Source organism: Motacilla alba, chromosome 4, assembly GCF_015832195.1.
Source record: "Motacilla alba alba isolate MOTALB_02 chromosome 4, Motacilla_alba_V1.0_pri, whole genome shotgun sequence".
NCBI lineage: Eukaryota > Metazoa > Chordata > Aves > Passeriformes > Motacillidae > Motacilla > Motacilla alba.
In genome coordinates this window covers 69,047,906-69,335,429 of record NC_052019.1, presented here as the reverse complement: position 1 = coordinate 69,335,429, position 287,524 = coordinate 69,047,906, and the positions used below count along the sequence as shown (strand labels likewise).

At 45.3% G+C, this 287,524-nt stretch overlaps 3 long non-coding RNA genes across 8 annotated transcripts; 1 reads left to right on the top strand and 2 right to left on the bottom strand.

Annotated features, from left to right (window-relative positions):
* Positions 1-10,482: 10,482 nt before the first annotated feature.
* On the bottom strand, positions 10,483-14,410 carry LOC119700975. The gene is made up of 3 exons (XR_005256966.1): positions 14,167-14,410; positions 12,138-12,373; positions 10,483-11,377 (listed from the first exon to the last, which is right to left on the bottom strand). It is a non-coding gene; the product is annotated as an uncharacterized LOC119700975 (long non-coding RNA).
* A 42,527-nt stretch (positions 14,411-56,937) lies between these two features.
* On the bottom strand, positions 56,938-193,744 carry LOC119700968. 3 transcript variants are annotated; one of them, XR_005256956.1, is made up of 7 exons: positions 192,689-193,744; positions 187,887-188,006; positions 87,194-87,304; positions 76,743-76,872; positions 74,358-74,474; positions 67,013-67,123; positions 56,938-56,985 (listed from the first exon to the last, which is right to left on the bottom strand). It is a non-coding gene; the product is annotated as an uncharacterized LOC119700968 (long non-coding RNA). The 3 variants fall into 3 exon arrangements; XR_005256955.1 differs by having other exon boundaries at positions 74,386-74,474; XR_005256957.1 differs by lacking the exons at positions 187,887-188,006; positions 192,689-193,744 and adding an exon at positions 106,571-106,875 and having other exon boundaries at positions 74,386-74,474.
* Positions 188,064-237,885, top strand: LOC119700967. Of its 4 annotated transcripts, none has more exons than XR_005256952.1 (5): positions 188,064-190,761; positions 195,031-195,175; positions 207,074-207,157; positions 221,452-221,624; positions 229,377-236,880. It is a non-coding gene; the product is annotated as an uncharacterized LOC119700967 (long non-coding RNA). The 4 variants fall into 4 exon arrangements; XR_005256951.1 differs by lacking the exon at positions 229,377-236,880 and adding an exon at positions 237,578-237,885 and having other exon boundaries at positions 188,066-190,761; XR_005256953.1 differs by lacking the exon at positions 229,377-236,880 and adding an exon at positions 237,578-237,885 and having other exon boundaries at positions 188,068-190,761; positions 221,486-221,624.
* The last annotated feature ends 49,639 nt before the right edge of the window (positions 237,886-287,524 follow it).

Sequence of the window (287,524 nt, the reverse complement as noted above, 5' to 3'; positions counted from 1 at the left end):
TGTTCACAGGTGGGAATTCCCGGGCTGGAGCAGTTGGGAGGTGTGGCCGGTGGAAAGGGACACGAGCTTGAAGGCAAACAGCTCAGGTGAAAGCAGCAGCTGCCGAGGGAGCTGAGCTAGAGGCAGCCGGGCAGGGCAGAGGATGGGAATCCTGAAAGGTGAACGTGCTGAGACTGGCAAAGGGCAGAAAGCAAAAGCCCAAGCAAGCAAAGGACAAGACGAACCATGAAGATAAAAAGACTTTGATTTGCCTTTCAGCAATGAAATAAATGCAGTTGGAACAACAGAAATAAAACCAGTTGCAAGGATCACAGCAACAGGTGGGGTTTTGCTCTCCTCTGCTTGCTTTGCTTTGATTCCACTACAAAAGATCAAGACTTATCAGGAAGATCTAAATTAGCACATAGGTTGATCCAAGAGCAGTGAAGAGTGGGAATGAGACACTTTGAGCCCCATGAATGGCTCTGCCCTTGTGTGCCAAGAGAGCTTCAGCAGCAATACCTGCTCTGGTGACATTTTACAACAATGTGCATTTTCTACAGGGGAAGACTTGAAAAAAGCAGCTCCACGTTTAGATCATGTTGAGAGCTGCTCGTGAGTTTCACAGCTCCAGCTCCCCAAAAGCTGAACTATTTATTGCAGGAAGAACGAGATGCAATTTGTTTTGCCATTTTCTGTGTGAGAACAACGTGTGCCATGCAAAGGTCACGAGCAGAGATGGCAGCAGGCTTTGGTCTGAGAAGCAGAATGGGTTGGATTTGGATTTAGGGCATCCTGATGGGATGAGAGTAAGACATAATCTAAGATAATAGGAGCAGAGGAGCACGTGGATCCATCCAGGAATTTCTGTAATGGAAAGTTAAATGTGTAAAGATCAGGCATGGGGTTTAATTTATGGCTGTCATCCTTCTGCTTTGGAAACCTGGCCAGAGTTTTAAACAGACAATGGCATCAGGTGTTCTTGATCTTACCTATGTGTAATGGCATGAAGAAGGAAAGGAGAACAGCGTTGTTTATCTTTGCTCTGAAGCCTGCAGACGTGGTGGCTGTTGTGCATGATGCACATTGGTATCGGTTGTGTGTGAGAGTCTATAAAATGAACATTAAAGCTTCTGGCCATCCCTTAATCCCACTCCAGGAACCCAGAACAGGTTCTCCCCTCGGGACCAGCCCTGCCGGTGCCAGGCTCCACCCGGGCGCTCCCATCTGCCTGCTCCTCCGGCGGAGCCCGAGTAGAGGCCCCGCGTCCCCGAGTCCCCGTGCGGGACGCGAGTCCCGGGCTCGGGCACGTCCCTCTGCTCCCGCTCGGTGCCGGGGCTCGCCGGCTGCTGCCGGGCCCCGCTGCTGGGGCTGCAGCTCCTCTTGCGAAGCGCACGGAGCTGTCCCTGAGAGAGGCGGGGCGGCTGCCGCGGCACGGGAGCGCGGCCATCCCTGGGGAGCTGCTCCTTCCCGGCAGCGGCAGGTGGGAGCTCCCTCAGCCTGGGCTCAGGACCCGGGGAGGAGCACCCGGATCGTCACCTGCTGCTGCCGCCCCGGCCCGGGCACCCGGCACCCCTTCAGTGCCTCGGGCCGAGCGGATCCGTGGCTGTTCCCTGCGCCGCGGGAGCGCCTGGAGCCACGAGCGGCATCGCCCAGCGAGCTGGAGGCGGCGCATGAACCCGGTGTGGGGAGAATAGGATATCCCATTGCCGGGATAACAGGGTCTGGCAGACAGGCTACAGTGTATGGCTGCACTTCAGGGGAGGCTTCCTACCTTCTTATCGCACCTGTGGTTTTTGCTACTCTGAAGCAGTTCTCCCAACAGAATCAAACGTGTGAGAGGTCCCTTGCCTGTCACCACCTGTGGGGATGGCCGCAGTCAATCCACGACCCTGTGAACTGAGACTCATAAACTGGGCATTTTTCTGGTCTCAGAATCAGAAGTCCTGTGGTTGGTTTTTGTTTGGTTTTTTTTTTTCGTTTTTTGGGTTTTGTTTGTTTGTTTGTTTTTTGGCGGGGGTGAAGGTGAGGAGGGCTGAGGGACAAAGTCCTCTGCTGTTTTGGCGCTTGGACCCAGTCCCATCGGGCCAGGCCCAGGGCTGTGAAACGGGGACTGGAGCCCTGTGTTTTGGGAGTGCAGAGCGAGGCTCTCCCAGGCCTCGAGCTCAGAGGCCAAGTGCTGCATTTTGGGGCCCAGGGACAGACCCCAAATGCTGCGTGCGAGCGCTCGGAACACGGAGCCCCGGCCCGGCGCTGTCCGGGCTCGGCCCCGGCCTCACGGGGGCGGCTTCGGGGCGGAGAGCAGCGCTCAGGCGCTCGCCTGGCTCGTGGGGCTCCGCAGCGGAGCCCGAGCTCCGGCCGAGGCTCTTCCCAGGCCGGGACACTCGTGGGGCCTCTCCTCGCTGCTGCTGGGGCGGTGGGTGACGAGCCGGGAGTGCGGCGTTGCGGGGCTCGTGGGGCCGGCGTTTGGGGGCTCGGCCCCGGCCCCGCCGCGGTCTCGGGTGCCGGAGGCGCCGGGGCCGATCCCGGGGCGGGCGGGGAGGAGCCGGGGGGCAGGAGGCGCTGCGGGAGCCGCGGTGTCTCCGTGCTCGGGGACCGCGGTGCGGGCGCGGTGGGCCGGGGCGCACGGTGCGGGGGGCGACCCCGGCCGGGGCTTTCCAGCCTTGCCGCGGTGCAGCGCGGAGCCGCCGCGCCCGTTCGGAGGCCCCGGGCCCGACGGAGCGGGACGGGACGGCGGGGCCGGGACACGGAGGGTGACACCGGGGACGGGGAGGGTAACACCGGGACGGGGCTCCGCGGGCTCAGAAGAGGCCGGGACAGGGCACGACAGAGCCCCGGGACCCGCGGCAAGAAGCGGCACCGGCCGCGCCCCTGAGCCAGCCCCGGGCCGGGAGCGGCCCCGCCTCAGGGCCGGGCGGGCGGGCGGGGCCGGCTCAGGTGCGCGGGGCGGGGCCGGGCAGGTGCGCGGGGCCCCAGCGCGGCTGCGCGGGGCGGGCCCGAGGCGATTTAAACCCCGGAAGTCACCGCCGGCGCCATTTGCTCTGCGGTGCGCGGGGGTCTGGCAGCGGCCGGTCCGGGCTCCCCGGCGGGGCCCAGGTGAGGCGCGGGAGCCTCGGCTTCCCACTCCTGCTTCTCTCTTCTCCTTTTTCCTCCCCTCCTTTCTCCGCCTTAGTTCTCTCTCCTCCCTGCCGGCCGCAAAGCCCCCGTTTCTCTCCTCTCTTGCTTTCTCGCACCTGGTCTTGCCCTGTCCCTCCCCTCCCTGCACACCTCGACCCTCCGCTCTATCTCTTCTTCTCCCTCCTCCTTACCGCGCTCCCTCCTGAACACCCCCTTCCCTCCTCTCCCTGTCCCGTCCCACGTACCCCAACCCCTCCCAGCCCTTCTTCCTCCCCTGTCCTTGCCCCGGGCACCCGGCCCGACCGCCCCCCATTCCCCCTCTGCCCTTCCTACCTGCACCTCCCCTCCTCCGCTCCCCTGCAAACGCCGACCCCGCTTCTGTTCCTCTTTTTCATTGCCCTTGCACCTTCTCTGCCTCTCCTGACCCGGCCTCCTGACTTCTCCTCTTGCTGTCTTCTGCCTCCCTCTGCCCTCTCTATTCCCCCATTCCCTGTGTCCCCTCCTGACCTCCGCTTTTGCTGCCCTCTGCCTCCCTGTTTTCTCTCTCTCTGTCCCTCTGTCCCCTCGCTGTTTCCCCGCAGCCGCGGGGTTCGGGGCGCCGCATAATAAAGCCCAGAGGGCCGGAGCCGGCGCCCCTTGGTTCAAAAGGGTCGCGGCCTGCTCTGCAGGTGCCCCCTTGCAGATGCCAACACCGCCCCACACTGCCGGGCTGCCGGCTGTCCCTGCATCACACCGGGGCCAGGGCGGGCCCTCCTCAGGAGGGGTCCCGGGCTGGGGCGGGTTAGCGAGGGTTGGGGGTCCCGGGGGGTTGAGGATGGGCCCCCTCATTAGGAGGGGGTCCTGGGGGGGGGGGTTAGGAGGGGGGGGGCGGGTAGGAGGGGGGGCCCCCTCCGGAGGAGGGGGTCCCGAGGAGGGGGCCGGGGCTGATCCCGTCCGGAGGAGAGGGTCCGGGATGGGAGGGGCTAAGGGGGGCCGACCCCCCCAGCCCCTCCCATCCCGGACCCCCTTTTCCGGAGGGGGCCCGCTCCAACCCCCTCCTCCGGACAGGGGCCCCCGGGGGGGGGGGGAGTTAGGAAGGAGGGGGACTGCTGCTGTATGACACAAATGTGTAATAACGGTTCAGAGAGACGTGACCCCCTCTGCTCTCCCTTGTCCTGCCCTTCTCCCGTCCCTGTCCCGCTGTCCCGGGGCCATCACTCGGGACCGTCGCTCTGCGCCCTTCGGGCCCCGACCCGCGGGGAGCGCTCCGAGCCCGGGGTGCTGCGGCGGGGCCGGGGCCGGGAGCCGGAGATTCGCGCCCGGTGCTGCCGCTGTCGGCCGGGGTCCCGAGCGGAGCCGCCTCTCCCCCGCGGGCGGGGCGCGGGTCCGGGACCGGAGGACCGAGACCAGATTTGGGTTGGGATCGGCACCGGGAGCGCCACGTGCAGGAGGAGCTGCTCCGGACGGGCGCCGGAGCCGAGTCCGGCGCTGCCGCTCCCGCTGCGGCCGCGGGGAGCCGGGGCTCTGCCGGTGCCGCCCCCGGGCTCCCGTGCCGAGCCTGAGGCGCGGGGCTGGGCTCTGCCCGCGGCCCCGAACGCGGGGTTCGGGCTCGGCTCTGAGCCCTGAAACCGTCCCGGGCCGAGCCCCAAACGCGGCACCGGGGCCCCGCCGCCAGCCCCAGAGGCAGGGCCGGGTCGCCGGTTCCGAGCTCTGCACGGGGCCGGGTGAGCCCAGCGCTGGGCTGTGCCCAAGGCAGCCCCAGAGCTGAGCGGCTGCGGCTGACGCTGGGCCGAGTGAGCCCGGTTCGTGCACCAAAGCACGGGATCCGGGTTTGACCGAAGCCCTCCGAACGCAGCCCTCGGCCTCTCTTGGTGACGCCCGAGAACCGATCGAGGGAGCCTGGTTCTGAGCTCCCAAAGCACAGCCCAGCCTCTCCGTGAGCCCGAAGCCGCAGGGCTCGGTCTCAGTCTCGAGCCCCCAGGGGCAGCGCTGGGTCTCTCCGTGAGCCCCAGAGCTGACCCGGTGTGCCTGAGCCCCAGCCGGCGGCTCCGCCCCAGCAGCGGGACCGGGAGGGCGCCCAGAGCCGTTTCCCGGCTCCTGAGGCAAAGCGTAGGCAGCAGGAGGATCTGAACACCGATCACAACTTGGTTTTACGTCAGCTTCAGTCGGGACTTCTCATTTCTTCCAATTTCAACTTGGTTACTTCATCAGAAGTGGCTCAGGAACGGCTTCTCCCTGTGCTGCACGGCTCTGGGGCTGTCCGTGGCACAGGGAACCCCAAGCCAGAGTGCTGCTTCCTGGGCAATCTGGGCTTGGCCCGTTCCATAAAACACCACCATCAAACTTAGCAATGCCACGCAACCTTTTTTCCATTAAACACGGCGCCAGAGAGCCCCAAGCCTCGAACTTAGGAAGGAGCACATCCCGTAGAGCAGTCGGCTCCCCGGCAGCAGCACCAGCCAGGAGGGGCCTGCAGCCCCGGCTGTGCAGCTGCCCCAGCTGCTCCTGGTCAGGAGAAGCAAAAGATAGGGAAGCAAGAAAAACTAAAAACAGACAGGAAAGCAGTGAGGGTGAGAGAAGGGAAAACCCCCACAGCAGAAAAGAAGTGTTTTAGAAAGGGGAAAGAAAGGGGAGAACAAACAGTAAAAAGGGAAAGAGAAAAGAGAGAAAAAGTGAAATAAATGAATAACATCAATGAGCCGCTGCCACGGAACGGCTCCCGGCGCTCCCAGCCGCAGGCAGGCAGCGCCTCCGTGCCAGCTCTGCTCTGGAGACGGCTCCTGTGCTCCTGGGGCCAGCTCTCCTTTCCTCTGCAGACACTGCAGCATCCCGACCAGCTCTTCACTGAACTGCCAGCTCCAGCTCCACCCTGGGGGAAACAGAGGGGAAAAAGGGTCTCTGCCAAGGCTGCGGAGCGGCAGGAAAGCAGAGCCTGCAGCCCAGGGATCTGCTCTGAGGGAACAGCTGCTCTCCAGGGGCTCAGCGCAGCGCTTGGATCTTCACCGCTCCAGATCCGCTCAGCAGGACTCTCCCCAGGCACGCTGCTGAGCTCCTCAAAGCCAATTAGTGCCTCAGCAATTAGCAATTCCAACAGAGCGGACACGTAATCCCCTGGAAGGGGCAGCCCCCAGTCTGGGCCCCGCTCAGGTTCTTTTCCGGCTGTTTTCCAAGGAATATGCACACTGCAGGATGAAAGCAGGACTCCCGAGGGAGATGGGTCACCCTGGCGCTCCAGGTCTGGCTGCACAGCACCCATGGCACTCGCTGAAAAGGATCCAGCTTTCCATTTGTCAAGCACTTGGTAAATGTTCTCCAGGTATTTGTGGCTGTCTCTCCTCAAATATATTCCTGAAGACGACTGTGCTTTGGGGCTTCTGTAACTGCGTTCAGTAGAGTTACCAACACACCCACCCACCTGTCCTCCTGCCTCTTCTTTTCCTTGAAATGATCTCGAGCGTGTGATTTTTCCATCTCAGTATCCCGGTGAGATCAGGATCTGCTTTGGCTCTTTGATTTGATGTCTTGGGAATGAGCTTCCACCTCCAGTCGGTCACACGGGATCTGCTTTCTCAGCAGGGCTGTTCAGGGCCATTTCTCTTGGATTGTGTGTATCGCTTTTCCTTGTCCATCCCAGAAATTTTCATGCTCGCCCTGAATAAAAAGTGACAGGAAGCGCTGGGATGTGTTGTGAGCGCCCCTTTGGGAGACGCCCCATTCCAGCAGTATTTCTCTGTGACCCTCAGCCATCCTGGGGGGACCCTTACGGGGAGGAGGTGACAGTGCCCACCATGTGGCACCTTCAGTTCTCCTTAGCAGCTCACGGAAGGGGCCCAAGCGTTCTGCATGAGCAAACACCTCCGGGAGGCTCGGGGCAGAGGCCGGGTGCTCTGTGCCCTGCGGCTGTAGGAGGCTGCGGCTGGGGTCAGGATTGCTCTCTGCCCAAGGAACGAGCTCGGATGGCTCCAGGATCAAGGAGGCCTTGGCGCTGCTCTGCCTTGCTCTGCAGCTGCACCGCTGAGGAAGCCAGGCAGAACCAAACCTCAGCCCGAGGTAAAAGCCCTCAAGAAGGGCAGAGTCACCTTTGCTGCTTCAGGGCAGCATTTGCAGTAAACTGAACCAATGAGGGTTGGCATAATTTTGGGAGCTGCTGGCTGCAGGGTGTGTGACAGCTCTGCTTTCTGCGTTAATTCAGCTGCCTTCAGAGTGCAGAAGGACTGAAGGCATGACTGCCTCAAGATTACTGGGTCTTGTCTCATTTCTGCCAAAGGCTACTAAGGTTGTTGTGGGGCTTTTCAAAATCTTAAATGTCTTTATGACCAACAATGCAGCAGAAAACATCTTTCTCCTACAGGTTTATCCGTTTTTTAAGCTATTCAATCTGATATTTCATCTTGTTCTTCTTTGCCCCTTCCATGAGTGGGAGGCAAAACAGAGAATTCCTTTCTTTAGGGTTCTTTGGGAACACGCTAACACACGGGTACAACCAGCAGAGATAAATCCAAAAGTCAGCCTGGGGCTCACCTGCTTTTTCAAGGATCCATGACAAATGCCCAAGTGTCATTTGTTTCCTGCTCTGCTATCATAAGCTTTCTTTCATCATCTTTATGGCCTGTGCCAGCAGAATTGAGCCTGTCCAGAAAATAAACGCAGTGCAGCACAAGAAACGCTCCAGAGGTGGTGAAGTTAAACAGAATGTGGAATGCTGGAGGTTCAGTTCTGTAGAACCAGCATGAACAGGAACAGCAGTTTGCCCGAGTGCTCTTGGTGCAGCACCAGCTTTTCTGCAGGGAGGCGGAAGGGCTGGGAATGCCCTCGTGTCTCAGGTGTGAATCTGGGCACGTTCCCTGGCAAGCACCACTAAGCCCAGCTCCTGTATTCTGGCCAGGGCACACACGAGCAGTCAGTGTCTGTTCTGTGTCTGCAGCAGCTCCTCACAGTCACTGGGAAATGTCTCTTCTTATTTAAAGCCAAAATGTTCTCACCTGGCCACCGCAAGTTTCGTCCCGGCACGGAAATGCAGTGAAATCCAAGTGTAAGCAGTGCCCAAGCCCCTTGCAGGGAATGTACGTGGCAGCTTTAGGATTGCACAAGGAGAGGGAGAGGGCATTTGCATCTCGGGTGGAAGGGATCCTCAGGTGGCTCTTTGATGGCTGCTGTCATCCCAGCACAGAGAACTGATCGGAGCAGCTTTAATGCCGGCAGTACCTCTGAACAGCCCCTGCATGTGCACATTAAAATGCTCTCCCTTTAGGGCAGTCTGGCCCCCGACCAACCTTCCAGTGGCTGTGAGGATAAACTGCGATGCAAACTGTGCTACACAACACAAAGGCTGAGAGCAACACTCCCGTCTGCAGAATTCCTGATTTGTGCTTGCGGCCATCTGGTGTTGCTGTCCCTGGCAGCAGTGACCTTCCTCTGCTCCCTCTTGGGGTTTCATTCCCTTACCTCTTTGGTGGCCACACTGGCATTTCAGTGCTGCCTTCTGGCTCTTCCCTCCTTTTCCTTTTTTCCTCTTTATTTCTCTCCGTATGGAAGTGTGCTGGAACAGAAATGTCCATCCAGCAGCGTACCTGCTCCTGGAGACATAACACAGTCTCACTCACCCACCTCTCTCAGCGTGGGCGAGCAGCCTCTGCTCCAAGGAGCTGTGGAGAACGAGCGCTTGGTCCCTTAGGAAGCACGGAGTGATCAGCTCCAGGGACAGGAAATACAGACAAAGGCCATGGTCAGCCCTGAGCAGGAGGATTCAGAGCCAGTGGCCTAGAGCCTGCCGCAATTCCATCTGTAATTGCAATGTAACTGTGGTGTGACAGTGCAGGGCTGGAGTTCAGAGAACTCAGCCACGCCGCCGGGGCTGGGGACGTTACTGAGGGGCTTTTGTGCCAGTCTGATGTGCCTGAGCAGCATCAGGAACTCAAAGGAAATTTTACAGAAATGTTTTCAGATGGATAGCTCCAAAAGGGAGACAAAAGATTGAAAAAGAGCTCTGTTGAATTCCTCTCAGAAAGTCCAGACCCACCGGTTCAGCTGTGGAAGGGATGGATATGATGCACCATGGAAAGAGACAAAAGCAGAAAGGTAAAAAGGTCTGTCTCCCATCCTTCCTGAACACGCTCCGAGGAAGAAGTTTCAGACAATGAAATAACGAAGGACTGGTTCCTACCTCTGCAGTTCAGTCCCACATTTTTGTCCAAGTGCTGAGTGGGATGAGTGGCAGTGCTGTGCAGTCCTCATCACAGGAGACTCCCCGTGGAAAGCTGCCACGCATCAGGTGGCACTGGCCACACCATCTTCAGAAGCCAGGTCCGGCACAGAGCTGCTCTGGAAAAGGAATCACCCCTGAGCCCAGGAGACGGGAGCTGCCTGAGCAGTCCTGCCGTGCGTGGGGCTCCTGCCTCGGTGGGTGCATTCCCGGCCTCGTGCTGCAGGGGACTGGGCAGCTCTCCGTTTGGATGGGTGCCACTGCAGACACTGGGGTAACTGTGTCACGCGCTCATCAATATGTGGTACCGCATCCAGATCCCTGGAATGCAAGCACTGCATAGATATTCTGTTTTACAGGAGGGGAACTATGTCCTGAAGTCAGACAAACACCTAAAAATGAGACTGTGAGCAAAAAAAAAGAGGAAGCACTGCCGTTACTGTCAGTAATACAGAACACGAGGATATGCACCTCACCTGTCAGCATCTAAAGGTCAGAGCATTTCCATCCTGGAAGTGCTTCCAAGATGGATCCTCTGAGGATTTATAGAAGCATGCTGAAGCAAAATACAAGCTAAACATATTTGGGGTGAAAGGACAAAAGAAGGAACTAAGACAATTATTCAAGTTGAGCCTCATCTCATGTCAGTTCTGGGTCTTAGGCAGATCTGGAGAAGCCCCATTTCTGTTGCAGTCGCAGCAGAGACTCATCCTCAGACTTCTGAGTTATTCCTGTTCTGCTGGAAGCTGACATTCCTCTGACAATCATCTCCTACCTGCTCTATGCTCACAGCTTTTCAGTTTCCCATCTTAGGGACACAGACCAGAGCAATGCTCTTTTTTTTCCTGGCTTGTGTTCTTTGTTGATTTGTGAAAACATCTCTCGGGATGGTTGATAACTTTTGGCTTTGTATTGCAGGCACAGTTTTTCTCCTGGTATCAGCTCCTTCAAAGCCTGAAAGATTCACTTTTGTTTTCCCCTCACTTGCCAACTTAATGGAGGTCGCCTTCCTGCTACTCAGTTAGATTTCTGCCATGTTGGATAGACAGGAATAAAAAGGAAAGAAAGCAGAAAGAGCCCCAAAACTGCCACCATTTCCCATTTTTGGCACTTCATGTTGCAATGTAATCATTACCCATAGCTCCCATTGTGGAACACCTAAAATCTGAGGTTCATCTAAGCTCCACTGAATGACAATTAGAAACAGGGAATTTAATTTTAATGTAATTTTTGGATTGAGACATAGGCTAAACTTACATGAATCTGATTGTTTTGAAGTTCCCTGATGCATGAGCCTTGACTTTTCACGTGACATGAAGAGCTGTCATTGATCTTTACTTCTTTATTTTGCCCTTCAGCCAGTTAGGCACTATTCCAGCTCCAAATTCCACAACTGCAGCTTTTTGCCTTAGTTTCAGGTCAACAAAATTACACTGCAGCCTCTGACTGTTTAGTAGAGGTTATTACATGAAATGAATGACACAAGTGCACAGGCAGAGTGAGATAAAGGCCAATCAAAGCGTTTCAGCTACAACTTTTCCCCTTTTACAAATCATCTTGGAAGAATGCAATCACCCTGCACAGCAGCTCACTTGTCTCTCAGCTTCTGCCCCATCAAACAGCGTCGTGTCCCTTGAAGTCTCTTCCAGTTTCTTCCACTTTTCACTCTTCCTTCCTTCCCCCTTTGTCTGTTAGATCAGCACCCTTCTTGCTCCCTCACTCTCCCTGACAGACTCCTGCCTGCAGCTGTGGCAGAGCCTGCTTTGTGCTGTAGCTCCTGTGATCTGTTTTGGTGCCCAGGGTGTCAGCCTGTTTCTGACGAGACACATCTGATGAAAGCGAAGATCTCGGCTCACTGAATTCCGCATGTGCGCGACTCAAACTCCATGCACAGGGAGGGAAAAAAAGAGAGGAAGGTCTGGCTCCCAGTCCCTCCAGAGACAAAGGGATGTGGGTGCTGACTCCCAGAGATGGGGAGAGAGGGAAGGTTTACAGCAAAACAAAGAAAAGTAAGGTGGGAGGAGGAGACTTTTCCTGTCCCACCATGGCTGGACCCTGTAGAGAGCGCTTGCTGTCAAAGCATTTCCATCTCCCATGAGTCTGAAAATACACAACCCAGAAAAGTGCCTGTGATTTACCTCTAAATGTGGCAAAATATTTTACATACAGGGCAAAAGCGCGTCTGCTCCTTTTATTGCAAAGAAAAAAGCAGTGTGACCAGATGAAATGCTCAGGCACCAGATGAGAGCAGACAGAGGCAATAAAAAGAGAAATGAAGAAGGTGTTTGACTGTGCTCTGAGGAGGGGTGAATGGTGTCTCTGGAATCTCTCCCCACCTCCCCGTGCCCAGGCTGGTGCCAAGCAGCCCTGTCTGTAATCGCTGCCTCGCGCTTGCTGAGCAGCTCCAGACAGAGCAGCAGGGAAGCGGCCTCTGTGAAACCCCTCCGGTGGCCGAGCAAGGCCCAGGGCTGAGGTCTCCAACAGGGCTTCAACCGCTGCAGAAGGAATCACAGCGCATTAAGGCTGATCCCAGGACAGGCAGCACACACCCATAAGATCAGCCACGTGCCAGCCTCTCCCGAGTGCAGCCAGATGAGAGGCACAGGAAAAGGTCACGGGCATTGTGCGGAGTAAGAGATTTTCTGGGCCCAAGATCATGGGATGGTTCAGACTCAGCCCCTGCACAGCGCATGGTCAGTGACCCCACCCTGTGGCCCTGGAGTCCATCCAGGGACCTCGAGTTGAATGGATGCCACGGGGCACCGAGCCCTGCTCTGGAGTGCCTCAGAAATGGGCAGTCAGACTCTGCCTTTAGAGAGGTGTTTTGGGGATAGAATGGGGATAGAATGGGTATTGTTACCTCCTGCTGAATCAATCCAGAAAGTTTTGAAGATCCCCTTGTCTGTCTTGAGACAGCCAAATACTGCAGGGAACGTGCAGGAGTGACTTGACGTGTTCAGGCCTTGCTGAAAAGGAAGAGCCCTGGGAACCAGGAGTGCTGATTGTTCACAGGAGCACCAGGACTCACTGCAGAATTGATCTGTCCTTCCTGAGATCAGTCTGTGAGTGGTGACACATCATCCTCAGGAGGACATCCTGCCCAAGGAGAGGGAAAAGGAAAAGGGATTTTCCTGAATGGTTACTCCAAGTTTCAACAAAAGCATGATCATATGAAAGGAGTGATGCCAAGAGAGGAGGGAATGTTCCGGGGGGGAAAAAGAAGAGATGGTGCATTCCAGGCCAGACTGTCAGAACGGACTTGGCCACCAAGCTCAGCTGCCCCTGCAGCAGTTGAATTTGCTGGATAAAATCTTCTGTGCAGGAAAAAGCTCTTCACACAGACTTCTGACAGAGCTTGTCTTTTGCTGAGGAAAATCCCCCAGAGCTTGCCATAGGAACTGCACATACATTATACACGTATTCCCTAAACCTATTTCAGACCAACACGGGAGAGCAGTGAGTTTGGAACCTGAAGTATCAAAAGAGAGCAATCTGCACAGGCAGCCTGCTGCACGGTGACACTGCACAGCCCGGGGATGGCCCAGCTGCAAGTGCCCCGACGCTGCTGAATCTGGGTGTGAACTCAAACCCAACCCAACAGTCAGGACTTGCCTTTTGAATTCCTCCTCTCAGGAATGCATCCATTCATCACATCTAGGTTGTGACAACGGATTTTCATATTAAGGAAGCGCTTGCTTCCTTACAGGGGTTATAGTAAAAAGATTAATTTGGGGTACTTTTAAAATATTTGTATTATCACACAGTGATTTATTATCCCATACATTCATTACTGATGCCAAAAGACAGAGAAGAGATTGATGAAGAATTAGATGGGTCCAGCAGAATCCAGTGACTGCATTTCCAAGTCCCACTTGTAGGTTATGCCTGCTGACATTAATCCACCTGATTTGATCTAGCATGGAATTTTGGCTCTGTGCAGCAGCAAAGCCCTCGGCAGGTGCAGGTTTTACCCCGTTGTGCAGCAGCACCCCAGGTGAGACGAGGTTGTTGTAACAGGAGCTCGTGTTTGCTGCTGCCTGTGAGAGCCCAACCCTCATCCCAAGGCTCCAGGGACGCACAGGAGCTGGATTTGCCTGGGCAGCTCTTCTGGAACAGCACTGTGCCAAAGGCAGGGGCTTGCCAGAGCTCTGGAATGCACTTCCATGGGTCAGCAAGAAGAAAGGAGGGCTTTACAGACCAGGTGCCCAAAAGGGCTCCTGATTGTGGGGAACTAATGCGAGGTAACCACGCGGGAGCTTCACAGAACGTGTTTGTCCCAGCCTGGGGCTGAGCGCTCCCTCATCCTCTGGGCTCCTGCCATGACTCATTCCCATTCCAAGAGCCAGGGCAGCAGACGGTGCCTCAGTGACCCTGCAGTGACCTGCTGGCTGGGCAAGGGAGCAGCAGCCCCAAGAGGAGCTGCCCCTCCTGACACTGGCCAGGGCTGCACCAAGCACAGACACGGCCTCAGACAGAGCTCCCCAGGACAGGCCAGGAGCTGTGGCAGGAGCCACCTCTTGACTCAGGCACTGGGAGCCAGTGCTGGGAGCAAACAGCAATTCATGTAATGCATTATTTATCACCCAGGGAGAATTTGTACTGACAGACGCTAACCTAGCTCATACTGCACTGCTTTTTTCCTTTTCCACAAGGACTGAGGCAAATCTAAATCTGGTTCCGCTGCCAGATGTGAAGAGAAGCTCCGAAATGCTGGCTTTGTGCACGGGCTTGCTCACAGGCTGCAGGCTGTGCATGGGCTCTGAGCTCACTTCAGGGCTCTGCTCACTGCTTCCCTACAAACATCCCAGCTTCTCAAAGTGTCACTGCAGCAGTCAGAACGTCTCAGTCAATCAGTAAACGCAAGCTGAGAAATAAACATCCGTACTCACGATTGCAGAAGGGGCTCGGGGCATGTTCTGATTGCCTGAGGAACTTAGAAACTCTTGGTACATCTCCCGTTCCTGGCAGGGATCTCAGAAATGAGGAATCGCTCTTCACAAGTCATTGACAGGAGCAGGGCTTTCCTTTGGCAGGTCTCTGAAGTAAAGCAGAAGTCAGGTTTGGTGGGAAGCAGTTTCTGTGATTTAGAAAGCAACATTTAATATTGAAGCAGAACATGAAACTCCTTGTGTTTGTTGAGCTGTCAGACGGAAAAACTCTGACTGAGCCCTGCTGAAGCAGATTTTGACCATTCAGTAGCACCTTTGATGCTTCTAGAGGAGAATGTATCTTGAAACCACAGCTTAGATGTTCTACATCTAATATTCAGGAACATTTTTATATAAAAAGATGTAAAAATCAAAGATCCCTTAGTAACCACTGAAAGCATTTGACATTTTTCATTAATTCTCCATTTTTTTTTAAAATATCTCAACTCAACCATTCATGAATTCTACCAAGAAGGAATGTTTTCTGGTGTCTGTAAATAGCACTTCAGTGCACAGCAGCGCTTAAGAGTTTCCAGCAGCCTTGGAACATGGTAATCTTTTTTCCTCAGATATTAAGATAAATATATACTGAAGTATTTATCAGTATATTCGTGTGCGCGCTGCTGTGCCAGATTTAACAGGCATTCAGCAGCCAGACACAGCTCATTTTGTGACTTCACACCTCCACTTAAAGCAGGGAATCTCATTTGACCTCACTCCTGTCTGACACAGTTATATCCTAATGGTGTCAAAATGTGAAGCAAAGCTTGGACAAGTAGGAGAGGAAAACAAAGGAAGACATTCTTTGAAATGCCCCTGTAGGACGAGGGCAGCAGTTCAGCTCCCTGAGAGTTCCTTGCCGTGGCAGACATTATGAGGGAGGCATTTGTTGGGCTGTGTCTCACCTGGAGCTCTGTGAGCAATCTGTAACTCAGAACAAAACCCCCCAGCCCAGGAAGGTGATTGCAGTGACCTGCGCTGGTAAGAGGGTAGTTTCACATCAGCATCCAGTTCCGTGCCACAAGCCAGGAGGACACGCCACACCAATCCCAAAACTGAAAATCTCCACTGGCAGGAAAAGGTGCTCCGTGCTGCAAAAAAATTCCCTTGTCAAATGGCTCCTGCTGAAAGGATGCCAGGAAGATTCAATGCAGTGTAAACAGAGCATGAACTGGGAGCCCCTCACTGCGGGTTTGATTTACCTGGATGGGTTCCAGGGAAAAATAACAGCACACAACACAGTGCATGGATACATCAGCCTGCTGCCCTTAGCACATCTCGCATGGAGTAATTAAAAATTAACCCCTTGTAAATGATGCAGCAGGAGTTTTGTACTGGAGGAGTTCAAGTGCAGTTTCACACACTTTTATAACCCTTGCTGTCCCAGTAGCTACAATCTGACAGCACTAAGCCAAATGAAGATGAGGAGAATTTGAGTCCTTGTTTGGTTTCCAAGGTGGGCCTTCTGTGTGCAGAGTTGTCGGGAACTGGGCTGCTGCTGCTTAGTGGGGAGCTGATGTGACCAGAGCAGACAAAAAATATCTTCCAAAAATAACTTTTCCTGTCTGTTTCTAGCACCTGCCACCCGGGGATGCTCAGCCTTGGTGGCTCGTTGTGGTCAGACACAGAAAGCGTCTCCTGCCCCCCTCCCCTCTCTTTCATCAGTGTGGCTGCACTGACTTTGTGATTTCTGAGCTGGACAGAGAGGAGTGAGGGAAGAGCCATTCCCGGGAGTACAATTCCAGTTTAAGTGTGGGCTCCTGTCCAGCCGCTTACCCACGAGAGCTCCGTGAGAGTCACGGATACTCAAGGTGGGAATCCAGGTGGAACCGCGCCGCCCCTCTGTGAATGTGCCTCCTGAGAGGAGAGAAAACAAACCCAAAGCCCTGAGAGCCTTAGAAAAGCATTCCCACCGTGACATCATCTTCTAGATAAGATAAATCATAGCCTATCTTTGTGCAAATTGACCTGTAATTTCCTGGCAGCAAATCAATAGGATACAAATGAAAAATAACAAGGCAATAACACCGCTGTGTATGATCCAGGCCCCGATGAAAGCCTGGGGAAGGATCAATGTGATAAAGATTCAGCACTGCTGCTCTCTCACAAAGGAATGGCAGAGTAACAGACTGATTTCAGGAGGCAGCTGTAAAACACACCAAACCCACCTGCCACGAGATGGAAGGAAAATCCCAAATATAAAACACTTCCTTGTTGGTTTGTCTGTTTCCTCTCCCCCAGACTTCCATTTATTTGAACTGGAATTCAAGGGAGCAATTTTTTTGTCATCGTTTGGAGGAAAAGCAAGGAAGGGAGAGAATCATCCATTTATGCTTAGCCCAAGAAGCTCAAAGACAAAAACTCACTTGCACTCCACAGGAACGTGAAAAGGGGAGGTTTTCCCCCAGCATCTCCGTGCACTTTGTTTATCTTTGATTTTGGTATCAGTTTTAATTGACGGGGGCACACAGCACACGAGAGACAGCCGTGCTTAGGGGGATGGCCCACGGGTGGCGCCTCCCCGCAGGCTCACAGGGAATCATTTTCAGTGCCAGCTGCGGGGCTGGCTGGTGCACGGGGCAGCAGAGTCACCCCGAGGCCAAGTACTGCCAGGTGACTGAGCAATCGGTGCCAGTGGTGTTTATTCCTCCCTGCCCGTTTGCAACCCGCTCTGTGCACAAGCAGCACAGCAGAGACTTCCCAAGGCAGGCAGTTCAAGGAGAGGGGATGAAGGCAGAGCTGAGGGAGAAGAGGCAAACCCACTGAGGACACCAGCTCTGCAAACAGCCCTGCCCATCCAGCCTGTGCTCCTGCCAGAACAAGCTGAGCGGCTGCCCCAGGCATTGCTCTCAGGATCTACCCACAGCCCCTTACTGGGCAGGATTTCATAAATGAGAGCATGAAAAGATGATGGCAGCTTGTGCCAGAATTCCCAGAACTATGTAAAATGACTTCCACAACCAGTGCAATGTGGCACACAGCAGCCACCCTTCGATCCCTCTTAGATTTTCATTCTGGATTACCAAGGGCAGGGTGAAAGTAAAAAGCCTTTCCTGAAAGGCAACCAAAAGCCAAGGTGTTCGAATCCCAGTTAATGTTCAGAGCTTTATCACAATTTCATATGAATAACAATTTCACACAAATAAGTACCTAGCACAGAAACTTCCACAAGTGCTTCAGGGTGCATTTCAAGTCATTTACCTCCATATGGGCGCATTGCTCTAAGAACTTTAAGATTTACCTCAATATTAATCCAGTTTGTGGTTACAAGGACAGAGCAGAGATCCTCAGGCAGCTTCAGCCCCAAGACAGGCCACCACCTATGGGGTGACGGGGGACAGTCCCTCCTGATCCCATAAAACCAGAGCACTGAAGTTACTGTGGCCTTCCGAGTAAAGGGTGGAAGTCTCACTGGATGCGATGGCTTCCAGCTCCTGTGGCACATCAGCCGAGGGAGCTGTTGGAAAGTGCTGCTGGAAGGCTCTCTCTGTCAGGGTGTGGTCCCATCTTAACTCTGGGCATTTTTAGCAAACTCTGCTTGCATGGAGTTTCTTACCCTTCACAGTGTCTGTCTCTGTCTTTTAAACAGCATTTGTCGCAAATCAGAACCACCTCAGAACTGAAAAATCTCACTTTGGGGATTATCTAAAAAAAACAATCAAAATTCTTTCTAGAAATAAGATGAAGTTTTTCAGACAGCTGCAGCTCCCACCTGTTCGCAGCATTTAGGGAAAGAAACTCGGAGGCATTTTTCCCAGATGTGCCAAAGTGATTTCTGCATTATTCAGTCCTTCTGTTCTCCCTTAGCATGTGTCACTGTCAAACCTGAAGGGATAAGTCTAAGGAGATGCTCTCCTGAGCCCACAGACCGGTTCCTTCTCCATGCAGGCTGGGAAACCGAGCCCATGGCACTGTCAGGAATACACTGAGACCCCCGGGGAGCAGCAGCAGCAGCAGCAGCAGCAGCAGCAGCAGCAGCAGCAGCAGCAGCAGCTTGTTCCCATCCCCTGCTGGGCAGCAATGCACCCATCACAGCGCCAGCAGCAGCCTCTGCTGAGGCCTGTGCCAGCCCCTGCTGTCCCTCAGGGCCCCCTTCCCGCAGGGACATCTGCCCCAGCGCCTCTGGAAGCAGGCTGGGCTCGGAGGAATCCGCCGGCACCGGCTTCGGGCAGCAACGCGTGGCTGGAGCTCGGCCTGTGGAGCAGAGGGATCGGTGCCTTTGCTCTGCTGCAAACGTGGGGAGGGAACGGGCATTGGTGTTCCTTTGCCTTCCTCCCGCTGGCAGCCCCTCCCGGCACAGACACGGATGCAGCACCGCTGCTTCCTGCCCCTGGACTGGAAACAGCTTAAGAAGAGAGGCTGCAGGCTAGATAAGGAAAAGCCTTCCAGTGGTAGTGGCTCGGTTTCCATTGTAAAAAGGCAGGAAAAGATATCCTGCAAATACTCTCTTCTACAGCCAGGGCTGCTTATTACCTTGAATGCTAAATCAGAGCCATATATATTTTCAAAGGCCAAAACCCAACTCTCTTCCTGTGCCATAAAGCTAAACAGAATCCTGCTTTCTGTTTCCAAGCTGGCTGGTAAATCACACAAAGTGTTTTTTTACTGGTTTTTAGCTGCTGTCCCTTGTTTCGTATGACTTGTGGGCCCTACGAGCAGCCTCAGCTCAATGACACAGGCAGTAAAACATACACAGCCCTCGCTGAGAAGAAACACAATTAATTTTGAAATTTCCTATAGGATTTGTAATTATCAGAACCTGATTTCTACAGCTGAGGTATCCCAGACCTCAAGTATCCCATTTCAGGAGCCACAATGCTTTAATTCAAGCGGAACAGTTTCTTAATCTTGATTTTTTGTGCTCAGGTGTTTATATTAAAAGCCTACTTAGTCATAATGTGAAGCAAAACAGGGATAATTCCAATCAAACATCTGAACCCAAGGGAAGTCAGAGGGGAGGAAAAAAAAAGACATGTCAAAGCCAACAGGGAGTGAAACATTTGTAGTCAGTCCTCAGCCTTCCTGGTTTTAGGAGAGGACACAAAAACACAAGGGTAAAAATACACCACAGGTAAGCAAACAGCTGCCTGCTCTCGTTAAACACCGTGGAAGGAAACATTTCCTTGCTTCACAGTGTGCCTTCCTTTCCACTGATAGTCTGGAGCTCTGGAAACACCACTGCTGGTCAAAGTGCTTTCAAAGTGGAACCCACACTATGGTCCTAAAATTAAATACAACTTCTTCTTGCCAGGATCCATTCAACCTTTTGTGTAAGAAAAATGGGAATATGTTGGTTGGCTCTTCAGACCCCTACCCTTAGAAAGGAACGGTCACACCTTGAACACAGAACTGACAGTTACCTTGTGGAATATTTTCCCGAGGTGGGAGGGGACCATCCTGGGCTGCAGCCGTCAGTCACCGAGTGCTGCCCGAATCAGGAGTCTCACCAGAGCAGAAGTGCTGGATCTGTGGAGAGCTGGCAGCCCCAGGGTGAGCCAAAGGCAGCCAGTTCCATGTGGAATAGCACTCGTCAGCCTCACCGTTCTGAGGAGCTGAAAGGAAAAAAGGTCATGTTTAGATTAAGAAAATGGAGAAGGGAAGGGCAAGGGAAGATGTTTTCTGAAACCATTTTCTATTTTGTCCTCAAGCACAGGTGAAACAAAAGTGCTGTGTAAAAGCTGCCGTGTGAAACGAAGCCCCAGAAAGAGCTGAAGGCTGTGCCTCCCTTCCTTCAGTTTATTGCCAGAGTTATTCCGAGGGCAGACACTTAATCCCCAATGTAAACCTGCAGGCAGCATTATTTATCTTTAGCAAGACCCAAAGGCTAATGCAATTCAAACTGGGATTTTCATTGTGCGGGGTGGGAAGGAAAGATGGATTCAATTGCATTCTGCAGGTATCAATAAGGAGTTTAAGGAGGGGCTGGGATTCCTCGGAATAACTCAAGTGCACATTTGCTGTCTCCAGTGAAAGGAAGCTTGGAGTTTACAATGGAAAATGACAGAAATGCGACCCCATCGTGTTGGGTCTGTGGCATTTGGACTTGTTTCTGTGAGACACCTAAAGGAGGCATTTCTTCACAGCAGGATGGGAAGCTACAGCTGAAAGAACCAGGTGTACGTGAGCAGAGCAGAGGCCTTTCCTGCCTAAGGGGGATTTTATGCCACAAACAAATGTTCATGGTCATAATGACAATGACTCTGCATTCCTTCTCAGTTGTCACATTTGGTAGTTTTCATCCTTCTTAATGAAAAAACTATTAATGAGAATGAAACTGGCCTCTAGAGCATTTCATCACTGCTTTCAGGAAAATGGATCAAGGGCTGCTTCTCATTATTTCTCCAAACTGAGAAGAACACATTTTAATGAGGCTGTTTTAAGCTTTACTCCCTGTCCTTCTTCTGTCTGGCTCCTGCCATTCCATCTCATGGGATTTCTGTGCTGAGGTCACAGCTGCCTTAGCAATATCAAAATATGTGATGCCTGTAGGCCTGAAACGCACGTGATCCTCCCTTAGAACAAGTTTAAATTTTAAACTTGTCGGAATGCGTGGTCCGGGTACCTGGAACAGCTTTTTCAATAACCTTTCCACAGGAAAATGGAATTAAAAACACCCACTGGGAACAATTCCACCTCCAACCAATTTGCTTCTGGTCACGAAGCTTGACACTGTGTGACTGGGGCGGGGACCTGGAGCTCCCCAGGGCGAGCAGCCTCCGAAGCCACGAGTCCCCCGGCCTCTGCCAGGGCTTCATCCACATCCCAGAGAGACACGGGGCCGGTCCCAGGCAAACGGGGCCCTGGTGTGACAGCTGACTGTGAGCACAAGGCCACCTGCAGCCACAGCACCTGCAGCCCCAGGCACCTGCTCCTCCAGCTGCTCCTGAGGCTAAACGAGAGCATTCTCCCTGTCATAGTCCCAAAATGCAAAATGCAGCCTTTCCTAGAGGGAAAGGAGGAAAGGGTGGGCTTAGGCTCACACCCTCCACTTGCAGTGCCTGCTGCACCCAGGCCTGGAAACCAATGATCTTTCCCTCTGCTCACCATGCAGTGTCCTGCCAGTGCCACTTTCCATGGCACTCGCTTCTTCTCTTCTCCCTTTGCCAGCTCCAGCTTCTCTGCTGTGTTAGGTAAAAGATTTCTATCCTCACTTCAGGGTGCTTTGTCATTCACTCCCCACTCATTATCTCTCACAAGGATCCAGGGAAGGACCCGGGCACCCCTGCAGCACCCTGAGACAGCAGCCGACCATTTATTTCCTGTGCTTTGGCACAGAGGAATGCACAGATGGCCCTGGAGCCAGGGCTGAGGCACTAACCCCCTTGGAGGGGACACAATCTCCTGTCATAGGCCTGAGAAGTGATCTGCACAAAGCGCCCCCAGCCCTTCCAGGCTAAATAACAGAAGGAAATAAATAACAGGGAAATGAAGGAGAAGAGTGGACAAGCAATAGGCAGATATCTCCTGATTTCTGCAGAAAATGCTACCCCAGTGCCACTGGGCTCTGATGGATGAGGGAAGTAGGGCAAAGCAGGAGGTTTTTTCCAAACCTTTGGCAGCCATCCGTTGTCCAGAGCTCGGAATGACACGCTTGGGGCAGCTCCTGAGGCTGGGGCTTTCTGAGCCACCCACACAGAAGATGGATCCTCAAACAGCAGGTGCAGGTGACAAGGTGACAAGCACATCATGCCTGAGGAATAAATGGATCCATCTGGCAGCAGCTCCTTTACACGTGAATTGCTCCCAGTTATGCTAGGAACAGCTTCTAATGAAACATGGATTTAAAGGACCACAGAGAGGAAGAAAATGTGCAAAGGAAATTCCTGCTAGAATGGAAATTGAAAAGAGCGCTGGATTCTGCTGTTTCAATTGCAAAGAGAAGGGAGGGTTTTGATGCAGGTGACAGTGGAACAGCTTTTGGGGTGTTATTTGGCTGGGACAGCAATCTTCCCATCACATGTCCAGCCTGTCCCAGAGGTCGTTTCCAAGGTTCAGATGAGAAATAGCAGTGGTATGTGACAGTCTCCTGCTGGCTGCAGAGAAATATGCATTGTGCTGCCTTCCTGCCACAGAAGGGGCCAGGCACGTGTCAGATGGTGGGGAGGGTGTCAGTGAAAAACTGGGGTTTAGGTACTCTGAACTTGAACCCCTCACACAGCCACACTCAGCCCTTTCTCAGTGACAGGAAGTCAATGAACCCGTATCAAGAGCAGGCAAATATTCCCCCCCAGTTTCTTCTGGGTTTTGGCGTGAGAGAGACGTGGATGGCACAGGTGGCCCCAGAGCTGCTGCACACAGACTCGAGGGAGTGTGACACCTTGCTTCGGGCAGTCTCTTGGAGCTCTCCCCACAGCCTGGCTGCTGGAACACACCACGCTTGTCTGGCAGGCACCAGTGCTGTGCTCAGAGGGGGTTCAATAATGCTGAATTTAAAGAGATTGGAAACACCATTGCTTTCACAAGGACACAAATACTGAATTACTGCATCTCTTTGAGTGGGCTGAATTCCGAGTAGTGCTTCACTGACTAATTGATGCTGGAAATCCACAGTTACAAATTACATTCACCAATAAACTCGGCTCAGGTGTGGCACAGAAGTTGTTGCCATTACTGGGGAAATGTTCTCTGCTTTGGCTCTTGTTCCTGGGCGTGCTGCACACCAAACCATCAACTTCCCACATCAAGCAGCTTCCCTGAAACATCTGCTGCCAGAAAGTTTGTCTGGAACTTGCACTGATGGATGAATTTTTGACAGGTAATTGCAATTCAGATCAGCTGCAGACAGATTTAGTACCCAGAAGCTCCCAGTTTATTAAGATCACCACTGATTTATTCAAGCACCCCCTCTATTTTCACCACCACTCAGAAATGAATCACTTGGCTGTGGTGCTCAGGGCTCATCCAGCTGCTCACAACGTGAAATGCATCAGCTCAGCCCAGCTTTATCTGCCTCTCAGCACTTCTGAAGGAGCCATCACCACAGCACCCAGACACCACCAAACCCGATGTCTGCAATTAGTGTACAGCAAAGGAATCCTGCCCCTTGGATCAGTTACGTGCTTCAGACTCCTCAGGCTTCCAAAGCAATCGGTGCACTGTTCATCACACCCATGAAAGTGATGTTTCTGACACGGAAATACAATCCCAGTGCAGCTGCTCTGGGCTGTGCCAGCCGTAGACAAAGGAAACTTGCATTAACCTCCTTAGATTCCAGACAGAAAGGGCTGACCACACCCAGACATCTGATTTGAAATCCAGGTGGATTTGAATCATGTTACTGGCACATAGCACTTCACCTGTCCTCAGGGAGGTAAGCAAAGATTCACTGCAGGTACTGTGCTCAGCTCTGGCTGTGCCCAGACACATTTCCAGCAAACCTTTTGGAAAGTCAGACATTCACTTTCTTTGCAACTCCCATCTGTTCCCATAAAGAATTAGTTATGCATGGACAGCAGCCATGTGACCTCCAGCTAATTTTCTTACACCTTTCCCAGACTAAACAGAGCCAGGGAAGTGTGGGCCATGCTTGGAAAAGAGCCACAGAAGGTCAAGGTGAAATGAGCAGGGCAAATGCAGACACTTAAAGCACTTCTACTGGATTTAACCCAGAACTGGCACTGCAGTTGTTTCAGAATGGCCACTGCAGCGGCTCAAGGAGAAGAAGGGCAGAAGGTAACAGATGATCGCATGCCTTGAAAATAACCTCAAACCCCACACCTGCCAGCAGCACCTGCTCTGAGATCCTAGCATTCTCTCCTGCTGTGGGCACAGGCAGACATGCAAAGCCAGGTGGGAGAGAGCAATGGTGCTCCTTTGAGTCCTGTTCCACCTGCCAGGTACTTCCAGCCCCAGGGACTTTCTCAGCCAGATGCAATTCTGTGCATTTACTGTCAAAGCTAAGTGCCATTTGGCTCACGTGGATACAAGTGTCTGCTCCAATTGTTTGTCATTTAAAGTCTGTTTGGGATGCTGCTCTTGCCCTAAGCCATCGAGTGTTCCTTTTATCATTCCATACGCCAGTAAGTGGAATAACTTAAGACAGGAACCCGAAGGCTCCTTTGTCTTCTTTGGAGCAGGCAGCACGGCCTCTTGCTGCAAACATCAGTCAGACTTGTTTTAGCAGTGACTCTCAAACTGGTTTAGCTCTTGGCTGGAGGAGCGGTGGCCACACCAACGCTCTCCGTGTGCGTGCCCCGGTGAACGACAGACACATTGATGCCCACAGAAAATCCACGTCACTCCTGCCACCACAGAGCTTTGGGTGCTGCCTTTCCCATGCTGCCTGCCTCCCTCCTGCTGTCCCCACCGTGGATTGAGGTGGCTGGAATTACTCCATCCCAGCACCCATTCCTGGGCCGACTGTGACTCTCACAGGTTCTGTGTCCCGGGACCTGGTGTGGCTGTTTGAGCCCCTGGCTCTGGTTCCTTGTGCCTGACCCACCTGCCTGTGCCAGCCCCGTCAGGGGAACACAGCTCTGCAGACTGTGATCACTCCTTACTTTCCTGCACTGAGTAGGAGAGCAGAGCAGGGATGTGATGTCTTTACCAATGTCCATCCTCTCTTGAATTACATGGGCTGCTGCAAAGGAATCATTCTTCTGCCAGGGTTTCCCAGCTATGAACGCTCGTCTATCCTTCAATGATTTTAGATAGAAGATGTGGATTCCCTCTCTCTCTCTTGCTTATAAATGGTGGTTGAAATCTTTAGTAAGCCAATATTTTAAGGAAAGAGGGCCCACAGTGCCTCTGACAAAGCTGATTATAGAACATCAGAATGAGGCTACACCTCTATTAAAAAAGTTTTATGTGGAGTGAAGATTTAGAGTGGTGTTCTGCTGATTCATGAGGAGCAGCTGTGGAAATGCATCTCTGGCAGCCACTCAGGGGTGAAATATGTAGCACATAATGCATTTGTCTGTAAGACAAATACGTGTGTTGGCTGATTAAAAAAGATATACGAACTTCTGCAAATAAAGAAGAGGAAATCATTCTCAGGAGCAAACCAGCTAATTGTAAAACCAACAGGGAACAAAAGGTGTCTGTTGAGTAACTGCAGTTTTTGCTAAACAGGAAACTTTCAGTATTAATTTCCAATGTACTTCATATGCCACTTCAGTATGTAATGACCAGTGTGACCTCGGAATATTTGAAATGCACCACCCTGCTGGTTCTAGGCCACCTTCAGGGTGTGTGTGGCACAGCAGGCACAGACAGCTGGGTCAGGGGTTTTGGATGACTTTTTTTTAAGTTACTGTCAGAATACGTCAATCTAAGAAACAATTTCTTCAGCAAGAGCAGTTCAGCTTCAGGCATTCAACAAGTGACACATGAAGCTTTTCAAAACCAGAAGTGCCTCCATGTGTTGATCAGGCAGTGAATGCTGATGGATCAATGTCATCTGCCTGAGAATGCCAGATTTCAGCTTGCCCTCACATGGAAATTATTTGCACTTGTACAGATATGCTGATGTTACACGCCTGTTGGAGAAGGAAATAGAAATGCTAAAAACAGCTTCTCCCTATTTATGTTTAAAAATAAAGGACTCTGTTGCTCTGTCAGGTTCAGCAACTAGAAGCAATCAATGCTGTTGTAGAAGAAAATATCAGGATATAAATCATCAAGCTTGTAATCTAAAATTCCTGAGGTCCTTCTGCAAAAACAAGACCAAATTGTGTCATGGGTTCAGGCCCAAACTCCTGAGAGATGAGGGCTTTGAAGTCTGTAGATTTCCCTGAGACTTGGTGGTTCCAAACACATTCTCCCAAGTTTCAGCTCTGCTAAAAGGAGACGGTAGATCTGGATATGTCTTTTAATTCAAAAAGGAAAATGGGGTGATACCTCAGGACTGAAAATATTTTGGATTTTTTCCCTGGTTCTGCTGGGTTTAATGGAATGCACAATGTTCAAAGGATGTTCTGCTTTTCATAAATCTTTTTTTTGCATTTTCTCTTCTGTCCCTTTAGAAAAAGGAAGGAGAAGATAAATGGCAAGAGGGAGAGGGAGCATTTGTTGCTTTGTGGTGTACAAAAGAGGGGGGAAAAAGAAGCTGAAAATAGTTGTTACAAATTTCTGTGAAGTAGAAGCAACTAATTTTAACAACTGCTATCTAAAACCCTCTATGTTGTTCTCTTTGCTCATCCATACCTCTTTTATCCTGTTAGGATGGGATATAAAACCACGTGGTGCTAACCAAAACTACAGAGCAGCAAAGCTGCTGCATTACATCGCAGTCCCTTTCCAGTGAGGAATTCAGAGGGAATTGCAGCCTTCCAGGAACATTCCCATGGCAAAGCTGCTAGCAGAGCCTGTCCTCCTGTGCTGGGGGGTCAGTGGGTACTGACCACAAGGAGGTACAGGATGGGACTGTTGGCTGTCCCTCGCCTCTTACACTGCAGGGGACAATGCTCAGCCTGGAGCCAGCCTGGGGAGCCATGTGAGCACCAGCCCTGCAGCGGGGCAGAGCAATCCCAGGTCAGTGCCAGCTTCTCCCAAGAGCTGCACCAAATCCACGCTCTGAATATCCACGGCCGTGGGATCAGGCACCGTTCTTTCAGCACAGGCAGCCATGAACCGAAGCTGTGCATTATTCTGACCTTTCTCATCCTCTGACATCACACTGTCCCCCTTCGCTTGCTCAGCCACGGGCCAGGGTCACCCTTTGAGCTGCACTGCCCTTGGTAGCTCCCCTTAATCTGATCCCCCGTGTTCATTGTGTAGAGTCCGCACCCAACAATCCTGTTTTCATCTCAAACCACGGCAGAGTCCCCCTGCGCAGCTGCTCACCCGTGACTTCATTCAGGGCTGGAACTCGCCTCTCCCTGGCTCTTGGGCCTGAAGGACCCTGAGGATCAAATCCCCTCGGGCAGCGTTCCAGTGGCAGCTGCTACACTGAGGACAGGACAGGGGAGAGGAAAGGGCAGGGCAGGGGAGCACAGAGCAGGACCAAACCCTTCCATGCACGCTGGTTCCTGCAGCTGGTAAGAGAGGTCACAGGAGCAGGCTGCAAATACACAAAGCCCAGGATCTCTCTCGTACTGAGGATTTGCTGTTCCCCTGGTAATTCTGCCACAGCTTCTCAGCAGTGGGGATTAGAGGCTGGGACTGCCCAACTGCACAAAACTAGCTTTGTTATACAAAATATTTTAGGTCCTTCATTTAATAAAGTTTCACTCTCTTGGTTCACCTACTCTGAGAACACTGCATCTGTTCCATGTCCCTTGCTGGCTCCCTCTGGATAATATGAAAATTCAGCAGCAGCAATTCCCTGTGTCCCACTTAGGGTCTCCTTTCAATAAAAATATTAAAGCTGTGCCAAAACCCTACAGAAACCTGGAATAAGATTTCAGTGGCGTGCTTCATTTTCTGCTGCCGTGGGCCCTTGAATCCTGCCAAGCTCCTGGAGCCATCCACAGGCACTGCCCAGGATGGACAGCCTTGCTCAGTAACTGCATCCTCTTTCCTTCTTCTTCAGCCCTGCAGCAACTGGATGGAATCACCCAGCCCAATTACTGTCCTGCAGGAATCCCATCAGATAAAGAAATTGTTTTACCACCATAAAACAATAACACAGCCCAAAATATCTGAGCCCAGGGCAGAGGTACCTGCCACAGCCGTGCCTACACAGAGGCAGAGGGCTTTGGTGACTCTGCTCTGCTGAGGAATAAACACATTTTCAGTTGTATCAGCTGAAAGAGGGAACTGAGGGGAGGAGGTACTGATGCCATGGCCAATATGGATCAAAGCTGAGCTCACCATTTGCATGATTCTCCTTACACAGACAACAAGAACAATTAAAAGAATGAAATACCAAGCTGTGAGGCATTGAGAGAAGGGGGTGGTGTATGAACGTTTCTGTGTAATTCCAAATATTCCTTGTAATCAGGGCCTAGTAAATAGCTGATTGAAAGCAACAGCTAAAACCCCCCAAACCTTTTGTTATTTACACCAGAACTAAGCCTGAGGGATCTGTTGTGCAGGTGGAAGATCAGCTCTCAACCTGTTCCACTTCTCTTCCAGAGCTGACAATGTACAGAACACAGCTCTGCAAATTGATGGGGCTGATCCTGTTGCAGGGCTCTCATTAAACTGCAGATTAATATAATAAAAAGATGCTGCACCTTTGGTAAAACACAGTGTGCTTTTTATGTGACACTTTCATGTGTAATGCCAGCATTATTTGGAGAACAGTAAATTTTTTTTTTTTTTAGGGTAGAGATAGGCTGAGAACAAATCCCTGTGATGTCACTCTCTTAGAAGCTGTCCCTCTGTCAGGTACAGGTAATGCTGGTTAATTTGAGCAGAACAGTTCACAGAGCTCTGATGCTGCCCAGAAAGGACCAGAAAACACAGGTTTAGGGAAGCATTTGTCCAGGCAGAACAAAAATAGCCAAAAGTATTCCATGTAACACTCCCAACCCCAATGAGAAATCCAGTGACCTAAACTGCAGAATCATAGGAAGATGCAAAGGAATTCAGAGACAATCAGAGGCAGCTAAACCCATCAGCCCCAGAGACAGAATCCTCACCAGTGGACTTTGCCATCAAGTCCTAAATGGGAAAGATTTAGGAACAGGTTCAAGTTCAACAGTTTGTATCACAAGGAAGAAACCTAACCAAGGTTTGCAAGGAACATTTTTAAATCCATAATTCTGTTTTAAAGATCACTTCCCTTCCAACTCTTACTTTACTGCAAAGTGCATTTTTTCCAAGTGGAAATAAATAATTAAACAGAACTATTCTCACTGAGAAGATTGTTTGCTATCTGTTGAGAAATCTGGGCTATAATTTACAGAAAATAGGCTACCTAATAAAAACTCATTACAAAATAACAGGATTGGAAAGGACCGGGACGGGTCATTTCTCACAAGGAAATGATCCATTACTGATTCTAATGATGGTAAAAAAATCAATAGTTTTCTTATTTTTGCCTTTCCTAGGCTGACAGATTGAGAACACTTTTCTCTCCCACCTGTGCTTGCAGTCCCTGGCTGATGCTGAGGGAGTTTCCGCATGTCCCTTGGAATTGTTCCCCCTCTGGTGCCAGCAGGCAGCGGTGACGGATGCAGGGACAGCCTGTGCCTGTCCCCAGCTGTCCCCCACAGTCTGAGCGCAGCGCCCACCCAGAGCCATGGAGGCAGCTCAGCGCTCCCCCCTTGGCATTGTCTCTGTGCTCGGTCTCATTGTACACCCGGCAGGAGCAAAGACCTGCCCGGCTACCCACAGCCCACACGCTGCCAGCATTCCTCACTGCCACAGCCAAAAGGCCTCTCCAAACTCCAGAAAGGGTCAGCAGCTGTGGGAAAAGCAAAGGACTCTACCACAGCTGAGAGCATTTCCCGCAGCACTTCAGGCACTGGCAGGGAGGGAGGTGTTTCAGGCTGTTGCCCCTGTTTGCCATGCTGCCAGCTGTGGGAAGGAGTACAACAGGTGACCATGAAATGGTGTTGGTAGCAGGGACAAACAGAACCAAAGGAGTTCATGTGGTTTTACGTGAAATCTAATAAAAAACCTCAAAGCACAACAAAGCCCAGGTAAATTTACTGCAATTGGAAAGGTTAGAAATATTAGAAGAATTATCTCAAAGGCTAATAGAATCCAATGATGTCATTTTAGGTGCCTCTCACAGCTTGTCCTTTAAAACTCAGCAGCACCATAGATTTGGAAGGGCAGGAGGAAGAAAAAGGCCACCTGTGAACCATCTCCTGCTTGTTTCCCATCTCACTGCTCCCTGTTTTCTCTGCAGTGACCTGGTAAGAGCCATCAGCCTGAAAAGTGAACTCCAGCTTCAGAGTCAGGATTGCACCGGGACGGAATCACAGCTTGGGATTTCAGTTTGCGTGGCAGCCAAGAATGAAGCTTTACAGTCATGGAAAATAAGAAGGAAAAGGACACAAGATCATGACGAGACAATGAGCACTTCCTTCTCACTATCCACTTGTTCATCAGGCAAGTATTTCTCCTCTAGTAGAAATTAATTCCTGCTAAATCTGCAGGGAGTGCAGTTACACATCACAGATTACAAATAATGCACCGCCCCTACTCCACAATGTCACTGAAACCAAGCTGCAACATTTCACATTAATGCCACTTACACAAGCAGTCAACAGCTTATGGCAATGTTAAATCAACGTGAGTCACCAGAAAAAAGATGATTTTGTTTCCACCCAGAGGAAAGACTAAGCACATCTTTAGCAGCAGAATCATGAGAATACCTTGACCACCCAGTTTAAATGCAGCCCAAACACCTTTGAGATGCACGGCTGGGCAGGCCAGGGCCAGTGGGAGCAGAACTGCCTGCAAGGGCCTGGGTCACCCCCTGCACACAGGGGAGAGTGAGGGGCTGCACAGCCTCACTGTCTGCAGGAGCTGCTGGACACACTGGGGGTACAGCCACACAAAGGCTCCTGGCACAGCCCAAACACTTCCTCTTCCAATCAGCGTGCCAAACGATCAGTGAACATCTGCAGCATCCCCTTCCTAAGCACTGGCTTGGGGTGGGATCAAGAGGGGACTTTTCTCCCCTGTGCTCCTTTCACTCAGACAAGATGTGCTGCAGCTACCAAAATGAGGAAGGGAGAAAGATCCTCATGGGCAAAATGCCCAGAGCTCATGAATTACAAAGAATTACATTGGCTTTTGAAGCAGTTAGAGAAGGATAGAAGGAGAAAGATCTTCATATTGAGGGAGTTTAAAATACAAAAATAACCCTGTTCTTCATCATTAGTAACTATTCCCACAGCAGTTTGTGGGGGGCAGGAGAGGGGAGGGAAGCAGAAGGCCCCAGCAGAAGCTGAATGGAGGGTAAGAACTATCAGCTCCTGACCAACTGAGGGATTTGAGGTGAAGCAAGCGTCACTTGCTTCCCTTTCTTGGGCCATTCCACCACTGCTCCAGGTGTTCCTTGTCTTCTCTTCTGTCCTGTCCACAACCACACTGTAATAATACAAAGAGCACCTCGTGCACAAGCATGGTACAGTCCTTATTTCTTCAGATTTTGTTGCATTTATGTTCTGAGAAATAGCCACACATTGCTTCCATGTCTTTTATTCTGACAGCTCCTGATTAAAGACAATTAAAACAATTCAAAGACAAAATTTAAAGAAAATTAAAGACAATTCAAACTTTTCCAGGTTGCTCCACAGAGTTTTCTCCCTCATCTTCTCCCATGGATTCTGCTGTGGAGTAACAGTGTAAATATGGCACCTCATTTGTAAGAGTCTCCAGCCTGTTCATTCTTCATCTCTTTCTCCTGGGCTTTTAAAGAAAGCGATCACTAGAACATCAAAACACTTGAAAAATGACCAGATACTAAAACATGCCAAGTCCTGATCCAGTTATAATCAGCATAATCCCACAGAAATATTCCCAAAGCTTTTATAACAGTGCCTGAGTTCAAGGTGGAAAGACTTAAACAAAATCCACTGTCTTCAGATGCTAAAACCTACACTATTTGATAAACAGGGATTTAGTTCCAATTAAACAGGCGATTAAAGAAGAAAAAGCTCAGAGAATAATCAGCACTAATTATACCACTGCTGCCGGTGTAATTAATCAGTTTTGTGACCTGCAGAATTGAGATAAGGAGCTACAAGATGTGGAGATGAAAACTCCTGTGCAGAAATTAAGGATCATCGTTATCCAAACTAACACATGGACACTCATTGCTCCTGGGGATGGCTTGTGTTTGGCCCCTTTCTCCTGCCTGCTCTGCTCTCCCACAACCCCTGGCCCAGGGAGCTGTGGCCGCTTCAAATATCTGCAGTGACCTAAAAGGACAAGGAATATTGACCTACCACTGCCACTCACAGCCCCACCTGTGCCTCAGAGAACTCCTACTCCAGCCTATTGCTGTTTATGAAGCTGCTTTTCCAGAGCATATAAAGTTCTCTCACATCACACACTGGTAAAGTAAACAATAAAAACAACTTTACAGCGACATGGAAGCCATAAATCACAAGGACAGAAATTCATGGATGCACCTCTATCTAAGGTGCTGCCCTTGAGCCCTCCTGGGAAGCATTTCCTGTAAGAACACAGCACACAATAATCTGTGATTTCACATGTTAGCTGCAAAGGGAAGGAATAATGAATCAGTAAATGCTGTTCATCTCAATTGGGTTTCTACATCAGTTTTAAGTTGTCCTGGCCCCGGGTTTAGAAAGTACCTTTAGCACCACTTCAAAGTAGTTTTTGTGATTTAATTTCACATTTATGCCTTTACTCAGCTGCAAGAGCTGTTTCCAATACATAAAGAGAGCAGCCATGAATCTCCCACCCCAGCTGTAAATTCCTGCAGCAGATACATTTTCAGGGATGCCAAGGCTGGTGCTCGCGGGCTCTTTCTCGATAAATACATCAATGTCTGTCCGAAGCCCCTGCTGGAAATATGGCTTCAATTTTTTTCTTAAAAACATGGATCAATCATTGTTGCCCTTGCCTATTCTTTTCTGTCAAATGCTTCAGATGTGCTGGAGGATGTGTAAAAAGTTTGAGAAGCACTTTGGATACGTGCCTTACCATCCTATTGTGTAACGCAATTTAACTCGGGTGCAGCTCTTGCTGTCTTTGAGCTGCACAAGGAGCTGGCTCCCACTCGGAGATCAGGGTGAGTGACGGCAACCCAACAGGTTCAGCAGATTCCATCGAGCAGTGGAAGGCCTTTCCTGCCTGCAGAACACCCTGAGACCAGGATCTAAGAGCTCCTTGGGCACCAGGCTACCTATTCTGTATCCAGGGAAGAAAGCACAGAGTGTCCTACCAGCAGACACAGAGCAGGGGAGGTTTACACGTTAAATCAGCTTTCTAATTTGGTAACATTTAGAATTTTCCATGAAGTGAATAAATTAGAATTAAATAAATTACCAATCTACTTCAGTAAAATTTACAAAGTAAAATTTCCTGGCCTACTGCACTGGCTAAAAATGTTGAGGCAATTTATTCTTTTTTTTTGTTAATAAGTAACCCTTACAAAAAAACAAAAGCAATTCCAGTCCAAGGAGATTACTGGCGAGCCAGTCAGAATTCAACACCTAATTGTTTAACAGGGTATTTGGGTCTTGCTCCCTAGCAATGCAGGAGAGCCAACATCTCTTCTGATGTCCAAGCCTTTCCTCAGAGCTATATCAGCCCTTGCAGTTGGATTAAAACGTAACTCCTTTGAAACTCCAGAAGTTTGTGACTCACGGGAAGGAAATGTAAAGGATAGATGGGCGGGAGGAGCGAGCTTCCCCTCCTGTGAAGTTTGCTACTTGAGCTTTTCTGCCGGTGCCACACTCACGTCCACCTGAAATGTACCATGGGGAAGTGGCTTTGATCCTTTCTCCCTAGTGATCTGCTCAGGCAGAGCCCTGTCATGAAAATGTGACACTACCATCTTGTTAATGCTCACCCTCTGGAAGAGCTGTTCTTTGAATGGGAGTATCAAAGATCCTCCCTAATCTGCTTTATGGGAAAGTCTCTATTTTATGGCCATATGCAGTAAAAAATACCAAACCCCTCAGTATTTCAAGTTCCAGCATTGCACAGCTGAAGCCAGCCCAGTATAACCCCTCAGCAACTGCTTGAACATGTTCAAAGATCACAGAAACTGACAAAAACAGATTGCAAAGCATTGTTAGCAACACTGCCTTTTCCTCAAGGAAAAACCCAGACTGATTTTTTTACTGGCATTTCTTTGGACTCATGAAAAAGCCAACCCCACCACTGTGAGCAGGAGCCAAGAGCCCGGGTAACAACAAGGCGCCCAAAAAGGCCTCTCTGCCCTGCAGTGGAGCCCCTTCTGAAGGAGACACCCTCCCCGAGGCAAAAAGCACATCACAGGGAGCCTGAGGGAACCCCCGCCTGCCTGCCTGGGACAAACAGCCTCTGGGAAGAGACCAGTGCCCACACGTACCAGGATCTGGGACAGCTGATGGCCTCACACGCTGCTGGCAGGGCCGCAGCACGCTTCAGTGCGAGGGAGCAGGGCCTGGCTCCAGAATTCAACAGGAGAGGCCGGGAGCTGGGCCCAGCAGGAGAGCTGTTACCCCATCAGACCCCGCAAAAACACCATTTGTTCCCAAGCCACAGGCTCCAGACACGTTCAAGGATCTCCACCCAGCAACAGGAAAGTAACTGTGACTTCTCTTGGGCAATTCTGCACAGCGCTACAGTCACTCACCTTCCCTGTGGGAATGAGAGAGCCCCTTCTGTGTCCCTGCCCCGCAGCAACACGAGCGTCCCAGGCACCCTCCTCGCTCCTGGCTCAGTGGCGGATGCGCTGATGTAAAATGTCCCACGGTTCCAGCAGCATTCTGCAGAAGGCAGGTACAAGCTGGAGCCTCTGAGGGTTTTCAACGTGCCAGCAGAGGTGAAGCTCTGGAAAGGAAAGGCAAAATTGCGGGGCCTTGCCTGGTCTGAGCCAGCCTCCCACAGCCCGAGCTGCCTCACTCCCTGCTGCAGGGACACAGGGCAACATCCACGGCAGGTGCTCGGCATTTCTAATGTCAAATCAGCCATGGGTGGCCGTGCTCTTCAGCACCCAGGGCAGCCAGAGCCAGCATGGACAGCGGGGACGTTTGGCCAGGCAGGCAGATCTCACCTTTGCACTCAGTGCTGCAGCTGGGACGATGGGATCTGTGCTGCAACAAAACCGGACTCAGATCAGGAAGAGGAAATTGCGAGGTTTTAGTGGAGTTCTGCCATATTTCTGTTTTACAAGGCATCAGTTCTAAATATGCCAATACTACACTGGTTAAACAGAAGAACTTGAAAAATGTAACAGAAGCATAGAAGTGCTCAGAATTCCAGATCCAGGCTGATCTTCTTTCCTCCCCCCTAATCTCCCCAATTATCTGATCTTACCCATTATCCACAGCTCAGCGTGGAGGGTACGAGTCCCCAGTGCCCACACATCCCTGTGCAGAGTGCAGGTTATGGACCTCACTTCGGTTTCTCAGCACACCGTTCATGTGCCTGGATTCAAGTCCAAAAGTGACAGGAACTGCAGAACAACGTGCTTGTAAATAACGTTATCACTTGGGAAGCAAAGACATGGCGGGCGTGTGCCAAAGGAAACCGGAGAAGCAGCTGTAGGATGTTGTAACTCTTATGAGACACCTCAGCCCTTGAGGCTTACTCAGCCTCTGCCCACACAAGAAATGATGGAGTAACCCACGGCCTGACACAAAATGGCAGAGTGCCTCACAGCCTGATACAAAATGGCGGAATGCCCCTGCCTCATGCCCCGGCACAAAATGGCAGAGTGCCCCACAGCCTGATACGAAATGGCAGAGTGCCCCACAGCCTGACACAGAACGGCGGCATTACCCAGGGCCTGACTCAAAGTGGGGCAGAGCCCCATGGCCACTCCAAAGCAGGGCCCATTTCTGGCAGTGGGTGACTGGAAGGCAGGGATTTGTGCCAGGAGCTGCTCCCTGGCAGCCGCTCCCAGCCGATGGCACCTTTGTCCCGGGAGCAGGGACAGCCATGAGCGGCCCCGGCAGCTGCGGCGTTCCCCAGGCAGCAGCTGCCCTGCAGCCCGGGTGGGAGTGGCACAGCCAGGGAAGCCGGGGCGCTTTGGAAATGCACACAGAGGTGCCTTCTCTTGTGCAAGGGAGAAAACAAACACTGACAACTCAACTGGGAAATCAGGCAAATGTTCAGCTGCTCTGTACTTCTGAATCCAGTAATACAAAAATGGAAGATAATATTCTTTATTAATCCATCTCCTGTGTTGTTATTTCACACAGGTGCTTCTTCTCACACAGAGCCTCACATCACTCCCCAGCCCATTTCCAAGGACCGATGGCCAGGCTCCAGGACAGCAGGATTACCAGACAGCCTGAGAGCCCACTGGTTTTGGAAATGAAGCTAATTTGGGGTGGGGAGCTCAGGGAAGGGAGCACGTGAGCATCTGCCTGCAGATGTTTTCAGTGCCCAGCTGCAGAAGCGCCAGTGGCACGTGCCTTGTTCTGATATCCAAAACACCCCCGATAACAAACAGGCACCTTCCACCAAAACCTCATTTCTCACCAGACAGAATCTGCCTGCATTTAGGAGCTGTTCAGTGATCTACACACACACAGAGAAAAACTTTAATTAAAAGAAAGATGCTGCAAAGAATGTAACTACTGCTTTACTAAAACTGCAGGAAATGGAAAAAGAGATGCCAGTTGATGTGCTTGTTGACTTAAAATCTGTCCTCAGTTAGACCTGGAAGGAGCACAGCTGCTGTAGGGGTGCAGTGAGGGCAGATCTTGGATCACATAAATTTAGCTTTTTTCCTCTTAGCAACTTAATGCTCATGAAATTATATAACAAATCTGCAAACCAATTACCAAATGTCAGAAGGTGCCCTGGTTAAAATGCACACATCCCCTGGAACGTGCCATATTCACAAATTAGCCATGTGTTATTTATAGCTCCTCGAGGCACAATAATGAAGAAAGTGGTAATGAAATCTGAAAGGCTGAATATCTCCTGTATGTCAGAAAGCAAATCCCACGAGACCCATCTGTAGCCCAAACTGGGGAAAAGAAAATATCCTTTCTAAAGCAAACAAACCCCCTACAAACAACCTCCCTGCCTCTGCGGTTTTGTATTTGTTGTTTCATTTTTAAATTAAGCAGCAATTAAAACCCTACCATACTACTTCCATTCAGTTAATCAGAATGATACTTGAAATTCCTTATTTTTATTCTCCAGCACCACAGGGTGCATCCCAAATGCTTCAAAGAGACAGTGTCCTCTTTGTTCCCCCGTCCATGGAAGGCTGAACTCATAGGCACACCACCTCCTGCCCAGCTTGGAGGGTGAGACTGAGCTTTAACTCCAACCTCTGATTGCTCCACATCCAAAACCTGCATAGTTACACCTTCCCTGGTTTATTTCTTCACTGGTTCAGTTTGCAGCATCCACACGTCAGTGTCTGTGAGGCCTTTGCTCGGCTGTCTCTGCCTCTCTCACTGGCCAAAACTGACTTTCTCCTGAATTCTTTTGTCCCACATTTTCTCTGTCCACTGTTGATCAGAACTGTTACTCTGCTTCCCATGTGTGTTTTCCTTCCTTGAAAATAATGTATTAATATTTTAAAAAACCTTCTGGAACAAAGCTGTGCTAATTACTGCACTGCAATATTTTACACTCAGCCAGTTTGGTGCAGCCAGGTTGTAGCACACTAAGACACAATGAATTCCCCACACTGGAAGGTGAGTTCCAAGCAGCAGAGAACAAGGATGAATGAAGGACACTGCCTCTTCTTTTGGCACATGGAGCAGTTATGAGGAACGAGTGGGGCTTTTCATGGCAGCTGCAAACACCACAGAACTGCCTAAAACATTTGAAGGTCCATCAGAATATCTGCATGGCTCCATGTGCATATTGGTACAACAATCACTATCACTGCCTTTCCACCCCCAGCTCACTAACATCCTGGCCTTTCCACCAGAGCCTCCATCCATCCATCCATCCCAAACTATTTGCTTTTCCCCTCCTTTTTTTAATCTGCCTCTCTGCCCCCCTGCATTCATTGCCCATTTTCTCATACTGTTGGAAAACTTTTGGGCAGTTGAAAAATTCTTGGAGGCGTCTGAAGGGGCACAACAATCAGGCCAGAACAGGAGCTGCATCTTTGTGTTCCTTGTGCAGCCCTGACTCTCGGGCAGAGGGTGAGCAGATGGGCCTGTGCTGTCAGAACAGGCTCTGAATTGGAACAGAATCCCACTGGCTCTTGCTGGCTGCTGCAGTAGCACAGTGACCTCCGGAGCCACCTCTGCCTCTGCCCTGTGCTCACAGGTGAACTCTGGTAAGGTTTAATTTGCTTGATTTAAAACTTCAGTGTATGCAAGAGATGTGGATCATAAAAACAAGTCTAAAAACAAATATATTATTTTTTTTCTCATCTTCCCTAAACCTCCTTTTCTGCAATTCTGTTTTTTATTACTCTGGACTTTGAAGAGCTCAGAGACACACATTTAGAAAATATTTCTAATGAACACAACCCTCTGACCTTTGCTTTTGAAGACAAACGTGGAGCTGTAAATGGTAAAAACACAAAAATCTCCCCTCCAAAATAAATACTTTTGTCTCAGCTGGTTTCAGCCTCAGATACAAGCAGGAGACTTCCACGGGAAGAAGTCTCCAGCATACAGTTCCTATGGAGATGCAGCAGTTGAACACAAAACCTCTGGGGTGTGATTTTAGAGATCCATGGATATCTCAGGCTGAAGGCAGACTTCATGCCCCACTCCATTTTGGACCGAGTAGCTTTGGGAGGGCTTTGGGCCTGTGCCTTTTGTCCCTTAGGGATGGGAAGTGTCTCCCAAACCCAGCCTCGCCAGGGCCAGCTGCTGCAGGATCCCAGGCTCCCTAAAGGGGAGTCTTCCCAGGAAATCCCTTCCTGCCTTCCTGCAGACAGTCCCATCCTGCTGGCTCACCGGGCCACAGGCAGCCAGGCGTCCTTCAGCACTGGGATGCTGGCACAGACTGGAAGCCTCTCTTTATGGAGAGGTCAGAGTTCAAGTGCCTTGACTTCAAGTCTCAAATTCCCATTGTAAACCCAAACTTTTCCTATTTTGCTCATTCCAGGCTTTTCAGACTGAATGCAGACGCTGGGTGCTGAAGATTGCCTTTGTCAGCAGAAGCAGACTATAAGCTGTGGTGCTGTTAATTTTTCCAGTTATCTTGGCTTCCTTAATATCATTCAGCTATTTCTTTTCCTTATGGGTACCTTACTCTGTTTGATTCTGTTTCACTTTGAACCTCCACTGACGCTGAGGGTTTCACACATTTTTTAAAACACTGTGCAAAATGCTGCTGGAATCTTTGTGCAGACTCTCTGGTGACAGAAAAGGTCATTGTTACCATCCCCCTTGGATCGTGTCTCCAGAAATCCGTGCACATGCTTTGTAGCCACCCATTGTGCACTGGAACCTGAAGAAATCATTTTGTTGTACTCGCTCCAAGAGCACTTTCTACAAGAGGTGTCTTTCTAATGGTCCTTTTTTAGAGCTGGTGCAAGCACAATGCAGAGCTTCCAGGAGGGTTTGCAGGGATTTGCTCCACCTAGCTGTGCCTCACCCCTGGGGCTGCTGCCTGGCACAGAGGTGAAACCATCCGGGCTGAAAGAAAAAGGCTCTGTCAGGTTGGAATGCAGAGAGCAAAGAATTTCCTTCACCGAGGGCAGGGATGGAAGAGCTGCATCCACACTCTGTTCAGTCACCCAATTACTCTGCTCCTGCTGTTCTCAAGGATCCTAAACCCACATGGAGCTTTTGTGACCCCAATCCTCCATCTGTAGAGGCAGAGGAGAAGGAGTGAGCTTGCTTTCCTCCCCTCGGAACAGTTTCCTTACTTCCATTCATTCCATCTGCTTTCTCTCTGCTATCCCACCTTCTCAACAATCTGTGCCAAGGATCAGCAATGCCCAGATTAAATGGCCACTGACTGCTGTTACTCAGAAATAGTTCTGCGTGAGCAGCAGGTTCACCCAGGGCACTCCAGCCAGCCCTGCAGCCATTCCCCATGGCACAAAGAGCAGCTGGATATTAAGACATAGCTGTGATATCCACATACTGCCCATATGCTCGCTTTGGAGAAGCTGGGAGACTCATGCCATAGGAACAGGGTTAAATGGAAATGATTAAATAAACCAGAAAAAGAAAAAAAGCCATCTAGTGAGTCTGTTGGCTTGTTGTCCTCCATATTCCTAAAAATTCACTTTGCAGTCAGGAATGACACAGGGGGTTTGAATCATTTTCTGCCTTTACACCTTCCCTGCCACCAGAAGGAACATGGGGATGTTCTTCAACAAACAGATCTGCTCTTTTCTCTCAAGGTTTGTGTACGCTCCGAGTGCATTGGTGACATCAGATTTTTCACCAGGGAAATGAAAGAAACCAACAAAAGCTACAGCCCCCGTGGCTGAAAACCCAAGAGGTGAAGCTGGCCAGGTCTCTGAAATATGGCATGAGGGAAAAGAGAAATACAATAAAAATCCCATCCAGCACAAACTGGGAAGTGATGGAACGAGGGCTTTCTACTGAGGCTGCCTCCAGCTGCCATCCTTCTGAGCATGGCATTGTCCATTCTGCACTGAGACCAAAGTTTAAAAGGTGTCTGACAAACACAGGAGGCCAGAATGAAGCAGAAGAATCACAAGGAGAGCCTATGGAAGAAGCCTTCTGTAAAGCATGAGGAACCCCTGAGCCACATTAGATTATTTTCCTCTTTTTTTCCTCTTTAATTCTCTTGTATAGTAGACAATATTCCCTATCCCCCTTCTGAATCTCTGCAAGGTGCAAGCTCTGTGTTTGGATGCAGGCAGGCTGAGAAGTGCAACTGTGCAGTAGAGCTGCTGAAGCTGGGAGGCACATTTTCACTGAGTGAAATCCACACCTCCAGAAATGACACACAAAAACCACATTTCCAAATGTCACAACACGTGAAACACATCCCTGGATCAGTTCCATCACCAGCCCTGCCCATTGCTGCGCAGGGCTGCTTGGCAGTAGAGCTCTGGCAGCTCAGCTGGGACACAAGGGACACTATTCCCATGTCCTCACACAGGCCCCAGGGATGCAGGCTCATGTGTTTGTCACATTCTGCACAAGCCTGTGGAAAACCTCGAGTCCATTACCTTCACTTTCCAGATGCTGTTAGGTGGCTGGAGAAGGGCAATGCCTCCTTCCTCCTGCAGCCTGCAGGAACAGCCAGATCTCTTTGGGAGAACAATCCCCTCTACACAGGCAGCTCCTGCCTCTCAATTCCGTGTATCCTTCCTTCCAGCAGGGAAACACCTGTAAGGGACACAAACAGCAGTTACCTCTTCTGCAGGAAAAGCCCACCCTGCCCCTCCAAACCAAACTGTCCTTTGCTCACCCATGGTGCACGCTCATGGTTTAACTACTGGTACTATCTCCATAATTTCCAGTATTTTGGAATATTGGAAACTATGGAAATAGTCACAGAAATATTTGAAAATATTACTGTTTTCCAATATTTTCAATAAAGATGGGTTGGAGACAAACCAGGATCTAATTATTAATTACATTTGGACCTGCATGCCCACATGGGTAGGAAAAAATGTTCACTCAAGAGGAGTTTTTCCTTAATACCAGCAGACCCTGGATTTTCCACTGAATGTTTTCATTTTCAGCTGCAATCACCAGAAATAACATTAATGACTTTCAGTGCAGGGCAGAAATAATTAGAGGCAGAGCAAGAGTCCAGCTTACATGCTTATGCTAAGAAAGGAGTGAGAAAAATGCAAAGCCTGATAACCTGAGGGGGGAAAAAGCAAACGAGCGCAGGGGTGAGGCCTAAATCAAACATGAAGCAATCTGTATTTCCCATTAAAGCCATTGAGGAACTGGGCATTTGCCAAGGTCTTGCCTGAAAACCACGGCAGAGTTAATGGCTTTGACGCAAATGATCCCCAGCACTTCAATAAGGAACAAGGAGAAAGGAGGCCCACGAAAGCAGAACTTGAAAAGAAACATTAGTGCAAAACCATACAACAGTAAAGAAACCATTTCAATTGCTCTGGGAAGGAGTATAAATTGCCTTGCTCTCAAACTAGAGAGAGATTCAAGAGTGCAGAATCTCATTACAATTTCAGCACTGGACTTTTTTATAAACAGCATATCAGTAAGATTTACCAATATTGTCTCAGTATACTGAAAGCTTTATTATTTATTCTTTGACAAGTGGTACTTTTCTAATTCTTTACTTTTAATAAAAACCAGGAGAGATGTGTACTGCATTGAAAGCTAATTAGCACATTTATATCTGCCAAAAAATTCAATAACTTTTGTACTCATATTTTTGGGTTCTTCTGTGGTCATTTTAATTAAATTTGTTGATAAAATAAAGGAGGATATAAAAAATTAATAGTTTAGGCTAGGTTTTGAAAGGCAATTAGCAGTTAGAGCCCATTAAACTAAGGAGGGAATCAGAGCAATAATTTCTAGGGCTTTTTTAATGTTACCCTTGAAATGTTAGTATAATCAGGAAAGAACAAGGAGCAGTCACGATCCAAAAGAGTTTCCTGGGATCCAGGGACAAAAATATTGATGAGGTGCTGAGAAACAGGAGTTCAGAGCTGCAGAGGCTGCTGGCAGCCTCTCAGGGTGGGTGCTCCGTTTCAGAAGCTGTGATTTCAAGTGGTGGCAAAGTGGGTCATAAATGCTATTGAGAGCTGAAAATTAGGAGATGAAAACCACTTCAGAGCATTGGAGTGTGGTAGGTCTGATTACAGCAATCAAAATGCTGTCCCCATTTTGCTACAGTTTCTCTTGAACAGCAAGGTTAAGGGAAAAAATCCCAAAAAAGCCCTCCATATAATCCTGAACTGCAGCATGCACAAATGTGACAGCCCTGGCAGGGACTGCACAGGCAGCTGACCCCAAAGGTAACATGGCATTTATCTGGTTTTGTGCTGGCAGCCAAAACCACTGCTGCTGCTTCACCAGGCGTGTCACTCCTCCCCGTGGGCTGAATCCCTGTGGGTTTGGTACTGAGGACTGACTGTTTCCCCCCAAATATCTGCACAACCAGTTCCATCCACCCCTCACCCTGAGGTGCCCGTGTGTGCACTGGCCCGCCGTGCCTGGTACGTGGCCAGTGGAACAGCAAAGGGACATTTGTCCCCTCGTGACCATGGGCAGCAGAGTGTGCTCAGAGCACCTGGGCACGGCCTCCTGTGGGAAAACCTTCTCCTGGCTGAAGACATCTCCAAGGATCACTGCACAAACCTCTGCACCTGCCCACAAAGGGCAAAGCAGACCCATCAACACACAGTGACAGTGACAATAACAGCTCCCATCAACCAGCCCCCGCTGGGTCTCTGGAGCAGCAGAGGACAGGAGAACAAAGAGCAGATGACAAATATGGGGTCATGCCCACCTTAAGCCAAAGTGACTCCGTGCTGCTCCGGACACGAGTCCTCTCCTCCTGCTGCCAGCTGACTCAGCAAGCTCATCCCAGTTCATCTGGGAGCTGTGCTGTGCCAATGAACTCTGGAGGGCTTCAACAATGTATCAGTGGGAGATATTAAAGGCACTGGAGAACAAACAAACAAACCCACAAAGAAAAGAAGCAACCCTGAGTGCCAACAGCAGTGCCCAGTGCAGTTAAAAACACAAACAAACAAACAAACTTCATGTGGCTTAAATCCTGATCCTCGGGGATGAGTTGAGCACCAATGTGCACAGGCCTTGTTGATTATCCTAGGAGCTGAGAACCAGAATAAAGTCTTACAGCAAATAATTAAGACAAGATTTAGTGATATGGAGTGTTCACTGCCACCTTTCAAAAACTGATCTGCCTGCCCCCCTTGCTGAGGAGGTTTGTGCAATAGCCAGGTTCCACAGCTCTTTCTTAGCAGAGGAAGCCACTGCTGTTCCACCCCAGCTTGTTATTAAACTCTTCTGTTTCTTTAGGCAGGATCATATAAAGCCTATTTTCAAGAGTGAAAGAAATAACGGGAATGAGATGAACTCTGTGCAAGGGGAGGTTCTGGGCAGTGCTTCTGAGTGCCACGGTCTGGGAGAATCCACGGAGACATTTCCAGTCACATTCCCAGAAAGCACAGAGTGCATCAGCAGTTGCTGTAATCACCTCTCCCACAATAACCATCACTGCTGTCCTCTGTGCTCTCCCCTGCTCACACTGCCTCCCCTCCCTTCCCTTCCCGGCTGGAAACGTTCCATCCCACAGCTCCCTTAGGTGCACACCAAGCAGTGATGTTCTCCATTTCATACTTTAGGAATTTCTGCAGGTTTAACAGTTTTAAAACAGACATTAAGCTGCTCCTTCTTGCGTTTTTTCTTCAGCTGTGACAAAGTCTTTAAATCTCCACACGTGCACCATCTGACCCACTGAGCTCAGTCCTTTAGTGGCAATAAGCCCTGAAATATGAACCCAACAGACACTTTAGAGGAGGTGTCAACAGTGCATAGGCAACAAGCTGACAGAAATCCTGAGGAATTCAACTTCAAAAAAACCTTAATTCCTTCTTTACTCCAGAAAGATCTCTTGAACCTTCTTCACTGCTTTACATGGCTCTTTAAGCTACACCAGCAGGATGTGCAGCAGTTTATAGATCAGCAATTAAGTCACAAGCAAATGTATGTAAAACCACAGTGTAAGAACATTTCAAACAATGGACTTTTCAGAAAATCAATACATTTTCTCTGGGGTGCATCACCCAGCAGCACCATCAAATGTATCGTACTAAACCAGCTGTAGCAAAGGAATCAAACCCAAGCACCACCAGGGAAAGCAATTCTATTCATCCTGAACCCACAGGCCCATTTCAAACAGCTCTTCCCAGACAGCTTCCACACTCCCTGGAGTCCCATTTGGATCTTGCTCGGTCACTCTACACTTCCATCTCTGTATACTCAAAATAATAATAAGAAAATTCTAATTGCTGGGGGAAAAGGGGTTTTTTGTTTTACCCAGGCTGTGGGTAGCATTATCCCAACCTCAATGAATCAGCATTTCCTCAACTCACTTCACTGTAATCCTGGTATTGCAGTGACCCCTGAGGAAGGGAACCTTTTTCACTGGCTTCAGCAGCAGCAGCACAGGAGCAGCTCTTGGTGTCTCCCATGAAGTTCAGAGAGACTTCCTGCAGGTTTTCAAGCAGAGAGTTGAGGTCTCCCTTTAAGAGCAACAATTACAGATGAGTATTTCTTTCTGAGGCACACAGCATTTTACAATGGAACTTAATGAAGTAGCTCTAAGTATTTCCTGCAACATATTTCAATAGAAGAAAATATAAGCCACTAAAGTGTCTCATGTAAGCATTGAGGATTTAAGGAATTACTCAAACAATGAATGCATGAAGCTATTAACCTTCCCGGAGAATTAAAATGTGCCCCTACGTCAGGAACCAAAAGCAGCAAGTCGTTTCAAGTCTGCAGGATTGATTTTATACATGTGACTGAAATATAATTACAGAAACATCAAACTGTGCTGTATCTAGAGAAACCCAGACCAGACTTCTAGACCATGAGCCCACCTTTGCAGCAGCTTTTATTTGGTCCATTTGTTACCTCCTGGCAATGGTTCAGGGCCAGGGCAGGTACAATGTGGTAGTCACCCCTAGGCAGAGGCACAGCATAGTGAAATCAGCCATTTTTTTAGTTGTATTTCATTGCAATATTCTGCTGTGCTGGAATGTTAGGAGGATCAGCATGACTAGATAACATTTTGCTCAAGCACAGCTTATTGCATCAAAGCGGCAGCAAGCAAAGAGCCCTGATACCAGACTAAAATGGGTGCAGGTTCTCTCTGTGTGTCAGGTATTTAACAGGAAAAGTTATCATGGGAAAGGCTCAGAAAATTTAAACCACTTTCTCTCTGGAACAGGTCACAGCAATGTTCTCTGCCTAAAGCAGCTGCAACTCTGATACTGTGAGATTAAATAAAACACAAAAGGCATAAAAGAATTACCATATCTTTAAAAAACACACAAAACCAAAACCCAAAGAGCAGAAATGAGAACAATGAGAGGCATTTTTTCCACTCACTGAAGGGTCCTATTACTTAAGGCAGCCCTTCCTGGTGTCCTTTTGCATGTCCCTGGCTTTGTGTGTTCCCACCACTTCATCGTCCATTGGCATCATCATTATCTTATTGGCACCAAGATGTCACTGTCAGTTAGCAGCTGAGACCTTTGGGATCTCTGACAGCACACTTGGCCATCAGGTAATACCAAAACATCATTACCATCATATCTACCAGTTTGAGTTTTGGTTGGGTTTTTTTTTTAGTTTTTACCACTCTGTTCAGCTCCTGAGACACGTTCATTTTACTGCTAATGGCATCACACGCTGCCTGTGCACTCCCTACACAGTTAATACCATTTTGTGTCTGCATGGAGAGGGCCAAGAGCTCCCACAGACACGGCAATTAAACACCATGGTAAGGAGATGTGCAGCTGCTCGGGGCTGTCTGCAAACAGCAGTTCACTGGCAGCTTCTAGGAGATGAACCATTTCAGGCTGAACTTTAAAGTAAACTGAGATGTATTTTGCCTCTTGGTGGAAGATCTTTCTGAATGACCAGACGAAGTATTTTTCAACCCCTTCTACTGAACACAAGACAGATGAACCTGCACAGGTGAAAACCTGGGCAACCTCAGGAATTTAATGAGCATCTCTGTGTCCCCAATGCCCCTGAAAGCTCTGTAGGGATGGAGACAAATTGTTATCTGGAATCAGCCCTGAGCTGTGTCCTGTCTCTCAGAGCACTGACACAAGCAGCTTTAGCCCAAATCCACACCTGAGCAGACCAGAGCCACATTGTGCACACTGAGCACTGTGACACCAGCACAGATCAAGCTACTGATGCACATCAGCACCCACGGGCACAGGACAGAGCTGTGACCTGGTGTGAGCCCTTGGAAACTTTCCCCTGGTGGAAGGAGTGAGGGGGCTGGACCCTCAGTGTGACTCAGACAGAGCTGACTGTCAGCTCCCTTACATCACCTGATTTCTCATGGATTTTACAGCCAAGTCTCACCAACACAGGATCTCAGGGCTTACACAGCTCACTACCAACGAGCAGACTGCACCAGGAGAGGATCAGGCCTGGGACATCGGGATCTGGCTCCAAGTTCTCTGTTTCCGTCCAGAGAGGCCAAGCTTCAGGGGTGTGAATGTGCATGTGAAGAAGCACAAGGTGCAAAGTGAGGCAGCTGCTGTAGCAAAGGCTTCAAACATTTCTATCTGAGATAGCACAGCCTTACATCCCATTTCATTAATTCTGGTTTTAACACATCTGCCTAGCTCAAGCTGAGACATTTTGAACTGAATCTACCTCTGAGTCCCTTCCTCTGTCTATCAGACAGAAAGAGGAACAATCACAATTACAAATACAAGTTTGCAATAATATCAACACCAATCTGTTGTGAGGTTTTACTGTTGGCCGGTACATCAGGACACGGGGTTTGACTGCAACAGCTCAGGATGGCCACAGTGAACAGCAGAGTAAAGGGTGACTTAAACTCCTCTACTAACAGTTTGTCTGACACCAGAGTGAACAAGGGCTGGTGAAACAAACACTTAACTCAGCACATGAGGAAGATCCATGTCCTGCAGTGAACAGGACTGGGCTCTGCCTAGGAGGCAGCAAAGAATAAAAGGCACCCCAGAATGGGAGCCAGGCATTCGGCCTGAGAAGAGAAATTCTGCATGACAAAGGAAATATAAGGGAAAATAAGGATGGAAAGAAAGCACAGAAAAGCAATCTTTTCTTAGCATGGAACATTTCAGTATTAGTGCATATTTTATAAGCACACAGCAGCATTTGTTTCTCAACTTCCACTCTTACAGTTGTCCACAGTTAGCTACACCTATAAACCAAATCCCCGAGGAGCAAACAATGTAAGAAGACAGATAAATTAATGCTTGCCCCCTGAAATCACACACCCTCAGCTGGAAGGGAAGATTTCAGCACGCCCACGTGCTGCTGAGAGCAAGCCCTTTTGCTGCCTGATCACACATCCCCAAACCTGACCCCTCTGCCGTGGAGGGCAGCAATGGGAGCAGGAAGCTCCCTGAAGTCACAGGCTGTGATCACCTGGCACGCAGCAGCTCTTTTCACACTCTGTGAACGAGGGCTCCTGGCTATGTGGCACAAACTTTCCCCCAACCCTCTGCTGCACGGAGCACTGAGTGCATTGTAATGCCAGTGTTCCCATTCCCTGGTAACAGAATGTCACTGCTTATGCATGTCAGGGGTTGGGCCAACACGTTCTTGAAGCTTTAGCCTGCAGAAACAGGTAACACACAAACCCAGCTCTTGGCCAAACCTCCCACACTGAGCAGATCTGACAGGGGAACCACTGGAGCAGAATGAATGCAAATCAGGCTGCCAGTTTATTTCCCAGTCAGTTCTGCACGTAACTAGAATCTAATCCAGTTATGGTAAATAGTGAAAATCTTCATGTAAGGGTAAAACATATGTAAATTGCCATCGTGATTTCTTAAACTAAACTGGAATCCAGCAAACGCATCTCACTTCATTATTGTCTGCAGCAGAAAATTCAGCGGCCGAGATAAAATGAAAAATAATAATACCAGGAACACACATTCCTCAAATGCGTTCTGCATCTTGGAAAATAAGGTCCCTGGATGCCAGAGAAGCAGCGAGCGGGGCCGGGCCGCGGCTGCGCCGGGAGGGCGCTTGCGGGGCGCGGTGCCCGCAGCTCCTCGCTCCTCCTGCACGGCCTCGCACCAGCGGCGCCAAATGACGGCACCGGGTGTGCCCTCAGATGGAAACGCAGCCCGTGCGCTCCATGGAAACACGGCAAGGTTTCGCCAAACCGGGGCTGGTTTTCTGCACTGTTTACTCCAACTGGTTCTAAACAAAAATATTATGCAGCTAAGTAAGACCAAACCCAGAAGTTTGCTCTCAAAGTACCCCACAGAAACTGTACACAATATTCTACGCTGACATAAGTTAGGAGCCGTTTGGTTCCAGAAAGAAAGCCAAGGCTGTTTAACCGCAAGACACAAATTTAAAATCCTCTCAAAGGTCGGTTGTTTTTGTTTTGTTTTTTAAATTTCACAGCACTTTAACAGCAATTCAGTGTTTTGTTTTGTGAGAGAAAATGAGATGATGCCTAGAAATAGAAAGGATTCCAAAAGCATAGCGAGGACAATACAGTGCAGCTCCTGAGCCTCTTCTTGCAGAACAGAAACTTGTTTTTCTATTGTAACCCTGTTACACAGAAAACAAAAACAGATTTCTGAAACCCTCGCTAATGTGTATGCCTGCTGAGCCACTGCCTTTGTCTGATGTATTCTTCTGTATTGCCCTCATTTCACACTTCCTCGGTTCTTTGCCCAAAACCTGCAGAAGCCAAAACACAGATTCTCAACAGTTCCACCTGTGCCCCCCTCAGGCTCCTCCTGGCATCATCTGATTCAGGATCCTACACCAGACACTGCTACACAAAGCACATTATGAACATATGAGTTAAAACTCAAGAAACTGAGAAATGACTCTGACCATGACAATGCAGGATATGCAGAACAAACACCACCACTCACCTTCTGTGCTGTGGTCCATCAGCAGCAGCACACACGTTCATGAGAAGCACACCCCCCCAGCACAATATTTGTGACCATCGCCTTGTGGACGGCAGGAATGCCTCCCTGTTTGTGCAGCAATCCTCATTGGCTTCCAACAGGCACAAATTGAAAGGTCACAGGGCTTAAAGCATATCCCAGTTATGATACATCTGTCAGGCAGCACCAGCTGGGCAATAACTTTTAGCCATGAACGCTCCTGAGAGCGGGAAGTTCACGGCCAAAGCCACAACCACGTGACATCAATGGATGTCCCAAATGCAATCTGGGCACGTCGCTCCCTCGAACCCCCAGAGTACCTTACACTGCAAGGTGCTCACCAGCAGCCTCCAGCGTAAATAACACCTGCTGAGGCCAGCTGGGATGGCTCCCAAAGGCTCCCTGCAGTCAGACAGAGATTTGTGGCCTCCTCTGAGCCTCCAGCGCTCCCTGATTCCATCCCCGTTCCATCGAACACTCAATATCACTTTAGACTGGATACTGAAATCACTTAGCAGCAATAAAAAAGAAAAGTGCCACAGAATTGAATCCCATTTTGCTCAGCACATGTCTCTAAACTATTACCAGTGTGAAATGAAATCTAATGTCTCCCTCAGCGATCCCATCTTCTTTGTCCTTTTGTTTCTCTAGGAGCGTTATGATACACTAAATCCATTTGGACATGCAGTAGCACACGGGTCAGACCACACATTTCAAGAAGAGTTTTCCAGATGGACGCGGCCACTGCAGCAGGCTGCTTTCCAGCCATCACACTCTCACATAAACATCCATTAACAAAAGCAGAAGGAGACAATGCAAACACCTCAGTGTGCTGCTTTGGGCTGGGGCACTTCCCCCACCTTCCCCAGCAGCTGGTATGGGGCTGTGGTTTGGATTTGTGCTGGAAACAGTGCTGAGGATTTGGGGATGTTTTCATTGCTGCTGGGCAGTGCTCACACAGAGCCATGGCCTTGTCTGCCCTCCTGTAACTCACCTCCTCCTTAGGTTGATTCTCGTGCTGGTACAAAACAGAAAATGGGATTGAATCGCTGCAGTTTCACCTGATGCCCTCTTCAGGGACAGGAACTCTGCAGTGGCACAAGCCCTGGACAGAAAACGGGACCTGCTGGGATCCAAATGCCTTGACTTGCACGGAAGAACAGGGAGCTGCTGTGGGCCTGTGCTACCAGAGGCGCATCCTCTAAGCCCTGCCAAACGTTCCCTGAAACTCAGCCTTCCTTTCCCGCTGCTGGTGATGCCACCTCTTTCTCCCAAAGCACATCTCCTCTTCCCCAGCACTGGAAGGTTTGCTGGAACAGGGCATACGAGGCAGGCGACTGGTGTGCAGAGCCCAGGAAGCGATGGATATGCAGGGCAAGTGAGGATCCAGCATGCCCCAAGGAGGAGTTCTGGGGAGGATTTCTGCACTGCCAATTACTGAGAACAGATGCAGCTTACAGAGCTTGGGAGGAAAGCTCAGCTGATTGCTCTTGGCCAAGTTTACATGATGGCCAGTCAACAAAATGCAGTGCCCAAGAGACTGTGAAACTAAACCCTCTGGAAACATGTCCAAAGAATAAACCAAGTGTAAGCAACGCTGCACTAATAAATCAGCAGAGCCCCTCAGCAGTAACAGAGTCAGATTTGCGCATAACGAGGCTGTTGGAGCCGTCTGAGTGGTTTTTCAAAGCTCTTCTGTCACAATAACACACGTAACCACTGGCACGAAACACAGTACAGTCAGCTGCTAGTTTTTCTCAAGTTTAATAAAGGCTATTACTTCCTGCAGTCTCTCTAGGTGGCTGCCTGGTGCAGTGTCTCGTTGGATTGCATTTTTAACTCCTCACTATTATTTCTGGAGTTCCAAAAACGTCACAAAGACAGGATCTGGCACCAGGAGCCTTTGACGCAGCTCATCAGAATTACAGACTGAGTGGTTACAAACTAAAAACTCCTCAACAAAAATAAAACCCTGTTGGAAGGCAAGCTTGCTAAATATCTGCACTGCTGATCTTGCTCAGTCAATAAGAAAGGCGTACAAAACATAGAAGTAATAAAAAATTAGCAAAACAAAAGCTAAGGGTGAATGCTACTTAAAACACATCTCTATTCTACAGAGAACAAGAGGGAATATATTACTGGTTACAGGGCAGTTACTATTCCATGGAAGGATATGTGCACAGGTTTTCTCCATCTGCCTTTCAGACAGAGCATGTCCATCAGTGCTGGACCAGAACAGGAAGCTTCTGCTGGCATTAAATAGCCTCTTATGGTGTGGAGCAAGGTAACATTTAGCAGGAATAACATTATCCCAATTTGTCCTCTCATTCACATTCCAAGTTCAGCAGAATCCTGCAGGAAATTGTACTTCCACCATTTTGTTTTGCATCTGTAACATAAAACTGCTGCTTGAATGAAAGCACTGAACCCCGCCGCCCAAAACCAGTTTGGATGGGAAATGGATAACTTCAAAACCGTCCATTGAGTTTCTCCCAGTTCTACAATCAACTGGCAAAAGGCAGGATTCAAGCCAAGAGAATTCCCACTCTAATGCAGGCACTGGAACAGACTGGCCCATTTGGCACTGAACATCCAGGAGCACGAGCGGTCGGGGTGCAGCTCTGCCCACGAGGGGAACTCCCAGCTCCAGGCCTGAGAAAGCAACAGCCCACACCACACTCACACCTGCAGAGGCTCCCTCTCAGGCAGGGGAGCTCCCTCTGCCCATTTCTCACCCTGGATTTCACCTTTCATTCTCCATATCCCAGGTGACAAGAGAGCTTTTCTCTTTCCTGAGATGGATTTCCTTTTCCCATTATTTTCTTTAAACAAACAACAAAATCAAGAAAATCAAAGCAGTACCAAAAAGAGAGAAAGAGTTCTTGTTTTCTAGCCCAAACACAGATTGGAGGATGCAAAGTAAAGGTCTGCTCCTAATTTTCCCTGATTAGACTTGAGATCCTAGTATTAATAACCACTGATATCTGCAGCTAGTTCCCTGGAAGGAAATTTCACATGCAAGTCATTCATCTTTGTTCAGTTTTTGTTTCCACAGGCACTGAAAGCAGCACAAAAAGGACTCCTTGGGTGAGGAACAGATGGGTGGAAGGACAGGTGGAAGGTGCCTTTCTGCAGTGCAGGTGTGAGGTTCATTTCTGCACAGGTTCTCTCCCTTTCCTGGCCACAGTTCCAGGAGACAGATGTTCCAGCTTCATGCATGGATTTCTGCACATGTATAATCTGGGGGAAAACCTCTTGTCATCATTTATATATTAATAATATCCCTACTGCAAACAAAGGTGAGAAGCTCCTAGATGGAAGAATATTGTTCCTCTGGGTACAAAAAGTCAGCCCAGCACTAAAAGCCCTGGGTTTTGATGCTTCCCCCCAAGTCAAGGCTGTGTTTGTGTCTCTCAGTGGAGGTGTACGGCAGACAACCATTTCCTGTCATCGACAGGCTGTGTATGTTATAACAGCATCCTAATGTCAAAATTAAATTTCTTTTGTGAGACACTGCCTCCTAAAGTGCCTTTTACACATCAGTGTGAAGGGAGACTGTCAGCATGGCTGGTAGGCCATAATAAAGGACGTTCATGACTTGTCTCTCAATTATGCTTTTCCCTCTCATCCTGGGGCAGTACAGTTCCCTTTTCAACCACAAGCCATGCTCATGACATACATATAGTGCAGTGAAACTGATGCACGTAAGAGGAATGGATCACACTCGTCTGTGCAATTGGATCAGAAGACAATGCAACTGCAGAGAATTTCTAATTCAGGGAGCCTCAGAAGACTTTGAAAGGTTCTGTTGCTGCAGATAACTATGGCTGTTGGGTTTATAATTTACAGCAGACACGTCTTCTATCAAACTTGCAAACATGAGACAAAATTTAGTTGTTTGGCTCGGTTTTTTTCCCTAAATAACTCCTTAACCTTATCATTAGGAAGTCTCTTCTCTCACCATCATTTACCATATCATATTGACCTACAGCTGTTGAAATGGGGACACAAATCAAGATCTTGTGTTGGCTGTGTTTTGTACTTCCATGACATTGCTTAGGTAAGACAGAATTCGGGACTGAATTCAGAAACATTAATAATTTTTCTTACAAAAGAAATTACTCTTCTGGACCAGAGAACACTCTTAAATCTGGAAATGTTGGGGGAAAAATTAGAATGACGTGTTCCATGCTGTTGGAATTTGCCTTGTCCCACACTTATAATTGCAACGCAGTATTTTGTTCTGCACACAAATGTTGACAACTTTGTTTTTCTCTAATCTGAATAATTCCACATCGATCTGAAGCAGTAATATCCTTGTGGGAACTGGCTTAAAGCAATGAAGGGAGCTTTTACCAGATGTTCTCCAAGAAAAGCTGATGTTTTGAGTGTAACTGGGAGACAGGCACAGCACTGAACCAGATATTCCGGGTTCCACACGGTGCAGTCTGCAGAGACAAAGCAGATGTTTAGCACTACTGCTGATACCCCTGTGCCCATGGGGAATTCTGCCATTTATTTGGAAAACAGTTTATTAAAAAAGTCAAAAACCCCAGCACATCAGCAGCATGTGGGGTTTGACAGTAAATATATAACCTCAAGTGTGTAATATCAGATTTCTCTTTTAAAAGGAAGGGCTTAAGAAGCATTCAAACAGTTCAGCTTTAAAATCCACAGTCTTTGTTATCTAAAACAGACTGGGCTGCTGCAGCTCAGCTCTTTCTGAATAAAAGCAGGTCATTATTCAAAAGAGGAGATTTGTACCAGCAGCCACATTACAAAAGAGACTGTCAGATACCAGCATCCATAGGAATAATGTGTGGGGTCTTGCATGATCAAGAATAACTCCCACAGGATAAGGTGAGGAATATGGGGTTGGACTTTTTATGCCTTTATGCTTTTTGTTCTGTGTGAAGACAATAGCTCTGAATTTTGAAACTATGAACTTCTTTTCAACAGGCTAAAGATACCTACAGTTTTAAAAGGTCACTGGAATTGGGTGTTTTTGAGTCTTCAGGCATCTTTAAAACAGACCAAAGCAAACGACTGGCACTGCAAATGGGTCTCCAGTGCCACCAGAACATAAAGACAAAAGCAGTGGCTCTGGCACTGGCTGGCCACCACGCAGCAGTGACACTGGTTCCAGTGCCACCAGCCCAAGCCATGTTCTGTACACACCTCCCACCTGCTGCCTCTCTCTCCTTGGTCTGGAAGCTCACACTGCTGGCTCTAATCCCTTAGCCCAGCCCCCCTCCACGGAACACCAGGCTGAGAGGGAAGCTCAGAGAATTACCCCTGTGGAAGAGAGGAGGAGCCAGGACTTTGCTGCTGTTTTGTTGCCAGTGTTGCCAGCACTGTTGCGCTGCTCTGAGCACAAACTGACCTGCCCTGGGTACCTGTGGTGCCTCTCAGCCCCTGACAACCTCAACAGCCCTGGGAGTTGTGGCTGGCACACATCCCTGCACGGGGCTGGACACCACACCACTGCTTTAACCGTGATATACTGGAAAATGGAGCAGGGATCAACAATGGCCTTTGGCTGCTAACCCCAGAAAGCAGCTTTAAAAATATTATTATTGCAGTTGTTAACAGTTTACAAAAGGATGACTCCCAGGGCTGCAAGAGCTCATTGACTTCACACACACACATCCTTCTCCGAGGTTAAATGGGAATGGTTTATGAGCACACAGTTGAGAGCAGAATTACCTAATGAAGCGCACTTGCCTGAGCACAGCCAGCTCACACAGAGCTTTCCTGCAAACAGAAAAAGGTGCTTTTAATGGGAGAACCTGCCTTTGTTCCCAGCTTGGGAATGTTGATGGGAAATTGTGCTTCTAGGCTCTGGAACACGTGTATGCAGAAATGCACAGAGCTCTGTTAGCATTTGCATCGTGGTGGTCTCAAGGGGGAAAAGGTCTGAAAAACAAACCTGTTTTTGCACAAGGGCAGAAATGAAATTATCCAAGTTTGAGCAGGTTACTAACAGTGACAGCCAAAGGGACTTACCAAGGTAAACCCACTCTGCTGAGAGGCTCCCCGTGACACAAGGCACAAAGGCCAAAAGGAGGCATCTCAAGGCAATGCTGCAGAGCTGGGCACTGAACCTCTCCCCCAGTGATAAGAAAAGAGGGCATTAGGCTGCAGCATGTCAGGGAGAACTGGAGAGAAAAGGCGATGATGAAGCGATGGACAGAGTAACGTCTGGGGTAGCTAACGTGATGAGAAATCCATTTATTCTCACACCATCACTCCACGTCATATGAAGACATTTAATAAGGATTCCTCTGAAAATCTCAACTGAAATTCCAGATGCGACTCTCTTGACTTAGCCAGTCATTTTTCAAACCACCTCTAAGAGCAAGGCAGACAGTATTTTTATGCTCTCATTAGATCTATGGAGGATCTTTTTGTGTACAGGGCAAGCTCCCTTTACTCTCTTCCTTTCTCTTCTCCTCATGGGTGGCACTTGACTGGAATATCAGTCATGGATAGAAGTGAATCCCCTTCCTAAGAACCACTGTTAGCTCAATGTGCTCACCTCTCCTACAAAAGAGCTCCCAAGTGCATAGAAGAAAAAACTGAAGAGGGACACCACAGCTGCCCTGGAGAATAGGATTCAGGGTCTGCAACAGATCTTTCACATGATGCTCAATTGCACATTAGGAGAAGAAAGAATAAAAAAAGACAAATAGCTGTGTGCTTCTCATCCTCTGGGAGCCTGACTCCCAGCCTGACTGACAGTTCCCCAAAAAAGCATCTCAAGAGCTTAGTGAACCCCTAAGACCTGCTCTCCTGCCTTCCTGTGTAACATGAGCCATGGAATCTCACCCAGGCATTGCTGTCTCCAAACAGAACATGGTCTGACTGACAAAACCCAGCATGTCTGACTGGATAACTGCCAGCCCCCACCTTGGAAATGCAATCAGATTGGATTGCCTACCAACACCCAGAATATTAGCTAGCAAAGATCCTGCTAAGCAATGCTTACCATTTTGGATTTGTGTTTCTGGAGGTTTTCCATCTCTTATTGAGCTCTTGAGAACACGTAAGACACCAGCATTGTCTTCTGCATCTTTTTCCACTATGCCACAAGAAAAAAATGGTATTAGCAGCACTCTAATGAACTGGTACAAAACAGAAGATTCGTACATGACTGTCTATGCTCAAAGCATGAGGCAGTGAAATACAAAGACAAAAGAGACATCAAGTCAGTATTATTACTGGTTAAAAAAAAAAAAGCAAGCAAACCCTTCAAAGCTGTTTGTTAAGCAATGCTGTTTGGGAATACTCTCCTTGCTGTTCTAATTGCTTCCCCAGTGGGAGGAAGGTGGAATGCATGTGCTGATGAGACCAACATTTCCTTCTAGAAGGGCTGTTTGACTTCTAAGTAACACTGAAACACAAATAACCTCACTTGATTTACGTACAAACTACTCTGATGAGCCAAACGCCTTCCCCTGGCAAGAGCTGAAGCAGCACAGGCTGTGACTGAAGCTCCTCAGCTGTCCTGCTCCTTCCCCTGCTCAGACACTTCACATCCTGCAGGGACTGTGGGAATGGTTACTCACCACCAAACTGGGCAGAAAATTCAGTAACTTTTAAGTCTTTAAATGTCCAGTCCCAGCTTCTTGACATTTTGCTTCAGCAAAGTACTTCAGTGTTGATGACAGTGGGGAACTGGTGGTGTTTGTTCTCTGCCTTCTTTCAGCTACTCTGTGAAGCTAAAAAAGGAAAAATGTTTATTGGTACAGTCAGTTTCCATGTAAAAGCTGAATCTGATTGCATTTTGGTTTCACTTGGGATAGATCTCTGACAGAAAATGCGTCTTTGTTTTTAATTAATCCATTCAGGGACCCTAACTCTGCACAGAAGCTCACACTTTTTATGTAATTACTTCTAAAGGCCTTTTTCAGCACAGCATGGCTGTCTCTTCAGATTACTGATTATGTTTCTTTTCCTTTCTCAGTCTCTGTTGATGGAACATCAGCTTTAAGTAGTGAATTCTGTAGGCAAGGCTGCCTGTTCCTGGGAGCCCCCTCTGCAGAGGGAACTCAACAGCTTCCCTCTCTCCTCAGAGTGGATCTGTCCAGCCCAGAAAGGGTTACCAGCTCGGTGCACGGGCACAGAGCCTCTCCATCCTTCCTCCTGCTGCTGAGAGCTCTGTGCTTGCAGGCACGAGAGGCAAAGCTGTGCCAAGAGCATTCCCTCAACACCACAAGTGTACAAAGAACCTGCACAGCTCTCTGCTGCATCAGCTGTGACACTCACTCAGGAACCACTCTGTTCAATATTTAATCCTAAGGCCCCTTTAGCAGCTTGGTCAATTATGGGATGACAGAAAGAAAGAGAAAAAAAGGAAAGGAAAAAAAAGAGATACAATTAGCCCAGAGCTTCCATCACCACCACCATTCATCTCCAGCCTTGAGAAATCAAAGCTCTTTATTCTCTCCCACTCATTCCACTCATGTTTAGCAGTTTTATGTCAAACACAGCAGATTCAACAGGAGTGACTGAGAAATACTTTTCCTCGAGTAGCCCAACAATTCGAGTGCTATTGTGAATGGAAGGAGCTCTCTCTGCCTGAGCTAAGCTACACACAAGTACTAAAGCAACACACTCAGCGAGGCAGGGAAAAGCCTCCCTCATTCTCTGCAGATTAGGACACAAAAGGTACAAGGAAAGGGCTCAGCTCCACACTCCAGGAAAGGCTGTTGATGCCACGAAAGCAGGAGGGGACCTGTTTGTGCTGCTCTCAGGGAGACCCTGACACTTGCAGCCCTTCCCTTTCTGCAGTGCAGGCTCTGGAAAACCTGAGTTAACAGGTGAAAGGTGTGTGTGTGTGGTGGCACCGAGGTGTTTGTCACCCACAGGCTGGATCAGCCCTGGAGCTGGAAATGATGCACCTGAGAAGGAACACACAGGCACCGTTCCCTCAGCAGCGCCGTGGAAAGGAGCAGCTCCAGTGCTCAGTGCCCATCACCCGCTGGAACAGATACAAGGGAACCACTGCCAGGATGAATCCCTCTCCTGCCTGCTGGAACACGCACAGGGAGCTGCTCCTTGGAAGCTTTCGCTACTTCTCTCCATCTTTTGCCACAGAAGCCAAGGCTGCCAGAGTGAACGGGCTCTGATTAGTGCAGATCACATCCCACAGCCTTTCCCAGCTCCTTCTGAGCCGGCCCCATGAGTCTCCAAATGCCACAGAAAGGGACTGAATTCAACACTGAGGAGAGCAGGGATGAGCAGGCAGGGAAACACACGGCTACCAGAGCAGCCACTGCCACCATGGCACACACAGCACACTGTGTGTCTCCACTGGCTCTCCCCTAACAGTGTGCATGGACTCCATGCCATTTGGGATGGGAGCTGGAGATGCCAGCTGAACCTGCCCTGCCCACTCCGGACAGCTTTGAAGCTTTTGACACCCACAGGACCTTGAGGCCTCAGCTCCAAGGCCACCGGTGCAGCCTCTGCACCCACAGGCTCAGGATGGAATTGCACACGCTGGGACAAACCAGCCTCGAAGCTCCTCCCATTCCCTGGTCGCTCTTTATACCTCTGCCACATCCTCCCTGGCCCTGGATGCCCCCTCAGGGATATCTGTACCTGATCCTGCTGGGGCTGCTTCAGCTCACTGGCTCGACAGAAAAGCACCACAGCAACACACAACTCAAACTGCACACCCTGCCTGCCCACCTCTCCTCCCTCAGAAGCCAGCAGGACTCCTCCAGCTCGCCCTCCAAAGCTGAGCCCGTGTGGCTCTGGGCTCTGGCCCTCCGTGGGTGGCAGCCCTGGAGTCTGCATGGGGCAGCTGCTGATTCCAGGCTGTTCCTGGGGGATGCAATGTGGGTCCCTGCTTGTGCTTTCACTTCTGCTGTCACAGAGCTCTGCTGCTCTCCCTCGTTCCTGCACCAATCCCCACTGCTGGCTGCATCACCATCTCAGCCCAATGCTCTCTTCCACTTTTGCAATATTAAAAAAAAGCTTTTCCACAGAGCACACGAATGGAAAGCAATATTACAAAAACAGGCTTGCAGCAACATTTAGAGATTTACAGATTCAAACGGCTGCTGTGCCTCTGGGTTAAAATCCAGAGGAGCACTTACTGTTGGGCTCCTGCATTCCCACTGACCCATCCAAACCCTGCTAGCAGGGATGAAGGGAACAGTCCAAGGGGTGGTCAGAAGCTCACTGCAGCAGGTGAAGGGGGCAGCTGCTGGGCACCCCAAGTGTCATCACCTGCCACCCCCATCCTGCCCCAGCCCACAGCAGGAGCACTCCCATTTATCTGATTTCCAGGCATCAGGCTGGCAGTTGTTCACTACTGTCCCTGGCTGATTGGACACTGAGCAGCTCCAAAAGTCCCAGTCTGGGGGTGACAATTTTCTGTCAGTGTGAAACCTGACATCTTAGGGAATAAATGGTGCCTGGACACATGCAGGCATTTCATAGCTTTTAGATATTAGCACCAACAATTAATTCTGCTTCACTTCTCACACTTTTTGCGAGTTTTAAATATTTAGAGTTCAGCTTGCTCAAAGATTTATTTTACTTGATTTTTGATATTTGCTTTTTAACTGTCACACCTTCTTTGTCACTGCTTTCAACATTCTGAGAACTCCCATTTCCAGCTTACTGAGAATGCATCAAGGGGTTTGGTGCTGGTTCTGATGCACAGATTCACTCACTCACCCCAGAGACATTTTCCCACCTTCAAATACCACTGAGATGCCCTGGTTACTGTGCTCTCCTCCACAATCGCTCAGGCTGCCTGACTCTGTTTTTCTAGAATAAAACCCCCAAACACACCAAACCAAACCTAAAACCTAATTATTTTTGCCCATTTTTTCCCATCAAAGGGACTTGGGGTGTACAGAATTGGTGACACGTGGTTCCTGAGCTCCCTTTCCATTTCAGGCATGCTGCATTTCTGCTTATTTCACAGTAAACTGTGCCCTAGTAGCTGATTTCCCGGCTGCAGCCCAACAATTGCACTGATCTGTGGCATACTGCAGTCTGAGAGGAGGTCAGCATTTCAGCCTCACCCCTCTTACACCCTCCTGGATACTGAAATATGGAGGGTGAGGCCCTGGCCTCGAGGGCTGGCCTGCTCCTCCTGCAGGTGCATAAATCAGCTGCCAGGCCTGAGGCTCTGTGCCAGCAGAGCCCTGTTATTTACAGGCTGCAGACACGTCCCAGGTGCAGGGCGAGGCTGAGAGCAGAGGAAGCTGTCCACGCAGACACAGCAATTCTGCAGAGTGAAGCTGCTTCAACAAGAGGGCCTTGGGCACTCAAGGACTGTGCAGCCCAGCTTTTGGTTAGGCGTCAGAGCACTGATTAAAAGGGGCTCACTTTGGCAATGCTGTCTGTGTTGCAGGCTCCTTGGCCACCACCATCATGCAGACACCACGCTGCCCTTCACACACCTACCCAAACTGCTGCTGGGCTCTAAAGCAACAAAGGGGAGAGGCTCTCACACACAGCTTTTGATTAAAATAGAAAACAACATCAACTTACATGAAAATATATTTCAAAAATAACATCCGCTAACATGAAAATGTATTGCAGTGCTTGTTTGATATTTTGTTTTTCCTCCAATAAAAAGGCAATCATAATCTCTCACAGATTGTTGCTCCCCAAAAAAAGCATATCACAATATGCACTGACTGCAAATGCCAGATTTAAATATTCAACACAGCTGTACTTGTGGAGAGCTGACAGAGAAAATTCCCCTGCTCTCCCTTCCTCCCCATTCAGCAAACCAGGCAGAGGATTTTGAACATAAATTCAGAAAGTATTTTCATAAACAGAATATTTCAGCAGTTGAGACTGAGGTTTTAAGCAGTTCTGTCTCTCTCCACATTCTCTTCCTACGCCTTGGTGGAAATGAATCAAACTCTTAAGCTGCTGCAATAATCTCTAAGAGACAAAACAGATGGAAAAAATAATGGGATAAAGTACCCTATGAGTAAGATTTTGGCAACACAAACCCAATGCTTCTGTTCTTTACCTAAATGTTTAGACTTGCAGCACGTAAAATCAAAATAATTATTTTTTGTTTTAAATATGTGGCACATTTTATATAGAGCACACTTTTCATATTAAAAAAAAATTGCACAGGGAAAAGTGACTCTAATAGAACAAAATATCATATGTAAAATATCATATATATAGAACTTCAATATTATTCACTAAGTTTTGCCAAGAACCCCCAGAAAGAAAGAAGGCCTCAAGTGCACGTGCAGACATTGCAGCCCCCCAAGGCCTGCAGCCACAGGGCCCCAGCCTCACACAGAGGGTCCTGAAGGGCTCCTGGTGGAGGGCAGCGCCCCAGGGCTGCTCCCAGCACGGGAAGCGCCCCAGGGCTGTGCTCCCACCATGGGCAGTGCTGGCCTGAGCTCGTGGGGATCCCCCAAGGCCAGGGAATGCACACCATGTCCCTCCTGCACGGAAAAGCAAATCAGGTGGGATCACAGTGGGAACAACTGCATGGATCAGGCATGGAGCTGCTGGAAAGGAGCCTGCAGCAGCACCCGTTTCTCTTCCTTGTATTACCTTGTCTGCCATTACACAGCTCACCCCGTCTTCTCCTACCCCAGGGGCCCTGGTTTTGCCATCCTAATTCCCCCTTTTTGGTATTTATTGGACATTTTCTCCATCATCCGCCACAGCAGCTGCCTGAGTCCTCATTTTTTTATTTACAAGATTTCTCCACTTCCCACACTGTTGTTTTGTTATTGCAGCCACAAGTGAGGGTCAGCGTGGACAGCCTGGACATGACTTTCTCTTTGATTTCTGGATGGTTCCTGCAGTTTCCTGTATCTCCAGTCCGTTTGTGCCACTCTGTGGCCCCGTGCCTGGGCACTGCTGGGTCTCAGCAGCCTCTCCTGCTGCTGTCTCCAAGCTCACAGTCAGGGCAGGTCGGGTGTGTAACTCTAATGGGCACGATGAACTTGCAGTGAGATGGATCCACTTGCTGAAGGAAATAAGACTAAAAAATAACAAACTACCTACCTAAGGATCCCTGTGCAACCTCAGACCTACAGCCTGAAATTCCAGCAGAATGTTTAAAGAGATGCAGCTACTACCTTGAAAGAAATGCATTTTAGGGAACCTGTTTTGACTAGGAAGTAGGAAAAAAAGAAATTAGAATTAGGGCCATGAAAGCCCATACTGATATATGAGTAAAAATGTGTGCATGTTTGCATGTAAAATCATGCAGCTTAAAAGTACACACAGCATTGGGGGCTTTTGGTTACTTGGTTTTAATCTGTTCCAAGTCATGATCCTCAAATTGGGTTTTCCATAATTGGTTTTAGCTGAGCTATAATGCATTGAATTTGGAACCCTTAAATCTTCTTCATCTTATGTTGTTTTTTGGAGGTGAATATTAAAATAAATTTCATTTCATACTGGTAACAAGTGCAAGACTTGAGCTAAATATTTACTATTAGGAAAAACAAAATGCTTTTCTTTTTGAAGCAGAGCAGCTACAACATCATCTGTAAATGTTTGTCCTTTCTATTTCAGTACTAATAACCACGTTTTTATGACCTCACTCACGAAACCCACAAGAAGCTGGCTGTTCTATTTCTATCACGGGCACTTGTTTGTGCCCTTTACATCATTTCCTACTTCTAATAACTAATGATGCTAGGTAATTACTTAACAGATGGTAAAAGCTCTTTAACTGCTTTTAAGGGCTACTGAGCTCTGCTGCATTTTGGGAGCATTAACTTCTGTCCCTTTCCATCTTCCTCGGGTCATTCCACATTTGTTCAGCCATCTTTAGGTATTCAAGGGCTTGAGAGTTTTTTAAAATTCAGAACTGGGGGTTAGTAACACACTACTTCAAACCATTGTTCTTTCAAATACTTCTCTTACTGAGGCCACTCCTAACACTGAGAAACCACGAGCCCTCTCTGCTCCCTGGGAGTGATGGGCACAGCAGCCCAGGGCCTCTAACCTTCAGCTACCACAGATGCAGATTCTCTCTGTCCTGCAGCAACAAACTGTCACATCATTAACAGGAGGCTGGGGGGAAAACTCAAACCTTAAAACTTGAAGGGGTCGCTCTCATTAATGTCCTTGCACTGCGTTTACATTTTCTACCGAGTTACACAGGAGGAGAAATTCCACATCGGAGAGGGCAGAAGTGAGGGATGAAATTCCCAGCTGAACACACACAGGAGTTAGTGACCCTCTCCATACTTCCCTTGCACTTGCAGTGAGCTGCACTTGAGCCACAATAAGCGCTGGCCTAATTACTCCAGCTCCACTGCACAACACCAGCAGCTCTGCTGCTGCTTTCCCAGTCTAACAGCTGTTTGTCTGGCTCTCTGTGGAAATGCCTGTGAGGAGCTGTGGCTAAAGACACAAAATCCACTAAAAAAAATTACTGGGGCACAAATTAGCAAAGACTATGTCTAGAAACAAATAATTCATTTTTATGATTGCTGCTAAAATAAACTCTTGCATTTTGCATGAGACTGTTGTTATGGATATTATTGCCAATTTGATTTTATCAATAATTTGCCAGAGCCAAATTATGATATAAAAACAAAGTACAAAATTTATTTTGCGCAATTTGACAAAATTTCGGTAAGCCACGGATCGGACAGAGTCTAGCCCGGGAATAGACCCTGGGTGTCGCGCTGAACAGCTCCAAGCACTGGCAGCTTCGGAGTGTAGCGAGCACACTGAGTTTCCTCCACGCAGGTCTTTTATCCTATTTTTCTTGCCGCGGGCTAGGAAGTCCATTGTCCTTTTCATAACCAAACAAGTTCCAAAGGTTTCTCCGGTCCAGTAGAATGGTATCTGATGGAAGGTGGTCCTGTCCTCGATGTCTTCGGGAATAATTCATCGACTTTTGGTCTTGTGCTAGACAGGATTAATCTTAACAATACACAGTCACATCCCGAGAGAGATATCCTTGTTATCACCCTGAATTCCGATACTCAGTTCTTACTGGAAATCTCTTTTACAAACCGAGAGGTTTCCCAGAACTGTTTTAAAATTCTAAACAGTGTGTTCCCCCCCCCCCTCCAGTCGGGAGGATCCAGGTGTGCTGCTGATGGCGTAATTCCCTGTGTGGCTGCAACTGTGAAACCAACTGTCCCTGTTGGGTTTCACATGTAAATAGAGTCTATTGGTGTGGTATGTGTTGGTGTTTTGCTGCAGACTGACTTTTCTTGGGTATTTCCCTGAGAACATGTCCAGACGTAACTCTCCTTCTATCCCTTTTTACTTTAATATCTATCTACCTTCTTTCATACTATTCTGAATCTATTCCTCTACTCTAATAAATATGAATTTTGACACTCATTCATAACACTGTTAAGTTGGACGTAATAAACAAATAAAGCCAGTGTGATTTCTTCAGCTTTAGGATCAAACAGCCCTCCTGGTATACAGCCATAGTTACGAGTGATTAAGTTGTACATTTCTCATCTGATGCCAAGAGCTGCACACAGATTACTGGACACACCACAGATGAGCTCTGGTTAAGTGTGCCCAGAAGTGTGATTCACTGCTACAAATAAATGTTCATAACTGATTTGTTACTTAAAATGAAATGGGTACGTAATGTAACAAATGGATTCCAAAGCAGAGGTTGTGAAACTTCTGTTTGAAGTGAATGTTGTGAATACCCCTCTCTCTTTCTCACCCTCATGTGTCAGTGTGTGTCCATCCAGCTGCACTGCCCATCCCTGAGTGGCACTCGTGGCTCTGCCACCTCTCGGGCCTTTGGTCAGTGATTCACTATTGAACAAACAGCTCCTGGGGTGGTCAGAGAGCACACTTGTTCCCACAGCTAAGAGAAGCACATTGTGACCTGCTGACTTTCCTGTGCACAGCTCTGCATTCTCTGAGCACAGGCACCAGCCTCCCATTGCTGTGCACCGAACCCGAGTGCCTCCTGCAACTCTGCAGTTTTAGCTGGGATTGAGAAGAAAATGACAGTGATTTGCCCAGTGAGAACCCAAACGTGACCTCAGCTTGTACTTTGTTCAATAATCTCCAGCACATTCAGGAAACTGCTGTTTGGAGGGGATAATGTTCACACACAGAGTGATACCTATAATCACCGCCGTACAAAAATGGGCCCTCTAGGTATTAATTTTTGATGTACTGAGCACTTCCTTTGCCACTCCATTGCCATCCAGCATCACTGTTCCATAAATTTAGAGTGTTGCTGCATTGCTTTGCACCATGACTCCTGATGATGTAGCAAGCCTAAGCAGATACAGCTGATTGTAGGAGACATTTGCATTTCCTGCTCTTTGAGAAGATAACAGATACTATCCAAAAACTTTTAAAACAGCACTATCTTTGCACACCTTAATAAATTGTTAGGAATAAGCAAACCCCTCAGTTATGTTACACTCTAAATCAGCCTGGGCTTTACATGAGCTTGTAACAGATAAGGGAAAAAATGAACAAAACCGACCACAAACCAAACACAAGTCTGGGAAGGTTCCACATGAGAGGAAGCTCCAGAAGTGTCCATGCCTGAAATGAAAGGGAGAGAATTTGTGCCCAAAAATTCTTCCAAGATGCTTTTTTTTTTCCTCTTTTTTTAAAATTAATCTCAGAAATAATTATTTTCAAATACACTGGCAAATCAAGAAAATCATATCATGAAACTGCATAGACAGTAGTCAGATGTAATATACATTATTTACTCTTGCAGCCTGAGAAAAGAAATGCAGTTCCTCTTACATTTCAGATTTTCAAAGCTGAAACAGAAGACAGATCCTTTCCCTGCCTGCAAAAACACACAAGGGGTGTTGTGTGAAAACAGAGCTCTCCTCATGCTCTTTGAGTCCTCCCAATGCACTGAAAGCAAGCACTTTGCAGGAGGCTCCCTGAAGCTGACAGGACTAAACCCAGCAATGATCAATCACCTCAGTTCAGCCTGTGATTCCCAGTGCCAGCAGGAGCACTGAGCTCATTCCCAGCAAACCACGGGCTGCCATCAGCCCCAGAGTGCCAGGTCACAGCCATTCCCGAGACACAGCACAGCCCTGAAGCATTCCAGCCTTGCCATCCTGGATAAAAGCCAAACAGGGAGGAAGGGGAAACCGAGAAGCACCTCTGGTTTAATCAAGGGCTGAAAAGCCACAGGTTTCTTCTGAGATTTGAACTGATCACAATATAGAATTATCATTTGGTAGGATTTTTTAGGTTTGCTGCAGTGTCATGGCTCTAGCAGAAAGCATGCACAGGAATGTGTTCTCAAGGCTCTTGGCTAATGGGTTCCTGTATGTCTTTACCATATTTATTTGGATTGAAACAGTATATTAGTACTGCTTCCACAGCCTCTGGGAGCTCCAGCACACAACTCGCACTACAGCAAAACTCTCTCACTACTAAAACAGGACCTCTGGCAATTTGTAGTTATAAAAAAAGTGTATTTTCAGAAGGCAAAATAAGCACGTTGATGTTATTAAACATGACAGCAGGTCAGCCTGGGGACAGGGCAAGTACTGAGCTGGAGAAAATGTTAGTAAATAATCCATATTCCCATCGCCTGTCCTGCTAAAATTGGTTGAAGCACTGCTGGAAGTCATCTCTGAGCCAATGCTCTAGTTTATTCTAGAGAAGATAAGGGAGACGTCAGCACCTGACTGGCAGAGCCCCCAGTGAACGTTCCAGGACCCTCTCCCCACACCAGGCTTGAAGCAGACTTGGATTTGCTGCCTCCTTTCCAAGGACTTCTGGGAAGTGAGAGCAAAGAGATCTCACCTTACAAAGAGCTGACTGCACTCCAGGTCTCTGCACTCAGGGGCCCTCTGGAGTTTGCTGGTGCAGCAGTACCCACAGAGAGCAGGGACAGGTCCTGGGGACCATTTCATCCTGAGAAGAAAGACAGATAAAGTCAGTGTTCAGGTGGTTTAACAGAAATGAGAGTACAAGAATGGCTATTTCATCCTTTGGTTGGAAGCAAATAATGCACCAAGTGGATCAGGCCAAACTCAATGGACCCTGTTAAGATTTTTGTCCTGATGACCACTCATGAGTGAGTGTAAGGAAATACTAAAATAATGCTGCTGTGGAAAGGCATCTGAGAAAAATACCGAGCACTGCTGCCAAAGTACAGTGAAAGTCTGCAAACCTGAAAGAATTTGATAGAAGACTTCAAGACTGTGAAATAAACTTGACAGCATTTATTCATCATCCCAATAATCCTCACCAAACAGAGGCTGTGAATCTTTGGCAGACTGGGAGGTTACGGAGAAGAATAAAATGTTGGTAGTAATATCTGTTCCTTCTACACTTTTACATTATTTTAATTTTTTTTTAAACTTGACTCCACTCTAGTGGAAGGAAGAATAATTAGGAAAAGGAGAAAATCAACTTAAGTAAAATCAAGACTTTATTGTTAGGTAGCAGCTGGGATTCTGACGGTCTGGTGCACAAACCTACACGGTGCCTTCTGGAGCTCCACAGTGCAACCACCAGCTGCAGCTCAGGGAACAGCAGGATGGGAAATAAATGAGAGGAAGCAAAGAGAACTCATGGTATTAAGAGTTTAGCCCCTTTCCATTCTCTGTTTAATTTTCCAGGGGTGAAGTGACCAAAGAAAAGATAGAAATAGTAATTTATTCTGGTGGGATTTTTCACAGCTAAACTAAATGTTTATAAAAGGTACAACATCATTGTTGCTGTGTCTGCACCAGCACCACCATCACCTCACTGAACTGCATCCAAGTGCATTTACAGTTAAAGAAGCCATCTTTCTTACCCTGGTGATGTGCAATAACAAGCATTTTGGAATGCAATGGCAGGTTTTTATTTCTGAGCACCTGCATGTAACATTACATCCCTAACTCTTAGTCTGCACAACTAACACTGTCCATCTGAGGAAAGGAAACTCTGTTTTTACTGGCAAGAACAAAGAAATTTAGCCCAGGATAGTGCAATATGCCTCTTTGAGAAAGGTCCCAACTATGGATGAGAATTTCTTACTACAGGAAAGGTTTCTAAAACCTCGTTACTGAAAAGAACAGTTATCTTGGAAAAAAGGAACAGACAATTTTCTTTAAAGCTCAGCCATTATGAAGTGTGTTTGGGGTTTTTTCATCCTTGGAAATCCACCTTCTCCTCTAGCAGCTTGGAGCTTTTTTCTCTTTATATTAAGTAAGGACAGATTTTCTTACTTTTATAAAAAGCTTGTGGAAAGAAAAATCCTGCTTAATTCTTCACAGCAGATCTTTGAGCACAGACTTCCACAGAGCGACTCTACATTGCTCTGAAAAATGGGAATGGAGTTCTGGGTGCAGCTTACAGACTTGGGCTCTGCTCTAGAGAGATACCTTAAGCAGATAAAGATGAATTTTATTAAGCTAAATCCTTTCATTTCTGCCCTTGGACTTTGGAACAGGTTGAATGTGATTTCAGGACAGATCATATCTGAGCTTTGGACTTTCAAAGAGCTGAGAAAAACACACGTGCCCACTTCAAACCTCTTTGATCTGGGAACACAAACCCCGGCCTGTGCCACCCTGTGAGCAGAGGAAGGGGCACAGGGACACACCTCTGCAAACAGCTGGAGAAATTCCAGACTTCTGTGCTGCTGAAAATAGCAATATTATTTGCCCAGTGGGTGCTTCATTTTCTTTGAGCAATGCTGCTGTTCTTCAGCTGCCTCTAGCATTCGATTCAGGAAATGAAATGCTGTGGGGCTGACAGATGTTTGAGGGAAATCATGGACCGTGATTTGGGGAAAATGATGGATGACATTCTTCACCCATCCACTTCAGGTGCTTCTTCCTCATTAAAAATCTATCTCAGGCAAACTGAGTGCACCGTAAAATCTTGCAGCTATGCAATAAAATTCCCTTTTAGACTAAAAACACATCTCTAAGTTGCATGCAGAAGCACACAGCCATCTACATTGCCAGCTTTATCCTGGGAAAGACAGAGGGACCAGGGTGAGGAGTGCAGAATCACTGCACACACAGGTGCATTCTGGCTCTCCTGGAGACTGGGGGAAAGAACACAGGCTCCTGAACCTCCTTCCTGCAGGGAAGTGCAATCTGTGCTGCCTCCTACGGATCTTACCAGCAAACCCAGCCAAAGTCTTTTGCATCCCAAGGATTCTGTTGGGTAACACCAACCAAGACCCATCAGCAGAGATCACTTCCTCACCTTCTTGCCTCTGTCCCTTGGTGGTGCCTTTCCTAGACTTGCCTTAAACTGGGATTTTGGGAAGCTGGAGTGATCCTGCAGCTCTGGGTGGGGGCAGGCTGTAACCAGTGGGGCCTGGCAATGATTCCTACTTCCAGAACCTGAATTAATAATACCAACACATTTTTAACTGACCATTGGAGAAGGATCCAGCAACAAGTCAGCTATTCCATTATAGCACACAGAAATAATTACCCAAATACATTTCTATCCAGGGAAAGTGTTCTTTACAGCTCATGGAAAAATGGGTTCTCTCGGGCTGCAACACCCTGCTGCTAATTCAAGGCTCACAGGACTTAGCTAACACTGAGGGAGAGCTCCCAGCATTTTGCCATCCTCTGAACTCAGCCAGAGCAGTGACAACACTGGCTTGCCCATGAGCAGGCAGGCCATTTCCCCTGACTGCTCACAGATCAGGTGTCACAAAAATCTATCAGCTCTGAGTGTTTCTCACTGGAGCATCACGTACACACTCCCAGAAAGGGAGAAGCAGGAAAACTCTGAATTATAAAGAAAAGAATTGGAATAATCACAACTCAGATTTTAAAAGCCGTGCTTGCAAGTAAGCACAAAATATTTCCATAGACCCAGCAATGCAGATGATCAAGTGCTCAGAAATGTTCTGCCAGAGGGCTCTGTCTTCCCCTTCAAGAACTTTTGATACATCAGCAGCCATATGCCTTAATTTACCGGTTTATGCTAATTTCAGTGACATTTTGCTTCTGATAAGAAAAATCTAAGTGATCTGAAAATCTATGTGATGTTTCAAAATGAGTTTTCACTTAAAATGTATAATACATACACACAAACAGATTTTGGTTTGTCAAAACTTCTCCAGCAATACAATAACAGCAGGAAAACAAGGAAGAGCCGTGGAAGGAGAAGAATAAATTGCCACTGAAGGAGACTGGGGCTTGTGGTCATGGAAAACCTTCACTGTTGTTAGACAAGTACCTTTTCCAGTGGCCAGGCAACAATTGCTTTTGGTCAGCATGTGGTGATCAGATGGGCATCTTCTTGATTCTGCCTCACTGAAAGGGAACTGAAGGATTAAATGATCTCTTGAGAGAACTTCCAAATACACATTTCTTTAGTTTAAAGCTTTCAATAGGAAATAACCAAATTCTTGAGTTACTGATTTCACAGGCCAACTCTTTGGACCTACTCCATTCAAACAATGGTGATTACAGAGTATTCTGTAGGTGAGTATCACACCAGGTCATCAGGAGCAAGTCTCCAACCAGGTTCCAATGAAAGATTCACAGACTTGAACTGATCCTTGCTGCTGGTCCCAGTTTTGAACCCCTGGAGTCTTTCAGTGTATGGCTTCAAGCAAACCTGGAGCTGTTCTAAGCAACTTTGGATATCAATACTTTTGAGAATGAAAAAGGAAAATTGTCCTTTGACCCTGATTTATAAAATCACTTGCACTCTTTTTAACCCATAAAGAGGGCATTCATTTTTGTCTTACAGAGAAAGCCTATGATGACATTTTCCAGGGATGTTCTTTCCAAGGAGATTCAGCTACTGCCATCTATTGATCTGTACTGTGAAGGGTCACTGTCCAAGTGCACATCTTCCCTGTACCTTTTCTAGCAGGACTGTAAAATATCAGGGGTGAGAAAAGGACACTGAAAGAATGTTTCTCCTTCCCAGCAGTGAAAAGCAGGGATTTGGAACAGGAAGAAAATATCAGGAGTGGTTGGAGGGTGGGGTAAAGGCACATGCAGATTGTACATTACAGGGAAATTCTCCAACAAGAAGGGTAATATCCACACGCATGGGGTGATCTGTCACTGACTGACCTCTCTGAACACCAGTCTGAGATGTGCAGCTGTCCTTTCCTCATCAGCTCCTATTTACATGAGTTGGTCAATGTTCAGCTCTTTAACATCAGCCCAACCTCTCTGGGCATGCAAATCCTCACAGCCTTTGGACAAGAACCTATTTCCAGCCATCTGTGGAAGGAAGGCACTGACCTGAACTAATTAACTGAAATTAAGCCAGCATTTTAAGGGGATGAGGCCAAAGCAGGAGATGCAGTGAATCAGAACAAGAAGTGAGCTGTGACTTCCAGCAAAGCCCTGCCCACATGCCAGGGAGCAAACTGTGAAGTTGAGGAAAGCAGCTCGGGCAGAGTGAGTTCATGGGAGTGGAGGAGAAAACAGGGAAGCAGCCAAGGTGGAATTTAGTCATTTCCTGGTTTTCTGTATCCCAGCAAATTCTGCCATCCCTCAATCCTTCTTTTGGTTTTCCTTGTGCTGAGCAGCAAACAGCCTTTATCTCCTCCAGTCTAATCCCAGGGTTTGACAGCTGTATAATAGACCTAAGGGCTTCTGCCATGTTATGGCTTTCCCCTTCTCAAATAAACAACTTTGATGAACATTTCTTCTCTCACTGCCTCTTTTACCTTTGACCTTGCAAAAATAAGAATTTCCCCCTTCTGAAAATGAACTTACCTTGTCTAAACAGAAATCTCCTTTATTAATTTGTTTTCAGCTGAAATACAAAATATCCACTGCACACTTCCTGCACTATGTCAGCATCTTGCTAATTACTTACAGGCATTTATAGTCATGAAGAGAAACTGAGAGAGATCTTCCTCCTGTGTGAGGCAGCTGGGCTGGGATGTCAGGGCTGGAAGGTGCCTGAGGGCTCCCTGTGTCCCCTGGACCAGGCTCTTGGGAGCTTCTTGATCCCCGTGGCCATGGTCAGGCTCTCCTGGAAGGGAAGAGCACTGCAGTGCAGTGTGGCTCAGCCATGATGGACACAGAAAATGAAGGCCATCAGCATTAACAAGGCAGTGAGCTGCTCTGTTAGAGAGTGCTGAAGGCATGGACATCCCATCTGATTCAAGACTGTTCCTCAGGGAATTCCAGCCACCTACTGCCTACTAGGAATATACAGTCACAGGCATTGTCACCCAGCTTGGCTGGTTTTTATTGATGCTATTGCAGCACTTTGAGTGAGTCAACAGCTGGGCCACAGCTCCCAAAGCTCCTGGATTTCCTTGTGTGAAACACATAAATAAAAAGAAATAGTTCTTTATTGCTGGTTGCATCTTCACTAAAATGCTGCACAAGAACAACAGGTCCTTTCCACTTGAAAACAGAGCTCCACACTTCTGGGGTGGCATTCCCATTGCAAGGACTGCAGGCTCACCACAGGCCCCTCCTCCTCTCATCCCTACCCTGTTTCCCTTTCCAAAGCAAAGTGACAGCAGTTACTATTGTAACAGCCTGCACACACTCTGCTGAGAATAAATACCCACGTAATGAGCCTGAAATGATATGGTAATTTCTTAATTCAAAACAATTACATGGCTATTTGGGCCCTCCAAAGTAAGGTATTACTTACTCAGCCCAAACAAACTGCTGTTTGCCCAGGTTTTGAACTCTGGTAAACAGCAGTGCAGCAGTCATCTGCATACTGAATCCTGAGACAATTCTCTGTTAGATGTTTACACACACAGAATTGGAAACAAATATTTGTCAAGGCAACGAGCAGCTTTTAGCACAACCAAGGGGAAAAAAACCAAAGCAGAAAGCCCTTGGAAACAGGAGTGAAAACACGGCCAAGTCAGAGTGCCACAAGGGCACCAGCTGGCTCCAAGTCACCCAAGTGCCCTCTAAAACATCTCACGAGCTTGAAAATGTTCCATAAGGGGATGGGAATAGTTTAGTTTATCTTGGCTCGCCATTTGTGTCTGAGTTGAGCGCCTGTCTCCCTGTGTCACCTGGAGACACTGATGGGAAAGCCACCACAGAAATGAAGATGGAAGGAGGAAAGGAAAGAAGGAAAGGAAAGGAAAGGAAAGGAAAGGAAAGGAAAGGAAAGGAAAGGAAAGGAAAGGAAAGGAAAGGAAAGGAAAGGAAAGGAAAGGAAAGGAAAGGAAAGGGAAAGGAAAGGAAATTTCAAGGAAAGGAAAGGAAAGGAAAGGAAAGGAAAGGGAAAGGAAAGGAAAAGGAAAGGAAAGGAAAAGGAAAGGAAAGGAAAGGAAAGGAAAGGAAAGGAAAGGAAAGGAAAGGAAAGGAAAGGAAAGGAAAGGAAAGGAAAGGGAAAGGAAAGGAAAGGAAAGGAAAGGAAAGGAAAGGAAAGGAAAGGAAAGGAAAGGAAAGGAAAGGAAAGGAAAGGAAAGGAAAGGAAAGGAAAGGAAAGGAAAGGAAAGGAAGAGTGAGGGCAGACAGACCCTTAAGCCCTTGATTTCAGCCAGCTTTCCTCGAGTCAATAAAACATCTTCCACTGGCTCTGGCGAGGGCTGAGCAGGCCTGGATTTCAGAGCATTAATGGAAGACTTAAAAATCATCTGGTGAGCACTAGCAGAGGGCTCTCCATGAATGTGAATAATGCAAGCGGGAGTCATGACCACTGGCTTCTCAGAGGTAATTCCCTGCTCTCTGAGCTGCCAAAAGCACTGATGAGGAAGGAGCTGGAATTGCACTGAGGCTGCTTGGTGGAGGAAGGCAGAGCGCCCTTCAACAGCCAGAGTGGGGATCAAGTACCTCACAGACACCCATGAGTGAAGCATACAAACGGGCTACATTGAGTGGGCTGCTTTTCTTCTGAGATGATTAAATATTTGGGCCTGGAATGGAAATTAAATCCACAGTTGACTTTGTATCCCTCCATTACACAGCTACACTTCAAACACACAACCTTGAGTTTCATACCTGTATTTATATCTTTGGAGTTGCTGATTTAAAGAAGCGGACACAGATGAAATTTCCTACTTCCGGGGGAAAAAAAGATAATGAAATCAACTGAAATCTGGTCTGTCCTTATTAACTACAACTTGGGTGAGAAATAAACTCAGTAGCCCACGTTTCCACTTAAAAAAACCAGGCAAACTGAAAAAGCAGGATGTTCAGAGGCTCTCAGATTACAAAGAAATAACACATACCCTGTTTTAACGAGGATGTGCAACTTACAACAGGGTGGTCCAAAGGATATCAACAGAACCACTGTTTGGCTTCCAGAAGCATTTCACATCTGCTAAGAGTCATCTGATGTTCTAAACCTTCAAGAAAGCAGAAAACACATGATTTTCTAACATACATGCAAAAATGTAAACTAAATGTAAATGTAAATGTAAACTAAAACTTCACATGACTTCAGTGGTAGTGCTCATTTTTATGCATACTTGGAAATTTCTGTTTCGGCATTAGGTATCTCCTAATCTATTTCTATATCAGAGCTGGACTATTCCAGGACTGTCACTTAGCACTCTTGCTGCAGCAAAATCAGCATTATACTCTCTGCTTCATTTACTGATGCTGTTCAAGGTGTAATTTGGAACACTTGACCTTACCAGAAAAATTGCAGCTTCCCACGGCATCAATGGAGTCATCATTAAAACCCCCCAACACTGTTTTGCATTGTTTGCAAACAAGCTGCATCTAAGAGTACAGCACAACACCACGTGCTCTGCTATTCATGCAATTGTTTGCTCAGAAACCACATTTTTTCTCTCATTATTTGTATTTCTCACGGCTCAGGAAGCAGACTGGGTGCAGTGGAAGGTTGCCTTCCTGGAAGCAGTTGTCTGCTTGCTTCCTCTGGGGTTGTGTCAAGAGGCTGCAGTGTCCCACAGCCCCTTCCCTCCTGTGACCAAGTGCCTTCAGGCTGCTTTCTGCTCTTGGTGCCAGGCCAGCCCCATTCAGCCTTGCTCTCTGCTGGAGCTGCCTTGCCATTCTGCCACCAGCACTGCTTGAGGTGCTCCTGACACCCAATCAGTGGCACATTTTCATGAGAACCTTGTGAAACTCTCTACTGTTCTCTGTATGGATTCTTTGAAGCACCACAAGAGGAGAAACACCCAAGCACAGGGTCCAACATCCCAAATTCTGGTGCCAGCAGCAGTGCATGCAGGTGCTGTTGTCCATTTTGAGTGATGATGCCCAGATTATTTTCAACACCTCAGCTAAAATGTTGGCTTTTATTCTAATGTGTGATTACATGCACTTGGATAAACTCATTTATCCATCTCAATGCTATTGCTTGTTTCAGCTTGCCTGGATTTAATTCAGGCCTGAGCTCTCTGTGATCATTTGTTCACGTTTATGGCATTACACATTGTTGACTAATAGCTTCATTTTGCTGAGTTTCCATTTATTACTGTCACTATTACAGCAGGATTTACATTTCTGCAACTTGCCTATCCTAGCATGAATGTGACTTCACTGACATTTAACACTGATCCTGAAGGCTCCTCTTTGACTGTTTGTCACCTAAAGATCAAATACTTCTGCTGCTAACTTTTAAAATCAATTATAATCTTGCAGGATTTGGCTCAGAGGATAACCCAAAGTGAAAGGCAGGGAGTCTTAAGAGAGAGAGTTTCCCAGTGCATTACATGAGATTGATTTTTCATGTGCAGAAAAAAGAGCTCTGCTGAAGGGAAAAAATCCCAACAAATCAAAAAATCTTCAACTCACAGTCAAGTCTTTTCTATGGTACTTGAAAAATATGCATCAATCTGGTTTTCAGTCAGTGAAATTTTAGAATCTGGTGTAAAAAAATTAAATACTCATCAATAATCATTTTATTTGATATTACAAAAACAGTTAAATATTTAAACTACAATTTATCATTTTAAAAATAACATTTCTCTCTCTGCTTTACAATATTCATCATTTAATAAACTGAATCTGAACTGAATCTCCAAGTTCAATCAAAATATTGAGGGAAAATGAAGTGCTGTGATGGGTGATTTTCCATCAATAGGTAACCAGATAAAAGCCTTCACTTTCAGAGTCATTCCTCGTCTGTATAAATGACAAATACAGATTAACGGAATCCTCAGAAAAAGAATAATACAGGATCTTAATGGAACGAGCAAATGTTTCATTGAAAATACCCTTTCACACTGTGAACCATAATTGTTCTCTAAATTCCCAGCAAGAGCATCCATTCGCCTCACACTCTGAATTAGGCTGAGAAACATTTTAAGGCACTGAACTTGGAAACTGTTGGGGGAATTACTCACAGACGGGTGAGCAGGAGGGCCCCTAGAAGCAGATCACGAGCAAATCTGTTTTGGGGGCAGTTTGAACAGGGTGCTGAACAGCCCCACAGAGCAGCCCTGAGCTGCAGGAGCTGGAGCCGGACCCTCGCCGGGCGCTGCTGTGAGCGATCGCTGGGGCCGGGGCAAAGGCAGAGCAGGAGGCAGAAGCAGGGGAGCGGCGCTGGCGCTGGGGAAGCGGAGCCGCTGCACGCACCAAAGGGGCCCAGGGTCAGGCGAGGCCAGCGGGGCTGGCAGAGAGGCCCAGGGAACAGAGCTGCTTACCTGGGAGCGAGGTGTGGGAGCCAGGATCCCAGGATTGCTGTTCCTTGCCTTTCCCAGCTGCACAGTGCTGCAGGCGTCCTCTCCTCAGCCCTTCTGCTCCTCAGCCTCTCCTGCCCGTGCTGAGAACCCCCTGTTCGTGAGAGAAGAGCCATTGCAGGAGCAAGCCAGCGCTCCTGGGGGACACAGGGGGACCTTGCCAGATGCATGGAGTAACAGGGAATTCGATTTCTGAGCTATTAGCACACAATTTTACCTGAAAATGACATCTCAAAGGATTTTCCTAATGCCCAAATTTCTTCAGAAAATGGAGTACTGGGGTCTGCTTCAACCACATTAGAACAATTTATTATTTTAAACAGAACAACACATTTTGCTTTAAAAACAATGATTGTCAACTGCATTTTCTTAGAATATTTCCATCTGGGAATTCAGATGTTTTTAGCACAAGAACTCGAACTTGCTGCAGAGCTGTGCATGCCATTAGCTAGTTACACACATTGCAGTTACCTCACCCTGGGAGAGCTGCTTCCCAGCCCAGGTTTTCCCAGAGACAATTGGAGGCCAGGCAATACTGGGGACAGGAAGGCTCATGACTGAAAGAGGAGGAACCAGTTCACTTGCAGGAATGCAGTGCTTAAGAGCAATCAAAAATGTCATAACAAAGTGTCAAAGTATGTTTCAAATCAATGTTCTTTGAAATCTCCATTTGCCAGAGGCAGATGCTAACATTTTGTCTTTCTGGAAATAAAAACAAACACTGAAACATCCAAAGGGAGGGAAATGTGCCATTTTCTCTCATCTGCTTGTGTCCACTCCCCATTTTAGGATACAGCCTAAGCAATGGAGGCCCGTAGCAGTGAGGCTAAGGGTAAAATGGTTAAAAACTCATCATTTGAGCTCCACAGGGAAAGTTAGTGTGACAGACAGGAATCTGGAGAGCCCCATCAGTGCAATGGAAGTTTTACCTGGGGTAGAATCTTTGTGACTGAAATCTAAATACAGATAAACACATCTATAATGTAACTGTTCACGCACAAACCAGACACCAAAACCCAAATCACAAAGATGCTGCTCTGTCATCAGAGCTCAGCGTTAATTTACTTTCCAATTCCAGCCAATTTGTTATCACAAATGCTCTCAATTAAAATGTTTTATTTGATACAGAGGGAATTAAACCAATCTTTTTATTCTGATGATAGAGATGCACTTAGCAAAATATAAAATAGTGATTTAATGGCTACTTAATGGTCTGAAGCTTTAAATGAACAAATCATAAATTAAGGCTTGTGTAGCCTGTTATGCTTTCCCATTTGGATCCTAAAAAACCATCTGCATTCATTGTGTAGGTCTGATACAGAACACCTTGCTCCCCAGTGAAATTCAGCTGCATCCCAGTATTTGTCACCAGACTGAGCTTGACTCTGCTGCCTTTGGAAAAGCTTCTGGGTGAGGTGTGGGACACGGCCTCTCCTTGGACAGAGCCATTTCACTCTTCTCCAGGTGACTCTGAACCTGCCTCAACACCCAGCCTGACCCACACTAAATCCGCTGCTTTGCCTGCAGCTCACTGCATCATTTCAGACCAGGCAGGGGGGATGGATCTTTGAAACTCCCAAGGAAAACTGAACACACAACCTGGGTAAGTAAATGCGAAGTTTACAGTGAGACTGTAGGAAAGAAATTCCTTCCCAAAAGTGCTGGCAAACACTGCTACTTGAATCAGATCCATGAGTCAGCCTCCCTTTCTTCCTGAGTCACTGAGATTACAACACATCACTAATTTAGCAGTTTGGAAAAAAACAGTGAAAATAACACACACTCACACGTATATTTGTGTATTTAAAGATTCATCTTAAGTTAAAAATATAATTTTTTGATTCAAGTATTTTGAGTGGAAAAAAAATCTGAAAATAGTCAAAGCTAAGTAAAAAGAAAATGCCTAAGTTTTTTCTCTCAGAATATGGTCTGAAGATCTAAAACAGAATTTATTGTCTTTTTCTTTCAAAATACGTAATTCAGTGCATTCTACAAACAGAAAGTTTTTAAATTCTATCACCAAAAGGAAAGATGACTGTTCTAACAATTTCATTCCATTCCCCGGGGTTTTTTCCCTCTTCTGGGCATTCTGTGGCAATCCCTTTCCCTTCAGGCACCGGCCAAGAAGGCGTGCTCAGCTGGCCTCAGTGGTGCCTCCGAGGGGCACTGTCTGTTTGCTGCTGCCATCCCTCACTGGGGTTTGCATTCCCCCCGTGCTGCATCCTTAGTGCTCGCCCTGCTCCGCAGGCTCTGTCACCTCCAGGTCACTTCAGTCGGTTCTGCCTCCTGGGCAGTTTCCTCCCATTAAGGAGCTGGGTGTGCAGTCATTCTCCCATGACCAATTAGTCCTGGAAGCACCATCGTGTCTTTGCTCTTGTTCCCTCTCTCAGATCCATTTTCAGCTTTTTCCTGGTGTCTAAAGCCTACCAGGATTCCATAATGACAATGTTAGTATCTCAAATGGCACCTGAGAGCTTACATCCTCCTATTTCAAAACCCTATTATAGTTTTTAAAAATAATAAATAATCCCATTTTAATGCCACAGAAATTCATATGTGACTCCTCTGTCACAAAAACCTGGTCCAGCTGCCTCTGGGACTGTCAGCACAGTAAATTGATGGCATCAACTAAACAAGCTCCACCAAACAACATAATTCTCCACTTTTCAGGGGGGAAGAAAAAGCTGCAGCAGCAGCATCTCCTGCAGTCTGGTTTTTGATTAAAGAACCAAAACAAACCAGTGAAAAAGCAACAAAACTTATCATTAGGCCTTCAAAAATCCACCTGTTTATGCTCTTCACATCTCTGTCACCTGTCAGGGACTCTGATATTTTCAATGAATTGGTCTAGGGAAGCCCACAATAAAAGAAATTGGTGTAAAAATCAAGAACTATTAAACATTCTGACTAGCATTCATTCACTTTTGCTGAACTCACAGATCACAAACTGTGGCACAGACTAAATTAGAACTCCTGTTGGGGTGGCAATGCACACCAGCCCTGTGAAGGTGTTTTGTGGAGAGGTTGAAGCTTAACTAACTTTTCACACTCAGAAAGGCTAACTGCATGTTTTGTGACTTCCAGATCACCTCCACGTGCTGTGCTTCTCCAGGCATGCAGTCCTTGCTTCTCCCAGTGAGGTAGCCAAGCAAGTGGTGTATCCAGACACTGAATGTATCCTCAAATAGCTGCTGAATCCACCACTGAGTAAAAGCAAGTACAGGTATTTCTAAATTACCATCATGCATGTAATGGCATCCCAGCACACACAAGATTTCTTCCAGTCAGGAGGAAATTTCATATAATGATACTTGGTAGATATGATACAATATAGGTTGTGTAATAAATGTTCCATGAGAAGTCAAAATTACAGGGCTCCTCATCATTAAGCATCTTAGGAGTACTGTGCTCCCAAAACACAGAGAATTAACCCCAGAAGACCCCAAAGTTCTCTCCAGCAAGTTGTGCTTTAACAGGGAGTTTCTCCCAGAGCTGCAGCTTTCTCTCTGACCTTCTTCTCATTTCTATCTGCCTACTCTGCCCCAATCCCTTCCACCTTCATCCCTCCTGCTTCCTCTGGGTTGTCTCAGAATCTACGCTCAGACTTTTGAAGCACTGGGACATGCCAGAGGGGTTCAGATCTTCTGACATGAGGATTTCATGCAGGAAGTACTGCAGTGACCACAGGAACTGATCCCTCAAGGGAGAGGTCCCTGGGGCCTGAGAAGAGCCCAAGTGCAGTGATGCAAACTGTTCCCTGCACTGATTTACCCCAAAGTGACTGAACTCTTCCTGCACACAAATGGTTCTGTGTTGTGCACAGTTTAAAAGGACCATTGCTACCTCCAAGGTTGTTCATGAGCCAGTAGAAAACACCACTGGGGCAGGTCCTGCCTTGGCTTCAGACCAGGCTCTTCCTGAAACAGTTGTGCATCCCAGTTCCAGGGGAACCTGACTTCCCCACCTTGATGCTGTTCCAGCACGGAGTCAGACCCTGCCTGGGAACTCCTCCCCGCTTCCTCAGGGCAAACACAAGCTGCCAGCTCCTGGCCCCAGCAGCATTTTGGCAGGAAATCCTAGAACTCAAGAGAGCCTTGTAAAAGCAAGCTTCTCCATCTACATTTTCAATATTCCTGTTGGATTTGCAAGTTCTCTGCCAAACACTCTCTCATGCAAGTCCATTTGCATTCCTCTGCTAAAGACTGACTCAACAGAGGAAGAAGACTATTCTGAGAAGTCCCCAGACACAAGAATGGTAGAAAGCCAAAGAATAGTTCCAAACCTGCCAAGGATTGATACAAACATAAGGAAGGAACAGCAAAGTGCTCCAGTGAAAAGTTCTGCCCAAGAACTCTTCCAGCCACCATGTGAATTTGCAAGGAGATGTTGAACAGCAAAGAATACTAAAAGCGTTTCAGCTCCAATCTAGCATCACAAAAAGTGTTGATTCACTTTTTAATCCTTAATATTTGCAATATTTTCTGTTTCTGAAATATGGTTGTTTATAACAGAGTGCACCAAGATGTTATTTTGATCCTTACAGGAACATCAAATCTCCACTAATCAGTGAAAAAATGTTTCATCAGAGATAAAAATACTCGTTCCTTGAGGGACTGAGGGCAACCACTGAGAAGAGATTACAGAATCATGGTGAATACATTTCACTAGCACAGATTTCTGCAATACCAGGCAAATTGATGAACAAGATAATTTTTACAGGCCATACTTAGCATTTACTTTGCCAATGATATTGCACAATGTGGGCATTTCACTAAATGTAAAGCAAAACCAAACTGTGGGCACAGACACACGTGAGTATAAACACAGATGTACCTAAATCCTTCTCAATGTTTTAGGGTTTTATATTGTCCATTTTAAGACTTTTACAATATCCATGTTTTACAATAACAGCACAAGGGAGAACCATTCTAGCAGCTCGACACCAGAAGCTTTAAATTTGGTTAAAAGCACTCTGGTTTAGCTTGTGTTTTATAATTAATATTAACATGACTGTTTTCCAAGGGATAACATTTGGGCAAACAATCAGTAGTTCACAAAAAGCATATGAAAGTCACCAGTTCTCCAGTTTTCACAAATGCCAGCATATAAACTGCCAGCCACTTAAAGCAAAAAGCTACTGATACAACAAAAGAAATCAAAGCACTGTCTAGAACATTCTGTGAGCATTTGCAAATGATTACTGCCAAAACAGGATCAGTGCAAATATTCTTCACACACAGAGAAAAGACAACACATAAAATCACCCTTCAGAGTTCTGTATGTGTTTCAGCTGGTGAAAGACTAACTGAAGTTTTGCTATAAAACTTCTTTAAAAAAAAACAGAAACTGACATGAATACTGTAAATTTTTATAAAGGATCCAGGATCTTGACTGGCACAGTTTTGGACACTGGTTTTAAGATTAATATTAATGACAACTTCTGTAAAGGAAGTTACTCTGAATTGAGTATCTAGAAAGGGAAGCATCTTTTAAAAATATTATATGGTGCATCATAATCCATTATTTAATTGGAGTGTGTTAGGCTGCTTTATTTCACAACCCACTAAATAAGTTTTATTTCAGTGCTTACTGCTTTTCCTGTAGTGAAAAGAAAGCAAGGTTTCAAAGGTTACTGATGAACACTCAAACATGGAAACAAGACAAATATTTTCAGTTCTATTACCCTGCTCCTGTCCCTTTGTAAGGAGTAACTGAATTTAGAGAGAGTGACAAACCAAGGGAAGTGCAATCAGACGTTCAAATCTAAAATTCCCACCAAGTTCTGGTGTTGCTACTGCTGCTGCATTGGCAGAAAGCAAATTGTTCTCCTACAGATCTCTCAAATCTGCACTCAGAGCAAGGAAGGAATGTGCTGAGCAGCCAGCAAGAGCGGCACTGAGCTGGGTTTATCCCTGGTGCTCCAGAATCAGCACCTCCTCCAAGGAGCCTGCACAGTGAGCACTGTCCCCGGTGCCTCCCAGAGCTCTGGAATGGCACCTGACCAGCACCAGGCTCCATTTCCTATCAATATTTTGCTGGCTTCTCTCCTCAGTGACTGCTTCCCATGAGCCTCGAGTGCAGGAACAAGAACAGACCTGCAGCTAAGCCATGGCTGAAATTCCTCATGAGCTTCTATCACACAGGGGCTTAGCACTGAAAAGAGATGTTCCATAGAGGCTGTGGGAGTGTTTCTTTATTCACAGCTCCTTGTCCTTCACCAGGCACGGCTGAAGCCCTGCCATTCTGGACTCTTCACCGACAGCTCAGCACTGGGCTGGTCACTGACTCACTGACCTGCATGTTCTCCTGAAGGAAAATAACCCTACATATTGGGGTTTTTTTTCCTTCTTCTTACATAAAAAGGCTAAATATAAATTGCCATGCTTATCTTTGAAAGCGGTCACAACTCCATGTAAAAAACCTATTTCCAAATAATCTTTGTTTATATTAACTTAATCAATATGTCAGTTTTGAGAGTGCTCAAGTTGTTTAACTCCGGACATGACAGAAAAAGCTGAAATTGTAGATAATGGGAAAGAATATTTCACAAACATGTCCATATCCCTCTTGAGAAATTTTAAGTAAACAGGGCATTATCCACTTTTAAATTATTCTTATTTGCTTGAGAGAGTTCTGAGATTGCATCAAGTACTTAGGTCAAAAGTTGAAACATGAGTTAGAAAAATAGGGTGCTTTTTATCCAATATAAATGTTTGCAAGAATTTTGTAAGGCAAAGAGATGGGTTTCTGTCCCTGAATTCCTTTAAGTATGGATTCTAATCCACCTCCACAAAGCCCTGCACTACTCAAGGCATGACATACTTACCACAAACATAGTTTTTAGACTTGACAAATACATATTTTCAAATTGATCTTCCATGATCAAATAACCATCTAAAGAAAGCTTTCCAGATTGATTTCTGCTGTTCTAACCTTTTGCAAATCAGTTGTTTGGTACCTTTTTCTGTTTCACCTCTAAATATCTGCCAGGCTTGGAGAGACAGTGCACAACTGCATCATCAGGAGAGCGCTGTTCCCTTTGAGGCCTCAGTCCCGAGCCATTACAGCTTTGAAAGGCTTTCATTGATTGCACTGGATGGCAGAACAAGCCGTGCCCAGGATATGTTGCAAATTGCATTTGATGTGCTCTGGCTTTTTCCCTTTAGATACCTGTGTGATCATAGGCAAAGACAGCTCAGCCTGACTTGTAACTGATTTTTAGAAGAGGGGCTTTTTTCCCAAACAATTGCCCTAAAATGAGTTTCTCCTGATGGCCAATTGGTTCTAAGAATGAACATTTTCCCTAATTCTGTTTCTTTTTCAGTCCATCGGCTCTCTCTCAGGGCCTCGCACAATGATGCTCAGTAGAGCCCTGAGAGACTCTGAAGATGCTGCCCTGCCGAGGGGTGGAGGTCAATGAGGGAATGCTCTCGTGACCTCTCTTGTTCCAAGCTCCCAAGCAATGAGTTGCTTGCAGAAGATGATTTTTTAGCTTTCCCACTGAATCAGTTAATTGCTTCCCACGTTCACAGCTAATGGGATGTGTGAGAGGCAGTGGTGGCTCCTGCTGCTGCCCACACTCATGCGGTGCCACCCGTGGCGCACACGGGTAACTGCGCGTTTTACACGGTGCTGCCAGGGCTTTGCAGTGACAGCAGTCCCACATTCCTGCCCCCTTTGCACCTGAATCAGTGGCACTGCCAAAGCCATTAAACAGGCATCTGTGCCCAGAGAGAGTCCTGCCTGCTTGGATATGACAGGTGAGAGCCAGAGTCCTTATTGCTTTCCTCCCTGGGACACTGAGCTCTGAGGAGAGGCTTTTCTCACTCGTGCCTCACCAGAAGGTGCTCTCGAGTTCAACTCAGTGAGGCTTTATTGGCCTGAAAATGCTCTCGCCAGAGATGCCAAAGTGAATTCCTCAGGCCCAGATTCTCAAAGATATAAAAGGTGAGAGACGCACATGAACAGACAACACACTTTTTGGGTTAGTCTGTGGAGGACTGGCTTGCAATTTTCCACACTTTCATTCAAATAAAGAGTTTATGACTGGTATAATGTCGCTTTTCTTTCTCTTCACCTGGAAGCTTTGGGAAGGGATGAACATGCTTACTTTGTAAACTTGACTTTGGATTTGCCAGTCCCATTCTCCTCTTGTCTGAATTTCCCTGTACTGGGTTTAAATTTCAGGATATGATGCTCTCGTGCAGCACGGAACACTTGCAGGGACAGGGCCATGCCCAGACATTTTGGGCCACAGCCAGAAATTAACAGCATGGCCTCATGGGGGTCATGTCCCTCCTCCCATTTCCACCTCTGGGTTTTTGCTGATGTTTCTGATTTACTCACCCGGGCATTTTCTCCACCTTAAGTGGAGCTGCTCTGCAACTTTGTTGTGGTTCCTATTTACAGCTATCATTATAACACTATTGGATAATTCAGGACAAATTCCTCAATCCTCCTTGTTTTGAAAAGCTTTCCAAAGCACAGGTAAAAACTGGAATGCTGTGGCTGCTGCTTGTCATTCTGCTCTGTGATGCCAAAGCCAGCAGAAACCCGAGCTGCAGCTCTCAGCCTGCACTTTCACCTTCCATCCTTCTTTCACCTGACTGCCAAGTGCCTCCCCTCAGACCTGTGCTGTTCTCAGGCATCAGACTGGAGCACTTTTACTTCTTCTGCCCAGCTTGAATACCCACTGAACACACACCAGTGACCTGAAGTTCTTAGCTCAACAGCAACAGCAGCTGGTTCCTGCTGAACTTTGGGAAGTTTGCCACTTCATTTATTTAACTATGTTTTTTGGCAGAACACTTCAGTCAGACCAAAACCAATAACATGCTAGATTGTAAAATATTTTTTGTGAATGTTTGTGAAACAAAACACAAAGAAAACAAGGAAAAAAGTACTAAGCCTTATCTTTTCCTTCAGTGTAACAGAAATAATAACTAAAACAACTCTCTCTAAGTCATCCTCAATTAAAATGCCTTAAGTTTTGAATTTAGCAGCCTAAGAGATAAAACACTTCTGAGAAGCACTGAACAGCAGCAAAACAAATGTTACCTCAATTCTCCAGTGTCATGTGTCACAGACATATTTTATGAAAGTCCTTTGCTAGGATTTTCTCCTCCTGAGAAGCTGAGGAGCCTCAGGAAAGAAATGGAAACAGTAACTACCTGCTGCTGGGGAATGCAAGAGGTGCTTCCTTGATTGGTCCATGGCAGGTGTTTCTACTTAAGAACCAGTCAAGGATGCAGCTGGGTCAGACTCTCTGACAGTCACAGGATTTTATTATTCACTCCTTTCTATTCCTCTCCAGCCTTCTGATGAATCCCTTCTCTCTATTCTTTTAGTATAGTTTTAATATAGCATTTTCAATATAATGTATATCATAATATAATAAACCAGCCTTCTGAAACATGGAGTCAAGATTCTCATCTCTTCCCTCGTCCTGGGACCCCTGCAATCCCACAGCCATGTTACCCTTAATTCTCCTATGACAACCATCCCAATTATTTTTTTCCTATGCGCTTTAACATTCAAGTAGAGAAATGCTTGTTTTAAAACCCCATTGTGTATGTATATTTTTTTTAAATCATAGCTGTGAGTTGTAAGGACACACAAATAAAGAGAGAATTTTAAGGATCAGAGTATTTTGGCATACACATTCATTCCATCTTTTACTTTTGCCTAACAAAACATCATTTCTGTTTCTTCCATGGGTAAAACCTGCAGGCACATGTGACTGCAAACACACAGAGCTGGGACTTGGTGTTTTCAAGGTCTGTACAATCCAGACAGAGGGGTTTGCCAAAGCTTAAATATTTCTTATCGGCTCCAACCTCTGTTATTGATCTGGAGATTTATGGCTAAAACTGAGTAAAGGATGTGACCTTGCACCAGAGCTCCTGGGATTGAAAATGCAACTTGACTCAGCCCTATTTTATATTTTATTTCATTAGACATATATTTTGCTTTCTTACCATGTGACTTGTGTTTGGAGGGAGAGGGTAACAGGGACACGTTGGGATAAAGCTGAACACTCACAGCACTTTGTGTCATGCTGTTTGAGGTGGGCCACAGACATTCTGGCCTGATATTTCTTCTAATGCTTCCACAACCCCACAGAGGTCCCTGCTTACACTTAAGGTATTCAAAGGCTCTTACAGTAGGAGCCTGACAATTCTGCTGACGTGTTTATTCCATAAAGTGGTGAGCCACTCTAAGAAATCCCAATGGCCCATGGCTGCATTTTTAAGGAAGTGCATCCTTGTGACTGAAAATGGTTCAGGTTTTAGGACAACAACAGCTACAAAATGCTGTGGTGCCATGCAAGTCCCTGTACACCCACCCCCGTGTGCATGAGACACAGCTGTGTGTGAGGGGAGAGGCCAGGACATGTCAGGTTTGCTCACACTGACCTGCAGCCACAGCTCTGCCCAGCTGAGGCAGCGACTCACCCGCAGAGCTGGGATCAGCTGGAAAGCTCTGCTGGGCCCTTGAGCCACCCAATCCTCCAGCGCAGGGCTCCTCTGGAACAAGGAAACATGCCATTAGAACTCCTGTGTGAATGGAACCTGTCTGCCTGGAAAATTCAATACCTCTGATGCTGCACTCTCCACAAGAGTTGGACACAAAGTGTTGCAGTAATGAAATATTGATATTTAAAGTAGAGAAGTACAACCTCAGAACACAATACATCACAATACAGTTTAGTCACCAGCAATAACTGTGCTGTACTTGTGGACTAAATGTGCTGGTGTAAAAAAGGAAACAGGTAAGGACTCTATCTTTACTTCCACATATCTACAATAAAATAAAATTTAATTAAAGTTTGATTTGTCTTGGCTGTCTTTTCAACGGTTACTGCTCACCTCGAGTGCAAAATTTGCTTACTGTCTAAAGCAAGTTCAGTTGTACTCCAAGAAACTTTCAAACTAAAGTTAAGAAAGAAAGGAAGGAGGCCTGGATGCTCCAGGAAGATGCTCAGGTGCTGTGTTATTTATCGTGGCATTCCTGGGATCTCAAGAGATTCCCTGTCCCTGCTGCCATCAGCTCGTAGCTCAGCATGCCCTGGCTCACACGGCAGAGCCCCGGCAGCAGCGGCAGGCACAGAGCTGCGGTTCCAGGCTCCGCAGCCGGAGGCGTTTCCCGGCTCTGCTGTGCCCAGGCCGCTGCTCTGCTCCTGCAGGGAGAGCAGCGAGCCCAGACACGCTCGGCAGCAGCATCGGGGCTGGCTCTGCACACGAGGGAGGATTGGCGTCAATTTAAACTGTTCTCTGAGTCAGGCTCATCTCAGCAATGGGACTCCTCCCAAGTGCCACCTCCCAGCACCAGGGAATGAGGACATAAACCAAGGGCAACTGTTGCGGCCACCCAAAATTTGGGTGACTAAAATCAGCAGAGTTAAATCCGGGAGTGGGACGGCAAGCTGGGTAACTGAGGGAAGGAGAGGTTCTGGCTTCAGCCTCTGGCCTAACGTGAACTGAATGGATAAGCAGGAACAACCTCCTGCCACCTTTGTAGCTCAGCCATCAGACTGGACAACAATTACACAGGAATTTCCCAGCAAGCTGAGTAAGAGCGGCTGGAGCCTGGTGTGGCTCTCAGTGCAGCTCAGGATCAGACACAGCCAACCCCACTGCTGAGTCAGCAGTTTGAGCTGTCCTGCTCTGGGCTTCCAGGGACTTTGTGCATCCCACAGGTTGTACAATCCAGCACTGAGGGAGCCACGCCCACAGAGACAGGAAGGGGCAGAAGTGATAAGGCTAAGGCAGGACAGCGACAGGATCAGACAAGAGAGACCAGGATTAACTCCGGAGTGAGAGGCAGATACAGCTGGACTCAGCAAAACAGTGATAAAATTATCACCATCACCATAGAACAGTGTCTGGAGTTAAAAATACACAATCAAGAAATGTCATCAACAGGCACTCTGAAAAACAGAAAATCGGGAAGGGGAACATGGAGAACACTCTGAATGCAGCCTTTTGGAAGGTAATAGCTGTGGTTAGAGCTGTCAGCTATAAACCACTCAGAAGACAGATGCACTTGAAATGTCTTGTCCAATAAAGATCCCAAATGTCACTCAAAATGATCAGACTATTTATTACACACTGCAATGGAAACATGTGAGAAGGCATGGGATGACAGAACAGAGACAGATGGACTCTTTGCTACATGTCATTTAACATCAATCACTGACATGAATTTATTAACACCGTGTTGCCTTTCTGATTGCAAAGGCGTGCGACCTGGTTCCGACGAAACAGCACGGCGACCTAATCCTCACGGTCGCTCGGGCCAGTAACAAGACGCTAACACCAATGTGGTGGACGGTAAAAGGCATTTATTGCTTCATCTCGTGGGGTTATATACTCTAGGGTACTTCACTGCGTCAGGAGGGGGTCTTATAACACTTCCTGGGTTAGTAGAGAGTGGAAAGTTACTGGCCATGTTAGTGGGGGCTACACATTCCAAGGGTGATGGCTTATCTTAGGGGATTAGGGAAGAGACATTCCTGTAACTTTCCGTAACAGCCCGAAATCTTCCGAGCGCCTTTCCCTACCTACTACAACACCGTTGCTGCTTTAATGCATTGAACAAGCTTAAAAACATTCAAGGCACTGGATGGTAAGTGATCATTAAAATGCCTGTCACAAGGCTTCAAAAGCTCCAATAGTCTGCTGAAAATATCCAGTGTCATTTATTTATCAAAAAACCCCCTAAACCTAAAGAACAGACCTCACCTGGTTTTTGAAGAATTAAGGTTGTTTGTCCACCAGCAGTCACTGGAAGATGAATTGAACATCTACATTCTACTGGTGATGCTGGTTTCTGCTCTTCCTTCACCTAACTCTGCTTGTCCCCTTAACTTTTAAGCATGATCCTTGCAAGGACCTAATGGAAGCAGGACAGAATGACTGCCAACAGGACAGACCAAGCAGAGCTCTTAGGGAGGCAACACCAAGCTGCTGGTATCCCAAATAGCATGTGTTTTCCCAGCACAAACATCTTTGGACTCATGTACCCCTATTTCTCAAAGCAGCTCTGACCCATCAGCACTGGGCATTGTCCCATAGTGCTTCCAGGAGAAACTCACCAAACAACAAACACCCATGACACTGACAAAGAGCACAGACCTTGGCTCATTCCCTCCCCTGCCAGAGCTCTTCCCCCAGTTCAGAGCTGCCAGGTCTGGGGAGCAATCCTTTTGGCATTTCCAAACAGTTACCTGTAAGCCCAGCTATTGGGGTACAAGTGTTTTCTAGGGAAAAAAATTCCATGAAAAACATTCAAAAAAACCCCCAAAGACCTATTGTATACATTTAATTTCTAAGCTGTTCTAAAACACAGGAATCTAAATAGCAATGTCCGTTTTTACCATAAATGATGAATAAAATTATATTAATGCATGATATATTTTTGTAATGGTTTAAATTATTTTATATCATTATGAAAATCCTAAATTTCTCTGAAACCATCACCTTTTCATGGAAGTCCAGTAGCAGAAATTCCAACTATTCAATAGTGATCCCAAAGATACTTTGGTGTGAAGAGAGAGAGAGATTATTTCTGGAAAAAAAGAAACCAGGAAAAGAGGAAAAGAGCCCCTTTCCCACCCTGCTCCTCTCCCAGTATTCACAGCTTCCTAACGAAGCCTTTCAGCAATGTTTATACACTGACACACTTAAAAACTAAAAGGCAGAAAACAAAATCTCAAACACTTATTCCAGTGGGATGCTTGAGAGGGAAGATTTAAAACCCTTGCCATTTTCACATGGAGATATTTTTGTTATCCTGCTGACACTGACAGAAGATTTAATGTTTGCCATCTCTGTAAAATCCTTTAACCAGCTGAATTCTCTGTACACAGCACCAAATCTGCCTGACAGACACCACCCTGGCCCACAGCTATGGGAATGGGGGAGATCTTACACTCCAGCACTCTCCCAGAGCTACAGGAACTGAGGCTCTGGCCTTTTTGTCCAAGCCCCGTTGCTTGGCAACACATGGAAGATTTTTAAGGAATACTTTTCTGGAAAAAAAAAAAAGGCCCTGTTGTTTAACAACAGAGTTTTGATTAGCTGAGAGTCAGTAACATAATTCTTGAGGAGAAAATCACTCTCCCACTGAGAACTTTTCCCCCATTTCAGAAGGCAGGAATTCCTGGTTGCTGCCTTTGCTGTTCTTTTCATTTTCAAGCCAATAGTGACCCTGGTCTCCCGGCATCTCCCTGCTCCTCCCCTGAGCAAGGAAGGTGCCGCCGCGTTCGCGGGCTCCGGCCGCGCCTCCTCTCCGCGGGATCTTCCAGGAGCGCCGGGGAGGAAGGACAAACGGCGTCCGTGAGCCGCTGCGTGTCACCGGAGCCCCGATCGGATCGGACTCGCTGCCCTTGCAGCCACCAGTGGCTCTCCGTGTTTTATGTCCCAGCACAGCTCCAGCCAGGCTGGCTGGCCAGAGCACGGCTCCCGTCCCCATGAAGGATGTGACAGCTCTGTGGAGCGCCTGCGGAGCGGGCTGGGGCGGCACAGCGCGGGCACGGCAGCTCCAAGGAAAACACACAGCCGCTGCTTGCCTGGCTAAGGGCTGGAGGTCCGCCGGCAGCCGGACAAACAGCAGCAGCCATCCACCGGGGGGATGTGGAGGAGACGTTCTGCAGGTGTGCTGGGTAACTCTGGGGCAGTAGGTCAGGGATGCGCTGACTCTGGGTATTTATTCACTCAGCAGTGTCTAAGCCTCCAGCGGTAAGGGCTGGGGTTTATTTCCTCCCGTGAGGAACGAGAAAGGCAAATGCCACCAGAGTTTGTTGTGCCAAATGAAAAGGCTCCTGCTCAAGTGCTTCCAAAATTGTAATTCAAAAGCCAAGAAAGAAAGCAGTCTGAGATAAACATCATTTGCTGCTTGATTAAAACACTCACAGAAGTCTTGAACCGTTTAGAATAATAAGTAGGTTCTCAGTGGAAGATTTCTAATCCAGTTATTTTTAAGAACTGCTAGAAATACAGCTAAGCATTATCACCTTTGCCCCAAAATCATGGCAGCAACACAGCAAATGAATAATTCTGGCAAACAGTATCAGGAATTAGTTTAGAACTGTTCCATGAGACTCTACTGTCAGGTATCACCTCATAAACAGAAATAAAAAGCCAATTTTTGCAACTGTCTCAGCAGGCTGATACTTTGGGATGCAGTTTTACATGGAAGGATAAAAAAGCTAACATAGGACTTGAACATTTGAAACTCATTGGAGAAAAAATTTGTTATGGCTTCTAAACTATTTGTGCTGTGCCATCTGAAAGAACATTCTATAAATTTCCATGTTTTTGTAAACATTAAAACTTTTTAGCCTCAGTCAGTCAGATTTCATTTCCCAATGCCTCAAGAGTCTTGTTTTTCACCTTGATGATTCCTGTTTTAGAGCAGGCCAAGCTGGATCTGATACAGAGCATCCCAGCAGATCCCTCACCCACCTATTATGGTTAAATTTAGGTACCTTTAGCTCACGGAAATGCTTTGTTTAAATTATGTGACATTTCTCAATATTCTGTATTGAATGACATACCCCAATTCGGCTACAAATTTTCACCTAAAAGAATGGAGAAAAGGAAGGAAAAGCAGAGTCCAATGTTGAGAGCAAACTTAATATTTCCAGAATTATAGGAGTTTAATCATTTGCATCCAGAGGAACATGGAACAGTTAAGCAGCACCAAGATCATCTGTGCCCAAAGGCCACGCTAGAGAAAAGAGTCACAAGCTCAATCTAAAATTCCCCCTATGCTGGCAGTGCCAGGGCCCTCCAGATTGCTCCTTCTGCTCGACCCCTGCACAGAGAGCAGTGCCTGCAAAGGCAGCTTCAGGCAGAGCAGCTGCCAGGCAGGGCCAGGCAGAGCCCAGGGCAGTGCCAGCCCCTGCCTGCCAGCCGGGCAGGTCACAGGGCTGTGAGGAGGCCAAGAAGCCGCCCTTGGAGCAGAAGCAGTACCTGAGCTTCAGTAGAGACCAAAAGGGAGAAGAACACTTGGTGTGAGAAACCCCAAAATGCTGCCACTGCAGCGCTGGGCCCCGGAACCAACTTCTGACTCAAGTCCTTACTTTACAAGTACATTGAAATTAATTCCTGCCGCAAAACCTCCACATTGCCTACTTTTTCTCTTCACAGACTTGCTCACAAACAACAAAAAGGCAGAAGAGACCAAAGCAAGGCTCCCTGTATTGCTCCAAACTGACCCGAAAAACCCACAAGAGCTGGACAGGCAATGGCTAAGCAAATCTCAGTAATGAAAAGAGATGTTAGCTGTTGGTTGCACTGTTATTACTAAAATGTAATGTTCAGTGATAACTTAGGAACAAAAGGATCAGAGCAAGGACATCAGAGATTAAAAATGCACAGTAATCGTCAACAGAATTAAAAACTGTAATTAAATGAAGTTGCTCAGTGGTGTAAATGCTGCCCCTCAGTGATCTTTTGGCAATGTGCCACTGGCTCCATTTTTCATTCAGAAACATGGACAGACTCTCACTCGGCTGGCACCAGTTAAAAGTCAAATGCAGGGAGTTACAGCATCCAGTGGCCGGGGTTCCAAATCCTGGCTGCTTCCAGAACTCTGCTGCAATCTTTTGTGACAGTGCAGAGATGAGAAGCACAGAAATGAGGGGATGACTGTGTCCAGCTGGCACTGAGGCCATCGTTCAGACATCCCTCGCTCCACACGTGACTCCTGTCTCAGCCTTGTTCTCTGTCCTGCAGACTCCTGGTACCCAATTACACACAAAAAAGGCGTGTAATTCATTGACTCCTCACCACAGGGTTACAGCCCTATCCTGGAAGGAAATAAAATCCCTCAATGACACTTGCACATTTTGGCAATTCCATCCACCCAGGGTTAGCAGTTGGACGTCCAGAACTCATCCTGGGGAGGAGAAACTCCCTTCTGCCTCTCTGAACTAGCTCCAGCACTTCCAGACTTTTCTCTGCATTCACAAGGAGTAGATTTTCCAACAGCAATACTGAGAAAAAGCACAATGTCTGCCACACACACCTTCTGCAAACACTACATTATTTTACTGCAGCTGGGAGGAAAAGCTGCATCATCCTCCCTGTTTCAGGCACAGATCAGCTGAGAGGCAGCAGCACAAAAAGAACACAGAAATATTCACAAACTGCTGATACATTTTCCCATTTGAAACCACAATTTCTTGGGCAAATGGCCTGTGCCACACAGATGAAGCCTACATGGACACTTGAAACCCACTTAACCCTGATGATGTTTAACCAGGGAAAACTCAAATGCCAAACAACCTGAATAAATGCTGCTTGCATTAGTTCTTGCAGATATTTTATACGGATACACAGACAAAATTTACACACGAGCCAAATTTTTTCAGGTAGCTCAAGAGTGGAGAAGATTTGGAATAAATCCATAGTCATCTAACAAGGCAGAAAAAACAAACCATCAGACAAGATGAACATTGCATATGAGCCACTGCTTAGGAACAATCAATAAGCAATTATTAAAGTCAACCCACTTCAGAAACAATAAAAACATCAACCCAGAAAAAATTAAAAATACTTTAAAGCTGAGTCTTATTTTACATCAGAAAAAGATTACCCCTTCTCTGCAGAGGAAAAAAAAACTGCACCCTGAAATTGTTTCATAAACCAGTGCATCTCCCATTTAGCTGCTTTAGTCACTTCTCAATTGCCAATTATTTACGGCAATGTTAGCTGTGCAGCTCTGAACTTGTGCTGGCTGATCGTAAGCAACTCAAATACCTGATTCCAGGCAAGGATTAACTCTGTAATCATGGCAGTTCTTCCAATACCAACTCATGTCTAGACTATTTTTAAGGATCAAATCCAGAATCAAATTAATGGCTGTTTAAATTTACTCATTCTGTTGCCCAGCTCCATTTTCTTATTAAAGATGTCAACTACTATTTCACCCTTTGCCTGAGGAATGGCAATCTCTTGGGAAAATCTAGGGAGGTCTCTGTGTATCTCAGGCTGCCAAGGCACCAGCAAGACAAAAAGTGGTAGAAAGACTTCACTGTTCCCAGACTTCTGATTCTTCATCAAATACGACAGCAAGAAAAAGTTAAAAATTAACATAATTCAAAAGGACCAGAAAATACCTACAACTTCAAAAGAAGAAAAGATTTTAAAGTCTTCTACTGAGATGCCAAGAATGGAAGCTGTATTTCCAGTGCTGCTGCAGGAGCTCCTCAGATGACATTATGCCCACACTCCCACATGCTCACCAAAAATCAGATCAATATGCTGTGGCACATGGCAAACTCCTAATGCAAAAAATGCTGAACAGTTTTTAAATTTGCAATAAACTGTATTCCTCAGTTTGATGCACACTCTAAAGAAATCTATGTTTGTTTGCTTGTTTTGTTTGGTTTTTTTTTAAATTTACCCTGACATCTGTATACAGATCAATGGTTCACAGAACAACTTCCTGAGCAAGGACAGGTCTCAGCATCAGCAGATTGACGTCAAAGGCTGCCAACAGATGAAGTCATTGAAGGAACAAATTTCTATTTATCAGAAAATGAAACGATCTTGCAAACCTCTTTCCATTTAATCGCACAAGTCCTGCTCTCCTGCCTGTGATCCAAGCACCCTTGGGGATTAAGAGCATTACAAGAACTTCACCCAAACAAATTATTCCCTTACAAACACGGAGGAGAAAGAACACCAGATGTTCAAAAAGAATTGGGTGTAGATTTAAGAATCAAAAAGGATGATGAATATGGACCATGAAATAGAGCATTAAGCAACGTGATAAGCATCTGTTGAGTAATAAACCCAGTCCTTGTGTGGTTCTTTCTTCAAAGTGCATTTAATGGGAAAGTTTTTCAGTCAGAAAATACTGGTCCTTTAAAGAATGCCATTTAAGGTGTTAATAATCACCTAGCACCAAATAAAACACTATTTGTCTATGAAAGAGAAACGTTGCACTTTGATCAATTGATAAATAAATGGCTACTTTTAAGGATATATAATCCAGATGAGAAGCCATAAGTAACCCACCTCATGAGGAAACACAATCAGAGACAGAACCCTTGGAAAACACGTGCACAGCACATTTTCATCCCAGGTTTTTCCACTGAGGATGCACAGCTCGGGATGGACATCCTGGCATCACTGCAAGGACCTCAGCTAAGGCTCAGAAACCTTTGTGAATAACAAACGTGACCTCCTCAGCATCTTAAAAGGCATTTATTTCAGGACACTGACCTTGTACTGAAGTTTGGGATTGGGAAAAATGAAAAGCTGATCATCTCATCTTAAAAAATCAGCAAGCTCTGGCTTCCTCCTCAGTTCACCACATAATTTCTCATAAGGAAAGCAGGACCATATGGCACATACTATTTTAATTGTTTTGCATATTAAATACAGAATAGCTAATACTTCCTCTTTGTCCCCATAGGAGACTGCAGGGATGATGGAGTGGCTCCAAACAACCAGGTGGGAAGTGTGGGAGAACAGGGTGAGATCTGCACATGGGGGATGTCACTGCTGCACCCCCACTGCCTGAGCCTCAGTCAGCCTCTGTCCACACACACAAACGGAAGGCATGGCCTGACACAAAACGGCAGAGTGACCCCACAGCCTCACACAAAATGGCGGAGTGACTGCACAGACTTGCACAAAATGATGGAGCATCCCACAGCCCAACACAAAACAGCAGAGTGTCCTACAGCCCGACACAAAATGGCGGAGTGAGTGCACAGACTCACACAAAATGGCGGAGCGTCCTACAGACTCACACAAAATGGCGGAGTGACCCCCCCCCCCCCCCCACAGCCCCACACAAAATGGCGGAGCTTACCAAAGGCCCACACAAAATGGCGCTCTGACCCCACACCTCACACACACCAGCAGACCGTTTCCCTCACATGCCCTTACCCACAATGGCAGACCCACACCCTCACCTTCCCCTGCCCTTCCCCAAGATGTCAGCCCGTCCCCCTCATCCCGAACGGCGCCGCGTGTCCGTGCGGCCCCTCAGGGCCCATCAAAGCGCAGCCGCGCCCGGGGAGCCGCAGGGGAGCGGAGCAGAGCCAAGGCCACGGCCCGAGCTCAGGGGGCTCCCCTGCCACGGGCCCAAAGGCCGCTCAGGGCCCCAGAGACGGGAGCCCTCATCCCGCACCACGAGAGCTCCCGGGCTCAGCACGGCCCCGCTCTGCCCGCAGCCCCTGCCGGGGATATCAGCGCAGCACAGGCCAGCGGCTGCAGCAGGAGAACAGGAACTGCCCCAGCTGATCCTCTGGGCCCCACATGGGCTGGGTGAGAGCAGGAGAATTCACCAGAGACCGAGACAGGAAACTCCCAAGGGACAAGCAACACAAGTCAGAGTCACATCCCAGAGAGAGTAACCACCAATGCCTGTGGAAACCATGCTGATTCTCCTGGTGTGTGTTTGTGCTCTATTCCATCCCTGCTGGCCTAAATGTGCACAACTCCTTCCCGAAGGCTGAATTCAGTCTGCATTTCCATGCTGCTACTTTAGAACAGCTTTTATCTGCAAACAGCTGTACTCTGAAGGGAGTCTGCAGCAAAATACCTGGGAAGCGCAGGGATTCCGTTCCTCTGTCAGTATTTCAAGTCACTGCTCAGTTTTACTAACCCTTTGTTCTGAGCAAACTTTTCCATCTTTACCCTTTATTTTAACGACTGATTAGAATTTCTAACTTAACTTCTAACACCAGAATGTGTTGCTGCTCATCTTTCACCTTCTCACCTTTGGATGTTCATGCATTGTTTAAGTTCCCACTTTCTTACTAGTTTCTGTGTTCTGCAGGTGACTAGACCAGCTTTGTTCATCCCTCACTGAATTGCAGATCAGCAGCTGCTGCACAGCTGTAACGGCAGTAAAATAATTTTCCATTATTTCTCAGCTTTTGGAAAATACCCACATCATGTGAACACCTCGGTGTCTGGACATAAAAACCATAATCTCCACAAACACAGAATTTACTGCAGTACTGTTCCAGGCCAGGCCTCCCATTTCTTGCATTAATCAGCAACACAAACCCCTGTGCCTGCTACAGCCCCAGCACGAGGGCTCTGTCTTCCAGCCTGTCCAGGTGGGAGATCCAGCCTGCCCTGGGCAGTGCCTGGCAGGAGAGGAGAAGTGTCCCAGTCCCTGCAGGTGTGACAGCATTTAGAAATCACCTACTGCAGCCCACCCTCATCAGGCTTGGGGGAATTCTGCACAGTGCCTGGAGCAGGGAGCTGAGCAGTGAAACCACACTGGGTACAAACATCCTCTGACATGACAATGTACCAGGACACTCCATTTTGCAAACAGAGGTAGGACTGATTGTCACCCCTACATTATGTCAGAAATCCAAACTCAGACTCTCCCTTTCTCCATCTTTCCTTCACATGCTGCATCTAGCTCAGTCATGGTAACAAGAGCAGAGGTGTGTTTCTACAAGACCCAACATTTAAACTTACATCCTTCTAGAAATGTTAGAGCTCAGTCACGGGCCTGCCGGCACCAATTACCAACTTGCCACGTCCCAGAGAATTCTCACACGTAAACAGGGTACTGCAAAAATGGCATTGCCTCCTCCAATAATGAGTTGTTTAAATGAAGCAGATCAACATGCATTTTACTCTAAAAACACCCGATTATTCGATATGCAGCCACAATATTATACAGCATTTCAGGGGGGTGTGGAATTAAATCCGTAACAAAGCACAAAATCCCTAAGATACTGCTGCACAGTGAGGAGGACATGCACTTCATTGAGCTTGAAGTAATGCTCTCCAGAGGCTTAGGAACAGTTGCTCAGGGCTGTGACTGTCACACTACCCCAGTGACAATTTCCTGCCTTTATTCCCACTCCAGTGGTACTGAGGGAGTGATTGCAAAGCCTTTGGTATCAATTTGCTGCGATACAATTAGCCAAGTGAGCAGGTGAATTCCCTTCCTTCATCCACACTGCAACAACGAAGACTAAAGAACAGAAATTTGTCTGAAGCCCGACTTACCTGAAGGATTACAGAAAATAAAAATACTCAGCCAAACACCCTGAAACACAACAGCACATGGAAACAGGTGGAGATCCAGCAGAATCACACTTCTCTGGAGAACTCCTTTACAACCAAAGCACAACAAAGTGGATCCCTCTTGAAGGAAAATGTGCAATTTTGGAGTAAAAGCTGCTCTTTGAGAATGGCACGGAGAACATAAAACTGCAGTGAATGTTTAGATTTGAGTGCAAATTCTCTCAGCTTTTTTTCCCCCTTTCCTTATGAGAACCATTTCAGATCCAGCTTTAGTTATCTTCATGCCTTTTGAGGCCACTTTCAAGCAAAATAACTGAATTTCATTTTTTTTACAAAGTACTTGACAAGTGAAGGGAGGAAAATGCTGCTCAATGAATACTTGATCTCTCCACATTTCCAGGATACACTGAATTGAGTCTCCAAAAGCTAATGAACTCTTGCTTGAGGGATGTTGCCCTTTATGAGGGTCACATGAATGCCCCATCCCTTCCTGGTATTTAGGAAGGTAATTTGAACAGACATTTTTGAACATTTTGCAAAAATTAAGAGCGCACAAGCACCGCATTGCTTGCTTTTGTATTTCCCGTAATTCTTGCTAGATGCCAAGGTGTAAATCTCAGACAGAAATGGCAAATTGTTTGTGTGGGCAGAGGCTGGGTCCAGCTTCAGCGTCCAGCCCCCCACAGGAGCTGAAGCTGTCTCAGATTCAGGAATTCTGTGTCAGAAGGGAGCCCCTGAAGGGTGAAATGTGGGAGACAGATTCAATGATTTGCTCCTGTTAATGCAGCATGCATGAAAAGATAAAGGTTGGTTCATTCTGGTCTCTTAAAGGAAAAGGCTTTTTACACGATTTTGATAGTGAAATTGGATTCTGTTCACACAGGAACCTAAAAGCTGCGCTTCTATTTATGTATCTTGGCATAATTGCCCCATTTCCAATGGCAGGTGCTGTAAATGTGAATTCTCAAATCACACATGCAGACACACAGTGGAGCTCTCCAAGTGCAGCTCGGGGCAGGCACGGCCCACACTCATTAATGCTTTTCTCCCTTGAACAAGAGCTCCACCACAATTCTGTTGTCGAGATTTTGGATAAATTAAATGCAGGAAAGCAAGAGTCTCTGCTGACAAGAACCCAGCTACAGAAATAACTGCTGGTAACTTTCAGGGCTGCAGCTCTGAACGCTCATTTCTAGTATTCATTAATAGATTAATAGAATCATAGAATCTAGTATTCATGAATAGATTCATAGAATCATTTTATTAAATATTAATATTCATAAGAATGGGGATAAATATCAAATTCTTCCTACTGACTACTGCCTTCAGCTAGAAGATTAATTAAATTAGGTTCTGTAAGGGCAGTGATTCTGTTTCAGCAGTCATTTGTAAAGGAATGGTCTCGTTATCCCCATGTTATCTTTGGGCAGTAAATTCAGCAGCGTCACTGCCAGCGACACTGCTCACTATCAATTAATGGACTGGAGAGCCTGATACTCCTTAACGAGCCAATACACGGGGAAATGATTACCTCCAGGAGTTTTGTTTAATATTAAAATATGCTGATTTCTCCTGCAAAAAGAAGATGATAAACTCTGTGAACCAGAAAACAACTATAGATTCCCTGCACTGAGTTCTGCAATTAGGAAAAGGCTGATAAGTAATGTTTCATAGAAAAACACAAATTTTTTAAATGAGATGCTCAAATCATAATGAAGTAAGTTCCTGGGCAAGACTCAAATGCCCTCAGGCTGATGGAGGAATTGAGCCCAAGTTTCCTATTTCTGAAACAAGCTGGCCTTGAAGATAACAGTGGCACTGCCATCCTATGTGAGTTTGTTAAGCAAGAACTTAGCTCGTCTGATTTAAAGAACGAGTGTTTTTAACCAAGTAGCAAATGTTTTGGAACTTGATTTTTTACTTCATTTTCATCCAAAGCCTGTTTAAAACACTTTCTCAAATTAATCTTTTCCATAAAGTTTTTCTTTAGTTGAAATGTGACTTTTTGCATTTTCATCCTAAATGCTGATCTAGTCCTTGCTCCCCTCCTCTCCTCTAGTTACTCGTTCATCCCTGCTCAGGACAGGGCAACTGTCAGGGCCCAGGAGCCCAACACCAGGTAAACTCAGCGCCCAAATTATCAGGGGATCAACTTCAGAAAAGCTTCAGTTCATCATGAGACAAATGGAGAAACTTGTAATGCCTCCAAAAATAAATATTACCTGGCAAAATAATTCCTTGCCCTCTTTTGCTGTACGTGCAGAGATGAAATCTGCCTGTAAAGAAAGGAAATTACCTACACACAGCTAGGCTGACACATGTAAACGCCTCCCAAATGCTGTTTTTCTGTCACCTTGAACTGCTGCAGCTCCACTTTTATTCCTCCTCCCTGCAAAGACCAAACAAGTGGATGGGCCTGGGCCTCAGCAGAGACTCACGTAGCATTTCATCCCTGGGTTGGTTCACAAGGAAACACAATCCATAACGGGTTCCATCCCAAGATCAAACACTTGGCCAAGTCTTTAAGCAGCCCAGACCCACAAGTCTGAGCCCAGTAACTGCCCCCAGCTCATGGTCCTATCCCAGTGCACACCCAAGGAACATGGAATGGTTTCTCTTCACACCACAACTCCATCTGAGCAAGAATCTAGGCCAGCAGGCAAAGGGCTGAACACAGAATGGCTCTTTTTTCAATACCAAAAACATTCCCAAGTTAGGTCCAGCTATGACTGCTCTCAATGGTTACTCTTCTAAAATTTTCCTCACACTAATTCCATCTGGAACTTTTATGGTGTGCAATGAGATAAAAACCCCCAAATTAAAAACAGTGCTAAAACACAGCTATAGATGTATCAGCAATTACTTCTACTTAAACAGCAGCTTCCACTGTTCATCATTCTCCCAGGCAGAACTGATTTTCCAGCACTGTGTACAAATCAACCTTTCTTAATGCCTTTCTTAATCACGCTGGTATCAAAGATTACAAATATGAAACTACTTTCTTTGAGGCATTACATTTTCATTTTGCTTAGTGGGGAAAGACATGGAGAGCTAAAGCTAAAATCCTGCTTAATTCTTGGGAACATCAGCATTCGTATTCATTCCTCTGACATTGTGATGTACCATTTGTAGTTGAAATAAATTATTTTTTCAAATTATTATCTCTGTGCTTGCAGAACAGCCTACTGAAAACATACATTGGTTCTATTTCGTTTCCTAATGTATCCTCACATATGCCCACCTAATTAAAATAAAGCTTTATGTATCTAACCATGAAGATATTGGAAACATTTATAAATTCTCAAAACCTGCCTATACAGGGAAAAGATATTCCACTCTTGTTGAATATTTATCCATTCCCCTGATGTGACTTATATGCTCAAACTCTGGGTGAACCGAATTCTAGGCTTAAGTGTCCCTTTAAAGTCAAATTGACGCAGCTAAATTAATTGATATAAATAGATCATATTTTTCCTGTGAGAATTTCTGTCAGACTAATGTTGTGTTCCATTATGGGTAATTAAAGTGACTCTAAAATATCATGTATATGAAGGGAAAAGTTAATTTACTGTGAATTTTTAACTAAGGGTTGCTCTCAATATTACTTATATAAATATGCTAATGGCCTGAAAACTAATTTCTGTTAAAAAAATTCGGAAAACATATCTTCATCTTATTAGAATTCAAAGTCTAATTAAAAAACTACAAACCCAAGACAATAAGCCAAGATCCAAGATTCCTTGTGGAACCGTGATATTTGACAGCTGGAATGTTTTGATGTGTTGGCTTTTTTAACATTGCTTTTTCTTTTTAAGATTTCCATTCCAGAGTTTCCAATCTTTCTCAGTAGTAACAAAGTCTAGGTGCTGGCTGTGCAGAACCAGCCTTGGCAGACTGCACAATGGCATTGGCAGTAACCTGGCCAGATGTGCCCATCGTGACCCACCACAAAAGCTGTAACATTGCCCAGAGGTTTTCTCCCCAGTGCTCATTGTGGTCAAGAGCAATGGCCCAGCCCTGCAGCCCCAGGAAAGGCAGCATGAGCTCTCTGCACTCAGGGAGCAGCACAGCTCCCAGCCCCAGGCAGAGCCCAGCAGGGCTCCAGCAGCTCAGGAGAACCTGGGAGCTCTCAGTCCCTGCTGCTGCTTCTCAGTGCCACAGCTCTGCCTGGCACCTGCTGGGACAGCACTGCCAGCGTCCCCCACTGCCACTCCTGCCCCTGGCACTGGCCCTTGCAGGGCTGTGGTGTGACACCCTGCCCATGCAATGTGAACAATCTCTGTTTCACCCACCTCAACACCCAGCAAGGAGACTTTGGGTCTCTGGATGGCTCCTGACTGCTTCTTCTGCAACCCAATGAGGCCTGATAAACTTGCATTAAAATGTATTTTATGCTAAAAACCAAATCCTTTTCTTCTACTGCTTGGCCATGTTCTCATCATGTGGCATTTATTTGTATTCTGGAGGAACAATTATCAAGCAAAGGTCCAAGGTTAACCAGCAAAGCAAGGTGAAAACAAAGCATGAGTTAAAAATGCCTGACTGTCCCATTTTCCTCTCTCAGTGCTGAGGGAAGCACCTGCACCCCCTGCCCTGCCCTGTGGGGCACTGGTGTTTCCCTGCACACTGCAAGGTCCTGTTTCACTTCTGTAGAGGAAAATTAGAACCCAGACTAAAGCGTCTTAATTGTTTGGAAAATATCAAATTTCATGAAGAGAATTGGGTCATGATTTTAAATCTAATCCACAGGAGGCAGTGATTGCATACAGACACACCCTGCAAACATGAACAATTGGATTTATGGAGTGCATTACGGCTCTGTTCTGGATGCATTCATAGAAGGACACAGGATACCCAACTCCTAAATAAGGAAATAAAAATGGCACTTCCAACCAAGGTCAGTGTTGCTGCCAGTGGTAGGCAGGGCAGGGATACCCCAACAGGAGGGATGGGACTGAACTGGGACGTGGGAGTCAGCCATAATTTTTATTTACTGAAATTAAGAAGTGGTACCATTGTCCTTAACAGTACCAAATCTGAATGAAACAGATCCAATAATTAAGTTAATTCAGTTCAGAAAATTGCAAATTCCAGAGGAGAACTAAACCCCGGAAGAAGCACCTGAAGCCTTCCTTATCTCATAGACATTCTCCTTTCTGAGTAATGAGAGGCTCTAGGATGATTTCCAGGAGTTTAACAGCTTCCCAGAGAAAGTCACGTGGTTATGACAGATCTGCCATGGCTCCTCTGTTCATCCATCTTAGTGAAAAGGGAGAGAGGTTGCTCAAGTGATGGATGCCAAATTAGGTTGCTCTGCATTTTTCTGAATCTTCTAACACGGGATTTGATGCTGAGGTTGAGTCATTTTTAAGACCAGATGGAATCACTCAATTTACACCTGCCACAAAACTTGACACCTGAACTGCTTTTCCTAACAAGCAAATATTTGTGAGCCAGGGCAATCCCATCTTTCTTCTGAAGGTAATGAAAACAGAATGGCAGGAAAACACTTCAAGAAGGTTGTGCTCCACTGCTTTCTATTGGCTTGGGAAAGCGTAAAACAGAATTATCCCTGGTGTCCAAGCTCAGTGCAAGAAACAGTGAATCAACTCCATTGCTGCCTGCTGCTCTGGGCTTGTTTAACAGCACAGGGGTAATCACAGAAATGGACTGGCTGCCTTCAGTAAGAGGCTGCAGAGCTCTCTTACAAGCACACAAATGTTGCCACAGCCTCCTCCAAAACAGGATTCTATGTTTCTTCATAATACACGTGCATGTATTTCTCCAATCCTGACTAAAACCATGTGTTGTATTTCCCAGAGTCCATGTGGCAATACATATTAGGGAGTTTTTTGCACAGTTGAAATGAATAAAAGATGTGAAGGCAAATTAATGTCACATCTCACCAAAAGAATGAAAAACAAAACTATTAAGTGAGCAGCAGGAACTCTGCTGTAAATGGGTAATGATAAATCACATTAAAAACAAGGGCAAATTGCTGAGATAACATTTTGAACTTTTCCTCAAGATCTCAGCAGACAAAAGCAGAACTGAAAGAAGAAATTAATTTTCCTGTCACCTTCACCAGCATCCTGAGGTCTCTGTAACCCTTCCCCAGCTGCTGGTCTCTGATCCCATCCCCTGCAGTGGCAGCACAGCAGAGAGGCTGATGCCTGTGGTCACCAGGGATAAATGTGACAGATTTGAGTCAATCTCACAGGGGGACAGGTCAGACAAAATGACAGAGTGCTGAATGCACTGAACACTTCCTTCCAGGTCAAGGAAAAAGAGAGAGAAGCCCATGGTTGTAGCCTCAGCAGTACCACTGGCCTTTCCATCCGGATGCCACAAGTGCACTAAGAATTATTCAGGATGAGCAAAGATGGTAAAAATTAAAAAGATTTTATGCACAAGCTGCTTTGCAGGAAAAAAAGAAAAAGGAATTAATTTTAATGAATTCTTCAAAAGGAAATATTAATTTCAATTCAGATTTTGGTTTAAATAAATTATTTCTTCTGCAAAAAACCTGAAAAAGTACTAATTCTACTTGGACCTGCCAAATGTCTGGGCTTTTATGAGAAGGACAGAAACCTAAAATTTAAAACCTCAAATCTTAGAAATATTTCTGAGTAAATAATAACATCAAGTAAATAGAAAGTGCTAGATGTACACGGCTCTGTCCAAGCAAAAACTTAACATTTAGGAAATATTTAAATATAGGCAAAAGAGCAACATTTGGAGTTCTAATGCTGGCAATTAAGTAAAATACTCCATTTTTTGGCTTTTCATTTTGCTTTATAAAGACTGATGGATCTTCAGGGCATCTGCAGGATTTATTAAATAATTAAATACAATAAATACATTTATACGCGTTTGAAACCAGTAGTTTCATTTCTGAGTTGTTTCTGGTGCCTCAGTGAGATGCTGATCCTGATGTTCTGCCTTCCTCTTTCCCTCTCTGTTGCACACACCTGAACTCATGGATTGGTAAGAGAGACACTGCACTTGCAATGAGTTGGGAAGAGCTGAAGTTTGCCTCTGACAGACAGCAGAGTTTATGGAAACCTGGGCAAACAAACTGGGGCTCAACAGTGCAGGGGAAATAGTTCACACAGACACTGCCACTGACTAGCAGGAATTCTGTCTGTTCTGGCAGAAAAAGCAAAAGAGGCAGTCTGGACGTAAGCTGAAGGTGTTGGGTTTGATTTTTTCCTTATTTATATTAAAACTGATTAGAAAAAGACACTGAAAACAATTCTGCTGCTGATGCACATATTCTGTCATTAATGAAAGGATTTAATGTATGGAAATCTGACTGCCATGGCAAGATTTGGTTTTAAAGGCTGTGAAGAGGAGGCGACCATGAGTTATTCCCCAGTATCTCCAGGTGTGCCCACCCAGCTCATTCCTGCTGTGAGTGCTGCAGCCTGGGCTGCTGCCAGTGCAATGCTCAGCTGCTCCTGACCCTGCTCTGGGGCTGAGCTCACACTGACCTGAGCAGGCAGCAATGCCACTGCCTGCACAGAGCCCTCTGAAAGGCCTTTGGGCAACTCCAGCAAGTATAAACAGCTCTGGTGCAATTACAGTCATTACTTAGGGGTCCTTGTACCTCAAGGACATTTGTAAACATTTCTTACTCCTAATTGTAACAGGAGCAGGGCTAACCACTGCAGCAGGAATGGCTCCAGCACATCCACGTTCCCTTAATTCAGCTGCTGCCATGGCAGATCTGCAGGAGGGTGGGAACGGAGGGTCGGGGTTCTGCCTTACCTTCAGCCTGGGTTAGAGGACAGTCCTGAGCCACCCTGCTGACCGTGGTTCAGGAGGACATTCACATTCCAGCACTTCTGGAGCAGTTCTGCTGCTGGGGCAGTGGATAATTGTCAGGCTACAATTCGTTAGCAGAACACATCTGACTTGTAACATGACCTGGCCACAGAAATACGCTGTGGAAGCTGGGGACAATTGAAACACGGTTGCTGTCAGTCTAAGATTTGTCTCCTCAGACAATATCATACCTCTCTTATCAGTATTTCCCACTCCAGTTTGGTGAGGATGTTTCCATTTCAGCATTTCCATACCTTGAAGCACTTCAGTAATGCTTTGAAGCCAATGACAGTCCTGTATTTAAATGCAGCATGTGCTGAATTACCTCGATGATGGGTCTGAAAGACACCCAGAAACACCACAAGTACCACATGAAAAGAATTTGACATATTTAACTTTTTCCAGCAGACCAGACATGTCCACTTCCCAAGAGATTAAATATGCCTGGAGCTGGGTTTTTTCCCAATGACATGAAACTGCAGTTGTCCTTATTTCTCCCTACACTTGGCTTTATGGCAGCCAGAAGGGTTATTTGCATGGAAAGGTGACTCTTGCCCTGTTTCCACATTTGAAGGACACTAAAGCCACTACAGCATGGTATTTTGTGGCACACAGCAGGGCTGTGCACATGCAAGAGGAGTTTTATCTCCAGACACAGTGCCCCAGCTCAGATTACATTATAATGTCTGTCGAAGCCCAGGGCCACGGGCACTGGCTGCTGTTATTGTGCATTTCTGCAGGTCCAGAGATGTTCCCTCTGCTCCAGGGCCCTTGCAGATATTCCTGCCTGAGAAAGGTCCCCATGCTAAAGGAGCCATCCCCATCAGGCACAGGACACATTTCCCCCAGGCCACACCAGCTCCCTTCACCTTCCTGGGGAACCCTGGGCTTCAATTCCTGCTGGAGTAAGGACACAGCAGCAGATGGCTGTTGGGTTTTAATGGAATTGTAATGGCTGCACTCACATGTATGAAATGGGAAAAACTGGTAGGCAGGAGGGAAAGCAGTGCATGACCTTTTTTTTGGGTGTGTGTTTGATTTCTTTTCTTAATTCCAGTGTTACTGACCACAGCAGGAATCCCTCCTATCAAACAAGGACTGCAGCACCACGCTGCAGGTCTGGCTTTGTGAGCTTCCTGAACCTCACAAGCCCAGGGACTTCTGGCAGTCCAGCTGTACTATAAATTTTCAAAGTCTCACACTTAGCCTGGGGTGGGTTACAGCTGGCTGAATTCCAGGCTGGCTCTCCAGCAAGGAGGTTGGAATTGTTGGGACAATCTGAACCTTTGGAAACACAAGAATGTCATGTTTTGACCCCGTACTCCAAAGCATTAATGATAGTTTTGGTTCCATTATGGCTTTTCAGATTGAAGAACATAATCATAATTATTTTAAAATACTTAAAATAATTACGGTTTTGAGGAAACATGGAAAAATGGTGCCTTGTAGCCTGGCCAGATCCAACATAAATGTTGGTTTTGTGGGAAATGTACGTAAAGCTAAGGTCTTTAAGCTCTGGAGTCCTGGGAAACATGTAGGTTAAATGCTAGATGCCTCAAAGATTTTCCACCTGATCCTTACAAAAAGCTTTTTCATCTTAACAAAAAGGAGTGCCTAATCTTTTAGGTTATTCAGAGTCAGTTCTGAGCCCAGAGAATAATGAAGAACAAAAAAGCCCAAACCACAGCCACACAAAAACCACTCAAACATTCACTTGCATAAAATGACAAGGCTTACAGGAACTTGTAAGGATCTTGCTTAATGGCTGCAGCATCTCAGAGTGTGTAAAAATGGTGAGTTACCTTTCCCAAGCAGCTGGCAGTTCTTAGAGCCACATCTTCCCTGCTGTCTCTGCCAGGAACACAACGAGGGCTGCCAGGAGCAGCTGCTTTGGGCAGCCTGTCTCTCCTCAGCCCAAGGTGAAAGGAGCCAGCAGAGCCCAGCACCTCCACACAGACACTGGAGAGGAATAACAGGAACAGGAACATTCTTTTCTCCCCTGCTCCTGTCAAAGCTGCCTCATTTCCAGCATCTTTATGGAGTTTGACCTCCACAACCCTCCCCTCACTTAACAAGACCCACAAGTGACCTTTTCTGTGTCACATTGCAGATGGTAACTGCAGCCTTGTTCCATTCACTCCTCTTGTTTTCTTCCTTGAGCCTCACACCAAGAGGAAGCCCAGCACAGAAGATGGTGGTGTTGAGAATGAAGTGTCTGCACCAAGAAATTCTCCTGCTATTTTCAGGAAGAGAGTTTTTTTGCCAAATACCTTGGCATCATTTTCTCCCTTGTTTCTCTATTCTGCCACATCAGTTCATCAAGCACAAGTGGGGGAGCTCACCACAGCGTGAAGCTGGGGATGCAGAGCCTCACTATTTCCTAATCAGGTGAAAAGGTTGACAGCCCCTTTCAAAGCCTAATTAGCACAGCCATTTCTTGCCAGGCCAATTTGCACTGGCACAAGTGAATGTTTTATGGGGCTCTGGCTGCAGGCCAGCCGAGGTTTTCCATCACTAGAGGCATTTCACACACATCATTCCTTAATAAGCTTGTGCTGTTCTTTAGAGCTAGTGCTTGGCCAGGATGCTCCACTTGATTTATTCTCCAGCTGCCACTTGAGCAGAGGAGAATGAAGTTTATCCTCTTCCTGCTCCTTCATTTCTCTTCCACAAATGTCAGGGGACGTGGCTGCCTCACCTGGGAACACCAGAGCTGCCCAAGGCAGGGCTGTGTCACCTCCCTGTGCCCTGATCCTGCCAGCCCTGAGGCAAGTGTTACTTCCCTGGCAGCTCTCTGCTCACTGCCAGCTTTCAGTGGCTGCAGGAATTTCCACCCTCAGTTCCCTCCTCAGCAGGCCTTGCTCCTGGAGTGCTGTGGCAGACGTTTGAGGAGATTCATCAGAGCCCTGTGCCAGAAGCCAAACTTCTCTTGAACATTTTCCAGCTGGCCCCAAGAGCAAGGTATGGGAGCCCTTCTTTAAAGCTCCTGAGAATCAAGAGAGCCCAGCCCAAGCTTAATTAAACTGTTAAGCTTCTATTCACATCACTGCCTGCAGCTGCAGGATAAGGCTCTTGGGTTGCTTATTTTTTCCCCCTCCACATTTTTCTCTTTATAAACACAGTGCCATGGGGTTGTTCCTTGTTTAATTTGGAGCTGCACTGATGTGAAGCAAGAGCTCAGTCTGATCAGAAATTGCTGCCAGTTATCCAGAGCTCAGTGGCACACACTCCATTGGCTTGTCTCCTTCCCCTGGCTGACGACTCCCCTGCGATAAGTGGAGGAATGGCTGTGGTTATGTCACTGCATTTTGTTGTTATTTCTATTTGTCTGTCTCTTGTCATTATATAATTGATGATAAAAGAGGACATCAACAACAAAAGCCCCTGAGACCCTGCCAACTCGGGAACAAACACACACACACTCTAGTGCCTGGTGTCTGACAAGTGAGAAAAACTTGGTAAGGTGGCTTTTTTTTAGATAATATTTCAAGCAATTAATTCCTCAAATGAATTCCTTGTGAGTTCTCAAAAAAAGTTCTGGACATGCCAACATAACAGCAAACTACACCAGCTTCTATTCCTCATGTTTATGGAAGACAATTCCTCCACAGAAAGGATTGGCTCCAGAATTGAGAGCAGAAGCTGTAAATGCAGCTTCTCTTCCTGCTGGGGACACAGCAGGAGATCCCACGGGAAGTCACCTGCCCTCGGGCACCTGTCACTGAAGCACTGATATAAAGCATTTATAAAACTACACTTGGAACAGCCCAGACCCTGTAAGGAGGTATGAAATTCAGCTGTACAATGAACTCACTCCATAGCTAAAACCCAGCTCCATCCAAGCTTCACAGCTCTTTAAAACCTTGAGGAAGACTTATATTCTTTCAGGATGAGATGGATTATTTCTGCTCATTCCTTGATTTGTCACTCTGCTACCAGCAGGCAGCATTTGGACTTGGTACAAGACAACCAGCACTGTCCATGCACTGTTACAAGGCCAATAAACAATGAAGTCATTATGGCAAAGATGCTCTGCCTCCAGGCACCAATTCCATTCTCCCCTTCAATCTCTGATCTCACAGGTCAGTGTCAGGAAATCCTTTCCAGAGAGTTTCCCAACCATCAGCCTAGCAGAAGTCAGGATCTGTGTCATTTTGTGGCTCCTCAGAGCCAGAACTAAATGCATTTTCTTCCCCAGTCTCTGCAAACACCCCCACAGAATTTCCCAGCTGGCCAATGTCCCAGTGCCACAAGGCAAGTGACAGGAGGCCTAAAGCAGAGTTGCTGCCTCTGGGACCACGTCCCCAGCAAAGGCAAGGCCCAGGCTCCCTGAGGCACAGGCAGGAGCCAACCTGAAGGATCAGAAAGCCTTCAAGGACCCTGCAGCTCCAGCAGCGAGGCTGAGCTGCCAAGACTTCATTCCCAACTCCATCTTCACTCCTCGTGCTCCACATGGATCATTTCACTGAAGTTAAACCCTGTCAAATCCTTCTCTCTCACCCTGACATGCAGAGTTCAGTGAAAGCAGAGAGTTCGTGTTTCTGCAAACCTGAAGGGACAGTACACACATGTAAATTCTTTTGTGTGTTATTGAAAAAGTTCAACTCCAAGAAGAACTCAGGTCTGAGACATTTAAACTTCCTTCTCTGACATGAAAACTCAGTAATACACAGCGTGGGGATATTTGGCATGAAAGGAAAATGGCCACAGATTTAATTAAAATGTCAGTTATTGTTAGCACGAAAGGTCATGCTAGGAAAATGTAATTTCAGGAGTATATTAGCAACAACACTCCACTGTTATTTGCATGTGAAATATAGATCTTGTACTTGACATTTAGAAAGGAAATTAGAACTCCTAGTGGATTCTTGAACACTTTTGTGCTCTTGTGCTGCTTTTGTTCACATTTTTATGTAATTGGCTGGATCTTACATACACAGGAGTTACATTTTATTCCCCATGCCTAAATGCCCAAGTGATCTGGGAATTAGCTCACAAAAGCTGATCTAAGTTGGATAGAAAGCAAACTGCAGCATAATCTTTGCATGGCTACAGCTTCAGAGGAGCTCAGACCTTCCCAAGAACTCCTCCTTTTGGGGTGGTTCATCATCCACCTCCCCCAGGAGCATTTGGGGTTTTTAACATCCCTCAGGCAGAGTGATTTCAATGTGACCAGGAGCCCATTTTGTCTCCAGGGCACTGAAGTGCCCGCGGAGAGGAGGCAAAGCTTTTTCTTGCAGAGGGTGCTCGTGTGATGATCTGCTAATGACAGGAACCTGTGTCCCACAAATCAGTCTGACTGGGGAAAGTGGGAGGTGAAGGCAGAATGCATTGGCTCAACTGAAAGCATTGGTTTAAAATCTGTCACTACAGGGGGGGAACCTTGAAAGAAACCCTAAACACAGCCACGCTCTGCTGCTGGCTGCAAAGAGGGGTCTGCTCACTCACAAGAGCTTTTCACTGATTGCTGCAGCCCCAGTCCTGCAGGAGCAACATCAGAGCGAATGATGGTGTCCAAATGCACCTTCTGCTTTCTCCACACCCTCCAGTGCACTGCAGATGTGCCCAGGTGCTGCTGAGAACACAGAAAGCACTGCAAGCACTTGCTGAGATGCCATTCTGGCCTCCAGGACACACACAGCTGGTAGAGGTCCTCCAAAAGCTTCCTCAAGGCCAGCACTGAACATCTGGCTGTAAATGACTCACCTTGTTTTGGGGGCATCCTCAGCTGCAGCTCTACACAGCAGAAATGACTTCCTTGCAGGGAGCTAAAACTTTAGGAACAGTGGGATGGCAAACCAAACCACCCGAGGAAGAATCCGCATTGTCAGAAAGGCTGATGGGACTAAAGGTAATGCTGAACATGAGCTTTTGTCCTTTCTACCACCACCAAACAGAGGGACGGGACACTGTGGGAAGCACAGACACACTACTGTCCCCCACACCTTGTAGTGAATAAAAAGCAGCCCGTGGTTTGAAGCAAGCCCTCCAGCGCCCAAGGGAAAGGGTCAAACAGGGAAATGGATACACAGACTGCCAGGCACCAGCTGATGCCTGTGTCACAGAAAGATTTGCCCTCCAGGCTCACACTTGCCTTAACACCTTGGAAGCCAGCTGTGGCCATCTCTCCAGCCTGTTCCCAGATCCCTGCCTCTGCAGCAAAGGCTGAGCCTGAAAAGATTCTGTGTGAAGGGGCAGTGAGAGCTTTGAAGGCTGCCCCAAATGTGCATTGCTGCAGGGGGATTGCTGCCAGCCACCACCAGAGCCTGGCACAGACTGGTACCCGGCCCAGGCAGAGGGGGGGTGGGAATCCTGGCAGCCCCTGAACACGGACAGTGTTCCCTGCTTTGGGATGTACACACAAACACAGCATTTTAACCTCTTTGCAAGAAAAGAAAAAGGCTCAGCAGACCCACTGCAGTCTGTTCATGCTGCTTGCTAAAGGGGGCTGTGCTGCAGGTGCAGAATTGCCTGAAGCCATCACTTCCAGGCAAAACCAGGCACTTGCACTATTTGCTTCCTTCCTTCCTTCACCTCAGCAGAAACCTTGCATTTACCTTTTCCAAAGGGAGGGAAAACTGCTGGGCAGCAACTCCCATGGGACTGAGCTGATTCACTGATCAGCATCCTAAAGGAGAAGGTCAGACAGGGAATTTCCTATTGTGGAGCAATTGCCATTGGAAAGTAATCTTGTTTATTAACTGCCTTTTTATCTTCTCTGGAGGGTTCCCTGACACGAGATAATGGAATTTGCTCTCTCTTTAGTGTTTAAAACAATAATCATCTCCAGAAAAGCAAGCATTTACTGTGTCATTAAACCAAGGCAGGGAGGACTGACTTGAAGAGTTCTTGATGCCTTACAGAGCTTTTTATCATTTCAATTAACACTGCCAAATGTTCTGGCTTCTATTTCAGGCATAAATGAAGTTTTAACAGGCTTTCTAGGTGTGTTTATGTCCTCATTAATTTTAGCTACTGAGATTAGTTGCAAGAGTGAGGCTGCACACAGAAATCTCAGGAATAGCTGATACAGGGCAGGGCCATGAAAAGCAATTTAGGTGCCTCTACCCAGGGAAAGGTGCTCAAAGGCATCGGCAATACAGGGCCTGCACAACTCATCATTTGCCTGCTGACTTCATCATTGCTAAATGTCAATTTAAGAGTTCTGCTGCTCCTTCTCCCTGTGCTCTGACAGAGGAAAAATGACCCTCACAAACCCATGTTTCTGTCTCCTTATTCCCTGGGACAGCTGAATGGTGCTGCACCAAAGATGCCTTTTCCCAACGCCGAGTCCATCCATTTTTCCCATGCGGCAGATCCCCTGCGGGCAGGATTTAGGGTGTTGGCTCCTTTGCTCATCACCCTGCCTCTGCAGGGGCAGATTTAGCAGCAGGCTGAGCCAAGCAGAGCCATCCAGAGCAGCTGCAATTCCCTGGCCAGGAGAACGGTGCCTCCCTGGGGCACTCCCGACTCTGCTCCAGGTTCTCTCTCTCCCTCTGCCCTTCTCCATCCCCAAGGAGATGCAGGGAATCCATCCTGCCCTGTGCTCCCCGTGCATGTGGGTGCCAGGGCACTGCAGGGAGGATGGACTGATCTGAACAGAACGATTGCTTTGCATTTGTTTCACTGATTCACTGCCAACAGTAAGATCCTAGCTTTTCAAACAAGGCAGCTGTGGTGGTCTTCTTTTAACAAGTGTATAAAAGTGAATATCCCACAGCAAAGGCCCTGGGGGATGGGGCACTGCTGGGTGCTAAAAGCTCTGCTCACAAGGACCTCCTAAAAGGGAGCACTAATGTACTTTTCCAAATCAAATATTCATGGTTTTCTGCAAATTCTTTTTCTACTCAGGAGCATTAACTTTTCACACAAAGAGGGTTAATTTTTGTTTGTATTGGAAAAAAAAAATATAGATATTGTGCTCCCCTTCAACGCATAACAGCACAAAAAATTTTAAAAGAAAAAAGGAGCAGAAATCAAAATCTAAGTGAAAGCTAAAATTCCAAAATCACTTCCATTAAGACCTTTTCATTCATTAAAAGCTCAACTTGTTTCTTGCAATTACAACTTAAATTACAAAGTCAGGTTTAAAACACCCTTGGAAAAATTCTGAACACTTTGAAAATTTTTAAATACCCATTTTAACTGTATTGAGAAGTTAATATAAATTTTTCTTCCACATATATATATGTGTTAACAGTTTTCCATTCTTAGAATGAACATATCCTTTTAATAATGCCTTGTTTTTAGTCCTTACAACCATCTCAAGATTGAATAACTCATCTCAACAGTTCATTCCAGAGCAGAGTGTCACTCCACAGCTTTTACCGTGGGACACCCCAACAAAAGGCACACTCAGCAGATTATGGCAGAGGCTCTGCTCTCCCTGTTGGCTGTGCTGGAATTACATGAATGCAGCAAAGAACAATATTCCCAGCAGGCCTGGAGCTGCCCGTGCTGCGTGCACAGGAGCCATGGCAGCATCCTGATCCCTCCGCCCTGCAGCAGCAGGCACACCCTGCTACCCCAGAGCTGCTGTTTTGTGTCCCTGCCTCCCCAGCTGGGAAAGCAGCCCTGGGCCTGGATGTGCAGAGCACCTGGGCAGCAATGGTACAGACTGGGGCTTGCCCTTGCTGAAATAGGAATGGTCATTCTGAATCAAAGGACAGGAGCTTGGATGTTCTGTCACCAAAGACTGGATCTTTGATGGATCAGCTTTTCCAGAAGAGTTCATTTTATATTTACAGTTTTGTAGGTAATTAAGAGCACATTTACAAAGCAATGCCCCTAAAAATTCCTTCAGTGAGAGATCCAGGTCAGCCCTCATCCAGAGGGTTGTTCTGCTGTACTGAGAGAGGTTTTCTCTCTGCATCTTTGCAATCAGTACGCCAGCAATAAAAATCATCACCAGTGATTCACCAGACAGAATATCTGAAATGTGAATACAGTGTGTGGCTGTACAACAGAACAATGCAAGAGTTAGTGCAGGCAATAAAAGAGTGATTCTTTCCTACTTCTTGTGGTGACATGAAAGAACATAAAGATCTGTCAAGCAATAATCAGAACAAGCCACTCTGGGTAAAAGAACCAATTGTTTCTCATTTACAAGCTTCTCTAAGTTACTGGATTTGCAGCGACTTCAGACACTACATGTTAGAATTAGATTTATCAAGACAAGATGCCTAAGCTCCTTTCGAAGGAATTCAATCAAGACATTTCAGTATAAATCAACACAGAAAATGTTATCTTAATTATTAAAGCCACTTTGCATATCAATCTTCTGTTTCTGACAAGTTATTTTTCATCTCCTCCAGCCCTGGAAATGGATAAATGGGCTGAGAAGCAGCTGCAGGCTGGGGAAGGGGCTCCCTCTCACACCCCGACAGGATTTACTCGGGGCAAAGAAAACAAGGTGCTGGCACTGGGCCTGAATTAGGAATGAACTGCAGCACAGAAGATGTTGATATTTATTATCCAGCCTTTTGGGGAGCTTTCTTTTAAGGACACACAAACATCCTGAGGTCTCTCAGACAGATCCTGTACCAACATCAAAGCCAATGGTGCAGGTTGGTTGTTGCCCCATTGTTTAAGGCATTGACCGCCACACAAAGGTTTTTTCTCTTAACCCTTCAACAAACGTTGGGAAAGCAGCAGGAACTGGAAGTGATTTCAGACTTTTATCCCCAGGACAACAAGTCCAGGAGAGGAGAGATTTATTGTAATTCATGTATAAAACAAAAGTGATTTAAAAGTAGCCACAGGCTGACTCTGATGGCTTCACAGGAACTAGGCAGAAACCTCAATCTGTGTATTCAGCTCTGCCACAGCAGGCAAGGAAAAACCATATTATTTACCCATATTTTTAAACATTTGGGCTATAATCAGTGCAAAGTAGATCTAAGGAGAGATTTCCTTTTGCTAAGTGAACTTAGTATCTGGCAAATGATGGATGACCTTGAGGAAGGTAAGATATAATCAATACTTATTTTTTGAAGCCAGGTTTGAAAAAAAAGTTCAGATACCAAAAAAATAATCCTTACTAGGGAAAAGAAAGAAAAAAAAAAAGGCAAGCAAATTAACCTGAAAGAAAATGAAAAGCAATTCAGAAAAATTAGAATTACAACAACGAACTCAGCAGGGATGCAGTTTTTGTTTCACACTCCAAATGCCTGTGGGAAATTTTCAGTTGAATGTCTTCTGGTTTTATACACCTTTTTACTCTGAAAACCTACTGACCTCTCCACAATTCTCTGATTTTTTTTTTTTTTTTTTTTTTTGCTTGCTAAGGTACAGGTAATTGATTTCACTTTGCAAATTCAGCCCTGTCTCCCCCTGAATAAAATGAAAGCCTCCATTCCACGTGCACAAGACAACGCTTTTCACACCTCTAAAACATCTGCAGGAGCTGTGTGAGTTAACATTTTAATGCACAGTGAAGGGTGGATATGTAAATATCCATTCTGCCTTTCTCCCAGATATTCTGCAGCTGCACAATTTTCAGGTATCAAACTCATATAAAGGGAATGGGTTTTTTTTTCTCTCCTTGTACAAGAACCAACAGTGAAGCTGCTTGTGGCTTTTTGCAGGCTGGAGCATTTCACTGTACTTTCCCTCAGTATGTACTTTGGGGTTTGTGGTTGTTTTTTTTAATGGTAATGTAATGACACTCTATTAAAAACAAACAAAACTGATCAGCCAAAAGCTCGTCTGAAATCGCAGATGCAATTCTCACCAGTTTGCTTTCCTGATAGCAGGACTGCCTCTGGTACCTGCCATCTGCTTTGAGCAAAACCTGCCCTCCTGATTCCTTGTGTGACATTTCTATTGGCTGTGCTTTCCTCATAAGGAAAAGCTGGGATATTTCAAAGGTTCTACTTGGATTAGCAATTTGCTTTCAAGAACTACGAGGTTCCTTGCTGCCGACCCAGCAACAGTTTTGACACTGAAGTTTTAAGAACTGCAGGGGGTTACAGGGACAGCCACCCTGCACAACAGCACAAACCAGCAGGCAGTGTTTATTTCTGCCACTCAAAGCAAGCCAGGCTTTACTGCCATGAACTCAGCATCCCTCTCTTGTGCAGGGTGCTCCTCTGTGACAGTGTTACAGTGACTCCAGCTGCTGCAGGAATAATTCCCTTAGCTCCCTTCTCTAGTTCAGCAGAGCAGGTCCATTCCAGAGTATGACCTGTCCATGGAAAGCAGAGCACTGAAGGATGGTGCTGCTCCCCTGCCAGCACTGACTGTGGGATGGGGCCCTGCCAGCTGCTCAGTGCTGGGGGAAGGTGCCAGGATCCACACAAAGCCCCCACTGAAACTGCGGCTCCACACTGGCTTCACCTTACCAGCAGATTGTTTCTCCTGTCCTCTCTTCCCCCTCTTCAAATGAAACCGTTCAAGTCACTGCAGAGAGAGGCCACAAAGGAATTGCTCTTTCCCAAGAGTCCATTCCTATCCAGAGCAAGCTGTCAGCCCAGGCCTGGAGGAGGCACAGTCAGTGCTGTGCCATTGCTGTGCTCCCTAAGGACACTGGCAATGTCACGGGAGCCTGGCAAAGAGGCAGCAAACCCAGCTGAGTGACACTTCTGACACGAGGAGACAAAGAAATGGCTCCTTTACCGGAAAGGCAAAACTTTCCAGGTCAGCTCAGGCTTAGAGAGAGAGAAGTGAAGGGCAGAAACCAGGGAGGAAAATGCCAGCTGCGCCTCTCTTCTACCAACCTGGACTGAATGTCTTACTCAAGGAGTTACACCAAAATTCCTGCTGGAAGTTCATTCTTCCAATTCCTCTTGTGAGAATTCAGCCTACGTAACTAAACAGTGGGTGTGTACCATCTAGGAATAAATACTTAAAAAAAAACGCAAACCACGCACCAAAAGGAATTTCTGAATCAAATACTGAGGACAGAAGTCCTACTAAGTTGAAAGCCATTATGTGTTGGCATTTGCCTTGATGAACTGCCTTCAAATGCATTGAATCCTATGGAAGGATTCTCATTTCCTGGGGAAATGTTTGAGTCCTGTACCCATGACCCAGAGCACAAAATCAGATCAGTTTTCCTCTCTTTTGCTACAGTTCATACTGGGACAGTTGGAACTGCCACATATACATTCATTACAGATCTTATTGTCAAGACAACTTTTCCCTTTCCCCTTCCTCTCACGTGACTGATGAAGCAAAAGGAGAAACCCAAGCCTAAAGAGCAGTCAAAAGTTTAAGAAAGAAAACATCCAGTTCAAATGCCTGCTTGGCAAGCACAGAAACCTGTCCATTTTTCTTTACAAACATTAAATCAAGAGTTCTTTCATCTTGCCACTTCCTACATAGATACTCCTCACTCAGTGACTGCCGCTTTTGCTTCTAAGTAAACGGTGAAGATTTATGAAGGCAGGCTCAGGAAAACACATTTCCACATGCTTATTAATTTCTTTAATCTGAAATCAAATATCCCCCGTGTTTGTGTCTGAAATACACCTCTACCATCACAAAGCTGCTTGAGGAGGTTTTCCCAGCCACCGCAATCTGCATCCAATGATCTCTGCAAGTTGCACGTTTAATTAGTCTGAGAAACTCATTAAGGTACCTGGAATATTAAGATGCCAGCATTGTTCTAACCAGCCCAGTGCACACTCTAACATGGCAGATGGCACAGGCTGCTGACACCTGGGCTGCTTTGCCATCTTGCTGACAGACACAAACAGGCAGCAGTAGAACTGTAAGATAAAGAATCATAAAAAAGGGTCTCAAAATAAAATACCCATCAGATCTTCTGCTTCCTGGATGCCTGGTGGTTCATCAAGAGCATTTTGCATTCAGTCACTGGGTTTGAAGCAGGAGAAGCCTAGGCTGAGCCTCTGCTGTTGTTTCTTTAAAAGCCACTCAGGATTTTATGCCCCCCTAGCGAGGGGCCGAGCGCCCTTGGCCTCCTGGGGCAGCACCAGCGCCAGCTCTGGGGCTCGGGGGGAACTTGATTCCCCCTGCCCTCAATGCTCAGGTGCCACATTCACTGCTGCTCCTCACCAGTCCAGACTCAGAGAGCCCTCCCAGAGCTCCAGGGATCTGATTAGAAATGGACGAGCTTTAGGAGGCTGCAGCCTGGGCCTGCTTTTACCTCCACTGCCACACTGATGTGCTGGCAGCTCCCTCTCCTCCCCAGCAAACTGCAAGGTGTGTTTAGGGTCTGGAGAGATGGGCATGGCCCAGACAACCCAAAGGCAATCAGCAAACCTTGAGGCACAGGGTGTGCCCCAAATCATACCCAGTGTGGAGGAAAATGGCACTGCAGGTGTTGGGGGAAATGGAGTTTTGTTTGCGTGCCTGGGCAGCAAAGGGGGTCACCAGCACAGCATCAATGGCCAGCAGAGGGAGAGGAGAACGTGAGCATTTGTGTCACAACAAGCTTCTGAGCAGAATCCCTGCCATTAAACATTTCTCCAACACCTAATCCCTTTACAGACAAAATTAAAACCATTTTCTCATCAAATCTCCTCCGCATTTCCAAGAGACCCCATTTCCTTTTGATTTGCTGTCAGGTAAAGCAACAGAAAACTGATTCAGGACTCCTTGAGTTGCCAGGACCAGGTCAGGTCTCGCACCCTGGTTGGGTGCAGAACCTGATGAAGGGCCCTTCCAAAGAAGGAAAAACTGGTCTTGGATTCCTGGGATAGATTTCCTATCATCCAGGTTGCTACTGCAGAGATGAAATGGAGCCCTGCTCTCACAGAGAACTAGTGTAGTCAAATGTTTCTCCCCTCCACCACTACTCTTATCTAGTGAAATGATGATTTGTAGTTGAACCTTTAAAATCCTTTCACATAATTCCACATGAAATTGTTCCAGAAGCCTGGATTGCTGCAGGCAGCCTTGTAAGAAAGTGAACTGCAAGCCTAACTGCACTGCTTGGGGTTATTTTTCATTACTGAAATCAGCCTGGACACCTTCCACTGATCAATGCAGGAAATTAATTTCTTGTATTTCCTGGCATAAATGTGTCTCATCAGCACTGACTCCTTGCACCACAGCCCCAGAAGGGCACAGGATGCCAGCCCATGCCTGGTGACAGATCTGCAGAGACTGGCAGGCAATGGAAACGTGTTTGAGAAAGCTCCATTTCCACAATACTCTCAGTGTACATCTACGTGTGTGTGCAGGTGTATTTATTTATTTCTCTGTGCTGGCACCACCTCTTGTGGTGTTAATGCCACATGTTCCACTACTCAGCTGCACCTTTCACCCTCGGGGCAGAGGTTGGGCTCACCAGACCCCAGCTCTTCTGTTGCCAAGTGTTCCTTCCCACCACCACACCTTGCCGGCCCTCTGGGCCAGACACTGCCCTGCAGGGAAGAATGCCCCCACACAGGACACTGATGGCACTTGGGACAAAAATAATGGTGTGGCTTTCTTCCCTAAGAAACTGAACAGCTCACAGCACAGCACGACAATTTCTAAGCTGAAGAAAACAAAATGCTTTAAAAATATCACATTACTCCAGTTTTGAACCTCCTGTTACTGCAGTACCTATTTATTGAGAGCTCACAGAGCTGGAGCACCCAGTTAATTTACTGCCACACAGGCAGTGCTAACCCTGTGTGACAGTCTGTTAGCCAGGCACAAGTACCCATACCCCATGGGAAGGTGTTTGAAACACAAACGATTAAGTAGATTTTTTAATACCAACACACACAATTAGTACAGAGCATAAGGTGTTCTGCTGGTTCCAAGCAGATCTTTGGAAATACAATGAAAAATTGAACTGAGTTGGAGGCTTAGAGTAAATGCCTTAGCAAGCCAAAGAAACCAACTGGCCACATGCTTGAAAACTGTCCTCTCTCTTCTACCCCATTCCCGAGGCTGCCCCACAGCTCCTCCCAGGACAAGGCTCACCACCCTTGGCCGGACAAGCTTTCCTCCTGAACTCCTCCCAGCATAAAGCATGATTTGTTTTGATCAGATGTGCAAAGGCAAAGAGAGAGAGGGCAGCTGCCAAGAAACTGAGTGCAAGCAGGAAAACCTGAGCTCTCCCCAGACACGGGCTCTGATTAATCTTTCTGCCTGGGGGAAAGGAGAGAGCCTGAAAGGCTGCACAAGAGCAAAGAGTCTGAAAAAGGAAACACCCTGTTTCTTCTGCAGAACCACAATAAAGGGAATAACAATGACCAATGCTCTTTTGAGCACAGTTTCAATACCTATGCTCCAGTCACATTAGGCTGTTTCTTAGCACAGATTGGTGCTGCTTCACTTGGTACAACCAAACACAGATGAGATTTGTTCCTTGGAGGGTGCATTTGCCAGTTGCAATGCCAACACACAACTCCTCAGAAAGCCACCTCCTTCTCGTGGGACACGGTGGAAAACACAGACTGGGGAGGAAAAGTGGGCTTGAGAAAGGTTCTTCCACAGCAAACCTGGATCTAAAGCAACTGCTTGGATCAGGGTTTCCTAGCTGGGGACACACAGGTCAGAGAAAAACAAAGAGACTTGAGGGGAGGCATAGAAAAACCTGCCCTGCAAGAAGCAAAAACTTACAGGGTTTCAGCTTTGATAAATAAACACCAAAAGAAAATATAGCCACAAAAGACCAGGTGATTCACCCTAGCCTGAGCTATACATCCCCCATCCGTAAGACAGGCAGCCATCTCCCTTCTCACATTTACACTCCATCCTGAGGCAGGACTACTCTGTAAGGCTTCAGTTTAAAAGCTGCATATCCTTTTAAGAGGAATTTCAAGGAGGAGAATTTCCAACTCTAAATGATTTTATTTTGGGTATCATTTGCTCTGTAAAGGTTAATTTTTTAAAAATAATAAATTCTAAGAGGGTACCATACTAATGTGGAATTCTCCTTGCGCGAGCTGCTGTAATTACAGCTGTCCTTCCCAGAGAGCCGAGTGCAGAGATGATGCTGGACACGTGCCTGAGGTGAGGGCAAACCTCAGCAGGATGCCATTAGCTCCCTCCTCTGCCACATGACTTCCATGTATCTATTTCCATGTAAAGCTGCATTTTTATTCCAGGTTGGTGCAGCGGACAATCAGTCCCCAGGCACTTGGAAAGGATCTCAATTTGACAGCAGGACCTAAGTGGATACCAGCTTTCAGAATGGGAATGCTCTCTGGAGAGCCAATTCCACTCTCAGCACTTCAGCAGGAGACTCGGGAAAAGAGGATTCCATTTCAACTGAGCCTAGCAGGAAGCTTCCAGCACTGTATTTTGCATTTCTTTCCTGGTCCTCCCAATCTCTTGCCACCTGTATGGGTGACATGACTCTGCTGATTACTGGACTCTGTTGGTGGCAGGTAGGAGCGTTACCAGTTGTGCACCTGAAGAACAGAAAACTCCAGCAAACATCATTTCCCTTTCCAGGGAAATGATGGGTTTGCAGGCATCCTGTCTTTTTCAGCCCCTGCTTTTACAACTACCAGAGCCTGAAGTAGAACTTTTCATACATTACACCTTCAAGGTTACCACCAGCAGTGCTCCAGGCATCATCAATATTCATCACTTGGCACTTTGATTTTCTGATTAGGGAAGCATTGACAGGGCAATAAGACAGCTAAAGACCAGGGAAATCATTAATCAGTGATCCCAAGTATTGTCACATCTGCCTTGTGTCTTACATCATTACATTCATGCCCTGCTCCTTTCCCAGTCTCCTGCCTCTGGAAAAGGCATTTCCCACCACTGCTGGAACCACACACCCCGTGCAGCTGAGCAAGGCTTCTCTCTTTTGAGGCAACACATCTGAGCCATGGTAAATTACACATTTCATTTGCCATTTATTTACTTGTTAAGTGACTCAGTCCAATCCTCTCACATTTTAATTCCCACCAGTGACACAGTGTCTGGCTGTTCTTTATGTTCACAGAGCGTTTGTGCTGAGTCACTGAACTCAGTGCTGAGCTCCTGATCCAGTTTTCCTGTGGGATTCACCCCCACCCTGACCCAGCCCCAGATCTGGATTGTCACCCAGTCACCACGTGATTACAAAATGATGTGAGCACTGCCAGGAGGCAAGGGGGGGAGAAGGCTGCAAACAGCCCCACTCTAAAATGCTCGCAGTACAAACTCATTTCCTGGGTGACTTCAAGTCATCCAAGTCAGCCAGAAGCAGAGTTGCTCTGTTTGGAACGTGCTGTGCTCTTACTGAGGGCATCAGGAATTCCTTCCTCACTCTGCTCAGATTGAAGGACTTGGTATCAACCCTTTTTCTGTTTCTGCTTTATTCTTAGATGCAGAACATTAATAGCTCATTAATAAGCTGTAAACATCCATTGGGACAAAATATGAGTAATTTATGTACGGATAGAGCATTGAGTGGGCTGGAGCCAGATTTTGGGGAGGTGTGGGAAGGTGGGTGAGAGCTTTTCCCAACCTGCCAAGAACAGACGAGTCTGTGCTGGATGTGAAGTCCAACTGTAAACCCTAGCGAGGTTTATTATTAGCAAAAGGACTGGGTTTAGTTTTTGACAAATCATAGTGGGGAGAAAAAGCAAGACAACTCAAGAGGTACAGCCTGAGATTCAGACACTGTAATTTATTAAAGATAATAAATGTCTGCATGTGAAAGCCAAATTCAGAATTCTTCCAGGGCAAGCACACCAACCTTTCATGGCCTGCCAGAGACACATGTGTTAGAGCCCAAAACCAGGACAGCTTCTCATGGCTTCCCCAGCCAGCTTTCCACCCAAAAAATGCCTTAAAAACCTGGGCCTGTCTCTGATGCACCACAGAAACACATTCAAACTGCCAGAAAGGATTCAGACTTGCACGACAGGGAAGAGAACAGAGGGGGGAGTAGAGCAGCACTGGTTAGAGACAAAACAGAGCCCACGCTGCAACTACACCCCACTTGCAAGAGGCTGTTGAGGCAATGGCAGACATCAGCCAAGGGGGAAGATTACTCCTATTTCATTATTTCTTTCGAAAAGCAGCTTAAAACTCTCCCCTGTATCATTTCTTAATTGCTCAGTGTCACCCTTTCCCTGTTAAAATAAGAAGTTAAAAACCAAGACAAAAAGCCTGCTTGTTGAGGTTTACTTGCCATGGCTGAGGATGCCTCCAGAAGTGAAACAAGACCTCAGTAAACGCAGCAACAACAGCAAAAACTCTGCTACTGCTCACATGCTCCACTGGATCCTGGGAGAAAAGAGCTGCCTGAACATCTCCAGCTTCCAACCTTGATGTGCTGGGAAAGACTGGAAGGGAACAATCCCTGCTGGCTGTGTACAAATGCTCACAAGTTCAGCAGTGCTCAAAGCCTGCAATTCCCTGCCCTGGTGAACTTTCCAGAACCTCTCTGAACACTCAACATGAAAAGGAAATGGTAAAAGGCACAGCCTCAGATTGGAGAGTGCCCTGTTAGCTGGCAGCACGTGCCTGATTTGACTGGGCTAACAACTGATGAGCGAGGTCCTGCTTCCCAGAGAGCAGCTCATCCTCACAAGGAACACTCCAGTCTCAATGAAATCCCCAAAATGAAAAAGGGAAACCTTTTCTTCATGTGCCAGGGAGCCCTTGCTGCGGAAAAGGACACAGAGAAACAAGAGATGACATCAGAGAGCAGCCAGCCTGGTGATTTCAGTAACCCTTGGAGATATGGGAGAGGGATCTCAGCTGCTTCTTTCTCCTGAACCACAACAGGGCATGAACCAGCAGCAAGGACCTGAACCAGCAGCACCCTTCTCTGCCTCCCTTTCACTTATTGTATACAGTGTTGGCAAAAGGTTAAAAATAAATAATTCCACCACTGCAACTTCTGCCTGCCTTTGCAAAGCACTACTGCAGTATCTTTCTCTGAAGTTACAGATTTATAAACCCTGTTGATTTCCTTTTTAATTTAAGGAGTAAAATTCCCTGCTACAATCCACAGCTCTTAGGAGAAGTGAGGACAGATGTGTGGAAAGACCATTTTGGGCTGTCTTTGCCAGCAAACTCTTTCAAAACTGCCTATTCTGGTTCAACCAACAACTCTCTATTGGTCTAGATTTTTTTTATTTTATTTTAAAGGATGCTTATTCTTCAGTAAAAATCAATTATTTATGTATGAGCCCTTAGAAGAGCAGCACTAAGTCAATTCACCTTACTTGACCCCAGCACGTGCAGTTTGAACACTTGAATATTCCACTGACTATTAAAAGCTCTCAGTATTTCTACTGCTTCACCCTGGCACAGCAGTCAAGATGCTGTAACACTCTGTTCTGTCTGGTCATCTTGGGGCTTCAGAATCAGAGTGAGAATTACATCCCCAGTAACATGTGTAAAAAGACACATTGCTGATTTAGTTTTATTGATGCCTATTTCCCACAGAGCTGAATATTCCATTTTTCCACAGGGATAACGTTTCACAGCTACCCAGAGAAACATTTGTTGTGAGCACTGTGGTGTAGGAGCTGTCACAACATCCCTGCTTGTTCCCCTGCTCACACCTCAGCCTTTTCCTGCACTTCCTAGTCACAACAGGATTTGCAGAGTTCAGGATGCTCCACAGCACACACCCATTTTTACATGTCCCAGCTTTTTCCTGACTTTTCCTGCTGTGGCTGTTCCCTCAGCATTCTCAGGGACAGGCAGAGTCTGTTCTGACTGAGCTGCATCTCCCCCACACACTGAAGTGCTGTTAACAGCAAGCAGGGAACCAGCACAAACACTAAGTGAATTTCAACTGAAAACCCCGCATAAATGGTATTTAGTCCCAAAAGGTTATTTCTCTCTCCTGCAATAAAGCTAACAGGGTTGGTGACTGATTTCTCCTTATTTCCTCCTCAGCAGCTGGGAAGTCCTTGTTTCTTTCTGCACCAATCTCAACAATGCAGGGCACCTTCATCTGTATTGGGGTAACTTGTGCTTGTGCACAGTTGGCAGGCTTTGCAGCTTTTCCAGCAGGCACCAGAGTTCAGTCCTTTCCTGCCCAACAGCATTTGCCACATTTAAACTGCACATAGCAGGAGGTGGAGGGAAAAAAACCATCAAAACTACAGGAGGGCAGCAAAGTTTACAACTGTGAATCAGACTCCTCTTCCTCGCTGCAGTGGCCAACGGGAGCAGCACATTGCTGGTGTGAGCCGCGCAGCTGTGGCACAGGGGGGGCACCTGAGTCGGGCACAGCCAGCTGCTGGGGCTGGAGGGCAGCAGGGCACGTCCCACAGCAGCTGCCTTCAGCTCCTGCCCCTCAGACGCTGCCCTGGGCTCTCCCCTCCTGCTCTGGGTGGGGATCAGCCCCTCCTGCTCTGGGTGGGGAAGGAGAAGGCACTGGGTGCTCCTGGCTTTGCTCCTTCAGTGCTGCCCCTCCGGCTCTGGGGATCAGCTCCAGGATGCCAGCTCAGGGCAGCCCCTGTGCTCAGCAGCAGAGAGGCAGATGGTGTTTGGTGCAGGAGTTATGGCAGGAGGACGGCTCAAGCCATTTCCCTAAACAGCCAGCAACAACATTTCATCAGAGGTAAAGGATTGCAGAGATTGAGCAGAACTCAAAACCAAGTCCATAGGACAGATAAGGAAGCTGCTAGGAGACATGAAATAAATTTAGATAATTCCCTTTCACCTACCACAGGGAAGAAAACTATAAAATAAAACACTGCACAGCTATAAAAGGCATTGTTAGGTTATATAATGGCTGGCCATCAGCCATTTTCACATCTTACCCTCCACAAAGCACACAATCCTTTTTCACAATTGCTGGCTCTTGGTAACCCCACACTTGTGTATCCATTCCCATGTCTGCAGACCCCCTCTGCCTTCTGCTGCATTCACAGCCATTTGCTCACTCAGATCCAGAGAGTCCAAACACCTTTACCTTCCAGGTGGTCTGCTCAGCATAGATCATGTAAAATTTACTAACTACTTCTAGTCTGTCCTCTTTAGTTGCTCACTGTTAAACCACATGGAGGGCCCCAAACACCAAAGCTGGTCTCCAGCCTTGTCAGCTTTCCCAAACCAAGATTTTATCTGCACCCACAGATTTCCCCTGTCACGTGTTCAGAAGACCACACCTGCAGCAACACCACTGCTGCATCACCACATCACAATCCTCTCTCAGTAACTGCAGCTTCCCATAATCCACCTCCATGTCCATCACACCTGGGCACTCAGAATTCTTCTGCCACCAAGGCCACGTGTTTCACAGGCTGGGTTCTCAAACACAGGAGGTGAAACTGCACACCCAGCTCACCAGCCTTGCTCAATTTCTGCACACGAACAAAGAGGGTTTTCCCCTCATCTTACTATGAAGTTTGGGGTCATAAAAGCTGTGATTGCCTCGCTGTGAAATGCACCCTGGGCCTGAGGCACTGATTCACTCCGAGTATTGGATCAGGCTTCCCTTCTGCCATTGCTCCTTTGTACTTGAACTCTGCTCCCAGAGCAGGGCCCAGCACCAATTGTTAACTGCTCCTGTGCAGGATTTCTTCCTCGGTGTCGCTTGAGTCACTCCTGCTGCCATGATGGCAGCAGAGAGAAAATGTCCACTACCTTCCTTTACAGGGAAGTAGCTGAAGTAGCCAGCAGCTGAAGCTTATTGTGGTAGAAAATTTAGGGAGAAAATGGGCAAGGAATACAGACAAGTCTTTTTGGATACCTAAACCACAGGGCAACAAAGTGAGTTCTAAGCTCTCCTTACTGCTGTAGGTAAAACAATACAGATTAGAGCTCCTCTCCAGAAGAAGGGATTTAAAAACCCTGTGCAAAAACCACAAATGAATATTGAGAGATGGCCTTGGTGGAACCGTGAGGGTGACAGGGAACAAGTTACAAAAGAAAATCAACATTGAACGAGCAACAAACAAAATGTCCCAGTGAAGTCCCAGTCCAGAAGATTTTTTTTCTAGGGAATAAACACCTCCTTGAAACAGCTCTGGGAAAAGGATCAGTCCTGGAAAGGACAGATCACGTACCAGAGCAGCATTAGGCAGCCTCCTAGAGTTTGATCCTCACAGAGAAGCCAAGATATTTCCTACACAAGTGTCAAACAGATGTTATAAGCACAGTGATTGTCATCCTACGCTAGCTGGAGATAACTGCATATCAGGAGCATCCCTGAGAAGCCATGCGGTCAAATATTACAGGGAAACCCAACCATGCCTGAGCTAAAAGGGAGGTGCTTTAAAAGCAGTTTGGAGAACCGAAATTAATATTCAAACCCCAAAATTAACAGTCAAAATGCTGCATGACTTTTAAACATTGAGGGTTGTGCACAGGCTCTGATAATTTCATATCAGAGGCACTGACGAGTAGATTTCCCCCCCATACTCTTGTCAACATCTCAGCCCTAGAAGAACATCATCTGGTTTAGAGGGATTCCAACAAGACAAAACCCAAATACCCCTTTGGAGCTGATGACTCCCACAGAGGATGGATAAAGGCCATGAAGAGTGAGAATAATGATGCTGCTCAGGTGGGTCTGAACCACGTAAAGAGAGGAACAAGACAAAGTGCCAAGGGAGACAAGGCCTGTATGCCACAGCAATGGCCTGACAGCAGGCTACAGAGAAGCATCTTGGAAGCACAAGATCAGGAGAAACGGCATAAAAGAGTTTCACAGAGGAAAATGTGAAAGTTTTGTCCCTTGACAATGGCCTGAAGACAGCACATCCAGCTGGAAGAACACCAGTGGCACAGATGGACACAGAGCACAGGACCTGATGGAGCCCTGTCCATGCAGGGTCCTCAGCCAACACAAAACCAGCACAGCAGAGAAATGGGAATTGCCCAGCCTGGACTTGCTTTTTCTGGTCAAGTTTGAGGTGCTCCTTAGCAGAACAACAGGGGAGAGAAGAGTAAAGCTCAGCTCTGCAATGACAGAGCTCCTGCAGCTTTAGATAAAATGAAACATCAATATAGAAATCATCCTTATAAACTGTTCAATGAAATCTCAAATTTGGGATTAAGACATGCTAAGCTCTTGCCCAATTTTCTGCTAAAGGAGATCTTTTCAAGTTCAGGCATGTCAAAATGGAGCTATCTGCCTCCATCACAAACTAATTTGAGCCAGCATTTTCAGCTCTGTCTAGCACAGAGATTAGATAGGCCAGGCAATTTTTTATAGCAGGTCCCGAGCTGGAGTGGTCCAATGGCTCCTGGGGAGATTTATGGAAAGCCATTTCTGATTGGTTTTACTGATTGACACTGATTAGTACACTTGCCAAGAGAAGCCTTATTTACACTACATGGTCACAGAACAGCAACTACAGGCAGGGAATGGATGGGTTTACACATTTTCTCTCTCATTTCCAGATCAAGGAGTGAAGCCATCATTCACCACCAGCATCCTGAAAAGCCGAAAGGAACATTTACTGGAACTTCATTGCTCCCACCAAATAGCTGCAGTTCCCTTGTCTCTGTTGTCAGCCTTGCACATTCGCAGGCCTCTGAGGCTGTTAGAGGAGTTCAATGCCCCAGGCTGTAACTCCTCTCCTGATTATAACTATTATTATAACTATTATAGCTGCCCTGTGGACTCAGGCAGGCTGCACATCTGTCAAACGGGGAATTGCACACCACGGGGCAGGAAACAATCCTGGCTGCAGGCACTGGGTGGCTCAGCCGGCCAGCCCCAGCATTTCCTCACTCTGCAATGATGCCATGAGAGCTTTAGTGCCATTTCTGCACTGCCCCTGTGCTGCTGGCTCCCTGAGCACAACTCAACGTGCTCCAGGTGACACCTGCAGGGCTGGGAGGTGCCCCAAGAGCAGCTCATGGGGCAGCCAAACATGACCCATGGAGTTTGGGATCTCAGTCAAGTTAAAGAAACTACTTCAAATCAAAATGGCAATCCTGAGCAGCCCCCAGGAGCATAACTAGTTATCTACAGGCTTAATTAGCAAAAACCCTCAAGTGTTTAAGTGCATTAAGCAGGTCTGAGATCCCAGCAACAACTTTTCTGAGAAGTTCTGAATTTTTAATATGTGCTTCATTTATAGCCTTCAAGGAAAAAACCACGTTCTTTAAAACAAACTGAATGAACATTTGCAAATAAATTATTTACTTGTTGTTTTGGACAGGAAAACAAGCAAACTAAAAGCGGTTCAGTAACAAGTCATGCACATCCTGCTTCCAAAAGGCAGAGCAGCACCTCTGTATGTAAAGAGGAAAGGTTGAACTCTGCTCTTCCTTGGAACAGAACAAACTCACTGCCTCATCCATGAACTTCTCACAATGTGGCTCTAAACCTTTCTTCTAGGCATTTAACTTGCCAAAACACTCTTCAAGCACTAACAAAATGAATACAGTCTATTTACATGAGGGGAGGTAAAATGTAGCTTTGCAAGATAAAATGAACTGCAAATTATTTATTCATCCTCTCAGAGACAAACCATAAGCCTGCAGCTTACTGTGCTTCACCTTGCACATCCATGCGAGTTTCAAAAGTGCAATGTTGGCAAAAAACTCTAATCAGGACTTGTTCTGCATTGATTTTCTTTTCTGTGAGGTCAGATGCCACGGTTTGTGAACACAATTCTAATGCTGCCGTGCAGATACACTCTGCTCTTGGCCTCCAAGAGAACTGTAGTGCAAGAACACCACGAGCACAGCTGGGACTCCTTGCTGCCTTCCACAAAGGAGGTTGTTATTCCAAAGAGAAGATTTTCACTCCAACACATCCACATTATCCACAGTCACGCATTTGCCCATTTCTAATAATTTGCTCTGAGTCACATCATTTGCTTTTCCAGCTCCAAGGGCCTTCAGGAGCACTTTGCACTTCCTTAGAAGGAATTGTTTATTCCTCTCTCTTCACTTCAGATCCAGAACCCACCCCCACGTTATTGCATCTTACACACAAGAGAAGCAGAGAGATGGTCAGGTTCCACTGCAAGAAAAACCGCAGATGCAAGCCCCTAAAAAGAACAAGACTATGGCAATGGACATGTGGTTTTCTGCATTTAAAGCCATGCATGTTGAGATAGGTGCCAGCACCTAATACACTGACATCAGCTTCAGCCCTGGAAAACATGAGCACTTTCTCCAGTACCAGACCAGCAATGCACATTCCTGCCCCTGAGTTGAGGAATTCAAAGATTTCCTTCCTGTGTGCTCATCATTTTCTGCCATGAACAGTTTGTTAGGATCTTCACACTGCTGGGCATAGAATATGGGCCCTTTTCAAGGGCTACTTGAAGCACCCCAGGTTTAGCTTGGGTTCACTAAACTCATCTCAGAGAGAGGAAATCCTGGACTGCTCAGCTTGGTTGGGTTTTGATGGAAACCTCTGCTGCTCACCCTTGCACCCTTCAGCATTACCTAGATCACCTTGACTGCAGAGTCATGGCTGGGATTCAGCTGTTCTCACAAACGCCACCTGAAAAATGCCACACGCCCAGCAAAACCCTCCCTCATCCTGACAGCAGGGAAGCAGCAGCTCTGATGGGCTCCCAGGCTGCTCGTGCCATTGAATTCATGTCTGTCCCCAGCGCAGCGGCGCCTGAGCCCCAGTGAGTGGGAGCCAAACTCCCATCGCTGTGGGATGGCAGCGAGTGCCAGAACCTTCCAGAGGAGCTCCCAGCCACCCCCACCCTGCTCCTGGGGCCAGAGGCTGCTCCTGCAGCACCCCAAATCCTGCCTGCCAGCTCCTGTGCTGGAACAGGCTTGCTCATCCCCAGGACTGCCAATTATGGGGAAGGAAGGGAAGTTTTAGGAGCAAGCTTGCTTTATAACAGATGTGGTTTTTAAGCTATATTGAAATACTGCAGCCTGAGCCAGAATTTCCAAATGCTCTTTTTCATAATTATCTCCATCATTTGTCACTGCAATGCACGGTGTGCTCACAGACACAGAGTAAAACCCCACAGATTGCCTGCAGCTGATCTGAATATTAGATCTACTCACCCCCACAGCACAGAATTCCTGAGAACATTCCCTTACAAAATTCCACCATAGATCCTGACTAGAATGCCACTGCAATCTCAAGATATCAAAATAACTTAGTGTGCCAGGGAAAAGACAAGAGCCTTTGTGTTAAGGTCTCACCCCTGGACTCCTAAAAGGTTCCAAAGGCCCAGTAATTTATTTCTTAAATTAATTTCCAGAGTGTACAAAAGAACTGTTTCCATCCTCCTCCCAGGTCATGGGAGAAAGCCAAGGTGACCACCAACAGATTCAAGCACTGACTGCTGAAATAAGAACTCATTCCTCCTGTATCCCCCTTCCTTAGGGATGGAAAACACCAACACACATCCATCAGGGAGGGTCAAAAACTCAATCATGTCTGCAAATGCCTTCCAACGTGCAAACAATGTCTGCATCTGCTAAATACTTTCCACCAACAAACATCGCCATTTCTAAAGTAAAATGTGACAGATAATTAACTTTGTGACTTGCCTGGCTGTGACACCCAGGTACTCAGCACACCTGCTTCCTCCTCTGTTAGAAGAGTGATACTTTGATCTGATGAAATTCAGCCCACAGGAATAAAATCCTAACCTGTAACACATTTAGATCACTTCTTCATTATTCTTCTCAGTTGATTACATACTTGGGGTGAGGCAGTGAAGCTCTCTGCAAACAACTTCCAGACTGCAGGCATATGGGATGTCTTGGAGGGAACGGTGCCAGCTCCAGCCATATGCTGTGCTGCGACAGCAAATTCATCCTGTGCTCGGAGAATCTGTCCTGGAGGACTGGGAGATGATGGGGTTTGCATCCCAGCAGCAGAGCTGGAAGCACCTCTGGCTCTGCCTTTGTGAGTGGCGGTTCAGCAAAGCCAGAACAGCTCCATCCCTCGGGCACTGGCTCTGCAGGGCACCCGTGCACCGCACGCCCTCTGGGCTTTTAATGAGGCTCTCGCCCAGACTGAGGAGATTTCAGAACACAAAGCAGCTCATTTCCTCATAGCCTTTCCTTCACTGTTTCATCTTCCAACAGCCTGCACATGTCTGCATGCCACAGCCAGCACAGGAAACCACTTATCAATCTGCTCTGGTTGCAGCATTTTGGATTCAGCAGAGCTGCATTCTCACCCCACACATCTTCATCTCCAGAACCGATGCCACCCTTGTCACCACCCCGGACCAATCAGATGGTTCCATCTCCAGAGTGCTCTGTCAAGTGGGGCAGTGAAACCTCTGTTTCCTGGCTGGATCAGTGCCTCACCAGTGCCATTGGGGCTTTACCCAGGGCTGTGGGAGACGTGCAACTGAGCAGGACACAGATCTCCTGTCTCCCACTGCAGGGTAGCTTCTGTTAGAATCAGATTTTGCCTTCCCAGCCAAACTCTGCTCTCTTTCCCTATCCAGGAACAGGTCCTTGATTTAAAGGATAACCCACATTCTCAGGCTCTCATCACTTCCACAGAGCACGTGCACAGACCAAAGGCACAGGCTCCTGAAATCTGCTGGCATTCCCAGCTCCTGCCAAGTCACCAACACCCTCATTTCCCCCAGGCCCTGGATGCTCTTTGCCATCATCTTCTGGGCAGTCCTTTGCTCCCTCACACCTACTGGCACTGCCATGCTCTGACCTAGGCCAGGGCCTTTCCAGCTCCTTTCCTTGGTGACAGTGACAAAAGGCCTTTGAGGCACACACACACTTTGGAGGCCAGCAACCACATTTTCAGAGCCCCAGATCAGCAACAAGAGAACCAGGTGTGAGTTTCTGCTTCTATTTACTTCTGCATGACTTTTCCTTTAAAACCTGAGTGAGTGATGCCTCTGGGTAACAATGAAGGAGTTGTTTTCTCTTGACATGCACAGCCACTCAAAACAAAAACTGAACTGGAAATACCTTCCTAGCAGGAATATCCGGCATGAAATAATAATTCCTCTTGATTACTCATTAAATTTGCAGGCTAGGAACCTGTATCTCAAAGCTCAGTTATCTCTAATTCTCAAAACCCCATGGATCTTAGACAAAAGCTTTGCAGACGCTGCAGGCAATCCTTCACTTCATTTCATTGATGTTGCAGTTATGCTGCAACAGCCAAACAAAATTTGAAAACATCCCAAGGAAAATACTCCACACTACCTGTAAATAAACCATCCCAGCTCACAGACTGCTATTCACAGGGTTCTCTGTGAGCAGCACTAATTACTATCAGATGATTCAGTAATTTATTATTCCTTTAGCAACTGTACTGATACGGACCTGAAGGCTCAGTGCACACATAAGCAGAAGATCTATTTTGTGCTGGCTTGCTGACCTGAAGTATTTTAGGAAGGATAAAAGTCCTAAGTCCTTGCCTCTCAAAGCAAGAGAGCAAAAAAGAACAAGCACACAGTGGAAATTAAAAAGAGAATGTCTCTAAAACAGTCAGTGCTTTGTTTAAACTGGACAATATTTCTGGTTTTTTGTTGTTTTTTTTTACTATCCACAGGTGAAAGTTGCCCTTAGGAGTTGGTCAGACAAACCTTGTTTGCCCCAAGCACATGGAGGAAATCAGTGGGGATGCTTTGGAAGGTGCAATTGCTTGTGCAAATACCACCTCTCTGATTATGCTTATTGAAGTACTTAAGCCAATTTTTAGCTGCTGTCTTTGCTTCAAACACATTAATGCAGCACCCTGGCAAGGCCTTGATTGGTGTGTGTTACTCACAGCCCTTTGGACCCTTCACACAACTTGGAGCTGCTCTAAGTAAAGCAGATGTTGCTTTTCCCCATTGCTTTCATTAGCACAAATGGTAATGAAAACAGTGTAACAGTTCCTCTTGAAAAATACAAAACCAGTTAGGGGGGGAGCAAAGCTGCTTACTACTTGTCATGTTGAAGAAGGACAAAAGCCAGGCCTAGAGACACAAATTCATCAATTGCTCCTGTGGGGTGTAGAGCTCTGTGATGCAGCTCTGTTTACACCCATATATTCCCATACTAAATACTAAAATATTAAAATCCACAGAGTTTAAATGAGTGCCTGCTGCATTTTTCAATGTTACAGTTAAGATGGAGTCTTTACTTTCCAAAATTACCTTAAGCTCTTCTACAAACCAGACATTTTATAAGCTAATACCATTATCACCACCATTACAAAATTGCTTAAATTTCAAAGGATGAAAAGCTACTGTTATAGATACAATTGCCAATTTGATTTTATCAATAATTTGCTAGAGTCAAATTATGATATAAAAACAAAGTACAAAATTTATTTTGCTCAAATTGACAAAATTTCGGTAAGCCACGGATCGGACAGAGTCTAGCCCGGGAATAGACTCTGGGTGACGCCCTGAGCAACTCCAAGCACTGGCAGCTTCGGAGTGCGGTGAGCACACCGAGCTTTCTCCATGTAGGTCTTTTCATCCCATTTTTCTTGCCGCGGGCTAGGAAGTCTATTGTCCTTTTCATAACCAAACAAGTTCCAAAGGTTTCTCCGGTCCAGTAGAATGGTATCTGATGGAAGGTGGTCCTGTCCTCGATGTCTTCGGGAATAATTCATCGACTTCTGGTCTTGTGCTAGACAGGATTAATCTTAACAGTACACAGTCACATCTTATCATCACCCTGAATTCCGATACTCAGTTCTTACTGGAAATCTCTTTTGCAAACCGAGAGGTTTCCCAGAACTGTTTTAAAATTCTAAGCAGTGTGTTCCCTCCCCTTCAGTCAGGGGATCCAGGTGTGCTGCTGATGACATCATTCCCTGTGGGGCTGCAATTGTGAAACTAACTGTCTCTGTTGGGTTTTTACATGTAAATAGAGTCTATTGGTGTGGTAGGCGTTGGTGCTTTGCTGCAGACTGACTTTTCTTGGGTATTTCCCTGAGAACATGTCCAAACGTAACTCTCCTTCTATCCCTTTTTACTTTAACATCCATCTACCTTATTTTATACTATTCTGAATCTATTCTTCTACTCTAATAAATATGAATTTTGACACTCATTCATAACACTATCAATTGTAACAAATTGCACATTTATTTTAATGAACACATTTCATTTAGTGAGTAGAATAATTTCAGTAGAATATGCCCACCTGGTTCAAATAAGTCATTAAGTTCAGCTGCATGGGATTTCCTGCCTGAAGTGCCTCATAATGAGCAGCAGAAATAAAAATGGAGATCAGTGAATCAAGGGCATTGACTTCCCTGCCATGGGTTTGTTTGTATCTGCTTTCATCACATCATAAGATTTCAAGGTGTGTTCAAAGGAATGACCAGTTTTAGGACAGAAAGCCCAGGATTTGTGACCGTGAAGCCAAGAGCCAAGCCCTGGGTCTGAACTGCTCCATGGCTCCCAGCCTTTGGGGGTTTCCTGAGCACTGCACTCACAGGGATGGAGCAGTCAGGAGTTCCATGATCCCAGTAATTAACAGGAGTTAATGAAGTGTGACAAGCCCCATTTTGTGACATCAATTATGTCTTTGGATAGAACAATGAGTAGGTTAAAATAGCAGACAGACACACATGGCCAGGTATGAGCTGCAGCCACTACCAGTGACCTCACACACAGCATAATTCAATTGGGAAGATATTAATGGTTAAACTAATTCACCATAATTGCAGTCTGGAAATCATTTGCACTTCTAACATGTAGTCACATTTGTTTTTTTCAACAACAACCATTAATCATCAAGACAATGCAAGAAGAGACCCTGTTCCATTAAGAGTCATATAAACACAGATGAAATCTAAAGATTAATTCAGGAATCATGATGTAGGAACAAGATAAATCTTATTTTTCCTATTTGTCACATAATGGGTGACAAAGGACAAAATAAAACAGAGACATGACATCAGAAGGTTTACTTGTTCAGCCAGACAAGGTCACTCCCCAGCAATCCCAGCCACACTGCAAGTGCTCCACAAGACAAAAGCACACAGAGAATTCTGGCTACGTGTGAGGAAACCACGCTCCTCTGCAAAGCACCAGAAGCTGAATTTTGGGAAGCAGGAGCCAAAGAACTTGGGAATTACCTCCTAACCATCCTTCTTGTTACTGAGAGGTCCTGGGGAAAAGCAGAGAAACCACTTCCTTCCGCGCCAGAGAGTGCCTCTGCACACTGTTCTGATCCATCCATCCACCCTGTCCTTCTCCAGGGCGCTCTGAAACCCAGGGGCAGAGTCTGCACCTCTTCACAACCCTGCCCTCGCCCACCCGAGAGGGTGAGATACAAGGAACAGGTGCCACCAACTCATTGCCCTGTGTGCCCTGTAAGACTCATCTATGACCCAGCACTGGATGTTTCCAACATCAGAATATTGGAACATTTGATTTCCCCTCCTAATGACAAACTCCGAACCAGTTACTGAACCACCTGACCACCAAAAGATCCACTTATGCTTCCATGCTTGAACCAAGCCCAGACCAATTAGCAAATCCTTGGCTATGAAGGACTAAGGTGGGATGACAGATACATGTTGGAATCCAGAACATCCCTCTGGGTGTCCTGGATGGCCAGAGCTGCTGGCAGGGGGCTCTGAGACCCTGGCATGCAGCCAAAGACACACGTGGGGTTTTGATCTTAGCCCGTGGAGCAAATTACTAACTCTGTATGAAGAATTACAAGCCACACACAAAAGTTTAGATAGCATAGTAGAAGTAATCACAAAGTTAAAGGAAGGATTTTTGAGTGCTGTACAGGGGGGTTTTAAGTCTTGTACGCAGGGGTCCAAGTTTTGTACATGGGGGTAAGGAGATCTAAGATGGAGGGATTTGGGTGTGCCCTGTCCTCTTTCTTTCTCCTTCCTAGCCTCCATGTCCTTGGTGATGTTGGCACTCACAGATTGGTTTAGAGTAGAAAGTCACTATTCAATATAGATAGTAGGTATTGGGGAAAAAGTGTAAACATGTAGTACGTAATATATTATATAAAAGATAGCACCAGCCCCCTGGGAGGGCAGTGTGCCTTTGTCTGAGCCGCTTAACGGGCCACAGCAGTTCAGGGAGAAGAATCTTTTAGATAACCAACAATAAACAACCTTGAGAACGGACAACAGAAGACTACTGAGTCTTTCTTTGAAGGCATGGGTTGGAGGAGAGACTTTTCCATCTTTCGGGGTTACCCACAATCCGGGACGTGAAACCCCACATCTAGCGTCCCTGGGTGAGCAGGAAACCCCACATCTGGCATCCCTGGGTGAGCAGGAAACCCCACAGATACACACCTGAAATTTATACTCCATTTCTTTTTTCCCCAGAAAGCTTGCTCTGCACAGGTATTTGCTGAAGTTCCTATTTCAAGTCCTGCTGGTAAGAACTGATGTCTTCAGAGATCCTGCTCCCTGATCCTCTGGCACAGGTGTGAGTTATGAAAACTTTAATGCCTGAAAAGAATCACCCTGATACCAGCAGGGAGTCAAACCCTGACTCCAAGTCTGGCCTGACCCTAGGCAGTGTTTGCTGTGGGTATCAATTAATGCAGGTTTCAGTGACAGTCTCTCGTGTTCCATCGGCCTCTGAGCCCTCCTGCTGTCTCCCTTAACTCAAAATGTGTGTTGCACCTTTGGGGGGAGTTCAGGATTCCCTGCACAACCAAAGCAGGTCCAGAAACAGCAACCTGGTGACATTGTCTCCATCTGACAATGATGGAGAGGGTAGACAAGGCAGGGTGAGGGCCCCTCTGCTCTCTGGGAAGGAGCTGGGGCTGGGTGCCTGCGCTTGCCCAGCAGAGCCTGGAGTGCCCAGCCCAGCTGGGACAGCCAAGCCTTCCATCCCCACTCCTGCCAAGGGCAGGGATCATCCCCCAGGGTAGCTGCTGCCTCAAACTCCCCTTTGCATGGTTCATCACAAAACACAGAGCAGGAGAAGATCATTCCTGCCTGTGCAAAAGCTGCAGGGAAAGCGACAAACACCACCCTACCCAAGGCCATGGCAACTTGCTGATTACTGCAGTGGATGCAGATTTCATCTCAGAACATTTTGTGTCTGGAAAGATTAAAAAACCCAACCCAACAGCAAGAACAAAAACCCCAAATAAACCCACAAAAAATACCCCTCAAACCTACTGAGGAATAAATGGGCTCTTGGAAGGGGCAGGATTGTTACATTGGTGTTTAGGGATCAAACAGACAAGCTGCTGAAATCAAAAGGGGGTTCTGCATTATGAACTTACATGCAAGATGCAGAAAAGCTATAAAAAGGCACTGGGAAATTCTCATCATTAACAGTATCTGGGATAATTTTATTGCTGTCCATGTGGCTTTGGCTGCAGCTCCAAGAGCTCCTTTTCCCCTCCATGAGCTAACAAAGACTGTTGAGTTCATTTCAGTTTGGCAATCCTTTACTGGCTCGGGACCTCATCCCCTCCTTCACCTCGGAGCTGCTGTGCCTGGGAATGCTGCAGGCCCAGTCAGCCACACATCCCTGGCATCCCGTTGCCCCCAGCCTGTGCCAGCATGGAGCCAGCACCAGGAGGTGGCAGCAAGGACTCGGCTGAGCCCCTCGGAGCAAGGCCAAGATCAGCAAGGATCCTCATCTCCACACCTTGAGCAAATAAAAACAGAACTGTGACCCCTGCTTATCCATTCTTAAAGCACTCCCTAAGAGCTTGCGTGGCTCAGACTGTGGAAATCAAAATCTGATCACCGAAAATTGTATTGATGGTTACAATAAAGCTGTCTCGTGAATAATGGTTCAAGTAAGGTTAACATGGGAGATGAAAACTACAGCATTTAAAGTTAAAAAAGTCATTTGTTTAAATTACTGGGAATCAGGAGGTTTTGCTCAACAGGAATATACAAGACTTATGCAACTGTTTTACATGGTAGATTGCTGCGCAATAATTTCTAAGAATTTAAGGAAAAAAATGAAATAAACTAAAGGCTGTTAAGGAATAGGAGCCCAGTCCTGAAATCTGTTGACCATTTACAAGTCCCAGAATGTAATTCAGTATCAGCAAACACATTTTAATCATTTCAAGCTTACAGAGGGGCTTAGCAGATAGAAGGCAGCAGACAGGAAGACATCTCCCTTTTTCCCTCCCAAACCCAGAAAAAATGAAACCCAACTAGATCACATTACTTTTTAAATATTGTCTCGAGAACCACTGCACTTTTTTACTTTGGGTATAAACCTCAAAGATGACAGCTCTATTAAAGCCTCTGAGAAATTAATCCAATTTATCAAGTTCCCTGAAAAAGAGAACAGGCAGTGGCTTACAGAAGAGCAGATGACATTCTGTGGTACTGCAGAGCCACTAATTCCATTGCAGAGAACTCCTACAATATTCACCACCACCAGGGCACACAGCACTCTATGAAGAGGCTGCCATTAGTCACAGACAGCTGTAGGAATCATGGTACTGGAGATCCCACACACCCTGATTTCATTTGGAATTTTCCTCACATTTATTCTTGTTTGGGCTGTAGTAAATCCTAACTAAGTGGAATTTGCTGCTCTCAGTGTTCCTGAACACCAGCTTTAGCAAATTTGGTATCCACCCACCTGGGTGGCAATTCTGTTTCCAGCTGTCATCTACACCAAACTTTTATGCTGTCCACAACTATCATGAAAAAGACTAATAAGACACATGAGCTATTTTTCTTCCTTTCTATTGTTAATAAGAATGCTTTTTGTAGTAATTCAAATATTTTAGCAAATTACTTTGGAGTTACAATAGCAGAAAAAAGAACATTGCCATCAAAAGCTAGTTCAGAAAGCCATTAAAAACCCAGGAAGAAAGTACAAATCTTAATTCAAAGATGCTTATGGTTTTCCAGATAATTACAGCTGCCAATTTTAATTTCTTCTAGCTCAAAAGCATTCAGAGACAAAAAAAAAATCCCAAAACAACTCTGAAAAAAATGTAAGCTTTGCTGAAATTTGCATATTGTGGTTCAATTAAAAATTAATCCCATTTTCAACTGATTTTTCACATCACTTTTTCCATATCATGCATTTCTTTGTACAAATTTGTTCTCTCTTGCAAGGAAAAAAAATCCAAAATGAACTGGCTGATTGACTTATGGTGCAGCATCCATCAATCAAGATGCCTTCTCCTGTCAGAGAACGAGTTCAGTCTTTTATCACTGTAATACAGTGTAAAACTGCCCTGCTGAGGAGGAACTCACAAAAACAGCATTCACAAAGGTACTCAGACACCCTCACCACAAGGTTCCCCACAACATGATGGGAAATTTTATAAAAAACTGGAGAAGTCACAAGCGCAGAGAGATTTTCAGTGTCCCAGCCGTGCCAAAGCAGTGACTACAAAGAGGCCACAACCCAAATCTGGATGTGGACCAGGCTGAAATGAAAGGCTGCTGAAAGCTGGAGCTGTTCAGGTGTGGCTGTGCAGAGCATGCTCTACAGCTTCACCCCACCACATCCCCCAAAATCCCAGCAGCTGCAGCAGAACTGTGCTCCCAACTTAATATCAAATCTATCAACAGTGGTGTCAGAGGATGATGATCAAGTTGTGATCATCATTGTGATTTGTCTGTTTTGACTGTAATTAACACACAAGGCTGAACTGGAAAGTTGTGCAAGAATGATTCCCAAGGGCCTTTGCATATTGGATATTGTAATATGTAATACCCAATAAATGGACTCGTTGTGCTCTATCCATTATTATCATCCATTTGTTCCATTTTCTGTCTGCTGGCACTGAGAACAAGAAGTTGGCCTTTGGATGTCCTCAGCAGCACAATCCCTACAATGTGCTGTACTCCCAGCAGCAGCGTTTCCTGCACCCTCTCTGCTGCAGTCAGCAATCACAGCCTGTTCACTTGTGGCCAGCAGTGACAGTGAAGGCTGACAGAGCAGAACTGCCGTGTTACTCAAATGCAGCTGTCCAGAGCACTCAGTGTCCCCTCTCCTGGGCACATTCTGGCAGCCCTGGAAGGCATCAGGGCCCGGCAGAGAGGGGCCCTGGCTCCAAAGCTGAAAGAACTGGGTCACAGCCCCAGCTGTCACTGGTGTGCTCCTGTTCTGGGCACATCAGCCCATCCTCTTCCTCTGCAGCCCCTGTCCTGTCACATCCCAAGTGCTGCGCATCACCGTCTCTCGCTATTGACACAGCCTAAACTCCATGGAATTCCATGGAAAACATCCTACATGGACTCCAGCAGAGTCACATCTTTCACACTGTGCTGATGCAGTGCTGAGCACCAAACACATCCTCACCTCACCTGGGGTTACCATGAAACACAGCTGCTGCAGGAAAAAACAACTGTGTTTGAGAAGAAAGGTCTGACAGGGAGTCCGGAAATAACAACTGAGAGCACCCAAGCTGCTACTGCAGCTAAAGCACCCCTGTCTCAGAACAGACTGGCGACTGCACCAAGGGAATAAAGCCACCAGGGTTTGGTCAGCTTTGGAAACATTCTGAGTTAGGAGTAACCACGGGGCTGTGCCCAGAACTGTTCTGGATGTCAAAGTGCATTTCCACAGTTTCAGCAAAACAGACTTGATCTTCGAGGGGGGACACCAGGGAGCTGCCTGGTGGGAACGATGGCAAACTACACCCAGTGGCCAAAAGGTAAATCATGTCATTTTTGACTTGGGACATCTCCAAGATCAGCACCTTTAAATCAGCCTCCATCCTCGGTCTGACAGTGGAGCTCATGGTTAAGGTCAGCTCCTTTCCATGGGTTAACACCTGAATCAGCCAGGACAATTTATCATAGGTTAATTCTTTCTGATGCTGGAATAAATCCCAAGTTAATATAAACCAGCACTCCAGTACATGGCATGCGTGCAAAGAAAAGGCTCATCTGAGCCCTGCTGAATTGTACTCTCCTTTCAAAAGATGTTGAAAAAACTCGACTCTGAAGTTATTCCTAACCAAAATATTTTATCAGTCCTCTAAACTACTGAACTAAAGCAGCCTGAAGAGAAGCAATGTATTTATATTGGGGTTTCTTCATTTCAAAGTGGATATTTCTGAGAGAAAACATCTTCATTAAATGTTCCAGTTTTGATAACATTTGCATTTCCCAAAAGAAAATGCCTGTCAAAATTTTCCAATCCCTTCTATTCCAGAGTTTTGGCTAAATTCTATGTATAGATCAGCAATTTATTTTTTTTCACTAAAAACCTCCTTCCTTGATTAGAGAGGCAGAATCAAAACACAACAACATTGTTACAAATCAGTATAATGCAATCAGCTGAGAGCCAAGCTGATCTCTGTGGCTCATGCTCTGTAAGGAGATCTCTGTGCAGAGAGACACAGGCCAGTGCACAAAGGAGGAGGAGGAGGTTCTGTAAAACTCAGGTTGTGATTGTTAATCCAGAGCATCTAGAGGGGTTTGATGCTGATCTGTGTCAAGGTCACACTGTAAAGGGACACCCAAAGCAGCAAACAATGAAAGCACCCACAACAGAAAAGGCTCCTGGAGACATCTGTTCCTGATGCAGGGAATTTGCCTTCTGTTTGTGGTCCTTTGAAACTGCTGAAGACCCAGGCCAGACAGACAGCTCAATAGATAAGCAAATGCATTAGAAAATTGAGAAAACAAAATGAAGCTTTGGTTCTATCCATTTCACTCCACAGTTCAAAATGATGGTTTTGTTCTATGAAATACCCAAACCAAAACTTTCAGAAAGTGGAGGGGGGAAGTTCATCTGCTATATAAAACTACTGAAGTCCATTTTCACCCGATTTCCAACATCCCCTACCAATGACACCAAACAACTCAGCGCAGTTACCCCAGCTGACTTGGAATTCATCTTTTCCCTGATGCTGGCACCATGTCATAGCCCAAAGCGAAACACATCCTCTGGAGGATTCCTCATTTCATCCCTTACCTTGGACTTGGCCAGTTCCTTGACAACCTGGACTTGCTCTTTTGCTCAGCTAATCCTGCCCTGAGCCCTTGATCCCCCCTCCTGGGGGGAAGTTCAGCTGCCTTTCCCTGCACTGTTTTTACTCTGCAGCAGCACCACCAACACAAAGGGTCCGGAGGGACAGGAGAAGATCTCTGACCCTGACTGCCAAAATCAACAAAATCACTCAGTAGTTCAGACTATCCCAGCTCTCCTTGGCTTTCAGGATGAAGCCAGAGGGGAAGAATCAAAGCCTTCCAAAGCAAAAACTATTACACATATGGTGGGAAGGATTCATTTACAAAGGAAATATGTTTCCAGATCAACCAAATATTGAAAACCTTCCGTAAATACTCACAAGTCTAATGAAAAAAAAAACAAAACAACCTTTTAAAATATTTTGGGAATACAAATTCTGCACTTTGTTTTCTGAAATACTTGTAAAGAAAATTATTCAACACTACAGAATTTATTACAACCAAAAGCAGGGACATTAAACTGTGAGGCTCCCTTCCAGCAGTTATTTCACAACACAACTTTAATTTGCATTTTTCAATTCTAATGGTAGAAGCTTTTCTCAACTGCAGAATTCCCGTTTTCAAATTTCAAGTTCTCCTTGTTGAAAACAACATGCTTCTGTACATGGTTCTCTAGAGCTCAGTTGGGTATTTTCCCTAACCTTGGAAAACTTCACTAGTCAAAGATCCATAACAAGGGGAGTTGTCGGATTTCTTTTTAAGGAGTATAGAGAGCACTCAAGACAGTAATGCAGTCTAATAGCTGGAACAGTTTAATCCCATTTGAGCCATCATTTCTATGTCAGACAAATTATTTCTGCTCTTTCACTTGACTCTGCTTCAATCGGCAGCAAATGAAAACTGTGTTCTTACATTCAGTGCAAAACAAATTAAAAGGAAAAGAAAGTCAGACCAAGCAGAACTTACTCGGAAAGGCTGGCAGAGACATGGGCAGCAGTGGGTTCAAACCCTGAGCTCAGACTCACATCCAGTTGAATGTGACTCTGCAGGGGTGAAACTGCTGTCTGAGCATTCCCATAAGGGAGAAGGAAAGGTCAGAGTATGTTCCCAGACTTGGTAATTTCCCAAGCACAAGAAAACCTGGCACACGCTCACCTCCTGCAGAATGAGACATCCTCACCCTGTCAGACAACAAGGGAGAGCCTGTGCTGAGAATATCTGACATCCATTTATAAAAGGTGTGTACAATATTTACTGAGATTGGTGTTTCTCTGCCCTCGGTTTAGCTTAAGGAAGAGATTTAGACACACTGAGGAAATGTACACAGCACCTCGAGCCCAGCCATCTGACACTAATTTAAGGCACGGGCATCACAGGAGTTTGATCAAAGCCTCTCCTGCCTGACCTGCCCATCAATGAGCTGCAGCACACAGGGGCAAAGGCACAAGGATTCAAGGGCTCCTGCAATGCTCACAGGAGTGGGATTGATGGTCAGTAGGTGAAGTTACAGATCCTTTCTCCATGCATTGGCCAAACTAGCACATGGTTAGCACTTAGCTTCTCTCTGCTCTGGTCCTTGCCTCCTAAAGAAAGAGAGGACCAGAAGAGGCAGAGGCGACTTTGCACAATCTGTCTCAGTACTTGTTCTGTGCAAGAGAAGTGCAATGGAAGTGGCTCCATGTGAAAATGGGATGAAAAGTACTGGGAAGAGCCCAAGCTGGACTTGGCTCAGCTCAGTGGGAACCCCTTGGCTTGGATCACAGAAGCCCAAGAGAGCAGCCCGTTCCGAGACGAGGCGCTGATCCTCTGAGCCCATCCCCACCTTGGAAACTCAGAGAGGCGGTGCCACAGACTGGGGAGCAGCAGGATCATGAACAGCACTCGTGGTGGCTGAGGAGGGTTAAATATTTACTGTGCCTTGACTGCAGATGCCAGTAACATCTTAAGCCAATGCTTTTTGTGCATTTCTTCATTACTTAAGTATGAACACTCCACTCTCGTTGCAATAAATTTCAATTTCATTTGGTTTCTCTCAGTTTGCTCTGAATAATATGTGGGCATGGAAAAACTTTTTAAAAATCCATCCATTTGATATTAGAGTATTAAAACATCACTGGGTCATAATTTTATGGTTATGTTACATGCACAGTTTCAGGCTTGTCACTAAAGCTCAGGATTGCAAACCATTATAATTGCAAAGCAAGTACAGAATTGCAAATGAGCAAAGAGTTTCAAAATAGAATGGTTGAAATTATAATGATGCTGATCCACTCAGTGTCATTGAAATAAATTCTTTAGAAAATTCTGTTCAGTTTCCAAAAGTAAAACTTTTTCCTTCCACATGCATTATTTGTCCTTTTCACTAAGCTGAACAATCAGGATTTTTTTTAGAAAGCCAAAGCACTTCCAAGGTCGTATGACATTTGTGTCATGACAAAAGTTTTGGCTTGGGATTGAGGCAGAAGCCCGGAGTTATGAGAACATTTCAGACTTGTGCCCCTGTGCTGCTCCTGTGTTTTGTCAAAGGATGGCTCAGCTACTTGGCTGGGAATCAGCAGCACTGAGCTGTGCCGCACAGATCCAAGAGCAGCAGCGTGGACAGAATCTCTGGGCACACATCAGGGAATTCCCTGGGCTTTGCTAGGAATTAGGGAAGCTCTGAGGCAGGGAAGCACGAGCACGGCTGAGGAGATGTCTGAATCAGGCACATGTGTCAGGCTCACTCAGACACTCAGCTCCTGTGCATTTCCAACAAACCTAACCACAAATGTCTGAGAACCCGGCACACAAAGACTTGGAAATCAACACAAATTCTTTTCTTTTGGACAGAAATCGTGCCCTAACCCAAGCAAGCAGTGAGTGCTGTGCTCGGCCTTCTGACAGGAGAGTGTTCCCCTCACACGACACTTCCACATCCTGGATAAAGAGAACACAGCAAAAGAAAGAACGGGCACATTCCAACTCCTCAGCTCAGGGTTGGGGTGGGCGGGGGGAAAGGAGGCAAGTATCACAACAAGGCAAGACCTCCAGTGTTTTCTCCCTTTTTCCAATAGATCAAGCAGTGCCCATGCCTACATACACCTGGAATTCACCAGCAGGTGACTGAGAGAGTGCAATAACCACCAAAACTCTCACAGCTTCAGACACCTTCAGAGCTGGCAGCATGTTTGGATTATTTGCTGTCTGGTCTCCTACAGATCACAGCATCTTAAATATCACAAGAACATATAATTAAATCAAATACCTCCTATTGAAATCATGAATGCCTCAGAAAGCAACCCAAGACTTGTCAAGACAGCAAAGGCAGAACACTTCTGCTTTGCCAGGAAGTTTTTCTTCTCCGTCCCAATTTCAGGCATTAACCACCAGCCTTAACAAACTGTGTTTCTCCATCTGGAGCAGGTGTGCTCCAAGCCCCAAATATTGATCCTTATGTAATATCAGCTACGGAGTTACCTACTGCCTGCATTATTTCTGCTTTACACTCCAAGGCAGCCAGCCCTCGTGCACTAATTCTACAGTTGCAGAGATCAGACTGCTGAGGCTGAGCCTTTCTTGCTGCCCTGGCTCTGGATCTCATGAGACACTTTTCAAGCGGCCTCCTGGAAGGCAGGAGCCCAGCACTGCCACATGAACATTGGCAGAGCCACAGGGGCAGTGATCAAAGGCCCCCCTTGCCCCAGCTGTGACTTGGGGGTGCCACTCCCAGGGGTGTTCCAGGTCTCCTCCAGAGCCAGGCTGCCTCCCCAGACACCTCTTTTTGCTCTGCAGCTCCAGCCTCCAGCCCTCTGATCTTATCTGAGGTGACACAAGGGACTCGGGGATGGATGATGGGATGTTGAGCAGCACCAGGCATCATCTCCCTCCCTTTGGAACTCAGCAATGTTTCACCACTGACTTGCACTTCATCAAGTCTGACAAACAGCTTATTCTTAATTTAACATCAGCTTCAATTATTCTGTTTTGTGTTCATTAGTGAAAGGCCCTCTGATGCTGAAGGTACCTTTGTGAAATTCAATTCTATTATTTCATGCAGGTAACTTTATTAAGCAAGTACAGAATCATTTCAGAGATTTCCTGTTATTGATTACACTGCTATCCCAAGGTCTTTTTATATGCAGCACCTCATGAGGCTTTTTACTCTTCTGGTGAGAATAAATGCAGCTGGTATAAGTAGCTGGTTTTGTTCTACTTACCCATTTATAAGTAGCTGGTTTTGTTCTACTTACTCTCTTATTTCTGGAGTTCCTAAGCTTTTACTTTGTTACAACTCACATTAAAATTTCATGCCAGCTGATGGAGACTTCCCTCAGCCTCTTAGAAACCTGAGATGAATTCCATTAATTTTAGAAATGTGAAACACGGCTCCTTTGGGGTGGGAAGTTTAGCAGCACCTTGATGAAATGCAAGCACATGCTGCTACTTTTTGAATGCATTTGCATACCACCCCTGGAATGTCTCTATCTGCCCTTTTTTATTGACCTTTTTTCTCTCCCTAGAGCAGGCCTGGGCAGGTTGGCAAACACCACCTTCCTGACACCACTGTGCTGGCAGCCACTGAACAACTGGGAATGCACTGTGTCACTCCAGAATTGTCCATCTTTCTCCCAAAGTCCTCCTCCTGGCACTGTCACTGCCAAACACGGGCTGGGTGGGGCTGTTCCTGGAGACAGGTGTGACTTCTTCTGACTCAGTACATTTTGGCAAGATCCAAGTGGGTGGATGAAATGATTCTGGTAATACCTGTTACTGTACTCTTAATCCACTACGTCAGAACACTTCAGAGTTAAGAACCTGAATTAGAAACAGAAAACTGACTGATCCTTACATGCTGATCCTTAGAATAATTGTCCTTCATTAATGTTCTGAAAAGAGAAAGCTGATAACATGCAGCCCACTGAGCAGCAGCAGCCAGGCCCCGCAGCCAGGCCCCGCAGCCAGGCCCCGCAGCCAGGCCCCGCAGCCAGGCCCCGCAGCCAGGCCCCGCAGCCAGGCCCCGCAGCCAGGCCCCGCAGCCAGGCCCCGCAGCCAGGCCCCGCAGCCAGGCCCCGCAGCCCTGCTTCAGAGCATTTTTAATGGCTCACCATGCTTTCAGCACCCCTAAGATATTCTCATTCTGGAGTCAAGCAATATGGGGCCATTACAGCTCTGGATTCAGGTATTTGCAGTTGTTTCCCTGACTCTCTGCGCTGCCATCTGAGCATTCCAATACCAATGGCAGTGGCTCCCAGTTCTGATGTCAGGGTAGTGCAGCCTCACAGGTTTCCATTTTTTTTATGCCAATTTTGGTTGCTTCCCACAGCCCCTCTGCTGGCGTGAACTGCACTGGCTCAGACAGTTTGCCTCACACAGCACCCATTCCAGGGATACATAGCTGCAGGTTATTAGCAGTACCTGGACCTAGGCCTGCCATTTACATCAAAATTAATTCTAGATCATGTTAGGTGTATGAAGAAAAAAATCATTATATTGAGAGTAATTCCACTCTAAAGTAATTCCACTCTAAATTTGGATTACAAGTCTGTTTTAAAGGAGGAGGGGAAATTACATTCCAGATCTTCAGCTACACCACATTTACAAAAAACTAAAAGAAGATATAGTTTCCAGAGTTCTCCAAGTTTTGTCAAACATTTCAAGACAAAGATGCCCTTAGATACCCATACACAGATGAAGTGTTTTTATCATATTTCCTGCCTTTTAACTGTATGAAAAACCTGAATGTTCTTCTGCTTTTCAAACTGTTTAAAACAATGTTTAGCCCAAGAAGCCCAGCAGAGATCTCCTCCAGAGATGGCGGAGCCTGGCAGGCTCTGCTCCCCTGCAGCAAGGACAGTGAATCCCAGGGGCTGAGTCCTGGGGAGGGACAGGAACAGGAAGGGCTCCTGTCTGAGGGGTCCCCACGTGCTGAGCACACAGCAGGGCCCCCCCATGCCTCACAGGGAGCCTTCCTGCCCTGGAACCCCCCTCACCCTTCTCCTCCTGGGAACACACACCTCAAAGGAGGGGAGCAGCCATGCACCACAGAGAGGAGAAAATCCTGCTTTTACTCCCCAGAGCTACAGAACCTTTACACACCAAAAACTCGATCCTGCTTTCAGAACCACACCCAAAACACCCATTTGTGCCAGCAAGCGGCCACTCGGGAGCAGAGAGGGGAAAACCATAATTGTGTGCAATGAGGGAAGCACAGAACAAGAACTCTGAAATTGCTCTGTCTCAGCTGACTCCAACTCTTGGTGCTCTTTCCCATCCCTGCCATCAATAGTTAGAAAAGTCAGATCAATATAAACGAGTGTCAAACGTTCATTATGACAATAGCAATCAATAATCACATTTTTGACCTGGAAATACAATTAAAAAAAATTAAATGCAAGAAACTCTCTGTGCATCACTCTTTTCATTAAAGTGCTTACTGCTGTGTTCCTCCAACACAATTTATCTGAATTGTCAGCTGTTTTTACACAATTACAGAAAAAAATATGACCCATTTGTAGGTTGATCTGGAGTTTAAAGACATCATTTCTGTTGGCAGCAAAGAAATAACTGAAGCTAAAAAACCAAAAGCAGCTACATCAAAGAGCTCTAATATCCCAAAAGATTGTTTTATAGGTTTTCTGAAAGTTTACAATCAACCTTTTTGCCTTGTCCTCTGTAAGTGGAGAAAACTCTAAGAAAAAACTAGACATGAAATAAAGGAAATGATTTGCAGCAAACTATGATGGCTATCTTTGCATGACAGGAACCTTCTCATGGCTTTTCTCCTCCTCTACTCTAGCCTCAGTTGCTAGTTTTCTGCTAAATCCAGCAGTTGAAATGTGCTTTATCACAAATGCCTCCAAGCAAGAATAAAGCACATCAGGAGCACTGTGCCAGTGTCCATAGGCTTGACTCAATGCAGTATTTTAATCCACTGGAGAAGACTGATGCCAACACACCCCAGAAATGGAGCAGGGCAGAGTCACCAAAAGGGGCCTGCAGAGAGCCAGGTGAGAGTCACCAAGGGACACCGTGAGAGTTATGAGTGCAGCAGTCAAACAGCTCAGCTGGGCAAGAGGCCCAAAGCAGCCACAGCCTATTCAGGACATGAAAGATGGAAGATGTTCACAATTATCTAAATTAGAAATTGTTTTCATAAGAAACCCAGTCCAGAGAGAGCTCCTGAAGAGCAGCATGGCCAAGTTACTACTGCATCACTTCATACACTCAGTGCACTGGCAGGTATTCCAATTAATTACTGAATTGCTTTCCTGCTTCTGTCTTTGAATGCAGACACCCAAGGTCTATTTAAGAAATGTGGGGAGAAAAACCTGTTTCAAGAGCGAAAACTAGCCTGTCCTGCAGACAACGACACAATTCTCCTTTTCCTATTACCATGTCCTTTTCCAGCAAGGACAGGAAAATTGCATTCTCCAGGTTTTTGGGCTGCAGCACTCTCTGGAGGATATCTGAAAATGGATACTATTTCCATTACACTCCTTACACAGGATTTTACCCACCTTGCTGCTTTTCCTGCCCTCATCATTCACTCACCCCAGGAGCAGGACAGGGGTCCCAGCACGGCAGACCTGGAAACCAAGGAGCTCTGCCTGAGCAGCGCCCTGAGAGAGCTGCACTCCCACTGGGACCTGCACACTGCCCTGCTCCTCTGCTCCCTGTGAGGGTGGATGCCTGGCATTCAGCAGCTTCCTCAGCTTCCCTCCCTGAACTAGCTGCCTGTTCTCAGGGCCAACAGTCCCCTCTCTGCACCAGCCTAAATGAGTTTTCTTTAATAGTTCTGAGTACTTGCAGTGCTGAACCAATTTGTCCCTGGCTAAATTTGGCCAATAGAGCAGTTTAGGAGTTCAGCAAGTTCAGCACACACTTAAACCAATCTGAATAAGAACACAAGTTCAGCCTTTCCCCTTGCCCTCTCGGTAATCACCAAGTTATTTATTCCTTTCTTACTAGACAACTAAGAATTTCTCCTCCCCACTAATACAGCTACTTTCTGGCAGTTCCCTGAAATGGAGAACTTCTGATCAATTGCTGTTAATTTGATCAATACAATCAAATAAATCAAGCATTAAAAAAGAAAGAAAAGAAGACAAAATGCCTCTCTCTTAGTGCAGGACCTTAAAAGCTCATTTGGTTGGGGCACTGTGCCCACCACTGAGCTGCTGGAAGGGGAATCAATTCCATGCACTTTAGGGACGATTTTGTCTAAAAAAAGCCCCTTCTGTGAGAGCAGATGCTGTGGAATAGCTGCAGGTTCATTCCAAATTATGAAATCAGGTGTTGTTTTCTCAAGTGCTGGTAGGTCTGCGTTATCTGACTTCATAAAAGGGGAAGTACCAGAGGAAAAGCTGTGAGAAACAGGTACTAAGAAAATCCTTATACATAACCCACTCCAATTTCAACCACAACATCATCTGAAAATATTGCACAGTTTGAATTTCAGAAATGCAGTACCATCTCCTTCCCAAAATTCTACATGAAACCCAGGAAAGACATGAACATCTTTGGCTAGCCAAAATCGTTCACCAGGAATGAAGAAACCAATGCTCTGTGGGAAAGCCTGATCTCAGGCTATAAAGACACAACCTGCAACAGGCACAAAGTTTTGATACAAAACTGTCTGAGGCAGAACTGAACAAGAGAGGTCTTTGCTCTCCTTTTTTGCTGTCTAGTCCATCAATATGCTAAGTGTTAAAAAATGCAATTAGCACTATATTAGTACCAGACTACTTGTAGGCATCAATGAATTTGTAGAGATCCTGTAATTATCTTCAGTTGATCTGAAGGATGCTTCTTTTTTGAAATGAAATCATACGCTTTAAGCACATGATACAGCCGAATAACCTAAATATGAGAAATAACATTCAGTGTTAAGAAAGGATCAGCAAAATGCTTAACAATCAGGAATGCTTAGCAGTGCCACCTCCTCCTAAGTTCACTCAAGATTTGTCCTTCCTTGAGAGGATCAACAGGCATTAACAAAAGCAGCAGATGGGGAAAACCTCCACAGGCCCTGTTGAACAAAACTGCTTTGCTTGGTCCCAAGGCAAGGGAGCAAAGGAAACCAACACAAACAGGAATGAAACACAAACACAAACTCTCCTCTGGCAGAGCTGTGCCATCAGTTCAGTCAGAGCAGCCTTGGGGAAATCAGCTTTCTGCCAGTCCATGCTGGACAGTTTGGGAACTCCATTTGACCATGGAGAAGCTGAAATCATCACTGCCCAGCACCAGGGAGGCTCAGTCACCCACCTGGTGACTGCTGCCAAGGGCCCAGGCCTTCAGCAGCACCCACTCAAGGGGTGCATTTCATCAATGAACAGGAGAGCAGCTGCATGGAAGGCACTGCAGAGAACACCAGGTTCATGCCTGGCTAGGCAGGTCCTGCACAGCAAGAAAAAACTTGAAAAAAATTGGAAGAGAAGCTTTCCAAGCAATGTCCTGCTGGTTTTGAATGCCAAATCCTTACTTGGGAGACTCCTTATGTGAACAGCATTCCTTCTCCATCTCCCAGAGTGACAAACTGGGTTTCCTCAGCTAAGCCTTCCACAGCAGTAACAGAATGAACAGGCAGGTGCCAGCAATTCCTTATTTCACCTCTTCCAAGGTTTAAAACAGCTGCACCTACTGAACAAATTCTGTTACAGACATTGTTCTGCCTCTTTTACAGACAAAGTATAAGGTACACATGCAGCTTCTTGGCACTTCTGGCCCTAGGCTTTCACATCAAGCCTATTTCTCATCTGTTTTGAAATACTCCAAGTCACCAAACCCACCATCTCTTTCCAGCCTCATTAGGGGTGGCAAACATGTGACAACGGCCTGACAGCAGCACTGATTCTGAACTCAGCTTGCAGACATTCCAGGGCCTCGGGACAAGTCATTACTCCCAACCTCTCCTGTGCAAAACAAGGACAGAGGAAAAATTTAAGAGTGCACTTGGGAAGATAAGTCTCAGCTACATTAATTCAAATTTTACTCAATTTTAATTACAACATTTGAAATGAGATAAAACAACACCATAGAGAGGAACTCCAGCAACATGCCAAATGTTTTTCTAATTCACCACAATATCCTTACATCCTGCTGTTCAGCTTACAGTGACTTTTCATTTGCCAGCCAGTAAAACCACTCTAATCACATTGTACACTTGAATTTTCCCCCTAAGAACTATATATTGGATATTATTAGCACTCCTGCACAGAACTGTAATAATAGTCCCATTGCTTTAATTTAATTTACCAGCTAGGAAAAAGGTACTTGAATATGCAAAACCCTACAATAAATTCTGAGAATTGGGAGTTCAGAATGAAAACCCCCACCACAGAGAATTATTTGCTCAGGCAGTGAATTATTTGCACATTTCTGTGGGGCCTCACAGTGTCATGGTTTGGCGCTGGCCCAATGCCAGTGCCCCCATGAAAACCCATCTTCCCCTGGTGTCCGCTGTGAGATGCGATCAGAGACAGAGCAAAGCAGGCTTCCACTTGTAAACAAGACAGAAAAAAACTTTATTATCACATAACTACAATAAAATTAACACACAGAGCAGAATGGAAACCTTTTAAACATTGCTCCTCCCCCCACTCATCCACAGAATGACACAAAACCTTAGATCTCTTCCCAGTCCATCACCCTTCAGATAATCAACTCAGTCCATCTCCACCCTTCCGACAATCACCTCTCATTTCATCGAGGAGAGAAGAGCCCCTCTTGTGCTACCACAGGCAAATCCCCGTCACTCAGCAACTACACGTCGTGACTTCTTCCTTCCATGTTCAGTGCTCTCACCACTGCACATGGACCAGAGCTGCTTTTAGGGTTTCCCCCTTTCAAGGATGCCTTGCCCAGTTCCAGAAGAGAACGACAGTCTCTCACCTTTTTTCGGGACACCAGTCCCCCCCAATATTCACCCCCTGGGGCCGAGGGGTCTCACCATCACTCATCACCTGTCGTCTCCGCTCACATCGCTCCTTTGGCACCGCCTCCCCCTAAAATGCAGTCTCTGTATTACAGGAAAAGGTTCTGTCCATGGCTATACAAGAAAAGTCCAGCCAAAAGCCACTCCATCATCTCCTCCACTTAGGATTTTCTCAACATCTCTCAGTCCTTCTTCACTTGCACAGCTCTCATCACACTTGCACATTTCCTCTTATCCGTTTCTCTCTTCCTTCGACTCCCGGAGGATCAGCATTTGCCAGGTTTCCACCGTCCCACAGAAGGGTTAAAATCACAGTCTCTGCTCATTTCGAACTCCCACACCGCTTCGCACTCTTCCCTTGTCGCCCCCCCCCCCCCTTCTCTTCCTCGGCCAGGCCAGTGCTTATCAAATTTCAAGACAGCACTGGCACCTCTCTCCTTCTCTCTCTCTCCTGAGAAAGGGGGCTGCCCGCTGCCTCTCTGAGTTCTTCCACCCTTCCATCTCTGTGGGGAACTCACTCTTGACCGAACCATCGCCTCCCGTCCTCTGCCCAAGGCTCCAGCCTACCTCCCTCGGCCGCATGGCTTTCCCCTCCCCCGCCCAGCCCGAAGCTGGGCAGGGGAGGTCTGACTCCTCCATCCACCGGAACCAAGAAGAAAGTTCCCCTGGGAGTTCTTCGCTTTTAACCCCTGTGTTCTCAGAGGCGTATCCATATCCTCAATGGTCAAACCAGGTGTCAATATCCACATCTGAGCACCTATTGGTTTGACCACCACCACCTCCCAAAAACTCATTTCCTCTCAAACCACGACAGACAGCCAGCAGGGCACCTGCTGGGATCTATCAGGGTGATCTACACCACCATGAGAAAAAGAGCAAGAGAAAAACATGCACAAAAAGGAGGGAAAAAAAGCAAAAATCAAGCAAAAGAAAGGCATGTTCCCTCTGAGTTTCCAAATGGCTCAGAGGAGAGTCAGGAATCAGGACCTTGGAGAGACTTCTGCCCAAATCCTGCTCTGGTTTCCAGATTAGGACAACTTCCCAGTATCCCTGATCATTTCCAGCCTGAGCAGCACCTGTTGAATTTACAAAGCCTTGAGGAATGATGGGGTTTATCTTTGCACAAGTATTGCCATGATGAGGAGGCACAAACCTTGTGCTTAATCTGCAAAAATCTCACAACTGTTTCACTGATTTGGATGGGATTTTTTTAAATGCTGCATTGTAAAAAGGCTGTACTCACAAATGAAGTAAAAGATCAGAAATTTGTAGAGCTCCTGGTCCAAAATAATGCTTGACAAATTTGATGAGACAGAAATCTGGACAATAAATATAAATGTATGGTATTTTTGGCTTTCTAATGGTGTGGTCCTAGTATTGCCCACTTTACATTGCAGTCTACTTCTAAGTCCCGCAGCACAAACCCAGATTTTATAACTTTACCCTTACAGTTCAAGCTGCTGAATTCACTTCCAGCTGAAAGCTCTTTGGGCTGCCTTATCAGCTAGAGTCACTGCTTGCAAATGTTACCTGATCTGCAAGGCACTGCACATGGCTTCTGCACATGGCTTCTGACATATGAGCCACCTCCTAGGTTCCTTGCAAGGTTTTCTCTCTTCTTCTAGTAGCTGAAGCAGTTTGCCTGAGATTTCTGAGATTAGTGCCTCAGCCCTGGAACAGAAAATACTGGTCCTTGCTCCTCAACTGGCAGTGTTTGTCTAACGTTCTACACTCAGTGTAAAGACTCAGCTTCAGAGGATATTGTGTAAATTCCTGACACCGACTGAGCTCATTACTCTGATACATGAAGCAGTGAAAGGCTTAGACCTTGCTTCTTCTGGTTTTTCCTTTATTCATTATTCTTGTTTATCACACAGGTTTCCATGCAGCCTGAAGTACAGCTGGCAGAGACACTCTCTGTCTCATTAAGCTTTTCTCTTCAGCCTTAAGTCACCTCCCCTGAAGTCAGTGTAAGTCTCACTTCACTCAAGCACTGGATTTGGTCCCTAATTGTCAGAGGCCTGCAGTTCAGTTCCATCATTTTACTTAAAAGGCTCCATTCACTTCACATGTGCTGCCAAATCCAGCTGGCCCCAGCTCTTTCAAATAAAAGTCATTTGTCTGAAATGCACCTTCTCCAATTCTTACCAATGAAGGTACTTGAGAACAGGTTAAATATTGAGTTTTAATAACAAGAACTCCCAGTCCTATTAAAGTACTCCTGAGAAGTTATTCAAAGAGTCATTTTACCTAAAAGGAGAAGTCGAAAATGTTCCTGCCACAACATAGCAAGGACACATTTTCAGATTATCAGTACCAAAGGCACATTTAGCTACAGCACCTGAGATTCATTAGGACACACTGAACGATATTTTCAGCTAGAACAAACAACTTCCTGCATATGCTCATGTTTTTAAAATACTTGAGTAACCTTAGGTTACATAGCTCTCAGCTAGTTGTCCTCCTCAGGATGAAATGTAAGTGTATTTCTCACTACACTAATGAAGGCAGTGCCGCAGGGCATTTGAAGGGTTGCCAAAGTGCCAACGCAGGCCTTGAAACAAAATCATTTCTCAATAGCCCAGACAAGGGCAGGCTGTTCTGAGCAGCGATAAATGGGTACAAAGCCCTTCAGCTCTGTCCCAGTCCCAACCCAGACCAACTGCAAGAACACCTCCTGCTCCTCTCCTTTAAGTCCTGCCAGGGGTTCTGGTGTTTGATTCATAACCTGGGGTTTAGAAAGAGAAACTCTTGGGCCAAGTCAGCTGAGAATCACAGCCTAACACTTCTACCTACAATTTCATTGGGATTAGTTGGCCACCTCAAATTATTTCCTGGAAACATTCCAATGATTGCTGCAAGCAAAGGCCAACAGTGAACAGGAGTTAGGACAATTTGCTGCTGCCAGATGTCATTTTCTACATGCAAAACAGCAAATAACTCCTCAACTCAGAATTGCAGTGAAACATTGGGGGTTCTTTAAATTTCAAACCATTCTGTACTTTTGGGTTTGTCAAGGAGCAGTTTTAGGATCTTTAAGCAAGAAAATTCCACTATATCTTGGGAGAACTATGGAAAATTATTACTAATGACAATAAAAATGGACACCACTAAATACCATTTATTACCATAAAATGCACAATTCAATGTCATTTCCTGCTATCACTGAATAAGGCAGCCCTCGCCCTTTTTTGTACACTGGATGCAATTTCAGCCCTGACCAAGTTGGAAGTTTCCCATTTGCCACTTATACAATAAATATTCCCTATGGCAAATCAGCAGAGGATGGCTGGAAATACTTCTTTATTCTGCCCTTTTCTGCAACAGTAGATAAACGTCTGAAAGAGGAGGAGGAAGAGTTACCTAAAAGGGATTTGTCAACTGCAGTAATTATGAGAGTGCTCAGGCACATCATTTGGGCCCCAAACACATTTACAAGGAAAATGAAAAATGATACACTAAATTTAGTGTCTCTACAACACCTGGTTCATTGTTTAATATATGTATCTTGTAATAAATCAAAACATTGAGATATCACTAAGAAAGCTGAATGCAAAACAACAGTTCCTGTTTGGATTGAATTATATCAGTTCCAGCTCCCCTTGGATACATTTCACCCAGGCTTAAAAGAAATTGAATAGCATTTAAAAGGGTCTAATCTATCTTGGAGAAGTAATTTAATAACAAATGCCTGTGCCACAGTAATATTTCTGCTCCTCAAATAATGAGTGGCCTCCCGGCTTTTGTACAAAGCCATGGTACCACGAGAGAAACAAAACCCTTATCTGAAATAATTTAAATGCCAATTAATTTGTAACTTGAAAGTCCCGAGTTGGAGAGAGACACTGGCCTCAAGAACAATCCAAGCTAATAATGGAAATACACAGATTTACACACAGCATTACAAACCACTCAGCTGCTCTATAAAACACACTCAGTACAAACATCTCTTGCTTGGGAGGAGGCTATTATTAAACTAGATTGCTATTGACAGCTCTCTCTGTGGAGAGCCATTACAGGTGAATTACAGCGACAGTTTTTGTTGGGACTGACTGTCATTATAAAGTGTCTTATTGGGTTGATTAAAACTCCCTGAATCTCCCACTCCATCACATTTTTCTCTACTGTTCTTGGTCTCAGCTTAAATATTTTGAAATAATTTAAGCAACTCATATCCAACAAAAAAATTTATCTGTTCTCAATTTTTTTTTTTTTAAATCAGTACAAGAGTGAAGTTTTGGGTTGCTTTCAACCTGTTTTTAAAAACAGAGACACGGACATGACACCTCCTTCCCCAGGAGTTTCTGCCACTGAACCCACATTTGTAAGTGCCTGCAGAGATGCACAGAGCTGCATCGCACAGAAAATGACAGAGTCAGCTGCATCGCACAGAAAATGACATTTGCCAGTCAAACTGGCAAAGTCCTTGTCAGCCCTATTTACAAGTCCTACCGGCCTCCCTCAAAACTGGCATTAACACCTTGTCAGAAATGTAGCACTGAAAGATCTTTCTAAAAGGCCAACTTTCCTGCACCTGTCTTCTTGCATTATTTACAGACATTAAAAGACATTTTTAGAGAACAAACCAAAGAGTTGCAAATTCATTCATTTTTAAATTCGTTTACTATTGTATTTTCACTTCCTCCCGACCTCCCCACACTTGGAGCTAGGATTCAGTGCAACCCCATAAAAACTCTGCAATTTCACATGGAGGAGCTAGGCTTGTACAGAACTGTGCAGCTACAATGTCCTTAAAAACCTGCAGCATTCCTCTACTCACAAACAGAGTTTATAACTGATGTGTACCACATGCAGGAGCATATTATGAAGTAGTAAAATTTCAAGTTTTAAACCGAATTATTTCAATGTGCTTCGCTAGAATAAGGAATCATCTCCCCACTCAAGAGCTGCTATCTTTCAGCAGACACTTCCTGAGGACTGCAGGTGATGGAACTCGGAGCAGCCCTCCCCTGCTCATCTGGCAAACGACCTGCACCTCAATCTCCCCTGGCTGCAGGCAGGAAAACAGAAAACTCCCAATTAAATCAGAATGTCCCAAGCACCCAGACTGTTGGCATTGGCCTTTTCTCCTTCTCAGCTCTCCCAGCAAAGGCTCCCCACTGAGCTGCAGAGCTGAGTTTTCCTCAGGTCACCCCTGAGCACAGAGTTTCACACTCCCAGTCATGGGAATTCAGATCAGTCCGTGGGATTTCAGTGCCCAGGCAGAAATCTGCAGCTGCCCTGAAGCTGTTTATGCAAATCCCTGGCTGTTCGCACAAGAGGTGCCCTCAACTCCGTGGCTGCGTTTGCATGACAAAGGGAGCAGATTCAGCCTCTTCAGATGCATTTTGTTCAGTGGAAGGGAGCCCACAGTTCTCTCCCTTGCGCACAGATCCTCTGCGGATCAGCACAACAAACAATGGCCTTTAGGGGGGATTGAGACCTTTTGATCAGTGATAAAAGCAGGCTGCACCACTCCAAGGACACGAGTTCACAATCATCTTCCAGAAGGGAGATCCTGCAATGCACACTGTGTGCAGAGTGATGGATGAAGAGTTCTGGATCTGGACACTGGTGTCCTGAAAAAGGCTCATTCTAAAACCCAACTATTCAAAAAAAAAAAAAAAAAAAAAAAAGGCAAAAAAGCCCCACATGAACAAACCCTGCATGTTCATGCCATCACTAAAAGGAAGCATTCAGAGGTTAATTATTTCGAGCAGATACATCACCGAACTTCAGTGAAAACTGGCAAAGCCCTCACACAGGGATTTCTGGCAACATCCTCTGATATTCCTTTGCCTCTAAGGCAGGTTTAAAATGATGACCTTTCTCCCACCTCCTCTCAGGGAAAAGTGGGAAATCTCTATTTTCCTTGTCAAGTTCATGAACCAGTCTAGTCACAGGCACCAGATAACAGAGGGATGAGAGGAGGCTGTCACTAATTCCTTTCCCACCAGCAGACACCTGTACCTCCTGACTACTCAGAAATAAGGCACCGCCATTAAGTTCCTTTCAGTAAAGCACATCCTAAGCATTTACTGACAATTCTGATACACTCTTGGCAATTCAGCTCTCCTGCCTGACAAACACTATGCCTGAGGGAGAGGTTACAGGTTTTTTATACACATATATTACATATATACACGGATAATTTATGTAATGTAGAGCCTGCCCAGGTCCATGCCTTTCCCTTTCCAAACATCTCCACAAACAGCAACTGAATGGAACAAATGAGAGCCTGCAGCACACATGGTTAGCATTTGATGGATGACCATGGCCTCAGTGCAATGGATTTGTGGGCTCAGGACATTTCCAGCTGGCCACAATCCAAGCTGTAAAAAGCCACGACCACAACAAGCACTAAGCAGCTTTTGCCAAGAGGCAAAGGCTCAGGAGGCTATGGCAGGTCTCAGGCAGCCAGGAGAACATGCTCCTTGCTGCTAAATGCACCATTTAATTATTCAAATAAACCCAGGAGGTTTTATTTTTATGGCGCCAAACTTGATTTCCCCTTCTGTTTTCAGGGCTGCACGTTGCAGGTGCTTCCCTTGCCATAAAGCTCACACTGGATTTTCAGGATTCCCCAGCAAAGCAGTCCTGCCACACCTGGTTTCTAAAACTGGTGAGGCCACAATGAACATCAGAGTGAAACCCCCTCCCCGAGGAGCTCAGTGCTCAGGAACAGGGATATCACCAGAGGGAAGTGAGGACACGAGGGCAGAGCTAACCCCCAGCTGGGAATCACAGCAGGAATGGTTTCACACACGGTGCCACAGAGCCCCTCTGAGCCCAGGTGCCAGGAGCCAGAGCCTGCTTCAACTACACAGGGAAGGATAAAACAAAAAGCAGAAAAAAGGCAGATGAAATGACTGTGCAGGAGATGGACCTGGAGCTGCTGTAGCTACTGCACAGAGTTTTGGAAACAGAGAAGTGAGACAGATGTTTTGCTAAGTACAACAGAAAGGTTTGCAGTTTGATACAGAACAGGTATTACTTCCAATCACTGCAGGTGCAGGGAGAACATTGCAGGTACCTATCCTGCTTACTTAGCAGTCAAGACATGTTCATTTGAATGTTTAACACATGTTTCCTTAAGAAAAAAAAAAGACTAAGGTTACTCTTAATAGCCCTGGTGCTTTCAATGTCAAAAGGCAGTTTGATCCCAAGGCCCATTTGCTATTAGCAAATATACTGTTGTCATTTAATTAGCACTTCATGAGTAAAATGAACAAACAATTCTAATTTGCAAACACAACTTTCTTGGACAGCAAATAGCCCTAGACATAGATGGAGCAAAAATCAGATGCAACTGATGCATTATTTGTCACTAATCCTTTGCTATGCTGGTACTCAATGCTCCTGCTGTGGTGGTGAAGTTTCTTGCATTCCCTTCTAATGACAAGGTACCCACAGCATGACAACAAAGAGAAAAGAAAATGAAAAGGAAAAAAAAAATTGCTTGGTCTTGGTCACTCTGTCCCAAAGGAAAAGCTCAATGAAGCAGCAGACTGATTATTTGAGCAGTTTGTACAGGTAAAACAAAAACAAACACACAAACCCCCCAGGTTTTAACTGGATGTGTTCTTCCCCCCTTTTCCAGGCAGGCTGCACTTCAGCCAGGGACAGCACCATGATCGGTGACAATCCAGAAAGAAGTGCCTGGGAGTGGTCACCGAGGCTGCCTTGGGCAATGGCTGAGCCCTGTAGCGGCTGGAGGGCCCTGAAGCAGCGCTGGGGGCAGCCAAGGGCTGAGAGCTCCGCCTGCTGAGGGGCAAGGATGCCAATTTTGGGAAGCGTTCTGTAACCATGACCTCCTTGAACAAACCCAGAGGTATTTTCCAGCCCACCTTATTCTCTGTCCCCAAACCCAACAAGCTGCACTCGGTTTGCAGTGACAGCTGTCACTGAAGCAGAGGCTTGAGAACGGATCCATCAGCTTTTCCACCTAGGAAAGGTGATGGATGGCTGCTTCAAATGGGTTCAGTTTACCTGTCAGAACACAACATACATACATGCATTTTAACATTACATACAATGCACATTTTAACATGACTTATGAAACTGTAACCTGCTATTTTATCACCTCCACCAGCTGGTTTAGTCTGCCGAGGTCATCCTCTGTGTTGGACCAAAAGAAAAGAAAGATGCTGGAATTCTTTATATTAATTGTGACCTCAGCAGCCTGACTGCTGCTGAGGTATCAAAGGAGAGAAGGGAGCTGGAGCAGCAACCAGAGGAAAAGAAGACACAAAATTAAAATCCCTAAGATGCGAACACTGATGAAAATACTTGCAATGTACATTTCTGAAAGTGATTGGTATGAAAATTAGCACAAAGATAACCCTGACTGCTGACATACATCCCAGTGTAATATCAACCTGTGTTCCTGAAGCACATCTCCATCTGGATACCCCACACAGCAGGCAGGAAGCTGTTCCAATGCTATTTCTAAATATATTCCACAGCTATTTTTTCAAATGACTTCAATACCTCCAAGTTGTTTGAGTCTATAACATATTAATATTCTGATATTGAAGACACAGAAATTAGGTTCCCATTCTTAGTCCCCACATGACAAGAGCACCCAGGTTCATTTCTTAAAAAGCACTAACTCTCCAGCTCAAGCAAGTCTGAAGAGTTCTGCTTCAGGCCACTCAAGGATTCTCAGACTTCAGGCACACAAGCCCCAGCCTCCAATCCATCAGTATTTATGTTATATTCCAAACTGCTTTGTATTAAGCCGCTTGACAGGTAGCCCTGATAGAATAACTTCCTCATATTCTACCCTTCAGCACTTTTGAAAAATAGTTATTTTTATTTGAGATGGTGCCTGTCTGTCACCGAAACAGAAGTGTTCCTGCCCACGGCAGCACAACACCCTCAGCAAGGGCCAGCAGCAGAGCTCAGCAGCTGGCCCTGAACTTCAAGTGGCATTTGTGGAACTCACTATCAGTGGCACAGATGGGGGGGTCAAATCACAGGCAATTCCTGTCCCTGCTCCAGGACAGATGTCTCCAAGTGGCCAGCTGCCAATGGCACAGCACAGCTGAGGATCCTCGGCTCCCACTTCTGCCATGGCACAATCAGCACTCCCTCGTGAGGAGGTGAAGCATGGATGGCAGTGGCAGGGCTACACACACACCTGGGAGCCCCTGGAATGACCTTTGGGATCGGAGGGTGGGTTTTCCTGCCAGAGAGGACAGATGTTGTCTTGGATAAAGTGATTTACCCCTAATCACCGTCAAGACCTCCAGGGAAGAAAGGCTGATGGAAGCTGTAAGCGCATGTGGAAATTGTCAGTTTCGGCTGGGCAGTCTCAGTACAGAAAGGAGCAGGATGCAAAGCTCTGACAGGCACAGTCCCTTCTCTCTTTTGTCCCTTTGTTGGGGAGCTGCAAAACGCTCCTGTTAGGGTGAGATGACCTTGTCAAAGTGATATATTTATTACCAAAGAGCTCATCCATAAGGAGAGTACAAAGATGAGGCCCATGATCAGTGGCAGCAAAGAAATAATGACTTGTTTCTTGTCCACGAGCTGTGGTGGCAGGTAGAGTTGATGCATGGCTCAAACCTCTCACCAGCCTACATACACCTACTTCAAAAGAACCTCATATTTCTTTTTTGTTTAAAAAAATAAGTGATAGAGCAGGCAAATGAATAGAATATTTAGCTGTAAAGGTTGCTGACTCATTTACAGGGAAGCAAGGAGGGACAAAGGGAGAGCTTTGGGGAGGATATAACCATGGAGAGATAAAAGCATAAGGGAGGGAAAGAAGGCTGGACTATAAACCATCTCCTGTACATTGGAGGAGAGGAAAAAACCCTTCATTTGGGGTTTGGCTGTCAGTGAAGCCATAAAAACTCAGAGAGCTATATCATCTAAAATAAGGTGGTTCATCTTTTCTTTTATGGCTTTGCTGAGGTGTAGCAGATGCAAATCTTGCCTTACAACAAACTGGGAATAATTTTACAGCCACGCTCTCCCTTCTTCCTCCCTTTTCCCTGACACCCTTGGTTCAGTTAGTCTTGTCATATTTCTTGTCATATATGCATATATTTAACAGGAATTTTATGCTATCATTTCTTTCTTAGCAAAGTTTCATACCTATTTGGTGTTTTCTGGTGAGCAGCTCCTCTGAGCACATCCTTCCTCTCCCACCAGGTTACCGACTGACTCCAGTTCCCTTCCTGCTTTAAGGTGTGGCCTCTTGACAAGCCAACCCACTCTTTTACAGCTCCTATTGTTCTTATTAGTTACAGCTGTGGCTTGTTGAAGTTAGGCCTTCCCTTCATTTTGATAATCTGCCCAGCTGCAACTCCTTAGGGGTAAGATTTCTTTATATACTATTTCCATTCTATCCCCCCACAAGTTAGTGCTGCCACTGACACTAAAAATAACTCCCTTCTCTGACCAGCATCTCTCCAGCCATGGAAGAGGAAGGGCCAGAATCCCTCTCTCTTGGGAACTCTGCCAAGGGACCCCAGGCTTGAACTTCCCATCACCTTTTGTTACTGCCCAGCCATGCAGGTCTCTAACACAGAGAACATTTCCTCCATGCTTTTCCTGCATGTCCAAAGAACACAAAACAGTCATAGCCAGAAATAAGGGGCTGCTGACCTGTTATTTTATTCAGTACCTCTACTCACATCGCTGCCAGCAGTCCCTCAGCAATCTGTCAGAAATCACGGTGCAGTGAGTGCCTGGATGCCAAAGGCTTCCTTGTGCAGGCTCAGCTTGCTCTGTCCCCTTCTCTTCCAAGAGCAAGGCAGCCAGAACAGGGCAAGTCAAATTCTGGACTGCAATGACCAAGGATCTGACTCCAGCCATTCTCTAGGATCTCATGCTTGGTTATGATGCTGATAAGAGAATTGCTTTGCACTCCCAAGGAGGGCTGCATTGCAGAGAGAGCAGGAACAGGAGCTGTCACACATGGGAGCCACACCAGGACACACTTGTATCAGACTTTGTACCTTCAGCAGGACAGGGCAAAGGAGTGCTTTTGGGAAAGATGACTACAGGGAATCTCACACTGGAACAAAGAAAGATGGCATTTACTATAAAACTTCTCAGCACTGCTGAACTCATAGCTCATGAACACACACAGCCAGGAACACATTCAATTCAGTGCTTTGGAAAACAGGGATTTAGAGTCACTTGTTCTCAGGCTGGATCCCACGGCCACAACTGGCCAGCAGCAGAGACAAATTGTCTCAAATCTTTCAATATCATTAAACCAAACTGAGAACCACATCACAAACCACATACACAGAGCATGAGGTTTTCAAACTATTCAGCAGTATGTTCATTATGTTCTGGTGTAAATCACTGCACAAGTGGAAGTGAAGTTGAGGGCAGTTGAACCATTGAAGAGAAAGGTAGAATTTCATTTGTTACTTCTAAGTCCTCTCTTTCTGTAATTTGTCAGAAATCCAAGGAAGGGAACAGAAAGAGGTTTTTTTAATCATGATTTTCATGAAATCCATTCTACACTGCTACTTCCTATGTTAGAGAGTGACCTGTACTTTATTATGGCTGACACATACAGGGATTACACATTTGTTCCTGACAAATAACAACTGGTGATGTAAATTAGGGCGCAGTTAGTGAAAGCAGCTGGGAATGGTGACAGGGAAAGGACGAGAAAAAAGAGGGTGGTGGAACACTTCCATCCAAATGCTACTCAGACCAACTTTGGTTTAACAAGGTGTGTATACTGCTGCCTAGGTGACCAACATCATGCCTTTTATCCAAAGAGAGTCAGGAGAGGTAATGTTGAAAAGGAGAAATATAAAAGCCTGGAAACAGTTGATCCATGAAAGTGCTTCAGACAGGAGGAACACCACTGAAGAAAGCTGGAAAGGTACATATGGGACAAGGGGCAGAGTGAATAGAAAAAAATACTGGAAGTTCAAGAGGGAGCAGTCATTACATGCCTCTACAGGTGAAAACTCCCTAAATATTTTTATGTGGAAACCTTACATTAAATATCTTCAAAAACAGAATCTAATATACAGAGCTGAACGATTCCCAGTCAACTTCATTTTTACTACATCAGTCATTATTCATTTTTTCATATTGTTTTAGACAAGCAAAGCCATTGCCAATAAATTCTAAAATTATAAAAGTGTCAGTTGCTTAAAAAAAGAAGTATCTGTAACTGCTTATGTAAAAATTAACAACTACAAACACAAGATGTGCAAGATGGAGCTTGCAGTAAATTGGCATCATTGACAAAATCTAAAAGAGTTGTCCACACCTGCAGCAATAGTTTTTCTGTTTGGTAGGTGGTGTTGTGCCCTTCACACAGGTGTAAACTAGGCAGTACCTAATTACCACCTGTGCTCAATTCTCTTGGAACACAGACTGTGCAGAGCACTACTTGCAAAATTATTGTCACACCTCCAGAGCCCAGCCTGAAGAAAGCCCTAGTTAACTTCACCATCACTTGGAACAAGTGCAAGAGTTGCAGAACAGTCAGGAAGGCATCAAAAAAAAAAGCCACAGAAAACTCCAAGCATAACCTCTCCCTACAGAAGAGATTTAAGGTAGAAAGCAGGCTGATACACCTTTTCCTCTCATTTTCATTTCCAGGAGTAAATGGTTTTTCCCTAGAGACACACATGGTAACACTTGGGAAGAGGAGATAAATCCTGAGTCTTCAGGGAAGTTGACAGGATGGGGATTAGATTTCTGTGGGACTCTGCTGTTTTGGGTGCTTTATCTACAATGGCAATTTCCAGGTTAAAGCCCAATTCCTTCCAAGCAACTGAAAGATGTTCTACACATAACAGTTTCCAGGTTTGTGTCACAGCAAATACTGCAGTTGGGACAGCCATGATACACAGAGCATCACCACACAATTTTAGAAGGCTTTAAGCATTCCCCCAAACAGAGTAACACCAACCTCTTCAGAAAGCTTGAAGCACTCCCCCATACACAGTAACACCATCCACATCAGAAGGCTCTGTGTTGGGGCCACATCGGGGTCACCATTACGCTGGGATGATAGCAGAGGCACAACCGACACCAAAGAAGGCTTCAGGCACCTCCCCATACACAGCAACACTAGAACACCACAGCAGGCTGCAAGCATCTGCCCCTCTCGTTCCTCAGCCCAGCCTTTTATACCCTCGTGTCCATGCACTGCACCTGTGTGCCCTCTGTTTCCCTGGGTGATTGCTCGGTGCCCCAGGCACTCCACAGCCGTTCCCTTCAATGCTGGTCACCTGCTCGGCACAGCTACAGCCCATTGGGGATGAGGCTTCAGCCCCACTCCCAATCACCACGAGCTGTGCACCTACACAGCTATGGAGGTGCTAATAAAGGAGATTAAAGGAATGCTTTTAGGAACATTTGAGACAATACTCAGCAAATGCACAAACTGACATGACCACACTCAGTGTAAGAGGGAAACAGGAATTGGAAGCCAAGAGCTCCAAGTGACTGACTCAGAAGTACCCAGCAGAGAAGTGACCCAAAGAGCTGCACACAGGCACAGCTTCCCTGTCACCCAGAACATGGGGCTGGAAGGTGTAAAACTATTGCTGAGTGCAGCCTGGGCTCCATGAGCTAGCAATCCCAGTAGCAACATGACTTCTGAGTTCAGCCAAGGGCTCTTCAGACATGACCACAACCAGCAACTGAAACCCTGGTTTAACACCCCTCAATCAGGCACAGGCCAGTGCAGGAGCCGAGCATTGCTGTGACTGACACAGGCCAAATGTAGACATTTACAGCTTTCTGTGGTGTGTGTTTGTTATCAGAGAAGCCCAATCACCCAAACATGATTTTAACTCCGGTGTAACTTACAAGCAATGTTCCTACCTGACAAAGACACGTCATAAATAAAATATTAGCCTGCTCTAAGTGGCACACTCAGGAGCAAGGACCTCATTGCTGGAAACACCAAGACCTTCCCCCAGACAGCTGAAACAACCCAAGATACCCCTGAGGAAAGCTGATGCCACTCAAGGCTGGTGGAGCTGCCCAGTGAAGCACACTGCACACACCAGCACCTCTGCCTGCCTGTAGAGGCAGCCGGAGCACCCAGCCAGGATGGGCACTCCCAGCACTGCCTGAGGGGCCTCTGTACCCGACCTCCTCTCTCCAGAACAGCCAGGGACAGGAACAAGCTGCTAACCGATGGTGCTTGTGCCAATGGAAAGCTTGGCACCTTTATTCTGAACTGCCTGCAGGATTAACAGAAACCACTGCGCCATTATTCAGCTCTAAACCACTTCATCACTATTGTGACATTTGGTGACAGCACTTCCCTTCTGCGAGGGCTTTATGGGGTGCAATAGAAGCCACTTATCCAGCCACAGAATTCCTCTTCTGTTACTCAAATGTTATGTTGTTACAAGTTGTTGCAATGCTGGTTCACCTAGCAATAATAACTATGTAAAAAAATCAGCAATGCAATTGAATTAAATCTATCACTGGAGGATTGCTTTGGGGTTTTTATTGGTTTGAAAGAATACGGAGGGGAAAAAGATGTTGAACAAACTTACATCAACCCAGATGCTGAACAAAATAACTCAGAAAAAGAAATTATAAAGGCCATTACACAGTGATGTAGACTGTGAACCTGACTTTAAATTGTTAGAAGACTTATTCAATTATCAAACTGTTCAAAGTGAAGCTAAGAATAGCTGTAGAAAGATAATTACATTCTCATGGTTTAGTGCTGTCATTTGATTATTTGAAATGTCCTTTAGACTTCCCAAACTGATGCAATATAAGAACAAAAACACTTATCTCGTGCTCAAGTCAAAAGTGCTTTTCAAATATTACATGCTGTATAGTTTAGCATTTATGTAACAGTTAAAGATCTTATTGAGCTGCAAAATAAAGACTTTCCTTTTCCAATTTGTTCTTCAGTTATTTTCCAGTGAGTAACACAATCCTGCTTTAAAACTTACAGTCACTAAAAAGCAGTTGACGGTTCACAAGTTTTCAGCAGGACAAATTGACAGTTATATTTGATAAAATATGTGGCCCTCTGAAAGAAAGTTGTTTTGACAATTTTTAAAATATAAATTATGTAGCTTCAGGCATTTTATTGTATTATTTTCCTGTAACTGCCTTTGATGTCACAAACCAGTATTTTTATATATTTACATGTGTTTGTGTACTAGTAAATGTGCTGGTTTAAGTGGAGAAAGAAATAGCATACACACAAAAATAAAAAAAGTCCACGTTAAAATAATTCTATGCATAAAGGAAATTTGTGACTGAATTTTCATTTGCTTAATTGTAAATAAGCACAAAGCCTACACTGTGTGTCGCTGATGCAGTCAGCCCCATCTGTGGCAAAAGGATTAATATATCATAAATAGTTTTACACATTATCCATTGTGCACACTGTGGATGAACAGACAAAGCAAAATACGTCTCCAAGCAGTGCGAGATCCACCTTTGCTCAAAGGTTTCCTTTCAGAAGCAGAACCCTCAGAAATGCCTCAGTTTTGACAAAGCTCTGAACGTGAAGCTGTCCAAGGTGAACATTCCCTGGTTACTCCTCACTAAGACTCCAATGGAAAACTTGACCTTTCAGACTGGTAAGAGACATTTCAACAGTTCCATTTCACAAAAATAGAGAAATTCTTCTGTTTCATTCTCACCAAGAATGCTTGCCAAGGACAGCTGATGCTCTCTAAACATCAGCAGCCTGTCATTTCAACAAGGGTCATGTCATATTCTTCACTTTTAACTTTCCAAAAGAGCTAACAAATGGTCACATGATGTTATTTGGGTCTGGGGCTTTTCTGACAGCGAAGGGAGGTTTTTGGTGTGGAGTTCTTCTGCTTGTTTGTTTTAATAAAAACAACTCCAAAGTTCCACTGTAATTTTATCAGGTTCATTTCAAATAATTACTGTCCTTTATATTGTGGAGACATGCAGTCCTATAACCAGAAGAAACATCATCTCTCACCAGCTATCAAAGCAAATAAACAAGTGGAAAAACACAAACAAATTTTTAAATTTGAGCTGTTCTTCTCATTTTCAGGAGTTTAAGCTAACCACATCACCTTCCCAGAGACCCAACTGCAGATTGCTGCAATGTGAGAGCTCATGACAGCCTGGCACCGGGAAAACTCCATTTAAAGTACTCTGGGCTTTGACTGCCCACCCAATTCCTCAGCCATTCCAGCTGAAATGTGCATTGTCCATTAGGTTCCTGCAATACATTGTGGTGTCCATTCCTGGGCCTACCCAGACCCAGTCAGATCCATGTGATCAGGGGGTGCTGCACCCCTCCACAGGCAGGGAGCAGCTGGCAGATATTCTCCATGGCATTTCCAGCACTGCAGCCAAAACAGGCAAAGCCCTCACAAGCCAAAGCACAGCACAAGCCAGCCTTTCATGTCAGAAAAACAAACACCTCTTTCCAACACCAGTAAGAAGCTTCTGCACCAGTAAGGGCCTGTTGAGTAACCCAGAGCTGAGCTGTGCTGTGAAGCTTCCATGGAACAGCTACTCAAGAAAGATGAACCTGAACTTTGAAGCTGACAAAGCCTTCACCAGTTTTCAAAGCAGCTTCCAGGAAGAAGAAAACATTAGTACCCTTTTTAAATACCAGAAAGATGAGGCACATATATGAGGCATATCATCACAAGCAATCTAGAAATTCTAGTACAGCTTCTGTTCTTCAGCAGAAAGATAAACGTAAAGTCCCTAGATAAAATCTGAGAACAGGATTCAGGCAAGAAAGATGTGCAAATATTTATGGAGAAGAAGAGCAGGCTGCTAGTAGAGATGAACCAAATGTTTACACAGAATGGCTAAAAGAGTTTGCCATGTTACTTTTTTTTTTTTTTTTTTTTTTGTCATGGGCCTCCATTGTCTTCTTTTAGGCCAATCAGATTTCAGTAGCAGTCTGTTACCACACTTGAACTCAGCTTCAATCTGTTAGATACATCCATCCTTGCACAAGTGTAAGGTGAGACAGTTTTGAAAAAAGATATTTAATTGCAAATGGGATCCAAGCCACAGATCTCCCCTAGCCATGATACAAATAGATACATGTGTATATTTATATATTACATATGCACAAGTGCACATATACGTTTGTGTATATGCATGAAATATTTTTCATATATTATTACACGATCACACACGCATGTCTGTGATGAAGTTCTAAGCAGAAAGATTTCATTGGATCAATAGCTGTAATAAATTATTATCACAAGAGTTGAGAAAAGAGAGTGGGACATGAGAAAACTGCAGTAGCAGCCACTCCCTGAATAATTCCCACAATTCAAGGGACATTCTTTGAAAGCAAACTCTGAGTGCCTGCACTGAATTCACCTGAAATGAACACAAACCCCTTCAGACCAGCCAAGGGAGAGTCTGAGGAGAGAGGCCACAGCTGCTCAGGAACCCACCCCAGGCTCTGCTGCTGTTCCTGAAATGTCACCCTGTGACTGAGCCCGGACTCACCAACAAGCGTCTTTTCCACCTCCATGGAACAATTAAATATGATCCCATTAGCAGCATCAATGAAAGCAGATAAAGTAATAGCCCAACTGAATGCTCCAGGAGGCCAGTGGCTCTGCTTTCACTGGATAATGGATTGCACTCCTGCTCGTGTGCTATAAAGCCAGACATGGGATCAATACCTCCTTCTGCTTAGGAAGCCTGCTTGCCTGGGGCATAATAGATATCTAATTTAAGATTCTTTGCTCAGGCTTTCTTCTCTTAATCAAGGAATAACACATCATTTCTTAAAAAAGTACTTTTTTTTAGAGGTGTAATTTCCCCATCATTGCATTTTAAGAAAGTTTTAAGTAACTTCCTCAGCTTTAATTCCATGGAAGCAAAAGGTCCATTTATCTTAGGACACATTCCAGTGCTCCCTTGGTAAAGGAGACTCTCCTGACCAGTTCAGCTGCAGGAATGTGTCCGAATCTGCAGCCTCACTCTCCCAGAAGGGCTCTTGGGGGACTGCAGAGTGCAGAGATTGCATGTTTACAATTAAATAAATTTGGATAATTTCCTTGTTTTTCTTGTTCAAGGAAGTAGATGCATTTTTTCTTCCTCGAGGAAGGCTGAAGTGAACAAATTTTGTAGCATTCCAACCCTGAATCAATGCAAAGGAGAACTCTCAGCCCCAAAATGCATCAGGAGACTGAATGCATCCAGAAAAATGCAGCTATATCAATACAATTTAGAGCTCACATTTTCAAGGACAATAAATACATACTTGCTATTGATTGCTGGAGAAGTTGTCATGAGCAACATGGAAAAACCTCTCAGGTTATTGTAGGTGTGGGATTTCTGAAGGAAATGAGTCATGAAGAAAAAATAGTGACCTTTGCTACATTTAACTGCAAAGATGCTTCTATTAACAGAGAGTAACCAAACAGACTAAATGGCTGCAAATGAGGTTTCAAAACACTAAACAAATAATGGCATAATAAGATTTGCATTTAGCACTCAAATCAGTGAGTAGCTTTAGCAAAGAACAGCTTTTTTAAGCTGCTGATTCTGCATTTACCAGCAAAATCAGAGCAATCACGCTCACAGGAGCCAAGGTGTGAAATGTGTTAAGGATAAGACAAATCCAAGGGATTTGAGGACTCTGTCCATTCCTCATGGTCACAATACCGTGGGTCTCTGGTGCCAGTGCCTGGTGGTGCCCAGCAGGGGATGGATCACACTCAGTGAGAGCTGGAAGCACAAGGAGGAGCAGGGAAGAGCGGCTGCTGTCACCAGGTGGAAGCTCCAAGATGTGCTAAGGAGGGCTCCCAGAGAAGCACTGGATAAAACAGGAATCCCAGAGCACACCCCTCTGAGCAGAGACAAGAAACCCCTCCAAGGAGCACTGCCAAGGAGAGGGAGGCTGAGCTGTTTGGGGACTGAAAGCAGTCACTGACTTCAGGCACTGGTGACAGATATCCTAGATGGGGGTCACATAATGTCATTCAGCCACTGCCGTCATGGCAAAGGGGGACTGGAAACTGCCTTTGGGACTGACTGACTTGATCCAGAGGCAGCTGGAACCAGCACTGAATGAAGCAGATCAGGTACCTGGTCCCAGAGTGATTCCTAAAGACTCTTCTACCATGTGCCTTTTCCAGGTGTGCAATGCAATGCACATTTCAAATGTCTGCTGTTTAAAGCAGCCCCTCCAAGTGACTCCCTTTGCTACTCTGAACTGACCAGTCTGCATCATCAGTCCTTCTCCTGAGGAATTCCCAAGCCCCTTCCACCACTGACTTGGGTCTGAAAAAGCTCCACCTCAGGGCTATCTGTATCAAACCAAGAGACTTAGCTCACAACTTGAATTACAGGAAATGCATATAAATAACTTCTCACACAGTGAGAAGTAAATTAATCCAGAAACTTCACTGTGAAGGCTTTCCAGTATGTAAAAATTCTGCTTCTATTGCAGTACCTCGACAAAGTTCTGAAGAATGGTTAAGAAAAAGGTTTGAAGTGTCAATACAGAGCAGGCTGGCAACACTTTCTCAAATATAAATGAGTATTTATACATCTTTCTAATACAAACGTAGTAATCCCAGCAAATGCACACTGCTTGTACTGTTGCTTTTTACCTATGGACAAGCCAAGAATTCCTTTAAGAGTCCTCTTAAACTGGAAAACAACGTGCCTGCTATTGGAAGGAAAATGCAGACAAAACAGCCAGATCTAAACCCTGGCCGCCTGAGCTCAGACATCACATTTCTGGTCTGCACATGCTGAGAGTGGGCACTTGCAATGCTATATTCCATTTCTAAGAGTGCAAATGCTCTCATGCCAGTGCAGAGACCTCTCCAGAATCAGAATGAGACACAAGAGGTATAACCAGAACTATTTTATTGCCATTTTGCTCTTCCCAGAGGTGCCCAAGTTCCAAAATTAGACCTTCAAAACTTGTCTCCCCCAGCCATTCTCTTCAAGTTCTTCAGCACATCAGGGTTTTTCAGTGAGCTCCCAAGGTTTACTGAGAGCTCTCTGATTTCTGCAGTCCTGCTCTAAACCCGGGATTATTTTGCTTTCACAGTCCCTCTCTGCCCATCCATGGCCCCCAGACACGTTGTGTTAAGCCTTTATAAATCAAAAGTGAGGGAGGTTTTGTTTTTCCTCTGCCACCATTCCCCATTCCTCTCTGCACCCAGTCCAGCAGCACCCGGGCAAACCATCCATCCTATCCAAGTGCACATTTGTACTGTTCCTCCTTGAGGGAACTTCAGCTCCCTGCTCACTCTGTGCAGACACAGCATGAAAGGAGGCTGGGCTTGCTTCTGCTCTCAGGCTGCCCTTCCAAACTGGAACCAGTTCCTAGGGACTGTCAGAGGACACAGCAAGGCACTCAGGACTGCCCAGCTGAGAAGGGAGATGCTCAGTGGGAAGGAGGTAGAGACAAATTCCTGATGTGCCCGAGTGAGGTGTCCAAGTGACAACCTGAGGTAAAATGAGAACCAAAACCACTACCAGAGCTTACCCCGTGAATATTTCTTCATAAAGACATATTGCAGGAAGCCTGACTAAACGCATCCTTGCCTACTTTGAACTTAGCATTCTCGAGGCACCGGCTGCATGTTATCTGTGAAGCATCTTGTAATGCTAAAATTTAATTTGATAATCATTTCTGTCTCCTCTATTAACTCTAATGAAGCAGGCTCATTAATTTTCCAACAGGTACTGCCGATTTCATCAAGCTGATCTGTCAAAGCACAGCAGTGTGAGGAGGGCATTCCCTCCTTCTCCAGCTCTGAAGGAATTGCTCTGAAGGGCAATGTGCACACACTGGATTCAGTCTGGGGTCCGAGAACACGGCCACACTTTGTAAAGCCTTGCAGAGTCATTGCTGCTGGACTGGAGACAGCAGCACTGCCTGTGCACATGCAGGGACACGAAGGCAGTGCTGTTATCCCTCTCACCCCTGACACATGCAGGAGCACTCAACAGAAAAAACAAAGTCACTTCTGATGTCTTAGCACAAGGCATTTTTAAATGCTTAGGAGAAGACAGCAGCTAGCTCTTTATCTCTTGGCAGTTAAAAACACACACATAAATTCTGTCACTTCATCTCAGGCAATAAAACTGCCATGCACCAGTCACCCAAATCACAGCAATGGGGAACAGTGGCAAAAAGATGAAGGGCACCAAAACCTCCACTACCGGCAACACCACTGACAGGAGAGGCTGAATTTCCAGGAGAGAGCAAACCATGGACTGTGGCTGCATGCTGAAACAAGAGACATCTGTAAACCCCTGTAAATCAGAAGCTGCCAACAGCTTCAGAGGTTTTTATAGCAAAAAAAAAAAAAAAATCCCCATGCTAACTGGAGTTTTAAGCATATAAAATGGAGACTCAGAGAGCAGCATTCTGGAATTGCAAAGGCAAAAAAATCATCATGTTCCCTATAACTAGTTATGATTTCTCATTATCCAAATGTGCCTTGAAGAGTCACATCACCACAGGGTTATTACACCCAGTCACTGCTGACCCCTAGGTCACAAATTAAAATCAACCAGATCTACAGCTCTATTTAAATTATAATACACCTCTCATTTCATGGAGGAATCTCATCATGAAGATCATAATTGCAAATTGCCCACCAGACACATTAGGCAGAAGCTGGATTTATTTTAAATTAAAAAGTAGCATTTCTTATACCCCACCAGCATACTGTAGGGGTCATTAAAACATTTTGCTAAGCTCCAGTCTTAGTTTGCCTTCAACTTTTCTGCGGTACAAAAATAAGTTACTTATTTGAATTAACACTCTTGATACATGACGTGAACTCTTTTCTGGCTTATCTTTTCTCGGGTTATGAGAAACAGTTAAATTTATCCTTCTACCACAGAACATCAGAAGAGTTTAGGACCTGACTGTTAAACATGGATTTTAAAAAAAAATTTGATCAGGTTAGGCTTTGTTCAAGTTTATGCTGCAAGGAAAGGAGCACCTGCATCCAAACAGGTCATAAACAGATATTGATGGCACTGACCAAATATGAACTGTTTGATAATCTGAAGCATGTCAAGACAGGCAGAACTCTTCCACAAGACTTGGCAATAATACAAAATATTGCAGAGAAGAAAATATTTCAGTTGGAAGGGACCCACAACAATCATCTAGTCCAATTGCAATGTGTGTCACCTGAAATTTTTATCCCAGACAAGCCTAAAACGTTTGTCTGACTTCATGCATAAGAATCACTTCATCCACTGAAATACAGCAGCTAAATTAATTAGGGCTGGAATTGAAGAAAAGGGATAAAAAAAAATAAATTTCAGAGAACGCTGTCACTGTTTAGAGTCTATACCATTTGTTAAAGGACACAAAAACCAACTACGGAAGAGCACTTTAAAAAACAAACAGGAAAATAAGCACTAAAAATTAGATATGAAACTGAAGCAATGTGCTCTGGAATTCAGTTTCAAAGCATTGGAAGTAAATCAGTGCTTAACATCTTCTGTGGATTACATGTTTAATTTTTAGCAATCCAGTGAGACATTTTTCTAAGAAGGCCCATAAAAAGAGCAGAGCAAAATCTTATTAACATTTAAATTTCCAGCAAACTTTTTTCCATCTCTGTTTGGCCAAAACTGAAAAACATCTACGTGACACAGTGGTTTGACCCCTCAGAGCATGCAGGGTGTGATCAATTTGTCTGATGCCATATTAACAATTTTACATTACTGCTAAAAGTGTCAAGGAAACATCATATCCTTGTCTAAGCTCTCATGATGTAAAATGAAATGAAGTACAAAAAAATTCTACAGAAATCACAAATACTGAAACATCGGCCAAGTTCAACTCTGTTCTTCAAGCCCCAAATAACTCAGACCAAACGCTAATGGAAAAGGAACCACCACGAGCTGTCAGCTCAGCCCCCTTCTGGACAGGGATTATTTGTGAATTGCCCCTGTGCTGCCTTGGACAAAGGCAGGGAACAGATTTCTCACTTTGAGCAGTCAGCCTTTAAAGTGAAGGGCTCCCAGCAGGAACAGAAACCAAACCCCTTTCCACAGAGCAAACAGCAGTGCCCAGAATGTCACTGCAGCAGCCCTTGGCCAGCCAAGCACAGGTTACAGACTCGCTGCAGGGAAAGGGAAAGGCAGAACCAGGCAGAGCTGACTAACAGGGACAAGCTGGAGTGGCGCTGGGAAATAAAGAGGGACACGGATCATCACGATGGACAGCTGCCATGTACGCAGGAGAGTCACTGTCAGGATTAGTAGAGTTCAAAAAGGCGTTTGAAAGGATGAAGTACAGATGTTTCTAGAAACTTTGTCACCTATAATGTGGGGTGAAGATGCTGAAAAAGCACACAGAGGTGTACTTGAGGAGAATGGACCCAGGCAGAATCCAACCTCTGGGTAAATGACAGAGCGAAAAGGGGAAAGGGAAGCAAGGTCCTCTGAAGGTTGAGGTAAAACGTTTGACGTGAAAGAAAATTGGGAGCCTGCAGAGGAATAAAAAGCAAAGTTAAAAATGATCAGAACCACCAGCAGTACACAATCTTTTGACAGTATTCTCCAATCATACACAAATTTGTTACAAAAATTGGGACATTAGGCTTTGAAAGTCTGTTCAGGGAGCAATAGAGCAAAGCAACATCTTCAAGATGCTTCGCAGAAACAATCTGTAATGGTCAGAGGCACCTGAAAAGACAAAGCTAAAGCAAGCCAAGAACAGCTGATAATGGAGTCACAGAGCACCAGAGAAGGAAACCAGGGCCAGTGTCCCTCAGAGCAAAGGGCAGAGACACAGCAACCTGTCCTACTCATCCTCTGCTGGATCTAATGGCAAAGGGACGGGCAGTGAGGTAGACAGATCGAGCTGTGAGCTCAGAGAGAACACAATTCTGCAAGGGAGCTGTATCCAAGGGGTGCTCACGTGAAGGAAATTATGTGCACATGCTCACAGCAAGGTTCTCCCAGAGCTGTGACTCCAGCTCCACTCATAGGCAGCAGCACCTGCCTACAAAAGATCTGGCTTAGAGACACTGAAATGATCTGAGCTCTGCATTTCCTTTTGATGGCTCACACACCTCATCCACCTCTCTGCTACACCAGCACCAAGAAAGGAAGAACATAGACATCTAATTCCTAAGCCCTCTGCACAAAATACACTCCCCAGAGCTACAGCCCACAAGGGCACCAGGTCTTTTTTCCTGTTCAAATTCAGTGAATACCAAGCACTCTGCAGACCGCAGCAGTTTCACCTGAAAGATGAAATTCGGCACAAGTTTTGCGAGGTTTCTGTTGACCTCAGAAGCCATGTTTTCACATGGATGCCTAACCAGCACAAATACCCTTCACTCAGCAAGTTCAAGCTTCTCAAGGATGTATTTTCAAGAGCTCAAACCACCCTGATAACCACAGTGTTGATTATGGTGAACTGTTATTTAATTTCCTGCACTCTGAAACCATTGCACAAACCTCGCCTGTAAATCGGAACTTTCTTGGGTTTTAACCTTGATGATCTGTGATTTTAGGCAAAGCTTGAAGCCAAGCAAATGCTCTGGTCAAGCCTATTCCAAATTAGCTAAAAGACACTTCCATCACTGCTTTACAGAAACACCAGAAACCCACACACCCTCCTTCTACCGAGGCACAACAGGCACACACTACCCAAGTCACAGGAAAAATATTCCCTTTGAGTATTTCCCGGTGTCAAGGTGAAAAAAAACCCACAAAGTCCATCACAATATTTAGCCTGTTTTGTCTCTAAGAACACCCATGAATTCTTTCTCAGCAGATTTTGTTCCCATCTCAGCTGGAAGCATTCTTTTCCCTTTTTATTTTCCTCCAGTTTTATCACTGGATGACAACAGGATTATGGAAGCTCTGATCTCTGCTCAAGTACCAGGCAGTCAAGCACTCCAAGTCTGCAGGTGAAATATAATTCTTACAGTGCTTGGGCTTGGCTTGATGGTTGGTTTTTTCCCTTTGGGAGCTGCTGGGTTTTGGCATGGTTTTTTTAATTGTTTCATTTTTGCTTTTTTTTTTGCCTTTTTTTTTTTTTTTTTAATCTAGTTCTTCACATTCACATGTTTCAGGCAGTGATTTTTAGGCAATTTCAGTGAGTTGTCTGATTTTTTCCAAAGTTATTTAGTTAGGTAAGTCAGCACTCAAATGCAGGTTTCAGCAAGGGAAATGCTTTAGCTGAACCCACAAACAAGATTTCCCAAGCGTGTTTCCTGTGCAAGTACTCAGCACAAGGAAGCCCTCACAGACCGAGCTGGTTTCTCTGCCAGGCTTTATCCACACTGAGTGTCCGAACTGTGGATAACCGAGTGGACCTTCAGGAGTACAAGATAATACCCAGAATGATTTTCTTTTGCTGCATATTTGCTTCTCAATATTTCCATTGTGGAACCAGCTAGACTGCTAACCCAGAGACATCCCTTGTTTGGCTGGATAGACACAAATATTTGGGTTTCTGTTTTTATGCAGCAGTGGTTTCCAGTTCACAACCAACACGGGGCAGGGGACTGGAGAGGCTCAGTTAGTACAAATGCTATGGCCAAAGGTTTTCCATAAAGCCAATGCTGCAGAGCTCTGCAGATTCCTGTTGTTTGTGTCAATATTCTCTGTGCAGCACAAAGTTCACACCAAGAACAACTAAGAGAACTCGGATATTAGGTATTTTGCTGTTTATAACCTAGTCTAATGATTTAAATGGAACTTTAACTGTTTTCATGATGAAATGTCTTGTCAGTAACAACCAGGGCATCAAATTCAGTTTTATTTTCTCTAGAGGAGTGGCAGTGAGCTGTTTCAATTATAGTGAAATTGTTTTGTCAGCACACTGTTTAAAAGAGCAATAGGGCTGTGCTGTATAGAAATACAGATGCTGCTTACTGTGACTTACTAAAAAAGAGAAATTGCATAACCTACTCATCTCTTCAGAGGGCTCAGTACTAGAAATATGTCAGAACTCCTGAAATCTCCATATTCAAGGATTCGAGAAAGTAGAATGTGAGTAGAAGACATTCACTTGGAGACATTACCACAAAGAGCCTTTGGAGCTACTTTTTACGTCATTCAATGAAGAGCTCCTAGAGATTTTTATCTTTCCTTGATTACTAGATCATGACATTTAATAAATGTAATGATGTTTAACCCTATTGCAAATGAAATGTACTCTTCCAATGGCCTCAGTCATCTTTTGCCTTCAGCCTCCTCTTCAAAACACCACTGGCTTTGGACTGACCATTAAGCTGTGATTTCATCTATAAATAATTGAGAGGGGAAAAGCTCTGTTGCCACTCAAAAAGTAAGCAAGTTTTTACACTGAAAGAAACGCAAACCTGTCCTGTAATGCTCTCTAATCTATAAATAATTAATCTCAAGTGCTTTCTAAAGGTCAGTGATATTATCTTTTCCCTCCTGAGAGGCAAACCAAGGATGCAGCACAGCAATGTGGCTTCTCCAGACCCAGCCAGTCAGCAGCAGACAAACACAAAGCCAGGTCTCCAGAGGTCCAATGGGCTGCTCCGCTTGCAATCCTTTTCATACCCCAGATGTACCTCAGGTATGTCTGGCTTTCGAGACTGAAGGAGTCAGCTCTGGCTCACCTAACTTGCAGATTAAATGGAGCATGTGAATTAAATGGAATACCTAAAACATTTTCAACATGTAATATGAAGCAGTGATTTTAACCTCCTAGAGGTGGAAAAATGGCAGGTGAATTTTTGTGCTCACACTTATGCACAGACTCAGCAGAAGAAGTTAAGTTTGTAATTGAACAAGGCACAACAATGCATACTCTTAAACATCTCTTGAAGACATTTGATTTCATTGAAACCAACACTCTTGGTTTCAATGAATTCCTCCTGGGTTTTGCCTTTCTGATTATTCAGAAGCACACCACCTTTCCAGTTCCCTGTGCTTACCTGGACCCTCTCAAATCTGACTGGAAATGCCACTTCAAGCATAAGCAGGCCAGGTCCTCAGAGCATGCAGTTTTCACTCCCTGCTTGAATTTAACGCCAGCCTTCTCGTTTGCACATTTTTAATTAGATTAGCACTTACTTTCCTCTGGACACAGAACTCTTCATGAATTAGCCTGGTTACAGCCTCCTCTGTCAGTTTAACCATTACAGCAGGGTGGGTGGAACTGGATGATCTTTAGGGTCCAATACTCATCAAGTCCATTTCCCACCACCTTGTCCTTTCCTCCAATTGCCACCTCGAGTGACACAAGGGGTCTAAAACAGCTTTACCTATGGCTCAGAGATCTTGGAACTCCTGAGAGTTTGAAAGAAGCAAGCCCCAGAGCAAACAGGGATCACCTAAGGAAAACAAGGTCTGAAATCCACTGTCCAACAATAGGGCAGAATTCCAGCAGAAATCTCTGTATTTCAACTATTTCGTAAAGTTGCAAAAAAAAAAAAAAAAAAAAAATTCCCAGCAGGTCATCTGCAGGAAATGTTGTTATATTCATACCAGAACACCAGAATGTGCTGATTGAAATTAATAAACTAATTCTTTTTTTTTTTAAACCAGGCAAATTCAAAATGCAGAATTCAGACTGTTTTTATCTCATCTTAAGCTTTCCTTTTTCTCATTTCAAATTCCCTTGTTCCATTTATCTTTAATCCTCCTGTATGCATTGATATGAATTATTCAATTGCAGTGAAAAATTATGTTTTCCAAAGTTCATTTGATTATTTCAGCCTTTCCTTGAAATATTTTCAGACTTTGATTTTTCACTATACTTCAGAGTAAAATCACTAAATTGCTTGAAAATTTCCCTGTTATTTTTCCAGCTCATGAAATAAGAAAATCATTGCGGGGAAAAAAGCAAGAATATTCCCTTAATCTGCTAAAAATCAAAGAAACAGTGTAGAAACACTTTCAAACTAAAACCTCCATGGTTTTCTAGCATGATGAAAACACCAGACTAGGAAGGTACAGCCCTCTCTGAGGTCATGGTACCTGAAGTTCAAATAAAAGCCAGTAACATTTTGTGCTCATGTGTGATCTTCAGTACCTCGTGGCCCCTCTTGTTGTGTCAGGTTAGGGGGTTCACCCAAAAAGCACTGCTTGATAAAATACTGTGAGGAACTCTACTACAGAGCGGAGTTGACCTCACACAGCCTAAGGGCAGGTGCCAGGGAAGCACTGTCACCACCTGAGGTGAAAATTCACCTCATTTCCTTAACAAACCAACCTGATTTACATCCTCTTTTTCTTCCTGGAGCTGTGTAAGAATGTCAGGACCTGACCTACTCTGAACCTGCTGGCTGAGGGACAGAGTGCCATTTTTCCTTACTGCAACTTTCATCTCTGAGATGAGGAACAACCACTAGGGATGTCAGGTTTATGGTGTGTCCTGGAATGATTAGAAACAGGAAGCTCCTTTTCTGAGATGAAAAGGCAGTTTTCTTCTGAGTGTCCAAGGCCAGCTACAGGAAAAGGGTTATTAGCACAATAAAAACCATGAATGGTTCACAACCATATTCCAAAGCCAGAAACAGCATCCAGATTTATGAGCTATACATGTTCTCGGAGTCAAAGGGAACCCAGCATCCTTTGGCTTTGTCTCTATCACTCCACCTTTTCTTCAGGGAAAATTTGTAATAAAAATAAAATGCACGAATGGGTATGGAAAGGCTGGAGCTGCCCTTTCTTTTGATGTAGGGTTTGCAGCTGGGTATCATAGACAAGTGTCCTCTTTAATTATTATGATAAGCCAGTACAACTGCCACCACATTCTGGCAATTTCTCACAGCCCAAAGTCCATCCGTTCACCCCGAGGAAAGTTCTTGACAGAAACCCCCAGCCCATGCTAAGAAAATTGGCATGTGCAGGCTGCCTTCCCTGGAATTCAGCTCCAGCTGCTTTAGGGCCACCTGGATTTCCTGTCAGACCCCTCCTGATGAGAATTGCCAAATGAAGCTCTTCCCCTTGATTGCCACGAGTGCCTCATTCCATCTGCAGCCTTGATTGTCCCTTCAAGTGCACCAGGGAAGCACTCGCTGTGCACATCAGGCAGGGAGATGGAAGAGTGCAAAACACAGATCTAGGGTGATTATCCAAAAATCAGAATGCTGAGAGAGGAAACATGGTATCAGTTCAAGTGTCACTGAAACACAGTGATGAGTATAGTCAGGTAAAACACTTGATAATTGCTTATGATTTTCAGGGTTTGGAAAACAATTTCCTGGCCAGATGTTTTCACATTGTAGCAGACATTTCCCTCCCTGTCAAGTGTTGTGCATTTTCCCCAGTTTATGATTCAAGGTGTTAATCATATCCAGCCTTTCAAGATGATTACCTGGCAGCATTAACATACAAATGTACAGTGATTATCTCTGCTTCTCAGAATTCTTTGCATTTTGCACAAGGAAAACAAATAATAAAAGAAATAAATCAGTCCCCTTCAAGTTGCAGGTTACCTATTACAAAATGAAATTACTATGAATTCACAGTCTATGACAATTAGGTGTTAATCAACTTCCAAGTCCAGAAAACTTTCACCTGAGCTTGAAAGCAGCAACAGAGAGTGAGAGTCTTTCAACAGGCTGGAGCTGACAGGCATTACTGCCTCATAAAACAAACACATTCCTTACCTCCAGGAATCATCCAGTGCTTTCAGATCCTATTGATCACACTTACCAAGTGCTGAATATCTGCAGCCATTTCTGAGGAACATACACAATTGACAGCACACAATCATCCAAAACTATGACACTATTTTAGAGTGAGAGGAAAACACTATTGAATCTCCAGGCTTCTATCATGAAACAGTAATAATTAATGCAGTTAAATTGGGGCATGTTCAACACCACCTGAACCTAAAAAAAATAGAAGTTATTTGCAAAGGAATTTGATGAAGGCAGTATGATGGGAGTACATTTCCAGTTTCCACTGATTTCACAAGTATCTAGATTTGTTCCTAGTGCATTAATACAGTCATTTTTCTGTGTCTGAATTCATTATGTGCTGCTGCCTAAAGCAAACAGGGACCATAACAGCAACAGCTCTGTGTGGAGTCATTGCCAGACACATTCATGCAAGATTTGCATTTTGAACCCTTGTCTTGTTAGAGTCGTTAACGAGTTCATAAATAAACTTGCATGTCCATAGCACAGTGTCCTGTAACTGTGAGATATCCAAATGGCTCATGACAGGTGTTCAGAGGGACAGAGCACAAGCCTCCTTCACTCCCAGCAGCAATCAGTGCTGAGTCCAAGGGAGCACAGCCTAGGCAGCAGCCACCAAATCCAGATTTACACGCATCTCCCACTAACGTGGCCCAATGCCTTGGCTAATTCCTGCTGCTGAGCTCTGCCCACTGCTCTTGCTTCTGCTTTTCTGTTGGGCTTTTCATGCTACAGCATCAGGGCTGAGTGATTTAAAATGAAATAAATCTGATTAACCTTTCAATCGGTTCATTTTTGTTTCTCTATCCTTTGCTCTCATGGTTGATACTCTCCCAGTCCTTTTGACCCCTCCACAGTTCACAGTTCTGGTACTGAAAGATACTATTTTCAAAGAATATGGGAGAAAAAGCCAGAGGGAAACATCAATGCATCCACATTTCCCTTTGTTTTTCCTCACTAAACTCATACATATTGGTACTGCAGACTAAGAAACAGCTTCCCTTATCAGGCAGGAGCCAGGATCACCTATTCCAGAGTTTTTCACTATTATCTAAACACCTGGACTCAAAAGCAGAACTGATAAATCATCAAAGCAGCAAATGAAGGGAAACGTTTCCCATGGTTCAGAAGAAAAAACATAAATGGGAAAGTTTGTATCAAATCAATCACAAATGAGTTGCAGCATTTTGCCAATAATTTATTAGTCCTGATTCCGCTATGATGAGAGTGCACCTGCTCCTGCTCCTGCCCAGTGCTGGTAGACAGTTTGCTTCTTCACACTGAGAGCTCTCTTTCTTTGCCAGCAATGCCAGCTTCACTGCCAGGCCAGACTCTGAGCTCCAGTGGCACCAACGACTCCAGGATTTTTGGGGCAAGGTGCCACCAGTGTCATTCACAAGTCCCAGAAAACCAAACCTGCGCCTAAACCACTCTCCTGTTCTCCTGCTCCAGGCTGGTTCTCAGAAGTTAAGGTAAATTCCTGGTGCTTTTGGCCATTTGCTAGTAACTTGCATGAAAGCAGGATGTCACTTTAAATTTTGCACCCCAGAGCCTCATTAAACACAGAATGTGCTACTGAAAGAAACACCATAAAGACAGTAAGAGCCAAAAGCACGAATCCTGCCTTTTATTCAAGCCACAGGCAAAAGGATTACAAACTTCACAATGTGAAATGATGTCTGCACAGAGTAGGAATGACAATTAAGAGCTGGGCAAGGGATCTATATCCAACAGGCACAGTGATGACTGTCTAATGTGTTCAAGCCTACATTCTTAATACATTTCTGCATTTCCTATTAATTTTACTTTTCTCTGTATCAATTCCATAATTTATCTGTACACATCTGATTTTATTTTTCTTCAATTTTGAAAGTCTAGCTAAAAAATAAAACCTATGCAGAAATTGCACTGAGCTTTGCCCCCAGGGACTCACCAAAATCCCTGAACCGTTTAAGAAAACCTGCTCAAAGCTTATCAGCCCACAGCACATTCTGTTCTTGACACTGGGCTTTTAAACTTTTCCTGGTGCACACCAGTGTGGTCTGCTGAGTTTTACCTTAGAGGCTGTATTTCCAAAGAAGGAGACTAACTTGTGCTTGGCTACAAGGCCTGCTGATTGACGGGAGAAAACCCCCACAGTGCTTTAAGGGCACGAGACCCCATCACCACCTTTCGTAAACCTTGTTTACTCTTCCTGAGAGAGTTCCTAGAGGTAAATCAGCATCCAAGGAAAAGACTGAAAGGATTTTTTATAAAAGTAGCTCAAAAGAAGAACCAGTGTCCCAGCATGTATTCCTCATTCTCCACCTCATGGCCTGAATTATGCATCTTTTATTTCACATGATTTTGCTTTAGTTCTAAGAGGAGTATCATGTAATAAAATTGGAGGCAAACAACCTTTACCTTGCTCCATTTTAAAGGAGTAATTGTTTCAGTGCAGGACATGACTTAGAATTTCAAGCAATTAATCTGTATTGACACTTGTTGTTTCTCGAGATATTTTCCTGTTAAAACTTTACTGATTATTTAGAAACAAGGAAGCATAAGTGAGTGTTGTTTCTGGAAAATTAGCCATCTTTCAACACTAGCTAAGAGAAAGTCCCAACAAATGTAACTGTTTGAGGAGTAGTTAATGCACTTGATGTCTATTTCTATTGCAGGACTACATGATTAATGAGCTGTCATGTTCCTACGGCATTCCCTGGCATGTTTCTGTGAGCCTGTTCAGATAATGAGCCTTTAGAGATAAATGAAGCATGTTCTGCCAGACCTGCTGGGATGATTTCCTTGTACCATAACCAGGGGACATGAACTATCTCAGCTATTCCTAAAACAAATCTGTCTGCTCATTAATCACATCCCGTCTCACGCTGTGTGAGAGCCACAATGAAGAAGAGAAGCCCATGGCAACAATGCACACACAGCATCCAACAACCTGGATTCTTCAGCTCTGTGGGCTTCCCCAGCTGAAGGAAAGGTGCACACAAGATGCTGCCAGCCCTGAGAGATCTGCTCCATAGGGCACAGCGTGCAACGCCTATCACAGCACAGATCTCCTCAGACACAGCCAACAAAACTTACCTCAACCTGATCAACCATTTTCCAGGATCTTGGGAGCAGGACTTCAGTGGGGACACAACACGGCCCTCCAGCCACTGTCCTTTCCTGTGGGCTTACCTCACAAAGAGTAGGTGCAGGTAGGACATTGGGGCATCACTGCTCAAGGAGTAAGTTCTGCTCTGGAAAGCAGGATCAGGGTGGTCAGCTGGGTACTCCTGGAAGGCTCTTCTGCAGAGACTAAGTCAAGAGGTCATTAGAAAGTATTTTTAAAATAGAGGAATTCTACAGCAAACACAGGGTACTTTTAAAGCCTCTTTGTCTAATTCGTGGGTGGTGGTATAGTGTATTGGCTGGTTTATTTGTCTTTCTTCAAAACATAATCTAAGCTGTGACTTCCCTGACTCAGATTTTGCACCTCAAGCCACGTGGACAGAAGGCACTGCCCAGTAGCCTTTGCTCACTTATTTGGCAAACTCCTGAAATGCACCTGCTGATACCAGGCAATTATTTGGATGGCTTTAAACAAGTGTGGAGCTAGACACAGTGAGAGCTAAAACTTGTGCCCTGATGGTCCCCCTGTACCTACCAACTGAAGGAGAGAGTGAGCAGAAAAGCCAGCCCTACATCTGCAATAGCAGCTCTGGGCTATTCATCACTAACACCAGCAACAAATGCAAAATTCCCAATCAGAAGTGAAGCCCTATCACCTCCTGGGTTTCTTTTCCCTGCTGTCATAAGCAGAGCTTTAGACTGAACAAAAAGGAAAGCTTGTGATACAAGCTGTAAAATTTCACATCACTGTCACATCCAATGAATTTAGAGAGAAGCATCTCTGGGCTGCAGTGTACTGTGAGAAAGTTGCCAGGAAACAAAGTATTCCTCCTGTTCTCTCTCATATTTCTCTAACCTGGTTTTCCTTTCCCTGTTCCCATTCATCAGATGCAATGGTTGTCCATCTTATTTTGTACTACAATATTTTGACAGACTAAAGGTTTTGATAGTCAGATGGTAACTAGGTTTACTAGTTCTCAATTGCAAAAGAAAATAAATCCCAGAACAGCCAGCATTTCTTGTACTTGTCTCTTTTTCCTCAATTTCTTTTATTTGCCAAGCATAAAACAAAGACTGAAACTAGATTAAGTAATTTTCACCGTTTGTTCCAGCAGAGCAACAGCAAGTTATGATGCTTTCTCTCACTTCCTAAATACCCAGAAGACAGGATTTGGTTTTTATGATTTGTTGTTGTTGATTAGGGTTTTTCTTAAAACAAGAATTAAAATCTGAAGGATTAATTTGAACAAAGAGCTTTCCAAAACAGAAACAGTTATTGTAAGGTTAGCTGCAGAGAATCCTGACAAAGATCAGGGAAACTGGATGCACTGACTACAGCAGCTCATCTCTTGACTGAAATCTAGGCCAGAAACAGAAAACTGCAATCTTCTAATTAGACTGCTACTTTTGCAACAAAACCATCCCACGCTGGTGCTCACTAAACAGCCAAGTCTGTCCACACCAACCGAATGAAATAAATTTCTAATACCTGAGGAAATAAACAGAGGACAGGGGAAATCTCTTCCTATTAATTTCTCAGCTAATTGGGGGGGATCAGCTTTACTGGAAACATTTTTGCAGTAACAGGTATGGCTTAGTACATGATTTATTGTGATGCAAGGGAATGCACATCTAAGTTTGCACCAAGAATTAAGTCCAATATTATGGGATAATTAATGTGACATTGACAGAGCAGCTTGCTGTGTGCACACATTACTTAGCAAGCCTGAAATACATTTGTCCCTTTCTGATAAGCAGCTCTGCAATAAATCACAGAAGAATTTTCGTATAATTCTGCAAACTACAACTTAAGGACTGACAGCATTAAATCAGGTCACCTCCAGCTCCCAGGATCCAGGCAGTTTTCCTGAACTGGGCATGGCCCCTTTTGGAATTTAACCATGGCAGGCACCCAGGCCTAAACACAGCAAAACGTGGCACCACACAGGCTACCACAAGGACAATTCCCTCTGTCCAGCCCAAAGCAGCACAACCCCACACACACACGATGGCAACACCTGCCAAACAAGGTTGCTTCAGTTCTGAAACCTCAATCGCTGACACCTCCCACAACAGGAGAGACAGGCTCAAGGAAACCAAGCTCACCTGTACTCAAATGACAGACTTTGGGGGATTTTTTTTTGTGTGTGTGTGAGAAATGATGCTCTGTAGTCTGAAAAAGAAACCATGAAAACACATGCATGGAAACATTGCTTTCTTTTTGGAATTTACAGATGACTTTTCAGTAAGCTGCCTTTCAGCATCAAATCCTTAGACTCAAAAACTAGTGAGGTGCTGGAGTCTTAGGAAGCTTTTAAAAGAATAAAAACCAACAAAACAAACCAAACCCTCAGCTAGAAAATAAAACAAGCTGCATCAGTTCTAGAGGGTAAAATAAGACACATCTGCCTGGGGTGAGCACTGTGAGAACAGTCTCTGTCACTCCTTAGAGCAGGGTTAATCAGGACTTGTCACCAGAATCACTCCTCAATCAGTACTGAAGTGCCACGTGCAACACAGACCATGCGGAGGAGAATGAACAAATGCTGGAGAACATCAGAGAGCTGCTGTGTTGAGCTGCCTGGAAGGCTCAGGTCTTGGTTAGCTCTGAGCAAGATCACACCGAGTCTGCTCCTAAGCAAGCACAAGTTTGGGTGTGCTTGTGGTTGCTGCGCTCCGCTCGGGTTCAGCTCTGACCTACACACAGCGCAGAAGGTAAAGTTGAGTTTGTCACACCTTGTACCTCCCTGAACTCCCCCAGACAAACCACTGCCACCGCAGGCGCTGTTCCCGGCGCCGTGTGCCCGGCACAGGAAGCCCAGGGCCGGGGCCCAGCAGGAAGCAGGGCCCTGCAGCAGGCTCGGAGCCCCGCAGAGCCCCCGCCGAGCCCCGGGGGATTCAGGAGCCGGCAGGAACCGGGAACAGCCCCGCCGCTCCCGCTGTAAGTACCCGGCGCTGCCGCCCCATGTGCTGTAGCTGCTGACAGTGACACAAGAATTGTCTTCTATTCAACTCCAGCGCTGAGTTACTGCGAGCTGGAGCTGTCTGGGGTCCGGAGGGAGACATCGTGCTGGAGTTTCATTTGCTGCTATGGAAGGCAAGAGGTTTATAAAAGCTAATGAAATACAGCCAGCAAAGAGGCTGCAGAGGGTCCCATCTCAGCAGCAGCAGCAGCACAGATGCCTCTGGCTGTTACACAGGGCAGCAAAAAGGCACCAGCCTTTCCAGGCTCTGATGCCATAGAAAATATTTCATGTTTTCCCTGGAACTGCTGCTTTTCCATCATTTGACTAACTGCTAGAGCTGTTGATTTTCCTGTCATTTTTTGTATTTTAATTCATGCACAGCAAGCTTATAGAGCAGACACGGAAATGAAGACAAAAGCCCAATGCTATTAAATATTTTCATGCCTTAAGAGGCTCTCTCAAGCAGTCCACTACTGCAATTAACACACTTGAAAATCTGCAGTTAAAGATGTGTCCTGCACCTGCCTGTTGTTAGGGAGATGGTCTTTACCTAATCAACAAGTCTCATGTGGACTCTGACTACAAAAAGTGCAAATCATTTCCAAAAAACTTTCTGACAGTTAAAAATTTAATCCTATGTGAGGCACAGAAAGTCATATAATCCTAGTGTAAGGTGAAAAGCAATTTGACAGGGAAAAAAAGTAACATTACTTCAGAGTCACCACCAAAGGACTTAGCACCTGTTTACAAAGCTTGGTTGTGTGGGTTTAAAATAAATCTCACTAATACTTTGGGAGAAATCATGATGCTATTTGCTTCCTGGGATATAAAAAGAGATTAAAATGTCAGGAAAAGCATCAAGTTTTCTAAGATGCACTATTTACTGATAATGGCTAAATAACTTTCTCTCATTACAAAGGAAAATGATTCTGTAGCAAAATATCCATGGATATCCAGTGTGAGGAGCTCTGTCTTTAAAGCAGCAATGCTTTTCCACTAGAATAACTTGGGGAGAAGAATTGCTCACACTTTTTCTCTTTCAAATGAAACAAGGGCAAAAAGGTTGACCTTGAATGTCACTTTTGTTACAGCAGCTCCTTCAGCTCTGTCACAAAGCCCCAGGTCACCAGGGCTCTGGAGCCCCATTTCCCTGCACACCAGCACTGCTCTGGCTGCTGAACATTTCCTGGGCTGGGCAGAGGAACACCAGGAGGGCTCCAAAAGAGTTTCCCAGTGCCCTGCCTGTCAAAACTCCAAGCCTGCAATATCAGAGCTGCTGCCTGTATTCCTGAGCAGTGTCCAGGGAAGATCCTGCCCCAACCTGCACAACACTGAACTCCTTTTTCTTCACCTGAACTCTCTCTCCATACATCTTCACACTCTGCCCCTCCACAGGCACCACGGCAGAGCTCCTGCTGGGACACCACCTACGCCCTTTCCCTGCCCTGCAGCTGATTTTCTGGGGAAGCTGAATGTTGCAGTAATTCCTCTTCTGCTTTTGATCATCTCAGTCAGAGAGGCAAATGAATAAACAGCACAAAGCAGTGAGAATACAGGGGCAGGGGCACAGGAGGCCAGAGGGGAGCACAGAAGAATAACTGCTCTAAAGAACCAGGAGAGGGGAGAGGAAGGGAGGGGAAGGAAGTGGCTGAGCAGCGCCTCAGGTGAGACTTTCCTGTTGCTTCTGATTTCTGCTATGAGCAAAGCTTCTCCCCAGTTCCAAATGAGCTTTTTCAAACTGCTGCAGAATAAAGCTGTGCCCACACAACCCCTGAACTTCTCATTCGTCCCTGGGTGAGCTCTTAGTTCCACTGCAGCCAAGCACTGCTGTACAGCCCCCTCCAGCCAAAGCCCCTTATTCATACACAGACATAAAAACCCACAACAGTCCCACACTCTCACCTTTATTTACTCCCTTCAGTTCTCCTTCAGCACTAACAGCAGTGAGATATCAAGCACTGTGGGTTTTGACTTGAAGGCTTCTGCATGCCTGAGCAGGCACGCTCTCACCTGTAAAAAGCTGGAGGCTGCTCCTCACCTGATAGCATTTGGCCTTAAACCAGGATGAAAACTTCCTTTGCACAGAAGCTGCGAGGCAAACAAGCTTTATTTACTCACAAGACTTGCAGAAAGTTAACAGGGCATTCAGAGCAGAGGGAATTGAAAGTTTCTCTACTGAAAACTGATGTAGGAACAAATAAAACTTGAACAATGACTGTGATGTTCTTTGATGCTCTATGAACTATTTTCTTTCACCATGATGCTGTGTTGCAGATTCATTTAGCACACACCAGCTGCTCTTTGCTCTCTGGAAATGTAATCCTATTCCCTCCAAGTCAAACAGATTTTTTTCCCCAAGAATAAGCAGCATCGCACCCTTGCAACTACATACCCAAGAGTTGCCAATGTACATTGAGCACTCTTGTCAGAAGTAGTTTTATCAGTCTGTCATTTCATAAAAGACTAAATGCTATATAAATCCCTGGAAATGATTGTGTTAAACATTTTAATACTCTCTGTACTCCATTTTCACTGCACTGAAGAATGCTGCCTGCATATTTGCCCACAGTGTTCTGCCTGAAGATCCTCACTAGTTCTGCACTGGTGGAGAAACATGCTCAGGTTTCTAAAAAAATTAATCTGCTCAAAGTTTAAAGCATTTTCTTCTTCTTTCTTGTTCATTCTTGGATACATCATTTCTATAAAATACCTGCTTTTATGCTGCTCTCTCATCTTGTTCAAGCACCTGAACGAGTTGATTTGGGGGGAAGTTTAGGGGGTTTGTTTCTTTCCTTCATCTTTTTGCTGTATTTTTAAAAAAAAACTTTGTGTAGTTGGTTTGGGGGTTTCACAGTGTGTTTTTCTTTGTTTGATTTTCCTTCCACTATCCCAGATTTGGATTATTTATTCCAAATGATCTAGGTTCTCCTTTCTCCCATTTTCCCCTTTTCCCATCCATGGAACCAGACTGTCTTCACATTTTCCAAATGCCCCAGCAGAAGCTCTGAAATAACAGGAGACTCCCGTGGAAGCTTTTGTACAATTGTGCAGAATTGTCTTTGCCCTGAAGAACACTTGGTTAAAATTTCGCAAGGTCACAATGTGCTCAAAGCTGATGTGATGTTCAGTTTTTTTCTGCTAAGCCAAGCACAAAAACATTGAAATGCTTTTCAGATTATTGAGAAAACTGATAGTCCTCAACAAGCAAGACTCACCTTTCAGAACTTCACTGTGCAAAAAAGCTCCACAGGATTCCCACCTGTTGAGCTTGGTTCCAGAAGCAGGAAAACCAAGTTTCCATGGCAGGAGCACAGCTTTTCTGTCCTTCTAAAAATGACACAGGAAAACATGATATGCACACAAACTCGAATACATGTCACCAACCAGACACTCTGCACTGAACCAGCCATGCACGAGGGATAAGGTTCATCCCATGTTCCTCACTTAATCTCATTCCAAACACTTTGCTGATGTGCAACTGTGGACATCAATAGGAAAACCAGAAGAAACCTCACAGCAAAGACAGCAAAATAGGTAATAAAAAAAAAAGAAAATTAAAAAGTTTTCATTTCATGATTCCAGTGTTCAGGGCTGCCAGGCAGTGTGTCCATTTCCACCCTGCCCGTGCCTGAAGGAGCTGCTCCAGGACAATGTTTGGTGTGCCATCCCTGTGCAGAGGATGGAGAGCAGGGTTGCAGCTGGAGCACTCCCTGCTCCCTGGGCTGATGCTGACTGACACTGCTCAGTGCTCCCTGCTGGTGACAGTTCTGCAAACCCCAAAAAACCCCAAACTGCTGGAGTGTCACAGTCCATGCTCCGCAAGTGCCTCGGGCCAGGGTTTCAGCTGCAAGTTCCTGCTAGAGCAGCCTGTAGTTTCCAAGAAATGTTACATTTTTCTGCTCACCTTCTCTGCCTCTCTCCCCACCCTGGAAGACTTTGTTTCGCCCATGCTGAAATAGGCTATTTTTATTCAGCTGGCAGCAGATTTCCACGCACCTGCTCAGGGCACTGGGGTTTGAGGGTGATGCTGAAGGCCACGCAGCTGCACATGCAACTCGTTTTCATGTCTATGAGCATCCACCTATACACAGAAAAGCCAAGGGATTTTTCTTTTGTTTGATTAGAAGTTTTAAGTGTACTGTCACAGATTTCCCAGAGCGCTAAGCTTTTTAAAAAAAATTCACATGCACTGAGCATACAACACCTTGGGGTTAATCAACAATATTCTCCCTTGATTCTCCCAGGAAATGAGGGAGGGTCTTACAGGAAAAACTTCTGCAGGACCAACAGAATCAAGCAGAGCTGCACCTACACTGCACAGTAAGAGATCAGCTCACAGCTCCCACCTGGATGTGTGTCAGTGCTTCAGTTCAACACCTGTGTGACTTGGTGAGTCCTGGAGAACTCGGCTGTGGCTGCAGGTGCTCACAGCTCTGTTCCTCTTCTCTTGTTTCCTTCTTTCTCCCTTTACCTGCCCTCACCCCCTGCTCATTTCCCCCTCCCACACTGCAGCCAAGTCCAGGAACAGACACACCTGATAATTCTGCCCCGGGAACACGGTGACTCCACACGGCCTCGGGGTCTCTCTGCCCCTTTCTGGAGCAACTTCAGGATCCCTGAGGGTTAAGAAGTTGAGAGCTAAGTCAGAAATCCAGCAGCCAGCAACACTGTTTTCCTGCAGGATTGCTGTTCAGCCTGTGTAGAAGTTCCCTCACTGCAGTGGGTTTTGGATTCTTCCACACCCACGGTCTGAAGCAGACTCTGGCCTTGTGAAAGAAGCTTTGCTGCAGCCCACACGTGCATTCATTATGATTCCACCAAGAAAAAGTGTCAGATTTCTCTTTTGCGGCATGCAAAGAGAATTGACAGGATGGTTTGGGTTGGAAGGGACCTTAAAGACCGTCTAGTCCACCCCTCTGCCGGGGCAGGGACACCTCCCACCAGCCCAGCTCGCTCCAAGCTCCATCCAGCCTGGCCTCAAACCCATCCAGGGATGGGGCAGCCACAGCTTCTCGGAGCAGCAAACTGGGAACACCAAGAACACTGCAGAGTACTCCACACACGTCTGCAGAGAAGTCCTGAGGAAAACTCTCCCCTTTAAACCTTCCATCAAGTGCTGCACCTGGTTTAACTGGAAGCCAGTCTTCCACACTACAGTGGACAGTAAATTCTCAGCTCCTGTAGCTTTCAGACTCCTTGTCACAGGAGGGAACTCTCAGGACAGGCACTCTGTGTGGCCTTGTGTGCATTTATTTTTTACATTCAGGCACTGACAAACACCAGAGTAAGAGTTTCTGAAGGGGATGTCCCTGCACAAGAGAAACCATTGTCATTTTGGCACTTCAGAAAAGCCTGGAGCCTCACGCCTGGTTAAGATGGGAAACACTCAGAATGACATGGAGTGCCTTTCTCTGTGTTATGGATATTGCTCAGGGAATGTGGTCAGAGCTGCCAGCTCCCTCCAGAGGAGCATTTCTGCTGCACTCTGCTTGGACCATCTCCTTTCACCGGGAGAGAGAAAGGAAAGGGTCAGAAGCACACACAAGCTTCCTCCAGCAGCTTTCCCAGGCAGGGATTTGGAGCGTTTTGTCACTGCCCATGACTGGTTGGGTCCAGTCAATACATTGCGCTCTGGCTCTCCAGACTGCACCCAAACGGGAGAAGCGTGCTCTCTTTAGATGAAGATTCATTTGCCGTGTCACACCCCAGGCCTTGTCCTGCTGTGCACGGATCTGAGACTCAGCACCAGGGGGGTTTGTAACCCGATGTGACCACGGGAAGCCAGGCTGCTTTCACAGGGACCCTCAGGTCTGGGAGGCCGTGAGCTCGACCAGCCAAACTCTTAAAGGCTCCTCCCAGCATCTTCTGAACTGGTTTACAAGCCTGACTTGAAAAGGCCCCAGCACGCTTTTGCAAAGCCAGTAATGAGCCTCTGTGGGATGTGAAACGGTGTCCCAAAACCCAGGGCCCAAACATGGCAAGGCCCCAAGACAGAGGCTGGCTGGCATCAAAGAAAAGCTCTTGTACAAAAAGCTTTAAAGGCTTTCAAAGCCTGCAGTCAATTTCTGCATCCATTCCCCCCTCACACACTGCAGTGACTCAGCCCCCCGCAGTTACCCTGCACTTTAAACGCTGCATCAACAACTTGTTTCCCACAGAAACACAGTTTCACAGCCACACGGAAAGCACTGTGTCTTCCTGCAGCCAGCACCAAAGCTTTGTCTGTGCTTGCGCTTTCATTCCCTTTTCTCCTCATTTTTCGTGGTTACAGCGTCGGATCTAATCCTTATCCCCTCTGCTTGAGGCAGCACTGACATGAAGGTATTTCCAAGCAGATGTTTGCCAGTTTACAGCAAACGCAGAACCTCCCGAAGAACTTACAAGTATTTGCTTCCATTGGAGATCTGTCTGCACCTCAGAGTAAGGAGCAGGCAAAAATGTAACTTGCTAAAGACATGTGCAATGCGTAGGCTTGTGCTGAAAAACAAACACGGATTTCATACAAAGTAACCTTGAAGTCACCTGAAAAAGTAACAAAGCTGCTTCAGAACTGCCCTAAAGAGTAGTAAGAACTTAAAAGCAATACAGCTAAAATGTCATGACTTATTTTACATAGTAAGGCTCTCTCAAGAACATTTTAGTTTTTACTTTAGGAACGAAAGGCTCTCTAAGAAAAGATGTCAATAGCCACGTGCAAGTTTACCTGATAAGAACCCAGACAATGGTAACAAAGAAGCAAAAATAAAGGAATTCCTAATTAGCCTGTGCCCTTATGGCTGGAATGGCAGCCTGAGTGAACGCATGGGCTGCTTTTCTCTTAGGTTCACCTGAAACACCTGGCTGGCACTCGAAGGCATTTCACCTCTTGCCTTCGCAGCAGCCCAAGCATTTCAGCATTGAAGCTGAGGATGCCAAACTTGGACAGATACAGCAGAATTTACCTAGTACTGCACACGTCAAATATATCAAGACATAAATAATGCTTTCTGTCACTGTTTTCAAATATACTTAACACATATATAACACATGTACTTCAGGGAGCACAGGTATTTTGGAACAGGAGCTGTCAGGCTGCCCCATGGCTGGAAGACACACCAGTGCCTGTGATAACTGGGAACTGGAAGGAGAACCAACCAGGCTCTTCAAACACGGGAATTAATGGCATCCTCTCAATACATTTTACATCTCATACACACACAGCCACATTTCCAACATAGCTATTCTGCTATTAAGGCGTGTTAAGGAGGAAACCAAAATTTCAGTACGAGGCCAAAAAACTCATTTTAGCCCCCAGGGAAGGGGACAGAAACCCCATCAGCCCAGACAGCCCCAAAAGGCCCTGAGGTCCTGTCCCCACCACCCTGGCAGCCCTGAGGGCCCCTGCCCTGAGGTACCACCAGGCTGTGCCCACCAGAGCCCACCAGAGCGGCTCCCGAGCCCTCGTGGCCTCCCCACGGCAACCTCCTTCCCTCAACACCGACAGAACTCGCCCACCAGGCTAATCAAACACACCTGCTTTCAGCGCTCCAGAAAATCCCGTCCATCCTTGTCTCTCCGCTGATCAGCTCCCCTTCTCCAGTCAGAGCGGGCCCCGTTCCTCGACGGTGCCCGGCCCGAGGGGCTCCGCCTCAGCGCTCGGTCCCGCCGCCTTTGCACCTCGCGCCGCCCGATCGAAGGGCGCGAGCTCTGGCGGAGCTCATCAGGGCAGTTCGATTCTTGCCTGCCCCGAGCCGCCTTGTGCCCGTCTCTCGCCCCGGAGGCTCTTCCAAGGGAATAACTCGAATTCCCACCGCTCCTCCCGCCCGCCCCGGCCCTCAGGCGCCCTCGCGCGCGAGCCGCCATTTCCCTCCCCTCACGGCCCGCGCGCGCCACCCGCCCGCTCCCGCCGGGAGGCGCCGCGCGCCGGGGGCTCCCCCTCGGCCGCTCCCGGCCCGGCCCTGCTCCCCTCGGGGGCTCGAGCCCGCGGAGCCGGGACAGGAGCCGGGCGAAGGACAGCGATCCAAGAGCAGAGGCAGCAGCGCTGACCCCAGGTGGAGGTGCGGGAGCCGCGTCCCGGAGCCCCTGCGCCGGCTGTATCCGAGCTGCTCCCGCGCGGGCTGTGCCTGTGAGGAGCTGCGCAGCCCCGGCCCGCCGCTGGATCGGGCTGTTTTCCAGAGGGCTGTCCCTGGGACTCGGCGGGTTTGGTGGGCAGGCTGCCGCTAGGTCTTTGAGATCCTAACTGTAGATCGCAGGAAACATCACCAAACTGTTTCATTAAATCCCAGCTAGATATTTAAAATCCTATTTCCTAGACTGCTGTACCATGTGGTAATTCGTAATAACAGTGATCTGAATCTTAGTACCTGTAACCTCACCTATGTAACCTGGAAGTGTGAGCAATCTCTAATTAAAGTCTGCTAAGTGGCAGCTGATTGCCAAAGAATTGATAACCCACAAAAATCCGTGCAGCAAAAGGGCTCACTGCTTTAGCCGAGAAAGTCTGGGGAACGTAGAAGGGTTTCGCTCCAGTGCTAAACCCGGTACATTCTGTACTCTGTATTTTGCAGCACTTTGCACGTTGGAGAAGAGCGAAATGATTACCAATTTCCAAAGCTTCCATCTTGGAAATCAGTGCTGGAAAAGCTAAACAGGATCACGTAGGCCAAAATAAACCTGAGAGAAATGCGTTATGTGAAGATTAGAAAAATTAGGCCCGGTTTTGAAGGAAAGCTTTACCAAACCTTCAATCAATGCTTTTCATGGCCATTACCAGCACAGTTTTTGTGAGCATCTTGAAGATCAGTTTCCCTCAAAAGGCCCATCCCATTTCTTTGGCGATAAAGCTGATGGGATTAAGAATAAATCCATTACTGTGAATGATGCATCATGTGAGGAGTTACATTGGCTGAGTCTGAGCACCCTCTCTGTCAGGGGTAAATTCAGCACAGCAAACGCTGCCTGCCCACTCTGCAGAACCAGTTCGGTCACACTGAGCCTAATGTGTTACAGCAGAAGACATCAGGCACGGCTTTTCCAGCAGAACGCCGGATAGGAGGCTGCAGGGCATGAGTGTTCCACACGAGTCAGGTTAATTTTAGCGGTAATGATCAGTTTTTTGTTGGTATCAGTCAGACTTCAGCCTGCCCTGCCCTGGCTGTGGGACGTGCAGGGAAACACTCCATCAGTCAGCCCCCAGCAGGGCTCTGCCTTATCCCTGTGCTAAACAATTTCTAACAGCCTGTTTCCAAGCACCGCTTGCTCCCAGCCTCCAGAGCAATCCAAATTGGCAAGCAAAGCAGGACTGCAGGGGTTAACAGTAATTGGAGGAAAAGGTTCACCCATTGTAGTTGTTAAATGCGGATTTGTTTCATTCTTATCACCCATTAGTGTCGAAACACTATTTGTGTGCCTCTATATAATTTATAATCTATAGCTCTATACTTAATGCCTATATTTAGAAGTGTATAAAGTATATGCATTTATAATTCATACTATATAATGATATAATCAAGTTTTAGCTTCTGAAATGAACAGTTCATTTGCATTTTTACCAGGTACCTACCAGAAACTTGAGAATGCTTTAGATTAGCCTGACCCACGCTGCCTCAGCTTGGTTATGGAATGAGTAGATGGCAGCGAGTATCCCCTGTGATGTGGAGTGCAGGGAAGGATCTAGCACACCTCAAAGTGATTTTGTTTCATTCGTGCAAGTCCACGGGTCTCAGGAAGTGCTTTAAGGCTTTCTTCATCCCATTTTGTGCAGCTTCTTCCCCTCGTATGGTGTTACTGTGCTCAAGGGGCCACAGCTCAGGGAAAAGAGGTTCTGTTCTGCTCGTGGCATTTCAGGCTTAAGGCCAGATGGAGCTGCACAGGTGGAAATAAAGAGCAGATTTGGTTCCCAGTGTCCCTTGTGCAGGACTTGAAGCCCAACTCTTAAGAGAAAGGAAAAAGTGGACTGAGCTCCTGCCTTACTCACTTCCCCTAATAACTTCTCCATTCTTTAATTACGTTTAGGTAATTGCAAACCCAGGAAAAGACTTACATTCAGTCCCTGTGACTGGATTTGGCATTTAAATGTAGATCACTGGCTCCTTAAATACACCCTGTAGTTGTATGGCCAGGAAGTGACTCAGTGTTGATCTGTTTGCCATGATAATTACTCCTGTCACTGAGTTTGCAGCTTCTCCTTGGAGCAGGGCACTCCAGAGCAATCCCTGCTCAGAGACCTTCCTGCCAGGCAGGGCTGCAGCTCAGAAGGTCTGCAGCACTGCTGATCCATGCAGTGGCAGCTAAGGGCTGGTGACACAGGGACTGCCAGCCACTGACTCCTTGCAGCAGCACCAGCACACCAAGGGGCCAGTCTGTGCTGAGCACACCTGATGATCCTTGTTCATGGATGGGCAGAGTAGCAAATGTCCCTTTATTCTTCCCAAATGGAAAAGAGGTTCTCAGGAGAAACAGGCTTTTTTAGGGTTTGCCTCCCAGCTAGGTTTGACTTTTCAGTTTCAGAGAACTGATCCTGTTTTTAGTGAGGAAAGGAAGTTTAGGAGCAATCATTCTACGCCTCCGTGCAACTTATCCTTGTGCCAGGTTTTGGTTCCACTAAAGAGGGAAAATATTCTTGTATTTTAGATTTGTTCATTAACCAGGATTATGAGATAGCAGACTCTGAACTTGAGCTGTAGAGGAAGCAGAAATGGCTTTGACAACTCCCACTGCAGCAATTTTGCTCTGTGGGTATTAATTAGACAACGTGAAAAAAATGCTGAAAAGTTCAGAACTGAGCTTTTCTTGCCCAAAGAAGGAATCGAACTGTGAGAGCAATTCCTCACATTTCCAAACGCGGCTCCTGGTCATGGACAAACACCATCCATGTGTTCCCTGGCCAAAGGGATGTGGTCTGATTTTCCAGATGTAAACTCCTCCAGTCTCCATGGAGCAGGTACCTGGTCTGCCTGGCACGAGAGCACGTGAACTGGCTGTAATGCAGGACATCTTCATCCCCATGCCAGCTGCTAATGTTTCATTTGGGCGGGCCCCGTGAGCAAACACATAAGTGTATTAATTCCTTTGCAGTCTCCCGATGTATTCAGCAGCTCTGTGATTTGATTGGAATTGATTTTGCTGCTAACTCTGGTGACCTCCAATAAGAAATTGTTGCATTCACCACAAAGTGATTTATGCTGGCAGAACTCTCTATGGTATAAATACTTTCCAATGCATTAGTCAGAAATCCACTATCTTACTTCATTAAACCAACAAATACAATCAATTCTTATCTGATTTACAGTTCTTATGCACAGAAAAATGATTTTACCTTTATGCCAAGTGGAGCTGAAATGTAGATCATACAATAAGAAATGTCTCTGCCTCAGTGTGCAAGTGCCACTAATCAAAATCAGAGCCTGCAGCTCAGGACTGAAGCTCTGCTCACTCTCTGGCTGGCACATCACAGCAATGAAATGCATATGCATGCTTTGATGAACAGTGCTGAGCATTAGCGCCGTGCCTGTTTGTAGCTAAACACCCACCTCGTTTGAATCACAATGGGAAATGAAAGGCATGGCTGGAATACCAGCATGGAACAAGTGACATTAGGAGACAAAGTGTTTGCCAGCAATACATTATTAGTTACTGCCTCTCCTCTCAAACGTCCCCCAGTGCTGTAATAGCTGTCCTGTGCATGCTGATGTGTGTTATCTTAAAAATATCATACACAGGAATCCCTTCAGTCGGGCTTGAAATGCAGAGCCAGAACTTGCTTGCTGTAGACATGTAAGCAGAATAGCACATTTTCAGAAGTAATGCATCTTCTAATTTAAAAGGATGGATGTACTGCTGAATCTATGGCTCCTTATTACAGCACAGTCAGTGAGAAGAGCTCTCACCCAACTGCTCTGCAGTCCATCCATTATTCTGCCAGAACCTCTAAACACTACACTGCCCATGGAGTCCCTCTGTCCCAGTTATTTGCATCACAATTTTGAAGTAAAACTACCTGGGGCAAGGTATTGGGTCATTTTTCCCACACTGACCCGAACCCCTTGTGCTCAGAGCGTGGGGAACAAGGGAGGCTTTAAAAACCTAAAGCAGAAAATGTAAATAATCGAACATGTTCTGTGAGTGGTTTAGTTACTGAGACGCTGCAGAGATGAATGGCAGAGGGACAGTTCTGTGACGTGTTCTCTCCCTGTGGCAGATATGCTTTGCCAAGAGCTGGGTGAAGCCACCTCAGCCCTCTGGAGATGGCCCAGGCTCAGCCAAGGGAAGGTGGCACTCCCTGAGGAGGAGCTGCAGCACGGCTGAGCTCAGCACCTGCCGTGGCTCTGGCAGCCCCCGGTGAGTGCGCACGGCCAGCCTGATTGCAGGGGCTTCTCTCGGTGCTGGCTGGGCTGAACTCCCCCAGCAGCCAGCCAAGGGCAGCGCTGGGCCGCTGCTCCCGTGGCCGTGGGACACAGCCCGGGCACAGCTTTGCTGTCACCCTGCGCTGAGTGAAAGCCGAGACAGCCTGCACGGCTCTGAGCGCCGATGCCGGGGCTGCCCCCGAGCACCAGGGACGCTGCAGCCTGAGCCCTGCTCGGGATTCTCTGCAGAGGTGAAGGACTGACAGCAAAGCCAAGTCACGCTCGAGGCTCTGCTGGTGCACAGCCCTCCCCTCTCCCATCCTGAGGGAGCAAAGGGCCCTGCCCGTGGCTGCTGCTGCTGCTGCTGCGAGGGCTCTGCGCTTCTGTACCATCAGCTGCGCCTCTGCAAAGACACACTGCAGCTGCCTGAAGGAACAGCTCCCACACCGATCCACTACCAGCATTCCTGTTCTTTGTGGGCACAGGCCAGACGCCAGTGGGGCACTGTTATCAGCACACCCAGCATCACGTCATTTGCTAGACAAGTTAGTTTTGAGCTTCTAGGACCCAACACTTCCTGTTCCACAGCAGGCTTTTTTCTGTAAGGAACGGCAGGACCCTGGACAGATGCCTGGAATGTCATGGGACACACACAGAGGAATCAGTCTGTCTCTTTTTGAGCCCCTCAAGCTAGAGCAGTAACTCTGCTAGCTGTCAGGAAATCCCAGCCTCCTCTCTCTCTCTCTGAAGCAAAACATCTGATCTTGATCAGAAAGTCTGTGCCCTACACCATTAATAGAAACAAACAAAAAAAAAAATTAAAAATCCAGGAAACACTTGATAGCTGGGAAGGAACAGAACCACAACTCTTTGTAGCATCTAAGAATAGTTTCTGTTCTCTCTGTGATGCAAGAACAAGAGGGAAAGGATAAAAACCACTGGTATCAAAGGATTTCTCTTGTCAGAAAGGCAGCATTATTGTCCTTACTAAAGGAATTCAAAGTGGGTTTGATTCATCCAGAGAGTTCAGTGATATCTATACCTGTCACACCTATGGACTTTTTCCAGCTCATACATTTTTTATCAGCAGGTAAAGTGTTGGTAGATGAAGGAACCCGTGGGTTTCGGGCTGTAAATCCCCCCGGCTAGCTTGGGATTTACGCCCGCACGGATCCTACATGGACGAAGTAAAGGAAGAGAAGCGCTCTTTCTCCACGTGGTTCTGATGTCCTATTTATTAGCTGGAAGGGGACATCTGCATCGTAGGGTTTCCAGGTGAAGAAGAGAGGCCGAAGCCCAACTCAAGGGACATTTATACCCGCAGAATGGGAGGCGGGGACGGAAGGCCATAGCCAAGGGGACACAGTGGGGATGGGCGAAGGGAGGGGCTTCAAGGGACACAAGACCACCTTATCCGAGGGATACACCATCTGAGGAAAGGGGGGAAACATTTGTATAACACAACACCCAGTGCAGTATCCAAATAACAATCTAGTGCATCACAACAGGTAGCTATTCCAGCAGTTCCTAAACACTAAATTCCTGTTTCTGGAATCGGAGATCCTTTTATACATGACACAAGAGGTTGGATTTCCACTAGTTCTAAGAAACCTGCCCAATTATATTGCAATATACTGTGAAACCATCTTCATAAAGATGGGATTAACAAAGATATCAGATGAGTACCTAGACAATGCCTGACTTCCAGAACCAAAGCCTATTTAAGAAGATATTTCTCCTAGGCAAGGAGATTTCTCAGCCTGATGCACTGTCAGAGCATTTTCCTGTTTTACGTTAACTTCATGCACAACTGAGTGCACAATTCATAGGTTAAAACTCTTTGTTTCCTATTTTCTTACGTGCTCCTTTTCCCTTTGCCCCCTGTTAGACCGTGGCACTGCAGATTGTGCATGTGCAATGTCACACGGGGTGCGCTGGGCTGGGACAGAGACCAGTGACACCCTCCTGAGTACCAGGTACCTGAGGAGGGCCAGGTGTGAGTGCAGCTTTTTAAGGGCTGACCTTTGGAGAAAGGTCAAAACAGAAACTTAGAAACTTCTGATTTGGCATCCCCAGGTTTGCATCTGAGTCCTCTTGCTGAATGGTAAGAATGAGCAGCAGAGAAATAAATAGCCCCAGGGCTCCTCAGGCTGAGGCTGACCAGCTGCTGCAAACACAGCTGCTGACAGGCACAGGGTAATGAAGAAAAGGAGTTTCGTACCTGCCACAAAAAAGCCTTGCTGGCTCTTCCTCTGGCTGCACTTCTCACTGGTGGGAATCTGTGCTTGGGAGTGACAAGCAGTGCCTGAGCCAAGAACCTGACACCTGCCTGTGGGATGGCACTGGTGGAGGGGAATTAGCTCATTAATAAATTAATAAACCCCATCTGGACACAGTGCTTTTCTGGCTGTGCATGTGCTCCAAAATGCAGCTTGGAATAGATAAATGTTTGGAAGATCTTCTTGGTTATGAAAAAAAGAGAGTTTGCATGTGTTTTCAGTGAGATGAAGGGTTATTTCCTGCCCATCTCCCATTGAGAGCCCAGCTGTAGGTAGGGATGTCTGCCCCTGCCTAATCTTTCCAGAGTGGGAAAGCCACTTAGCTTGTGTACTTAAAACACCACAGCAAAATATTGCAAAGAAAAGAGGTATGAAATAAGTTTGATGTGAGTTGGAAAACTCCAAGTATTCATTCTGTGACCAGGTGAGAAGCTCTCATTAGCAGGTGCAGTGCTCTTACAGAGAAAAATGGCATTTTGAAATTACAGCCCATGTGCTTTCCTCAAAGCCAACAGCCACAGGCACAAAGAAAACTCCTCAGTGAATCATGAACTCCTGCAGTGCAGAGTCCCTTGTGTTTAGAGGTGTGGCTGAAAGGGTGAAAACAATCACCTCCTTTGGTGGAGCTGTCTCAGCACAGTGAGACAGTCAGACAGAAAGTCAGACAGAAGAAGCTTCTTGGTGGCCTAATAGTAGGCAAGCCTTGCTTAAATGATGTTTTGCCATGTGAAACGTGTGTTTTTAGGTATTACCTGTAGATATTCCTTTCAAAGGTGTTTTCTCTAGATGATGTGAGACCATTTCTCCATGAGTTTCAGGCCTATCACAGGAAATTAAGCACCAGAATGCTCAGTACTTACAGACCTCAGCCTGGAAAATGGATAATGACTGAGTCCTTGAAATCAATGAAGGTTAAAGCTGCCTGTTTATAACAACACCTCTATAAACCCAAGATAAGATGTTGATTAGGATATTATTTCAGCCACATAACAATTATATTTAATGCTGTAAGCAGAGTTTATTTTGAGCATTGCATTTGAGCATTGACCTCACAGATTGATCCAGCAAATAACCCCCCTACTTTGCAAAGACACAAATATTGTGCTTTGTTCCAACTTGTCCCATGTCCATACACTCCTCACAGAGAACCACTTAGGGACACAAAGGACACGTGAGGGGCTCCTGAAAAGAAATGTCTGCAGAAAATCAACAAGTCCAATGTTGTTTTTCCCAACAGGATTGTGTAAATGAGTCATATGCCAGCCAAAGCTCAGGCAAGCTCCCAATAAAAGAGCTACAAGTTGTCTTTAGGTCAGTTTGGAATCTCCTGATTGCTCAAGCAAATAGCTGTGGTGCTCTCCTCTTGCCCTGCCTGCCTGAGAAACATTCCAGGCTGGGCAGAGTTCTGAGCACCCTGGTCTGGCTGCAGATGTCCCTGCTCAATGCTGGGAGCTGCTTCAGGTGCTCTTTAATGGTCCCTTCCACCCCAAACCACTCTGTGACTCTGTGACCTTCCCAAGGGACTCACGTGGGTAAACAGCAACCGTTCCTTGGCCTTTTTCTCATGAATTCTCATTATTAAGTAATTACAGCTTTTGGAAATGTGTTGGTTTAAGTTATGCTTTTAACAGAAGTTTATAAATAATTTATGATTTTGCTTTCATACAAGAATTTTAATCTCACAGGCAATAAGGTTCTCGAAAATGATCTGCACAACCTCCTATTTACCCCTGAGCAAGGATTCTCACAGAGGCAGTTCCTGATGCAAGGTAAGCCCACACTCTTCATTTCTCTGTTTGCATTCCTGCAGTTAAACCTTGAATGTGCCCCTAAAATGTTAGGAAAGATCAGACTTGCTTACAAACTGATGCTGTTTATAATGAGTTAAAGATTTCAGGGGAGGTGGAGTTGTTTTAGTACTCTTCAGGACTTACAAGCATTTGGGTGTTTGCAACAAGATGTGTTTTGTTTTCCTGGTCAAGAGCTGAAAAATAAGATTATGAGAGAGGAGAAAAGAACATCTGACCTTTCCTAAGCACTGCAATTTTTGTACCTTCCATTACATCCTCACAGCACTGTCAGCATGTACATGACTGGAAAGATGAGCTCTAAATCCTCCTGAAAAATTCAAGTCCACAGGTTTGCAATACATCTTCTTTTGTGCTCTTTTGTCTTTACATTTGCTCTCACAAAGAATCCATGAACTATAGGATTTGATTTAGTATTTCTTACTTCTGGCTGCATTCAGCTTTTAAAGTTGAGGCTCTGATCTAATTTTGGCGGTTGTGAATCGTTTCTTTGGCTGAAATGAAAATCACAGGGAATTTCATTGTATTGCCTCGTCTCCTAATGAACAAAGACAGCGCTGCTCCAGAAAGCTCCAGATTTCAAAGGACCAAGGCTCTGAGCTTTAACAGTCCACACTGGCCAGTCAGAGACTTCCTTCTGGCAGTGTCAATAACCTGAAATGCTGCAGATCTCTAAACTGTGGAACCTGGGAGCTGAGAACCTGCTATAGACTGACTGTGATGAAAAGTGCTAGGTGGTAATACTTTCCAGCTCAGCTTAACTCTGTTATGAAGCCTTGCTTATGATTTTTAAGCCAAGGCTCATCTGGGATTCTAAAGTGAATGGAACTCAACACTTGCAGCTGGACAAGAGGGTGGCTACACTGTGCCTTGTTTCCATGCCAGAGCCTGAATACCCAAGGATTTCTTTCTCTAACATCCCATGTGGAAGGTTATATTGTTTAAATAACAGCTTTAGGCCCAGACAGATAAAATAAGACACATCTGTTATTTTTTCCTCTTAGCCTTAGTATCTGGGTAATAAGAAGATTCATTCTTTCAACTGACTCAAAGCAGCAGGCTTGTTTCTTGTGATTTTTCTGCTTTTGCTGGAAGGTAAGTTAGCAGCATCAATTGTATTAGTGTTTCTGTCAACACCCACATTAAATATGTTTCTGTACAGGAGACATCACATTCCAGCCTACTCTGGACATCTAAATTTGTCCATCTTTCATCACCTCCATATTGAAATCCAGCTACCACCTGGATTCCTGTAGGGTTTACTCAGTGAAATGTTCAGAATATTTCTGTTCCAAATATCAAATTAAAAATTATCTGAAGTTTATATTTAGGCAGGACAGCCAGTTAACCACAGACACTTTCTCTTCTATCTTTCTGCTTTTCTGTAGTGTCAGAGCAAATTCCCTAATCCCAATCAGAATTTGGTACATGCTGTGCTTTTTTGGTATTCCTTTAAGCTGCATTTATTTTCCATTATTTTCCAAGTTCAGAATGCCTTAGTGGTACTGCCACTTACCCTTTGCACTCTTTTCCATGTCCTGTGACATTTAGAAATGGATATGTGAATTTCAGCAGGGTTTCCTGGGAGTTTCCTGTTGTATTGAGTGGAGAGCTTAGGACAGCAGTTTCAGCTGAGGGCTCAACTCCCTGATGTCTGTGCAGTCTCTGCTCTGCCTTACAGCCTCATTGTATTCTCTAATTTATCAGGGAAAAATACACTGATTTTGTGAGCTTCTAGGTGAGACTGAACTCAACACCCACAGAAATGCAGAATTTTTTTCTCCCCAAGTTATTCACATGCTTCAGAGTAATTCTTGTTTCTGATTTTACTCAGAAGGTCTCACAGTTTGCATTTTTCTCATCTTCCATTATTACAACTGGAACACAAACATCACAGCTCTTATTTCAAGGGGCATTTTCATATGGGCAGGGCACTTTCTTCTGGCAAACAGTCCCAGTTTCTACTGAAACAACCTCATCTCATCACTCAGAAATTCTCTGGGCCTTCCTTTGGAGTACAGCCTTGTTTATGGATCTGCAAGCAACAGGAGCCTTTATACAAAATTGCATTAACCCCTGCAAAACATGTTTATTGGCACTGAGATCAACAGCTTCAGTCAAGTGCCCCTTGGCAAAAATAACCAGAGACATGAACCAGTGAGGCAGTTACTTCATCATTCTCCAAGGGAGAAAATAAAATATATATATCTAACTTGGAGTCTTAGAAGTGTAAAACCCATTTGAGTTTTGTGAGCTCCAGGTTTTCACCATAGCTCTTGCTTTGGCTTTGTGTTCTTTTTTAAAGAACACAGTGGGATCAGATTTCCTCTTTTCCATGGGTACCCAGTTATGTTCAGACCCTGCTGTGTGGACTTTAGGGAGCAAATGTGTACCACACAGCCCCTACAGCCATCTGGGGTCTGCTCTTTGCATTTCCCAAGAGGCTGTTACTGCTTCTGTTCCAGCTCATGGCAGCTGCCATTTACTCTTCTACTGGAACCAAGTTCTCTCACTCCTCTGATACAGCCACAGCTGTTAACCACAGTTACGTACAGACTCCAAAACCAGCTCCAAAAGGAAAATATTGCTGCATACAGTTCTGTTTGCCGATTCCTTCAAGGTTTTGTAAGACAAGACACTCTTTGATTCAGGCCAGGGACAGCCATGACGGGCTGGAAGCGAAGGTGGAAATTCTATAAGCCTATTAAAATCCTAGCTGAATGCAAAATTTAGCACAGGCTTAGCTGTAAACATTTAAGTGGCCTTGTTTTGCTGAACTGAGATCTAAAGCTCCCTACTTATAATGGACAACATCATTTCATTTTAAACTCAGGATCACTGTGAACGAGTTAATGCAGAAATCAGTGGTACAACCTGATGGAAAGTGAGAAGATTTGGAGTTATACTTTTTCTTTTCTTTCCTTTGAAAAGAACTATGCCCTTCCAGTGCTGTTTTTCCCTCAGTCCTCCCCACCCACCATGGCATACCTATAAATGCACATTTAAGAATGCTAATTAAGAACATATTCAAAGCAAGAGCAGTAGAAGGGTGGACACAGAAAAAGGGTTCAAGCACCAAAGAGCAAATTAATACCCATAAAGAAGAAACAAAGACAGGAGAGAGAAAATGAGAAGGAGAGAAAAGAAGAGTTTGCTCTGTGCCAGTAAATGAGCCGAAAATTACATTCCCAGATGGATACCAATAGCCTTTTCTGTCAGCACTACACCAGGATTACTGCCACATGATTGAACATTATATATATTTCTTCAAGTTTACAGGGCTTTATGCAAGCATCTAGCAAAATAATTAAGGAGCTACTCCGAGCTTCCCCCATAAAAGTGCTGTGCTATCTGGTTTTGCAGAATAATGGGGTATTCAAGCACCCATGGAGATGCCCATTTACCTGCTAAATGGATGTGTGCAGCCCTAAGTGTGGGTACAAATTCTGAGGAGCAGCTTATCAGCTGCCATTGCGGGTGATGGTTGATAACAGCACCCTGTGGCTGGGCAGAAGCACAATGAACAGGTGTGGGACACTGACTACAATTTTCCTTTTGTTAAGGTCAAGGACTAAAGTTTCTGGTGTAAAAAAAATCATGGCAAGTGGCCAAAACATCTCAATCATTGTAAACAACACAGCTACTGCTCAGAAATTGTGATAAAAACAAGTAGTCTTTCAATTATCTTTGAACACTTGCTCTGAAGTTTAGTTCATGCACACAGGTATTTGTATTCAGGGATGCTGATTGCTGCCAAGGATGAGACTGCTGGATCATGTGGTTATCAGCATTTGGTTAATGGAAATATAAAAAAGTGGTGGGAAGAAAGCACAACCCCATTGGATCCTATTTGATGTCAACTCTTTTTTGAACAAGCCTGTCCAAAAGCACATGCTCTATCTTAGCCACCCATGTAATCCGAGGGATTCCATCTCAGTCTTTGTTTCACATCAGATTTGGAGGTGGGAAGTGGCATTTTGTTATGAGAGCCTGGCAAAACACCCACAAGCAAAGGATAATATGTAGTGTACAAAGAGGGACTCCCTGTTCTTGCTCACCAGAGTCAGTAACGGGCACCTAAAAAACATCATTGTTACCTGAAATGCCTTTGTAGTCGCCAAAAACATTCCACAGTGCCCATCAAAAATTTATCAGCTAGAACAAGATGAAATGGAAGGTTAAAAATGAGTGTATTACCTATAACAGATTATGAGTATCACCAAGGTAATTTTTATGCACTTTTAGGGACCTATTCAGAAGAGACTAATTATGAGAGGCACTGCCACCAGAAAACACATGAGCAGAAAAAACAGGATGCTGTAACAGGTTTAAAATGTGTCCAAGAAAACACTGAAGGTTTGGATTAGCATTTCCCTAATTGCTGGAGCTGTGAGATGTCAGGAACTGCTCCCACCTTGCCCTCTGTGCCTCAAGTTGTTTAAAGTACTGGTCCAGCCAAAATAACAGTACTGGCTGAGGTGAAGCTGTGTCCTCAGCTGGAATTAAAGCTGGAGCTCCTCCTAACCAGAGGAGTTTTACTTCAGTCCCAGTTTCTCTGGGAAAAATGGATGAGTAAATTGCCTTTAGGGCAAGGACACCTATGGGCTGAGCAGAGCAACAGACCTTACTGCATCCTCCTGCAGCTGACTGACCCAGGAACAAGCTTCCTAAGGAGTGCAGGGCCAAAGGAGAGAGACCCTGCCAATGGAAGCACAGCCCTCCTTACTGACACTCAGCATCTCCCACTGCTGTGGCATGCTCTAGCTCATTCCACAGGAACTGACACTGCCTGCAGCAAGGGATGGCTTTGAGTCCCACAAGAATTGATGCTGGGGAAGCCTTTCCCAAGTGCTGAGTGTTCATTTCTTGAAAACCAGACACTTGGAAAATGCTCCAAGTTGAGGAGCCAAAACCACACCTGTCTTAAAACATCAGGTTTGTCATGGTGAATGCCAAAGACAAAGCTTTTCCAGTCTTTACAAGGATTTTCCCCTGTTATACTGTACACCAAGCCTGGCTTTGGAGAGCCTGTAGAACACAGAAACCAGCTAAAAACCAAGCCCTGATTTACTCCATGGGTAAGCTGTGCTAAATCCCACTGTGAGAAAACACAGCATCTCTGGTATTGCCAGGCTCTTTGCAGGGCATAGCAAGCAACTCAGTTTCAAGTCAGATATTTAATATTCTGTCTTATTTGTTGGATAAAACTTGTAATTTCTTGGCTTCAGATTATTCATGAGCAACCAACATTCGACATGAAGAACATTTTGATGGAACATTTGGTGCTCTCAATATAGGTTGCTTCTTGATTGTATGCAAGTCCTTAGAAAATCAGAGCCATGGTGCTTGCATTCACAATTCCAAATTTAATTGCTGTAACTGTTCTGCAATTGTTGCTTTAAAGGCTCTGCTTGGACTAATGCTCATAGTCCCGCAAGATGAACTAACACGCTTCAAATACAAAAGACCTTGCTGATGGAGGACGAGGGACAAAAAGCTCTCTCCACCAGTTTTCATGGCGGGTTTCTACAATCGAAGTCCAAGGGTCACATGCACCAGGGCTGGCACAGGAAATCCCCTCCCACAGCTCCAAGGACAGGCTCATCTCCCCTGCAGAGCACCCCCTGCACTTTCCCCTAACTGTTCCCCACTTGTGAGCACCTTGTGCTCAGACAGGGAAGGCACCTAAGTGATCTGTGCTTCTGCACTGGAAGCTGCTCTGCTTAACAGCTTTTCCACCCTGTTTCCACCATTTTTCCAACTACCTTTTCTTCTATTTTGAGATTTCCAGTATGATCAGGACTCCTGTTGGCTACTGGAAAAGTGAAATGTCATTAAATAATTTTGCTGGATGGCAATCAACCACCCTTCTCCCACCAATCACTCTTCAAACATGCAAGTAAAGCAGAAGTATTTTGAATAGAGATCCCTTATTTTTATTTTCTTTTTCCCCTATTTCTCTTCATTGTGCTTTTTTGATAGGTGAAAGGCTAATTTGGTCTCAAGAGCATTCTGTGTCCACCCCAACTATTTCACTTCAATAAATAACCTTGCTGTGAATACATTTTAATTAGTGATTTCATAGCTGGAATTGTGCAATTGTAATACAGCAGGCGTGAGGAGCTATTGAAATCGTATAAAAAGGCATAATTATTTTCAAAAGCTCTGTGGGAATAACACAGGTAAAAAACTCGCCTGCTGGCACCTGTTTTCTGTGGCCAATGTATGATTAGCACCTCACATTCTCTCTGTATTCATCAAAGGGGAGACTACAGGTGCTGCAGGATGCTCCCACAGTGCCAGAGATTTTCCTTCTTTGTTTGCTGTTCCTTGCTGAGGTCATTATAACTAAGACCAAATTTTTAGTTCATTTGACAGTTTTGTTCTAATTGACTGAAAGATATTGCAAAGAAAAATGGGAACAAAACCCAGAGATTCAGAAGGATTTCCCTGACTCTCTGGGCCTGGCCTGGGATAATGTGCAATAAGTAAATAGGACCTAAGAATAAAAAATCAAACCCTCGTCATAGGTGTGAAGGCAGGCTGGCAAGAGCTTTGAGGAGTGAGCAGTAGAAACATCTTGAAAGAAGCATCAGCTCATTTCAGATCTGAACTCAAACTTGCAAGCAAGGTGCTGGGCTAGAGGAACTTGGTATAAAATGAAGGGTCGTGACAATGTCTGGAACGGATTAAATCAGGCACTGGTTACCTTTACTGGGATGCAGCTCAGTTCATTTGGCCATTGCTCTCAGGACACACCCTGTGGCACAGAAGAACAAGAGTGATAAAGGCCAGCTGCATTTTTAAAACAGGCTGCATTTGATTTACACGCTCCCTTGAAGGCCCTTTTTGTCTTATATACAAAATTATCATGTTTAAGAAAACTGCCAGAACTTCACTGCTGTGTCAGTGAAAACAAGAAAGTTGTTCTCAAAATGTAGCAATTTACACCTACTTAGAGTGACTACAGCTAAGGAACAGAACAGCACGTATGAGCTGTCATATCTGCTCCCTTCAACTCCCTCGCGTGTGGCTGTGGCCATTCTGGCGAGATTCCTGCCCTGCACAGTCTGAGGGAGCGGGCTGCCTTCAGCTCCATGTGCTGGCATCTGAGCCAGCTCTGCCAGCCTGGCCAGAGCAGCCTGGCACCAGGGGCTCAGCAGCCTTCAGTCCCTCTGCAGAGAGGGGATCCACGGGGTGTGCCCAGGCTGCTCCTCATTTCTGGGAAAACCACAATGCTGGTTATTCCCACCCTACCTCTGTGTTCCCATCTCCCTTGGGCTTTGGACTGTAAATCTCAGAACTAAGAGAGGAAGTAGCTGCAAAGATTGGATGCAGTCCCTGTCTGAGCCCAGCCCTGTCCCTGACACAGCCACCAGCAGCTCAATGGGCTCTGGGCACGATGGCATTCCCAAGAGGGAAATTTGCTGCCCGTGCAGCCACACGTGGCTCTGCAGAGGAAGCGTGGCAGTGCTGAGCCCTGCTGTCCCCTGGGCCTGGAAGTGGCAGCTGCCCCTTAATGGAGTGTGTGCAATGCAGCTGACTCTGCTCAGGGCTCAGCCGGTGCCGTGGCTGCTTTGGCAGAGATTCTGTGTTCACAGCCCTGCTCAAGTATCTAACCACAGTTAACAGGGAGAGAAAAGCTGATGGTGTCAAACCAAACTCCTAGGAAAGGCAGTGAAATGGGAGTGTCGATACTCATTTGAAACTGCACTGATTCAGAAAATGAGACTTTTAAAATCCTGCAAAACTAACACATTACAAAAGCAATTCACTGAACTTGCCATGCCTTTGAATGTGCATCTCACTGCAAAGGCTGACAGTGTCTCTGCTTCTCCTCTTGCAATGCAGACCTGGCCTCTGCCTTGCTCATCCCTCACTGGTGTTCAATCGTTTCACCGTTTCTCCTGACTAGCTCTTAAATGTCTCCAATCCTAAACATCAGCTGAGAGGAGCAGGACTGGCAGAGGAGGAGCTTGCTTGGGAGTGACCTCCTCAGCACAGCACAGCAGAGCAGCGTCCCTCCCTGGCAGCAGACTGCTGCAGATTCATTACCTGGGCATGGCTCTAGGCAGGAAGGTGCTGTCATCAAGAGCACCAAACAAACAGGAGTCCTGTTTCCAGAGAAACCTTGGGGTAAATTATGTACAGATGTCCTGAGATCACCTGCACGAATCCATCAATATTGAGGGCTTTGGAAGAGGAGGAAGAGGTTTGAAGATGGGGACTGGGAGTTCAGAAAGCAGTCAGGTCACCTGAAATGCAGCAGCCCTAAAACCTGGGGTCAAAAGCAGGGGAAAAGCCAAAAATCATAAAATAGCCCCAAGTATGAATGTTTAGTCAGTGATGCAAGAAATTAAGACTGAGTTATTTGCTGTGCTTTTCTATAGGATGCTTGGGAAGAAGTCTGAGCAGCCTGTACAGACTTGAAAGGAACACGTAGTAAAGCAACTCAACAGTAGAGAGTTTAAAAACTAGACACGGGTGGATGAAGAGTTGAGATATAAAGGTCACTGTGCAAGGACCTTGCCAACTCTGTATTGTGGGCTTTCTTGACTATCTGAGTTTTAAAAGGGAAGAGAAGCACACTGAAGTTGCAAAGTGGAATAGACTCCCATCTGTTTTGTACAGATAAAACTCCCAAAATGCTGTGTATCACTGAGGAAATCAAAACACAAAACAAAGTTCTGCTGGGAAAAAAAAAAAAAAAAAAAAACAAAAAACCAAAAAAACCTGAAATCAAGAAATAAACAGAAAAAAAAAATTATCCCCACATGCTGCCTTGCAGTTGGTGGAAATTGAACATCTTGGATGCATCTGTGTGCCCTGGACAAATAATTGCTGTTTCCCATCCTAGGGGAAAGCCAGGAAAGCAGGGGAGATGATAATCCTCAGAGCATTCCCCTCCTTTTCATGGAGTGTGCTCAACAAAGCTGTGATCACTTACAACTCCTGATGAGATGCCTCCCCTGGTGACCAAAGCTCAGCTTTTCCCAGATATGGCAATCTTAAAAAGAGGAGAGCAGGGAAATTGTCCACTCCATTTATATTGCTCAAGTCTGAGTGAGAACAGGTACCTCCAGCTGTTCAAGAAAGGGCAGAGGGAGGCACCACATGTTCTCCAGCTCCCTCTCTGCTGCACTGGGCTCTCTGTGCACATCAGTAAGAAAAGAGGCTGAGTTCTATTCCTTCCTGATGTTCCAGAGAGGAGCAAGTACCCAGGATTGCACACCAGCCTCACAGAGATTGCACTCTGCTCCTACAGAACAACCACCCCCTTCTCTTTGTACTTTCTGAATGGAAGAATGAGATGTGGCTGCTGGGTGGCTGGACAGAGGGAAAACACTGCTGAGACACTCAATATTAGCACTACACTTGTTGGGTCTCCAAATTAGGATGGGAAAGCACAATGCAGTCCCTGCCTTAGCCAATGCAAAGGGAACATCTTTGCATATTTTTGATATGTGATCTTATCAGCAGAAGGCTTTTTCTTTTCAGTAAAATAAATCCTTGTAATTCCACAGTACAGAAATCTGACAGTACAGAAAGTCATCTTCATGATGGCTGAAAGTCTCTGCACAGCACATATTGCAGCTTAGGATAATTATTTATTACTGGTGTTACTACTCCTGAGCCTTTAATGCACTTGTGGCCAGTGGGCAGAAAATGAGCAATCCCTGGTGACAACAGCAGAAATGCACTGCTTCCCATGGCAAGTAACTTTTTAAAGTTCCTGTCAGGCTGCAGTATTTTTCCCCTCCATGCAAGAGTATTAAAAAGAAAACTTTGGATATATAATCAGAGTAGGCTGAGTTCACTCCTGTGCCAAGAGGAAGCCAAATGAATCCTGGGATGTTAAAGCTGAGAGGGGCCTCCTAGATCATCTTGGTGTGCCTCCCTTCCCCTGGCCATGAACAGCTGCTGCTGTCACTGGAGCAGAATCCTAAACAGCCCAGGGATGGGAAGGAATGCTGGGCTCTCCCCTCCAGCTGCTCATTAGTGCATTAACATTTTCTACAAGCTATTTACTACAACAAACTATTTACTATTTATTTTTCTATGCCTCTATTTTCTCCTGTACCTTATCAGCTACTCGCATCATTGCCTCTACAGTCACAGTGAACTTTCTTGACCCAGGTTCTTGTCAGACTGACCGTCCCTTAAGAGGGCCTTTTTCTCCTAAAGCATGAAAAGAACTTTCTTCTTTCTGGTTTCCATCCATTACATCTTTTAAATACTCAATAATTCCTTAGCATCTTTAGAGTCACTACAGCAAAGGTATTTATAGACAAGCACATCCCTCCCTCTCTGCTCCAGTACGGAGACACAGAAGTGACAGCCATGTGACAAACAGCCAAGCTGAGGAACCACATGGGAGCCTTTCAGAGCCATGAAGAGAAATTCTCAATCCCCAGTGCCAGCATGTGTGTACACACACAGGTGTGCCAAGGCAGAAGCAAAGAGAGCAGGGCTTTGCTGCATGACTAATATTCCTTCTCCAGGAATGGCTCTCCTAAGGTGCTTTCAGAGCAGTCAGATGGATCTCTTGGTAGGCAATTTTATCTATTTCCACTTCATAGAAACAACCACTCTGGAGGCAATATAAGTCCCATGAGGGGATCCCATCCATCTCTTTGCCATCCGGCCCTGCAGAATAATGTCTCGTGTTTTCTGCATTCAGCTGCCCCAGCCTTAAACAAGAGGTTCTCCTTGCTTGCCTGCATTAGCACCTGAGTTTAGCCATGCCATGCTTCCTTACTGGCTGGACCAGGAGCAGAGACCTGCCAGTGCCCAGCAGGAGCTTCATCCCCTTTCCCTCTAGGCCTTCTCCAGCTGCAGCACCCAAGTTATCCACCACCACTTCCCTTAGGTGGAATTCATCATCCACACGTGGCCTTCCTTCCTCCTGGTGTCACGGTACCTGTGTTTTCCCTAAAACGGCTTTGCAGAGGTGATCTACAAAGAAAACTACCACAACATTTTACACTCTCAGCTAACTGCATTTCCTGGTTTTCCAAAGGGAAAACTCTCTTTGCCATGTTTCCTCTCTCACCAATCTGCTTGTTACAGTTTTTTAATATCTTCAGACCATTTACCTGGCATTACCCTTCTGCCTCCTGAACACCAGAGTACCTGCCTAGCAGTCTTGGGACGGATCATCTGGATGCAGGCTACTTTTTTCCATTATGCAAATATATATTTTTACTGAGAGTTTGATCCATTTCCATGTACATTAAAAAGAGCTGGTGCTGTTACCAGTAGCTGCAACTTACACATACCCTGAGAAAACCAGCATTAATGCCAGCAGTATAGGCTTAGTAACAGATAAAACTTGCCAAAAAGTGTTGGAAGAACAAAGAAAGTCCAGTAGGTTCAGAAGAAAAGGCTAGCTGAACCCTCAGAGTAACCAATTTAAATATTGCTAAATATAAAGTTTTATTCACTATAAAAACTTCACAGGATGGTCTCACATTGGATTTCAGTTTAGTTCAGGTCTGTCATTTCCAAAGACTTCTTTTGCTATAGTTCAAAGCTCCATAAAGTAGGTGCAGAGATGGTAGCATAGCAACCACCACAAAGTGAGTTTAAACACTGAGAAAATGAGCTTTTAGCTTTCTAATAGCAGAGCTTTCATATTCATATCTCCTTGCCGGCTTTGAAACACCTGTGTCTATTCCAGCTGACTTGGCTTCATTCTGTCAGCACAGAAAGCTGCATGGCATTACTGAACTCCAATTAAATGAACCTGGTTTGTGTGAATATTCTTTGGTCACGGACAAACAGAAAACTGAACTGTGAATGGTGAGGAATTAATTTAGTTTTTAAATTATATTAGCATTTCCTTGAAACAGAATAAGGGAGGTTTTATAAGAACCAGAATTGGTTCCCAGAGTGGGCACAGGAATAAACCTATTTTTTCCTGCTGACTAAGGAAAATCAAATAAACCCAAACATTCACCACTGTGATTGTAAAAAATGGGTTTTGAGGTTATTTATGTGCCCTGTCTGCACAATAACGTGAACTCTGTCAGAACAGCTGAGGGACCAAGAGTTCAGTGTTCTGGCACCTTGGTGTCTTTACCCATTCACCTGAACTGAGTTTAAAGCTGCAACTGGTCCTAGATTTGCATCTTTGTTTGAAAAGATCTTGGTGCCTGGAGAAGTGGATGTGAAATGCTGATTTAAAGAGCATCTCCAGCTGGTAACATCTGCATGCCCGTGCAGGCACACAGCCAGAAAAGCAGTGGATAATAATCAATGAACACTTTTAAACTCTAATTTTGCATCTTTGTTGGGCTTGAAGCCTTTAACCTTCTCCATTATTTTTTTAATGAGGGTGATTTTTCCTGCTGATGTATTAACTGCAGTGGGCACAGAGGGTCCTGTGGGAGGTATCTCACACCAGGCACACACTCCAGCTTGGATTTATCCTGGAATGAAATGATTTCTACCCCACTGCAATCTCCCTATCCCCGCACTGCAGGTAATGACAGGGGATCTTTGGTCAGTGCACTTTCACCTGTTCTCCCTCCTGGCCAGTCAGCCTCACAGGCACACACAGGCAGACTCTAAACCTCTGACAGCCAAAATTAGTTCCAAACTGCACTGCAGATCGTGCAGCTGGGTGTGATCCTTGCTAACGTGGGAATGCCAGAGGCGGCAGAGCCGTGTCCAGGGCACCCGGATCCCCGTCAGTCCTTGGCGGTGCCTGGGAAAGGCAAGGGTTGGATGAAGGGCAGGCGATGGCTGAGCAGAGCTGGCTGTGCACACAGTGGCCCTGCCTGTGAGTGCTCTGGGGGGCTGCCAGCCCCAGCGCTGAGTGACAGAGGCTGCAGAGCCACAGCTCGCTGCCCTCGCCCCGGCATTCCCCCACCGCCTGCGGGGCCCGGCTGGGGCCGGGGGTGCTCAGGGCCAGGGGCGCTCCCACACCCACAGCCCCTGTGCTGGCAGGGCCCGGGACTCGTGGCTTTCTTGTGGCAGGGCCACGAGGCTCGATGGAGAGCTCCTGGAGTGCCCTCAAACGAGCTTCCACCTCCAGGCTTGTGCACAATAAAATAATTCCCTCCTCTTACACCCTGCACGCAAATATTCCCTTCCTCTCCCGCTTGTTCCATACCCAGTTTTCCACAAAAAGTCAAAGTGAGAAGTTCTTCAAGAGAGACCCACCACTGCTACCGCTTAGACACAAAACCACAAAACTCGTGACTCCAGTCAATCTTTTGCATGACTGAAGTTCCAGAATGCCCTTTAGTATGGAGTTTTCCATTTCTAACCCAAACACTAAGTTTTCCTCTTCCAACAATAACTCTGTTGGCAGCATTCCAATAGTTCTAGAAATGGTGTTATAATTCTTCTCACCAATGTGTGCAAAGCCTCTCAAATTATGGAGCTTTACAACAAAGCCAACATTCTTACATCCGGGTTGCAGGGGATTAACCAAAGCCCAAGGTTATGCAGATTGGCTTTAGTTCTGCAGAGCAGAGCTCTGGAGAACATGCTCACGTCCTTACTCCACACCTCATTCCTGTTTGATGGAAGGACAGATCCACTGCCATAATCAGTACTCCTATTTATGATTGACATCAGCTTGCAATATATGCTGCTGACTCATCTTCATTTTCCATAAGCATTCTGCATTGGAATGTCATTGCCAATGACTTATGAGCAACAAAATAACAGCAATACAAAGAACAGCTGTGTTGGATGGTTATTGATTATTGAAAAATGTGTTATTAAAGATGTCAAGTGTTCATGTCATTCTAGAAAGCCTCAAATACATTTATCAGAGCTCCCTTCTAACTGTTCTTTTGGGTCTGATGTATGTATTCTTGTATTCACCAATGTGAATACAAGAAATTGGAAAATGTTTATTTTCCCTGCTGTGTTTATAGAAGCTAGAAATGTTTAATTTTCTAACCAGTGTTAAACAATGTGTCTGTTGAGAACATACAAACATTGAAATGGTTGTGGAGAAACACTCCACTGTGTGCTCTGTGTTAAATCAGGATCATACAGATTGATGGCTGCAAATGCCACGAGGTGCCATTAACTCACTTTCAAATAACTCCTGAATGTGCGAGTTAACGAGAGATGAACTCCACAGAAGTGCAGAGAAACCCACTCTGCCAAATCTCACGTGAGTTAGGAGCTGGAAATTGTCATTTACAGAGCACAGACCCCTGCATTAACTGTGAGTTTCCTGTAATTCTTCTCTTTCATTGCATCTACCTGTTTTGGGACCCTGGCCAGTACAGCCAGCCACAACCTGCTCTTCCCCACTCTCTCCAGATTCTGAAGTAGCAGAGAGCAGAAAATGAGACATATGGCTCCAGAGAGGAGGCCCTGGCTGCCAGCACAGACTGCCACATCAGCAACAGGAGAGCCCCTAGGGATGCACCTGGACTCCCAGGAGGGGACCTGGCCTCAGGTACAAAACCTGGATGGAAAATTGAATTCAGAGTAAAAAACAAAAAGCCCAAACTCACTCATTCACCCAGCTATTTGATAACCCATATTCAAGTCCTGGACAAAGGGGTTTGTTTTTTTTTCCTACTCCTTTTTGTATCACTGGTTTCTGCTCCTGTTGGTTACTTTTCTTCCCTATTCTGTGAAGAATTCCAAGTGTCAGCAACAAGAAGCTGCTGTGAGGCTCCCTGGATCCCTTCTGTTGGGAAACAGTCAGTGAAACAAGGAGCGCCACGGATTTCAGCCTCGCTGACTGAGCTCCAGGGCTGAGTACAACATTTACAGTGGGGCTTGTTCTTAGTGTCACTGCTGGAACAGAGACTTAATAAAAATAATTTAACCATCTCTGTACTTCCACATCTTAGGCAGGATAACTTAGGAGAGATTTCAGGCAGTAAATAAGTACAGGAGAGAAATTTAGGATATGAACTTGTTTTAAAGGGGCATGGATCTTTCAGTGTTCCAACTACCCAGGGGGCTGAGACAGAGGGAAGTCAGAGCCTTGTGCTGACAACACAACAAAACCAGAAAAGCACAAAAGGAAAGCATAATGATAACTGCACCCATGTGTCCCACTGGAAAGAAACACAAGATACAATCAGAAATGCAGAGGATTGCATGCGCCCCAGACACATCTCTACAAACCCTGTGTCCAGGACAGACACCACAAACTTGGGCCCTTTTTCTTACGGGCTTACCCAAGCACCTGTATTACAGGAGGGCTCACACTTGCTGTGACCTGGTTACTGGACAGAACACTGTAAGCTAAAATGGGACTTTTCCCCCTACAAACTACAATTAGGTAATCTACAAAATTAATTTCCTTCACGTCTAACGAGGCTCTGTTATGTGGTTTGGCACGCATCATTGTGTGTGTTCGTCACAGCCTGGCTGAAGGGAAATGCACCATAAATTTACTGTAACAGCAATTTTCCTTAAGGTACATCAGCACAGATGAATTGGCAGACCCCTAAGACAGGGTTTAAATCCATCTGTGATGCAACATTGCCCTCTATGGGAGCCCAAGGTGGAACAGATTTACAACAGAAACACACACGCTGCTGCCCTCTGGTCCTGTTCATTTTTTTAGCATAGTATCTGCTTTCCTAAAACACTTCTCTTGAACATAAAAGCTTGATGCCACCAGGAGAAATCCACCTACTATCCTCTCATCATTTCATTTATTTATTTCAAGCCTACCCTTCCAATTGTAACAGATAACTCTATATCTGGTATTTAGCTTTTATGTGATAATTTCAGTCCACAGAAGCCCTGCTCCAATTGTGTCAGCATTTCTGCCATGCTTAGAAACAACAAATAAACAAAACTTAAACCCAAGTGCACACAAGGCAGTAACCTCATCACCGGTATGAACAGGCAAACAACATTTGGAGTATGATTTCTGAAGTGCCCCAAAGTCTTCAGAGACTCCAAAATATCATTACAGATATTTTCAAATGTAACCTGCTGAACACTAGTGCCATGAGTAAAGCAGGAATGAACATGACAAAGAAGTACAATGGTTGGGTAGCAAACTGTTATTCACTTGGAGTGCTCTCTGGATTATTCCATCCATGTTTTTCTTTGCTCATTTTCATTAAGTCACCTTTGTTTTCTTTCCACGAGAAAAAATTATTTTAAAAAGAAACCTCAGTCAAAAGACAGCTGGAGAGCAACGATCACTGGGCATTGTTCACACTGAACTGTATTCCACATTCAAAACAAAAACCCAACCATTCCTTCTGCCACCATCCTGATATTTTAGAGTTAGCGATGCAAGTCCATAAGCAATTCCTACCTCAAGCCAAGGGAATCAATAGCAGTGAGACATGAAAAGCATTTCTTTAGCTTATTAACTCTGTTCTAACAGATGTTGCAGAGAGATTTCACATCTCTAGAGAAGACCAGTTCCAAGTAAATATAACATCATGATCTTGATTTCCCTTGTCAGACTAGAGCATTTTCAAGCCTTTACCCTCCCTTGTGCTGAACCCAGGTCTGTGGGGTTTTTTTTAATTTTATTTTTAAGCACAGCCTAGTCACACAAGTCTGAAATAGGCCTTGGGGCACACTTCCATTTCCCATTTCAGGATTTCACACCCTACTGGAGCATTAGCATGAGGCCTCCTCCTATAGCAGCAGATAAAGCAGAAAACAAATTACAATAGGGTGACCTAAAATCTTAAAAAAATTGCTAGGAGGTGAAACAAAACACTGCACAACAGGTTACATTTATTACAGCAATTCTAGAATACCAGTTTGGGAGTGTGTTAGTAATGGATTTTTCACTTTGAGGGTTTTTCAAGTTTTCAATTATGGGATATAAAAAGCTCTGCTTGTGTGAGCTAACCTAGAAAAAAGTCATCCTTAGAATGCAATGGAAGCTTGATATCTAGGTGGCAAGGACAGAAGAGCAAAAAGAGAAAGATACATGTTCTTTGTAGCTCCTCCTTTGAAACTACCATTCCTGGTTTCACCTTTCATTCAGAGGTGGATTAGAGTATTAAAAGAGTCTCTGTAGACATGTTAAAGGGGACTCCCACTGGAGCTCTGGTCTAATTAAGCTGCTTTATGAATCATTCCACTTCGACAAACTCAAAATTTCTTTTAAAAAGTAATCACTTAATACATCAAACCAAGAGTTCAAGCCCCTTTGTTTTTAATAATCAAAGAAGAAATGCTCGGCTTTGACATTCGTAAGCCATCACTTCATTTTGTGGATGAACTCTTTATGATAATTGCTTTGCCAGCAGCTGGCCTGCATTGCTCTCTGTCAGCAGCCCCCTTTCCCCTGCCCTCCTCAGCAGCCCTGCCACCGCTCAGACATGGCAGCAGAATGCTGGTGTCACACGGAGAACTGTCCCAGCCCATGGAGATCCCCAGTCAGCATTGTGGTGCTGGCTTGGCTGGAGATCAGCAGGAGCTGGAACGGCTCTGCTGAAGTTCCTGCAGGGAACAGCAGAACCCTGCCCAGCCCTGTAAGGAGCCCCTCGCAGCTGCTGTGAGCAGCGCTGTTCAAAATGTGTCACCACCCAACCCAGCCCCTGGCCCAGCCTGAACTGGGGCTGGGAGCAGAGGCACAACGGGGTCACCCCACTTCTGTCTGCAGCGCTGGGGAGCAGAGAAACCCTCTGGTGGTCTCTGGTGGAGCACAACCTATGTGAGTCACACAGCAAATGATTCCCTGTGCTTTCACAGGAAGGGGACATGGGGGCACTGCCAAAGTTCCCGGCTCTGGTTTTGTGACAGTCTGCAATGCAGGGGGGCAGCAGCCGGCTTCTCTGGGTGAGGCAGTTGGATGAATGGGACCCGCACCTGCTTTTAGTCTGGTTCTTGCAAGGATGTACAAAACTAGACTGACTTGCTTTACCAGCAGGGAGGTCACAAGAAGAGTCATCATGGAAACAGAGCCAAGGGGACACAGCTCTTGCACAGTGTCACGTGTTACAGGGACAAACAACAAACCCAAGGGGGCTGAGCAGAGCTCAAACCTGCTCGCTGCTTTAGTCTCTCCTGCTACACTCAAGTGTGGCCCGGGAAAAAGCTCTTCTCTCTCTTCTCTCTCCAAGCTCCACTCCTGCCCCCTTGTACTTCCCAGGAGCTGTCAGCTGCTTCAGGCCAAAGCAACACTTGGGAAGGATTCTGTTAGGAAATTGTGGGGCAGAGCCCAGAAGGCTTCATGGAAACACACAGACATCCATGCCTCTCACACATCATGAGCCCTTGGCTCAGCGTCACATGGGAAGTGGTGACAAAGGTCAGGCTGTGGATTAAGCACAAACACCTTTTTTGCTTTGATGGTATCTCCATAGAGTACTTAAAACACTGTAGTTTATATTTTCATAGCTGAGTAAGCACCTAAGACATAAAACAGTAATGTAATTAGAGATGTGTGGAGCAGCTCTAATGCTAGATGTCAATGAATGTCTGTTGCTTTAACAGATATTTCCACATCAGTTTCTATCAGCACCCTCTCTGAAACGAATACACCCAAAGCCATACAGGAACAAAGCCACACTACGATATCACAGTTATCTTACAGAGGAATAAAAGCATAAGATAAAGATCACTACAGAACTGGCATGCACTGATTTGCCTTTATCATCTGTACAAGTGTGTCCAGACATAAAGAGGGGATAATAGAAGCTGGAAAAGAGATTGTACAGCTGGAGAAAGTCAGCAGTCAGGGAATCTAGCTATTTTTTATATTCTTTAAGTTTACTTGAGGACTGGGCAGTTTTTTTGCTGTTGATGTTGCTGCAAATCAGCACTTTATGCTTAAGTGGACCACCAGCAGCATTTTCTCCCCTGACATCTGGGAAACAAGAAGACCCCAGGACAAGACAGGCACTGCCAGTAGAAGACATGAATGCCTTAACTGAGTTCTAACACACAACTCAGATCCAAGTGCATCCATGTTTCATTCCTACATTTCTGATTCTGTAAAACCTCTAACATATTTTGAGCCAGAGCCAAAATACTCAGATGAAAAAACCTAAAAATTCATTGAGACATCGAGACAACAATATAGACTTTTCTCAATGAAATATATGAATACTCAAAGAAACCCAAAGCACATTCCAGTATGCCTTTATGTTTCTTGCACTTTTGATGTTAATAAAGTTCTGCATATCTCAAACTGCTGCTGGAGAACTAAGACTAATCTATAACTCTTAGAAGTTGTCATAGTTCCTCTGAAATCAAGCGAGGTTAGGACAATTTACACCACCTGAGGAACTGCTCTGTGTGTCTAACAAGACACACCACTGTTTAATTGCAGGGAGGTGCAGAAGGAATCTCCACAGCTCCAGAAAAAGCTGGTTCTGCCAGGAGGAGTCATTTTTTTGTTCTCTTAAACTCATGATGAACTTCAGTGTCACAAGCCATCTTTCTTTCGGTAAAGATCATAAATGTGCTGAGCTGAAAGAAAAGGTTCTGTGTACTGCAGGCAGCTTTGAAGCGTGGCCTTGGTGCTGAGAGGGGTTTTTGAGAGGAGAAGTAGGGAGTGCCTATTCCAGTGTCCTCACAGCAGTGAAATAACAGCTGGGGGGACTGGGACCAGCCAGACCACAGAACCTCAGCACTGGAGCAACAGAGCACCAATCCAGACATGGCTGTGACAGTTTTCAGACAGTCTGCAGAGTGAACCAGGGAGATAGCATGTGCTTACACCGTGACTTCTGAGAGGATTGGCTTGCTCTGCAGCATATTTAGGAACACCATTTAGCAGTAGGCTTGGCAGCACTGGGAATAGTTGGACTCCATAACCTTAAAGGTCTATTCCAACCTAAATGGTTCTAGGATTCTGTGTTTCCAACCACAGAACTGCAGGAATTGTGTTTTCCACATCTGCTGGTATGAAGATGAACACTTCAAAATGTGTACAGACATTGCAGTGCTGGGTGTGTAAGCTGCAAGGAGATTTGGACAGAACACAGCAACACTCACTTTCACCCAACCAACAAAGCACAACAACAAACAACCACCTAAAACAACCCCACCAAAACCCAGCAAACCCAACCACTGTCAAACCCACAGTTCAGAACCAGAAAGTCACGTTTTTCACAAAGTTTTGGGCAAAGCAGTGGTAGGTTCCATCTCTAGATTTTGTGCTACCAAAATAAGTAGAATAAGCTGTTGTGATTGCCTACCTGTACAGGGAGGGAATAAACCACATGGGGACTAACAGCTACAGAATAACGTGCACCACCCAAAGCAAAACCTGTGCTGCAGGTAAAGAGCCAGAAAAACTTATATCCTGGGGCAAGGATCTCAGCATCAGTGTGCTGCCTCATTAATAGAGTATTTCATTACTAGGATTTCTCTTACTTTCTTGTTTCTCTCCATCCACACTTCACTTCTGTTTCTCTGCTGCCCTGTTTTCTTTCTTGTCTATTTTTCCCTCAAGCAGGCCTTGAGAATTATGTCATGACCAGAAGGACATTCTAGGTACCTCAAGCGCATTTGTGACCGAGCTGGAAGAGTTCAATTCTCTCCACTACCCAAAGGAGAGGGACGTGAAAATTCAAACTGCACTCTTGTCTCCCAAGGGTTGGTGCGCTCTTTCTGCTACACAGAGTTGGAGCAATTCTGCCAGCAGATTCCCATGTTTCTCATGAGGGCAGACCCTGGCACAGTCATTCTCCTGATCCTGCACTTGAAATGAATCACCAGCAGAGCAAACAGTGAATCCACAGCCCTGCTCCTTCATGTTGAATTCACCCGGCACAGCAGGGCTTAAGCCAAGGATTTCAGTTCAAAGAGCGACTTTAGCATCTGAATTAAAGCACTCTCAACAGTTCGTGTAAGCACTTGGCCACTGGCCCGCCCAGGAACATCCCCTGCGCAGAGATGGTTTCCAAGGGGCAGAGCGCTGCTCCCACCACATCTGGAGCAGCACAGCTGTCCCTCAGCCAAACCCTCCTGCTCACAGGCACCTCTGCAGTGCTCCAAGTGCACCCAGGAGCCAAGGACAGCACTACCAAGAGCAACAAACAACTGGACGTTTTCTTTTCACACAACCAGATTAGCAAAGGAAGCTCTGGCAGTTCTCGGACAAACCGCACCAGAAGATGTCCTTGTGTTGGGAAGAGACTCTGTAACCCAGTTTGGCTGTTTTAGTTTGCAGCCTGACCCAAGCTCTGACCTTCCACAGGATGCAAGGAGGCACCTGCTCACCACCCAGCTGCAGTGGGATCCCCGTGCCCAGCATTCCCAACAGTCTTTGGAAAACAAACCCCAAATCCAGAGCTGGGCCATAGGTGCAAGGCATTTTTAAAAGATCTCCCAGCAAGTGCTCTGTAATTAGAAATTGCAAGAAATTACTCAGACCTAGTTGGAATCTTAATTTTCCCTCAGTTTCTAATTTAGCCAGAAGGAATCAATTAGTCCCCAGTTCAGAATCTCCACCATCTTTGAAACTTGGATATTCACAGAGAGCAAACAGCTCTTCATGTACAAGGTCCCAGCTGAAAGATGTAAATGGTGAACTGCATGGAACACCATTTATTCACACTGCTTTGGAAACACCAAAGGTTGAGCTGACCCTCCTGTGATTCAAATCTGAGTTTACAGCGTCATTCATCATCTCAGAACGGGTTTGTTCCAGTCTCCTTGAACAAAACTCTTTTCTCCTCACATTTGCTGCACCAAATTGGCTGAATTTCAATTGCAAGGTGTATTGTACAAAGAACAGTTTTGGAGTGAAAGATGTCAAGCTGGCAAAAATTGAAAATTATATTGGAATGAAATCTAATTCTTTTAATATAGAAAGTGTTTAGTTTTGCCTCTGTAATATAATTTGAAGTCACATAGCAATCATGTCTCTTGACTGTGCAGGCAGGTTTCGTCTCCAGCTGGATGAAATGAAGGATTTTAATAAGAAATTATGCAACAAATAGGTGGAACTTGTGTCACATACAGCAAGAAAATACTTTTCACTTCCGAGCACCGAATATTTGCTGGTGCCAGAGAGATCATTTATAACAAACTTGCTGGGTGACCCCTGCTTGGTTTTGATCACGCACTAAAACCCACCTTTTATTGTACCAGGGGATCTTATCAGTGACTTAACAAGAGTAGGAACCAAAAATCTTCCAGTGCTGGGATTTTGTTAAGCTTCTTTTTTCAGCACCTGGAGATGGTGAGGGGTGATGGGGGGCACAAGCATCCTCCTGTCAGAAAAATGATCCTGTCAACTTCTCCTTTCTCCAAGGCTTTCCGCTGCAGGCTCCAGGTGTAAACCCGGGAGCTGGAAGAGGCACTTCCCTCCCGCATTTTGGGCGGGCAGCAGGGGAGGTGGTCCAGCCGCACGATGACAGATTATGCAAATACTCGCGGAGCACGGGATCGATCGGGGCGGCGGGAGAGGATCGCGGCTCATCTCCGAACCAGCCTCCGCCGCGGCTCCTCGCCGAGCATCGCCCCTCGGCCGGAATGACATCAGAGCAGCTCCGAGCCCTTGCAAGTCTGCGGGCTGAGTAGCGGCAGCGATCGGCCGCTGCTGCCAAGCACAGCCCTGCGAAGCCGCCTCGCTGCTCCCGGAGATCCGCGGGAGCCGGAGGCTGACTCCGGCACTCGGGAGCGCGGCGCCGGCGGCAGGACCGCGAGCAGCGGCTCCCGGGCCGATTCCAGAGCTCTCGCAGCCTTTCTGCCGGAGCCTGGCGGCTCCCCGGCGTAATCCCCGTGCCCAAGAAGGAAGCTGCACTGGGAACGCTGTGCTGAGCAGAGGTTTGCATCGTTCCAGCTGGCTGCTCGCTCTGAAAGGACAGGCCGGGTACAAACGAGATGTGACTGTGCCGGTGGAGTTCGGTGACTGGGGCCGGAGCAGGAAGAGCCTTCCTGGGATGCTGCTGAGAGCTGCTGGCAATGGAGAACTCTGCCTGGTTCACCTGGAGCCCTGTGAAGAGCTTGGAATAGCAGGCGTCTCTTGGCTGCACGCGCTAGGAAGAGAAATTCTATTGCTCAGCTTCTCAACCTCTGCTTCTGGGCATACATTCATACAAGCACGCAGACAGTGCCTATACTCACAGCAGGTACAAATACCCAGAGTGTGTCCAATGATCTGACTGGAACCTCTGCACAGTAAGTGCTTCTGAAAGCTGCCTGGAGCCTGGCATTCCAAGGATTATTTGCAAGTTTGACATAGTCTTTGCCACCTTTGCATGCAAGTGCCCCTGATGCCAAGGGATGTTGTTCCCGAGGGAAACAGCTGTCTGCCTACATGTATGAACCACAGAAGGGAGAGCACGGGAAGTTAGGTGAGAGGGAAAAGAGGATACAGCTGCTGCTTTAGTCTGCTCCACATCCTTTGCTTAGATTTGCTACCATCCAGCAAAGTTCAGCAGAACTACTGCACTAAAATGACATGGTAGAGGCTTTCCATGGAGATACATTAAATATGCACCAAAGTAAGAGTAATTGTACTGCGAGGAAGCCAAAACCTACAGTTCTGCTCTCTTCCAGCAGTTTGATAGCAAACTACATCTGTCAGAAACTTATTTTTTTTAAACATCATGATCATTTATAGAATGGAAGCAAGGATTGTTAGAGGTAGTAAGAGCTAAACTGAAGAAATCAGTGTGGGCTCTTCAGATGCTCCAGAGCCCAGTCCAGCAGCAGCCCAGGGGTTTTACCCCACAGCCGGCACAGGGGCTCCAAGTCACTGCTGCTGGGAATGAACGCTCACAGGAGAATGCTCAGAGGTGAAGAAGTCTCTTCCCACGAGCACTGCACTGTCCTAACCACACGTACCAACAAAACCCCACACTCAGGAAGTTCTCTTTCCCCCAGGGAATTTACCAGGTCATTTTTACTAGCTCCTGTTAGTAAAACATGAGTTTTCCACATTCTCATTCACATTGGTTGCAGCCTCCCTCCTTCTCTCTGTGTGAATCCATGCTGCAGAATCTGGCCTACCCCTGTAGCAGGTGACTCGACCTCTCAATGCTCTCAGAGAACAAGATAAAAAAAGAACTCATTTTCAACCCATTTCTTTAGTAGTTGGAACCATGATCCTCCTTCCATAAATGCTCAGCCTGTGGAAGGACAGCAAGATCTCCTTGTTCATAAAATCTCAATAGTTGGCCATGTTTCCAGGTGCTCCCTGTCTTGCCCCATCCTATCTGAGCACTCTCCCCATGCCTTTTCCCCTCCCTTAAGCTGCACTGCCTACCTTGCTTTTGGGAATGCTGCTCTAAAGGAGGGGCTGGGGGCGGGCTGTGAACTGCCAAGTCCATTTAACTAAGGAAATTCTTGGCTTCGAGTTCTCTCCTGAATCTGAACAATCAGACCCTATGATCTGCCCAGTTGGGTTAGATGTCCCTCAAGCCATTGCTCTGTGCACAAGTAGAGTAAATCCAATTCAAAGGGTTACATTTCAGCAGAGATGCTTCAGTGACTGACCAACTTGCACACACACACCCACCCTCCCCCCCTCCACACACACCCACATATAAACCCTTTTCAGCCTGAACACCCTCTTAACTCACACTAGCAAGTTCTGCAAGCCCTATCAAAACTTCATGGGTGTTTAGAGGCTGTGATATCTGCTGTATCACTCCCTGTAGTGGCCACAATCAGACTTAGCACCGTGCAGGAATCATGAGCTGCTCTAGAGTTCAACTACCATATTCACTATGAGCAGGAAAAAAATATGCCAATAGTAAAGACGGGGTTTTTTAGGGTTGCAGTACAGGAATTCTCAGCAGTATAATGAGACAGTTCAAGGAAAATGTAGCCATATATGGCAAACCCACAGCTATACTGAGCACAGAAAATGCTGATGAGTTACTATTAGTTCTGACTATGACTTTTCAGTTAGGTAAACAAAAAATTGCATTCAACTCCATGTCCCCAGAAGAAGATTCATCTGTTCTCCACAAGCTGTAAAGGAAGCCATATAATGAACTTCTACAAAAAAAAAAAAAAAAAAAAAGAAAGAAAAAAAAAAGAGTATAATTTCTGTTCCAAGTCACTCTGATTTGCCTACAAACAATTCTGCTTTGATTGCCTCCATGACCATAGGGCTAGGTGAGCTTCAGCTGCACGAATCCTCTGCTGTTTGCTTCCATCAAGTTTGCCTTGCAAAGCTGTTAGACAGTCTGACACAAAGCCCTAAAAATCTTAGGGTTAAATCTAATCTTAGGGTTTAATCTATCTTGAGACAATAGAGTTGTTCCTCACTGCATTTTCCTTCTGCCTCTTACCCTAAGATGTGCTTCTATTTTTCCCTTCACTGATGTCAATTTTCCTTAATCACTTGAGATTCTGGTTTAGATTTAGGTTTTCACCACAGAGAAAAACAGCAATCAAATACTGAGGTTTTATTTGTCTTGGTTAAGGAATTTAGCATCTGTGAAAGTAGCACCAATAATTCCTATTAATTTTTTCCATGTACATCTGTAATGTTGCCAGCTAACTCTTAATAACAGCAATCTTGTTACACTAATCACCAGTCTCTCTGGAAGATCTCATCACTGCTGACAAAATCCTATCATGTCTTATAAACTCCTCCAAATCCGCCAGGAGCCTTTCTGGGAAGATCAATTTGTTTCTTCCTGGTGAACAATGGAACCAAAACCACCTACAGGAAGGACAGCTACTCACTTGGTCTTTCCTCTGCTGTCCTTCCCCTCTCTGACACACTCTCACCAAGTGCTCCAAGCCACAGGGCTGTAGCAGTGTGCGTGCACTGAGAACACCACAAGGGCTCCTGGTGCTCGCACTGCGAGTTTGCCAAGCGGAGACAGAGCAGCACCAGCAGCTGTAATGACCTGGGAGCCTTTGTCCCTTTTCTCCTCTGCTTCTTTTTATTAGCTCATCCCTCCTTCTGCTACTAACTTTCCCATATCACTGGCATCACGGATGTTATCGTTTCTCTTCTACTCTACTCCCAGTTGATTTGATTTTGCTTCTTTTCTTTACTTACAAATTACTGCCTTAGGGGAAAGAAATGTTCTTACCCTCTGAGCCAGTCTGATCTATTTTGGTGCAGTGGTTGCTCATTTATTAAATCAAGTTCTCACCTTGCTGTGACTGCTCCTTCTAAGTTTTTGATTTCCACAAAGCTGTTGTTTACTACTGTGAGTAACACAGAACATGACCATAGTCAGCAGCAGGACTGGATCAAACAGCTGACAAGCCTTTACTCTCACATCCTGGTCAGCTGGAGGCCCAATTCGGTACCACAGTGGAAGGCACAGAGTATGGGAGAGAATGGGAGCTAGAGAATGGGAGCACTTGACAGGGAAAGTCACTACAGGTTTTACCTTTCATGTTCAGAGGTAGGAAACATCCAAAGCGTAGCAGCTTCATTAGATCAGCAAATCTCAAACACTTTTTCACATGCGGGCTCTCTAATCTGCCCCTGAGGTAGCCTAACTCTGATTTCACTTCCCATCCTAGGGGATGGGAACCTTCTCTGCCTCTCCAGAAACCACAGCACCAATGGCCTGGAGACTAAGAGTTTGCACCTTTGACAGCTTCTTGGTTAGCATCTTCTTCATTCTGGATCTAACTTCCACTGATTCCATGTCAGCTTATTTCTGCTTTCATCCATGAACTAAACAAAACAGACTAACCTGATGGAAAAAGTAAAGTAAACACCCAAAAAGTAATGAGATTTGAGGAGGAATCTCATGAAAATTTATTTCCATCCTTTCAGCTCTAAAAATCTATTCTCTCTCACACAACCAAGTACATTTTCTAGCAAAATTAATGTAACAGAATTAAGCATTCTCAACACAAGACAAACCTGTTGATCAACAGTTCAAAGACTTTCTAAGGAATAACAAGGTGCAGGACATGGCATGCACCCTAAAATGAAGAAAACATGAACCAAAAGCCAAAACAAGAATGAAGAGTTCTCAACTAATCCGATTTTGTCCAAGCTCTGTAAAGTGCAGCAAACCTCAATAGCACGGTCTGTGGACAAGGCCAGGGGTAAAACTGTAACAGGCATAGGTGTAATTGTGCTACCAATAATTTCATTAGCTTAACTAACACAGTCAGCCAACAGCAGAACCGAGTAAAGAAACACAGACTGGCTGTTTTGCTCCTGGAAAGGCACGGGGGCTGGGAGGGAGCAGCACAGCTCACCGACTCCTCCACCACTGCCATCATAGCAGCTGCTCTCGCACACTATGTGAGGCTGGAGGTGTGCAAGGTGTGTGTCTGAGCACATCACACCTGCTACACGCCACAGGTGGCAAACTCTGCACAACCCGTGCAGGGGCACAAAGGCAGTGTGATGCGCGTCACCGATCCAGGAACACACGGCAGAAACGCCCCTGCATTTGGCCTCCCTTCCGAAAATGGAAAGAGCAAGAGAAGGGACACGTCTCTTGCCCATCTGCAGCACGCCACAGTACACTTAATGAAAAGGTGAGCATGTTGCTCTAGAGTCAGAAATAACCCAACTCGTTATAATGCCACCAATATTTTGTAGGTGGCTCAACAGTAAACGACAGAGATCTACACAGGCTGTTGTTTCTCCCACAAACTGCAAACATCACCTTTTGGATTGTATTCGAGCTGCTCAAACAGTCCCTGGTCTGGATTTAGGTCTTTCATAAACTGTACTTCAGGTGGGAGCTCAGCAGACAGTCTGTCCGGAGGATACAGTCTTGTTTGAAATCCAAAACACTGTAATTCCCTACTAGCTGATCTACACTTAGGAGAAAACTGAACGTAGTTTGGGTGTTCCAAACTTCGTCTCCATTTCAAGTGGCACTTGACATTTTCTACATGAAGAATGGAATAAAGCGAATGCTGAAGGACTTGTGAGCTTTCTTAGGCTTGATAAGCACTACTTGAATTTGGGCTACTTGGCCTGGTTTGGGCTGGGATCAAGTTAATTTTCTTCCTAGTAGCTGGTGCAGTGCTGTGTTTTGGATTTAGGGTTATGATTAGCCAAACTCCGTGTGGTGTATGCCAACAATGTTTGCCTTTTCTATGCAAAAAACCCCAGAACTCTCACTTTGGATTAGCTGGCTGGTTCTTGGTCTACTATTCCAGTCTTAATTTAGAGTAGTTCTACTAAGTGTTCCAAATACTCCACCTGCCTGCTGCAGTGTTTAGACACGTCAAGTTGTACATGTATTTCTTTCCAGCCTCATGTTTGGCATGCACCAAGACAAATTCTTGAAAACAACTAAATATCCACAAAATATCTTGTAGTAGCCCTAAGAGCAAAGCTTGCTGTTGGTTTTCACATCTCTGGTAACATTAAGGGAAGTGTCCCTTTGGGGAGAAGGCTCAGCACATGTCAAGAAACTGTGACACGGGAAACAAATTCAGTGAGGGAGCCCATTTAATAATACAGAAGAGACATGCCAGGATTTGAATATTGCTAATTTATCTTTCTTTGAGAAACCAAAACAAAGTGAGAATGTTTTCAGAGCAAAGCTTTTCTGCAATTTCCTTTTTGGTTTTCGCTCACTGCAAACCTGAACTTTGTAAGGTCCTGCCCAGATCCCCACAGTAAAGCAAAACACATACTTGGCAAAATAAAATGGAAAACACAAGGATGTAACTGCAGATATTGCAAGATAAAATAGATCAATACAAAAAAAATTTTTTACTTTAAACTACAGCCCAGTAAAACTTTTAAGAGGCACCAAAACTTCCTCCGTTCTGAAATTCCAAGTGACATCTCCAGCTCCAAATGTAAAGATTTACTTGTCAGTTCATACAGGTGCAGAAACACACAGGGAAGAGAAAAAGAACAGAAGAAGGACCCAAAGACAGAGTAAGCAGCAAAGGAAGTGACTGAATAACAACCTTGGGTGGTTTCCTTCAGAAAAGCCAACTACAAGGTGACAGTAGGGGGAATCTGAGCAAACAGCCTGAAATGCATTGGCAAGATCACTCATGTATTTGAGCAGAGACAAGGACAAGGTCTGAGAAAGATTTGAATTAAGTAAAACAAGCCCTTAAAAATGACCCAGACACAGGCAGACAGCCCTAGGAAGGCAAGCAGAAAACAAGTGTGGTCCTTCATGCCAGGGAGTCCATTTGCTGCTGCTCCCTAGGTCAGCTGCAGCTATGGACAGCCACAAATTAATGCCTTGTTAAGAATTCATATTCAAGTGCTCGTTCTAAGTGCACAGAATGGGCACCGTGGCTCAGCAGATGCCACAGATGCTATAAACTCTACAGTGAGAAAAATGGTGCCCTATCTGAGGCTCCCTGACATTTTCTGTAGGCAGAATTGTGAGTAATGCCCGCTTCCCACACATTGTTGACTCAAGCCAGCTGCATGGTCCCACATTTTGGGGCTGCCAGTGCAGTCTGCTGAGGGGCACAATCCCATCGCAGCAGTGATGTCATCTCTGTGATCAAATGAGAGCTGCTTTCTTCCAGGACAGAAAAACCAGGAGCAGCATTTCCAGCATTACATAAAACAGAACTGCACAATACACATCACAGCTCCACAGAAGAATTCATCGTTTGCTCTTCAATTTGTGACTGCCATGTAAAGGTAGCTGGTAAATAGGTGATTATTTTTATATTACTGCCTTGAAGGCACTGATTATCTGTCGCTTACTAAGTTGTTCTGCTACTCCTTTTGCTCTTCCTTGTAGATGATGAACAGCTCTAGAGTTCACTGCAAGCCAGGCTCCCCACACTGCACCAACTCAGCAGCTGCTGCTGCCAGACCCATGTCCTGGCACCGCTAGAACAGGCCCATGGCACGATTACTGGGTTCCTGCAGCATAACCTCCCTCTGATCCAGTGAGTCAGGCTGGCAGCTCATATGCTCAGCTTCCTGTATTAGCTGAGGTGCAATTATGCAACAGATAAAGTCCCTTTTAATGCAAATGTCACCTCTTTATGATGCTATATGTGTGTCATTAGAACTCCTGGTGTCTGTAATGTTTTATGAGTGTTATAGCTCCAGGTTCTCAAGGAGAAGTGATAAAGTCATAAAAATTCTGGTATTTGCTTCCTTCTTCTCACCTTTCATCTTCTATTCCCATGAGGTTGCACTAATGCTGTCAATTACCCAAGCATCATTTGGTTTTGGGAACATGTACTTTTCCTACCTACTGCTTAGGTAAGAGAAATGCTCTGAACTGTTTAACTTCAATTCTTTACAGCACACATGCAAAGAGAGAGGTTATTGCTGAATTTTAGGACAGTCCTGATTTTATTCATGACTTCAGCATTGCTTTCCATTTTCATTTTTAGCAATACTGACTTGCTGCCTTTGATAGGAATTCTCAAGGTGCTTTGTGAACTCTTCCTTCCTATGGTCTCTTGGACAGATCAAAAAACCCAAACCTCAGTGCTTGACAAATAAAGCTACCAATCAAAGTCTCATACAAGCTTGGATGAAAGGAACTATTTCAACTAATCCACAGGGAATATAAGCACTGGACAAAATATAAGGAAGCTATGCTTTTTGTGTTGCAGAAATTTCCTTCCAGTGACGCCCAGCTGCGACGCACGGTCACCTGGGCCAGCAAAGAGCTTGGACTAGAGACCAGCACTGATTCAACCACTGCTACCACACCAAGAGGCATCAAGGAATACACAAGCGCCTGAATTACTTTGGAGCACTGAGGGTTCTGGTTTAAATAAGACCAGATTCTCTCGCTGAACCAGGGCATGCACGTGAAAGGCTGTTTCTGGGGGGCTGTGGAGGTGGAGTTCTTTAGTCCTTTTTTTCATTAGGTTAATTTTTAATTAAATGTCAAAACCAGCTTGGCACTGGAAACACACTCTATGACTCGTATTTGAGGAAAAGCTGTCAGCTTGTCTCTTCCCCTGTCAAACTTCATCTGCTCTACAGAGATTAGTCTGGGCCATGGATCACCATTTGGCAGCCTTTTGTTCTGTGCATGGCTCCATAATACACAATGCAGGGCACAAAAAATGACCACCTATGTTTGGGAGTTACAGTTCCCAAAGTACTTGAGGGTACTCCAGCAATTCTCTGTGCCACTTAATTACAATAAATGTAAAATATTGCTTTGCTTTAGAGCAAAGGCACAAAGAGCAAATCCATTCACATCTGCCACTCCTCAACCAATTTTCACTGTTAGTTGAGCTGTATTTAAAGCAAATGCTGCTCTTCCCGGAAGTGATATCTCTATACTCTGGTGGCCTAGTAGACAGAATAAGGTTTTAAAAGCTGGTGTGCCTGGTTTTCTTGAAAACTACTGACTTCACACTGCACAGCCCCAAGGACATCACTTAACTCCATTAACTCTCAGTTTTCACTCTGCTAAATGGGTATTGTTTAGCACCAACACCGTACCTGCCCTAGGATCCAGCCACTTCAACTCATTCCTGGCTGCACACATGCGCTGCATTTCATTAGTTCCGCTACTAGGTTTTGGTAAGACCTAATTATCTGCTTGAACTTTTCCCTTTGTCTAATTTATCTACTGCTCTGATCAGCTCTGTATCCTCTCCCACAGCACCTACAGAAATCATATAACTAACTTGGGGACCAGAAGAAAACTTGGTCCCAGCTCTGTGTTGCAGTCACAGGAGCTAGCCTGAATGGATTATTGAAATAGCTGCACATTGTGTCAATAGCAGTACAGCTTGTCTCCCCTAGGCTACGGATCTTTCTGCCAGGACACATTAAGGTTTAACACCTCTCTTTGATCCACTGGCTGTTTCTCTCCCCTGAAGACCAGAAGCCAGGATCAAGTGAAGACCCTTGGATAATCTCACATCACAGCTTGTGGCTCAGGGAAGGCACCTTTGAAGGGTTGAACAGGAGTAAGAGAAACACAACAGGGACAGCTCATGTGAGAGGAGAATGGACTCTAATTCACTTCTTCACCTGTGCTGAGCTAATTAGGACCACCTTAAGCACAGTAAATTTACCCTAAAGAGAAGAATCCTGCATTAGGCACAGGAGTCCATCAGAGCACATGCTGCATGCAATGGAAGAGCAGAAATAACCTAAGATAAGTTGGCTTTAAGATCCAGTTGTAACTAGGCCGTGCAAATTGCTCCATAAGCCCCAGCTTTGATCAGAGGGGTTCAAAGATCAGGATAAACCCCAATGTAACCGATGCAATTGCTATGAACTCCACTTTGCTAAGTTGTTACTGGAACTTTCCCCATTAAGATGTATGTATGCTACCTCAAAAGGAACATGGACAAATATTCAAAACTGCAGTTGAATTCTGTTAGTTTTGTTGCGAAGTGGAAATAACTGGGCAGTATTAATACTCCAGTAAGGCATTATTTAAAAGAATAAATTAAAGCAGTATATGAATTCTATTTCACAATCCAAAATAATATTCAAGAAACCAATTTCAGACAAACTACAGGACAGGAAAACTGTTAAGCAAATATGAAAAGCACTTCAAAAGTGTGCTAAATCTATAGAGATGCACACATTTACTCAATATTTAAAAGCCAAGAAAAAGCATGCATCTCTGCCTCAGAAAATGGACTGAAACTGCCCATTTCAGAACCTGCTCTGAATGAGGCTTCATTGAGATCCACAGTTCAATTCCATAAATGGCTTGCTAACACCTATTTTAATGTAGGAACTACTGCATGTAGATGTAACGTATACAATGCCATGACCAGCCAGCCCTGCCCAAGGACATTTACTGCGTTCAGGATGAACACAAATGTGAGGGCATTTTCATACCTGCCAGCTTCCTAATTAGTCATCAAAGTTCAATTTAAACTTGAATTGAACACCTAAAATCTCTAGCACTGAGTGGACATAACACCACAATATGCAATACATCTTACAACAGCAGAGCTCTACTTTAGGGCCAATACTCTTACAACAGCAGAGCTCTACTTTAGGGCCAATACTCTAACTATTTTTTTCAAATATTTACTCCAGTTTGTCTTCTGCAGACCATAAGCCACGTGTTGAAAGAACAAAGCATCTCACATGCTTTTCATGCTTTTTCATTTACATTCACAGTAACTTGTTTTCTTTCCCAATTCAGATTGACAATAAAGAAGGAAACATACAAGACAGCTGCTTATTCTTTGCATTAGATGGGCACTTTTCTCATCTTCTACCTCTTTGTCCCTCTAACAAACACCAAGTTTTCTACCCTGATAAAGTTGGCAGACATTAAGATGTAAACATTGCCAAATTGTATTCTCCTTATAATTAATCTGCCCTCTTAAAATCTCCTTAACATGTGCAGACAACACATATACATAAAAATACGTGGAAATTATTTCAGAAAATGTCCACATGAAGATAGTCAGTTAATGTTTTAACATGAGAAACTCCAGCTAGCTCACCACACCAATCACTCCTGTACATTTACTGAGAAAGAGCCAAACTTGTGAAGGAATGCAGACCTCTTCATCCAGACTTGCTATTTCTCAAAATACCCAGCGACCTCTGAAGTAAGGGAAAGCTTCCATGCTGTTTGCCATTAAAATCACACCCGCAGAACACTGGCATATGCAGACAGCCTGTAAGCCGAGAGGCTGAGCAGGAGAGCTGCAGCTTGTAAAAGCCTGAAAAAACCCCAGTGTCACACTGGGCATCCCATTGATTGTGCTAGACATGTTTTGAAAACGAGGACATAACATCAAAAGCAGAGGAAATCATCTGCCACCAATACTGTGCCTCACAGTGCAGTCCACATTCAGGTCAAATGTATTCTGTTGTCAGGGCACACATCACCTTGAGCATTCCCAGCAGTCACTCTCACAGTGCATAAATAAAAACACCCAGGCTCCACTTAGAATGCTGGAAAGGAGATGCTCCTTGCAGTTACAGAAGGGGTGCAGTGTGGGGACAAAGCAGTATTTTCTTCAAACAAGTGCACTGCCTCTGAGCTGTGGGTGCAGCCCAGGAGTGAGAACCTGATGTTCTGGGGCAGCTCTTTGCACCCCTCCCATCCCCTCGGCAGAGCTGAAATACTGCAGGGGCCTGGTGTACAGAAACCCACTGCACAAATACCAGCTCCTTCAAAAAACGCCCATTACACCAACCCAGCTGCTGTGGGGCTGCTCCAGATTGAATCCAAGGATTTACCTGCCACCTAGCTTTGAATCTTTTTGCATCCTTACACAGGAGTTACCAATTAGAGATGCCTGTGCCAGATTTCAAAGCAAATAAGTTAATTTTCTGTATGAATTTATTATCAATACAGAATAAAGGAGGTAAAGTAGCCTGGCCAAGTACATCTGTGCATCCAATCTACAAAGTTGAGTGCTTTCAGCTCTTATTTCCAATTCTGTGACAAAGACCTTTTCCTCATTCCAATAACATACTGCCTCTTCCCCTTTCATTTTAAATTTCGTGTGTCAAAGGTATATTCAAAGCCTGAAATAGTCCTGTTGGATTTCTCCCTTCACTCTCCACTCCACACTTATTTTACTCCTATTTCGTCCAGGGAATTTCCTACCCCTAGCTCAAACAGAAAGGGATAATGGGGAACTTCTACAGTAAAATGTAATGACTTTTTTCATTTTGAGGTTAGGTTTTTTTTGGTTGGTTGGTTTTTGCTATGGGCTTAACAAAAATTGTTGGATTTTTTCAGGTTTAATCTCAGACCCACGTACCATTAAGTCACAGCAGTTTTTTAAAAGTACTTTTGCACCCAGAAGGGATTCAGCACACCATCATGAAAAATGGTTGGCTCTTTTATTTCCAGGATTTCAGAAAGAACCTTAAATTCTATGCAATTCTGTAGCTATTCAGCTGTGATTATGCACCCGCCCTTCTCCAGCCACTGCAGGATGGCACCTGTTTAATTTATGCTGTCTGAGTCACCTGCAGGTCCTCCCAGACTCACAAGATGGCTCTTGCATTTCCCTTTTAAAAGAAATGTTTTCAAGCAATTCCCATGGTAAAGGGAGAATGAGGATCAAGGCTAAAACAACAATAGTTTCCTTACTGCCTGTGATCAGTGGAAGACAGAAAGCTTTCAGCCCTGTCACCACACATCTCATGCTTCCAAATGGTGCCCCGATCCCTTTTGAAGCGCACTGCCTGGAACTGAGAAGCAAACCCTGTGTTTTCAGAAACAGAATGAAGAGGTTTGCAGTGTCTGAGAGAACGTTTCAAACACTGCAGAACAGATGAGTGAAGGAAAGCAAATGCTCCCAGAAGACAGCATGCCTCTCCTCCCCACCAAAGCCAACAGCACTTGAAAGAGCATTCCCATTTCAGTGGAGACTTACAACATGTGCTCTGGCTCTCTTTATGGAAGCACTGCTGTTTTCAATCGACTTTTCATGGTAGCAAAGGGCTTTTCCTAAGGGGTTCATTCTTCCTAGGGGGATAACTATTTTCTGCAACCATCTCAATTTCTCCACCAGGACTCATTTCTAGAAGAGTGATAGACCATTCCCAGGATTATCTCAGAGGTGTTATGCTTTGGCAGTGGTAACTCTGCCCTCTAACAGAAACAGGTCTTTATTGTGCAAGTGAGCTTTGTCTACTATGGGTAACTGATTGGATGTGAATTTGGACAAGAGAAGAGAATAATTTAAATGGTAAATTTTAGACAAAGCTTTGTGCTCCTAATTTGTATTTGCAAGGTAGCACTCAAAAGAAATTTCTCTTATCCTCCAAGCTGTCAGGCTCTTCTCAGCATTTCTTCAAACTACTGGTGAATCCAAATCTTAGAGGGCTAACACTGCCATTAACTTTCTTATTTTTACTCTTATTAAACATAACCGACAGTGGATTTTTACAAGACACTCTACTAGAGTATTCACACAAGGTTCCTAAGTCTTTTGAAACTTAGGGAACAGATTCTCAGGTGTGGACAATGCACCAGTATCACCTCCAACTGGATTTCTTAGCAAGCTCATTATCTTAAGACTTGGAATAAAAGACAAAATAGCCAATGTTTGATTCCTGGCCATGAGATGCTAATGCATGAAGCTGAACTGTGCATTCACTCTCCTTTTCTGCTCATCTCAAGCCTTCCCTGTGGCTTTAACTCATGATCAGATTGAATAGCAAAAGAATTGCCTGTGAGCCCTGTTTTAATCAACTCAATCAGAGAATATCCTGACTTGGATGATCCTTGTGGGTCTTTTCTAAGTCCAACTCCATGAAACAAGAGATTAATTTTTTAAGCATAAATGCCACGAAACATGATGTACAAGGATGAAACCATCCCACAGAAGCACAGCTGCTGCACATCAGTAGCCTCTACCTTTAAGCAAACACCAGAACAAGGAGGCAAAGGGTAGGAAAACCCTAAGACTGTGTGTGAGGCAAAAAAAGCAGAACTAGAACCACCTCTGTCCCTGGACCTAGTATGAGATGTAACAGTTTTGCTCATACAATAACCAAGAACTTTTAAAGTTGAAATTTTTGCAGGTAAATCATTTGAACTGACTGTCCATAAGATGCATTCCTAGCACAATGTGCCATTCCATCTTTCATACCTTTTAATAGGAGACTGCTCACTGCATGCCACCAAAAACAGATCTGTACCTGGCCTGGCAGACTGACACAAACATTCCCTGAACTTCAAGGATGATCTCATGGTCCCTGTCTGCCCACACAGAAATAAAATATTGCTCCGTAGCCATTAGTACAGGGACATATTTGGCAAATGATGGCTAAGCAGAGGGAGGACATGAGACTGAAAACTTACAGAGAGATGACAATAAATAGTATAGTGTTCTATATGCAGCAATAGCAAAAATAAGAAAAGGAACATAGCGTGTCACATCAAAGAAAAATATTTTGACACACCGTGGAGAATTTTCCCAAGGAGATTTCCAACTGAAATGTCACTGCTTTTAAAGTGAGTGTAGGAATGCATTAGGAGACTGTCTGAGAAAGTAAAAACTCTGACTTTATGAGAATGGCCAACTACACCCAGCTTCTGGAGTTGAGGGTGAAGCACACACACCAGAACAAACCCACAAAGGCCCCTCTGTACCCTACACTCCTGAGCCTTCCTCGTGCTTCCAGCAAAGGAAAGGAAAACTGGCACTCTCACAGAAAGTAAGAGTGATCTGAAACCGCTCTTTGAGCGCTTGCTTAACTCCAACGCCTCATTGTCAATTCCTGTAAGGACAGAACACTGATGTAACAGAAAACAGCCGAAAAATACCAAAATTGGACGAGCTTTCATTTGACATTGTAACAGAAATGCTCCCTTGTGTGTGTGAGCACAACGCACCCCTGAGACTTTCATTCCCATGAGCTACTTTATTCTACAGAAGGGAAGTATCAAATTGTATCAAGATGTTAAATTGCTTCCTGGTACTGGAACTTCCACTGGTAGTGTTATCTCAGGATATTTCTGAGCCGTTTTGCTGACCTGACCTTAAGGAAGGACCCTCTCTGCTTAGCACAAGTCCAAAATAATCACTTGAAATAATTACTTGTTCTTCCTCCCTAGCTATTACTGTTCCATTTCAATTTGGAGTGCAGTACCTTGTCATGGTAGGTACAAACAGAAATAAGCAATACAGATCATGGCCGAATTTTTGCTGTGCACTTATACTACATTTACAAATTCACATATAGAAATAAGAAAATATATGCAATCAGGTTTTCGTTTACGTGAAACTATTGCCATGTTTTCAAACATAAATGTCTCCCATAATTACACAGCCTACCATTTATATGGGACTATTTCCCATGAAAGTTGGAGTATTTACCATCATTTTACCTATCTGCAGACTACCATGCTAGTGTTTTGATTCTCTACAAAACAAGTAACTGCAAGAGAACAGAGTTTCAGGGAGACCAAGCTTCTCTGCCTGCCATGGGTGTGTCTGTGCTGCCCAGCCCTGAGAAATAAGGATGTCTGGTGATTCACTGGATGTCAACTTCTGGGCCGCTGCCACCCCACCTACCTGTGCTACCAAAAACACCCCTGAGATTTCCTCTCCAGGATTTCCCAAAAGCATCACATCTGTCACACAGCATTTCCCTGTCTTAGGTCCACTCTGTGCACAATTAAGAGCACGATTAAGACACAGAGAACAGACAGAGGATGCAAACTTTTCATGGATTTCTTCTAACTATACCCAAGTCTGTCCCTACCCTTGAGCAGAACTGTGACTCCAGGAGAAAGAGTAAGAGTAACACAAGTAACAAAAGCGTTAGGCTTCAAAATCTGGGTAGAAGAGTTTTATGGAGAATATGGATGTCCAAAAATCTGTTTTCAAGCCTGTGACAAGGATGTGGCCTTCTTGATCCTCATCAAGAGATTTTAAGATGTGTTTTAAAGGCTTGTAAATAATTTCGTGAATAAATCTCTTCAATCCAGAACATTTATACATCCAGAATATACCAGAACAAACATCCATAAAGACTTCAGGCTCAAGTTTCCCATCTCTGCATGCCATGTATATGCGCATTTCCTCTTTGACAAGTCCAGCACATTGCCTTTCATTATCTCATCTGCAGTAACACAATCTGTGTAAAACCAGAATGACCTGGTGGTCAAAGGTTCAGGCTTCTCTTCCAGATACTGTGAAGAAGTGGCTTTAAAATTCCAAGCGCTCATACAGATATGTTGGGAAAGCCTGCCTATTCACCTGTGCTTGCTTTGTTTTTTTGGGTTTTCTTACATCAAGCAGAGGTGGCCATTACTGTAAAAATTACGACACACAAGGAGGTTTTCCAAGGCAGACAGAAGAATGAGTCAATAAAATCCACTAATGTCAAAAGGAGTAAGACATACAAGAGTGTCATGAAAATGTCTGAAATTAAATAACAAAAGGAAACACATTATTTTAGGAATAAAAACATCCCACTCTAATTTTAAAATATACTGCTGTCTTCAACCAAGTTTTACAGTTATAACAACACATCAAGACTAATAAAACACACCCCCAAATCTAATGTATCCAATGCACAGCTGACATGAGTAAATCCTATAGTACAATAAAAGCATTTGTCTTAAGAATTCGTTGATCCTTCCTTCCCTGCTGTAACTTCTGCAGGTTTCCGGCCACACATATAACACATTTGTAAACTGTAAATTCAAACTCACAACTGACTTGGTTTAATCTGTTATTTTAAAAGATTAATGAGTCTAAAACAGCTTGTAAGAATAGGGAAATGCAAACCCTCTGCTACAACAGAAGCAAAACCCAGGCCTGAAAAATTTTGTTGGGCGTGGGTGATTTATTCTGGATAAGCCAGAGAAGTCTTTCCAACGTATCCCTTGATACAGCTAAATATTACTGCACAAGCTACAATAATCTGTGCATTACTGTCCCCTCACTTGGCTCCCAAGGCTCACATTGCTATTCAACTCTGCCACTTGGCATGCTAATAAGAGTCCAGAAAATGATCAATACCCTTAGGGACCGCATTCAAAAGCTGCCCTTCCCATTAAAGAGGCTCCTTCATAGCCCAGGTTAGTTCACATCTGAAAGGAAACCTTATGCCATTTGCCAGACTCCTGAGACTTCCAAAATACCATTATTTGACTAACAACCTTTACTTTTTATTGCTGCTGATTCTTGAAACCAGAGTAAATAAAATAAAACATCAACAGTGTAATTCTAAAAAAAATGCAATTGAAGGAACAAATGCTATCTGTTCTGAGAACAACTGGAATGCTAAATATACTTTAAATAGCCAAACAAATATGAACAGTGGAAAGCTGCCAACTTAGATTCTATAAATATGGCGCAGGCAAGGCCAACCTTTGATCTGCTCTCTCTAATCCGGCCAGATGCCCACCAAAACCAGAAATAACAGCAAAAAAAAATTTTATTTTAAACATAAAACCCCTGGACATGATTGTCAAAAGCACTCTCAAAGAAGCAACATACTCAACTCCCATCTACTTGTTCGCATCCATGAGACATAACAAGTCAGGTTACACAATCTCTTAAGCTGTAAATCACTTGCATTTGTGAGACAAGTTCCATGTGGGCATTTTTTTCCAAGACAAATGTAACCCAGAAAAGTTGCAGGCATCTTAAATTTATTCTTTATTATAAAATTACAGTTACTTCTCCCACGTAATTCTCAGTCTTTTGATTCTGACACTGGCAGATTTCTAATTCTGCACAGCGAGTACAGGACTGTGACATCACAAATACATGCTCAAAAATTTTGAAAAAAAATAGTATTTGTGCTTAAACTTAAAAAGCTTTGGAGATTCACTATCACTCTCCAAAATACCTCGTTATCAAAATAATCCAATTAAATGCAATTTGAAATCCAAGTAGACAGAGATCAGTGCTTTTATTTAGAAAACGATTAAAAGTCAGGTTTGCAATACTGATTTGTAGATGATGAAGCACCATGAGCATCACACAGGTGACTAATGATTACTGAGCACATGAGCTTGGCCAAGCAGGTTATTCAGGTATCATCCTTTGTCTCTCTCAAAATACCACGAGACTTGATCCTTCATCTCTCATAGCCTCCCCTCAAGTTAATCACATGTAATCAAAATGCAGCCCATAAAACACAACGGACTAAAAACCAGATCAATGCTCAGATCTCTCTACAAGTAAAATATGCTATTAAGAACACCTTGTCTCCTTCTAATCTGATCTTCTGAAGCACAGGCAAAATGTACGAGATGACAAATGTTAGAGAAATAGTGAGTAAAGCTGCTTCATGGGGAAGGCCTGTATTAGGTATAGTAAAATTTGTAAAATAACATCCGGAACACACAGTTTACTCCCTTAGAGGTGAAACAGAAACTCAATTACTGATAGGGTCTGCTGATGCATCTAGAATATTTTGCTGTTTTCATGAAATCTACATGTAAACAAACCTGCTACTGTAGAGGGGCACAGGACAATGACCTTTGTTACCAAACTCAGCAATGCCACGTCCAACCTTCCACAGGACAGACCCTTGGCTTGTTCTGTAATCAATTCTCCCCTTATTTGTCAAATCCTTCCCTGTCCTCACTTCTGCCTTGGGTCGCTTCATGAACTTCCTAGGCTTCTCTTTCTTAATGCTTTATTCTCTTAAACCATTGAGAACATGAACAACATAGAGAAAAACAACCCTCTCATTTACAAAAGGGATCTTTTTTTCTGCATTCTTAAGCCATTTCTTCAAGAGGCCACATATCCTCTGAGGTATGAGACCAAGCTCAGCAGGAAGTCACACCAGAAAGCAGAACCTCTTGTTATCTAGGACTGTGCAAAACCCAAAGATGAACTTCCTATGATACTTGTTCTGAATTAAATCCCACAGGGCACAGAAGCAGATACAACCTCTAGGGCAATCAATTCCATCTAAATGACCATCCAAACTGCATCCTTACTGTAAAACCCACCCTAATAACTCTCATTCTGGTTTCTGCATCTAAACAACATCCTAGCCCCCATCACAGGTTAGGAATTCTGCTGCTGGGCTTTATTGAACTACGCTGGTAAACCTCAAAAGCAGGATGCTAGGCTTGAATTCATTCTATGCCAGTGTCTAACGAAAACTGTATTCCCTGGCTTTTGGTAGCACTGAGCTGTAATGCTCCTAATGAGCACTGTCTCACTGGGCTCATTACCTCCTCAGCTGCTCAAGTTTTCAAGTCCAGTCTGCAGGAGAAGAGCTTGTGCCACAAGCAAAACCAGAACTACTTATGGAATGTGGGCTGAACTTGGGAGCAGGGGAACCGAGAGCCAGAGCATCCAAGACACAGAAAGCACCATCAAGGCAGAGCTTTAATGACCAAGGTTAAAGAGCCCCATGAGGCTCTAACACTTCCAAATGCGTTCAGCAAGTGAGAGATGAGATTTCCCCGTGGGACTGCAGGGTGACTGCGCTGGAAACATCTCAACGACCGGATGCTGTGCTCACTGTGAGGAGTTGTTTTAATTCACTTGGAGGTCTGCAGACAATATCGGGGACACACCAATGAACAGAGGACTACTGCCAAGCTGACTTTGTAAAGGGGTATTTAGTTCCTAGTACCTGCCCGAAGCTGAGTGAATGGCCTGATCAAGTGATGCAATGATAATATGCACATAAATGAATCAAAGAAAATGCAAATGATGACTTTTTAAAATGAACTTGCACAAATGCTTTAGATTCAGATTACCATAGTTTCTAAAATGAGCTTTAGAGCCTGGAGGGACTTTGATACACATCAGCTGCATCAGGATCTTGTCAAACTCTTCTGGGCTGGGTTGAGTGGAAAAGCAAAGAGCTGGAACATGGACTGCCAGAATGCTGAGAGATACCTGATGGGAATTTTGGCTCAAGAAGTACTGACAGAGGACATGGCAAGGTTAAAGCCATCTGGCAGTTCCCAAAAATATTCAGTGGAAATGTAATAACAAGCTCCTTATGCTGAGGGTGGGGGGGACAAAAAAGGAGAAATATTTACTTAAATTAAAACACAATAGGCTCAGAAAATAGTATTCACCTTGTGCCTAACACAACTAAACAATAAACACTGTCCCATGGATAAAATGCTGAGGAGATAATATAAGGATGCTTTGGGAAGATACAGGTGAAAAATGAACTAAGCTATCTAGCTGGAAGAGACTTGGACAAAAAGAACCACGGCAACCTCTTCGATACCACTGTAGACACTGAAAATGCTCTGGGCTAAACTGGTCCATGCTTGCAGGGATGAACACAGAACAACCACCACTCCCTCCATGTGCGCAGCCAGGACATGAATGAGTGACCTCCTGCTTTCAGGGGGAATTGATCCAGCTGTAAGGCAGCCAGCACAAGGAAAGAAAAGCCTTCATACAAACACAGTGCCTCCCTCTGCTCAACTCGAGAGCGATTCAAAGGCACAGCATTTCAGACCCCACAGAGCCCCACACAACCAGACACTTGCTGCGCCAGAAGGAACTCAGCTGACAGGATTTTGGCCCCTTTCTATGATGACATGACACTGAAAAAGATGCCATTTCATGTGGTGGGTCTTCTCCTTGACACCACTGCAATTGCTATGTGATCATTTGAATTTATGGGTCCCTGATCTGGCTCATTTGGCCCAGACTCAAAACACAGTGCTTGTTCATGGAAAAGGCAAAAATCTCTGGAGGCAGCTCAGAAAAATATCTGTGTAGTCTATATATTAATTTCTTAACCAAAATATTCTCTTTCAGATGGTATTACTGTCTCAGTAAGACTCAAGCTAAAAAATTCTGATGTTCAACAGTCTCAAGTTTTAACTGTCCAGTACCATGACAATCTGGCCATTTGCCTCTGAAAACAAGCCAAAGAAGCAAAACTTGGCCTTCTTCATTCTATCCAGAAATATTATTGTAACAGATTATTAGTATCCTTAAGATGAAAAATAAATCCTTTCATTTCAAAGTTGTGCTTGATGTTAACTTGCTTCTAAAACTTTATTCAAAGTTAACTTGATTCAGAGTGGGGGTTTTTACTACTCATATTAATTCATTTTGGACTAAGAGTCACATATTTCTAAATCAAACAGGCTATATGTGAAGATGGACCATTATAATCAAGTTTCATAAGGAACTAGAGCATTGTTCAAACCATTTGGTTTAATGTGTCTTGGTCACAGGGATTTACTGATGAATCCTTGTTTTCCTGTAAATAGCAGAGCCACAAGCAAAGGTCACCCCATTTAAAACCACACACATGTGCCTGACTGCAGCAGCATTACAACCCACTCACCCCAAGCTCTCCAATCCCCATCCATCCGTACTTCAAACCACAGCTCTGCTTCCAGCTACTCCATCACCCTTCCACAGGGGGAGAAACGAGAAGTTTCAAGAGCTACTGAACACAACTTTCACAGCTGGTCAGCACATCAGGGCTCAAAACAGCTGCTCTTACAATTGTGGTGCACTAAAGAGTACATTCATTAGCCTCTAACTCTTTTAGGCTGTTATCATGTTAGACACAGCTCTTAAGTATCTAAAATTCAGAGGTTTAATTTCTTGCCACTACGGTATCATGTGAGCCCCAGCATTTCCAAGGACAGACTCTTAACACTGTTTCTGTTGTCAAAGTTAGACAGCCTCATCATTTATGAAAACAGGTAAGATTTTTGAGAATTAGGATGCAGGAACAAGACTCAAAACCAACACAGAGCTCACATCTACTGTAATACTTCTGAAGGCACAAGGTTGCTGCCGCTTTCCCATCCCTCACTATCATAATTATCATACAGTCACCTTTCTCCTGTGAAAAGCGGGAACATTTCCTTTCCAGTGTACATCTAGACCACAAGAAATTCCATAGGGGGACAAACTTCCAGCACACTGAAGGCACACACTCCTAAAGAGGAGGGCCATGGAGGAAGTCTAACTCTGCACTCCAGTCAATCCAAACTGGTCTCAAGGCTCAGAGCCCCTGAAGGAGCAGCTGAATTACTCATCACTTGGACACTACTGCTTCCCCAACAGCTCCTGTCTGCAGACACAAGCTTTCCCTACTTTGTCATAAAACAAAGGCTGCTCCACACAACATTATTTCTAACAAGACAGTCCTGCCCACATTTTCACCCCTTTTGGTTGACCACATTTCTAAAAGAGGGGAAAAACAAAATTTAAGTAACCTAAGAATCTTGAATCCCTTCACACTATCCAACTGGTTTCAGTTCAGGTTAAAAAAATAAAATAAACCCAGCAAAACCCCTCAAAACACACCAAAGAATTCCAGAAACTATGAAAGTGATATCAAAGCGATATCAAAGGCAGGATGATCTGTCACCCACAGATCAACAGCAGCTGCTGGTTCATCAGGAGCTGATGACCAACTTTTCCTCTACTTCCACAGGGTGACACCTGCAGAACTGTCCATCTCTGGCACTCTACTGCCACAGCAGCTCTACCCCACAGCAGCTCCGGCAGGAACAGACATTATGAGATCATTTTGTGCGTACTGGTCATAAAAAACACCAGCTGTTTCAGGAGGAGGAAGAACAACTTGAACAGAACGCATTTCAGCAAGGACAGTGTTTGAGGCAGTGAGCATTAAGGAGATACCAAAGCACTGTGTGGGTCTCAGCCGGTGTGACATTTAACCCTGCAGCAAGGTCAGCACTGTGCGCAGCAGCTGGCCCACACATCCTGCAGCAGGACAGCCTGCCAGTCCTTCCCTTGCAGACTCCTTTTTGCTCCAATACCCATCACAGAAGCAAACACCAGCCAAGTATATTTCCATTATGTGCTCTGCTCTGTGCACTCCTGTCAGTACTGCCACATTGTGATTGGGTTTATTTTTTATGACCAGTCAATGGGAATGTCATTAGTAACCTCACAGCTCAGCACAGGGAAAACCACCAGGATTTCAGGAAAAAAGACATGGGACAGCATCCTAAACAATTACTCTAGGTGACAACTCCCAAGCTATGACAGTCAGATGACAGTGCAGGGCTAGACAGAAACTGATCAACAGCTGCAAGTGAACTGAGTTAAACACTTGAGCAGCCCAGGCTGCAGCAGGGATGCCACTGGACAGGGAAGGCCAGGATGCACTGGAAACCTGCCACAAGGTATCACCACCTGCCTGCCAGACTGAGGCGGGATTTCCTCCAGCCACAGATACAATGTACTCATTTGTAATTTATGTGTAATACTGCTCCTCATGTTGAAAACGCTGGAATAAAATTTCCTTATCCTAGTGAGCAGGAAAAAGGCTCTTGATCAACAGATTGGGCTCAGTCTAAGCTTGACCAACAGTAAAAGCTCTACACTGCTGAGACAGAGACCATGCTGGTAAGAGACAAGAGCTGCACAGACGACTCCAGCCCCACTCAAAGGAACCTGGAGAAAGCTCTGCCTTTTTTGACCAAAACAAACCAGGACCAACACTGAACTTGATGCATTTTGCAGCATCAACTCATTCCCTTCAGAGCTATCAACCTCTGAAGAACCACCTGTCATTTAGGTTTCATTTACTCTTCTCGGTTTATGATAAACCCCTGTAGAACAAGAAGCTTAATGTTATCCACAATTTATCTTTAAAAATTTCAACTTAGATTATGATCAGAAACCACTAATTTTCTATTTAAAAAATGGAGATATTCATTTTACCTCAAATCATGTAGAAACATGGGAAAACAGGTGGAAGAGAAAAAGAGAACAACCTGCAACCATCACTGACATAGGGAAGCTCCCTCCCCTGCTATTTGTATGCCTCCCAAACTGTTTCCCACCACCTTCACTGGAAAAACATTTGGTTAAAAAAACCAAAAAACCCAACATTTCCACTGCATTTTTCAGAAGCCACAAGAGGAGTATTCTTTCACAGTATCTCCACCAACATCAGCAGTGACCACCACTAGTAGAAACATCTGAATTCACAGTGAGGAGATGGTCTCTCACTTCCATTGTTACTCCTAATAGATATTGAGACTGAATTTCTGGATGCAGCTTTGTTGGTTTAGAAATGGATTTAGAATTTGTTCTCAACACTGCTGCCCAGTTTTCCTTCTCCTTGGCACAACAAGCAAACGTAATCTGAACAGGATCCAGGTTGTGCACTGCTGACATTTTCTCCAATAGCTGTCATCTGGTTTTGGTGTTTCACCTACCATCCTTAAATCCCCTGTTCCTTTCATGACCTCCTTCCAGCTCCCCTCAGTGTGTCACTGAGCACAGAGCGAAACAAGCTCAGCTGCCTGAGCAGGGCTCAGGGACTCTGGGTGCAAAGAGAACCATTCCAAACCTGTGACTGCTCACTGGGGTCACAGCAGGCAGCCAATGTGCTGTCACAGAGGGGGAAGGGAACAACACCTTTCAAATCATCATCACAGCACACAGCCTGCTAAACTTCACTAACTGCAAAAGCAACAGCACCAAGATTTTCCACTGGGTCTAGGTAGTAGTCCTTTCTGCCCACTTGCTCTGTGTCAGACCAACTGCTTAGACAGAACTGACACGTGAGTTTCCTCAGGAAATAAAGCAAAGTGCTTTCAAATGATTACTTATGTGACAAAATGGATTTTTCAACTGTCCTCTAAGTCATGCTGCTTGACCAATAATTAGAGAAACACGAGAGACGTTAAAGATCCACATTAGCCATTTCAACAAATACAAGCCTGTCAGAGGTGCTGGTAATGTACATCTGCAGAAATCTGGCAGTAAACACATAAATAAGATGTAACAACCAGCCATTTACCTGCATGTGCATAACATTTCAATAAAAAACAAAACCATTCTTCCCCAACTGGGAGAAACAGGAACATGTAACTCAGGGTTGCACCTTTTTTCTCTACATTGTTTAAATTGAAGGAATCTTGTATTGCTGAAATATTTTTAATTCTAAAGCACACAGTACTCTTCATCCTCCCACTCTCCAAGGAAAGAGCTCTGGCACTAAAACCTCAGAGATTAGTGCCCAGCAGGTGATGATTACAGTGGCACAAAATGCACAAACCACAATATGAAATTGTGAGCTGTGTTCAATCAGCTTAAGAAGAAACAAACAGCCCCTCGCCAAGTACTCAACTAAAAGCACAAACCGCACCCATTGAAGATTTTGTCTGAGCAGAAGAAACGCTCTCAATACCGTCCTTTCCAGCAGATACCTGTGACCCACTGAAGGAAAGCAGCCTCCCCCCATTCCCTGACAGTGCAGCTCAGGGTCAGCTGTGCATGAGAACCATCAAGCGATCATAAACCTTTTCTTTAAAAACATAAATGAATCAATTTATATAAATGTGTTCATTTGATACGCCAGTCAGGCCCTTGCTAGTAAGAGGTCAGGACACTCACACTGTGCTTCCTGCTCTCCTCACCTGATGCTCCCCAAACCCAGCAATAATCACTACAGAAACATGAGCTTTATAAAGCAAAATAATGCTGTGTAAAATACGCATGTAAGGAAAATGAATATACAGTCATCCAGTTACAGATTTTATCATCTTAGCTGTGACCAATTTTTTAAAAGCCTCCAGCTCCTGTGAAACACAATTTGTCCTGAAAACAAAAAACAAACTTGCATTGTTCAGTGTCTGGGCCACAGCTCAACAAGGTCTGCTGGAGTCAAAATCCTCATGTGCCTACTTACAGTCTGTGACAGTCCATGACTCACCTTCAGAGAGCGATTCCTTGTGTGACACCCGTGCAGGATTCTGCAACACAGATCAACTCAACACTTACCATCCCAACGCATCCAGATACCTGAAATTTGTTTCCTCTCCGTCTTTCCCTCTGTACACACCTGTCAAATTTTGTCCAAACCAAAAGGCATGACACATTTGAAAAAACCACTCCGTTTGTGGAAGAAATCTTTATTCAGTGTTTACAGCACATGTTGACCTTCACAAGTTTTCAGCTGACTGAATCCATCTTCTTTCTTCCTGGTGTTTAGAGGTTCTAACCATGTTCCCATAACTATTTTTAAGTGTTCTTGAATACTGATGGCAATCTCAATCACATGTCTCAGTGTTTAAATTAATCTAATTAAAACAGGAGTGACTGCACATGGTGTGCCTCATGGGCTGCCCAAGTAAACAGTGGTAGCGCATCTCTTACTAGAGATTGCCACACACAACAAGGAAACTCCACTAAAAACTCATGTTATTTACTCTTCTAAAGATGTGAAACATTTTTGTTCTTACAATATTTTGCCCAAATAACTACCAGAGCACTTAGCTCACAGTAAGTATTTCTGCTACCCTGCCTCAACTACTTGGGCTACCCAGTGCAGTACTCTAGCACATCCAGGTCTGGAATTTGTTTGCATTCTCCTTTACAACTTCAATAATTTTAAGTCAGAATAAAATTTTTGTTTTTTGTTGTCCCAAAGGGAAAGCAACAGGAAATTCCTGACTTCAACTCTTAATCGAACATTGAAGACTATTCATGCTTTATAAAACCCCAGAACAATCAACACAGACATAAAAATCTTACTGGATACTCCAAAGGAAAACCAAAACAATCTCTTCCTGGTTACAAACCTGGCTGAGTTTCGCAGGTTTCACCAGAGTTAGAGGTGAGAAGGTTTTTCTCTCCTAAACTCGCCTAAACATCTTCCATACTCTTATAAACTAGCTGCAAGTCTCAGCCTGGTTTTTTGTTTTGTTGGTTTTTTGTTTTTTTTTAAGTTTTCCTTGACTTAATCAACTCTTATGTAGTAAAAACCATAGAATTAGTCAAACATATTTGTTCTGCAGCCATGGTGTTGTGGAGCAACAAACCCGTCAGTCAAGTGTCTGTCATTGTCACTAACCTTCATTTTTTTTCCACAGGAAAGCGTTTGGGATCTGCTCACTGCACCGCTGCCTCCACCGGCATCTCCTGCTCCGTCCTGTCCTTCCACAGCACTTGGAGTGGCAAAAGCAGCTCTATCTTCTCCTCAGAAGCAATATTACCAGAGTCAGCATGTTTTATTGCCTTCCCTTAGTCAGGTATTCCCCAGAAACTGTTCCCCCCTCTGTGGCGCTCATGGCCTTTATGTCCCTTTCGTGATCCACGGTCCCTCAGGAGCACTTTTTATGAAACAAACGGGCACCTTGTCTCTGCCATCTCCCACCATTTGCACTAATTTTTTTACTGGAACAGCATTCACCAGCCGTGCCTTTCCAAAACAGCCAAAGCCCACCCTGCTGCTGCAGCCTCCCCTCACGGGTCAGGTGCGGCAGGGAAGACTCACCACCTCCTCTCCGCTCACCTCTGGCCAACCGGCACCTACCTCCCAGCTAGTTCTTCTCTTTTCGCAAAGTCAAGACTACACCTGAATCAGCCCCTGAGCTAAAGCGCCCTTTCGCGCCCCCTCTGAGCGCACGGAGGGTCCCGCTCGCCCCCGGCCCCTCAGGCCCCGCTCCGCCATCGCCGCCTCGCGCCTCGCCGCCACAAAATGGCGCCGGCGCGGCCCCCACACGGCGGCGGCTGCAGCCCCCCCTGGCGGAGGGACGGGGAGGAGCAGCTTCGGCCGGGAGCCGATATCGCTCGGAGGGACCGCGGGAAAAGCCTGGAATTCCCCAACGGCGGCCTGAGGGCCCGAGGCGCGGGGGAAAAGCGGCTGTCCCCTCATGACACAGCTCTGACAGCCAAGCAGCTCACTGCCGGAGGCCCGGGACTGCTCTCCGTTTCCATCTAAATAACCCATAAACACGCCTCTGATAATCAATAGCCCTCAACAAATCTTCCACCTGGTCAGTCAAAAAACATAAACCCAGTGAACACAAGCCATAAGATGAGTTTTCTTGCATGAATTCACTTCAAAAGAAAAAAAAAAAAAAGGCAGGAAACACACAGGCCACAAGTTATTCCAAGCGATCAGCGGTGCTGTTGCTTTGCATCCCGAGGAGGCTGATGGGTAACAAAAAAAAAAAAAACAAACCAAAAAAAACAAAAACAAAAACAACCCAAAAAACCCCTACAAAACAAACAAATAAATAAAAGGCCTTGGGGTTTTTTAAAGCACCATTTTGGCTACAAGACAGACACTCTTATTGGGAAAAGACCACTCTGTCTGTTGGCCTCGGGGGAGTTGCAGCCATGGCAGTAGCACGGCTCTGCTCTCCTGCCCCAAAGCTCATCAATCGCTTTTTAAAGCCCTGACAATCCACTCAGGGCCACTCTCCTTCCTCGCAGGAGCGGCTGGGCCAGCCTGGGGAGGTGAACACCATGGTGACAGTGCAGTGTTCATCCCAGCAGCAAGAGGACAGACGGACTCACTTTTCCTCTGAAGGAAAAGTGTGAGGTTGTACCAGGCAGCCTCAACCACAGAAAGGAAAAAGCAACAGAGAGGAGGGAAGGAGAGGAAGCAACATGGACAAGATAATTTACTATCTACTCTTTGTGTTGCAGGTAACACACCTCATCGCTCTCTAATAAAGCTTTCAAAGCTTCCCAGATGCTCCCAAATGGGATCCTGGCATCAAGGGATTTTTATCCATGGAAACATTATTTTCACTTTATCTGTCATATATTAAGGACCAACTGGAACACACTCTGCCAAAGCTCCTGCCTCCTCTCCTAGGCAGGGATGAGACAACACAAAGTAACACTTTGCAACAGGAACAGCCTTGAAGAGACAAGAAATAGCAGAGCGATACTAAAAGCACCCAGTTCATTTCTCCTTGGATTAGGCAGATTTGTCTTCCAGCTGAGCTACTGTTGCCTGTAGCACACTGCATTCTGGCTTGGCCTTTCTATTTTCAGTCCTACCAGAACTGGTAAGAGAGAAAAATGAAAGAAAACTGGACCCTGTACTTCAGCAGATGGCATCTGTCATCCTGAGTTCCAGGGCTGAACCAGGACTCCAGGGCTGTGATTCCAGGCATTTGGGCACCAGGACTCGCCAGCTCTCAACAGCCTGAACAAGGACAAAGTGTCTCAGCCACTTGTGTCCTTGGAAATGTCCATGTTTTGTTTGCAAGAGGCAAGCAAGAGAAATATTGCCTCATCTTGGGAGTCACTCAAATGGGGCAGATGGAATCCTGTCACTTTGCTTCCCCAGTTATTCACACCCCCCCTTGGCTTCAGCTCCTCTTTCCTTTAACCACAGACTGCCAAGTCGTGTTCTTCAGCAGATTTACCTCACACAGTGAGACCCATTCGCTGAGCTTTATGCTGATGCTTTGTCCAGCTCCTCAGGGGCCTAACACAAGATCTTGTCAATATTTCTTTAGTAAAAATATTGGCTTCTAACCATAAATAGAAAAACCATATGAAAGGAATATAAGTGTCACTTGCTTTTGGCCAGAGCACAGGACTCCAGGGAGATTCATCTGCAGAAGAAGTCGCACGTGTAATGTGTGCAAAATCAACAGTTTTCTGTGCAATTTCAGTTCCCAAAACACAGAGCAAAAAAAATGGCACCCCAAGTAGTATCAAATTTGAAAGCATATTGACTGCAGTAAAATCGGCCTTTACACTGCAGAACAAAAGATGCAACATATTTTATGTGTCTGACTGTATCTCAGGAAAAGATCACAAATATAAGGAGACTGATTCCAACAAGGAGAGGACAGACCCCAGAAACCTGTACTAAAAGACTAAGCCTACACTAAAGCCTACACTAAAGAAAGCCAAAAGATTTCCCCCAAGGTACAGGAAACCCCCTAGCACAGGGACTTGACCTTTTACAGGTGCTCTCACAAAGCCAATGGACACCTAGTTTTTTGTGTACTTTTTTTTCTACGAGTATTTCTGCTCCAGGAATATTTGGGCACCTCAGTAAATATAGGGCCACTGTACTTGTATCTCTGATACTGGGCCAGCCACCAGCAAAGTGAAATGGAGAAGAAGCAGGTTCTAGGATTCTGTTGTTCTATCATCTGTTCAATGTCATATTTAAGAAACTAAGACCTCAGGAGATGCCATTGGGACCATTCAAGTGTGTCCTGGGCAGAAGACATCACTTGGAATTACTGCAATGCTCTGAGAAGACAGCCCTTAAAAAAAAACAAATCAACAAACAGCTACAACATTTTAAAAGGTGGAACAAACACTCTGAGTAGAGCCAAGTTTTAAAATTTTCAGTGTGCATCTGCTCAGGAACAAAGACACTCTCATAGACATGTGGCATTATCTCTGCCAAGATCAGAACTAGAAGCTGCAGTGTTGTGGTGTGTCATTTTTATTGCAGATTATGTAAAGTTGGTATGTTCTGTTCACCCCTGTTCACTCCTGTTACATGGTTCTGCCCTGGTTCTCCCCTCCCCATCAGCTCATGCCAATCCCCTTATCTCCATCCCAATTGTCCTTATTTGTGATAATTCATTACTGTAACCCCTCCCCAGACCCCTATCCATCACTCAGCGTCCCCTCCCGTTGTTCCAGAATCTTCTGCTTTTCCCGTCTAGTGATTGGATTAGGAGTCGAGGTCCCGCCCCCAGTTCAAATGCATTTGTTACCCCAACAGTCACTCCTTTGTAGCCCCCCACCCCCCCTATTTCCCGATTGGACCTGGGTCCAGTTCCACCCCTGTTCTCCGCCCCCTTTATAACCCCGTGTAACCGGCTGCCCAGGGTCCCGGGTCGGCTGGTCCCCCTGGTGTTCAATTGAACTGGATTTCTATCCCCGGACGGAGACCCTCTTTTCTTCACTTTGCCGCAGCTGCCTCTAAATATTCCAGCTAGGCACCCTCTGGACACGGCAGTGCATCCGGAGAGTGCCCCCCGGTGCTGGCTGTGTCGGAGCTAGCCGGGAGCAGAGGGACACAGTGCAGCACTGCAGTTTCTTCAGCGGCTCTGCCCATAAAGAACATTGTCATTGTTTGCTTTTTTGTGTGTGATAATGAAATGAGTTAAAAAAAAAAAAAAAGCGCTGTTATTAAGAATTCAGTTTGAAGTTCTACTTGGAAATAATCATACATTGTAGCACTTCTGAGGGAGTAGTTATTGACTACATATTAATGTATTAAGTTAGATATGTTAACAAGACTGACACAAAACTGTTAAGAATATAGGGCTTGCCATTCCCTATTCATTTCCACAAAGTACATTTAAAGCAGTACTTTCTCTATAACTAAAGCATTGTTTTTGTTACGCTAAGTTTAGCTTCTTGATTAAGTTTCACATGGGTGCACTGCAATCTCTCTCTGCTGCCTTCTTGGCCGACAGATCTCAGAACTTTTGTGGAAATGAAACCTTATTTTAAAAGCTACACCACCTACTGGGATTTGCTCCTAAGTATCTGCCTTCTGCCAGCCAACAGGTCACACTTGAGACACGGCTGTGATCTCATTAAACACCACTGCTCTGCCTCACTCCAGCCAGGAAAGCATTGAAGGGATAAACACCACGGAAATCTTCTTTAAAAATCCCATCATTTTTAACTGCTGATGGATTTTTCAGGAAGTACCCATCAATAGTTAATATTAATTGCAAAATCCTGCTCTACATGCTAGAGCTGTTGAAGAATTGTTGCCTTCATCTGGTTGGGGATGATTGAGGTATCTGTGTGGGTTCCCTGTGCTGCAGTTACTTGCTTGCCACCCCTGACATGACTTGCGCATCAGGCTCTAAGGGCAGTCTGGCCGTGCTGTCTGCGGGCAGTCACTGCTGAGCAGCAATAACAACGACCAGCATTGCAGCAGAGTCTCAGAGCACCAAGGAGGTTGAGATGCACCCGAAATAAAAAATTAAACTTAATAAATTTCAACTGGACAAACAGCCTAAACATGTGCTTGTGTTGGGGAAGGCGGAAGTGCCGAGCCATTTGGCTGGGGACAAAGTCGATACATCTGGGAATGAGCTCCTAGGAAAAAAGTACAATGATGGTTTCAAATCATAGAATGAACAAATGGGAAATACCTCAAACACATGCAGAACAGAGGGGGATGCCATCAGACCCTGGCCCTGAAACTTGTGGCTCAGTACTCTGCCTGTCACCTTGGTTTAATCCAGTAACCAACACACAACTGGCTGTTAGTCTGTTCTCCTGCCACAGCATCAAGGAATGGGTTGCGTGTCACCTTCCATCTGGGGAAGGTTACAACCTTACCTGAAGAAAACCATTTTAGCTACCTTGGGGACTAATAATACATTTTATTCTGCTTTTGGAGAAACAGACTAAAGCTCCAGTGCCACTTAGCATCCTCTTTCACAGACAAGCCATCGTCCTGGACAATTAAACCCCTGCAATACAGAGCCTGGTGACAGTCCCTTCACTGCCACATGTCCCTCTCACGGAGCACACAAAATGTTGAAGGGTGAAAAACAGAAATCTACTTGGCTCAGAAGAGCTCTGCAAGTCTCTTCCTTCTCTTTGCTTCACTTTCACAGCTTGTTGCTACCCTGAACAAGGTACTGGCAGGTATCCTAATGAAAATGCCTTGGTTCTCATCAGTGGTAGAAATTATATTATCATCTGCAAGATACTTGCCCTGAATTCTACTGGAAACCTCCAAAGGGGAGAGAATCAGGATCCTGGTCAGACACGAACACAAAGAGCCACGAGCCATATATTTCCATGTAGACCTGAAACTTTCCCTCGGCATTGACCAGTAAAAACACATATCCCTTTCTGCTAAAGAAAGTGACAAAAATTCCTGTCTTTTATCCCAAGCCAAAAATTGACTTTCCATCATTTCTCTAAATTTTGTGATTTTAATGAGACATTTAAAAAAGTCATTAACATGAAGGACTCCTTCTCTAATTATAATAACCTTTCATATGCTTTCGGAATAAATTTTGTTGAACACTTTTAGCGTGATTTGCTTCATTATCTTTTCATTTCCAACGTCTTTGATGACACACCATTTAATTAGGTTTATTGTGCAGGTATGGATGGGTAAACTTGTGCATTCAGCACATGCATTCCATTTGACTAACATAATATATCTTATTCATGCCACTGTCACCATCCATTACAAAAATTAACAAGGCATCATCCAGTTAAACTAAGTTTGCAAAAGGTTCTTTACGAAGAATTTTTCTTCCACAACATTATAGGATCCCTTATTGATGACTTTGCTGGTGTTCCAGGATCTCAGTCGTAAATATTTACTTGCCAACATAAACTCTGAAATGTTACCTTCCAGGGAGTCAGCCAGTGTTCTCCTCTAGTCATAAATAGGACTCCCTCTGTTGTAGTATTATTCATGTTGCATTTTTTCCTCTTAACAGATTTTACAGCCAGGAAGAGAAAGCAAATTGTCTTGCAGTTAATAACAATCATTTTATACACACACAACCAAAATCTCACACAACTTACAAATTTACTTTGGCCTGCAGCAAGAGGCGTACATTCATATCTTGTTAAATCTGCAGATAAATACATATTCCTGCACACAAACTTCTCATTGTCAGGATATATTGTTCAATGGCTAAAAAAAGTATTGGCAGAATAACTCAAAGAATTTGGATGTGACCATTAAGGGTCCTACAAAATCCCTTCTGCTCCCAGTATTTTTAACAGCTGCTTTTCCAAATGAAACAAGATCTGCAGGGAAGAGTCACCTGCTGTCTTAGCCCAGCTGATACAATTGTCAGACAGAGCAAAGTCAGCCGTGGCAGTGAGTTTGGTGAGCATGACTGAATTACTGAAGCTGCTGCTGAGCCCCTTGGAGGCCCATCTGCTGAGAGAGGGCACAAGGCACTGACACTGGGGAGCATCACGGGACAAAACCCCCCTGGGATGATATCCCAGCCTGAGAGCAGCGGTGCTCACACCTGGGAATGAGCTCCCTGGAGCTCCAACAGCTTCCCCCAGGACAAGGAGCTGCTGTGCTACTGCTGCAGCAGATTCCAGTCCAGGATTCTGAGATGGCTCAAATGGGTTCCCAGAACTAAAAACTATCTAGTCATTAGTTGAAATCATTTCAGCCACAGCACCTCTTCTCCAGAAAAGTGCTTCCACCACTGCTCTGTGCTTCACTGTAAAAGAGCTTCACTTGCAGTTTCTTTTTCCTAGAAGCTGCTCCACTCAAAGAAAAGCAAAACCTCTGCACAGCAACAAAGAACAGCCTTGTTCATGGTGGATCTCTTCTCTGAGGGCCATGCATCCCATGACTGTTTCATCAGGGAATATCAGGCAGGTGCCCCTAGCTAGACTCAAATACATGGCTCAGGTAAGAACAACACCAGCCATAGAAGATATTAAAAATTCCTGCAGAACATCTGAGGGAAAATAAATAAGAAAGCCCAAGCGCAGGATGCTCTTTCAGAATAACAAAGCTACTTTGTAGGTCAAGCTCCTGAAATGCCATACAAAGTGCTGAGGGGATCAGATGTTTGAAATAAAAGCCCACAACGGTTGCTATGCACCCACCCCTTCTGCAGGTAAACAGACAAAACATATGTTTTTATTCCAACTATAAACATTAGGTTAATTTTTAAGATCTCTTCTCAGGTTTCAGGCTTTGTGACAGTAGCCGGGACTGCCGTGCTGAGGCATCGGCACATGAGAAGGTGCAAATGCTTTGAAAGAAGGTGTCAGTCACAGACCAGGACGGTAAAGCTGGGGCAGCTCCAAAGGAAAAAAAGCCAGCTACCACTATGTCTACAGGTCACAGGGAGATTCCAGAAAAGTAGTGATGATGGCTAGAGCAGAACAAGTAGATCAGCTGGGCGCTAAATCCATAAAAATTATGATGGTACTGTTTCCTGAGTGCTCTGTTTTGTACCCCTACCTGAATGCATCTGTGGTTGGAATACATAAATATATACTTAAAATAAACAGAAGAGGTGTTCTGTACTCACGCCCTATATTTTTCTCTTCTGCTTTGCTGCTCTGATGGTAGCTTGATCTCTCAATTCCATACATGGACAGTCAGCTAAAATTCTATTTAAACTCGTGCATTTTGACCACTTAAAATAATCTAATTAAAGACCCAACAGGAACAGATAGATGAAGAAAGAGCACAAACTGTCTGAGATGGTGAATTTCATAGTTCATGTCTTTCCAGCACTGCATTAGGCAAATCATGCAGCACGTGCCCCATGATCAGCACAGCTTTCTCCATGGAATTTGTCTTTCTGCTATTCAATTCATTTTCAGTGTCTGCTTCTTTTACACTCTCATTGTTCTTGCTGTCCTCAGCATAAAACATGAAAATTTAAAGTCAAACTAGAAATACAGGTATACAGACTAAAGTCTTGTGCCCAGAGAAAGAAGGAAAAATGACATGCAATGTGAAGTTTATGAGCAATATAAACAAGCAACTATTATCTGCGGTCATGAAAGCTCTCAAGGACAAAAACACAAATGTATTTTTTTTAACCTCTGTATTTTACTGCAGGTTGAGCAAAGATAAAAATCTCTTGTCTGTGGTAGAAACAAACATTTGGGGGCTATATTTTATAAATGGAAATAAAATGGCTAACCTTCCAGTTTTTAGTGTTGTTTCCCCTTTATCTAGATTTTCAAGCAGTGCTATTCTCCCTCAGGGTAACTACTTTTTTCTTGGCTGGTCTCCCTCTCACTCCAATATATTTGGTTACCTCATGGAGACTGTACTTCACCCAGCTGCTTTTATTCTACCATCAGCAACAACAAAGAAACACTGGCTTACATTGGTTTTAATGCTGAAAATGATAACCAGTCTCTGTAGTAATTGTTCTATTTGCAGAAGAACCCAGGCTGTACAGGGAAGGTGATAGATTTCCTGTTTACCCTCACATGACATTTAACTCTTACAGTTTTAATAACGAAAACTAGGCTTGGATATGGTTGGATCAAAAGAGACAAACACAATGCTACTGGTCCCATATTTTCCAGAGCAGGGATTTGAGATAGAACTTCAGTTTTGGCCAGCCCGGTAACAACCAAAAATAGCCAGAATGCCTAATGTCATCTGTGTTTTCACAACTATAAGACAGCAGACAGCAGTGGAAAAAATAAGAAATAGCTAAAAAAAAAATTATACTTCATATTTCCTGGCACAGTGAAAGGGTAGATGTTATCAGCATCCAAAAATCACTTACAGCTCAGACTTGAGTCCCTCCAATGTGTTTCCTCCAAATGTCACCTGTGTGCCACTTGCAAAACATACTTGAAAAGATCTTTTAGAATTTGTTTTGGGCTATTTAAAATATCTGGTTTTTAAATTGTTGAAATACTTCGTTCTTGGGAGTTTTGTTTTTCATTCACACACTTGTTTTAAAAAAAAATTGTTGAAAAAAGGGAACACCACAAAACACACAATATTTAGATGAAGCCATAAAACCAGTGTGAAAATGTGAATCCCCATGTCCTTAATCCTTGTCTGGCTTCATATAATGAAGAACACTGACTTCCAGACTGATGAAAAGAAGCCTGTCCCTGATATCAGCCACAAGCTTATTATTCCTTTGCCACTCCTGTTATTATCTCAGTGGAAATATGTTTGATACACTCCCATGCAGTTTGCCCTGTCCCCCAGAGAGTTTTTCCCATTTCCTCCCAGCCACATCACCCTCGGTTGGTTCTGACAGCAGTTCAATCCATGGGAATCCACTTAAAACTCCACCTTAAAAGCTTCTACCTTAAAAATCCCTTTCCTGTTACTTCATCTGATATTTTTCGGGAGGGATACTCCACAGAGGACCTAAGGTATCCAAGTACTGCTCAAGGATGGAGTCAAAATGAGGGAAACAGTCACAGATACAAATGAATAACTTCCTGTTAAGATCCCTCAAAAATACAAATATCCTCAAAAGGGATATTTGTGTTATCTCTGGTCAGGAGTGGGAACTGAAATAACAACCAAAGAACACAACCCTTAATCAGCAGCATCTACAGAGTTGGTCTGTGGGTTTTGCTAGAGCACAGCAGTACATTTTTGTTCAGAAGGGTATGTAAGCTCTTCATGTGTAAGGACAGAGCTGAAATAAAAGACTAAACCCAATTCAAGATGTGGATTAGAGTGCTTCTGTTCGGGCGAAATTATTAAAATTAATCCTTTGAAAGATTCCGTAAATCAGCTGGATTATGGTTCTTTTTTTATGTGTGTCTCTGCTCAGCTAAAGCTCCACAGAGCAGCAGTGAAGAGCAATTAAGGAAACCCATAGAGTTCACTGTAACACTTCAGGCGCCCCAATTCCTTTCAGTTCCTGTGGAAAGAATTCCAGCTGGCCCTTCTGTCCCACTGGAATCCCTATTGGTTCTCATCCAGGACACTTCCCTAATACTTAGTTATACACAAGGAAACCTCAGCAGATTTCATCCACTTGCCTCCTGGTTACCACAACACATCAATTTCTAACCTCCCTCTTTGTCCACACTACATTGCTCCCATTTTCCATCCTCCTAAGGATTCCAGCTGAAATGGATTGGCTGCTGGGTCACACACCAAGGCTTACTGAACTATCAAGGAGCAGGGCTTGGCTACACCCCCCAAAGGCAGATATTTAATATTTGAGCACCTCCAGCACTGCCCATGGAAAAACTCCCAAGAGTCTGGAAGTGTATCCTGGCAAAGCACTGTGCAGCAGCACACTGACATTTCACTCTTCTCCACATCCTTCCCCACAGAAAAGATGGGAATTAGAGCGAGCTGCCCCCGTGCCGCAGTGCCTCGGAGCTCCCACGGCTTTGCTGCTCTCTCTGCAACAGAGTTGCACTGTGGGATTTGTCCTCAGGAATTTCAAATGATACTCCAGCCTTCAGTGCCCCTGCAGGGGACAGACTGTTTGCTACTGCAGAGCTCAAACAGCCACAAAAATACCAAATGACCTTCACAATAAGGCTCAGCCATTTCATCATGGAGTCTATAATCAAGCAGGCTACTCAAGTGAGAAGGCACATGGAGCCAGCTGGGAATAGAGGAGAAAAACAACCGAAGCCTTGCTCAAGACTGAAAAGATGCAGCGCAACCTTCAGTTCCATCCCCCTTCCCAGAATCTGCCCAACCTTAACCTAGAGCTGCAATTACTTGGGGAAATAGTTTAAAATCTTACGGATCCCATAAAGCCTGTGAAAACACATGGCTATCCCACCAGGATGCTTCATAGACATTCTTGAATGCCCTTTGTGCTGCTGTTTTCTTCTTGTAAACAAAGTTCTGACAGAATGCAGGGCCAAGCAATGGCATCCAGGTGATCTGTAACAGGTGAGGCTGTTTCCTTCTGCATCCTAACTATCCCTCTTCCTTCTCAACTTGCTCTTGAGGCACTTGTTTAAATGTCATTAAGCAGACTTTAATGGATACCTGCTACATACAGGTACTACTTGGAATGGCATCTCACTGCATTTTTCCATAGGTGGCAGCCATGGGTGAACACCTGTCTGCCTCATCTTCCAGCAACTCAGTAAGGATAATCCTGAGCAGAGATTCTACTCTTCAGAAGTACCTCTGATCAAACCTATCCATTAATTGCTGACCTTGAAAAAGCACCTCAAAACCCTAAGCAAATGACTTATTTAGAGCCAATCCTTAGCCAACCATTGCAAACAACCATACATGTGTGTAATTACCTTGTGGCCATGTGCAGTTTGTATTACCTTGATTCCTGGTCCTTGAAAACCATGACAAAGCAGACTGGCAATCCAAATTCAATATCTATACAGCCACATACTTGGAAAACATTTGGGGAATTGCACTCGGCTAAGTTTCCATTTTGAGCAGAGAAAAAATCCGAGAGCTCAAAAAATTTATGATCCTTCTTTAGACTCAGAGAACAGATCATCTAAAACAGATCATCATTCTGCACAGAGGTGCATGAAACATCTCTTTTACACAGGTAGATCAATGTGTTATGCATTATCATAAGGACTGCAGCTGAGATGACCTGAACTTTGTGTCATTACAAGCAGCTACACAAAGAAAGCACTATTACCCACTGAAGGAACAAATTTCCTCCGTTTGTTCCAAGTGCACTCTATTACATAAACCACATAAAAAGTCACTATGACTCTCACAAAACAAGCAGCGTGTCACTTGATATTTGGAATGATCACTACAGCAGCTTTTGAAGCACCGACCTAACATTAAGCATCCATCCCCACATTTCAGATAATTAAAAAATTTCCCTGTGGATCACTAAGGAGCGTGGGAGGTTGAGTGTTAACTAAGATGATTAAAATTATTTGAGCAAATATTTCTCTTATAGCGCAGAAAATTATGCCTCCATTGAGTCTTTGTCATTGGAATGACTTTTGACAGGAATGGTTATTCAGGTTTGCAAACCTGAGCTCACTGAAGGCAGAGAAAAGGGAAGGAAAGGAGTGACAGGTCCACAGTGCCTGCAGGCATCCAGTGGCGAGTGCGTGCTGAAGGGAGGGAAGGCTAAAGCAGCAAAATGAACTTCAATGTACAGGCAGCTGCAGAAAATGCCACCTGTGCTGGCCAAGACAGCCACACCAGGGGAAAACAATGAGAGTGCTCGGGTCAAAGGAATAGGGAACAATAAGAATGCTGGTATTACCAGAATGAAGGGTTTACCATAAAGCCAAGTGAGTTTGGTGATGATAACCCCCCTGCCCACAAAATGACCACGGTGTCTCAGGACATGGGTTGAAAACAGCACTGAAACTAAGGTACAGACCATTTTCTTCCTAACAAACTCTGCTTCCCACATTTGAATTCCACCCAAGGAAATCATTAAGCTGTATTGATTTATTGATACACGAACCTGATCTAATTTGCATGTGTAAATTAGCAGCAAGAACATTTCCCATTACTCTGCTGTATGGCTGCAATGACTGTTTACTTAATTTCCTGTGGCACAGCTCTGGTTTTGCAAAATGCATTTGCAGCCAGGGGTGTCAGCTCAGATTTAGTTACATGTTACATATGCTTCATAAAAAGGTGAAGCAGTGCAAACATAAATATCTGGGAATTACAATTTGCTGCCAGGAATAAGGCTCTCCAAACAGATTACATCGATCCTTTGGAGCACCTGAGTTTTCCTTTGTACAAGTACTAGAGAAAACTTACTTGAGCCTTGAATTCTCTTAAGATGAAAGGGTTTTCATTGTTTTTGATATAATTACCTTTAAGTTGTCCTGTAAATATCTTGGTTCTAATAGTTAATTCAAGCTTGTAGGAGGTGAGAGATCAAACTTGCTTGAATATGAAATAACAGATCTGTTTTAAAGCTTTTTTTCATTTAAAATAATGTATATTTGGACACTGTGTTACTTGGTTCCTCTGATTCAGTTTGACTCAGTGGAGTCCAAATGCCAAGTTAACATCTCACACAACCATTCTATCAGCTGCTGAGGACCGGGTGTTTGAACAGCTCTCGTTCCACCACCAGCTTCCTGTCAGAACTCCAGAAAGGACAAACCAGGGAAGCCCAATACACTGAGGATTCAGTGCAGTGCATTTCCAGGGCTGTGCGGCGAGAGCTGACCTAGAGGCTGCACCCTATTCCAAAGGGTTTGCTCCTTCAAAAATGTGGCAAAACAGAGTAAGGCAGCAAGCTTCTGTCAGAAATGAACTTCCAAGAAGTGACTCTGTTTTTTAATCTGAGACATATAACTGCATAACTCTTGATTTATTGATAACTTGGAAAGGATGACTAAGAAAGTGAGATAATTCTAGGGCTGTGACTTGATATTTTACCTCCCCAGAAGGCTGTTGTGAAAACAACTTAAATGACTGAGGACACTGTGGCTGTTTACTGATCTGTCCCAAACCCAGCAAGGTCACATCTACTCTCAAGTGGAAATTGAACAGGATTTTTGTTTCTTTCTGTACGGGAAGCAAGCCTTGGAACACTTCATTTTCTTTTAAGTAAAGTTTGCTTGGGAGCCACAAGAGAGAAGAAACATTCCCAGAAGATAAAGATCCCTTTCACAGGCTATGTGTCCCTGCCGCACATCAAAGCGACAGATCCAAAGTCAATGGCAGCACAAACAACAATCAGGACACCAAATTCAGGAGGCTTGCATTTAGGGATTAAAAATGAAATAATAGTTATTTATGCATGGTGTGCAACGTCACGCTAAACCACTTGGCTGGCACAACACTAGGAGATGACTAGAAAGACTCTTAAATAGAACTGTATGGAATATTTCTCCCAGATAGATATTACTGCTTTTTTATTAATAATATTTCTCCCAATTACTCTGAAATCTGGTCCAAGGAAATTATTGGAAGCCATGAAAAAAAACCCCAATATATCAAAGTCACAACAAATAGCATCTATTAGACGGCAATCAGCACAGCTTGTACAAACACAAGGCCCATATCAACAACAAATTGATTACCTGTGTAGCCAAGAGCAACATGTCTAAGAGGTGAGGTTAATATACATACATGGATTGCAAAAAGGCCTCCTACAGGAACCTTTAACAGTTTCCAAACAGGCTGAGCAGTCATGAGAAAGAAGGCTCTCACATGAATAAAAATACTGATTAAAAAAGGAAGATATTGAAGGTCAGTGCAAAAGCCATTTCTCTCTCCAAGCAGAGATCCTCAACAGAGTGTCTCAGGATTTATGAGACCCTGGTGTTCAGCATGTTTTTAAGTTATCTGGAAAAAGGAGCAGAGAGGGTGATGACAAACTTCCAGGATGCTACTGTTATTCATGGTGATAAAGATAGGAATTGACTGAAGAAGTGCAAAAAAACCCTGCAGCCAAGGGATGGGGAGAGATAATGGCAGATGAAATTCAGGAAGGACCGTTGCAAAATGATGCACAAGGGGAAAAAAACATTAGCTCCAGCGTGATAAGCCAGCCACTAATACGTAGGGACAGGACGTTAAGGTCAGGGCAGACAGTGCTGTGAAAACATAAATCCAGCACCCAGGAGTGCAAAACCAGACATGAATATCAGCCATTACTAAAAAAGAAACAAAAAAAGCAAACTGAAATATCATTAGCTCCTTGGGCAAATCCACCACACTGCCGCATCTTTCTGACTGGATGCAGTTTTAGTGCTCCCCTTGCAGTGAGGCTCATTCAGGATACAGAGGGACTCCCACAAAAGGAGCCACTGGCTCCCCCAGCGCTTCCTAAACCTCAAGAAAATTGGTTGTCAACAGCTGCCCTTTCACTGCTGCCGTAAAATAGAGGCAATTATGCAAAGTCTAGAACATCTTCCAGTGGTTTGAATGGTTTGCTGCAGTGTGGAGTCTTCTGATTTTGATAAGGAAAAATAAAATAAATAGGCTTTCAGACCTGAGGATAGTAACAAACAAGGGAAATAACTGTAGTTCACTGAACAGACACTGAAAAAAGCCAAACCAACCGCTTGGTATAATTGCTTTCCATGCAGTTGAAAGAAGAGCATTTGAATTTATGGGAAACAGCATTTAGAAATTACTAGTCATCTAACATGTTATTTCTCTTACTCATTGCAATGAAGTTGCAGGAGAAATCAATCCTTTGACCTGCAGGGAATAGCTATAAATAATTTAGGCAGGAATTCCAAAGGGTAGAGATCAGGAACGAGTTGGATTAATACTGCAGGGAATCAGTCCACCAGTGCAACGCAGCAACACGCAGGTATTCAGTCTCAAGAGCCCAAATGTTAGGGAACCAACATTGGTAACAACCACCTCGCAATGGGAATTTCTTTGCTGTAGGAGCCAGGAAGCTGGAACAGAAGAAGGCAGATCACAATGCAATCCCATTTAGAGTGGGGCCCCTCAGAAGCAGAAGTAGCTGCCTTGCTACACCTCTCATCTTCTTTCCAGTCAGCCATTCCATTACCTTTCCACACATGCATCCCAAGAATATCAAGTTGCATCCAGCGAAAAAGCACTACCAGGGATTCAAATAAATTCAAAATTCATTTCCCTTTGAACCTAAACAGCTATTCATCAATAAAATAAAAACATTTTGTAGAGATACCCTGTAGTACAAAAAACAAAGTGCTAATTTAAATAAATTATTTTAATAAAAGCAAATAGCTATAGTAAACCATTTATTACAAAGAGACCCAATCAACTGAAATCCATGTATAACACTGTTTTTAATAAGACATTATATTAACAAAGGTAATAACTACTGAAGAAAGCTAAATGCCTCAATCAGAAAGGAGTGGAAGCACACTAAGTAAAACGGGGGAGGGAAGCAGAGCATCACTCAGCTCACCTAAGCTGGATGCTTTAAGCTTCAATAGTCCATGTCACCTTCATTACACTAATAAATACAGTTATGTATATATACACCCAAACAGAAGCACTCCAGAAGGTTACACAGGTACACTGCACCAGCTGACTCCTCCATCTCATTGAAGTGACTGCTTCCCTCTCTCATCTGCTCTCTCCAGGTGTAATGGTGTTCCTGCCCTCTGGCTAGCTGATAATTCAATCTGCTAAAGAACTGGCAAGGACATGGGAAAGAAATTATTTATGCTTATTCAAAGAGGAGGGGCTCAATTAACATTTTATTGAAGAATTTAGCTATTGGAATTTAATCATAACTCAGATGTAATCTGAACTTCCATTTGCCTCCACCCCTCTCTCCTGGTTGGTTTTGTTCTTCTTCTCAGGTCCTAAGTTTCAAACAGGAATTCCTGCTTGGAAACAAGAAGGTCAAAGAGGAAAGCGAAGATCTGAGTAATGGTCTGCTCACACCCAAAGGTCATAACACTAAAACACCTGGGAGAAAAAAGATGCAAGGGCCTGCAAAGGATCTCTGTCCAGGTAGCAGGGAGTGTCACCAGCAATGGAAATGCACATTCTACTGATACACCTCTACCTATTAAGAAGCCCTGAGAGCATTTGAGGTTGCTCTGCACTATGGGAAAAGTAACTCTGGCACACATTACCACTGATTCGGCTTCCCCACAATGAAAATCAACTAAGAAAACAGGATTTGTAATTAAAATTGTTCTTACTGCTCTCTCCTACCCTTGGAATAATTCCAGAAAATTCCACTTTTGTCAAGGGGATAAACGCACACTTTACTTGAAAGTGGCTAAGAAACACCATTGAATTAAATATTCTGTATACAAGAGGGGAGAAAACCAGTTTTCAGTACAAAAGATAAGGTAATTAATTTAAAAAAAAAAAACCCAACCAGTTTTCAGTAGCATCATCAGGGATTTGCATGCATTAGCACTGAACAGGCACAGAAACACACAAGCTGACATGGAGGTTTATTGGTCTGGGCTGGGCTCATCCAACCAACAATAAATTACTCTGGTCCTGATAAGAAGCAGGTATTAACCAAACAGCAGCACAGCTCTGGAAACCCCTAAATTATTCCAACTTGGCAATTTAAAAAGATCATAAACAGGCAACAACTGTTATTCAAATCTTACTCATTAGAAATTACAGCAAAGAGACCAATACTGCTGTCAGAAAAATTGAAAATATGGACAGTGTGCAATTCCTCATCTCCTTAGGTTCCTTTCATCTGCTGAAGCTGTTCAATGACAGACTGTCGTGGTTTGAGAGGAAGTGAGTTTTTGGGAGGTGGTGGTGGTGTCATGGTTTGACGCTGGCCCAATGCCAGTGCCCCCATGAAAACCCATCTTCCCTGGTGTCTGCTGTGAGATGCGATCAGAGACAGAGCAAAGCAGGCCTCCACTTGAAAACAAAAGGAAAAGAAACATTATTATTACACAATTACAATAAAATTAACACACAGAGCAGAATGGAAACCTCTCAAACATTTCTCCTCCCCCCACTCAATTCTTACAGAATATCACAAAACCTTAGATCTTAATCCAGTCCATCACCCTTCAGATAATCAACTCAGTCCATCTCCACCCTTCCGACAATCACTCCTCATTTCATCAAGGAGAGAAGGAGCCCTCCTTGTGCCACCACAGGTAAATCCCCGTCACTCAGCAACTACACTTCGTGACTTCTTCCTTCCATGTTCAGTGCTCTCACCACTGCACATGGACCAGAGCTGCTTTTAGGGTTTCCCCTTTCAAGGATGCCTTGCCCAGTTCCAGGAGAAAACGACAGTCTCTCACCCTTTTGGGACACCAGTTCCCCCCAATATTTCACCCCCTGGGGCCGAGGGGTCTCACCATCATTTCATCACCTGTCGTCTCCGCTCACATCACTCCATTGGCACCGCCTCCCCCTAAAATGCAGTCTCTGTATTACAGGAAGGGTTCTATCCATGGCTATACAAGAAAAAGTCCAGCCAAAAGCCACTCCATCATCTCCTCCACCTAGGATTTTTCTCAACTTCTCCCAGTCCTTCTTCACTTGCACAACTCTGCATCACACTTGCGCATTCCTTCTTATCCGTTTCTCTCCTCCCTCAGCTCCCGGAGGATCAGCATTTGCAAGGTTTTCCATCATCTCACAGAAGGGTTAAAATCACAGTCTCTGCTTATCTCGAACTCCGGGCACTCTTCCCTTGTGGGCCCCCCCTTCTCTTCCCCGGCCAGGCCAGTGCTTATCAAGTTCAAGATAGCACTGGCACCTCTCTCTTTCCCTCTCTCTCCCAAGGAGGGGGGGGGGCTACCTGCCACCTCTCTGAGTTCTTCCACCCTTCCATCATCTCCTGTCTCTGCCCATGGCTCCGGCCCACCTCCCTCGGCCGCGTGGTTTTCCCCTCCCCCACCCAGCCCGAAGCTGGGCAGGGGAGGTCTGAACTCTCCTCCGACTGGAACCAAAAGAGGACGATCCCCTGGGAGCTCCTCGCTTTAACCCCTGTGTTCTCAGAGGCGGATCCATATCCGCAATGGTCAAACCAGGTGCCAATATCCACATCTGGGCACCTATTGGTTTGACCACTACCACCTCCCAAAAACCCACTTCCTCTCAAACCACGACAGGTGGTCAAACCAATAGGTGCTCAGATGTGAATATTGGCACCTGGTTTGGCCATTGAGGATATGGATACGCCTCTGAGAACACAGGGGTTAAAAGCGAGGAACTCCCAGGAGAACGCTCTCTCTTGGTTCCGGTGGATGGAGAGGTCAGACCTCCCCTGCCCAGCTTCGGGCTGGGCGGGGGAGGAGAAGCCACAAGGCCGAGGGAGGTAGGCCGGAGCCTTGGGCAGAGACAGAAGGTGAAGGCCCCTGGCCCCGGCAGGACAAGAGTGAGTCCCCCACAGATTACGGAAGGGTGGAAGAACTCAGAGAGGCATCGGGCAGCCCCCCTTTCCCAGGAGTGAGAGAGAGAGAGAGAGAGAGAGGTGCCAGTGCTACCTTGAAATTTGATAGCACTGGCCTGGCCGAGAAGGAGAAGTGGGGGGGCAGTGGGAAGAGTGCCCGGCGGAGCCAGCGTGGGAGTTCGGGATGAGTAGAGACTGTGATTTTAACCCTTCTGTGGGATGATGGAAACCTTGCAAATGCTGATCCGCCAGGAGTTGAAGAAGAGAGACGGAAATAAAATAAGAGGAAATACGCGAGTGTGATGAAAGCTGTGAAGGTTGAAGAACGACTGAGAGAAGTTGAGAAAAATCCTAGGTGGAGGAGATGATGGAGTGGCTTTTGGCTGGACTTTTCTTGTATGGCCATGGACAGAACCTCTCCTGTAATACAGAGACTGCAGTTTAGGGGGAGGCGATGGCTTGGTGCCAAAGGAGTGATGTGAGCGGAGACGACGGGTGATGAGGTGATGGTGCTCTCGAAACCCCTCGGCCCCAGGGGGTGAAATATTGGGGGGGACTAGTGTCCCAAAAGGTGAGAGACTGTCGTTTTCTCCTGGAACTGGGCGAAGCATCCTTGAAAAGGGAAACCCTAAAAGCAGCTCTGGTCCATGTGCAGTGGTGAGAGCACTGAACATGGAAGGAAGAAGTCACGAAGGTGGTTGCTGAGTGACGTGGAAACACAACTGGATTCGGCTGTGTTTCCAGGGGAAGCCTGTGGCACAAGAGGGACTCCTCTCTCCTTGATGAAATGAGAGGTGATTTTTGGAAGGTTGGAGATGGACTGAGTTGATTATTTGAAGGGTGGTGGACTGGTAAAAATCTAAGGTTTTGTTTTATGATGTGGGAAATTGAGTGGGGGGAGGAGAAATGTTTGAGAGGTTTCCATTTTGCTCTGTGTGTTTATTTTACTATAGTTGTAAGATAATAAAGTTTTTTTCCTTGTTTACAAGTGGAGGCCTGCTTTGCTCTGTCTCTGATCGCATCTCACAGCAGACACCAGGGAGAATAGGTTTTCATGGGGGCACTGGCATTGGGCCAGCGCCAAACCATGACACAGACATAAAAGGGTGAATCTAATCTTCTCAACAAAACCTCTCCTCTGAGCTGGAACAATTGTGGTTAATCCTCCCACGAGTAACACTAAAGATCCAAGACACTTATCACAAGCCTGAAATCTCACAAGTCCTCATCACATGTTTCATAAAGGAGCTTTTCCTAGTCAGGAAAAAAAGAGGATGGGAGTAAAAAAAAAAAAGCCCATGATATTGCTCTACTCTTTGCTTGTGGTGTGGAAACCAAAACCTCCAGCTGAACTCCAGTGCTTTGGAAAGCTGAATGGACCCAACTGAACTTCAGCACCAATCACCCTTTCCCCAAGGACTGCCCAGATTCCCAGCCTGCCTCAGGCCAAGCTTCCCTCCACTCCAGGGCTTTGAGCAAATCCCATCTGCTGTCAGGGGTCCATTACAATCAGAAGCTCAGAGTCCCAGGAAACTGCCAAAAATCCCCAGGAAGAGCATGTTCTGAAACACTGAGCTTCTACCAAACGGTGCACTCCCTCCTCCGGAGGTAAATGTAACCACGTCCCAACTGGAATGTCTCACAGAGGGCAAGCAAAGGGTTACTGTAACAAAGCAACCATTTCCTTTCCCTGCGCCTGTCCTGAGGTGAAAACCCCCCTCACTTCCAGAGCAGGTCTCATCCTGCTGCACAGAAATCCCAGGGTGACTCCCCCACAATGCTCACATTATTCATAGGAACGGATTACAGCCACTTCTGCAGTCCATCAAATTCCAGTGCCTTGGCATTTATTGCCACAGCTTTTCCAAAACTGACACACACCCACCTGCTTACACCTGCATTTGGTTTTTGCCAAGAATTAGGGGTCAAATGTCTAACTGGGAAGTGCAGGCTGTTGTTTTGAACTCCAAGACAGAAACAGCAGGCACTGTGCAGAGCACTGGTCCTTTCACCAGGTGTCTGAGCCCCGCTGTCGGATCAGGGGAGAGGTCTGGAAGCAATCCCTGCCCCAGCACAGCCCATCTGCACCAACAGCAAGTCACCTGCTGCTGCAGTCCTGCACTCCCTTAACTATGAGCTGCCACAGCTCTGCAGGCATCCTCTGGAAATTGAAAAGCAATTTTACAGGTTTTGACACACCCAATTCACAATATAGCAAATTTATCTAATTTAGACCTTTTGATAATGCTTCTCAGTATCATATTCACTAGCTCTAAAAGAATAACCAAATTGTTAATAGTGGTTACTACTGAGGAACAGGCTCCTGCTCTTCTGGTCCATTTAAATCAAAGTGCTATTAATTATAACTTTTATTATATTATTATATATATAAAAATAATAAAAATATTATATATAATAATAAAATATATCATATATATAAATAATATATAAAATATTATTATATTTTAAATTAATTTTATCACCTGAAGCCCAACACTCCGTCTTCGACCTGATATTCAGCATATTCCACGCTTCTACAGCTATCCTAAACACCTTTGAAATTATCAATATCACGCAGATCATTTTACTCCTGCTATCTTGAATCCCTTGACATCATCCCTTGGAGACTGCCTTGGCCATTTTTCTAGTCAAGAACTTCACTGTCTTCCTCCAAATATTTGTCGCATAATGTTCTCAGAACATATTCTGCAGAAAAACAGAACAAAGAGCAAAAACAAATTTAACAAAGAGCAAAAAAAAAAAATGACACAGGCATCTTGAAAACAGTCAACTCTTGACTTACCTGGTTATCCATGACCTGCACGTGTGGAAATAATTAGGGTCTACTGCCATGGGATGCCATTTTCAGATCAGAGACTCATCTCAAGTTTAAACATCCTGATGGTAAAGAACTAACAACATTTCAAGGTGCACCTTTTATCAACCTGGTGCTTTATGCATAAGAACAAAGACTTTAATAAAATTTTAAAACCCACTCATACATGAAGTTGATGTGTGAAATCAATGCCATTGGAAGAAATGAAGTCTGTGTAATTGCTACAAAAATCATAGTTTTTAAAAACAAAGAAATACAAACACGATTAGGAGTTTAATTAGTAAGACATGGAAAAAACAGGGTTGTAGGAGTTGTGTCCTATCTTCCTTTAACAAAGGAAAGCTAAAATGAATGTTACAGGAGACAGTTTTACAAAAACCTGCAAGGGAAAACAAGACTGAGGCTAAAATGTGTAAAGCAGTGTGTAAATGTGCACTGGAAGATGATTCCCAAACACCAAGAAGTATTTCAAGCAAAGCTTTGACACCACTTTTACTGACCAGTAAATCAGTTAAAACCATTTTTCCTGATCAGTAAACCAATTAAAAGCCTGCCTTTTTTTTTTTTCTGTTTAAATGAAACTACTTATCATTGAAGAAATTCACAGTTACCCAGTAATTCTTAAAAAGACTGATTTAATGCATGTTTAGAAACTGGGACAGCATTCAGCCAGGCTGCAAACAACACCATCAAACAGGTCCTGAAGGAACTAATTCTGTCCCTAACCCCCCCTCCCCACCCACCACCTAAGAACAGTCAGCATCGGTTCCAAGAAATTACAAATACTTCACTAAAACTCTAACTCTGCAAACTCTTTTTCTTTCTCACTGTTAAACCTCATCCAGTAACAAATGGAAACAACTCGTCCTGTAATAGTCTCACCCTCGAGAAGGTTTTAGAAGCAGCAAATGGGACACAATAAAAATTGTAGGGAGCAAGTAGACAAGAGTTAAACCAACAACTCCAGTGTTGGGCCACCTCTGTACTCGGCAGAGGACACAGCTGAGAGAACAGGCTGGCTGTTCAGATGAGCTCTTTTTCAAAGCTGCTGCTGATTATCAAGTTGGACCTTCCCAGATTATGTCAGAGTTGCATATCCATTTCCACAAGCGAATGGCCAAGTAACATTTCTTTTATTCAAGACACAAAAATCCTCCTTTGCCTACTACATTAGATAAGGGGAGAAAAGCTTTTGTTTGGAGAAAAAGAACAACAAGGAAATGAAAGCCATGTTTTGCACACCTGCCTGCAGACAAAATGCAACCTTGTTCTCACTCAGGGTTTTACTCAATAATCAATCGGTTGAAAGAATCTTTCGAGGCAAAAAAAAAAAAAAAAAAAAAAAGAAGACTTTTTTTAATCTACCTGGTCATATTTTATTTCCTACTGAATGTTTGAAAAACCACCAAGTAAAGCAACAAGAAAGGGGAGGTAGGAGCAAAGAATCCAAATTCCTCCATTGGGATGTTGAAAATGACTTTGTGAATAAAACCACTGGTTGTGCTTTTCTAGTTACCCTTAGGTAACACCACAGATGAAGGAAGACAGAAATACATATGGTACTCACAGAAGCAAGCTACACTCTCTATTGAAGGCTGTCATCTTCTGGTTTAAACCACTGGAAAACTTTGCTAGGTTTAATAAGACATCTCCAACTGAGTGAAAAATTGCACAAAGAATAACTTAGGAGCCCAGCACTTCTCAAATCTAGCTCTCCATTATCTTCGGTTGAGGTCAAAAGCCATTTTCTCCATTACACTTGGAGCCCGTTGCCTCTTGTCGAGTCCCTGGAAACCACTGAGCAAAGCCAGGCTCCAGCCCTATCCATCCACAAACATCCATATTTTGGCAACGCAACCACATCCTATCCCTGTGTGCCTCCTAGGATGTGCCATATAGAACGTTCTGCCAACAAGATCTGTCCCCAGCCTTCTCTTCAGAAAGCTGAAGAGCCCCAGCACCCTGGCTCTCCTCATTTCCCATTTGTTTCAGCCCCCTTAACGCTTTCTGGGAGCCCTCCACTGTTAGCTGGGGAGAAACACCAAAGAAAATTCCCAGTACATCAATTTTCTAGGGCAGGCTAAAAGCAAAGAGCTGTCCAGTCATGGGAAGAGCAACAAGCAGATTTGGTCGAAGTGCCCAAGGAGGCAATGAATTAAAAATCCAGGACAGCTCTTTTCATGTACAGTAGAGTGGCATTTTAACAATTTTGAATATGGATGAGAACAACATGACAACTCAAAAACAGAAACACGGAGAGATCCTTTATGAATGGCTGAGTAACAGCACAAACATCTTGTTTTGAAAACAAGGAAACATTCTGGCACACAGATGAGCCCACGGAGCAGTGGGCAGCACTGAAAACAGTGGGGAAGGTGCCTGGCTGGCACTTAGGGACCACAGGGTACAGAGGAACAAGCTCTGTGGGACTGCACAGCTATTAAAGGTGATATAACCTTGAGAAACAAAAGGAGATGAAAAAGAGTCAAATGCAGAAGACATAACAGATATGCAAAACTGTCTTGGTAAAAATAACAGTGTGAACTAAAACGAGTGCCAGGTTCTAAATGAATATTTTAATGTGGCCTTCCTTGTTATGGAAGCAAGAGCAGGCAGGACACTGTTCTAACACAATGCAGTGGGTGTTGGATTGTAAATAAAAGCCACCGCGGCTCCAAAAACTTCCCAAGAGAGAAGGACCTCTTTGGCAAGTCACAGCTACACAGGATTTCAGATTGATAAACCACCTTTCCAATATCTGTCCTTCAGAAAAGGAAGCCACAAATAAAATCTGGTAGAGCTTAATGTCAGACAACAGGAAGAGATTAAATGTGAGGGAGACCAAGTCAATGAAAACAACAAGCAAAAAGATAAAGCAAGACATAACAGAAAGGGTTTAAAATCGACCCCAAATGGTCCATTAGCACTTGGTAGAAGCTGGGCAAACACACAGCTTCCAAATGAAATTATTGCCCTGTAATGCCAGAATTTCAGTGAGGAAAAAAAAAAAAAAAGAAAAAGATGAGTACCCCATAATTTCTACTTGACAGAGATTGGTAACTCCTATGAACTTGTACATGGCATTCAATGCCTGATACAGGCCCTGTCAGCCCACCTCCATGACAGCCAAGTCTCGTAACACAGGCACTATTAGTTCAATTAGAATTATTCATCCTTGTAACTTTCTTTTCTTATTTATTCTTACAATAAACTTACTTACTTATTATTGCAGTAAACTTATTGAGCACCTGCAAATAAAGACTCCACTGTGCCAATGACCAGGACTAGGATCAGGGTGTGATCGGGGTCAATCTCATGTACAACAGGAGCTGCTTCAAGGACCTAAAACTCTTCCAGTATTTATTAACCTCTGCACATCCTGCAGGCCAGATGCATTGGTTATAAAACCACAGTTCAACATCTTCCAAGAAATTATCAGCTTAAGTATTTCTCACACAAGAGTCACAATTATCAATTATAATACCCAGGAGCTTCTTGAAATTAGGGAGGGAAGAAAACATGAATACATAAGATAATTATTAAAGATAATTAATGAAGGCTAAGCAAAACCAAAGCAGAGCCAGCTTAGAAGGGAAAGAGGGATTTGGGAATGGAACACAAAGCCCACAGTTTAGTATGATCAGACAAAAAAAAAGAGGGGGAAAACCCCCCACAATCCAAAGATTCGCCAACCAGGGAAAAATAAACTATAAATAGAAAAGAAAAACCCAAAATGACATTACCTTCTGACAAGTAGTTGATAACCAGTCCATTCCTCACCTTATCTGTTAATACCTTCTATTTTAGTAGCTTAAAGTAAACCATAGGCCCAGTAAAGCTATCTGTGTCTCAGAACTAGAGAGAGGAAATTTTAATACCAAAATACTGTTCTTTTTTAAACAGCATTTTTGTTCTACTGCATAGAAGTTGCCACTGATCCATGTGGACAGAGCTGCAGCTCATCTGCAAATGAGCTCGTTCTCCAAAATTAACATTATTTGCTGGAGGAACAGCTGTAGGCATGAAGACGGATACAGAAGACAATGGCGGATTTGCATTTATCTCAAATGTATTTTAGCTGAAGTCTGACTGCAGTGAAAAGCAGGGTGCCTTGCAAAAAACTTCTGGAACTGTTGGCTCTAATCCAACCTCAGAGCCAAGCAGAGCTGGCAGAGCTCTTTCCATCTGCTCACTGTCTTTTGCCCATCATGGATAAGATTAAGAAAAATTCACAGAGCAAAGAGTAACAAAGCGGCTTCTTACATTTTTGTTAGGTGGGTTATCCATCGTATTTTCATGGCAAAAAACTTCCTCTCCAATGGACAAGTCCCTTGGTCTATCAGCTACCAACGTGCAATTTATTTTTTCCTTACAGGGCAACTCTCATCTCTCTTTTTATCAATGCCCCTGGGCCAAATTCACATAAGAAATGCTTGGGTTGCAGAGCTCCCTCCAGGACCATACCAACTGCCAGCCATTGCCACACTCTCCCTGTAAGCATTGCAGCCTGGTTCCAGAAGGCAGCAGACCCCACACTGGCTTGATCCCCCCCTCCAGTGATGTTTTTGGGTTGTCTGTTCAGGCATACGTGGCTTTACCAGCCACAGGACCTACCTGGGCTTCCAAGAGCAGCCCCTCAAAGCTCACAAGGAAATGAGGCCCCTTTAGACAAACATGCCAATGCACAGTGATGGGCAGGTCTTGTTGGGGAACAAGTCTAGATAATTTCTTGCCTTAGAATAAAAAAAATAGACCAAGGTTTAGTAGGCAGGACAACCATGAGTGGTCTGGTAACAAAATAATTTTAAAGACAGTCCACAGCTTTCCTGTTCCCCCTTCTCTCCCATCCTGTTTCCTACTTGGAACCATCCCACATCTACTCTCAACATACTCACCTCTTCCTCTTCTATTTCATTCAAAAGGCAAGGGAAATGTGCAGATGAACTTGAGCTCATGGAGTTGTTGCCAGTGTAAGGACTTGAGACAATAAGAAACCATTTTAGATCTTGTATCCTGTGAGAACTACGTCGTGGGAAGCGCTTTCACCTGTACGTGACCCCCTTGGCAGCAATGAGTTGCGACGTGAACAGCTGGGTCCTGCTGCTGCTTTCACAGCCACGAGCAAAGCTCTGGCCCTGCTGGAGGGTCGTGAAGGGTTGGTTAATTGGCAAATTCAGACAGTGCTGCACTGAGGCTTGAGGATAAATGGCTGCTCTGAATACGCATTTCCAGGGCTTATCTGGAAATGGAGTGGAAGATGCAGAGAAGGCAGCCAGAGGAACTGCTGGGGAGGTGGGAGTTACCTAATTTATTTTCTACTCTGTCTGCAGCAGTCTCCCAGCTCTTGGAAGGTGGTTTGTACTTTCAGGGATATTGTTTAATTAAAGAAGAAACTTCGTCTCTGAAAGGTTATCTAATTCCCCCCCCACAAAACTGTTGAGTTTCAAAAGCCAGTGCTGGGTAGAACAATCGGGATTAAGCACTAAATGCTTACATTTAAGGCCATTGACATTCCTGACTGCATGGAAGACCAATTATAAGAATTAGACTAAGAATGAAGACTGTTGTTTAAGCCAAAACTGAAGACTGACAGGTCTATTCTTTGGCTGTGATGCTATAACAGGTGTGTAATACGACATATACATGGTCTGAGAAATCTTTAATTTAGGTTTTACTCTGGCCCTTGCAACAATTCAAATGTCCTTGGTCATGATCAGTCATCCACATGTCCAGCCACACAAGTCCAGCTGCCATCACTCTCTGCAGTGTCTTGCACTGGAATTTATGGTATTGCACTGCTGCTGGCAGCTTTGCTCCTGGAGAAAAACAACAACAAAAAACCACTTCTCTTTTAGTTCAGCAAGTTGGGATCCCGGCCACATCAGAGGGGTGGTGATGGGACATTCCCTGTTTTTCCTCTGGGCCAAAACACAAACCCCAGCTGAGCACCCTCCTTCATTCTCTCCTGGCTGCATTTTTTCCAGTACATGCTGAACAGGGAGATGTCATTCGTGCATGGACCAAACCCCCAAAATCTGACAGCATACCTATGGAAAACTGCTCAATTTGAGACCTGACAAGTTCAAGACAGCCAGTAGGAACCAACACAACTACCAAGCCTCCACCAAAAATAGATCAAAGTGCTTTAATATGAGTTATTCAAGAAAAAGAACCAAAACTATAAATTATTCAATAAAGTGAATTTTCTCCCATAAATGAAGTACACTCTTCTGTGATACTTAACTCTCAGATATTAAGCAAACTCTTTCTAAAAACTTTGGCATATCTCTTCCTTTTAAATTACATTCAGATTTAGTTGAATGAATTTGTTCCTAAATTTAATTTTCTGCCTCACCCCTATCAATCACTGTCAACTGCATTTTGCAATTACCCTGCTGCACAAGAATGTGTGGAATGTAATCTATGGCTTGTTTCTTTGAGGTACAGATTTTGGTAACAAAAAATGATTACAAAAGACATCTCTAATACTGAGTTAAACTCCAAGTAAAAACCTCCCAGATGTTCTGCCTCCTATTTTTCTGGTTTAAACCCATGCATTTTTTTTGCCTTTTAAAAAAAACTAAACCAGTTTACATCTTTATTACATTTAAGAAAACAGAGCACTTCCAGTCCTCAGTGCAGCATTAAATCCTTCATTTCAAACACCCCTGAAGTTCAGTGCTCTCCAGGGCAATACATTTCCTGCAGCTGAGATGTCTTTTGCATCCTACAAAGCTCCTGCCCAGGGAGGTTGCAGAGGCTTCACTCTCAGAGGTTATTCCAGTTACTGAGGGGGAAAAGCCCAGAACGGCCCTTTCTGATGTTAGAGTCGCCCGTGCTGTGAGCAGGGGGTCAGGCTAGAGATCCCCTCAGATCCCTTCCACCTCGGATTAACCCAGATTGAGCAAAACAGATATTTCACTTCGCTCCCCATTTCCACTTGGCTACAGTCTGTGGGAAACTTGGGACACACAAGCAGTGCACCAAACACTTTGTGAGCAGTAACAAACAACTCTGGGGGATTCCAGCCAGGAAAATATCAGTGCCACATACTAAAATAAACCTCACAAACAACCCCCAACACAACAGGCAAACATGAACATTAAGATAAGTTTTTTCCATCATTTAAAAAACTACCTTGAAAGAATTATATCAATTTTAACAACAAAACAAGTGGAGGAAACTGCAACATAAGTATTCACAGGATGCAACTTCTGGAATGGTAAGAAGCCCCCAAACCAGAAATGTCAGGCTGTGTACAGCACACCATAAACAAAGCAATGAAAGGAAAAAGGAGTTGTTTGGTTTAAGTGTTACCTTTTCTCACCTATTTTTACCTATTATCCCCTACTACTGTTATATTCAACTTTTTTTTTTTACAAAAGGAAAATTGGTACCCAGTTCTTGACTTTCAGAATAAACAGGACAGTAATTTATTAAATACCATTTCTTTCTGGTTCTTCTTGCATAATGCCTATGGATAAATGTCAGTCAAAGCAGCAGAACGGAACAAAATGCACTTTTCAGCTTCTAATGTAAAAAAATTCGCCTATGTCTTATATCCTAAATAATGGATTTTTCTTTTTATGTGTTTATTTCTCTTGACTTGCTTGGCTTCCTTCCTTCCACAAGGGTATGCAAAGGTCCTCTCCAGCAGGAGAAAGGAATCCACAGAGCCAGCAAACATCTCTGGGCTGGCACAGAGCAATGGGTTTTCTAACTCTGGGGACAACAGAGGATACATACAGCCTCTCTTCTACCTCTCTAGAATCCCAGCACTCTCAACTAGAAAGCCAGCCTTTAAAAAAAAGGCTTATTTGGGTATTGTAATGCAACACAATTCTGCCATCTGTTCCTCCTCTGGCCTCTTGAAGGCTTAGAGATCCATCTTGCCCTTCCAAAACAATCTGAATTTAGCACTCCCAAAGCTGGAGATTACTAAACACACTCACTGAACTCTCTCAGTTAGGAATAGCAAAATTAAGCTCAACTGGAGCACTCGCAGTAATTGAATTCACAAGCATGTCAGAGCATATCCTGCTTGTCTCAGGCCAGTTCAATGGATTTGTGCTGAACTCCTGGATCCCTGATTAGCTGGAGCCATCATGAGAACCTTTTGGCTGGCTGCAAAGTCCTACCCCAGATAAAGCAAGAGAAATCCAACAGTGACCTGGTGAAGGCACAGAAGGCACAGCGCATGAAAGCTGATGCATTTAAAACGTGTGGCATTTGCCCAGAAGAGAATTGCACACCACTGCTGCTTCTCTTAGCAATCAGCCTAATTCCCAAAGCTGAAATTGCCACTGTTATTACAGGCAGCACCCACATCTGAAACCTGCATCACTTGAATTTCAGAATCTAAGGAAATTTGACCACCTTAAATTTGCAAGAGCCACGTCTGCAAGCAGCCCGAGAGGTGAGCACTCATCCATTTCAAGAGATGCATTTTTAATTGCCTCACTCCTCCTCAGGCATGGAAGGAGATTACAAGCATGGATTTGGACTAAGTTGTTGCTTTGCCATGAAACAATAAGACACTGAAAGTCAAGTACCTCACTACCACATTAGGGGACAGTGTCAAACATGGGATGGACTAATGACTGGCAGTGAAGCAATGAGCTATTGAAGAATTATACATGTCAATTTCCAGCACAGCTGAGGAATTCAGGGCTACACTATAGCAGGAGTCCAGAAACGGAGAAAAAGGAGAAATAAAGATTAAAACCAGAGGAGGAGAACAAGAGAACACAAACGCCAAAAAAGACCTTTTCTGCCCCAAATGACTACTTAAATGTATTATTAGTTAATAAATTTCTCACTTGGATATATTTAAATGTGGCAGAAGCCCAGAGGGTTGCTTGCTCCATTAAAGAAGTTGTGCTACCATCCTCCCCACCCAAAGGGAATAAAGGGAGTGGGTGGACTGTTCTTCTGCAAGAGCCTGGACAAGGACTTTCAGCCTCTCCTCTAATTCAGGACTTTTAAGCACTCCTGTCCTTGTTTGGTAAGATTAGAGTACGACCTCCTGGATTCCGGGTGCGAGAAAAAATTATCTTATGAGAAACCAAGATAGGAAAGCAGAATTCATTCCTCTCTATTCTCTAGGGATCTCATTATCTATTACGTATTTCTCCCTTAAAGGAGTTAAAGTAGCCTTTACAAACAATTAGAACTACCTGATCCTAACTGCTGTACAAGCAAAAGAAGAAATTTATGCTCATGATTTCCTAAGCCAGAGTTATTTAGCAGTGCCTATTATGAGGTGCTTTGAATGATCCACTTGCACACAGAACCAGGATGGCCCAAGGAGGATAAAGTCTCAGTCATGGCAAAGTGTCTCTTGCCCATCACCTCATTTAAATCTTAGCCACA